At 41.9% G+C, this 213,048-nt stretch overlaps 3 protein-coding genes and 4 long non-coding RNA genes across 15 annotated transcripts; 2 read left to right on the top strand and 5 right to left on the bottom strand.

The window, feature by feature from the left end:
• Positions 1-6,539: 6,539 nt before the first annotated feature.
• On the bottom strand, positions 6,540-7,099 carry LOC118257596 (uncharacterized). Its single transcript, XR_004781635.2, has 4 exons — positions 7,042-7,099; positions 6,912-6,959; positions 6,761-6,807; positions 6,540-6,670 (listed from the first exon to the last, which is right to left on the bottom strand). It is a non-coding gene; the product is annotated as an uncharacterized LOC118257596 (long non-coding RNA).
• A 2,149-nt stretch (positions 7,100-9,248) lies between these two features.
• On the bottom strand, positions 9,249-11,198 carry LOC118257603 (uncharacterized). The gene is made up of 4 exons (XR_004781645.2): positions 11,137-11,198; positions 10,950-11,009; positions 9,449-9,487; positions 9,249-9,378 (listed from the first exon to the last, which is right to left on the bottom strand). It is a non-coding gene; the product is annotated as an uncharacterized LOC118257603 (long non-coding RNA).
• Positions 11,199-16,592: 5,394 nt separating this feature from the next.
• On the bottom strand, positions 16,593-21,822 carry LOC118257602 (uncharacterized). 9 transcript variants are annotated; one of them, XR_004781642.2, is made up of 7 exons: positions 21,701-21,814; positions 20,148-20,565; positions 19,659-19,891; positions 17,941-18,455; positions 17,595-17,661; positions 17,206-17,296; positions 16,593-16,745 (listed from the first exon to the last, which is right to left on the bottom strand). It is a non-coding gene; the product is annotated as an uncharacterized LOC118257602 (long non-coding RNA). The 9 variants fall into 9 exon arrangements; XR_007708959.1 differs by having other exon boundaries at positions 16,593-16,748; positions 17,206-17,661; positions 21,701-21,815; XR_007708958.1 differs by having other exon boundaries at positions 17,206-17,661; positions 21,701-21,815.
• A 7,651-nt stretch (positions 21,823-29,473) lies between these two features.
• LOC118257601 (uncharacterized) lies at positions 29,474-34,987 on the bottom strand. The gene is made up of 3 exons (XR_004781636.2): positions 34,841-34,987; positions 31,874-31,977; positions 29,474-30,725 (listed from the first exon to the last, which is right to left on the bottom strand). It is a non-coding gene; the product is annotated as an uncharacterized LOC118257601 (long non-coding RNA).
• Positions 34,988-47,114: 12,127 nt separating this feature from the next.
• Positions 47,115-71,919, top strand: SUSD2 (sushi domain containing 2). Its single transcript, XM_035565718.2, has 15 exons — positions 47,115-47,181; positions 48,940-49,141; positions 50,135-50,286; positions 50,817-50,984; positions 51,223-51,397; positions 53,609-53,810; positions 54,911-54,996; positions 55,588-55,856; positions 57,635-57,778; positions 60,455-60,610; positions 62,321-62,569; positions 63,688-63,960; positions 64,361-64,543; positions 69,992-70,082; positions 71,838-71,919. The coding sequence occupies exons 1-15, from the start codon at positions 47,115-47,117 to the stop codon at positions 71,917-71,919; spliced, it is 2,499 nt and encodes an 832-aa protein (XP_035421611.2).
• Positions 71,920-75,346: 3,427 nt separating this feature from the next.
• KREMEN1 (kringle containing transmembrane protein 1) lies at positions 75,347-108,225 on the top strand. Its single transcript, XM_035565687.2, is given in 10 exon segments — positions 75,347-76,558; positions 86,327-86,489; positions 92,274-92,365; positions 99,811-99,935; positions 100,846-100,999; positions 104,092-104,424; positions 105,044-105,202; positions 106,888-106,958; positions 106,961-106,977; positions 107,539-108,225. Coding segments are annotated over 10 exon segments (1,356 nt in total). The 5' UTR covers positions 75,347-76,479; the 3' UTR covers positions 107,702-108,225.
• An 8,028-nt stretch (positions 108,226-116,253) lies between these two features.
• Positions 116,254-212,084, bottom strand: ZNRF3 (zinc and ring finger 3). The gene is given in 10 exon segments (XM_035565686.2): positions 116,254-119,053; positions 119,814-119,958; positions 119,960-121,560; positions 122,842-122,944; positions 125,876-126,043; positions 127,298-127,408; positions 128,240-128,371; positions 132,470-132,544; positions 158,644-158,769; positions 211,886-212,084. Coding segments are annotated over 9 exon segments (2,505 nt in total). The 5' UTR covers positions 211,886-212,084; the 3' UTR covers positions 116,254-119,009.
• Positions 212,085-213,048: the final 964 nt, after the last annotated feature.

The following is a 213,048-nucleotide window of genomic DNA, read 5'->3' as shown; positions in this document are numbered from 1 at the left end:
CGCCCCCCCCCTCCGTTTTTGGGGTTCCCCCTCCATTTTGGGGATTCCCCCCCGATTCCAAGCCCCCCACAATTTTGGGGTCCCCCACCATCGTTTTTTGGCCTGCCACCCTAACATTAAAGTTATTTCCCCAAATTTTGGTCTTCTCACCACATTTTTGAGGTTCCTTCCCTTAATTTGGGGCTTCGCCCCCGAGTTCTGGGCCTTTAACCCCAATTATGGGGGGGGTCTCCCCCCAATTTTGGGGAGTCCCCCCCAGTTCTGGGGGGTCCATGTTCAATTCTGGAATTGCACACTTCCATTTAAGTGTTCTTCCCCCCAATTTGGGGGTTCAATCCCCCTAATTTGGGGCTTCCTCCCCTAATTTTAAGGGACCCGACCAATTTTGGGGGTCCCCCCCATTTTAGAGTCCCCCCACCATCCTTTTTTGGGTTTTCCCCCTAATATTAGAGTTCTTCCGCCCAGTTTTGGGGGACCCCACAATTTTGAGGTTCCTTCCCCTAATTTGGGGCTTCGACCCATCAATTTTTTGGGGGGGGGGCCCCAGTCTCCTATTTTGGCCTTCCACCCTAATACTAGGCCTAACCCCTATCAACCCTCACCCCTAACTCTAAGGCCCCCACTGATCTAACCCTAACCCCTGAACCTAACCCTAAAATCCCTAACCCAAAAACCCTAGAAACCCTTACAGCCCTAACCCAATAACATTTACCATGCTAAACCCTTAAAGACCTATGCCTAAAACCCCTAACCCAAAAAACTTAAGACCCTCAAAACCCTAACCCTGGAGCCCTTAACCTGAAAAAAAAAATTAAAACCTTAAAACCCTAACCCTAAATACCTGACCACAAATAAAACCCTAAGACCCTAACCCTAAAAACCCTATAACCACTAAAGCCCCAAAAACTCTGAAGCCCTAACACACTAACCCCACCAAACCTTAACTATTAAAACTCCAACCCTAACAACCTTAAAATCCTAACCCTAAACCCTGAAAACCCTAACCCTGAAACCCAACCCTAGTGCCTTAGCCCTGAAACCTTAAACCCCTAACACCTTGTTAGAAACACTCTGTAACCAATAACATAGGCTCAGGCAAGGATCTCAGTGAAGTAGCATTTTTATTCACGATTGCAATGGCAGGCATCCCACAAGCCACCTACTAGTTCCATAACACAGTTCATATAATTTTTTTTTTCCTCTCGCTGACCGGGACCCTCCCCAGTTTCCCCATTGTCTGGGTAATCCAGGTTCGCAATCTATCCGGTGCTTCACAGAAAATACACAGCTGCTGGCCTGTTACAAGTCAATTTTCTTTTTTTCTTGACTGTTTTCCTCTTTGAGGTGGGTATGTTTCTTACACTGGATTTCCACCCAATTGCTCTAAGGATTGTGGTTGTCTGCATTTTACAAGGTTGTCTGTTAAGCTTTCTTATCACTGCAAGCATATCTCAATACCACCTTCCTTCCCTCTCTAAACGATGTAACTCCGTGCAAAAACATCTTTATTCCCACAACCTTGATCCCCTTACCCTAAAATCCTTATTCCCTTTAACCCTAACAACTCTAACCACAACCCTAACCCTTCATATCAACTCCCCAACGCTAATGACACTGCCTAATGATCCAAACCCCAAACTGCCCCTAACCCCAGACAACTGTTATAATGACTGAGTCCCAAAAAGGCCTGCAATCAAAGTTTACAGTTTATTAAACAAATAGAGGCAAGCAAACAGCGCTGGGTGCGCTGGGAGTCTCTGCTCCGCCAAGACGCATACCCGTTACGTAAGACGGCTGATTTTTTATACTCCTAGGCTACTTCATGTTTATTACTACTTTAAAAAGAGGCAGGGTTATTATAATTGGTTTCCCGAATCCAAAGTCCTCCCAAGGGCGCCTGCTTATCAGTCTCTGGTAGTCTCTTGGGGGCCGCTCGGACGGGAGGCTCATATTCTTCCTCCTTATCTGGTGGTCTCTTGGCCGGATGTCAGAAGGTACTGCACGTCCGTGCAGAGTCAGCAGTTTTTCTCTAAAGAAATCCCTTTGTTCTCTTATCACCTAAACCCAGGCCTCAATGTTAACCCTTCAAATCCCTTAGTGGCACGAATTGCTGGACCATTCCTTACACAACCAACAAAGAAACAGACACAAAGCTGAAAACTACAAAAAGGCAAAACCCTGGATACAGACCCCAAATCACAAACATGCGACCAAAATGCTACAGAAAAGCCCCAGACGCAGGCCCCAAGCACATCCCAAAGCCAAAATGCAGGCCCCAAACGCTACAGCAAAGCCCCCAAACACCAGACGCAGGCTGCAGAAGTCTACGAGCAGGCCCCAAACCGCCCCCAGACGCAGACCCCAACTGTCCACAAGCAGCTCCCAACCCGCCCCCATGAACTGAAACGCCCCCCTCCCCAGATGCAGACGCCAAGCCCCACCAGAGGCAGGCCCTAAGGGTGTGCAAGCAGCTCCCACCCCCCCCCCCCCCAGAGGCAGGCCCCAAAGCCCCACAGAGGGAAGCCCCTAGCATCTACAAGCAACTCACAACCCCTCCCAGCTGCAGGCCCCTACGGTGTACAAGCAGCTCGCAACACCCCCCCAGACACAGGTCCCAAAAGTGTACAAGCAGCTCCCAACTCCCCCAACATGGGCACCTACAGTAGACAAGCACCTCTCACCTCCCCCCAGCTGCAGACCCCAAAGGTGTACAAGCAGCTACAAACCTTGCCCAAGGCAGGACCCTACTGTGTACAAGCAGCTCCACACCCCCCCCCAGACACTGGCCCCGACCCTCCCCCCAAGACACAGGCCCCAGAAGCCTGCACGTATGCCAAGAAAGTATTAATGCAGGTGCCAAATGCTACAGACAGGCCCAAAAGCACAGGCACAGTCCCCAGCTGCTCGAGGCTGAGACGTAACTTGGCTGTCTGAATTACTGGAAAGCAGCTTTCATTCTTAGCGAGGTGTGCGCAGGCTAGACAGGATGGGGCTTCAGGCACCTCTTCACCTGTGGAAACACATTGCCATCAGGCACTGCCATGCCAGACAAGCTTTTTCTGTTAAAACACCCTTCTCAGATGCCCTGTGGCATTCATGTGACCTTGCTTTGCTCCGATTCTAAAGACTAATGTCACAGCCCACCTTGCCTGTGGCACCTGATAAACAGAAGAGAAAGCGACCATACCGTTTGGAAGCCATCACTGCACGTGCTGCTCCTTGATGCTCTGTAACCTCTTCTCAAATCCTCAGCCACTTCTGTGGAAAGCCTGCCATGGCACCTGCAAAGCAAGATGGATACCCTTCGCAGTCACCTTGCGCTACCTGGCCATCCTGCTCCAACCCCACTCACGACCAGCCTGCCCTTCTCGTGCTGCTCTTCAGGGGTGCAGCTTGGCCCCTCTGAGTCTGTGCAAGGCACCTGCAAAAGAAAAAGAAAAGCATAGGCCGCGGCAGCATCCAAAGCCGCAGCACAGCTAGGACAGGTACTCTCATCTGCTCCCCTACTCTGCCCCCTCACCTGCCCTCGAGGCAGATGCTTCCATCTGCTCTCTTAAGCCAGCAACAACACCTCTGGAATATAAACAGGACTTTAACTGTATTTTGTGTAGTTAAGTAAGTGCAGTGACAACAGCAACCCTAAAATAACTGCTACATCTGTTCATCGCTCACCTTGCCAGAGGCAGCTCTGGGTGTGACGTCCCAGGTTGTACACTGCGTTTAAGCTTTAACAAATGAAAACAGTCAGAAGATAATCATTCAGATGCCAGCATTAGCACCCATCCCTCAACAACACAAGGGACCCCATTTCTAATTTTATCGTTTCAAAACAGCAGCCCCCCTGCCTCAGCATCTGGAAAGTAGATCAAGCCAGTCACCGGGTTGCCTACCAAGTGTTTGACAGTTCCAGAAAGAGCTCTTTCCTGTGACTGGTTCCTCCTAAGGTTTACCCTCTACTGGGGTGGGGAAAGAAATAAAAATAAAAAATTCAAAACCACATATCCGCAAGCTTTCAAGATTCAACAGACCTCCTCCAGTACACTGTTCAAGCACTATGCAAACAGCTGCTTGCAAGCAGCTCAGGTCTCCCCCTCCACAAACACCACTGCGATGACACCACTGCCAAACACCACTGAGATGACTCTGTGCCAGCTGCCCTTCAGTACGTGCCCAGAGGCAGACCGGATGTCTTTGCCAAAACAGTCCGGACAATGCATTAGTACACCGATGGACCGCCACGTTAGCTACCATCACTAACTGCCAGGCAGGACAGCTCCAGGCCAAACACACACACACAGGCGCACTACAAACATTACGAACAAAACACAGAACACAAGGCGCAAAAAAAAAGACTCCCAGAGGGAAGCCCTACAGCGACAGCAAGTCAGAACAGGTGCTCTGCAGCAGACCCAAGGAGAGACTCAAACGTCACAACGTGCGACTGGAAGCAACTGCCAGAACTGGGATGATGGAGGCATAAAAAGCCTGCCTTTAAGACAAGAGACCAGAAGGATGGGGAGTGCAAACCCCATAAGAAAAATGCTTTGGAAATGAACTCCCAAGACAGAGCTCCTGATGAAGCCCACATGACTTTTGCAAGAGTGAGGATGGAAACAGATGTGATCTGAAACTGAATATGATGCACAAGACCTGAAACACATCTGCGCTTTAAGCTGCAACTGCAAGACAAGAAGTGCTCGGATCAGACCCATGATGACAAAACAAGCATTTAGGACCTTTGGTGCTGCTACCAAGTTGCCAGTCTAGTCAGTCCAGTGCAAGAAGCAAGGAGAATATTGAGACCCGAGGAGCGCATAACACAGAACACACGCTGCAGAAGCAGCACTACAAGACAGATGGGAACTGTCCTGCCTGGAACATACACTCACGCTACAAAATACCCCCTGCTCCTTCTATTAGCCTGGTGACCCAGCCTCAAGCAGCCTGAAGGTGACCCAGCCTGAACCACCCTCACAGTGGCACCAAGTATATTCAGCCAGCTGGCTCCATGCTGCTCTGGCTCCCAGCTCCCATCAGCCACTCCACACATGCAAATACCAGGTGCCCCTCAACTTAGCTCTCAGATTGCTGGATGGTAAATTCCCTCCACCTCAAGAAATGCACAGCCACTGGGAGACATCTTAGCCCATTGCCAGGCTTATCATCATCTGCAAAAACAGCATACCAGCATTCACTAGCACACCGGCCCTGATGCCCACCTCCTCCGCAATGCTGACTATCACTGAAGCAACATACGGTTGTGCTCACCCATTCCTCTCTGAGTCCAAGCTCCAACAGTACAGCCGGTATCACCCACACCACCTGGGAAAACAAAGGGATAAAATGATCGTTGTGTTCTCAAAGTACTCACCCGCCACACTGCTCCTCTATACCACCCAGCTTCACCTCAGACCCTCAGCAGATTCTGAGGAAGGCCTGCCACAGCACCTACTAAAACAGAGGGGAAACACTTCAAAGACTTGCCTTAGGGGTCATTGCTTAGGGACACTGACTGGGCTGACGACCCTCTCGCCTTTTCTCAGCACTCCACGATGTGGGGATTCACCTCTCCAAGACTGCAGGAAGCATCCACAAAAGGAAAAAAAAAAAAAAAAAAAAGGCAGATCCTCAGGCACCTCACAGGCACAGCCTACCTGCTGCAATACCTCTCTTTTGCTAGCTGTTTTTCTTCAGCTGCTCACATGCTCCAACTCGGCCGGGGCGGTACCACACGGCGGTGGGGCAGGCCAGGGCAGCACCATGCAGAGAGCCACCCACATCCGCCCCCCCAAACCAGAAACAGTAGTCCAAAACCACAGAACCGGGACCCCAAACCACATGGAGCCATGCTCCCAAACTGTACATGAACATACACAAGCCCACGACTGAGGGCCATGATGGCCGCCATCAAGAAATGTAGACTACATCAAGCTCTGGAGAGAGATCAGCCTTTTAAAGTCCCAATGAAAGACAAGAAACACTTCATTACTAGTCCCGTGCCAACCAGACAATACATTTAAGACCCATGATACGGTGCTCAGCAAGCACTGCAGAAGCCAAGAACTATGGGAACAAGACCTGATAAATGGATACTATAGTACACAGAAACAAACATACACCATAGAACACATGCTGGAACTGCCCTGCCTGGCACACACTAGGCTGAAAAGGATGAACCCAGGGCCTCTTCACCCAGTTGTTACTGGATTCTGTTCCTCTGCTGCACTGATTTAAAAGCCATCCCCATGCACATATCACACAAGACACCAAGGTACAACCCCACCCAAGACACAGACGGGGCATTTCGGGCCAAACTTAGCTTTAGGGACTGCTGGAAAGCAGGCTTCATCCTCAAGGCACACGCAGGCTAGATGACATGGGGCTCCAGGCACCTCTTCACCTACGGAAACACACTGCAATCAGACACCGCCACGCCAGACAAACTTTTCCTGTTAAAACACCCTTCTCAGATGCCCTGCGGCATGCAAGTCATCTCCTTTGCTCCAATTCTAAAGACTGATGTTATAGCCCACCTTGCCTGTGGCACCTGATGAACAGAAGAGAAAGCAACCGCAGCGCTTGGAAACCATCCCTGCACGTGCTGTTCCTTGTCACTCTCTGGTCTCATCTCAAGTCCTCAGCCACTTGTGTGGAAAGCCTGCCATGGCACCTGCAAAGCAAGACAGAGACCCTTCAGAGTCACCTCACGCTACTTGGCCATTCCGCTCCAACCCAGCTCATGATGAGCCGCCCTACTTACGCAGCTCTTCAGAATGCAGTTTGCTCCTCTGAACCTCTGCGAGACACCTGTCAAAGAGGAAGAAAAGCATAGGCCGAGGCAGCATCCAAAGCCACAGCACGGCTAGGACAGTTACTCTCATCTGCTGCCTTACCTCCACCTGCTTACCTACCCCAAGACAGATGCTTCCATCTACCCTCTTAAGCCAGCTACAACACCTCTAAAAGAGAAAAGAGGGGACACTTAGAGTGACAGTGAGAACCGCAACCCAACTATAAGTGCTCCATCTGTTCATCGCTCACCTTGCCAGAGGCAGCTCTGGGTGTGACGTCCCAGGTTGTACACTGCGTTTAAGCTTTAACAAATGAAAACAGTCAGAAGATAATCATTCAGATGCCAGCATTAGCACCCATCCCTCAACAACACAAGGGACCCCATTGCCAATGTTACCATTTCAAAACAGCAGACAACTTGCTGCGGCACCTCAGAAGTAGACCAAGCCAGTCACCGAGCTGCCAAACGAGAGCTTGACAGTTCCAGAAGGAGCTCTTTCCTTTGACCGGTTCCTCCTACGGTTTATCTAGGACTGGAGGGGAAAAAAAAAAAAAAAAAAAAAAAGAAAAAACCACACACTCCACATCTGCGAGCCTTCAAGATTCAATGACAGACCTCTCCTCTAGCACTATTCAAGCACTATGCAAACAGCTGCTTGCAAGCAGCTCGAGTCTCCCCCTCCACATTTGCCAAACACCACTGAGATGACTCTGTGCCAGCTGCCCTTCAGTACGTGCCCAGAGGCAGACCGGATGTCTTTGCCAAAACAGTCCGGACAATGCATTAGTACACCGATGGACCGCCACGTTAGCTACCATCACTAACTGCCAGGCAGGACAGCTCCAGGCCAAACACACACACACAGGCACGCTACAAACATTACGAACAAAACACAGAACACAAGGCGCAAAATAAAATGACTCCCAGAAGGAAGCACTATGGCGACAGCAAGTCAGAGAACAGGTGCCGTGCAGCAGTCCCAAGGAGAGACTCAAATGTCACAATATGTGACTGGAAGCAACTGCCAGAACTGGGATGATGGAGGCATAAAAAGCCTGCCTTTAAGACAAGAGACCAGAAGGATGGGGAGTGCAAACCCCATAAGAAAAATGCTTTGGAAATGAACTCCCAAGACAGAGCTCCTGATGCGACCCAGATGACTTCTGCAAGAGTGAGGATGGAAACAGATGCCATCTGAAACTGAATATGATGCACAAGACCTGAAACATCTGCACTTTAGGCTGCAACTGCAAGTCAAGAAGTGCTCAGATCAGCCCTACGATGATGAAACAAGCATTTAGGACCTTTAGTGTGGCTACCAAGTTGCCCATCTAATCTGTCCAGTGGAAGAAGGCAATGAGGATATCAAGACCTGAGGAGCACGTAACATGTGATGATCACATCAAGAAACATTTGATACAAAAAAAATTACATGCACAGAAGAAATGATTTCTTTAGGCTCCCACTGCAAGACAAGAAATGCTCAGCTTCCAATTGAGCATCAACATTATTCCAGTGAGGTCAAGTGTTCAACGCCCTCAGAATGGCTTCCCCAGGGCCTGCCAAGCATCAAGAGCAACAGCACAGCACAGACAACACAGAACACAGACACCAAGCTGGAACTGCCCTGCCTGGCACGTGCTCAAGCTGTACCTGACAGAATCCCACCCCCCACACACTCTGTCTGACCATAATCAATCCTAAAATGCCCCATCCACTGCAATGACTTAAAAGCACAGACCCTCGCCCTATGTGTGCATTCAAAACCCGAAAGCAAACATAGCACTTGCCCCCCAACTTAGCTTGGGAATGATGGGAGGCAGGTTCCATCCTCATCAAGGAACACAAAGGCTAGCCAGGACATTGCTTCCAGCATGAGGCTCCTCTTCGCCTGCAGAAATAAAGTGCCATCAGGCACTGGCACACCAGCCAAACTTCTTCCAGTGAAACACCCACCTCAAAAACAAAACAGTAGCCCACTGACCTGCTCTGCTACTGAAGTCAGATAGACAAACTCTAGACAACTGCCTGCCTTCCCCTGCCAACCACCCCCAAACACACAGTATTTGCCCCTGGACTTAATTCTCAGGGGTCTGAATCCATCCTCAAGGTGGACCACAGAGACCAACTAGGATGTTCCCAGTATCTTCTTCGTCCCCGGGAAAGAGGACTCACCCAGAGGTGGGACCGATAGACTACCAAACCAAAACCAATGCCCTTTTTCCAACTTTTCTCCACTCACCTTCCCGATCCAGGCTTAGCGCTTCCGTTTACCGTGCTGAGCCAAGGTCACGTAGCTTAGACCGAGGAGAAAGAACAAACAAATGTGACAATCCACAAAACAGTCTATACCCACTCCTCTTCTTTCCTCCCCTACCCCAACAGCCAAGAAGCCCCAGACCCACGTTCCCCAACCCAGTACCACCGCTTCGCTCACCTAACATACCAAGGAGATGCATCACGCTCCCAACTCCTCTTGCACTCCGAGCATCTCCAGCATTTCAGGAACTGGAACCGCTGATGCCTGGCGCACCTCAGGAACGTGGCAGGAGATGTACTCTGCTGTCGCAAGGTGCTTCCAAAGCCTGCCCAACAGGCAAAGCACACTAACACAATCCACTGACCAACTCAGGGCCCACACTGCCGCCCACTCACCCTCGTGCCTCATTCAAGTGTCCGTGCCCATGCCCTGCGCTACAAGAAACAAAAAGAGAAGGTCACATCCGTGATGGACACACAAACAGTACAGCTCCTTGCAGAGGACTCAAACACAGAGACGAGAGCCAGAAAAATAAAAAAACACCCTCAGGTCCACAAATGCCAAAAGGCCATGAATGCACAGCAGCCCCAACAGGGGTAATCACAGACTTACCCTTTACAGATGAAAAAGGTGACCCTGCTCAGTCTCTCCGTAATACTGCACTTATGCGGTCAAGCCCCTTGCGATGCATACTGAAGCTCTTTGTGAAGCCTCTGGACAGTTACGCAAGTGGCTTGATATATCTAGAAATTAAAAGATAACCCAAATAAAAAGGAAGCATACCCCACCATTTCCCAAACACAAGTTAGCCAGCAACCCCTCCTAAACATACCTCTATTACATTAATTCCAAGCACTTAAAATCTAGAAGGCTGCAAGGTCTAAAGACTCTACAGCCAGCCAAACCGCAGGCAAAAGCTCCAAAAATAGAACAAACTGTCCCTAACCCTGAAAAAGACTACACCTTACACGCCTACTGCTGCTGTTTTCAGATACATGCTTATACAGGGAGCTTCGATGATACTTATCTCCTAAACCCTGCTCCATCACTTTGCCACCAACGTTATAACTTTGATAATATTTGCCTTAATTCTGCAAAAATCATAAGGGACCCAGAACCACAAAGCAAACACACAAAGTAACATTGTCATCCTATCCATAAACATGCTGTAACAATTACTCACCTGAAGAAGAGCTGCACGCAATGCAGGCACCTATTACTAGATTGGTTTATTCTAACAGATCCTACTAATTGTTACCTCACAATGATGCGCGTACCGGTCTCTACTTGGAAACGCATCAGTCCATAGACTCTTAACCACCTAAAGACCCCTGCAACTGACTGAAGGAAAAACAAAGCACTTACACCAAAGCGCAGCTCAGGCACAATGAGCTCTCTGATGGGATGCCTGTGACTCAGTTACCACTAGGCCCTGCCTGGAACCCAAAGCCAATCACCTGAAAAAGGGGAGGGGCAAAGCACAAGAAAGTAGAAAGAGGAGAAGCAGCAGCTGTGGTTTATTTATTTTTGCTTCAGCTTTGAATATTGAAAGCTTTTCTCCTCTACAACACCTGTCTCAGGAACCAAACAGCATTCGAGTGACATGCTTTGCTCCTGTTCTGAAGACTATCACAGCCCACCTTGCCTGTGGCACCTGATAAACAGAAGAGAAAGCAACCACAGCAGCAAAAGCCACAGCACCCTTAGGACAGTTACTCTCATCTGCTCCTTTACCTCAGCTGCTTACCTACCCCACATGGCAGATGCTTCTACCTGTTCTCCTAAGCCACCTATAGCACCTCTAAAAGGGAAACTGGAATTTTACTTTATTTGATGTAGTAAAATAACTGCAGTCACAGCCACAGCCAAAAATAACAGCTACCTCTGTTCACTCACCAGAGTCACTCCAAAGATAGCTTGGGTTGTGACGTCCTGTACTGCACACTGTGTTTCAGCCTGAACAAAGGAAAACAGTCAGAAGATAAACATTCAGCTGTGAGCATTAGCACCCATTCTTCAACAACATACGTGACCCCATATTTAATGTTATCGTTTCAAAACAGCAGTCCACTTGCCTCTGTACCTGGAAGTTAGATCCAAGCTCGAAAGGAACAGCCAGCATCACCCATGCCACCTGGGATTACTAAAGGACAAAATGATCACTGTGTTCACAAGCGACCACCTGCCACACTGCTCCTCTGTCCCAAACAGCCTCACCTCAGACCCTGAGAAGGAAACACCTGAACATCTTCCCCTGTGGTGGTTTTACAGGGGTGGGCGACTGAGCTCCACCAAAACCACTCTCTCACTCCCTCTCCTCAAAGAAGGACAGCGAGAAAAATATGATGAAAAGGGCTCAAGGGTTGAGATAAGGATGAGGAGATCACACAATAAGTATTGTGATGGGCAAAACACACTCAGCACAGGAAGATAGTAAAATGTATTGCTTATTACTACACAACCTAGAGAAGCGAGAAACAAAGGAAAGCAACCAAAAGCACCTTCCCCCCTCAACCACCCTCCTCCACCTTCTCCCCCCCAGCAGTGCAGGTGATCGGTGTTTACAGTCAGTCTATAGCGCTTCTTCACCGCCACTCCTTCTCGGACGCCCTCATCCCCTGTGCTGTGGGGTTCCTCCCGCAGGATGCAGTCCTTGGTGAACTGATCTGGCATGGGCTTCCCACAGGCAGCAGCTCTTCAAGAACTGCTCCAGATGTAGGTCCATTCCTGGGGTCCATCCCTCAGGAGCAAACTGCTCCAACCTGGGTCCCCCACGGGCAGCAGCTCCTGCCAGCTCACCTGCTCCTGCGTGGTCTCCTCTCCACGGTCTACAGGTCTGGCCTGGAATCTGCTCCGGCAGGGGTCTTCCACAGGCCGCAGTCTCCATCAGTGCAGGTCCACCTGCTCCACTGTGGTCTCCTCCACCGGCTGCAGCGTGGAACCCTGCTCCACCGTGGTACTCCATGGGCTGCAGGGGGACAGCCTGCTTCACCATGGTCCCCACCATAGGCTGCAGGGGGCTTCTGCTCCGGCACCTGGAGCACCTCTCTCCCTCCTTCTTCACTGACCTTGGCACCTGCAAGGCTGTTCCTCACTCCTCTCGCTCTCCCAGCTGCTGTGTGGCACAGCGTGGTTTTTTTTTTTTCCTCCTTTCTTAATTAAATATGCTCTCACAGAGGCGCAAACAACATCACTTATTGGCTCCGCTCGGCAGCAGGACCCTTACCTAACATGGGGCAGCTTCTAGATTCTTCTCACAGAAGCCACCCCCCTAGAGCCCCCGGCTACCAAAACCTTGCCACGTAAACCCACTACATCCCTTCACTTCGGTTAAGGAACGACTAGGCTGACAACACATTCACCTTCCCTCACTGCTCCGTGACACGGGGATTTCCCTGTCCTAGACTGCACTAGGCACCTTCAGAGACAAGAGAAAAAGCACACCCTGAGGCACCTCAGAGGCACAGCGTACCTGCTGCAATACCTCCCTCTTCCAGGTCCTTTACCTCAGCTGCTCGTTAGCTCGATCTGAGATAAAGCTGCCCGGGCGGCGCCGCGCCAAAAGCTGCCCGGGCGGCGCCGCGCCAAAAGCTGCCCGGGCGGCGCCGCGCCAAAAGCTGCCCGGGCGGCGCCGCGCCAAAAGCTGCCCGGGCGGCGCCGCGCCAAAAGCTGCCCGGGCGGCGCCGCGCCAAAAGCTGCCCGGGCGGCGCCGCGCCAAAAGCTGCCCGGGCGGCGCCGCGCCAAAAGCTGCCCGGGCGGCGCCGCGCCAAAAGCTGCCCGGGCGGCGCCGCGCCAAAAGCTGCCCGGGCGGCGCCGCGCCAAAAGCTGCCCGGGCGGCGCCGCGCCAAAAGCTGCCCGGGCGGCGCCGCGCCAAAAGCTGCCCGGGCGGCGCCGCGCCAAAAGCTGCCCGGGCGGCGCCGCGCCAAAAGCTGCCCGGGCGGCGCCGCGCCAAAAGCTGCCCGGGCGGCGCCGCGCCAAAAGCTGCCCGGGCGGCGCCGCGCCAAAAGCTGCCCGGGCGGCGCCGCGCCAAAAGCTGCCCGGGCGGCGCCGCGCCAAAAGCTGCCCGGGCGGCGCCGCGCCAAAAGCTGCCCGGGCGGCGCCGCGCCAAAAGCTGCCCGGGCGGCGCCGCGCCAAAAGCTGCCCGGGCGGCGCCGCGCCAAAAGCTGCCCGGGCGGCGCCGCGCCAAAAGCTGCCCGGGCGGCGCCGCGCCAAAAGCTGCCCGGGCGGCGCCGCGCCAAAAGCTGCCCGGGCGGCGCCGCGCCAAAAGCTGCCCGGGCGGCGCCGCGCCAAAAGCTGCCCGGGCGGCGCCGCGCCAAAAGCTGCCCGGGCGGCGCCGCGCCAAAAGCTGCCCGGGCGGCGCCGCGCCAAAAGCTGCCCGGGCGGCGCCGCGCCAAAAGCTGCCCGGGCGGCGCCGCGCCAAAAGCTGCCCGGGCGGCGCCGCGCCAAAAGCTGCCCGGGCGGCGCCGCGCCAAAAGCTGCCCGGGCGGCGCCGCGCCAAAAGCTGCCCGGGCGGCGCCGCGCCAAAAGCTGCCCGGGCGGCGCCGCGCCAAAAGCAAACCTACCAGTCCTGAACAGCTCCCCTGCCAGACAACTCCCCGTCTCCTCCTGCCAACCACACTCAGCACACACACAATTTGGCCCTCAGAAAAAAAAAAAAGAACATACATACAAAAAAAACAACTGAGCTCCACAAATGCCAAAAAGACATGCACACACAGCAGCCCCAGCAGGGGTAATCACAGACTTACCCTTTACAGATGAAAGAGGTAACTCTGACACGACCCTGCTCAGTCTCTTGGTAATACTGCGCCTATGTGGTCAAGCCTCTTGTAGTGTGTAATCAAGCTCGTTTTAGTCCTCTGGAGAGTTACACAAGTGGCTTGATACATCTAGAGTTTCAAATATAACCCAAAAACACAAGTGTATCCCACCATCCCAAAAACAAGTGAGCCAGCAACCTCTGCTAAATATCCCTCTAGTAAGTGATTTCCAAGCACTTAAAATCTATAAATCCATAGACTCTAACCTGCCTGAAGACCCCTGCAACTGACTGAAGGAAAAACAAAGCACTTACCCCAAAGAGCAGCCCAGGCAGAATGAACTCTCTAATGGCATACCTGGGGCTCATATACCATTTGGCCCCGCCCAGCACCCAAACACAATCACCTGGGAAAGGGGAGGGGCAAAGCACAAGAAAGTAGAAAGAGAGCAGGAGCAGCAGCAGCTGTGGTGATTTGTTTGTTGTTTTTGTTTACTTTTTTTTTTTTCTAAATCTGGTTTAGCTCAACAGCATGCAGACTGCAGACAAGAGAACTGGGGTGTTTCTAGAAGCAACAATCCCCATGCTTTTGCTGCAGCTTTGAATATTGAAAGGACAATATGACCAAGCAAGCAACTGAAATTTTTTCAGCTGGAATTAGCTCAAACCTTTCTTTACATAGAAAGAAAAATCTAGGAGCATAACAGATTACACGCCAAAAAAAAAATCAATTCCATGTAATAACATCACTCACAGGAGAAATCACGTACTTGAGTAGGCCATCTGAAAACCAAAAGGCTATGCTGATGGGTCAAAACACACTACAGGACACTGGAGCCTGGCCCTCTGCTGCACCGACTTAAAACCCATCCCTACACTCACCAAGGTGCAACCCAAACACAGACACAGCATTTCATCCTCAACACAGCTTTGGGAACTGCTGGAAAGCAGGCTTCATCCTCAGCGAGGCGTACTCAGGCTCCACAGCATGGGGCTTCAGGCACCTCTTCACCTACTGAAGAAGGCCACCATCAGGAACTGCCACGCCAGACAACCTTTTTCCTCTACAACACCTGCCTCAGGAACCAAACAGCATTCAAGTGACCTGCTTTGCTCCTATTCTAAACACTATCACAGCCCACCTTGCCTGTGGCACCTGATAAACAGAAGAGAAAGCAACCACTGCAGCAAATGCCACAGCACCCTTAGGACAGTTACTTTCATCCGCTCCTTTACCTCAGCTGCTCACCTACCCCACATGGCAGATGCTTCCACCCGTTCTCTGAAGCTACCTATAGCACCTCTAAAAGAGAAACTGGAATTTTACTCTAGTTGATGTAGTAAAATAACTATAGTGATGGGCACGAAAATGTGCCTGGGCAGCAGCAATCACAGACTTACCCTTTACAGATGAAAAAGTTGACCCTGCTCAGTCTCTCCGTAATACTACCGTGCTTATGCGGTCGAGGAACCGTACCCCACCATTTCTTAAAAACAAGTTAGCCGGCAACACCTCCTAAACATACCTCTATTGTGTGAATTCCAAGCACTTAATATCTAGAAGGCTGCAAGGTCTAAAGACTCTACAGCCAGCCAAACCGCAGGCAAAAGCTCCAAAAATAGAACAAACTGTCCCTAACCCTGAAAAAGACTACACCTTACACGCCTACTGCTGCTGTTTTCAGATACATGCTTATACAGGGAGCTTCGATGATACTTATCTCCTAAACCCTGCTCCATCACTTTGCCACCAACGCTATAACTTTGATAATATTTGCCTTAATTCTGCAAAAATCATAAGGGAACCTGAACCACAAAGCAAACACACAAAGTAACATTGCCATCCTATCCGTAAACATGCTGTAACAATTACTCACCTGAAGAAGAGCTGCATGCAATGCAGGCACCTATTACTAGATTGGTTTACTCTAACAGATTCTACTAGTTGTTACCTCACAATGATGTGCGTACTGCTCTCTACTTGGAAACCCATCAGTCCATAGACTCTGACCCACCTAAAGACCCCTGCAGCTGACTGAAGGAAAACCAAAGCGCTTGCCCCAAAGTGCAGTCCAGGCAGAATGAGCTCTCTGATGGGATGCCTGCAACTCATATACCATTGCACCCCACCCAGCACCCCACCCCAATCACATGGGAAATGGGAGGGGCCGTGCATGACAAGAGGTAAAGAGAGCAAGAGGAACAGCAGCCCTGTTTTTGGTGTGGTTTAGGTCAACAGCATGCAGAGTACAGCACAGGCAACCAGGATGTTTCTCTTGAAAGACCTGCCTTAGCTTTGGTGAAGGAAACTGATCGGGCTGACAGCCCTCTCACCTTTTTGCACCACTCCACAACATGGGGAATTCACCTCTCCAAGGCTGCACGACGGAAGGGCAGAAACAAGACGAAAAGCACACCCTGAGGCACCTCATAACCACAGCCTACCTACTGCAATACCTATACCTATCTTCCCAGCTGCTTTACCTCTGCTGCTCTCTATCTCCAAATCACATTCTTTTAACTGCCACACAGAGTGGCAGTCCTCCAGGTGCCACAGAGCAGCACCCTAATTTTTTTAAAATTTTTAATTTTTTTTTTTATTTCTTATTTGCAAAACAGCAGTCCGCTTCCCTCTGATGATGGACAGTAGGTCAAGCCAGTCACCGAGTTGCCAACGCAGAGCTTCACAGTTCCAGAAGGCGCTCTTTCCTTTGACCGATTCCTTATAAGTGTTATCTACCACTAGCAAAAGCAACAGACTGCAAACAGGCACTGCCACATTTGACAAAATTCATGCTTTTTATTTTATCATTTCAAAAGAGCAGTCCATTTGCCTCTACATCTGAGAAGTAGATCAAACCAGTCACCGAGTTGCCGAACAAGAACTTGACAGTTGCTGTTTCCTTTGACCGATTCCTCCTAAGGTTTACCTACTGCTGGGAAAAAAAGAAAAAAGACTCTGTGCCAGCTGCCCTTGAGTACTCGCCCAGAGCTTGAGTATTCGCCCAGAGACAGACCAGATGTCTTTCCCAAAAGAGTCAGGACGATGTATTATTGCACTGATGAACCACCACGTTAGCTACCATCACTAATTGCCAGGCAGGACAGCTCCAGGCCAAACACACACATAAAAAGGCACGCTACAAACATCGTGACCAAAACATGGGAAAAGAATTACTTATACTATAAGAATTACTCACCTGAAGAAGAGCTGCATGCAATAAAGGCATCTACTACTATATAGATTAGTTTACTTTAAATGATCCTACTAGATGTTACTTTCAATAGATGTACTTATCTCTTTCAACTTGGAAACGCATCAACCCCTAGACTCTGACCCACCTAAAAAAAAAAAAAAACTGCAACTGACTGAAGGAAAACCAAAGCACTTACCCCAAAGTGCAGCCCAGGCAGAATGAGCTCTCTGATGGGATGCCTGCAACTCATATACCATTAGACCCAACCCGGCACCCTGCCCAATCACCTGGGAAAGAGGAGAGGCAAAGCACAGGAAGGGATAAAGAGAGCAGCAGCTGCATTTTTTATTTGGCTTAGCTCAACAGTGTGTGGAGTGTTACTAGAGGCAACAATTCCTGTGCTTTTGCTTCAGTCCTGATTATTGAAACGACAATATGACCAAGTAGGTAACTAAAACTGGTTCTGACTGTAATTAGCTGAAACTTTTCTTTACATAGGTAGAAATAATCTAGGAGTGTAACAGATTACAAACCACAAAAATACAATTCAATGTAGTAAAATAACTCACCGGAGAAGTAACGTACCTTAGTAGACTATCTACAAAACAAAAGGCCATGCAGATGGGTCCAAAAAAGCCAACCCAATCGAGATCTGAAAAGGGTACAGACATTCTCAAAAGGAGCAGGGAAAAAATAATGGCACAGTACAAGCCGGAAAGAACGCTGAGCAGATTTAAAAGATCTGTAAGGCCTCAGGAGGGACCTGAGCAGAGCACGTAGGTCTTTGGAAAGTGGGGGGAGGGAGGACGGCTCAGGCAGGGACTGGGAATACTAAGTAGAGGAAAAAATGAGTGTTGTGAGCCTGAAGTGTGTACAAGCATCATAAAGAGGGCTCCTGAGAGGACGGGGAAACAAAGGGAAAGCTGCTTACCTCTGAGAAGTCGTCCTTGATCTTTGTGCCACGGACATTTGTCTTGCGTGCTCGGCTCACGAGTTTAGGGGTCCCCGTACGTTGAAGGCTTACCTCTGAGAAGTCCTACATGGCTCCACCTGCGTTACTGATTTTTTTTGCCAGCAGGTGGCGGCAGAAAATCCTGAGAAGTGGCAGACACAGCTTCCCAAACCGTTTTCTCAATAATGGAAGCAGTGCGAACCACGTGGAAAACCACAAGTGAAAAACCACAGGGGGAAAACCACAAGTGCAGCAGAGAAATGCACCCCACGTCGTCTAGGGGAGGAAATAACTGCCCTGAGCAACGTGCCCTTCCCAGGGTGAACCCAACGTGCCCAAGGCCTTGGGGGGCGGGCAGAAAAGGAACCCGAGACTCTTAGTATGTCTCCTGAGAATCGCAGCTTACAGTTACTCCATGTCTTCTGGTCTTGCAGGATGAGGCAGAGGTCTAATTAATTCCTTCTCCATCTCTCTGGAAAGAGCTTTTCTCCTGTCTGTGACAAAGTAGAAAAATGTTATGATCATGGGAGTCATTATACAAAGCCACACTCTGTGAATTCACTATTACAGTTAAGATGGTTTTTAATCAAAAACACCTCGGCCGCAAACTGCAAACTCGGCTACCACTGCAAACATAGCGCTGCACAAAAATTCAACTCAAGGTAGAGGAAAGGGCGAGCTAAAAGGACGAATGACGTGACCAGAGGCAACTGCAACAACCATCTGGTAGATGGTTGTCCACAGCCCTCTGATTTCATGGTCGTCTTTCCTGAAGAATGAATCCTGGAAGAACAGAAAAGATACACAACGTGTCCACAACAACTTTTGAGGAGACTACTGAAAAGAAAAACAAAAAAATAGAAACAGCAAGCGGCTAGTACGTCAGTTTTGTTAACAGAGTAACATTAACATACTAGAAATTTCCACGTTCTATGTAGCCCCAAGGTGGTGCTGGGTACATCCACTGATATTAATGGGGTAGCACAATGTAAGAGATAGTTAATAGACAAGGTACACCTGAGGTGCACAGATTGCATATTCCAGGTGACAAAAAAGGCACAGCTTGGCACCCAGTTTGGATCAGCTTGCGTATGAGTCTGCTGATACGTGAGTATATACTGCAAGCAGAAAAGTCTTTTACTCCACAGACTCAGTTTCATTTATGTATATACATACATATACGTATGGGTATGTATCTCTCTCTCTATATATATATATATAAACAAACAAACGTTGGGAACCTTATAACCCCTTGAGTAACAATCATTAGCTATGCCTACGCTGAAAGCCAGGACTATGCCTAAGTGATTAAGTAAACACGGAGCCTTATCTGTGAAATGCTGAAAATGCCCCATAACCACTGGGGGGCTTATGCATGGTGTACATAATTTTTGCGCAAACGTGCATCTTAATACACAAAGAGGAGGGGCGAGGCGGACAAAGGTTTTAGGGACGCGTCAAGACCAGAACAGCCACTGGGCAATCGCTCAGACGTGCAAAGCTCAGCTAAAACTCGCACAAATCCACCGAGGGAAGGAGGCTACCTACTTGGCTGCTTAAAAAGCCTCTACAAAGAACGTATTACAAAATCAAAAACGAAACCATCATCCAGCAAAGCAAATGTCTGGAATACAAAGGGCTAAAGCTGACAGCTGAGGTTTGATTCTTTAGCAATGTCATAGGTCTTCAGATCCTACCTGACTTCTTGTGGATGGTGGCGTTGCAGCACAGAAATGAGGGGAGCGGGAAGATCGCAACAGGCCAAACGCGGTGCTGGGCTCCTAAAGGAGCTGGTGGGATAGCACTGACGAGAGTGAGACAGGCTGTCAGCCTTCTCCACGAGCTGAAGAAGAGGAGCGCAAGTGTCCGAAGAAGCTGTTTCTTCTCATACTTCATTTAATACACACCGTCTTTAAATCCAAGGCATCTTCTTAGGGAACAGATAAAGAGGTAGAGTTAGCGGCTCCAGGGATGCTTCAGGATCTTATTTCTTTCTATAGTTAGCTGCTATCCATAAACCCGGACCGGTTAAAATACAGAGTTATATTAAAAATTCTGGATAATAACAAAAGTATGGGATTTAAAAAACAAAACAAAAACACGCTTGCACGGAAGAGGTTAAATTATCTCATTCATTTCCCAATTCCCCTGCAGACTCTACGCTCAGCTCCTCTTAACTCACTTACCTATCCAAACGCAGGGCAGACACATCAGTTCTCATCATTCTTGGTAAAAAGACGACATTTTCACGCTTGCTCTCAAATATCATCTCTTTCCAGCACGCTTTCCTGCAAGCTATGCTAATTCCTCCAGGCTTTTTAATATATGCTAGAAACTTCACTGTTTTATCTTAATGACCATCTCGGTGGGAGTCACCGACCTGCTGTCTTTGATTCTGCTGTCTTCACAAATACAAATAAAACAGTACTTCAGTGATGCTCTGTGACAAACTAGGCGACACGCGCATCGACCTCTTACATAAGGAAGGAAAGAATTTGTAGACAACATCCAGAATGTATTACTTTGTTAGATATCAGAGCGGTGGGGCAGAATGACAGTGCTACACAAGACCGTGCCTATGCTCCCGGGATCGTACACAGTTTGCTGGAATACAACAAACAAAATAATAAAGTAAGGTCACTGTGTGGAACAAGTTCACTCACTCCATTATTATTGTGAATGACAAGAATATTTTAGTAAGCGTTCTTTTAAATCCGTAGAAAATTTTGGATTTATCTCAATTTGGCTTCATGAAAACTGAAACTTGCAGTGCAAAGATCATTTATAAAACCTTTAGCAGCTGAGCTTTTTAGGCACGGATTTGGTCACCTTCCTGGATAATATTCGGCTCTCTCTGCCTTCCCCCAACAAGAAAAAAAGCTTAAAGACCTCAAACTGGGACTTCTGGGAGGTGTGACTCCATTTGTCACCTTACCTAATACACACTGTTTCTTCGCTGTGCTAAACTTTCACCATGACTGCATAAGAGTCTCACTGCTATTGTTTCTGAGAGTTTGACAGACTTCCCCAAATTGGATTAAACGAGCGTTTTCCGTTGCGATGGACATCAAGGCCAACGATGTCTCTTGTCGGCTGTGGAGTCCTGCTGGCACTATCACCAGCTCTCACACAACCCCATCTAGCTTTTGGGGTCCGCCCCATCCGTCCTCAGCGGTGGGAAGTTCTTCCAGAAGCAGACAGACCGTTATTTGTTCCTAGGTGGAGCTGAGGCTCTGTAAGGCTTTGCTTTTTTTCTTCCCTCACTCCCCCTTTATTTCCAAGCTTAAACTTGCATCCAGCGGCAACCTGCGCCTCCCGGTGCGCACGGCCCGGCCCCGGCTCGGGGAAAGACCAGCCGCGCACCCCGGAGCCCATGTGGCCGCCCGGCAACACAGAACTACAGCTCCCAGCATGCCTCGGGACGGAGCAGTCCATCCAACCCAGAGGGGAGTAGGCCAAGCGCACACAACCGCCCCCCACCCCTCCCGCCCTCTCTGCGCCCGCCCCCCCCCGCACCGCCTCCCGCCGCTCCCACCCCCTCTCCCCCAGCCCCCCGAAGCCCCGCGCAGTGCAGACCCCGCCGCACGCCCGGTCCGGTCCGGTCCGGTCCGGCGCGGCGCCGCCCCCGCCCCGCACAAGGGCCGTTTCCGCAGAAGCTGCCGACCGCGTGGCGCCCCGACCGCCCGCCACCCCGCCCCCTCCCGGCCCGGCCCGGCCCGGCCCCGCCCCGACCACCAACCTCGTTGCTGCACCGCGCCTCGCCGGCCCGAGCCCGGTCCGGCCCGGCCCGACAGCCTCTGCCCATAGCGCCGGCAAGCCCAGCACGGCACTTCCGCCCTGGGTTCCTCCGAGCCAATCACGGAGCGTTTCGGCCCTCAGCGAAGGCATGTCCCGACGCCACTTCCGTCCTCAGGGATCCCAGCCAATCACTGCGCCGCTTCCCTGTGGGACGGCGACCCTGAGGTTGCCCCTGTGTTGCCTTTTTTTTTTTTTTTTAAAAGAAGGCCCGGGTGTGCTCGGTCCTCTCTCACCAGGTGTCTCTGCGAGAAACATCTCAAATCATTTTCTTCACGCACGATCTTCTGTGAGGCTATTTTATTCGCGGTTGCAGTGGCGGGCGTCCTGCCAATTAGGAGCGCGTTACAGTAAGCAAAGCATCAACGTTTGTGCCCTATTCCCCGACACCTGGTCACCTCCCCTGTTTCCTCCACCATATATGTACAATTTTACTTATTTTTCAACCCTTTCATTTCTCCCTTCTTATTTTCTTTTTTTTTTCCCTTTCTTATGTTTCAGGAACCTGTGATCTTTGTTTTACTGTTCCCACACTGCTCAACCTGTTTTTCCTCAAGCTTCTGCCTTATTTTGGAACAGTGAGGCCTTCCACTGTCCACTTACCCACGTAGCATTTCTCCTTATTATGACTACACAACTACCTTGGAATACAGAAAATTAGTTCTCTGCTGCAAAAACACAACTCAGTTTCTCACAATTCCCCCCCCTCTTCTTTCCTTACTCCTACTGTTGTTTTTGCACCTCTTCACATACCGCACTCTTGAGTTTTCCAACATTAAGGCGCAATAGTCTTCTTCAGATGTCACGGGGGATGGTAGGTGTACAATGCCATTATTTTTACAATGCCAACAAACAGTTGTTTGAGCCAATTCTGTTCAGGTAACCACGAAGTTAGTTTCTCCCAAATGTTTCTAAATGCCCAGGAACTGTCATCTTGAGCTACTCTATGTAGGATCTTTCCCCCCCACCCCCCCCAATATACTTTTTTTTCCCCCCAAATATCAGTCAAATTTGTCCCATTTGATCTACGTATATACAGCAACAAGCATTAATTACAGTGCACGCTCCTCCTTATGAGATTATTAATGAATCTAATACTATTCGATTCTACAGTACTATTTTTGCAAACTTATCAAACTTATTTTCTAGTTCTTCAGTCATAGCAGAGATATTTACAATAGCTGTTTCTAATTCACCCACCCCTAACCAAGGTAAAAACCACTTTGCAAAGCTGTGAAATACTAGAGAATTTTACTAGAGAATTATCTGGAGTCCGCTTAATCCTGCACGTGGTCTCAAGGGGGCTTTGGCTTTGTGGGTCTTCAATAATAGTTACATTTGGAATTATTGCCTCCAGGGTGCAAGCTCCCTTCCATCCCAGGGGCAACACCTTCCTGGCTTTATTGCCATGTAGCCAGTACCACCTCTTGCCATTTGGGACAGGCCATCCAGTTACAGGATTCTCATGTTGCATCTGGTGTGCGCTACGTATATTAGCATTCCTGCGGCTACCATATTTGGTACAGTATGGATTATTCCCTGTATGGATAGTTCCACACCCAGGGTCAGTACTATCGCCCCGGAGTTTCTATCAATGTTGTTTAAAAGGCACCTTCGATAACACAGTGTATTGTAGCCAGTATTATGTGCAGGGAGCTCAACTTCAAAATCTATTCCTTCCCAGTGACTTGTGGAAAACAGACTCCACAATCAGTAAGATTGTAAAGTAGGTATGTTTATTCAGCGCTGGGCAGCACGGGGGGTAGTCCCACCAAAGTCGTGCACACCTGATGCGGCAATTTGCCTTGGTTATATGCAGTAATGCATGAAGTTTCACAATACGCCTATACATATTCATAACCTGTCCCCGTTTCATATTAAAATTAGTTCCAAGGAGTCATGTCCATAAACTCCTCCCACCTGCACTTGTGCAGTGTATTCTGGTGGTGGTTGTCAGGGGTCGTGGGGATGAAGATTGATGACTGACACTTCCTCATCACCGCTAGTTGACCTCTTGTCTTTGTGCAGACTCGGTTGCTCCTTGGCTCTTGTCTATCTGCAGGACCAGTTTCTGCCAGTTTCTTAGGATAGGCTCACTCTCTTATTAGGAGACTGACCTTGGTAAGGGGCCCAAGGCTTCTTGCTTTGGTTAATTTGCACAATGCACCATAGTTAGCAAAGACACTAAGTAGCATCCTAGTTTAATGCCGTCAGCACTCTCTCTCTACTTGATAAGATTCTCCTAACTCCCTCTTTCACTTGGACTGAGTATGATCTGTCATTTGTAGAAATCTAGAGTATCCAGACACAGTTGCTGCTGGAAATAGCAATCAGGGACAAGGCCTTTCCAGTCTTTCTAGGCATGTGGGTGCAAATCCAACAATTATTTCGAGATAGAACTCGAGAGATGTTCTGGATTCACTGGAAATGCAGATTTTTCCCTCTATCCTACCACTAATCCATTCAGAATAGGTATTACTAAGATAAACTTAAAATACATCATTTCTATATATATATACACCCCTATAATAATAAAAAAATAATAATTAAGAAAAACAATAAAAATCACAAACTGATAAGGATCCTTCTCGTGGGGATTAAATACCCCCCCCCTCCCCCCACTTCCAGGGGGTGTTCGCTGTAAACACTCCAATTCTGTGTAATTCAATCCCTTTTACTCATTAATTCATTACGAATTCTTCTGGAGAAGTTAAAGGTTTACAATAGATAGTTTTAACAGTTTTAACCTTAAAAGTCTTTGTTAATGCAGTCTCTCAGGTATCAGGGTTAACTGATGCTTTTACCCGGGTATAATGAGTCCACCCTTTTTCAGCCATTCTTACTGCCGTTTCAGTACTCAGGAGCACTTGGAACAGTCCGTCCCACTCAGGTTGCAGCTTCAATTCTCTCCACATTCGTATCAGAACTCAGCCTCCTGCTCGGAATGGATGGATCGTGGCTTCCAAGGGTGGGGTTTGAGCTAATGATCCACGGGTCCTAAGAGAGGACAAAGAGGATGACAGCCCAAGCGCATGGTTCTTAAGAAAAGCTTCTTTTGTCTCAAATTGAGGTAATTCATTCCCTTTGTCCAGGTACAGCAATCCAAGTAACGTTTCATATGGTGAAACTCCCTCCCACATCTTTTCTTGGTGCAATTTGAATTTGGAGAAGTGCTGAAGGTAAATGCTTCTTCGTTCAGGGGAGCCAAGTTTCCAGAACTTAGTCAATTGCTTCTTTACTGTCTGATCCGCTCCACCCTTCCAGAAGAGGAAGGACGCCAAGGAGCGTGAAATTTCCACTTAATTCCTGGAGTCTACATTAGCCCTTGCAATATTTGTGGCACAAAGTGACTTCCTTGATCCGAGTCAATATTTTCAGTGACTCCGTAGCTGAGAATCATCTGTTCTAGAATTACCTTAGCTGCCATGCTCGCAGTAGCAGATACCAAAGAGAGAGCTTCTGCCCACCATGACAAGTGATTGACCAAGACTAGTTAGGTATTTAAACCTACCTGTTCTAAGGAGTTCTGTAAAATCTACCTGTGCGCTTTGGAAGGGTTGAATTCCTGGTTCTTGCCGCGCTTCAGGCTGACTGCGGATTATTTTCCTATTTGCCTTTTGACATACTACACAACTCCTGCGTACTTGTTCAGCCAAAGTATGTATACTCCTACACATACACGTTTCCGTAGCACAGCATCACACGTTGCTTGAATTCCCTAACAGCTCTCTGATGTAAAACATTAATATAAAATTAATATTTGCCTCACTAGCACTTGATTCAGCATTTCTCTCCCATCAGGGAGTATCTATTTTCCTTTGGACTTGGTCGCTCCTGATTCCTTAAAAACCCCACTCTCACTCAAAACTCTTTAGTTCTTTCTTAGGTTTGGGTAGGGGTAGCTCGACAGTTCCCTGAATCCTCTCTGGATTTATTGTTTCCCCTCAGATGCTAGATGCCTTAAGTACTTGACTTCTCTTTTCACGCATTGTAATTTATTTTCCAATACTTTCAAGCCCTGTTTTCCCAGAAAGTTGAATAGCTCGTTAGTGGCTTCCTTCACAACCGTTTTCTCCTGTCCTGACAATAAGAGATCGTCGACATATTGCAAGAGGAACACCTCCTCCGGAGGCTGGAATTGATCAAAAATTTGTTCTGGAACTTGCCCAAATAAAGTCGGTGGACCTGAGGTAAAACTGTCCATCTCTATCGTTGCTTCCACCCCATTTCAGGGTCTTTCCACTCAAAGGCGAGTGTATCTCTGCTCTCAAGGTCTGAGAGCACCCCATTAATAGCTCTGTTATTCCACTGGAAATCAGTCTCGGTTATGCACAAGAACAACCAAGTTCCCGTCTCGTCACAGAGCCTATGCTCTGTCACCTAGCCACGGCACCTCCGCTCCGCTCTACACTCTCTACTATTCCTCTCAGAGTCAGCGCGCCAGGTTCCCCCAGCGTGATCAACGTCTAAGGTTGGAGGTTTTGGGATCTTTTATGTAGCGCAGCTACACTCCACCCTGGAAGCTTCTTCAGTGCTGTACCTTTTCTTTAAAACGTGAATATCAGTTTAATTTTCAGGTCACCTGAGGCAATTATTCCCCACAGCAGGGACTAGGAATGCTAAGTAGAGGAGAAAATGAATGTTGTGGGCCTCAAGCGTGCGCAAAGAGCGTAAGGAGAGTTCCTGAGAGGACGGGGGAACAAAGGGAAAGTTGCTTACCTCCGAGAAGTCGCCCTCGATCTTCATGCCATGGATGTTTGTCTTGCACGCTCGGCGCACAAGTTAGGGGTCCCCGTACGTTTGAAGGCTTCTTACCTCTGAGAATTCCCCCGGGCTTTCTTTCACCAGATAATGGCTTTCCCAGGGACTCGCCAGTCCACACGGAGAGATCCCTGCCCGATCGGCTCACAGCCTGTGACACCACGCACACGCAACCGTTCTCAGGAAGATGCGCGCGCAGCTTTACAGCCTGAACGGCAAACGGCAAGTGTTTCTTTGGGGCAGGTTTTCCATCATCATCTCCCTCCACAGGAAAAGTCGCTCCTCTCGGCTGCTCCTCCTCTCTTAACATTCCTAACATCCCCTCCCCAATCCCACCTTCCCCTGCTAACTTTGCTCCTCTTGGATCACTGCCTGCCTCCACCTTCCAAAGCAGGTCCTTTTCGAGTTCTCCTTCCGTGTCCTGTCCCCAGCTGCTCCCGTCCCACAGTGCTCTCAACAGCGACATTAGCTGTCACTCGGATCTCCTTCCCACGTGGTACCCGCTCTGCAGCTATCCCTATCGTGGGAACGGCAAACAACCCTACAGGTCAACCGTATCCAACAGGCTGAAGGATCCGTTTACCCGGAAGTTTTTGATGAGAGATTACAGAAAAAGAATCGCACCTCCACGCAACGCATCCCCCTTTCCAAAGAGGGGCAAAGACAGCACAGGCGACCTCCCTGTAACTTTTTCAAATTTGGCAAGGGTTTGCGGTGAGCATTATGAAAAACAACATTAGAAGGAGAAGACTGGTAGTCCTGACAAGTTCATGAAGTCAAGAAAACTTGCCCAATCAACCCCAAACCGTTCGCTAGAGTAACTTGGTAGTCTGTTTCCTTTTGAAAGCCAAATGAGGAGGCGTGCGTTCTCCTCTTTCCCATTGGCGTTCTTGTTCTGGCTTAACCAGGCAGGCGGCCAGAGTGAATGGCTGAGTGGTGCTTTTCTCCCCACCATGGGAGACTCAGGAAGAAAAAATAGTCAAAGCTCATGGGTTCAGATAAAGACAGTTTAATAGGACAAAGAAGGCAAGAAAATCATAACAATGATGACGAAGGAACGTTCCAAAGCAAGCAATGCACGATGCTATTGCTCACCACCTGCTGACTGACACCCAGCCCTCCCCGAGCAGCGGTCCCCCCTCCGCTCCCCACCGTCCTGATCCCCACTGTTTCACAGGACAGGGGACAGGTTAAGAAAGGGGCCGGGCAGCAGGACACTCACTGCAGCTCCTGCTCTGGGTGCCCCCGGGATGATTTCACGGTTCAGGCGCTTCTCGATCGCTCTCTCCCCCAGCTTCCTCCTCAGTAAGGATCCGGAGGCTAACTGTCACCCCCCCAGGAGAACACACAGGGGTGTGACACGCCTTACGCGGGCCAAAGCAACAGCAACAACGGGGTGGCTGTGCAGCGCCGAGGCGACCGCGCGGCAGCGCAGCACTACAGTTCCCAGCACGCCTCGGGACGGAGCAGCCCACCGGACCCGGCGGGGACTCCGGAACGCCGCCCCCACCGTGCTGCTCCCTGCCTCTCCTCTCCGTGCTCTCCCTCCCTCCCAGGCCCCTTTTCGCCCAAGCTCGCCACCGCCAGACCCCACGGCCCCGCGGAGCACGGATCCGGCACGGCGTGGCGCGCCCCCCGCCCCGCACAAGGGCCATTGCCCCAGGAACCGCCGACCGTGCAGCGCCCCGATCGCCCGCCGCCTCGCCCCACGCGCTGTCCCGGGGCGGCCCCGACCACCAAACTCGTTGTGGTGTCGCGTCCCGTCCCGAGCCGAGGCGACGCAGCTTCTCCCTCAGAGCAGGACGCCGCCATTTTGCCGCGGGCAGGGGCAGTAACGAGAAGGCCGGCGGCGCTGGCGTTACCACGCATGCGCGGCGCCGCTCGGCCTTCAGTACCGCTTTTTCGCCAGCAGGTGGCGGCAGAGGGCGCGACGCGGCGGAATTCCGCATGCGTGGCACCGCTCTGCCTGCCATGCGGCTGCTTCCGCCAGCAGGTGACGGCAGACAGTGACGCGCCGCTATTGCGCACGCGTGCCGGCTTTCCGCCGGCTGACTCCGCGCATGCGCGGAACCAGGCAAGGCTTCCCGAACCGTTTCGTCGTTAATGGAAACGGCGGGACCCGCGCGGAAAATCACACGGAAGCGGCAAGAAGAAGCGCCCGGCTCCGCTGTCGCGGAGGAGACGGCCGCCCTTCCTGCCTGTCCCCGAGCCGCTCTCGTCCTGGAAGCCGAGCAGCGAGGCGGAACTACATTTCCCGGCATGCCACGGAAGCCAGCGTGGCCGTCCACCAGCCCGAGGACCACAACTCCCAGCATGCTGCGGGGCAAGACGCTCCCAGCCGCCCACTGCTGTGGACGCCCTGGAGCTAGCCCGGCGTCCCTGTCCTGCGGTCCCCGCCAGCCCCGCCTGGGCTTTTCCTGCCCCGGCCGCCGATCCCGCGGGACCCGGCCTCCCCGACGCCCTCCCCTGCCCTGGGGGTCCTGCCGGGAACCATCCCGCCCCCCTTGCTCCTCCGCAAGCAGCCCTGGTCGCAGTGGCCAACCGCTCCGCCCACGCAGACCGCCCCCCCCCAGCCCGGAGAGCAAAGACAGCGCAGTGCTGACGGCCCCTCCTGCCACGGTCCCCCAGTCTGCAGCCCCCCGCCCCCACCGGCTGCCCCCGAGAGGCCGTCCCCATCCAGCGGCCGACAGACACGGGGCCAAGCCCCCCAGCCCCTGCCCTCTCCGCACCCTTCCTGCTACGGAATCTGCGCCTACAGACACGGCGACGGCCACTTCCCGGGGCTGCAACCATTGAGAGGGGCACAAACCAGAAAGCAAACTTTATTAAACTGCTGTGCAGGACTCCTGGGAGGGGGCCTGTGGTGGGGCTCCCTGACCGGACGTTCTCCCCTTCCCCTGGCAGGCAAGGCATTGAGCAGCATCCGTCTGTCCGTCCATCCCGTGGGGACTGGATGCTGGAAGTGGGCTCCTCACTATTGCTTTTGGTAGTTGTGGAGTAATTGCCTGAAGTAACTAGGCAAATTAAACTAATATTCACCTTTTAAAGAAAACATACAGCATTGAAGAAGCTGGAAGAGTGGAGGGCAGCTGCGCTACCTAAGTGTTCCCTAGGCCTCCAACCTTAGATGCTACCGCACAAGGGGAACTTGGTGTGCTGACTCTAAGGAACAGGACGGAGTGCAGAGTGGAGTGGAGACACCGCGGATAGGCTCTGTGACCAGATGAGGACCCGACTGCTCTTGTGCACACCAAGAGCAGTAAGCTGCATCTTTGCTACCCGGAGCCAACGACCTGACAAAATGCTGTACTCTAGGGAACTTTTGCTCATTCTAGTATCTTTAGAATACCAAAACACACCTCCATCCCAAAAGCTCCCCACCTCCAAGGTGCGACCACCCCTCGCTGAGCATGCACTCTGAACTTCTCGGAGTCTACACCTTTAAATGAAAGCAAGAAAACTTTTCACCAGTCAAAGCTAAGATATGCCTGACTAGAGTCACCCAAGCTCCACCTAAAAGACATAAAATAATGTAAACTGGCTTAAGAGAAAGGGGATGTTAGGCAAGATACCATCACAAAACTGACTTCTGACTTCTGGGATCAGTCAACAGGCTGAGCCTCTTATCCCCCTCCCCCCATTGGGACGCTGTGGGGTAAAATTTGAACACTTGGTTATACCAGGTGTCTCCTTGGAAACTTAGAAATCTCTAGAGTCTTTGTGCCTTTTAACGTGTTAACAGCCACGATGAGTACTTGTGTATTTCATGCGTGCTCGTTTGCTTTTGCCGACAGTGAATTTATCTCTGCCAATCCAAAGAACCTGTGTCCTTGTTGCCGTAATAAATTGCCCTTCATTGCATTGTTCCTAGCCGTGACAGTTCTCATTGAACGTGACTAGAGCGAGGGCGTGCTACATTATTGGTAAACCCATGACCGTAATAGTTCAGTACCCTGAATCCGACCAGACCCGTAACAGTCAGCTACGCCCCTTAATGCGACAGTATTTCATAGGGAGAAACATAAAGCCTAAGATTTCTCATCCCTAAGGCTTTGGGGGGCAGGCAGAGAAGGAACCTGAGACTCTTACTATGTCTTCTGAGAATTGCAGTTTACAGTTAAGTTACTCAGTGTCTTCCGGTCTCACGGGATGAGGCAGAGGTATAATTAATTCCTTCTCCGTCTCGCTGGAAACAGCTTTTCTCCTATCTGTGACAAAGGAGAAAAAAAAAAAAAAGCTTTGATCGTAGGAGTCATTACACAAAGCCACACTCAGTGAATTCACTACTACAGTTAAGATCGTTTTTAATCAAAAACACCTCAGCAGCAATGTTACCACTGCAAACATAGCGCTACACAAAATTCAACTCAAGATAACGGAAACGGCGAGCCAAAGGGACAAATAACATGACCGAAGGCATCTGCAACAACCATCTGGTAGATGGTCCACAGCCCTCAGATTTCATGGTCGTCTTTCCTGCCAAATGAGTTCTGGAAGAACAGAAAAGATACACATTGTACCCACAGAAGCCTTTGGGGAGACTACTGAAAGGAAAACCAAACCAAAAAAGCTAGGAACAGCAAGCGGCTAGTACGTTAGTTTTGTTAACAGAGTAACATTAACATACTAGAAATTTCTACGTTCTTTACCCTCTACCTTGAAAAAGTCACCCAATTCTGTCAGTGTTCACTGTTAGCATTTTTAAAATTTTCACGTGGACATCCGAGAAAAACATTTCAAGTCCCTGTCATCAAGGGAGAAGAGGAGAGAAAAAAAAAAAAAAAAAGAAAAAAAGACGGGGATGGCGGGGGGAAGAAGCGCAGCCATTCCTTTCCTCGGTAACGCGAGCAAAAAGCTCAGGCGCTCGGCAACAACGTGCTTTGAAAGATAAAACACAGAAGAAACTGCACGTTATTTAATCTCAGCTGTAGATTCACGTGTATTTGTACCTGCTCATTTATTCATCTGCCAGTTTATTTTGCTACAGATGCTACAGAACATAGAAACTGCAAGGTTACTACTACCTTTTGTAACCAATAGGATCTTCGGTAGGAATAGCTATCTGTCTGCATACCGAGTTCTGTTGGAAAGAACCCCAACCACTCAATTCCCATTCAACTTTGCCCCCGCCTGCACTTATACAGGTGTTTTATGCTTTCTCTTGCTGTTCAGTACAGGCATTAGGCCTCTTTTATTGCACTCCGTTCAAGCAAAACTCTTTGGACATAATAAATAGATAGACAGATAGATAGATGGACAGGTAGAAAGAAATTTCCTCACAAGTCACAACCACATCTAGCATACTGGAAAGCCCTACAAGCATTTGTCTATTTCTTAAAGCTGAAGCGGGACAAACCTGTAATTGCAGCACATCAGCTGCAGCTCTTCTCATTTTACCCGGTGTGTCACCTTCGCGCAGCAACAAACCCCACAGGGGTCCTAGTGGCAGCTGCTTCTACCCTGGTAAACCAAAGACAAGGAGAAGACTATCATTGCATACATAACTATGACGCACGGAAATGACTCCACAACCATAGGGTTGTAAAGTAGGTATACCTTATTACGGTGCACCGGGTGCACTGGGAATAGCTTCCCTCAAAAAGTACGCAACCTTCTCGGTAGTTTCTCGCAGTTTTATACATAGTACTGTTACATATTACATGAGATCTAATGCATATTCATTTTTTCCCCCAAACAGGCAGACCTCTTCCAAGTGCTCATTTCCATACTCCCCGCCCTTAGCTCCTCCCAGTTGCGCCTGCACAATGTAGCCTGGTGGTCGCGGGCTGGGGTCTTTCAGGCAACGAGGAAGAGGAGGTTAAACTTTTTACTTTCCTGGACTTTGACCTTCTGTTGGACAGTATTTAGGATTTTTTTGCTTATCTTTGCCTTGTTTTCTGCCAACAAATTGTTCATCCTTCCCTTACTGTTGGCCTTGAGCAATATCTTCCTTTTTACATCTGCTTCTCATAAGGTTCCCATCTACATTCCCTGATAATCAGCATATTTTACCATATATGTAGCTAAATATTAATTCAGATAAGTTTTAGCATCTTCCCCGTCTAATTAGCATCTTCCCTGTCTCAACTATGCATGCTTTGCAGTACAGGAGAGTTTAAATTAATATGGAGGTTGATTCTAGCATTTAGTCTTAACGCTAATACTCAATCCCAACTTCTCCCCAGTTTAATAGGACAGAAAAGGCAGCCATCCTGGCTGCATGCCCTCTGGCACACAGTTAAAAAACAAAACAAAACCAAAAAAAACCTCAGGATCTGAGAAGGCAACAGGTGTCCTCAAGGGGCACAGAACAAATAGTGGCATTGTACAAACCAGAAAGGATGCTGTGCAGATTTAAAATACCTGCAGGATCTCAGGAGAGACCTGAGTAGAGCACACCCATCCTTAGTAAGGGGCCGGGGGGGGGGAGGGCAAGTAAAGGAGGGACTAGGAATGCTAAGTAGAGGAGAAAATGAGTGTTGTGGGCCTCAAGAATGTGCAACGAGCGTAAGGAGGGTTCCTCAGAGGATGGGGGGACAAAGGGAGAGCTGCTTACCTCTGAGAAGTCATCCTTGATCTTCGTGCCACAGATGTTTGTCTCATGTAAGAATTAAAGTTGTGTTTTTGCAGTGGAAAATTCCACTAACCTTGCACACTCAAAAGTGATTGTGTAGTTTAGTAGGATAGCTAAGAAAAACAAGACGAGCAGCGTGATATCAGTAAAAACAGAAAATCACAGGCCCTCTAGTCACGAGAGAAGAAGAAAAAAAAAAGGAAAAGGAAAATTTAATGGTTGGTCAAATAAAATTGTAAATATATGGTATACTAATAAGCATTGAGTAGTTTGTGAACCTGTAGTACTCAGCCAATGAGGAAACAGGAGGAATCAAGCATTGGGTAATAGGGAACATAAGGTTATGACACACTTTTGCTGTGTGCTCCTGCTTGCAGGATGCCCATCATTGCAATCACAAAAAAAATGCTACTTCACTGAGATCCTCGCTTGAGCCTGTGTTATTGGCTGCAGATTGTTTCTCATAAATAAGGGGCTCGTCCAGGATTCTCTGGGATTAGCTCATCGGAGGAACCGAGACTGGTTGAGAAGGCAGGATCGGTGAAGAATTAGGAAAGAAAGGAAGGTAGGTACTGGGCAAGTTCTCCAGTTTTGACAACTGACCCAGTAACTCTGTGCACAGACCAAAGAAAGAAATAGTAATTATTGCCTTGGGGGTTGGGTAAGACTCTTGTGTAAAGTGTGATTGAGATGTACTTTTGTACGAAGCAATTGTGAAGTCCCGATCTGTAGTTCTGTAGCTCCACGAGGGGCACAAAGCGAAAGGTAAAAGTGGGGAAGGAAGAGTCTTGGGGAAATCTGGTGTACAGTACTCCCTTGCATGGTAAAGTGCTCGGCAGTACACCCCCATTTTCTAGAACTGGAACATTAGGAGCAGCACATTGACAAGGGCTAGGAAAAATGGGAAATAAGGGTTCCAGAGGACAGGGAGCAGATTCCAGAGCACTAGGGCAGTGCCTACCAACAGTCCTTGAGGAAGAATGATAAGAAATTGGAAAAATAATCCCAAAATTAGAGGAAATGATAAAAAGAAAATGATTAAATACTGTGTATTAATCTGGACAAAGGAACCAATTGAAGGAACAGCAATATTTTGGCCAAAATACGGGTCTGATGAAAATTCGGTGTTTAAATTTATATGAGAACAGTAAGACTCCTTTTTTGGAGGAGGAGTCGAGTTATGCTGCTTGCTGCGTGCAGGGTTAAGTCAATTTTTATTGAAAAATCGTCAGGACCAGGAGAAAGAGGAGTCATAGGGAAGGACGGGCCAATGGGAACCCTTAGATAATTTACCCCCTCCCTATAACCCTAATATTGCACCAGTGGCAGCAGCAGCTGCTCCAAGAAGGCAGCCAGGGACTGCAATTAACACTGTCTCTAGAGAAGGAGTGCACTCTAGGCTCTGGCAAGAATTAGAACAATGTAGAAGAGATACTGAGAATTTCCCCTTCCCTGATACTAAGAGTACTAACGCTCCTATGTATCCACTTAGGGAGTTCACAGTGGAACAACGACAAATAGGTTGTTACCTCTCTGTGTGCCCCCCCTCGCCCAAGCAGAGAGGTTAGGAGTTTTAAGAAGGAAATTAAGTCTTTAATTGAGGTCCCTACAAGACTAGCAGAACAGTTAGATCAGTTTCTAGGGCCTAATTTATAATCCTGGAGGGGAAATGTCAATCTTGAGTATGTTATTCACTGGAGAAAAGGGGGAAATGATTAGGCAGGCAGCTATGCAAGAATAGGAAAGAACCTTTGTTTCATCTGCTCCTTCACCGTCACTCTCTCCCCTGCTCCAGCCTGGGCTCCTTCCTGCGGGGTGCTATCCTTCATGGGCTGCTCCTGCATGGGCTTTTCCATGGATGGCGGCTCTTCAAGAGCTGCTCCAGGTGTGGGTCAGTGTCGCGGGGTCCATCTGTTGGGAGCAGGCTGCTTTAGCTTGGGGCCCTCATGGGTGGCAAGGTGCCCCCCAGATCACCTGCTGAAACACAAAAAGCAGTATAACTTTCCAAGACTTGTTTTGGAGAATTAGAAAGCAGGTATTCTTTATTAACAGTGCTGGGTATGTGGCGGATAATTCCACCAAACACGTACACCTAAGCAAGACAATGAGTACTTATTTATGGTATGGTAACATACATATTCATATGATTTTCCAAGAAAGGGCAGGATTTATGTTAATGGTTTCTCAGAACTAATTATCATATTGTCCCTCGTACTTTCACATGCGCAGTACCCTCTGGTGGTTGCACTTTGGGGTCTTTCTGATGAAGGCTTGTAGTCTTCTTCACCTTGTACTTTTCTCTTTTCCGTTTGTGCATGCTCTGTCATTGTTTACCACTTCAGCAGTTTTGCTTATTTTCAAACTCAGCTAATTCAATTGTTTGAGATCTACTTTGGGCACCGTGTTCCTTCTTTAGCCTTGATTTTGTGCCTAGAACTGAGTCTTATCACGGGAGGCCAATATAACAATTTAACAATTTCAGCAATCCCTTCAGCTTACTGTGTTACATATTTTGTATTTTATACTCATTGTTTCTACCGGCTGCAGCATGGAGGTCTGCTCTGCTGTGGTGCCCATGGGAGGGGACCCATGGGTGCAAGGGGACAGCCTGTTCCACTGTAGGCCTCTCCACAGGCTGCAGGGGAACTTCAACTCTGGCGTCTGGAGCATCTCCTCCCCCTCCTTCTTCACTGACCTTGGTGTCTGCAGGGCTGTTTCTCACTCCTCACTCTCCCAGCTGCTGTTGTGCAGCCTGTTTTGTTTGTTTTTGTTTTTTTCCTTTTCTTGGGTGTGCTCTCACAGAGGCACAAGCAGCATTGCTTATGGCTTGGCTCTGGGCAGTGGTGGGTCCCCCTGGAGCCAGCTGAAACTGGCCCTTACCTAACATGGGGCAGCTGCTGGATTCTTCTCACACAGGCCACCACTGCAGCCCTCCCACTACCTGAACCTTGCCATGTAAACACAATACGCTGGGGCAGCTAGGTCATTGCTCGCCCATAAAGTATCAGGGCTTAAATTAACTAATTAAACCCTAAAGGTGATGGGGGTAGAAGGGACTGGGATAACAGTGCTACTTTTTGGGGACACCAAGTTGAGACTAGGGGATAAAATGATCACTGGGCAACTGTTGTATGCACCCTAGGCAGGGACTAACTTGTTTGGAAGGGATTTGATGATGAAATTGGGCATTCGAATAGTAAGTTGTTAGACTGGAATAACAGTGTTATTATCGGGGTGCTCTCAGACACTGAGAGCAAAGATATATTCGCCTTCAAATGGAAAGACCCTAAAATGGGGCAGAAGCAACAATACAGATGGACAGTTTTACCTCAGGGGTTTACAGAGTCACTGAATTTATTTGGGCAAGTTCTAGAGCAGATTTTGAAGCAATTCCAACCTCCGGAGGGGGTGTTACCATTACAATATGTGGATGATCTTTTATTGTCAGGACAGGATAAAACAGTTGTGAAGGAAGCCACTAACAAGCTATTAAACTTTCTGGGAAAACAGGGCTTGAGAGTATCAAAAAATAAAATACAGTATGTGGAAAGAGAAGACAAGTATTTAGGGCAGTACTGTGAGAAAATGAAGAATAAACCCAGAGAGGATTCGTGGAATTGTCGAGCTACCCCTACCCAACACTAAGAGAGAACTAAGAAAGTTTTGGGGGTTAATGGGATATTGTTGATTATGGATAGAAGCATATAGAAAACATAAGGGTTTCATCTTACATTATTAGAGGAGGACCCTAATATACTTGAATGGACCAAAGAGGAAAAGGAGTTAATAGAAAAATTGAAGCAGTGCTTAATCACAGCACCAGTCTTAGCTCTTCCCACATTAAATAAGCCTTTTTATCTATTCCCTACTGTGGATCGGGAAGCAGCACTGGGAGTATTGACCCAGGAGTGGGGGGATAAGTGGCAACTAGTGACTTATTTGTCTAAACTGCTGCACCCAGTTTCCAGAGGATGGCCTGAATGTCTTCAAGCTGTAGCAGCAACTGCTATTCTGGTAGAAAGCAAGAAATTAACCTTTGGGGGTCTTCCGATAGTTACTACTCCACACCAGGTTAAGACGGTCTTGACTCAGAGAGCTGGGTGCTGGCTGACTGATTCTAGGATTTTGAAACATGAGGCAATACTGATTGAAAAGGATGATTTAGTGTTAACCACAAAATCATGCTTGAATCCAGCTGCCTTCCTATGGAGAGGATATAGAATGTAACTGCCTAGATTTAATCGAGTATCAGACTAAAGTGAGACCTCATTTCCCCTTGAGGAAGGAGATAATCTATTTATTGATGGATCCTCACTGGTAGTACAGGGAAAGAGGTATAATGGATATGCTATAATTGATGAATTTAGCGAAGAAATAAAAGATATGGGCCAATTGCCAAATAACTGGTCAGCCCAAACACGTGAATGATATGCCTTGAATCAGGCACTCAAACTTCTTGGAGGAAAAGAGGGAACCATCTAAACTAATTTGAGTGATGCATATGGGGTGGTTCATAAGTTCCGTAAAATCTGGGAGAAGAGTGAGTTGATCAACAGTAAGGGGAAGGAACTGGTCCACAAAGAGCTTGTAAAGTAAGTCCTAGATAATTTATTATTACCTACTGGAATTAAAATAGTGCATACATATCTAGATAATTTATTATTACCTTACGGAAGTGCAATAATGCATGCATACCTAGATAATTTATTATTACCTACAGGATTTGCAGTAGTGCATGCATACTTCACTGAGTGCATACATGCATACTTCATCCTCGCTTGAGCCTGTGTTATTGGCTGCAGATTGTTTCTAACAAACCAATATAGACAAGCCCTAAAGTGTAGGCAAAGGCCCCAAACACTACAGCCAGGTGCCAAACCCTAGACGCAGGCCACAAACCCAAGACACAGGCCCCAAACAACAGACATAGTCCCCAGTCCATTGACATAGGCACCAAGCCGTAGACACAGGCAGCAGACAAACCCTACAGACAGGCCCCAAAACATAAAAATGGGCCCCAAGCCCTAGATGAAGGCCCCAAAGCCTAGATGCAGGCCACAGAACCTAGAAACATGCCCCAAACAAAACATACAGGCCTCAAATCATACAAACAGGTCCCAAAATCTACAGACAGGCCTCAAACCCTAGATGCAAGCCCCAAACCCTACAAATATGCCCCAAACCCTACAGACAGGCCCCACACCCTAGACACAGGACCCAAGCCCTAGACAAAGGCCCAAAAGCCTAGATGTAGGTCCTGAAGCCTAGACACAGGCGCCAAATGCTACAGACAGGCCCCGAAGTCTCGACACAGGCCCTGAATCCTATAGAAAGGCCCCAAAGTGGGGTCTGTGTTTAGTGTCTGGGGACTGCATCTAGGGTGTTGGGCCTGTGTCTAGGGTTTGGGGCCTGTGTACATTATCTCTGTCCCTCTCTGGATGATCAGCAGGATGTCAGGATTTATGCCTTAGGCATCTCTAATAGGACTGTGGGTGACAAAATTATTCTGATAACATGAAGAGAAATGTGAACACCCCCTCCTTGCACTGAGAGTTCTTACATTGCTTCCTGGTACATTTACACCATATCCTTTATGTATTTATTTATTTTTGAGTCCTCTGAGCCAAATGACGCCTTTGTCCATATTGTCTCTAGTTCTGCCCAACCTGTAATCATGATTTTTGTGATGGGAAGAAGGTTTGTGCTTTTTCTCCTACCTCGCAATATAACCACCAGAATAGCATAGCACTGCTACAGTAAGGATAGCTTTAAAGGAGATTAGATAGTAAGGAAATTATTTTGATGGAAGTTAATCAAAAGAATAGCATCATTTAAAAAAGGTCATCTCGCTGGGGAATTAATCTCTAAGCCAAACCTGAATCCAGACCCAAACAGTAACCCAAACCCAAACCCTGAAATGGACCTTAACCATCATATCTCATAAATCTGCATTGCTCTCGGGAGGTGCGGTGCCAGAAAACTGCGGTTCCGTACGTGCCCTACATACCAGTACGGACACCTGGAAGTCCAGTACTTGAAAACTGCGCCTCCCGGTGTGCTGCACAAACCAGCGTGTCCTCCCAGCAGCTTCGTGTCGGAACTACACCTCCCAGTATGCATCGCGCAGCAGCACAGTCACCAGGAAGTCCGGTACCGGAAGCCTGCACCTCCCGGCATGCCCCGCAGAGGAGCACGGCTACCCGGAAGTCCGGTGCCGGAAGACTTCAATTCCCGGCTTGCCGCGCAGACGAGTATGCAGGTGCCGGCAGCCCACGCCGAACGCAGAGCTCCGCCCCGGGGACGGACGGGAGAATTGCCTCGCGACCAGCGCCTGCTCGGTTCTGTCGCTGCTACAGCCGATATAGGTGCTTACCCCCTCCCTGTCCGGTCCCACCCCACTCCTCTGGCACGGTCCCGACTTGCCGTAGTTCCCCTTGCACACGCTTCGTGACACCCCCACCTGACATGTCCCACGGCCTGACCAAGGGTGCCTTGTGGCACTACTGTATCCCTGCATCACCAACATCCCGACCAGGATCTGGCCAGTCCCAGCATCCAGGCGACCCTGCACCACTTGATAGTAAGGTAACGACGATGATACGATGTCTGATATAGAGAATAAGAACTGGGGCCAGTTCTCTTTAATATCTTTATCGATGGTCTGGATGAGGGGATCGAGTGCACCATCAGTAAGTTTGCAGATGACACCAAGTTAGGTGCGTGTGTTGATCTGCTCGAGGGTAGGAAGGCTCTGCAGGAGGATCTGGATAGGCTGGACCGATGGGCTGAGGTCAACTGTATGAAGTTCAACAAGGCCAAGTGCCGGGTCCTGCACCTGGGGCACGACAACCCCAAGCAGCGCTACAGGCTGGGAGATGGGTGGTTGGAAAGCTGCCTGGCAGAGAAGGACCTGAGAGTATTGGTTGATAGTCAGCTGAATATGAGCCAGCAGTGTGCTCAGGTGGCCAAGAAGGCCAACAGCATCCTGGCTTGTATAAGAAACAGTGTGGCCAGCAGGGCTAGGGACGTGACTGTCCCCCTGTACTCGGCTCTGGTGAGGCCGCACCTCGAGTACTGTGTTAAGTTTTGGGCCCCTCGCTACGAGAAGGACATGGAGGTGCTCGAGTGAGTCCAGAGAAGGGCAACGAAGCTGGTGAGGGGTCTGGAGAACAAGTCTTACAAGGAGCGGCTGAGGGAGCTGGGGTTGTTCAGCCTGGAGAAGAGGAGGCTCAGGGACGACCTTATCGCTCTCTATAGGTACCTTAAAGGAGGCTGTAGCGAGGTGGGGGTTGGTCTATTCTCCTACGTGCCTGGTGACCAGACGAGGGGGAATGGGCTAAAGTTGCGCCAGGGGAGGTTTAGGTTGGATATTAGGAAGAACTTAGTTACTGAAAGGGTTGTTAGGCATTGGAACGGACTGCCCAGGGAAGTGGTTCAGTCACCATCCCTGGAGGTCTTTAAAAGACGTTTAGATTTAGAGCTTAGTGATACGGTTTAGTGGAGGACTTGTTAGTATTAGGACAGAGGTTGGACTGGGTGATCTTGGAGGTCTCTTCCAACCTAGATGATGGTGTGGTTCTGTAAAACAGAATGAGGAGGAAGAGGATGCACAGCTTTTGGTATCTGATGAAAGAGATTTGGATCAGGGAAGTGTTGTGAATGAAAGACAGGGAAATGAGGAGTAGGAGGGGGCAAGAAGGATTTAGTCCGACAGCAGAAAGAACGAGGCCTGACTGGAAAGATATGCAGGTTTTGTTGAACGTCAGAAGAGAGGTGGTTGGTGTTAGAGAAGGCAAATGAGAAAAATTGAAGGATTAATGTAAGGGAAGGACCAGAGAGGTTCATGCCAGAGCTGGAACCTACCTGGGATCCGAATACAGGCAGAGGTAAAATGCTTGTAAAACAGTATCAGCAGTTAATTCTGTACAGAGTTAAGCATGGGCTACCAAAAACTAAGAATGCGTCTAAGTTGTATCAAGTGACTCAGGGAGCAAATGAGAACCTTTCAGCATTCTATGAAAGACTATATGAAATAGCCAGAAAATGGATGGATTTAAAACCTGATGATGAAGCAAATAAAGTAACATTTAACATCCTGTTCATAGGACAGTCAGCCTTTGGTATCTGGAAGAAGTTGCAGAAAGTGCATGGTTTTTCAGGAATGTCTATTTCCCTACTAATTCAGATAGCATATAAAGCATATAATAATTGAGATGAACTAGAAAGGGAGAAAAGACAGAAAGAGAAACAGAAGAATGCAAAAATGCAAGCAAGTCTGCTTGCAACAGCTGTGGTTCAAGCTCACAGATTGTCACATAGTAGGGGATTTTAAAAAAGGGGAAAGAGGCAGTATAATGGGGAATTGAGGCAGAGGAAGAGGACAAGGGACAGATACAATATCTACCCCTTGTCCAACTGACCCATTAGGGTTAAATCAGTGTGCATATTTTTGGGAGGATGGGCACTGGAAGAAGGAATACCCAAAAGTGAAACCAGAGAGCCAAAATTAACAAGTATTTCTGAAGTGGACTTGTTAATGATTGACATGGAAGAATCAGACTGAAGGGGATCGGGCACAGAATTATCCAGTACTCCAGCAGAGCCCCTGGTTCCAGTAAAGCTGGGGAATGAAACTAATTTTTTTAGTAGATACAGGAGCCACTTACTCAGTAGTAAACAGCTGTAAAACACCATTGAGTAAATCTTCTATGCCAGTGGTTGGGGCCATTGGAAAGTGAGAAGTTAAGACCTTTTTGTAACCAATTAAGTGTGAAATTGGGAAGCGAGTTTTTACTCACGAATTTTTATACTTAACAGAATGTCCACTGCCTCTGTTAGGATAACGTAAGCTGGGAGCCCAAATAACTTTCAAGAAAGGAAAAATCCAAGTACATGTTCCTGAAAATAATGCTTGGCAGGTGCAAGTATGTTTGCTATAGCAAAATTTTGAAGACGCTTCGGGAGACTGAAGGACTGACTGAAATTAAGGATGCAGTGGTACCATTTGTATGGGCAGCCGAGAAATCTGGGAGAGCAAGATCAGCAGAACCAGTAAAGTTAGAGCTCAAGGCAGAGGCAAAACTGGTAAGGAAAAATGATACTCAGTGAAGTTAGATACAAGAAAAGGATTGGAGCAAGTAATTGATATAAGAGGTGTGAAAATTAGCAATGGGACAGAAAATAACAGTACATGTGCCTCGTGCAGTAACTGCAGTTTTAGGTAATACAAGATACTGTTGCTAGAGCAAGATGATATTCAGTTAAAAGTACATAGTACTTTGAATCCTGCTTCATTGTTGCCATTAGACCAAGAGGAGGAAATTAACCACGATTGCTTGCAAGTTATTGAACAGGTAAATGCCACCCCACTGGATCTGAGAGAGACACTCACGGCCCTTAAGAATCCAGATGAAGAATTCTACGCGGATGGAAGCAGTTACATGGTGCATAGAGAGAGAAAACCATGGTATGCAATGGTGACAATAACCAAAGAAAAAGAGGTAGGAATATTGCCATCTAATACTTCTTCACAGAATGCTAAATTAGTAGCACTCACAAGAGCCTTGGAGTTGGCAAAAGCAAGTTAATATTTATACAGATTGAAAGTTTACTTTCGGAGTGATACATGTATATGGTGCTTTTTGGAGAGAGAAGGGACTGTTGTTGCTAGGCACCACGCTTAAAAACAGGAATGAGATTTTGAAAATACCTGAGGCAGTGCACCAGCCATTATTTGGGTTTCCCCCCTAATATTAGGGTTCTTCCACCCAATTTTGGGGTTCCTTTCCCCTCATTTGGGGCTTCACCCCCCCAATTTTGGGGTCCCCCACCCTCCTATTTTGGCCTTCCCCCCAATATTAGGCCTAACCCCTAACTCCTATCAACCCTAATCCTAACACTAAACCCTAATCCTAATCCTAACCCTAACTGTGACTATAACCCTAAACCCCTGACCGTAACCTAACCCTAACCCAACCCGAGAACTCCCGGCATGCTATGTGCAGCCAACATGGCCGCCCGGAAGCCTAGTGCCCGAGAACGACACCTCCCAGCAATCTCCGGAATCCCAAAATGGCCACCTGGAAAGTGACTTCCCGAGAACTACACCTCCCAGCGTTCCGCGGACTCGCAACGTGGCTGCGTAAAGGCTCACTGTTCGAGAACTACATTTCCCAGTATTCCCTGCATTCTTAACATGGCCGTCCGGTAAGCAGCTTCTCGAGAACTACACCTCCCGCAATGCTCTGGGAAGTCAACATGGCCTCCCGGAAAGCCAGTGCCCAAGAACTACGTTTCCCAGCGTTCCCCGGAAAATTGAGCCTGGGTGGTTGCTGTAGGACGCCATTATTCGCCCCCATACGCGCCCCCTTCTGATTTCTTTTTTGGGGGGGTTTCCCCCCCAGTTTTGGGGGTTTCCCCTCAATTTTGGGGTTTCACCTCTCCATTTCAGGGTTCTCCCCACAATTTTGGGGTTTCTTCACCTAACTTAGGGCTTCGCGCGCCAAATTTGGGGGTCCCCCCCCAATTTTGGGGTCCACCACCCTCCTATTTTGGCCTTCCCCCCTAATATTAGGCCTAACCCCTATTAACCCAAACCCCTAACTCTAACCCTTACACTAAGCCTAACCTAAACTCTAACCCCAACCCTAACGCTAACCCTAACCCTAAATCTAACCCTAACCCGCAGCTAATCCTAACCCTAACCATAACCCTAATCCAAACCATAAACCCAATGGTGGATTTAACCCTAACCTTAACCCTAATCGTAGCCCTAACCGTAATGTTGGAGCTAGCCCTAACCCTAACCTGGAGGTAACCCTAACCATAAACCCAACCCTAAAGCTAAACCTAAGCCCTAACCCTAACCGGCCCCGTGAAGCTCACCCTAACCGTAACCATTACTGTAACCCTACCCCTAACCCTACCCCTAATCCTGACCCTAATCCTGACCCTAACCGTAATGGCAGAGCTAACCCTAACCCTAACAGATCTACCCCTAACCCTAATGGCGGATCTAACCCTAACTGAAAAAAAAGAAAAAAGGGCTTCTACTGTAAAATACTGTATCTGCCTTTTTGTTGTGATTACACATCAGAAATATAAAAGGTAGTTAAGTTTGTTTTTTATTATGACAAATGCAGGCCTTTCTTTTAAGCTGTAAAATGCATTTGAGGTCGTTGGGGGCTATTTTGGATAGCAGTTGACCAAAATCTGTAGTGCTACTTGCAGCAGAAGCATAATGCTTTAGTTTTCTGTCTAACAAAACATGTTTTTTTTTGTTTTTATCTAGCCTAGCTATAGGTGGTGGGTTGACTTGACTGGTTGCTAGATTCTCATTATGCTTCTCTTTTATTCCCTCTCCTCAGCAGTCATGGGAGAAACAGACTTGGTTTGGGGAATGTTAATTTAATCTTTTGCTAATGAATAATAGTAGAGCAGTGAGAACTAAAAACAAACTAAAACCTTCTTCCTCTCATGCTCCTTAGATCTTCTTCTTCTAAGCAATGTAGGGGGATGGGGAATGGGGGTTGCAGTCAGTTCATAACAGTTTGTCTCCAATGTTTCTTCATCCTCATGTTCTTCCCCTGCTCCAGAGTGGGGTTGCTCGAACAGGATGCAGTCCTGATCTGGTTCAGTGTGGGCCCTTCCAAAGTGCTGCAGTTCAAGAACCGTCCCAGCATGGATCTATACCACGGGGTGCAGTCCTTCAGTAACAGACAGCTCCAGTGTAGGTTGCCCACAGTCTGCACTTCCTGAAAGGCAAACTGATCTAGGTTGGGCTTCTCTCCATGGTCTGCAGTTCTGTCCCAGTCTGTGGACTAGGGCCTAGTGGAACTAGGCCAAAACAGGTGTGTCAGATGGGGTAGAAGGCAAACAGTTCTCTGGAGCACAAGGAAAATGGGTTGTGAGGAAACTAGGAAATGAGTCCAAAGGGCAAAAGAAGGCTTGGGAACACAATGAGAAACTTGGGAGGGGATCCTTGCAGAGTACAGATGGCCTTAGTAAGTAAGGAACTGAATGAATAGAGTCATTCTAGACAGCAAGGGGGACCAAAGACTTCTCTGGGGCACAAAGAAGACCTCAGGAGATGTTCTGAGGGAACAAGAGGGGCCCAACTATGACCTACATAGATAAAAGGGAGCTGCAGGGCACGAGGATGTCCTCAGCAGGCAGTATGACAGGAGCAGGGAAATCCTGAGGAGGCCAGAGGACAAAAAGAAAATTCAGGAAAAAATATGGGCCTCAGATGAGGGTCTGTGAGAATATGAGTTGAAAGGGGAATGAAGAAGCCACAGAGTTAATGGAAAAAGTCCTAGAGATCTTGAAACAGACTCACCCATTGTAACCGTGATGGCACCAAGACCAGTGACACAGCATTGGCACACACACAGTGGAGACCTAGACATGCATTTGGATTGGTGTCTCAAACACATAGTGTCACCAGCTGGTCAGTGAAAACTTTTCTTTGGCCAAAGCAGTGCTAATCACACTCACATCCCTGAAAATGCTGCAGTCTTTGTAAGCTCTGTACTGCTTCTCCATGATAGCAGGCAGAGTGCCTCTTGGGCACTGACCTCTACCCTTTCTTGCAGGAGTGGGAATCAGGATGCTTGCTGCAGGGACAGTGTATTATGAGGAGCTGGTTTCTGCTTTCAGTTGCCCATCCTTCCGCTGGAGAATACTTAACGTATTCTGAGGACTTCAAAGTGGCAAAGTGCCAGTTCGGATCATCCAGTTTCAGTAAAGAGTCCAAATAGAGTAGTATTTCTGCAGACAACAAACGAGAAGGGGAAAGAAGGAGAGAACATCCAAAACTCAAAGTTCTATAAATAGTTATTATATTCTCTTTCTACTCATCCTGAACCTAGCTGCTTGTAAGCTTTACTTGAAGAATTCTAACATGGTCTCTACTGCCTGCAGTGTTCCTCGCTGAATGTGAATCAGGGGGTCTAAATTTTGTACTTTTTCACTAACTACAGCTCAGGCTTATCTTAAATTTCAGTCATGAACAGGCACTGTTCCAACTCCCATAATCCCAGTGGGATTTTTTTAGACCAGCAAGGTCTAAAGGGATGAAACTGTGAAGAGCACTCCTATATCTCAAACTTCAGATGCAACTCTTTTGCCATGCCACGTGGCAGCAACACATTCCAAACAAAATTGCACATTTCATTAGGAACTGGTAGGCTACCTTGACTCTACCAATAGCCCCTCTGTTACTGCAGATGCAATAGGCCTCAGTTATTCCTGGTGAAAATCTTCACTCTACAAAGTCAGCAAAAGAACTGTTCCCAAGCTTTCAAGCAGTGTGAAGATTCAAAAAACAACCAACCAACCTCTCTCCATCACGAAGTTTCTGTTTTGCTATTGTAGCATACAATTACACAGTAGTGTCCACCGCATCAGCTCTGCCCTACTTTGGTGCCAGACTATCTTTGTGTTTCTGTCATAAGACTTCTGTAGTCCATTTCATTGTGCTAACACCATGCCACTATCTTCAGTTAGAGCTGCTTTTGAATGTCTTTTTATCTTTTATGACTCTCATGCCAACAAATATTGTGCAGTAAACATGCTTTCTCAATGTCACATGATCTCCTCAGCAAAACTGTACTGTCAGCATCTATTCTTTATGTTTTTTCTTACTGATAGCCATTTTCAGTTTCTTTAGTAAAATTAAAACATAACACCCCATGTCACAGACTCCATGGTCCCGAACTTTGGAGCATAAGTGCTTGTAAAAAAAAAATGCATTTCTTTTCATTTTAGAAAAAAAAGTGACTAATAAAATAATGTGTAGGAGTTCTTCTGACTACTTCCTGCACTCCCTTCATCTTTTCCTGAATGAGAGATGACCTCTGAAAAGGAGCCATTTCCTTCAGTTTGTTTTGCTTCAGTAATTTACAACAAACCTTTGAACAGTGAGAATCTTGATCATTTCTGGACACGTGTTTCTATAAAAGGCTTTTCCCTGACGGGCACAAAGGCTATCACAATCAGCCGTCCTGAATCATCTGGACAAAATATGAAATTTGTTGGTGTAGGTGTTTCTTTCTTCGTTCTCTTCTCCCTCAGTGCCCTTTGGAATACAGGTGAGTGGCTTTCAAAAATTTTTTCTGCTTTAAACTACAAACTTTTTTGACTTCTGAACTTCAGATATATATTCAGTAATAAATTACTGATACCATTTGTACAAACTAAAGCAAGGGCACACAAGCTTACACTTATCAGTACCATGTAATTTTCAACCCCTTCCTCTGTTATTTCCAGTAGGATAGTGGATCATTTTTGTAAGTAAACAGACAATCTGGAGAACACTAACTATTTTTAAAGACATAGGTGAAATTTCTAGTTCCCTTTATTGAACAAACATTTCTACTTCCATGACAGGTAGGTGTTCTAGTAGAGAAAGGATGGCCTTTATTTCTGACTACTATTCCTGTTCTCTGACCTATACTCACATATTATGCTAGTATGAAGGAGGCAGGCTGGTAGAGAGGGAGATGGGGGGGGGGGGGCGGGGAGTTGGGGGGAGATTTTACTGCCTTTTCATTTTCTTGCTCTCTCCACCTTACTGAAAAACAAGCAGCCTTCCCTGACATTCCCCGCCCCCTCACTGCCTTCACCCCCCATACACAAACCAAAAATCTTTGGCATTTTCTCCTCCTTTTGACAGAAACTGTCCTACCTGAAACTGGAAGCAATTGCACTTCAGCTCCATCAGGTGTGACCATAATTCTTCCTCTCCTAGTCTTGTTCATACATCGTTGATGACCTTTGGGAAGTAGGTCAATCCAGTGGATTTTGGAATGAAGTAGATTTCTCCTCCTCAGTCCACTACAGCCAGATCTTCTGTACTTTGACATTCAGGAAATTCCTTATATGCCAGTCCCACATACGGGGTTACTGCTGTTCCTGTTTGTTGGTCCAGCCAGTACCAAGGATAACTCCCCCATTCCAAAGAGGCAGATACACATACTACATTCACCACATTAACACAGCCAGCCACGCAGACTAACACAGTCCTAGATTACCTAGGTCATGTCAGCCGGTATTACTGATATAGTAACCCAAGAAGTGTGGGTCTTGCAAGATTCTGCTCTTGAAAGGTCCACAGTGCTCCCAATTATCTGTGCAGTCTGTCCACCTCGCTCAACTCCTGCTGGACAGTCTCTGAAATCCATCCGTTTCTTACAATGTTACTGTAACTTCTGTCAACTTCTCACTGCTTTATTTGTTGTGTTCAGCAGTTTTTCATGTCATGTCCAGTAGTTACTTCTGGTCTGTTCAGATAGGCCTCATTCAAGGGCATAGTCATCTGTTTGCCTCCCTAGTCATTTTAACATCTACATTGTTAAGGTTAGACTCATTTAAAATGCACAGAAGGATGACATTTCAGAAGCTTTTCATAATTTCATGTTGTAACACGCTTTGTCTCTAATGTTAGCTTACAGTTAGAACTGTTTATAGAAATAACTATTAATGACCTATTAATGAACTATTATTTACTGATTAATGACAGTATCTGGGAGGCTGCTTTGGAGATTTATCTTTCTACTAGTTATAAAAATACCCATGGGGTTGGTGAATTATATGTGGTCTGGGAGGTAAATAAGTGTATTTTTCTAATCAAAATGAAAGGTAATCACGTAATGCACAGGTGATTACTGCCATCATCTAAATACATTCTAAAATAATGTTAATCTGACGTAAACAGCCTATTTAATTTACAGTAGTTCTTTAGATGTTTAGATGTTGTTTCAGAGAACACCTAGAGGAGCTCAGTGACATTCCTATGTTTTTTTTTGTTTGTTTGTTTGTTTTTCTTCCTTGTCTTGTTCTTTAATAAGGGGCTCAAGACTCTTGCTCACATCAATGTGGAGAGCTTCTTGGTACCTGTTCTTGCCAGGTGACGTGCCAGTCCTTGGGGATTTGTTGTCCTGATTATAATGAATTTTGTCTTCAAATTTCTCCGTACTCAGGATCTCTGATGGGAGGCAAAGACATTTTGATTGAAAATACAGCTTTTAATACCTCTGTGATAATGTGCAGGTGGGCCATGATTTTATATTCCTCTACCAAAGGGAGGTTACCCTTTCTAATCTCACTTTTTGACAATAGGTAATTAACACAAAACAAGACTTGTCTATGCAAGAGTGAAAAACGTACCTTCTGGAGTTGTCAAAATTATGAAACATGCAAAGGTTCTTTTAACAGTCACCCTGAAAGATACATGTTGTCTGTATTTCTACACAGGATCATTTCCTGTAGGTCAGGTTATTGTGAGATACAATCATTGCTCTGTTAGTCCTTCTCTGAACGTATCCCAACAGTGACTTTTCTAAAAGGACTTCCTTTCAGAGCTCTTTGATGCTAGTATTTTTTTAACATTCCATTTTGAGAAACAGAAATATTAATTTATTAAACCATAACAAGACTCAAGCAACAAGAAAAGAATGTATACAGGGCACTTTATCTTTTTCCTGTAAGACAAACCCTTGATCCTAAGCATGTCAGCCTTAGGTACACATCACACATGCCACATGTATGGCACACTGAATTTTACCAGCCCTGATGTCCTGGCATTTTTTCCACAGAATGTTCTGAGTCAGATTTTAGTTCTTCCAATCTGCATAGAAGCACTTGAAAAGGTTTTTACTTCTTCATCAGGAAAACCTTTAACTTGGGTGTTTGTTCTGTAAAATACAACCATGTAATCCTGTTAATCTTATAACATCACCTTTGTCTTCCTGCTATCCCTTTGTTGTTTGTTACTAATTTATCATGTCCCTCCCATAATTAAATAGTAAATCTAAGGTTAGCAGTTTGCTCTGTATTTGTGCAGTGCACAGCAGAATCCCCACTGCTGTAATAAGCACAAAGTACACATGAGCTTCTCCGGTTTATATTCACTGCAACAAGGAAAATAGCCACGGGACTTGAAATGATCAGCACATGACACAAGGTTGCATAACGAAACATAACTGAGACATTCAGAATTCTTCTCTCAGCAGGGGCTCTGAGAAATGTTTTCAATATCAACAGGTTCAAGAAGAAAATCAAAACCAGTGGCTATGTTGGTAAGGATGGAAAAGCCCACTGTATCTCCCCATTGCTGTATGAAACTGGTTTCATCCCCTTTGAAGTTTCTACAGATGACGGGCTGACATTTCCGTACTCTGGAACTTGGTTATCAGGTTACTAAAATCTATGATAACACTCTTCTATCTGTATTCTCGCTCCACAAATGCAAGATTACATGAGCCTTTCCCTTTTGATCGCTTCTCTTCTTCCTTAATGTTTGACCTCAAAAAAGTCATTCTTGCTCCTCTCATGGTGATTCATATTTTGAGAGATGAACTTTACAGTGAGTGAGTTCTGCTGCTATTCAGCATCAGCAGCATTAAGTCAGAAAAGGTCCTGCTCAAAAGTGAGGCTGACCAAAACAGTTTCCTTTTAGTAGGTATTTGTTAGAAAAGAATTGCACCCTGGTGTTGTAATCTGAGGACTATGTCACACGTTAGTAGGGGTTGTATTCTCTCACCTTCAATTTACTCTTTTTGTATCATTCACCATGTTAGAAAACATGCACAGAAGAAATACTGCTAAATCTTAGATACTAGGTGGCACCTTTTCATTGCTATGCAGATCAAAAATTTCATTAATTTTGTCCTTTTTCTTGTTATTAATTTTGACTTTGTGTGTGTGTGTGTGTTCTGTAAACCAGTACATCACAGCAAAGTTCCGGATGGAGAAAAATGCACGTTGGTAAATGAGACAAAATGGCAATACTATGGCACCTCCAACATTGATGGAAACTTAACTCTCACCTGGGCACACCAGGCACTTACAGCAACCCATATCAACATAGAAGTCTGGGGTTACCAGGAAACAGGTAAAGTGATACTTTTCCTATCTGTGCACAAGCAGTTGTCAGCTTCTGTGCAGAGCTCTGCGCATCATGCTGTCACTTTCTCTGAAGATTCAAAAAGAGATCTGCAAGTATAGATAACTCATGCCAGTAATGCCAGCTTTTCTCTTAATTTACGTATGGGTGAAGGCATCTAATTTCAATCATGTAGCTAACTATTCTTTTACAGCATCCAAAAAGATTTTTTTCCTTTATGTGGCAGGTGACAGTTACTCAGAAAACTGGTTTGCCAAGTGGGAATATCTTTATACTTTGGCAAGAGAAACCCCTAATACTGGGACATATTCTTTCCTTCCTGTACCTGCTAAAGCAAATTACAGTACTTGGGACTTTGGAATTTTGAGAATTACACCCAGCACCTATTCTGATGGGCAGAGGCAAGTACATCATGGCATTCATTTACCATAGGTACCTTATTGCTTCCGATAATTAAACTGCCGCCCTCCTTTGACTTTTAAAACAAGGATTCAGGCTCTGTTTCTCATGACAAAAAAAATAGTGAATCCTCTTCAAAGATTGCCACTTACCTTTTAGGCATAGACCTCATCTAAAGATAAACATGTGATTATGCAATTACGTACATTAATCATCAAAACCTAAAAATTAATAACCAACACACTGTTGAAGATATCTAATAGGAGATACCAAAGTTCATTGCTCATTGTAGGTATGTTTTCTTTATCTTCTTATTTCTAATAGGAGTAATTTCTCTGAGGCTTAGTGTTGCCTTGTTGCAATTCTATTTATTTTATTTAGCTTTGGTTAATTTTGATTTTATTTAATGCCAGTTTATTTTGCATTTATTTTTGCTAACAGAAATGATTTGCTTTCTATGCACTACTTGAACTATTAGCTTCCTATATTCTACTTATTGTTGTTAAATTTTTTTAATGACATCATGATCGCTCCTTCAAATACAGTCAAATTAAATTATCTCCACAAATCTTCTGCTAGCAAAGACTTAGACTGCATGTTAGACTTATTCATTCCTTGTCATTGTTGCTAGGTGGAACTTTACAAACCATTTTCCCATTTTTTTGTACCAAGTTGATTTCACATACACATTTTAGTCCTCTGAGATCGCTGCTTGATTACTTAGTTTAATATACTTTTCTTGTTTTCAGTGTGGTGGGTTGAATACAGCTCATGCGTAATCCCCCAATCACTCACTTCTTCCCTCCTAGGAGGATGGGGAGAGAATCAAACAGGTGTAAGTGAGAAAAACTCTTGGGTTGAGATAGAGACAGTTTAATTATTAAAGATGAAAAAAAGAAAACACGCAAAGGCAATCAACCCCACAAGCTCACAAGACCGATGCCCAGTCAGTCTCCCAGCAACGCCTGCTTTGGGACAGCCCCTCCTCCCCTCCCCCCCCATTTTTATTGCAGAACATGGCATTCTGTAACACAGAATATCTCTCTGGTCAGTTGGGTTAAGCCGTCCTGGCCATGTTCCTTCCTAGCCTCTTGCCAACCCCTATCCTACTCCTCTGGGGGCAGAACGAGAAAGAGAAGGCCTTGATGTTGTGCAAGCGCTGCTCAACCGTAGCCAAAACATCAGTGTTTTACCAGCACTGTTTTGTCACAAGTCTAAAACACCGCACTGTTCACGCTGCTATGAAGAAAACTCTCTCCCAGCCAAAACCAATACACTCAATGAACTAGGACATGCTGATTCTTGTTACAACTGTAAAGGAGGCCTTAACTGCAGATTTTATTTTCCCACAGTAGCAACAGGTTCTTCTCTGCACGTATTTTTTTCTATTTTGTATGTAAACCTTTGCATTCCTACAAATGTTAAGTCCACTTCCTTTTATTTCATTAACTATTTCCTTATGATATTTGGTGAAATATCTCTGCAAGCGCTTCATACATATCCTGAGTTTGGGCAGACGCTCCTTCATAATTCTTCCATGTGTCTACGGTTCTTGATGTAGATAGTGTGGCACCTGTAAATACATGAAGTTCATGATCCTCAGTGTTAGACCATATTACTAATACATCAGAAACTATTTTACCATTTAGGAGCTGCTAACTACACAAGGGTTACTTTTTCTGGAGAGTTTATTATGACACTTTTGGAAACTATTGTTTTCAGGTATAGTTTCATGAGTGGATAGCAGAGTAGCCTTGGAACATTTCGAGGATTCTGAATGTTTCTTTCCCTATCTGTTGCTATTGGGCCTGTTAGTTCTGAGGCACAGAATTAGGTTCTGATAGAGAATCCAGATTTCCTTTGTTCTGCCCAAAAGGAAATATGATGTGAAAAGGCATGAAGAGAATATCTGTCTCTAAAAAAGTTTCATGTAAGCCAGAATCACAAATGCTAAAATGTATTCCTGGTTATAGCATACTTGCTGCATGCTGTCATGTCACCCTTTAAATGAGGAAAATTTTGTTTTCCTGTAAATTTTTGCAGGAAAAAGAAAACAGCGACCTTCATAATCAAAAACAAAAACAAAACAAAACAAAAAAAACTTACAAGTTGTAAGATTATACATAATTCTAGTTAGTCATTAAGACAGTATGGCTGACAAAACAGTGCTTGTTCAACTATCAAATCTATTTTTTCGGCTCTTTTTTTTCCAGCAACACTCCGTCAGTCTGGAGCTCAGAGCATGCATTGGCTTGGCACCTTGGGGAAGACTTCAGAAATGACCCAATTGCATGGGCAACTGCAAAATGTGTAGAATGGGACAGGAAAGAGGAGAAGCTTCCAAATTTCTTGGAAGAAATTATAGATTGCCCTTGCACCTTGTCACAGGCAAGAGCTGATGCTGGAAGGTTCCATGTAAGTTATTAATCCATCACTCTGGCCTATTACAGTTCCAAGTAGAAGTTTAGGGACTGACATACTCTTCCCCATAGCTCTGTTCCCTCTCTAAATGTCATTACAAGGAAATTGAATTATACTTAAATTTGCATAAGTAGCATGACAAATAGCAGAGGCAGATATAGCTTATTCAGGCAGTCTAAATAGCAAAAATCCTGTAGGACAGCCAACAAAAACCACCTTCAAACAGTATTAAGACAAATGCTTCCAGTGGTAGATGGAAAATGCTCAGGGAGGGCAGTGAATCATGTAGAACTGGGAGCACAGATGACTTCTTCAAGGTCCTACAAGATGGCAGTCTGTGTCTGTAGGTAATATATCCCATTCCGGAAGAAGCAGCTATGTTTCTACCTAGTATATCATAACTTGCTGTAAACCTTTCCATCTTACATTTTGGAGCTCAAGTCCACAGCTCTAAACCATTATTTCCTGTCTCCTTCCTTCCTCCTTCTCAACTTGACTGTTAACAAAGGACTGATAAAAGCCAAGAAATCAGTTGCCGTTTAATTTACGCTTTCAGACCTACTGTACTGTGCTGAAGACCAAATAGGGTAACTTTCTCACCTGTATACAATACCAATGATGGAAGTGTGCTTGTGCATATTAAAATACATATGTTAGGTATTTTTAGTTACTATCATTTCCTGGTTATTAAACTCCAAACATTATGTGTATTTTAGATCATACACAAAAAAGCACATGAAGAAAAAAGAATAGATACACTGCACTGCCACTATGTAAAAGCATAAGACATAAGTTAATCACTGTGGCATATTCTATGTTTATTACAATTATAGCTGAGTTCTCCATTTAGCTCCACCTGTTCTTCAAGGTCCGTTGTAATAGACTGCAAAATACTGAAGTTAGACTAACATGTTGATCCAATCACTTCAGTACTAAATTCACTGTTTTTCCTATATCCTGTGATACTCAGCACACAGCTGCAACCAGTTTGTTTAGACTTTACATATAACTGAGAAATAAAGGGTTGGGAGAGGACCTAAAAATAGAAAGGACAAAATGAAAGCTCCATTAAGCAGAACATTGATCTTTTTCAGACAGATTATGGCTGTGACATTGAAAAAGGGAGCGTGTGTACTTATCACCCTGGTGCTGTGCATTGTGTAAGAGCCATTCAAGCCAGGTAAAGAAAAATTTTTGAAACTTCATTTTTTTTTAATGATTTATTCTGTCTCAGAGATAGCAGTGTCGCAGAAGTCACAGAGGTGTCTGGACTCTCAGCTCTCAGGTTCATAGCAATCACTGTTTCCCTCCTATTAGTCTTCATTGCTGATATTAAGTTATGGCCTTAGATTTACTAAGTCATTAATTACACTGTGCTGGACATCAGGATACCTAAACAAGCGCTGATGCCTAAAAATAATTTGATTAGACTTAATTAAGCCTTTTTTATATGGGTCTACTTTAGTTCAACAAGTTATTCTTTGCACTTGTTCTGTCAGAACAATTGTAAACAGTACTGTGTTTGTGTGGCTGTAAGTCCTACAGAACTTTCTTTCTGCCTTGGTTAAAGCTCCCTCCCTCATAATCCCTGATCCGGTCAATTTTAGAAGAGCTGGGAAAAAAAGTATTTACTGACGTATCATTTCTGGATGTCACATAGAGCTTAGTAACCAAAACATTTAGCCATAAAAAGACAATAGGTAACCTGTAAGCACAAACAGACTTCGCAGAGCTGAATGATGACTTTTTTCTCTCTCCATTTCTCAACCAGTCCTGTGTATGCAGCAGGCCAGCAGTGTTGCTATGACTCCACAGGGGCCCAAATCCTCACACAAGACTCCACAGGAGGCAGCACACCTGATCGAGGCCATGACTGGGGTTCACCACCTTTCATGAAGCCTCCCCGGATACCTGGCTTTTCCCATTGGCTTTACGATGTCATCAGCTTCTACTATTGTTGTCTGTGGTCTGATAATTGTCACTTCTATATGAAAAACCGTCCCTCCAGTGACTGCAGGACATATCGCCCGCCTCGAGCTGGTAACACCTTCAGAATTCCATTATGGATTACAGATTTTTTGTACAGTTTCGTCTTTTAGAATGTTTGTGTATGTATGTGTTGTGTCAGTTAAGAATGCGGAGGGCACAATATCCTGTAGAAAATTTCCATGGAAGGTTTCAGTTGATCTGTCAGTAGCAAAATCTGTGTTTTTTTAGCTGTCCTGCAAAATGTTCAGCTTGAGTACATCATTAACCCCTGAAACTTAAGTAGCTGAGGTTTTGTAGTCAATGTCCATGGCTTCCTATCATCAGTGGGCTCTTTCTCAAAAGTAAGTTAGGGATGGTTAATGACAGCTTAGCAGTAGCTAGAAAAAACTGTAATGCTGAAAAATGCTACTCGTATCAGACATGGAAATTTTAGCATTTGCTAGTGTCTATTTTTCCTCCCCATAGCTTTTAGGAAGTATTCCTTGAGTCTTGCCATGGCTATATTGCTGCCACATGTCTTGCTTTCTTCTATGTTGCTGGTGTGCTGTGGTGTCTGGTAGAATTGTGTCCTCTCTTAAAGAAGGAAAGAGCAAGGAGTCTTTGGTCTGCTTCAAGCAAAGAGGAGAAAATTGCAGAGGGCACTGAAAGTGAAAGTCTCTTCTGAGAGTCCCCCATCAAATTTTCCTGTCTGGAAGCAGCAAAGGCTGGCTTGTCCCCAAGGAACATGGAGCTGAGAGCCAAGTGTGATAACAAAGCTGGCAGGGCAGGGTCCTTGCCAGCCTGAGGTCCAGTCCAGCTGTACCCAAGCAAGGTGAGCAGGGTGGACACAAGGAAGGCAGCGATCAGCTGAGAATCCAGATCTCCATAGAAGTTTGTGGTGTCAGGACAGGTCCAAAGTTAAGCTGAGAAGTCTGTCCGCCAGAGGGTCCAATATCCAGTCCAGAGATTGTTGGGCAAGTCTATAGTAACAAGACATATCTGAGGACAAGCCAGAAAGTCACTCTGCAGTCTGGGTCCAGATCAACAGGGTTCATGGCCAGGCATAGGCATGGCTGTGTTGGAGATGGAGACAGGTACACCTGCCTATGAGGTAGCTCAGTCAGGGACTCACAGTCCAGACTGATAGAAGCACTGATAACAAAATACCAACCAAGCAGTGAAGGACCTACCTGTCATATGCGTGTCCTTACACAGAGATTCATACCTCAGATAGGATGGAACAACTTTATCATTTTTTGCTGTGGGGGAGAGGGACCTTCCAACCTCTTTACTATTCTGGTAGGCAAAACCAAGGATATCTGCTGAGTTCTGTAGAGGCTTTAGGGCTGAGGATCACAGTCATCTCTCTCTCTTCTGGCCAGATGAGACTTCAAAGTCCCATTCCATTTCTCCTATTGTCACTCCCAGCTACATGTGAAAGCTTCCTTCCCTGGTGAGCTGCATCTGGAATAGTCCTGCATTTGTGTCTAAGTCCTCCCGTACATTGTGTGGGAATCAGGCTTGTAGCTTGAGAGTGAGGATTGTGGTAGGGGGTCCACCAGGTAAACATTGCTGCACATAAAAGCATTTTAAAGTGCAGTTCTAAGTGTTGGCTGATGAAGATGAGTAACCTGAATGACAATTGCTGTTCCTGCAGTACTGTTCAAGGTATGTTACAGCACTGCTCGAGTCACATTTACATGGATCAGACTTGTGTTTATTCCTTTGTTTAAATACCATTCTTTGGGTCACCACAATGGCTTTTTTTTTCCTCATGTGAGCCTAAGAAAAGGAGTAATGGATTGCAGTCTTCACTTGTTCTTATGTCTCTTTTTGCTTTTAAAAAACAGCATCTGCCTTTGGGGATCCCCACTTCCTCACATTTGATGGTCTGAACTTCACTTTTAAAGGACAAGGGGAATACACGTTGGTAGAGTCTGATCTCACATCCCTAAGGGTGCAAGGAAGGACCCAGCAGGCACGCTTTCCCAATGGTAAGTTGGTAAGAGGGAAAGTAGTGATGACAAATAATAGCTTCTGAGGTTGTTTGATTTTCTCTTTACAGCATTCCTCTGGGCTTTCCTAGTCTTCTTTTTCCTCTAAACATTTCCCAAACTATGACTACTGTCTATCTGGGCTGTAACAGTGTTCTTCCTCCATTCCCAGACAGATTAACACCTTACACTGATGTTCGTATGAGTGGAAACAACTTTTTTTTGTCAATGTACATTTGTGTGTTCTGGCATTCTGCTGCTTTATTGTATAAATATGGACATTTCACTGTAAAATAACTGACAAAATAATGAGCTGAGTTAGTTGCACCATGTTTAAAAATGTATTTTAAAATGTAGTTGTGAAACACAGCATTTCCTCATATGCATGCAGAGTAGGGCCAGTCTTATCAGTTTAACTCTGTATTTATTGACTCAAGACAGAAAGTAAAAACACAGGAAATCAGTAGTCAAAAGAGAGCTGATTATAAGTCAAACATTAAAATCTTCCAAAAGCATATTTCCTGCTGTAAATAAACAGATGAATCCTGGATCAATCACAGGTTTCAAACTGAAGTCAGTAATACAAAGTACTAATTGAGAACAAATTCAAGCATTTACAAGATTCTTCTGTAATGATTACAGGATGCTGATATATCTTAGGCAAGTCAATAAGAGCAAGCTGAAAAGAATCACCTGTGAGACAATGTAAATAATTCCAGAACTAAGTAACAAGAAATAATTTGTTGGAGAATGGTTACTGATGAGTTGCAGAAGTTACTTACTGTTAGGATCTATTTTATGTAGTATAATATGACATGTTAAAGAGAGGTGGCTAGACATGGACAAGGTAATTCTGGTGTGATCTGAAGGAAAGGAGGCCTCTGAGAAATACTGAAGTGCAAATGAAGCAGTCATCTTCAGCCATTGGAGCAGTCATCTCTTTTTGGCCCAACACATATGCATGCAAGGAAATTAAAATAAATTTTTGGGTATGCAAGTGCAAAAGTACTTTAGAAGTATATAACAATACATAAAAAATAAGCACTTCTCTGAGCTTTTCAGACAGTCTTTTTAGATACCCCAAACCAGCAGAAAAGTTCAGAATGTCTGATGAGAAGTTGATTAAGGGTGTCATTCTGTTTTGTTCTTGTTGTTTTCAAAGGGCCTGCTTGTCCTGTTCTTTTGGCTTATTTGTAAACCAAAACCTAGGGCAGAAGAAACTGTCTGGAGGTTCCTTTGTCGCTTGAATGGGCAGATAGCAAAGGAGCCTGTAAGAAGGAGATGATCTTTTACCTGCATTTTGAAATGAGGGAAAAATAGGGCATGGAACAGGAGAATGCTGTCCTGCTTCTCAGGACAATCTGAAAAGCTTCATATCAGATACTTTAATTTATGCTGTTCCTGGATCTAATGGTACAGATGGTGCATAAAATAGCCGGCTTGCCTCAGGAAAGAGTATTTCAGCTGAGCTCAGGGATCACAGAATCACAGAATTGTAGGGGTTGGAAGGGACCTCGAGAGATCAGCGGGTCCAGCCCCCCTGCCAAAGCAGTTTCCGTAGAGCAAATTGCACAGGTAGGCATCCAGACAGGTCTTGAATATCTCTAGAGAAGGAGACTCCACAACCGCCCTGGGCAAGCCTGATCCAGTGCTCCATCACCCTCACTGTGAAGAAGTTCTTTCTCATATTGGTGCGGAACTTCCTGTGCTCCTTTTCATGGCCATTGCCCCTTGTCCTGTCCCCACAAACCACTGAAGAGAGGTTGGCCATATCCCTTTGTTTCCCACACTTCAGGTATTTATAAACATTTATAAGGTCCCCACTCAGTCTTCTTTTCTCAAGGCTGAACAGACCCATGTCTCTCAGCCGTTCCTCATAGGGGAGATGCTCCAGGCCCCATATCATCTTTGTGGCCTTCTTCTGGACTCTTTCCAGGAGATCCCTGTCTTTTTTGTACTGGGGAGCCCAGAACTGGATACAGTACTCCAGGTGAGGCCTGACAAGGACAGAGTAGAGGGGGATGCAACTGAAGGATTTGGAATGTCTGGTAGAATTATGAGGATGGATCAAAAAGTGTGGGTTTCAGCACCCACGTAGACATGACTGCTCATACTGAATACAACATTGGATAGGATGGAATGTATCAAGGAAATATTTTGCCCTGGATACATTTTAATGTGCTTGTAGTAGAAGTGTCATGAGTCACTGAGCAGTTCATTCTGGAGATCATTTTTTTTTAATTTGTGTGCATCCCCCCTTCTCTTGTCTGTTTCACTCTGTTTCCTTTTTGTGTCTCATCTTCCCTGAAAATTGGGTTTTCCCAGGCCTTACTCACAGGACGGAGTGTGCAAGAAGGAGATCAACTGGTCTTCTTACGTATCTCTGCCACCACCATTGGGATTAAGAATTTAGAATCTCCAGACCCTTTTTTAGCAGTAAACATTCTGCTTTCAATATACTACATTAGCAGGAGACTTATACCGTGGACTTCAATGCAATGTGATTTATATGCTTAGCAATTTCCTGAAATATAAATAATCGTATTTAATTACTTTTAGGAAATGTCTGTTTTTTTGTTTTCTTATTGTTTTATTGTCTCTATCATTATAACATTCCATATTTATTTTATATGATGTGAGGTATCTTGAGGGATTTTTTGTTTCTTTGTTTGGAAGGAACTGAAGCTCAGGTGACAGGCTTGTCTGCAGTGGCCATGCAGGAGAACAACTCTGATGTGATTGAAGTACGCTACTCAGAGGATTTGGATCTGGAGGTCCTGTTGAACCAAAAGGTGGTCAACTTCTCTGAGCAAAGGTGGATGGACCTGAAAGGTTAATTACAAATATCAGCCTTGAAGCCTGTTTTATTCCTGTGAACCCCCTGTATAATTAAAAACATCTCTAGATGCACGTATTTTGATTCTATTTTCAGTGTACTTTTGAGAAACAGAATGCAGGTCACTCCAAAAATAAAGTGGGAAATAAAACAAAGGGCAAGCGGTATCCCCGATAATTAAATCTTATTTTATTATTATCATCTGCTTTTCTTCAGTTTAGTTGCTGCCAGACTGAGGCAGAATCAGTGGTAATGCACAATTTGCATGGGCCTTGGTGAACAAAATGGATAGCATAGGGAAGAATGTGATTTCCATCCAATCTGCCTTGCTGGCCCTATTTTTATACTAACCCAGTGCAGGGATTCCTCTTGCCTTTGAGACTGATTACAGCTAGGCTGTGGACAGGAATATAAATGCCAGAATTATGGGCTATGAATCTCCTTCCTAATAGCCATAGATCAAGCGTGCTACAGAGAAGCATAATGTGGCTAAGTTCCCATGGAGAGATGTAGCAGCGAGAACATCAGATCATGAGACCTTCCTGCTTCTCGTCAGCATTTCTGGTAGTTAGCCTAGCAGTGACACCAACTGCTGGAACTCCAACACTGACTGGGAAGAGGCAGAGTCATCAGATTTCTCAGTAGTCTGGACTGGCACGTTCTTTTCTCTCAGAATGTACCAATAACATAAATGACAGCCTTTACCAACACATGGTGCCTTCCTGAACTTTCTGGGGTGTGTAGTGTATAGTATTGCAGTCCTGGCAATGATACTGAGATATTTAACAGATGGCTTCAATGCCCACTTCTTCCATGTCATCTTCCAGTGGTTTGTGGAATAATTGTTTTCCTTCTCATTCCATGGAGGATGAATAGAATTAAAAACTCTTTACTCATTCTGCTTTGAGCCTAGTGTATTTAATGGAAAGAAACCTACCAATCAAAATGAATGATAGCGAAATACAACCAATGTATACTAAAATATAGCTGAATTTTACAATCACCTATCAGGAGCTCTCTGGGTTGGTCAGATGTTACCCCTCTATTCTTCTGCCTGAAAAGACTATGAAAAGTTGCTTTTTTTTTTTTTTTTTTTCTCCAGGGGTGTGATCGTTTGATTACACATTATAAAAATTTTAATAGTGAGCCTTCTGCTCAGCAGAGGAATTTTTCTGTGGCTCTCACATATTATTCCCCAAATGGCTGGAAAACATAATGAAGAGCAGAGGGAAGGAAAAAAATGGGACAGTGATGGAGCTTGGATAAAGAGCTGTAATAGGGAAGTTTTGACAAGATGATCAAGAAGCAGAGGAAACCTGTGACCACTGAGAGCAGTGTTTCCAGCTCACAGCAACTCTGTGATGTAATTGTCTCATATCCTAGAGTTTCTGCTCTGGGACACTGTCAGAAGGACATGCAACTTATATCAAACGTGGGCCTTTTTTGCTACTGCTCTGTAGTAGCCATCTTAACACATTTGTAGGTGTATGTGTTGGTCCCGTCTCAGCAAATTTTTAGGGCTGAATTCCTCTTGTCTTCCAAAAACAGATGGCATGGAGGTGTGGCCTCCTTTTAAATGCTTCTCAGAATGTAGCCCAGAGAGGAAGGAAGGAAATGCTTTATAAAAAATGTTTAAAACTGATGACACATCAACCTGTTCACTTTAGATGATTAGTTGTTTTGTCCTCTTCCTCTCATTGTTTTAGGTCTCTTTCTCCATTCTACAGCTGACCAGAAGATTACAGTGATGTTCTCTTCTGGGTCTGGAGTAGAGATAAGGGGAAGTGGAGGATTCTTGACCCTGACAGTTTTGCTCCCAGATAAGTTTATGAATCACACACAGGGTCTCTTTGGAGTGATGAATGGTAATACAGAAGATGAGTATACCTTTAAGAATAAAACAACCATATCAGTTAATGCAAGTCCTCAGCAGTTGTTTGAGTTTGGAGCTAACTGTAAGTGATTTATCTGGTCTATTATTACATTTGTTTTTATAAATTAAAAGCCATTTCTGATTTACAGATCAGAAAATTGTCTGTGCTAAGCAACCTATTCTGGGGGGGGGAGAAAAGTGAGTGAGAGAAGTATGCTCTTCCTTACCCAAGTGGGTAACATATCTAGCCAAAATGGATGAAGACAGAACCACGATGGAGATTTCTGCACTTTGTTCCATCAACAGTGAGAGCTCATATTTCACCGCTTACACTTTCAGAATTCCATCTACAATGGTCAGTGGAACACAACATCGTGAGACTGAAGTGTTACAGAAGTCCAACAATAGTCAGGGTCAGCTACCTTTTTCCAGAATATTACTAATGTTTCCATTAAGGACCTGACAGTTTTAAAAATAAAGTATTAAAATAAAAATTAACAATTGTCCTTGTCCTAACAATTTTCTTAAAAAAAGGCAAGGTGTGTAAAAGAATAGTTGCTTTCATTCAATGAAAGTGATTCAGCTGCTATATCTAGCCTGCAGCACTAGATTGGTCTGCATTCCTCCTGATGTTAGGTTAGAAGATGGATCAGAAGAAACAAGGTACAAAATACCCTCTGGCTACCATTTGCTCTCTGTGTCAAGCACAGTAGCTGTATGCCACCATTCAGATCATACTCAAAAGTTTCACTGCTCTTACTTCAGGAATTTTCCAGTTCATCTGAATGAAAATGAAAAACAGTGCCATGGCGGAAACAATACATTTAGGGATACATAGGATCAGGATTTGTGTTGCTTGTAACGTTTGGTTTAGCTACCTCTGTCTGAGGTACTTTTTATCATCAATTTTCCAGCAGGCATCTAAAATCATCACTACGTAAAGTTGTAGCTACACATTTATTTGGATCCAGTTTTAACAAATTGATCAAAGACTAACTTTAGTATGAGGTCGAGATACTGCATGTAAAAAGGAAAATAATCTTGAACTGTCAGGAAGAGGTACTAGATATGACTTCATGGATCTGTTCCAGCTGTAGATACATTTATGTAAATAAACACCTAGATTAGTAAGTAGCAGGAGGTGGTGTAGGTCTGTAAGCAATGTTACCTATGAATCTCTCTTGCTTTCTGTCTCCCAAGGGGCTGTTGAAAATGGAACTTCTCTCTTTACTTATGACACAGAGTTTTTATTGAACGATTTCTTTTATGGGGAAAAGCACAATACTTCCTTTCTGCCAGTGTTCTTTCCTTATGAAGACCCTGCTGATCCCTTGGTGAAAGAGATGGTCTTGGTCTGTGACTCTGACCCATTCTGCAGATTCGATGTCCTGACAACAAGAAGTCTTCAAGTGGGAAATTTCACAAGATTATCTCATCAGAATCACAAGCAGTTGGTAGAAAATCTAAAGCCAGGTGAGACAGCATTAAACAAACTATCCCTTTCTGCAAGGCATCTAAATAGTTAAGACCGTGTGAGGAGGCTTTGCTGAACTGTAGGTTCATGCATCTGTGAACGCTTTTATCAGGCGTAAACATCCTTGTACTAGAAAGATTTTAACACATAGGTTGCTTAGACAAACACAAAATACATTTTTTTCCATTTCTTTCACTACTGAACCACTGTGTAGAAGAACTCCTCATTTTCTGTGACTTCACCTTGGAATTAAAAAAAAATAAGTCTGAAACTATTTTTGTTAGCCTAGAAATCTTTGTCGTTCTTTGAGTTGCCACTCAAATGCCATTTGAATAATTGTAATTGAGATTTGCTAGTTCAAACACTGAATACTTCAACCAGATATTTCTCTTTTACTAGTGATTTCTTGTGGCTGGCTGGATCATCCAACCAACGGAAGAAAAGATGGAACAAACTACCTGCTGGGCTCAACCATCCATTTCATCTGCAATCAGGGCTATGAACTCATTGGATCGAAAGAAATAATCTGTCAAGTGACAGGAGTCTGGTCTGGAGACATACCTAATTGTATCCTGAGAACAGGTCTGCTTCCTTTTAAGTGTTACAAATTTTCATCAGAAATCATTTTCATTAACCAATGAATCAGTAATCTCAGTATATTCAGGCAATCTCAGTATACAATGTTGACAAATGTTCTTGACAAAAGCAACTTCTTTTATTTGGGAAGACATTGGACATGAGATTCCTTAGCTTCTAGAAGGACTAATATTTAAATCTAAATAACAGTTTTGCTTTTTTATTATTATTATTTTTAATCTACTCATTCCTAGGGCTTGGGGCTATATGCTTCTGTTTCTCCAGTTTTGGCCTACAGGAACTGTTTCTCAAGTGGACAATCTAAAATAATTTACAAACTCAGTCTTAGAAAATGGGAAAGCATAATCACTTAGCTAAAATTATTCCATAACATAGAAATACATAGGCTATAAAATGAATCCTTATTTACAGCATTATTTTAATTTATTTTTCTTCTGTAAATATAATGATATTTTAGAAGTTCTGAAAATATGTAATCTATATATACATATACACAGAGAACCAGAGATTATTGAAATCATCTAGTATCAACATAATTTGAACTGTTTTTCAAGAACAAATGATGGTACAGCCCCCAAGCATTTATTGTCATCCTTGGTTCTGTCATTGCTAATTTAATTTTAACTTTCTTTGCAACTGGGGCAAATGTAGACCCAGTCTAAGCCATCTGAGGGGTGGTTTATAATTTCACACAGTATAAAATGAGCCCTTTAAGAGAAACTTCGCAGAGCAGGACTTGGGGATCTTGGTGGATGCAAGCTGAGTATGAGCCAGCAGTGTGTCCTTGCAGCAAAGGCGGCTAATGGTATCCTGGGCTGCATTAGGCAAAGTATTGCCAGATGGTTTGAGAGAGTTGATCATTCCCCTCTACTCAGCAGTGGTGAGGCCACGCCTGGAGTGCCTGGGGACAGTTCTGGGTTCCCCAGTACAAGAGACATGGATGTGCTGGAGAGAGTCCAGTGAAGGGCCACAAAGATGATGAAAGATCTGAAGTATCTCTCCTATGTGGAGAGGCTGAGAGAGATGGAACTCCTCCACCTGGACAAGAGAAGGCTCAAGGGGGGATCTCATCAACGTCTATAAATACATGAAGGGAAGATGCAAAGAGAATGGCCCAAAGTTCTTTTCATTGATGCCCAGTGCCAGGACAAGAAGCAATGGGAATAAATTGAAACAAAGGAGGTGCCTTCTGACATCAGGAAATACTTTTTTGCTGTCATGGTGACTGCGCTCTGGCAGAGGTTGCCCATAAAAGTTGTAGAGTCTCTGTTGTTGGAGACATCCAGAAGCTGTCTGGGTATAGTGCTGGGCAAATGGTTCTGGGTGATCCTGCTTGAGTGGAGGGGCTGGGCAAGATAACCTCCAGAGATCCCTTCCAACCTCATTCTGTGAAATTCGTTACTAAGCAGCCTGTGATAACAGAGGGCAGAGAGCAGACATAGCATCCTTGTCTCTCCCCAAGCTTCCCCTTCAACACTTGTTGAAGGCTTCCACTCTTTATGGTTCCAAAGGACTATGTTATCTCAACACAAAATGTGTTACTCTATAACAGTAAAATTATTGTGAATCGTATAGAATAATATTTATTATAAACAAAAATTCATTACCCCTCTTGTGTCAGTACTATTAGATTATCAATTAGCCTGGAATTTTTAGACTTAGTACCAGTTCATCTGTCTCTGTAATTTTCAGAAAATTGTCTAATATTTACTATGTTTCAGCTTTGATTTGTTCCTACACCATGTATACTCCAAACATCCTCAAGATGGCAGTGTTTCAAAGCACCACTGTGATGCAAGGCCATACAGCATGCTGAAACACTTTTGATGCTGAGTTAATTGTTCCTGAAAGTACTCATCAGATAAATCCTATCAACGGATTCTCCATTCTGATCACCTTCCAAAAATTTGGAAAGTGCACAATACATCAGCAGTGAATTCTTGGCCAGCAGAAACATTTAATCTGCTTTTGAAGGCCTGCACCAGTTGCTTATTTCCAACACAATGTCTCATATTTAGTGTTATTAGTGAGATGATCCACAAATGAGTTTGAGCAACAGACTGTGGACTTTAGCATACAAAATAATCATTGAACATTTGCACAGAACAAGTGTAAAATACACAGTGTTGCTAAATTTTAAATAGATGAGTGAACATTTTTGGAATTTTTTTTGGACCAGCTAGTGTTAGTAATCAGTACACAACTGATTCTATTCACAAGAGCCAATCTCAGTATTGAAGCCATTTTGTAAAGAGTGAAACTAGAAGTATTTCAAAACATTTCTATTTAATATGATAGACCAGAGTATACAGAGTACTTCAGTTAACTGTTGAAAATATGTAAGAAATTTAGCAGATAATTTAGCATGCTTCATAGTTCACGGTAATAATAGATCATTTGTCAAAAGACTAAGGAGAATGAAATCTTTACAAAGTAAAGCCAGATCTTAAACAGAGTCAGTGGCAGAACATTTTGCCAAGCTGAAAGCTAAGAACATTTTTACATTGCTGCCATCAACTGCATACATACTGGATAGGAGCCAGTCAGTCTCAATAAGCAAACTGGATGCTAACATTTACACTAGAATAAAAGGGACAAAAAGCCAGCCTTGAGAGATCAGAGCAAAAGAGCTGGAAGATACACAGAAATTAACAGCATTCAGAATGAGGGAGACGTGCCACTGTTTTATGGCTAAGCAGATAAAAACCTGAATGTTTTCCAGCACATGGGTTCCTGAGAGATGGCAAAGAACAACAAGGTGTAAAATTCTTTTTATCCAATTGTAAAAAATAGCATTCCTTACTATTTGATATCTGGGGTTGTAGTTCATTTGTAGAGTGAGCCAAAATGATAATTTTTGTCAGCCTCAGGAAACTGGAGTATGGCAATGCTGCCCATAGCAGCAGGATACCATAATCAAGACAATATAACATTTCATATACAGTTCTTCACTCAGTTTTTCTAACTGCTGTGCCCCCATAAGGGCATTCATATCTAGCCTGGTTCCTCCATTTGTATCAGAATATATGCTACTGGATATCAGTATCTGTATGAGAAGATTATTTTTTGACAGGTCCAAGTCTCTCTGGAGAATACAGGTAAAACAGTCCAAAATTCCTGTCACTTATATCTAAACCTCTAGTATTTTTATAGCATGGATATCTAGTACTTTCTTTCTGCTAAATACATTTCAGCCTCCAGTCTAAGACAGTTGAAATTCAGTGCCGGTTTTCCTTGTGCTGATTCTGGATTCAGCATAATTAACAAAAAACATTTTCATGGTGTTACAAACAATTATTACTTATGCTAGCTTTCCATACTGTTTTCCCCTTTACATAGCAACATGCTGCTGTTTTGCCAACATCCATTTTATTAAACTCTCTGATAGAAGGCCTTCTTAATGCCAAGAAAATTCTGGCAAAATTAATGGTCAGTGCTTCCAAATTTCTGGGCGCCTGAATGGGTGACCACTGACCTTGCCACTATGATTAGTGGTCAGATTTTTACTTGCAGCATGAACTGTTAAAACAGTCTTTTTTTAAATAATGACTTCTTTCAAGCTGGTCAAGAACACAGGACCCAGGCCTCTATTATTTTCAGGGGGTACTTTTCAGTGCTGTGCTCATTACACTTGCTGCAGTTTTGTGGCACATCAAATTCAGTCTCTCTACTACAAATCCTAGGGGCTTTTCATTACTTACATGCTTTTATTTTTCAAATGCTAGAAAAATTACATTGAAGGAAGGCTTGAGAACTCTGAAAACTGGATAGGAAGAGAGACAGAAACAAAAGAAGGAAACTAAACATCAGTTACTTTGCAAAATCCATTTCTGTATTACAAAAAAAAATATGCTTTTAGGCCTGCATATTGTTACTTTTGAGTTTTGCTTTCTTGAATTAAAGTTTCCAGGGAAACCCTCTGCTAATAATTATTTCTGCTATGCTTTTAATTACAATTCCACTGCAAGGCTTGCAAGTACCTCAGCAACCTCTCTTCATAGAATATCACATAGAGGGAGAAAAAGAAACCATCCAGCAAAAGCAGAAGGGAGACTCTAGTAAAATGCAGGTTTAAAAAAGAGGTAAAATCTTAGCAATATGTATACATGTATATTCTGCTTGTGATAGACAATTATTTGGTGGTAAGTGCAATCTGTTTTTCTCTTTCATTTTTGCACTCCATATTTTTAGCTTTCGTTTTCCAGGCTCTGTGCAAATGCACTTTTTTGGGAAAGTTGACAGAAATCTCATTAATTTTCTGCACTTTTTTTTTTTCAGATGAGGGTGCAGAAGAACATTAGGTTTTCTTATTATGGAATTATCTGTCTGTCATTTCCAGGAGACTGGCTGCAAAACACTCTATAATCAAGAAAAATAACCTGAGATTAACAATTAAATACAAAGATTTCACTATAAAGACAGGTCACCACTGAGCCAAACATGCAATGCCAATGGTGGGTTCTCATCACTTGACAAAGACAGGGTACCTGTCAGTAAGGTGTATGTAAGTCAGACAGATGTTCTGGGGCCTTGTAACAGAAGTTATTGAATGAAGGTCTGAGGCCTGTGAAATAGTTTGTGTATCCCAGTTCCTTCCTTAAACTTCAGTATAAACCAATTTATAAGTTAAATTATTTATTCTAGTGTTGCGGAAAAGTAAGTTTTATCATTTTGCCATCACTGTATGCTAGACAGGCTGTAGTTTGGGCAGTTTTTCCTGCAGGCATGACAAAGCTATGGAAGTGCTGGCAAAAGGAAAATTAAAACTCAGGTGCACCACTTCTCACCTGTTTAAATAGAATGCATGCTCCCTTACACATGCTTATAATGCTGCTAATAGGCACACAAATAGGGCAGAGCCTTGAATCTACTTTGACCTTAGGACTCTCCAGTGTCTCAGAGACATGGGACTATACTTCTCTTTGGCCTCCTCCTGTTGAGCCTTGGACAAAATTTCCTTACACTGGGACTTGCAGTTTTTCAGATGTGGTATTTTCCTTAAAGGATACAACGTTCAAGAAGCATTGTTTCTCTTCTGCTCTCTTCTGCATAGAGCATTAAACAACAGGTGCAGTTTCAAAATTTCAATGTCAAAATAGGGGCAATTTTTAAAGCAATCAAATGGGGAAAAGGATTGAAAAACTGTCAGTTGTTGGGTTTGGCAGTTCATGTCAGCTGCATATTAGCCACTAACCATCCCTTCTTTGTGTTAGAACAGCTGTCACAGCCACCTGCCCTAACTGTCAAATGTAGGAATTATGTGAGTTCCATTGCTCACTCTGTATGGGTTTGTTTCTTGAACATGATGAACAGTAAAATATCAGTGCTATGTACACAATTTTTAAAAAATGTCACACATGTTTATACTGAAGCAAATTGATATGAAGACAAATAACATCTTCCTGTTTCGTTGTGGTTGCTGTCTTTTTTCAGATATCAAACAAGTAATTCTTCTTGGTTGTGTATTTGGAATTGTCGGTCTTGCAGTCCTGGCACGTCTAACTTTCCTGTGTAGAAAGAAGGGGTAAGAACTCAACTAAACTGAAAACGAAAAGTAACCTGCTAAAGAAATAGGAAGTGCTATGACCTTTTAATCCTTTTACTCAATGACAAAGAACTGAGACGGGACATTTTCCTACTACTATCTTTTATTGAAAACATCAAGTCTCGATAGTCCTTGTGTCCTGCTGGCAGACTATGAAGGAAAGTTGGAAGTTTATTAATAAGGCAAGCAAACATGATTGATTGATTGATTGAGACCAAACAGTATTTTTGGTCAAAATAATCTATTTGTTGAATAGTAAGGCTATCTAATGAAAAGTGTTCTGTTTCAGAGCAGGTGTGCTGATAATACCAACAGGTAAATTGCGTTTATTATTTAAGGAATGCATTGCATGATGCTGTAACTTACCACACATCCTTGAACATATTCCCTCTTTTAGGCATGCATAAATTTGCCTTGAGAGCGCTTATGTCTCTTGTGCCAAGAGGTGAATAGAATTTAAAGGATATATCAGTTTGCTGCCCATTCTTGGAACATTCCTACCAAACAGAAATACACTCACTATATAAACTACTACTTCATAAAAGAAATCTCTACAAAATGTTGTGTGGCTAGTAAATATTTTGATGTTTTAGTCCTATGTTTTAAAAGGTTGTTATGATTTCATATATTCTGTATATAATTCATTGTTAGCCAGCATTAACACTTTAAAAAATGTTTTGCTTTGTGGCTTTCCAACAGGTTCATCACTGCAGAGACCCTTGAAACAAAACACACTATGATAGCTATGTCTCTCACTGAAAATACAGCCCATTGATTCTGTGCTCAATGATCAATTAACTGTGTGTATCAGAGGGCCAGAGTCACTCCTAAATTTTTCCCTGTCCCATTAAATCACGTAAGCATTGTTTTCAGTGCTTCACAGAGAACACTCAGACCAAAAATGTTTTTTCTTCCTTCTTTGTACAAAAACGAACAAAAAGGCTACTCAACACAAGGTAGATAACTGCAGATGCTGATGTTTTTTGCATACAAATAAAAATGCACAGACGAAGGACACCTCCTAAATTTGCCATATCTTACATGTACTAGATTCCCATGTATATAGCTGACTGGCATAAAGCACTACTATTACAGCTGTATAGAATTCTCACATTTGGGAGCAGCTTACAGAATTGCTACCCTAAACTCATTGTATATAAATTAAAAAAAGTCAGTTGTAAGCTCTTATATATTTTGGAATCTGTAAGTAATTGGCTACCAAAAGTTTATAATTTCTGAACATTCTGAGAATATTTAATAAAGCCCATAGCACTCAGTGGGGTGTGTGGTTGGATAGCAACAGAGAATGCAGTCCTCTGTGTAGCTGTAACAAATTTTGAACAGATAAATCTTAATTAGGCAAGGCTAATTAGAACATCAAGTCAATCATCAGCAAACCATCAGTATTCTCTAATTTCATCGCATGTTGCTCAAACAGAAGAGGTACTACATCTCCTTCAGTCATTACTTCTGGTAATTTAAATATTTTGAATCTTCAGCAGTATATAACAGGGGAGGGACATTATTCCTTGCACAGAAATTACACTGAACTGATACTTTAAAAACTGGCTCAATGTTACTATTCCACGTAATCTAGTATTCCTACTATTCCACCTAACCTAGTATTACTCTCACCTTCATCTAAGCAAAAATGTTTCGGTAATTGCTTTAACAGTACTCTCTAGCATTTTTAAAATTATTTTATTTTTACTTTTTTTTCCTTTTCTTCCCAAGACACAAAGGCAACCAGAAGCTTGTTTCAGAGGTTCCAGTAACATCTCAACAAGAAAGAATGAAATTTCAGAGAAGTTTTTAATGAAATATGGAGAAAGCATAACAGAGGAATAAATTGTCCACAGCAACAAAGATGGAAGCAGTGGTTTTACATAGTATGTTATAATTTAATTTCTGCTTTCTATATAATGACTGTTCAATTGCATGGGAAATGCTAACTACCTTTCAGGGGTTTTATCATGGCAGGCTCATCCTACTGTGTTTCAAAAGCCAAGGACAATGCTTCTGAAAGAATCAAAGCTATATGCATTAGTTTCTTCTATCAGTCACATCTCTGCCAGCAGAACCAGAGTTTTGACAAAATCAGAAGAATTTGTGATTCTCTGTACTTCTCTTCTTTTAGTCTTTCACTTGAAAGCTGGTGAAATGAAAATAATTCTAGCCTATAATGCTAGCCATTATCAGAGAGACACACACCTTCTCTGGGGCCATGTAAAGCTCATTTAGAAAGATGTGAAAGTGTATGCAGTCAGATGGACTATTTCGCAAGTCAGGTTGAATTTGCAGATTGTTGGCTTTATGGTTTTTGTTTGTTTGCTTGTTTTAAGTAGGGAGGTAGAGAAACTAAAGATACTTAAACATTGCATTCTTATATTTTGGCAAGTCACTGAGTACATGCTCTGAGTGGCATTTTTGTGTCATTACTGACCTAATTTTAAAAGGATGCAATTGAGGGGAAGGAGAGGAAGTATTCAGAAAATGAAACCTTTCCTTGCAGGCTAACTTACAATGATTTTTAAAATTGATTTTTATTCAACTGTCCAATTAGGTTTCACTTTCAGAACAAACAAACAAAAAAACCCTGTTATCTGCACAGTTCTGCTTGCAATGTTTTTTTCTTGAATAACATAAATATGCATAGTTGTGAATTAAAAGACTCCATGGTTGCTTTTTAAAATATCTAGCTGTATTACAGTAAGTTTTATTCTTGTAATTAAAAAGTGATTTCTGAACTATTAGCTTGTACAGAATATTTTTACCAAAAAAATGGACCTACATCCCAAAGGGTTTCTGAAATCAGTTGTGTATTGTGCAACTCTTTCTGATAATTAAATAAGAATTGCTAGCTTTTGCAGCTCACTGGGTCTGTTTTTTGAAAGTCTTTAATTCATAAACAACTGAGAATTCATGGTGGTGTCAAAAGGCAAGTACAAACTACATACAAAATGTACAGAAGGACTAAATGAGTGAAACACTACAGATTTTACGTTATAATGGGATCAAGACAAATTGAAAGAAATACTTCAGACCGTGTATTTATAAGTATAAAATTATTAATTACTTATTAGCTGCTGTTGCCATTGTTGTTATTTGTGAACAAAGACCACAAACCACAAGCAGAAAGTTACACAATGCAGATAAGAGATCTTGAATACAGTAAGGTGGAATACAAACAATTCTGTACGATAGAAAAAAAATGCTGTAGAAAGGAAAGGGAAAGGAAGGGAAGGGAAGGGAAGGGAAAGGAAAGGAAAGGAAAGGAAAGGAAAGGAAAGGAAAGGAAAGGAAAGGAAAGGAAAGGAAAGGAAAGGAAAGGAAAGGAAAGGAAAGGAAAGGAAAGGAAAGGAAAGGAAAGGAAAGGAAAGGAAAGGAAAGGAAAGAGAGAAAGAAAGACAGAGAGAGAAAAAAAAGGGAAAGAGAAAGAAAGAGAGAGAGAGAAAAAAGAGAGAAAGAGAGAAAGAAAAAGAGAGAAAGAGAAAAGAAAAAGAGAGAAAGAGAGAAAGAAAGACTGGTGAATGATCATAAGTAACAAACTAGCTGGCTGCTGCCAGTGTGCTACAGATTAAAAACAAATTATTGCAACTGATGTACACACATATACCAACCATGTGTATAAATGGTTGGTGGAGAATGTGGGGTGCAGAATGAAAAAAGGTGATTTTTGCCTAGGAGTGCTGGAAGACTGAAGTGGGCTTTTGGAGGTATATGAAGTTGATTGTGTGAGCTTCAAAATCAATACAGTGTTAAAAATGTGTAAGCCTTCTATGTTCTAGCAGCCTTAATGAACAGGCTGCCAGATAAAATGAAATCAAAATTGGGTGACTGGGTTATACAGTGAGGTCTCAGCCCTTGGAGAGGAGAATTTTATTAGTCATTAAATCACAAAGGAGCATTGTTTCATATACTGTTAGACAGCATGTACCACAAGGTAGTGCTGCATGCACAAACAGATTTGTAAATGAATGACACTTCATGTCAGTAACTCAGACTGGGATGGAAATATATGAAATAAATTGGAGTCTGGACATACTCCTGAAAAAAATGTATGTTAATTTCAGAACACAATTCATTTATATGAATCAGAATTATCTGGTTTAGCCCACGATAAACAAAGCAGTGGTAAAAACAGTGTGCCCCAGCTGTTCCTTCTGGTCAGCCTTGGAAACACTCCCATCATAGCAATCTCTAATTCCTTTGCTGAGAGAGAGGGAGATATATATATATACGTATGTATCTGTGCATATTTACATATACAGACCCATATGTTCAAGTAGTAACAAAATAACATATGCTCCCAGAGTGCTTGTCCAACCACAGCTCAGAATCAAGAATTTCAGCAGAATGCTTGAGCCAAGTAACTGAACATACATATATATATTGTATTCATAAGGAGGAACTAAATATTTCAGCATTCACTATTAAAAAACAAACCCCAGAAAAAGCTTAACATTATCTAGCAGGACACTGCTACTGTTTTTCATTATTTCATAAGCTTAAAAAGTTCTACATTGAGTAAGAATTTGGCTCAAAGAAATAAGAATATGACATCATTATGCTATGATATTAAAAAATACATGTAAATCTAATGTTGGTATGCAATCTTTTTTTTTTTGTTGTTCCTGTTTTTTATATATCTCACAACAACCAAAATAGATTATTAGCATATTTTTCACCTCAAAAACAACATTACAGCTGTGTATGATGGGATGTTTCTGCATACTAAAAGTGAGATGTACCATAGCATGTACTGATGTAACAGCTAAAGCATAAAACCCATATTTGGTTGGTTCCTCTTTCAGAGCAGTAAAATGGGTCTACAGGGACATGGGTCTATGGGTATAGGGAAACTGTAAGGACAAGAATGTTTGCTCTCTTTCTATTCCTGACAAAGCAAGTGTAACTTTTCTGTTGTTTTAAGTGGTGTTTTTTTTTTTTGTTTGTTTTTAATTTATTTTCCTTGTTGGTGTTGTTTGTTGTCTGTTGCTATGTTTTTTTGTTTGTTTGTTTGGGTGGTTGGTTTTAGCAATGGAGCACTGGCATTGCTGAAAAGTCAAACAGGTCAGTTAAGAAACCTTTGCAGAAGTCTAAAATACAGCTTCATCATGTTCCATCTTGACAAAGAAACACCTTTGCTGCCCTCATGTAGATTTAAAAAAAAAAAAAAAAGCTAGCCCTGCATTTGTATTCACCATTTTCAGATAGCTACACTGAGCTTTTTCATTCGGTTCCGTGTTCTGTTCCGTGTTCACTGTGGCGTCTCGTCTCCCTGTCCGCGTGTACGCATGCGTTTGTCCATGTGTTTGTCTCTGCCTATCTCTGTGCGTGTGTGTGTTCGTGCGTGGTGTTCGCGTGTTCCTGTCCGTATGCATCTTCGCGAGTCCCCGCGTCCGTGTCCGTGCCGCGTCTCCGGGCCACGCAAGGAGCTGCGGTCCGCCTGCAGTCGTTCCTCCCCGCGCCTTCTGTGCACGGGCCGCACCAATATAGTTTCACCGTCCCGTCCTCTCCGTTGGGCGGGACGTGCCTTTCTGCAACTTCAGAGCGACTCTCCCGCATCGCACCGCGTGGGGCTGCCACCTCACCGCCCTCGTAGACGCTCACGGAGCTCACGGAGCACACGGCCCTACCGCGCGCCCTCGCGGCCCCACCGCGCCCCCGCAGAGCGACCGTGCGAGACCGGCGTTCTTTCTCCTTCCCGCGCTCTTCCCCGCAGGGAAGAGAGACACGCTGTATCTGCATGCTCCCATCTGCTGGCAGGCAGTCCCCATGGGACCCCAGCCTAGCAGAGGCCGAGCGCGGGGCCGGGACAGTGGCTGGCCGTAGCCAGAGCCCTCGGCTGGGCCGCGGGGCTGACGGGCTATGCCGCGTATCTTCCGCGGCCACAGTCGGGGGACTGTCTGCGAGAGGCCAGAAGGGGATGCCGAGGGAGACACACGGCTCGCTGGGCGGTGCCGGGGCTGGTGCCGGGGCTGATGCCGGGGGTGGCCCCGCCGCTGCCTCGCTGGCGGACAGGCGGCTCTGCTCGCGAGGAGGGCTCCGCGGAGCCCCTGTGCTGGCACCCGGAGCGAGCACCAGCAGCCCAAACCCGTCGGTGTCAGACGTAAAAGCAGCAGTTCCGCGATCCTCTGATGCAGCAGGACCAGCAGGTTGGGATGTTGGTTTCTTATCCTTTCCTGTCACATGGCTGGTAATAGGATCCCTCATCTGCCACTCGGCACCTCGCTGGGGCGCAGTTACAGGACACATGCAGTAGGGCCTCCGCTTCCCGCACTTTGCGCTCTTCACGGCCGTCCGCAACCACCTCTGCCCCGGGAGCGCTGCGGCTGCCGCCTGCCAGCGCGGCGCGGCCCGGCGGCCCCTTGCCATGGAGCCCCCCGCCCTCGCCGCCGTTCTGGCCTTCTCAGGGCTGGCGCTGAGCTGCTGCCGCGAGCCCGTTCTCTCCGGTGAGTGACGCTTAGCGCGGAACGGGGAGGGGGAGTGCGTTTGGGGCTGCTCCACGGTCTTCTCGCGGGGCTGAGTGGCGAGAGAGCTGCCCGGTGTGCTCCCGAACTCTGCAGACTTGCAGCTGGCACGCAGCCCGCCGCGGCACGGCTCTGCCGCCCGGCAGCACCTCCTGGAGTTCGCGACGACATCCCTTCCGGCTCACCAGCCCGGTGCACGGCTCGAAGCTGCTCGTACTAAGATGTATTTTCGGGTGTATTTTCGTGCGCTGTTTGTAGCGCGTCGGTATTTGCGGATCTCCCTTTGCTCGCAGAGGTGGGAGTCTGGAACACCGTATGAAAGTGTATGCAGCACATTTCTCTAACGAAGTGGTTTGGTGGCTAGGTCTACAGGACAGAGGCATCTGCAGGGAGAGAGGAGTGCAGGGCCTGGGTACGCTTACTCACTGGGAAATGAAATAATTAGTGGCAGCAGGGCAGAACTGGGGCCACGGAGCCAGAGCTTGGACGGTGGCCATCTCACCTCTATGTAGCATGCTGCCTCAGCTCCCTGCCAGTCACAGACACCTCTCGTTCAGCCAAGCAATCTGTGAAGCCTGAATTTTCGCGGATGGTTAGTGAGTTCTTCAGTGATTTTTCACTTAAAATTTCTCTGCACCTTTTTGTTCTCACTTCAGTTGGTACTGATCATTTCAAGTACCACTCTGGTAAACACTAGTCCTGCTTCGCAAGATTTAGAGTGGCTGTTCTGGATGGTCACAGTGCCACAGCCATCATATGCATGGTCCTCCTGGATATGTTTTGCATATTCTAACCCTTATTATTATTATTTTTTATATATTATATATATATAATTTGCTCCTTTAGCCATGAACAGATATTTTCTCATTTTGAAGTTTTTGTAGGTGCACTTAATTAGATTTGGGAAAGATTTACATCAATTTTCTTTAAAAAGAAAAAAAAAACCATCTTTTTTTACCAGAAAGAGAACTCAAAGTGTAAACTTCACAACATCTCAGAAGAGAACAGCCTAGACAAGGATATACCTAGACCATGTCTACTAGTCTGTTCCCAGTACAATCAGGCCATGCATGTTGCACAGAGAAGGTAATCCTTCATTTACTTGAGTTGGAGCATGTCATCTTTTAAGGTTTCTGAGCTGAACTGTGGACAGAATACATTGCACAGGTGACTGTATTCTTCACAGCAGGCTGCACATGAGCAAGTGGAGGATATATCACTGAACGAATGTTTGGTTCATAGGCAATTTAGAGGAGTCTGTTTATGCAACTGCACTTCCATGCTTTAGCCAACCTCTAACTGCATGTATTCACAGCCACTAATGGTAACAGAGGTGCCTGAGCACAAGCAACTGTCAGGGGAAAAAATGAATGTTACACTGGGTGAATTGGTAGCAAAGGATAATGGATCTAGGAAGCACAGCCACCTACCTGTCTTCTGCTAATGAACCTGAAAACAGTGCACATCTGCTCTTCAGTAATGACCTCTAATTGGTATGGCATGTACAATATGGCATGTACAAAATCTGCAGAGTTGTTAATCTGTGCAAACTGTACCTCAGAATCTTTTTCCTCACCCTTCATCCCATAGGACTGAAATGGGATCAGCTGGATCAAGTTGCATTCAAAGCTAGCAGAATTCTGAAATGACAAATGTTAATATTTCTCTCGTAAGGCAGTTTGTCATATAGTGTGTTTGTAAGGCCTGTTCTTTTAGTTGTTTGTTTATTTATTTATTTATTTTTATTGAATACATGTCTTCATACATTTATTGTAAAAGATGCAGACAAAATACGGACTGCATCACACCATCATTTCCTAAGACAGGGAGAATCTTTAATTTCTGGAATTGCCTTATGAAAAACGGCTTGTATTGACAACAGATTGAGTTAACAATAATTTTTTTGCATATAGTACTGTGCTACTTTTCACAGTGTTTCTGCTTCACTGTGTGATGTCTAAGAGTTTCTATTAATTCAAATACTGAAATTTGCAGCATTCAAACTTCAGTCACACCACATTTGTCAAGTGAATCAGAAATTAGAGACGGGTAATGGATTGCCTATGATTAAAGGACTGTCTGAATTTGGTGATTTTTGTATTACAAAGACAAAGAAATTGAAGTCTGTGTCACATATTAGTTTCATTGAACAAATATTATTCTACATACTCAGTGCAATATATTGTCACTTTTAGTTTCTGTATTTACATTGTTCATTTAATTTCCCAGTCAGAAATTTATATGATTATCAGTCTTCTCTTCCTTTCTCTGTTATCTTCCTTTCTCTGTTATCTTCCTTTCTCTGTTATCTTCCTGTTTAGCAATAGTGGATCACTATGTCCTTGTCCTTCCCAGCTGAGTCTTTCCTTTTAAACTGCTGTTTCAGCCTTGTCTTACAAACCTCGTATCTCTTGTAATCTTTATCTGCCTATGTCTCACTGATACAGTTAAACAGTTCCACTTGATATGCCTGGAGCAGTTGTCATGCAAATATCCAAGAAAGCATTTCTAACCAGACGGATACAAAGTGAAATAGTCAGTCCAGATACTTCAGCATATCATGCTTGTACATGCATAGAGTGTAACTCAAAGTCCAGAGTTATGTGAATGGATTTCAGTAGGGTGGAGCCAAAGAAGTGGGAAGAAGGCAGAGATTTCATGCTGCCAGCTGCAAAACTTGCTTTCTTTGTCATATCACACCATAGTGGTTGTGCAATTTACCACTCCCTCCATCCGCACAGTGGTTGTAGCCCATCCTGGTAAAATTTCCAGAGGGATTCAGTCTGCCATGCTTGACAGTGGAACAACAGTTTTAAAACTTCACACAGAAAACGAATGAGTGTATTAAGGAACAGAAATTCCTCTGGGGCTACATCATACATTCTAACTTCCAGTGATAAAGAATCACAAGCCAAGCAAGTGTGTTTATATTATCTTGCTGCTGAGAACCAGCCAACAGCTACAAAGTTGTGACTAATATAGCATGTTTGTATTGTATGAATTAAAAAAAAAAAAGAAAAAAAGAAGAGAAGAACATGCAAAATACATACTTTTAAGCATTAGAAGTAATGAGCTGCTCATGCTCATATCCTAATTTGCTTGCTCCAACTGGCCATTCAGATAGCATATTTTCAGATTAAAAAAAAAAAAAAAAAAAAACAGAAAAGGCAAATATGATGAAAAAGTGATTAGATTGAAGGTCAGTAATCAAATTTTCCCACGAATAGCAAGCTCACTTATAACTCATTCACTGCCTGGGAGCACGAGCATGGAACTGCATATCTGTACATTCCCAGGCTCATATTTACTGTGCAGACAGATACTTAAGACAAGGTTTGATCAAATGTCAGGTGAGTGTTCACTGTAACTACTGTCTGCTTTGGCCAACACTAAATAAGACTATTTTATTGCAGATGAGGACCTCAAAAGATTATTTGTGTGTGTCTGTGTGGCTATGTAGCATGAGAGAGATTTTTAAACCATGTACAGAACGACCCTATACTGCATAGGAGAAATTTTCAGCTGAGTGCTCTCGTAGCATCACATCAGACTTATAGTCGCTGACTGAACAAATGAGGAGTTATTTTCTAGCAATTTTGAAAATCGCAATTTTAAACAAAGATCATTCCTTCCTGTGTTTTTTCTTTAGTTCATGTCTGCTGTTTTTTGTTTGTTTGTTTCCTCTGTTACAGTACATGTACCCAAGTATGGTAGATTTTATAAGGATATATATTTTTTTTACATTTGTATTAATTTTAGTAGCAAAGTATTGAAATCTAAAAATACTACACTAATTTTTCAGCTGGGGAGGTATAAAACAGTTCTATACTACTCAGATTCATTTATTTTACATCATAACATAATATAGAATAAGATTTTTCAGACCAATCATATGAAAATATGCAAATGAACATTTGGTTAAATTGATAAAACTGCATTTCAGAGAAGACCATTGCACTCCTAAAAATATTTTTAATAATGACCACAGAAGCCATATTTGTCTCTTTGATCTCCTGAAGCTTCTTCTGGTTTTAATCAGTGTTCCCACATGAAGAACTGTGGCAACCTATGATAATAGAATCTCTACTCACATATCCATAAGGAAACAAAAATGCTCTCATCAGAGGAAGGTAATTTGGGTGTTCTGCCCTTCCCATCTGTGGGCCCCTGCCTCTGTTACTGCAGGGGTATCTTGGCATCAGTTAAGTGGTTTCTGTCCTTTCCTCTGTGCATTACTCTCTCATTGAAGTGTTTCTGCTGTCTAATTATACCCTTTCAATCAAATTAGAGACTGCAGCATCTGGTTAGTGCCTGTAACTGTTGCCATCTGCACCTAGATAGAGTGCTTTCATTTAAGGAGGAGTGCTCAAATTGCAGACTCCCGCAAGAACTAGGAGAACACTTTGGTAGAATGGAAATGGCCTAAAACTATTCTTAAACCACTATTAAAACAAATGCATCAAGCAACTGACACCTAGTCATTATCAGGCCTGGCACCTTTGGTTCCATACTCTTATCTATGTAAATTCTAGGTATCTTTATTTCTTGCTCGAGCCTCACAGAACATTCAAAGTTCTGGCTATCACGCCACTGTAATGAAACCTAATACTTAAATAGCAGCCATTTTAATTTACCTTTCATTATTTGTTTATCTGCAGATTATTAAAATAAAACCTTTCTTCTTTTTTGATTGTTGCTGGTAGGATAATTTCTGGCCTGTGTAGGCTAGTTTTCAGTTGATAATTGTTGTTAACCTTTAATGTCTCCTGCCACTAGTTAGCACTCTAAGTAGCTTCCAGAACTTAAAGCAAATAAATCCAGTAATTTTTTTTTTCAGTGAAATAGTAATGAGCTTGTTATTCTGAATTTTCCGTCTCCCACGAAAGTTATGTATGCACCCCAAGCTTACAAGTGTACTCTAAGATGTCATTTAAACCATCCTGAATCTCCATCTCTTCAGTCTGCAATTTGTAATATTACTAAATATATGTTTTTGAGAAGTGATGGACTTTGAGGAATGATCAGAGATTTCCTATTTCTTAGCCAGAAGAGGAAGAGTGCTTGAGTAGCTGTTTTCTTTACTTTTCCTCTCATTTGTACCGAGAAGACTGCAGATGAAATTAAAATGTTTGTACTATTTCCATCAATCATGATGAGGCATGAAATATAGAATTTCTCAGGTAACTGGGCTTCTTGCTATCAAGGACTTCAGATATTAAGACCAATATTTGTATGTCCATCTTAGAAAATCATTGGAAGCTAATATAGACTTGGAAATTTCAGTGTTTTATCAGTAGTGGTTCATTCTGTATAGCAGTCAGTCTGTTATATTCTGCACTACCTTAATTTTGCAAATGATTTTAAAGTGGTGCCCATGTGGAGTGCAGGCAGTCGTACAGTTCCAAAGTAACAAAGGCATAAATGATCATTGTAAGGTCCCTACACTGAAGAAGAAGAAACTGAGACAGATGGAAAAAATTTCTACTACAGCTGCTGTTTGATCTTCCAAATGTTGATCTGGCTCTAATAAAACTAATTGTGAACCTGTATCTCACACTGAGTATTCACTCATGGTGGACAACCATCCCCAGGCTTATTTTCTGCTTTTTGTTTCTAGCAGTTGCCACTCAAAATGTACTTATCTAGTCTCAGTATTCATTTTTAAAAAGTTATTTTTCTGTCAATCATGGCACCAGATGTATTGGGAAAAAAACAGTCCTGACAGCACACTGCTGTCCATGTTTTCTCACTGAGTCTCATAAGCATTATCCTGAACAGGACCTGTTGTAACCTTTCAGCTTTTCATGAATAAAACCTCTGCAATGGGTCTGTCTCTGCTTACTGCTGTTTGCAGACTTCTCCACCATACAGTAGACGCAACAGGGTCATTAGGTAGTTAATAGAGTGAAATCATCAAGGACACTTCGATTTTAATCATGGATTTGACACAAGCTTCTACTTCAGATATTGTCTGAAACCCAGCTGACTAGCATATTAGAAATATGAGAAGTCTGTAGACTTCAAACTTGGACTTGTCACAGATTTCTCTGTGTACTTTCTAAAAAATCTGGTGATTTAATACAGGTTTATGGTTGGAAGGATGATTTAAACTGAGCCTTGGGTGCATGAGCAGGAATCGTGACAAATCTGTCAACCACAATGACACTCCAGTCCTTTCCTGCTGTTTTTTGTTGTTGTTGTTGTTTGTTTGTTTGTTTCCCCTTTTTTCTATATGATCATAATCTACCAAACATAAATCAGGTAATTTGAGTAAGCCCAACTGTTGTTACTAATACTGTTAAATCTACTCTTTCCTGACTGTTTCATTTAGATGATCTCATTTGGATTAGTTTTGTGCAGACAAATCTGTCTGACCTTTTAAGACTGTCTTTTCACAGAATCATTGCAGCAGTAGTGTGAGACAAAAATAAGGACAAAGTTTCTAACCTGCTCTTCTGTAGAATCTCTTAGGGCTTTTGTCTTGAAAGTACAGCCTGCAGGTAAAACATTCACTTCTCACCTTTAATACACTGAATATTAATTTCATAGTGAGATCTCTAAGGTAGTGTCTTGGCTGTCATGCAGAACATACAGAGAAATTGCTATGTATGCTAAATGGAAGAACTCAGCTATTTACTGCCAAGATACTGAATATGCTGAGGGATCTGGAGCAATGTTACTAGGAATTTTATAGAAAACCACACAAAGTATATCTCAGTAGATCTCAAAGATGATTGTTTAAGGTAAAAGAGAGTAGGACTGAGGTGTTTTTTTTGTTTGCTTGTTTTTTTGTGTTTTGTTTTTTTTCAATGACAATACTTACTTGAAAAATTTGTATGTCAGTGCTTTGGCAAAATAACTATTATCAATCATTAACTAAATGAAATTTCCTACCAGATTGCCTCTAAGAAAAAAAAAAAGGTATGTATTTCATTTGATAACAACTGCTAAATGCCATAATTTAAAATAAAGTTTTAATTTCAGGTTTTCTGTGATAATTGATCATTTTATATGGTATCTCACTCACTCCCCTTTCCACATCTAACAAAAATGCCAACAAAAACAGGGGAGCTTCACTACAGCTCAGCTGGCTCATTTTCCCCAAATGCCTTGGCCATGCAAAGAAACAAAGGAAGCACTGTTACAGATACCTGTTATCTTGAGAACAGAACACCATAGCTAAAAGGAATGAAGCGAGCTCTGACTCTTCCTTCCATACAATATCCTTAAAGTACTAGTGCAATGAAGTTTGAAGAAAGCCATTCAAAAAATAAGAAAAAATGAACATGAAAATGAAGGGCAGTTGCTACTTCAAGTTAAAGCATGGGCCAGTCTTAGCAGAGCCTCAAATGGCCTGATGTTAACTTCAGTTTAGTCTGTGTGCTACATTACATTCAGGTATTGTAGCATTCCTCACATTTCTGAGTGTATGTTAGTACATATTGTTTCTAGTTGAGATTTGAAAAGAAGAAAAAAAAGTAATAGCACTAAACTGAAGAAGACATCTTTTCTGGTTGTGTTTATCACTCCTCACAACTGCATGTTTATACTGTACATTATTTAGTTTGTCCAGTTTGATTATGTTTTCCTCCCTTTTCTGTCAAATTCATCAGCTTATATTTTTCAGCTATTTATTTTTCTATGGCATAGAAAAAACTTTGACATTTATTGCAAAGCAAAAGAATTATTGAAGAAAGTAGCAACAATGTGGTGACTTTGAAAGTTTTTTCGTGTTTATAAAAATGTCTATGGTGACCTGAATACTGGAAATGCAGATTTGCATTTTGAAGTAAATGTATGTAGCTCACCTGCATGGCTGATGAGGTCAGGTAAATTAAAGTAAGGATAAGTATTAATCTGAAACTTGGTTTTGCTAGATTAGATAGCTTTCTATCCAGAGATGGTATCAGTATCCATTAATAGCTGTGCATACATGTTTTCTATATATCCTCAGCAATAAAGTTTCATTTAAAAGAAATTCTAACTTGCCTAGGCATGAAAATGCACACTGAAGGCACAAAAAACATCAGCTCTCATTTTCTGTTTAACATAACTGTGAAATAATCATTATAATTGCACCATTTTGATATATGTGAGCCCAAATTAAACTGATTTCAAAGGCATGGTTTTAATAATATATTTTCCCTTCTGCCAAAGTATTTCTAAATGAAAAATAAAAAATAAAAATAAAAGCATACAGATTAATATGACTAAGATAAGTTTCTTCCTCTTTCATTTGCAACCACATTTTTAAGGGTCTTTCTAGCCCTCTTTTGTAAGGGACATCTGACGAGGACACCTGAGATGAGCAGACAGCACTTCAGGGCTGGTACAACAGCAGAACACTCTCCCTTTCCTTCAGGGCCGTAGAGTAGAATATAAATGCAGCTGTTACAGGAGAGAGAATTAGATAAAAAGAGAGAATGCTATCAAATAAAACAGAATGTTGCCCAGCCTGTAGTTAGTAAGAGGTGTTTCTGACTTTCCCCAATAATGCTACGCAGTACTAAGGAATGGTTACAGCAGTGTAACACAGCAATTTTTATTATATAATGGAATGTTGTATTTTAATACTAGTTTTAAATAAATGCATGGATGACAAATGTTACCAAGTATTAATTATAAATAAGATTGACTCATTTACAGTGGTTACTTCTGGAAGGTGATCACAGAATCACAGAATGGTTGATGTTGGAAGGGACCTCTGGAGGTCATTTTGTCCAAACCCTCGGTTCAGGCAAGGTCACTTAAAGCAGGTTTCCCTGGACACAGGGTGTTTTTTGAATATCTCCAAGGAGGAAGAATCCACTGCCTCTCTGGGCAACCTGTTCCAGTAGTCAGTCACCCTTACAGGGCAACAGTCCAACAATGTTTTCTGTTTTTAGTAGAAAGTAAAAATATGCATGTTTTTGAATATTTATTTGATCAGAATATGTCATTATTAAGACAGAGCAAAGCCATGCAGCAAGAGATTTGTAGTTCAGCTGAAAAGTGGGTAGTGTATTTCATGACTAGAAAATCATTCTCTGCTTTGATTTCTAACTTACTGAATATTAGGAAGCTAGGAAAACAATCATAAATAGGAGAAAATGTGAGTGAAGCAAAAGAATATTGACTTGTAAGTTCTAATCTGAATGCAAATGCTGCTATGGCAGATAGGAGTATGATGATTATATTGTATACAAGGAGCTCCCTTTCAGCCGAAATTCAATACAGAGGAAAAATGCGTAAGAATTTTTCTAAATCAGGATATAAATGTTTGCAAGATCCATGCCTACAAAATCTTTCACTTTATAAACTACAGGTGTTCACAAAGTTAGTTAAACTAGAATGAGATTTGGGCAATATGCTGATAAGTGGCAGACTGAAAACATCACTTACTTTTCTTTTTGGAAAATTAACAAGTTACACATTCAGCCTAACTAGTAAAACACAGAGAAAACAGTACAAAATGTAATTTGCTCACTCAGAAAATGTATTTTAATTGTCTTAGTCACTCTTCAGCCATAACCAGGATATCTTATACATTGTTTAGTAAAAATAATAAAATCATAATCCCTTCAATAGGTGTTTGACTCTAAGAGAAAATGTAGATCTCAAGCAACATCTTTAGCTGCCTATACAATGCAGGAAACGTTAATTGAAAGGAAACTGGATTCTTGGAGATGGGGTGGAGGATAAGGGAAGAACAACCAAACGCTAAGCCTACATACATTCTCTCTCTCTTTTTCCATTTCCATTTCTTCCCAGAATGTTATACAGCAAATGGGGCTGACTATCGTGGCACTCAGAACCAGACCTCCCAATACGCAGGGAAACCTTGTCTTTTTTGGAATGAGACCTTTGAGCATCCATATAATACTTTGAAATATCCCAATGGGGAGGGAGGGCTTGGAGAGCATAACTACTGCAGGTAAGGAATATCTCATTGCTACTAATGTTGCCTATATATCCAGTTTTACTTTAAACAGCTGACACAAAATCAGAAAACTTCCTGTCAAATAGTGAAGAATGTCATAACCATAAATATCTAACAGATTTTGTTTTCTTTTGTAATTAGTACCCTGGATCTTTGGTTGAGCATACAAGCACCATTAGTAGAATAATATTTTTCAACCCAGCTCTCACCCACAGTCCATGTCGTATATCCAATCTGTAATTTGGCACAATGGAGAAAGACTAAAGATAAGGTGGAGATAATTAAAAAACAAACAAACAAACAAACAAGCCCTGATCCAAGTAAGTAGTAAAAAGGCATTAGTGAGTCTCTGGAACATTATAGTTTTTGTCCTCACATACAAATGTGGTTCTGTTATACAGTATGTCTCAAAAGTTTTGCATTAGAGAAAGTTATATAGTCACTAAAAATTATCAGCACAAGCTGTTCAGTGACTTAGAGCTTGTATTAGACGTTAAAAGTTCAACTGTCAGAGGTTACAATACCTTTTCAAACCATGGCAAATCCACTCTCATTTCATTGCATTCTAGAGAAGTCCTCCATAACTATGGATATAATTCAGAATGAAACCTAAATAAGAACTTCAGGATTTAGGAGCCAAATAAGAATTCACAATGCTAAAAACTAATATACCACCTAAGTTCAGAGAGATTTAGATTCTGCAGGCTCTTCAGCATTCAGCCTGCAACATATAACTTTCTGATGTTGTGCATGTCCAAATAGCACTTATGCCTTTGCAAGACTGACCAGTTAAGTCTTTACTCCCACCTGCACTTGCTGTGGAAATAGGTAGGGAAGAACCTGATAACCTGATAGATACATTCTTTTTATATCCCTTTAAACAGTGATAATCATCAGCTCATCTAGGATGCATATGGAGTCAGAGACGTTTAAACCAAGAGATTCAGAACTGAAGCATTTATCAAGGACATAGCAAGAAAAATCTGTAATGTCTTCTTCATGAAAAGATTCAAATCACATCTCAATTCTCCCAGAAGATGCCTTTGTTTAGCAAATCATGGGCTTTTCTAGGGTAGAGCTTACATACTTACCACCTTCATGTTGAAATCATTTCACTGTAAATTATATAATTCAGGGTAACTGAGGCACAATGAATTTTGCAGGTGTTCAGCACAATTGGTATGTCACAAACACAGGGTCCTGTGTAGTTTTTCTGTATTTCATCAGAACTAGCCATTCAAGAAAATATGGCAGAGACAGTCAGCCAGTTAACAGGGAGTAACTAAGAAGAATAAAGAACAGAAAAGATCAGCAGAAAAGAGGTCTGCCTGCTGCTTGATATGCAGCAGACAGATGAGCACATTGATGAAAGAAGTCAGTGGCATTTGATAACCTAGGAGGATATTTCTTATTGAATAATATTGGTGAAGTTTAGGGAGGAAAGAGACTCAGGATCTTTTACATTGGTTGCATCAGTGCTTCAGTATAATACTCTTCAATGTGTTGTGCCTGTGGACTCTGTTTTCAGCCATAGGAGGAGAAAGCATTATTGCCAATTTCTGAATTGACTCTCTTCTGAATCACTTCATCTTCTTACTGGAGTAAAGAAAAATACACCTCCCACAAGAAAAACTCCATAGAAATTGAGCATTCTCTTTAGAAAATAGCCTGGAAAACAAGTAAACCCATCAAGCTGTCTAGTATTGTATTGGTATGTGAGTCCTTCCACCAAAAACATGCCATCTTCACAGCTTCCATTAGCCCAACAAGACCAAAGACATAATTCTCATCACAGAATCACAGAATCACAGAACGGTTGAGGTTGGAAGGGACCTCTAGAGATCATCTGGTCCAACCCCCCTGCCAAGCAGGGTCACCTAGTGCCCATTGCACAGGCTCACGTCCAGGTGGATGGAGACTACTTTTTTTGGAAGTCTCCAAAGAAGGAGACTCCACAACCTCTCTGGGCAACCAGTCCGAGTGCTCTGTCACCCTTACAGTAAAGAAGTGCCCCCTCATAGTGAGCCGGAACCTCGTATGCTTCAGTTTGTGCTGATTGCCTCTTGTCCACTGGGCACCACTGAAAAGAGTCCAGCCCCATCCTCTTGGCACCCTCCCTTCAGATATTTGTACATGTGGATAAGATCCCCTCTCAGTCTTCTCTTCTCCAAGCTAAACAGGCCCACATCTCCCAGCCTCTCCTCGTATGAGAGATGCTCCAGTCCCCTAATCACCTTTGTAGCCCTCCACTGGACTCCCTCCAGGAGCTCCATGTCCCTCTTGTACTGCGGAGCCCACAACTGGACACAATACTCCAGGTGTGCCCTTGCCAGGGCTGAGTAGAGGGGCAGGATAACCTCCCTCGACTTGCTGGCAACACTCTTCCTAATGCACCCCAGCATACCATTGGCCTTCTTGGCCACAAGGGCACAGTGCTGGCTCAGGGTTAACCTGCTGTCCACCAGGACTCCTAGGTCTTTCTCTGTAGGGTTGCCTTCCAGCAGGTCAGCTCCCACCCTGTACTGGTACATGGGGTTATTCCGCCCTAGGTGCGGGACCCTGCAATTGCCTTTGTTGAACTTCATGAGGTTTCTCATTGCCAACTCTCCAGCCTGTCCAGGTCCCTCTGAATGGCAGCACAGCCCTCTGGGGTATCAGCCACTCCTCCCAGTTTTGTGTCATCCACAAACTTGCTGAAGGTGCACTCTATTCCATCATCGAGGTCATTGATGAATAAATTGAACAGGACTGGACCCAGTATGGACCCCTGGGGGACACCACTAGCTACATGCCTTCAACTAGACTCAGCACCACTGATCACAACCCTCTGAGCTCTGCCATCCAGCCAATTCTCAATACACCTCACTGTCCACTCATCCATCCCACACTTCCTGAGCTTGCCTATGAGGATGTTATGGGAGACAGTGTCAAAAGCCTTACTGAAATCAGGGTTGACAACATCCACTGCTCTCCCCTCATCCACCCAGCTAGTCATTCCATCATAGAAGGCTATCAGGTTGGTGAAGCTTAGTCATGGTTGGTCATGCCCATGGTGACTACTCCTGATGACCTTCTTCACCTCCATGTGCTTGGAGATGACCTCCAGGATGAGTGATTACATCACCTTTCCAGGGATGGAAGTGAGACTGACTGTAGTTTCCTGGGTCTCCCTTCTTGCCCTTTTTGAAGACAGGGGTGACATGGGCTTTCTTTCAGTCCTCAGGCACCTCTCCTGTTGTACATGACCTTTAAAAGATGATGGAGAGTGGGCTAGCAATAACATCTGCCAACTCCCTCAGTACTCGTGGATGCATCCCACCTGGGCGCATGGATTTGTGGGTGTCAAATCTGCTTAAGAGATCTATGACCTGATCCTCTTTGACCAAGAGAAAGTCCTCCTTTCTTCAGAGTTCCTCCCTTGTCTCTAGGGTAAGAGATTCCTGAGGGCTGGTCTTAGCAGTGAAGACAGAAGCAAAGAAGGCATTCAGTAATTCTGCCTTCTCTGTATCCTTTGTCGTCAGGGCTCCCACCCCATTAAGCAGTGGGCCCACATTTTCCTTAGTCTTCCTTCTGCTATTGATATATTTGAAAAAGCCCTTCTTGTTGTCCTTGACACTCCTTGCCAGATTTAACTCTAAATGGGCCTTGGCCTTCCTTATCACATCCCTGCATCTTCTGTCAGTATCCCTATATTCTTCCCAAGTGGCCTGTCCTCTTTTCCACATTCTGTACACTTCCTTCTTCCATTTGAGTCCTTCCAGGAGCTCCTTACTCATCCAAGCAGGTCTTCTGTCCCCTTTGCTTGCATTTTGCTCATAGGAATACATAGCTCTTGACCTTGGAGGAAGTGATGCTTGTATACTGACCAGCTCTCTTGGGCCCCCTTTCCTTCTGGGGCCCTAACCCATGGGATTCCTCCAAGTAGGTTCCTGAAGAGGCCAAAGCTGGCTCTCCTGAAGCCCAAGGTTGCAATCCTACTTCTTGCCCTGTTTCCTCTTCACAACATCCTGAACTCCACCATCTCATGGTCACTACAGCCAAGACTGCCCCCAACCTTCACATCTCCAACCAGTCCTTCTCTGTTTGTAAAAACAAGATCCAGCAGCAGACCTCTCCTTGTTCGCTGCTCGACTACCTGTGTCAAAAAGTTATCATCAATGCTCTGCAGGAACTCCTGGACTGTTTGTGCATAGCTGTATAGTCTTTCCAGCAGACATCCGTGTGGCTGAAATCCCCCATGAGAACCAGGGCCTGTGATTTTGAGGCTACTTCCAGCTGTCTGTAGAAGGCTTCATCTACTTCCTCTTCCTGATGAGCTGGTTTGTAGCGAACTCCTACAACAGTATCAGCCATGGTATCCTGCCCTTTAATCCCTGCTCATAAGCTCTCAACTTGCTCTTCATCCACCCCTAGGCAGAGCTTGATTCATTCCAGTTGCTCTCTCACATAAACTGAAACTCCACCACCTTGTCTTCCTGGCCTGTCTTTCCTAAAAAGCACGTAGTGCTCCATGACAGCATTCCAGTCGTGAGCTATCCCACCACGTTTCTATAATTGCAATGAGATTGTGGCCTTGCAATTTCATGCAGATCTCCAATTTGTCCTGTTTATTCCCCAAGCTATGTGCATTGCTATACAAGCATTCCAGGGAGGTGATCAAGCCTACAGGTTTCCCAGAAGGGGTGCAAGAGGATCCTTCATAGTCATGTCCTGCACTCACTTCCCTGGCTGCATGCACCCACTGGAGACATCCTGACTTGAGCCACTTATTGCTGCCTATCCCATCCCTGTAATTCTCCCCTTCCCCCATCTTTCCTAGTTTAAAGCCCTCCTTACCAGATTGTCCAACCTGTTAGCAAAGACACGCATGCCCCTCCTAGTGAGGTGGAGCCCATCTCTCCCCATCAGTTCTTGATCTCCAAGCAGGGTTCCAGGGTTGTAGAAGCCAAACCCCTGTTGCCAACACCAGTGGTGCATCCAGTTAACTTGGAATGTCTGTCTCAACCTCTTCCCATCCTTCGCCCTCGCTGGAAGTATTGAGGAAAAAATGACCTGGGCTCCCAGACCCTTGACCACCATGCCCAGATCTCTAAAGTCCTGCCTGATGTTTTCTGACTTACCTTTGGTGTTCTTAGCACCCACATGGAAAAGCAGCAGAGGGTAATAGTCTGACTCATGGACAAGCTTTGGCATCCTTTCCTTGATGTCTCTTATCCAAGCCCCTGTCAGGCAACAAGCCTCTCTAGACAAGAGGTCAGGTTGGCAGATGTGTGCCTCCATACTTTTCAGCAGAGAGTCACCCATGAAAATCACCTGCCTCAATCTTCCTCAGAACTTCCTCAGACCTCAGTCTTCCTCAGAACTTTATCAGATAAATGTTTTTGTCCTTATACACAGAAAGATGGCTTCTGGACTATTTTGTACCGAGGCAGAAATCAAGTTTAGGAGTCTAAGGAACCTGTACACAGGACATGGTGCTCAAAATCTTCCTCTCTGACAGTACTGTCCAGAAATAGCTCTGCACCTTTCAGAGTTAAAGAAAAAAAAAGTTATATTTTAGACATCACTAGCCTTTTATGCTTGCTGCATACTATAATAACCAAAGTTATTTGAACATCCTGTTGGCTTTTTCATTTTTCTTGGCATGTAAGTTCAACAGGTTAAATATTCAGTAGGCATTAGAACAAAAAACAGTGGTGAAACTCACGTTTAATATATTTAATACAGTCTTTGAAAACATTTGAATTTTCACTCACTTTCTCAGTTTTTCTCTCCCAGGAACCCTGATGGAGATGTCAGCCCATGGTGCTACATCGCGGAGCATGAAGATGGAATATATTGGAAATACTGTGAGATTCCATCCTGCCGAAGTAAGAGAACCACGTAATTATTTTAGGCCCACATCTCTGCTCAACAGAGACTGGCAGTTATACAGCAGTGGGTAGTGATTTTCCAAGACCAATCAGCTTATTTTCATTTGCAAACTAAGCAGTATTTTTAACATCTCTAGAGTTAATGACAAGGTTACTGTATAGTTGTCCCTCCATTGCTATGTTCTTCATCTCCTCTCAGAATTACTGGCTTATATTATTTACATTAAAATACAAGACAGAGAATCACTCAAAACTTATGAAGTACTGCTAGTTTTCTGAACCCATAGAAATAGGCCATTCATTTAGTAAAGTCTAGAGGAGAAAAATTAATAGGAAATGATTAATTAATTTTTCAAAAGGATACATATGTATCCATCATTTGCAAGTCATTTGTAAAATGAATGGCATTAGTTTAATGTGTGTAACAGACCACAAACAGAATTGTTGGAAAGAAACAGTATGAGTGACACAGGGAAAAGATGGCTATTTGTTAGCTATACTAGAATTCTGTTTTTTTCAGGTGCATATACTTAGAATTGCTGTTAATCCAGAAACACAACTTTGTTCCTTTTTTTCTTTTCTTTTTTTTTTTTTTTAAACAGATAATTCACAAGCTATTCACCTGAACATTCCTTCCAGAATTTAATATCATTAATATACTATATTACTTAACTTGTCCAAAATCTATTTCTTTTTCCATGGTTCATGTCAATATATTCCCAAGTTTTCATTCCTGAAGGCTCCAGGATAAATTCCTAAGAATGGCATTTTTAACATATGCCTAAATATTAGCAACCATAACTTAACATTTTATTGAGTCTAATCATTAATGCCTTTACTTGCTCTTTGTGCTCTACTTCTAAGAGACCATTTATATGTATGCTAAGTATCAGAGAAGTTGTCTTTCTGTAGGAATACTTCTGAATGAAAGAAGTACATTTCTTACTTGAAGTTAAGGAAACAAAACCAAACAAAGCAAAGTAGATCTAAAGTGATTTTTTTTATTATTATTATTTTGTCCACAGTTTTTTTTCTTTTTGTGAATGTGAGCAAATGATTCATATCTTCAAGTTAGGCAAACATATATGTAAGTGTGACCCTGTCAGATGACTTTTACCTAGACTTAAATGCAGATTAAGGAATCTAATTTAAGTAACACAAAATTGTTTGACACTCAGATGCTCATTGTTCAGAGGACATCTTACTATCATTTTCTAAGTTACAAAGTCCTATCTAAGAGGCATGATCCTCATAATTAATACATTTGTTTAGGTCTCAAATTAAAGAATTTGCATTTCTTTAAAGACCACAAATTTTGCAAAATCTCTGGATATGACACCAGTAAAAAAACCTGGAAGGCAAATTCTCTCCACTTCATTTGTTCTACACAAAGAATCCTTTTAAAACAAGCCTCAATCATTTTCTCTGTGGTGGGGAACTGGGGATTTAAATTTGGACATTTACTTGCAAAGATAATCCAGACTTATATTTACAAAATGTCCTTTTGACCAGCAGCAGCTGCTTCAAGCACTGCACTGAAACAGGATACTAGAGAAAGGAATTACAGCAACTTAGAGCAAACTGTACATTGCAAGTCCTTCCAAGTCTTAATACAAACCTTATGGTTAATGAAGTTGTGTAAGTCAAAAAAACTTTTATTCTTTACCATATTTTCTGTTTTCAGTACGCATGATGATAAATCATAGGACCATCAAAACTAACTTGTGGAGTACATAAAACAAAACTGGGTCTTATGATAGAGTAAAAAAGCAGTTGTGTAAAGAAAGCCCATTTGAAAATTTTAGAGAAGTACAAAATTGTCTCATATAAGCTTCTTTTACATGATTATGTGTACTACTAGAAAATAAAAGTATCTGAAGTATAATGTACCTATAAGCTATATCTACATAATACCAGTACAATGCCAACAATATGAAGCTTCTTTATTATCTAGAGACATTTGCATACAGTGATTCACTGTAACAATTAGGAATCTACAGTTAAGACATTTGCATAGACAGTGATTGTATCATATGTCTTGTTCACTAATATTTAACATGAAATGCTTAATTCAGAAATGTATTCTGCACATGTAAACACACTGTATAGAATTTAGCAATGTTAGCTGAGAATGGATGGTCATAAATGCAAAAGACAGTGGTTGCCCCAGTAGGAGCTTAGACTTTCTTTTTCTTCCTCTCCTCTCCTTTTCTTAATGCCTTGTCTGATGGAGTTGATATAAACAAAATAAAAGGCAAAAAGGCAGCCATGAGTCCTCAGAGAACATGTGTATCTTATATGAACTATTCAATGCATAGCTATGTCTGAATGATTTAAATGGTTTGTTTGCAACGCTGCAGCTATTCCTGGCTTTTTTGGTCTCTTTTCCAACGAGGTTAGACTGAAATTCAAATAAGAGCATACACACACTAAAGGTAAAAGTAAGTAAGGCTCACTGTCTTGCTGAATTGCACCTCGGTGTTTATGGCCCACATGTGTCTCTTACCACAAAAAGATTTCATTACTGTAAGCTTATTTCCTGTGTGCACGTGTGTCATATAATAAATTTGATAAAGTGTTAAATGGAAGAGCCAGGGTAGTTGTACAGAGCTGTACTGACCGCTTGGTAAGACTGATATATACATTTTAACACAAGAACAAAGGAGCATCTCACACAAGATCTACATATTGAGAGAGTATTCTGGCATATACTACCATTTCACTAGGAGGATCTTCAGGCAACTGGATAAACACATCTGAAACATGGCTTTGAGTTCAAAAGCATTAATTTTATATGTTTTCATATGCGTCTTAACATGTAGTATCCAGAAGCTCTGGTGTTTGTCAGGACCTCATTGTGTCAGGTACTGTATAAAAGAGAAATAGCATACTTGCACAAAAGAAGTGACCTTTTAAGCACAGGAGAACTAGATACAAACAGGAGAAGGCAATGTAACAGTAAGACATCACTGATCAGCATGACTATTAATCACAGTACGTTGACTAACACATTTTTGTCAAGCTTCTTTAGTAAGCTAAACAGTAAGACCAAATTAAGGCAAAAGATTATGCTGGAAATTTTTGAAGGTCAGACTAACTATTCAGTTGCTACTTATTAAGAAACATTTTGATTCTCCATTGATTTATATTTAATACATACACATAGGATTGTGAGATACCATAGGTTGGAAGGGGCATTAGTACATCATCTAGTCCAGTCCCCTGCTGAAAGTAGAACCAGCTCTAAGATTACACCAAGCTGTTCAATTGAACAGGTTAGACCAAGTTTAGCCAGTCAGATCTTGACAACTTCCTTGCAACCTCCAAACATAGACTGCATGGCCTCTCTGGGCTCCTGTTCCAGTGGTGACTGTCCTCATGGTGAAAAGATTTTCTTTCTATCCAGTCTGAACATTTCAGACTGCAGAATGAACAAGTCCCACTCCCTCAGCCTCCTGTCACAGGGTGAGTGCTCCAGCTCTCTGAGCATCTTGGCTCTCTGCTGAACTTGTTCCAGTCAACCAAAATGTTTCTTGTACTGGTGGGCCCCAAACTGGACACAGTAGTCTAGATGTGGTCCTAAAAAGTGCTGAGTAGAAGAAAAATCACTTTTCTTGATCTCTGGCTGTGCTCATCTTAATACTGACCAGGATGCTGCAGACCTTCTTTGCTGCCCACTACACTCTTCGTCATATTCAGCTCCCTGTCTATCAGAACCTCCAGGGCCTTTTCTGCAAAGTTGCTCCACATAAAATGTACACTGCCTTCTTTTGGATTTACGGTGTAATGCTTCCCTGAACATACATCCTGACTGAGTTTAATATGGTATGAATGGCGAACATATTATTCTAATATACTAAAATATTGTTGAAAAAGCAGTGATTTGTGGTCACTGTTGGTCTGATATAAAACCAGTTTTTGCCAGCTAGCTTTTTTCCCCTGCTCAGAATATAAATGATCTCCCCTCTGCTGTTATGCTTATACCATCTATGGTGATTACCCATCAGTAGCAACTCCAAAGTGTCTCAGGTTTAGGACCAGCCCATCAGTAGCCATAGGAAGAAGGGGCACGTCAAAATCATATATACATGTATGGTAGAAAATATGTTGTGTGTTTTCCCAGGTCAGAAGATCCTTTAAACATATATTTGATGTGGGACTACTCAAGTACTTTTAGCTCCCAGTGGAGGATGTATCTACAGGGTTATGTAGTTTGATGATTAGTTATCAAAGTAATTTGAAGAACTATGCATTTGCTTGGAACCTGCTCTTCAGTATTGGGCTAGATTAATGCTTTTCCATGAATGACTGTTTATATCAAATCCCATGACACTAATTTTGTTAGCTAAACATGAAAAAGTTAAAATACCACTGGAACACTAAAGGGGCTAATTAGCTTTAAGATGTTACCCAACTGGTATGCAATGTATGAAGTTGTCAAATGGCTGAGTCTGTTTTCTTAGCATGAAGCTCATGGGAGAATTAATCCTCTGGAGACACGGATGAAGATTCTCACCTATAAAGCTCCTTTTACCAAAAAAAAAAAAAAAAATTTTACTATGTGGTTTTGAAAATCCCAGGTCTCCTAGGAAAATGCACTAGACTGGTGACTAGGAAGCATTTTCTGGGCAGTGAAGTCATGTTCTGTATGGAAGACTGAGCTCTTTGAGAGTTATCTGTCTGTTTGTACTCAGCTGCAAATGAAAATTTCCAAAGGTATGTTAAATCAGGCTGTAACTTGAATTAACAGTACTTACAAGCATATTGCTGCAAGACATATCCAAGCTATAAATATATGCAAGCATTTACTGTTGAAATTGTACCATTCTTAGAAAAAAATACTTTGTCAACAACATTTGAAGCAACATTATCTAATTATTAAAAAAAAAAACTTTATTTTTTTTCTTCCCACCTTCATTATTTCTTTCATTCTTCTTTATAACACTATAATCATCCTCTTTAAGAGTATAATCATATGCACACCACTAATAGTTGCTGGTCACTACTGGTTATATTAACTGTCTTCCTCACAATGAGGAAACTGCCATGAGCAACATAGTCTAAGTCTGGGACCAAGTTCTCAGACCTGTTGCTGTTCCAGATGTCAAGATGCTTCAGATATTAATGGTAGGCTGACACCAGTTCACAAGCTCAGTATATGATAAACCAAAAGAATAGGGAAGAGAACATCCTTATTAGAATTAGACAAATAGAAAGGTCTGAATTTAGGCCATTATTTCAATGCCTGTTGCACATAGACATGTATGAGAAAAGTCAGAAATGGGACTTCCAGAATCCAATGAAAAGATACTTTCAGGATTGCCATTCCATTCCTACTGTATTTATGTGAAGATACAGTAATGCAGAAGCAGTCAGTTTACTAAAACACAGGTTATCTGATGGAGAAAATGGCCACCTGTTTAAGAAATGGCTAATGCAAAAGGAGCCACAAAACACCTAATCCGTGTGCTATCAAACATCAGAGGCTACAAAACCAAAACCTGAGTATTCCCTTTCCTGGAAAAACAAAACAAAACAAACAAACAAACAAACAAACCTGTAAATAAGTCAAAACCTGAAACAGTACTGTGCCACAAGCTGTTAGCAAGAGAGAGGTCAGAGGTATCATAACTAAGGAAAACTCTCTTACGATTCTATGATCACATCACACACCATACAAAGTTGTGGTGGTTAGCTGGATGATAATAATCCTTGTCAATCTGGCAAGGGCAAAAAAATCCCTGACTGTAGAACTTGGTGATAGATAGGCAGACAGTCAAAAGAGGTGATTCTCCCACTATGTTTGGCCTCGGTGCAGCCTCAGCTTGAATATAGTGTACAGTTCTGGTCTCCACAATATAAACAGGATGTTAAGGTCCTTAAAAGTATCCAGAGGAGGGCAACAAAGCTGATAAAAGGGCTGGAGGGCATGCTCTATGAGGAGAGGCCGAAGATCCCTGGTTGTCTAATCTGGAGAAAAGAAGGCTGAGAGATCACCTCGTTGTGCTACAAATTCCTGAGCAGGGGAATGGAGAGGGACGTGTCGGTCTTTGCTTCCTGGTGACTGATGACAGGACATGAGGGAATAGCACAAAGCTGTGCCAGAGGAGGCTCAGACTGGACATTAGGAAAAATTTATTTACCGCGAGGGTGGTCCAACACTGGAACAGGCTTCCTGGTGAGGTGGTTGATGCTCCATGCCTGTCAGTGTTCAAGAAGCATTTGGACAATGCCCTCAATAATATGTTTCATTGTTGGTTAGCCTTGAAGTGGTCAGGAAGTTGGACTAGATGTGGGTCCCTTCCAAATGAACTGTCTATTAATTTCTATTTCCATTTCCATTATTTCCATTTCCATTTCCATTTCTATTTCTATTTATTTCTATTTCTATTTCTATTTCTATTTCTATTTCTATTTCTATTTCTATTTCTATTTCTATTTCTATTTCTATTTCTATTTCTTTCTATTTCTATATTTCTATTTATTATTTCTACCTCTATCTCTATCTCTATTTATATATTTCTAGTATTTCTAATTTCTATTTCTATTAATTCCAAGTATTTTAGCAGACATGACAATTAGACGGGGGATAATGTTACGCCATTAACACAGCAGTATATTGGACCACACATACTGTCTCTAGTAGTAATAGCTAAATTCCAGTGTTTTGATGAAAAGTGCAATAATAAAAAAATAGAAGACAAATCATGCACTGAAGGGGAAAATCTCTCTTTATGACTGCCTAGTGTGATCAAAGAGCCTCAAAACATTGTATCAAAACAGTATAAATAGATGTGTTATTTTGTTGTTGTTGTTGTTTATGTTTTTAAGCAGCTTTGCTCATGGTAAATCTCTACATACATACTGTAAAATACTGAGAATTCATATCAGATTTTTAGTTTTATATATTAGGAATCTCTCATGTAAAATATACAGTCCCTCCCATAAAACTTACCAAACTCCATCCTAAAACAATTTAGTTTTCCTTTCTCAAATACTGTGTTTAGAAATTTTTTAGAATGTAACTATTTTGAAGATCTGATGGAAAACATTGTTTAATTTACATTGTTATAATGTACATGATCCTAGTTGAAAGAAAAAAAAAGGCAAAAAACCCAAACACAAAACTTCTGAACCCACTTAGTACCCCCCACCCCCCCATTGTTTCTATTACGAGAAATGAACCAGAAGATTATCTTGTCTGTACTACTACAGCTTACAGAAACATATTGCAGTGTATTTTATTATAGGTTTATTGCTAAGTAGATGTGAGGCCGTTTCATCACCTGTCATTTATCCCTGGGCGTATTTGTAAAACAAGGCAAGGATCTAGCTTAGAGTAACAGGAATTGCTTAGTAACAAGGTGGTAGATAAAGTGGTCTGTGTCTTGGGTGTATTTAGGAAAACCTTTAGAATGACTGTTGTCTGTTATTTTTGCCAGTGCCAGGGAATCTAGGGTGTTACAAAGACCATGGAGAGCCACCACCTTTGACTGGCACCAGCGAGACCTCCAATAAACTTACTATCCAAACATGCATTAGTTCCTGCCGAAGTCAACAATTTAAGGTGATTTATTTGATGTACACTTACAAAATGTTTTCAAAGACAAAACATTTATGCCTAGAGCCCTCTGTTGCCTTTCTTTCTTTTTCTTTCATTCTTTCTTTCTTCCTTTCTTTCTTTCTTTCTTTCTTTCTTTTTCTTTCTTTCTTTCTTTCTTTCTTTTTCTTTCTTTCTTTCTCTTTCTTTCTTTCTCTCTCTTTTTTTTTCTTTTTCTCTTTCTTTCTTTCTTTCTTTCTTTTTTCTTTCTTTCTTTCTCTTTCTTTCTCTCTTTCTTTCTCTCTCTTTCTCTCTCTCTTTCTCTTTCTCTCTTTCTTTTTCTTTCTCTTTCTTTCTCTTTCTCTCTCTTTCTCTTTCTCTTTCTTTCTCTTTCTCTCTCTCTTTCTCTCTCTCTCTCTCTCTCTCTCTCTCTCTCTTTCTCTTTCTCTTTCTCTTTCTCTTTCTCTTTCTCTTTCTCTTTCTCTTTTCTCTTTTCTCTTTCTCTTTCTCTTTCTCTTCCTTCCTTCCTTCCTTCCTTCCTTTTCTTCCTTTTTTCTCCCTTTTCTTCCTTTTTTAAATGTTCAAATGGTCTAATGTTTCACTCCCACTCCAGGAAACCTAGCTCTCTCTCTGCATCCAGAGCAATTTGGGCAAGCAACCAATTAATAATAACCTGGATACCAGAAGAAAGTATGTTTGCTTATGCAGTTGTGATTGACAGGGTGCCCTAGTTGTGCTCCATTCCAGCTTTCTTTCCAGTTTTAAGTAGGATCCTAACAGATCAAACAAATAGAGTTTGTGATGGGACCTCTTACTGCTGACTTAACATACTTCTCCAAAGCATACATAATCTGCTGCCAGCTTTCTTGCTCATACAGCCTCCTGGTGTTGCTCCTTTAAATATCCCTCCCTTCCTTATGCATCTTTGTTGTCAAAGTTTGCAGGCATGGAATCAGGTTATGCCTGTTTCTGTGGAAATAATCCTGACTACTGGAGATACGGGGAGGCAGCCAGTACGGAATGCAACAGTGTTTGCTTTGGAGACCATACTCAGCCTTGTGGTGGGGATGGCAGAGTCATTCTTTTTGACAGTAAGTATTGAAACAGGCTGGGGTTTTCCCAAAGGAGAGGCTTCAAATGCTGAACAAATGAGGGGAAAGGGCTTAAAGGCAATGAGAACTGTTGCACAGAAAACAGCAAAGCACCTAAATTCAGTGTAAAATAAAGCCGCTTTCCACTTACATATAAAATTCACTTCCATTAATAATGTGAAATAGATCTTCCAAGAAATGATGCTTGCTCAGGCGACTGACTCATGGTCCAGTGTCTCTTACTTCCCCAGAAGTGGTGCTGACTCAGCTCTCACAAACAGCATGTCACAACAAGGCTTCTTCAGAACTGATCTTACCAGAGAGCAGATATGTAATCAAGTGACACACCTCAAATAAAATTTCCTTAAAAATGAACTTATTTTTATGAAAACACTTTGGTTTTCCTTTCCAGACAAGACTTGCTATAACCCAGTTACATAATACAAAGCAGCGTAATACAATTGAGATTGGGAGGTGTGTACAGCAAAAGTACAAACAAGTTAGGTTGCTGTTATGATCATCACTGATTTCATCATTTCTTATATTAGGAAAGCCTCCTTTCTACTACACCTTTCAGTAAACATACCAGCACCAGCTGTATAATGTAACTGGTTGACAGTATGAGTACTTGGTTGTCTGGCTGCTGTACAGGCTTCCGGTTTAGTTGGGGGTACTAGAACAGTCCACAGTATGTACTGATATATCACTGCTTCTCAGATCTCAACTGCCTTTGGTGTTAACTACCTCTAGTTACCTTTAAAGTCAAGTTATAAGTTTTCTGTCACTAAAAGTAGCATGATTTTCCAGCCTCTACACAACTTCCCACCTCCTCACTCTAAAACTCTGGTTTCCATCTAGCAGGACAGAAAGATGTTTCACTTAGAGCAGGAATTAGTCATTCTACTCCCTCACTTCCAACTTCTCCCCAAGATATGAAAAGAAGTATTGGAGTTGTATATTGCTTTCAATATTGTAGTAGCATGTAGGTTCATACTGCTATATCCTTTGTTTCCTTCTGCTCTTGGCCTCCCAAATTTGTCATGGTTAGAGGTATCCTTCATAGTTTTTCTTTTCTAGAATGGCCAAGGGCTCAGCAAGGTGTTACCCTGAGCACCTGCATTGTCTTTTCTGGTATGAACCAGAAATGAATGAACTGGTATGAACCAGTTACATATTTTCTGGTATGAACCAGAATGAACTGAGAGAGGGAAAGCATTTTTGTTCCATATGGGGAATGCTGTGCTTTGTCATTAGCATTCATAGTTAATATTGCTGGTTTGAAGAATGCCTTCTGGTTCGGTAGTTACAAACAGCACAGCCAAATATAACAATGCCTATAAACTATTTGCAAATGATATCTCACTGTCAAATTTCAATTCTATCAATTCAATCTATTCAAGCAATTCTATCTACTCAATTAAATCACCAGCTCTCTTAGCTTGGAGTAAGTGCCAAACACAGATTCTCTATGGGGCTTTGTATCTCTGTGGGATCTTTCACATTCTTTCAATTCTTCTTTCATATTCTTTCAGTTTCTCTATGGGGTCTTTCTTAGTGCAGCACTGAAGTGTAAGGTTTGTTGTTATGATCAGGCCTTGCTCCAGAAAAAAGTGAAGTGTTTTCACTTTATTTTCCGGCATACATGTTCTACTTTTGCTCATTCCTCCAACTCCCTTTTAATTTGTATTTATCAAAGCTCTTTCTGAGAGGCCTGTGAAAACCGAGACACATCAAAATACTTCAGTTCCTGTATTTCCTTTCTCACAGCCCACTATTGCAGGGCTTCAATTAGGCTTTCAGAGGGAATTCTATTTTGATCCTTCAGAACTTCAGGCTATGATATGGGGGAGTGATAACTCTGATCCAAACAATTTGGTCATGAAATAAATGATTATGTAATATGTATTACATATATAATATATATGTATGTAATATATATGTGTTATATATATAATATACATATATAAAATCTCCCTTAAATACACAATATATTCACATCTGTACTGATATACTACATATATATAAATATATATGCATCAAGTCGGTTGGCATTAGAGTTTCTCTAGATTCATTGATGAATAAGTTTGCACTGGGAATCTGGACAGTTGTTAAGGAATATAAAAAGTCACTGAGCACGTACTTGTTTGACTCTCAAGATAATACTGTAGCAACAAATTGAAAAGATTTTTCCTTAGACTTCATAACAGGCACTTGTTCATGTTACTTAGAGAAGGTATGGTCAAACTTTAGTTAGATAAGATCAGGAGAGAGAATGCTTAAAAACACATATAAAAGGTCAAAGATATTATTAAGGAATTAGAGCATCATTCATATGAGGAGATCATTTGGCCTTGAGAAAAGAAGGCTTTGGGGCTTGGGGTGGGAGTTAATGCGTATAAATACCTGATGGGAAGATGTAAAGATGAAGCCACACTCTTCTAAGTGGTATCTAGTGAATAGACAAGGCAATGGACACAAACTGAAATATAAGAAATTTCATTTAAACATAAAGAAAATCTTCTTTACGTTGAGGGTAACAGTGGAAAAAGTTGCCCAGAGAGGTTGCCAATCTCCAGCCTTGGAGACTCAAAACACAACTGGACAAAGTGCTCTCCTTTGACCTTCTCTTGAACAGGGGAATTGAACTAGTCTCCAGAGGCCCTGTCCAACCTCAGCTATCCTGTGAAGACTTATTTATTTTTTTTCATTAAAGCTGGAAAGGATTTAAATGATTCAACAGTGAGAGTTACTAATCTACCTATCTGTCTGATAGAAATGGGGAAGTCCCTGAATCAGTGATTTAGCTTTGATCCCAGTCCTGTAGGGGTGTGGGAAAAGGACCATACAAGGACAAAGGATAGTTGCAATATTCCATATTGATACTTAGGTCTCAGAGTAAGGAGCCAGAATGAATGTATCCCAAGCAACAATGTGAGTCTGAGAGCCATCTTTTTTGGGGTAGCAAGTATGTTCCGTAAAGTCACATGAATGTTAGAATCTTATAAGAGTACTAAAGTTGTGCATAAGTAATGTATAACCTGCACTAGTTTCTCTTTTTTAATTTTCCTTGCTCTCCTCTTTGTTCTTCACAGCCCTTATTGGTGCCTGTGGAGGGAATTACACTTCTGCTACAGCTGTGATCTATTCCCCAGATTTTCCTGACACATATGGCACAGGCAGAGGATGTTACTGGACCATACAAGTCCCAGGAGCATCTCAAATCCACTTCAGCTTTGTCCTTTTTGAAATCAAAGATGCTACAGATATGGTGGAATTACTGGACGGCTATACCTATCATGTTCTAGCTCGTTTTAATGGCAAGAACCGTCCTCCCCACACCTTCAACATCTCTTTGGATTTTGTTATTTTGTATTTTTTCTCGGATGAAATCAATCAAGCCCAAGGATTTGCTATCAGGTATAGAGGTAGGAAGCTAACTTTGCTCTTTCTACATTTCAATATGTTATTAAAGCATGTAATTTGCACAGGAGATTTCTGAAGTGGCAAAAAAAAAATAAATTAAACCTCACGTCCACAAGTTTTTAATCCATCTTGTTGCCACTGTTCAGTAAGTAAAAGCTTCTGCTAAAATTTCTCTCAATTTGGAATACTCCAGTCATCTATATCATAAATATCAAAATTTACATTTTCAAAAAGTCAATCCTACACATACCTGCCTGTCAAAACAGGTTGGAAAATGGAAAAGAAGCTGGGGAAAAAAATGGTAGTCCATCTGCATCTTTGGTTCATCTCAGCTCTTTCCAATAATCTATTCTACTCAGCTATAAAGTCCTCAGGAGATCAGGAGAAAACATTTCAGTCCTTGAGTTGTACCTACTGTTATGATGAACAATTAACTTCCAGAAAAATTCTGAGAACCCCAGCTTGGTGAAGCACGCAATTTTTCTGGCATCAGACATAATATGATTATTGGAGTTCTCTAAGTAAACCAGAGGGAAGCATATGCCTGTTTACAAGCACAAAGTAATGCCCAATTACATCTGTTAAGAAGCTGTTTATATAATCACACTGTTTTGTTTTCAGCTGTGAAGGACAGTGTGCATCAAAACAAGATTACAATGAATCAGACCCTTTCAGAGAAGATACATGAACATGCAAATCTCAGTATCAATGCAGCTCGGTCATCAAAGATACTTTATGTCATCACAACCAGCCCAAGTCATCCTAGTAGCTCCATGCCTGGTAATATTACAAGGAAAATGTGAAAACAGGAAAATTTTGTTCTGGCACAATCTAGAATCATTATCACTTTTGCCTCCTCCCCCATTTTATCTGATCCACTGTGCCTCTTACTAATAGATGCCTGAAGAAGAATTTTCATGTAGTCTAATTATCACTAATTGCGCTGATCTCATTGCTTTTCAAAACTGACTTCTCAGCATAAATCATTTAGAAATAAAGTGAAAACGAGTCTTTGAGAATGAAAGCATGTCAGAAAGATATTTATTTACTTTGATTTGTCACTTACTTTGTATAAGTAGTAAAACCAAATGGCAAGTGGAAGTACCCTCCTTGCTAGAATCGGTTTCAGTGACCAGGGCATACTGTAGGGGTGGTAAAAGGTGCTGAATAAAAGTGCAAGCGTTTACAGAGTCTGGAATTAGCCTGAATGCTATGTGCAGCCCAGTTATCCCAATTCACAAAAGCCAGAGCAGAACTACAGAGAGGGCTAGGCAAAAGTGAAGCAGGTTCATCTTTCAAGAGATGTCACTGAGAGCTGTTATGTGTCTTGAGCTCATTTTCCAAGACATCCCTTCATTCAGGAGTTTGTTAAGTTGCAAATAACTGAAGACCGGAATATCATTATTGGTCTCATTTATCTTTAAACTACCTTGGGCACCTGCTTTTACATATTGATGGAGTTAGACTTTGGTCTCTCTATGCACACTCTAATAGTTCTGTAATCCTGAAGCTATGTCTTCATTCCTGAAATCTAAAAATGTGACTGCACGTTGGCTGCAATACCCAAATTAGACAAATTATATACTGATATAAGTGTAACTCCTGGCATTCCTGCATGCAGCATGGGTTGGAGACTATCGGACTCAGAATGAACAAGTGATCTAATAATTTAAAAATATGTTCCCCTCCAATCTCAGTCTTTTAAGTAGTTCAGATGTTACACTGTGTCAAGCTATTCAAGTCCTGCTTGACCTGATGGTACCAAAAAAGAAAACTAAACTGGAATGCAAAATACAATGCCCAAGAGCCTTCAGCATAAGGTAATAAAATAGGAGAGCACAAATACTGATCAACTGTCTCAGTAGATTCTAGAAAGGAAAAAATAAACAGTGATTATTTTCATAATCACTGATATAAAACTAGGCCACCTGCTTACAAACATTAGAGTTACTACTGGCAGCATATATTCTAGTATATTCCTTAGTCTGCTTTTTAATATTTCTTCTGAGTGAGTTTTGTTTACTTTCATAGGTATATTAGAAAATTTTATTGGTATATGCTTTGGATTTTTGCAGTTTTGATTTTTTACAGGGAGTAGTCCTCCATGGGAAAAAACACTCCAGACTGAGTTACACAGTTTCTGCCAGTTGTTTCCTAAAGGCTTAACGTGTCTTCAAATTACAGCTTTGAGTAAAGCATACAAAGGCTATGTGTTTCTTTTCTGCAGTTTACCTACTTTAAAAATTGTAAGTAAATGAATGCACTGAGAGTTCTCCTCTCCTCTCCTCTCCTCTCCTCTCCTCTCCTCTCCTCTCCTCTCCTCTCCTCTCCTCTCCTCTCCTCTCCTCTCCTCTCCTCTCCTCTCCTCTCCTCTCCTCTCCCCTCCTCTCCTCTCCTCTTCATTCCCTCTCCTCCTCTCTCCTCTTTCCTTTCTCCTGCTTTTTGTTTTCGTTTTTCTTTTTCAGAGTGGACAATATATAGTCTCACGGCGCTGCTCATCCTAAGTGTTACAGCCATATTGGCAAAGATATTTCTCCTCTCCACATTAGCATGAAGTAAGTGTGAAGCTCTGTACCAATTCTGGTACACCTAATTTCTCTGCATTATGACACTGTGAAACTAGTCATATTTAAAATCAAGTTATATGTTACATACTTGTATCCACAATAGGATACTAATCAAGTACATTTAAAAAAAAAAAACTTCCCTGTTTGCTAGGGTAGCATCTACTTACTCATTGACTGAAATGATGGGTGAGTTTTGAACAAATCATAAATGTTGTGTTGTATTTACACACCACAAACTAACTTAAATATACAAGGACATGAATTAATAGTAATTAGTAATAGACTATGTACAGACAGATTAATTTAATTGCTTTCATTAGGGTAGCAACTATTATAGCAACACTATGCCTTATTTGTCATTTGGTCCAAAAAGCAACCAACAAATCCTTCAAAAACTTATGCAACTGTGTACCAAGTAGAAAAAAAAATATGGTCACAAATATAGAGGAACTCGTTAGCATTATCAGTGCAGCAATAATGCAAACATACTAATAATAGCAGCTTCCTGTGCACCTTAATACTTATTGTGAACTAACTCTTGTTTCTTAGATCCCATCAAACACCATCTGCAAATGAAATGGAAGATTCCAATGAGGTTACTGCTGCTGGTGAGATCTGGAGTATATTTTACCAGCCATCCACATCAATATCCATCTTCAAGAAGAAGCTTCGAAGTCAACAAGATGATTGCAGTCCATTAGTGGGAAACTGAAGTGTCTTTTATTTTACAGGAACCAATCTTCTTAAAATCCAGGTGATTTAAGAATAATCCTTTTTTTTTCTTCCCAAACTCATACTTGTCTTCCAAAAAGTCAATTTCCAATGGCCTTTGAAAGACTTTGCTTGATCTGCTGTTTTCTTGTGTATACTAGTGATGATGGATTTAATTGCTGCAATAATTTTGAAATATTTGGTGCTCATCAAACCTGCAGTACTGTTAACTGCTGCCTTTAAACCAGTGCACTTAAAATACAAGTGAAAACCTGTAAAATTCAAAATATCTCACAACCCTGCCAAAAGGAATTGAATGAGTATCTGCAGGTTGAGGACTTTTTGTCTTCCTGTGTCACTGTATTATATCAGGCCATTTTAGTCTCTTTATTCTCAAGACTGAAGACAGAGGTAGATACTGATAACCTGTTCAGCTGCCACAGAAGCCAGAGCTTATTTGACTTTAATGTAAACATCTCTAAATGGCACTATACAGTAAATTGGGAGTAAAAGACTGAGGAACTATCAGGCTGGTTGCCAATGCTCTATTTCTAGATTTTTCTGTTTCTACAAGCAGAGATACACAAACAAAAATCAAATCAAATTCAGGAGGCACACTCTCAATGGAGCTTCAGCTGCAAATGCGTCATTGGACTAATTCTCACTGGGTCAAGGTGTGCATTACACTTATAAACAAGTATGTGTGAGCAGTCAGATTCACCAATGGTTATGACAATTTTGCTCGTAGAGTGTTCCTTTCAAAAACTATCATATGCCAGTCTGCAGTCCTGCATTAACTTTGGATGTGAGTTTAGGACTTCTTAAAGGATTGTTCAAGGAAATTATAAATGAACTAAATTTTTAGATAGTGAGGCTAACATCAATTCTCACTCCAAGGTTAAAGGTATTAATCCCAGCAGCCTTAAATATTTACAGAGTTGTATTCTGCTGTCAACACCTATGCCAGGCTGTGCATCGGAAAACATACACAACAGTTGCCTTGATAACTAATGGTGCGAAGAAAGTGTTTCCCTGCCTGCAAAATTAAAACGGCACTGCATTTTTAAGACTAATTATAGAACTAAAAGATCAGTGGGGATCTGATCTGTGAAATAATTTCTATTTGGTTATAACAATTAGCTATTTTTTTCTCTTTGGTAGAACATCTGTCTACCTAAATTGCTCAGACTTCTCATCCCACCACTGGGGATCAACAGTGAGTCTTTCAGCTTCAAGTCCAGCTCAGCAAGATACTTAGGAAAAACTGACAATACAGGTCAGATAGGTAGACTGGAAAAGTTTGCATTAGTGAGCAGTTCCTTAAACTATGTTAGAGAGACATTAAAGTACAGTAATTCCAGTTAGAACAAAAGGAATAAACGTAAGTTTAAGCATACCAATACTCTATACACCAGACCTGTGGTCTGAGAACAACAGCTCAATGCCTCTGCAAAAGATAATGAAGAAAAGTAAGATAACTGACACTGAGTTTGAATTCATTATAGTATTTGCCATTCTGTTTTTAAAATCTAAAGCCCCTCTCTTCATGGGGACTATGGTTTTCCTTCAAAAAATAGGGCATCTAAAAATTAAACAATGAAATATTGTGCCTTACTTGCCATTCTACATCTAGTCTTTTACCTGAACTGAATTACTTCCAGCTCCATTTATGTACCATAGATGATTGCCACAATTGCACAATAAGTTCTTAATAGAAAAAGGACTTCACTAAGCCAGCAATTATGGAATTGTTTATATCAAAATCAGAATATTATGGAAACATCTAGCACATATTGCATGAACTGCTGGAAAGGTTACAGGAAAAAATAATTACAGTATTGCCAAAAATCAAGATAGGAAGTGTTGTAAAATATGCCAGTTCTCTCTTATGTGTCATCAGCTTGGACTAAAAAATATTGTCTGTTTCAGACCCAATGAAAAATTTAAAATTGCCTTTTTAACAATCTGTGTTTGCATCATGCTGTGCAGTGAAAGACTCCGTCAAAGATTTGTAGTGAAGCAAATTAGTTTACTTCCTCTAGATGGTTATTCTGATTCATTAACGGACAGCTAGGAGGGAGCCACAGAATAAAACTAGATCCTTAGGAGTTAAGTTACGAGCACATTTTGAGGAAGCTTTGTTTTCTTATCAAATGTTCTTGAGCAGTTAAACATATACAGTCAAAGGAAAATTCATACAGCAGTTAACTAATGCTGATAACCTGAAAAAACATAAGGAGCACCCCATGACTGATTTCTACCCCCTGCAAAAGGAAAAAAAGACAGAACATTTTTTTACATCTCTTTTTCAGTAAGGATTTTAATTTCACTATTAAATTGGAGAAATCCCTTTACAAACAACAAGAAAAAGACTGATGATACTAGTGCAAAATTTAGAGAATCTAGAAACTGAGATTTTTGCATCAGTTCTTCAGCTACTTTTTAAATAATTAAATATTTCATGTGCCTTTCTTAGGGAATGTTTCTCTTATTCCCATACACAAGAGTCAGAAAAATAGCAGTTATAGCAGATCAACTGGCCATGTCAACAATGAAAGACTAAGCTTATGGTATTGCACAGTACATTGGAAAATGCACTGAAAAAAGTGTCAAGGAAACTATGTTCCCCAAAGTCTTTCAGATTGCCCAGTTCTAGATACCTCTTCTACTAGGAAACAGTAATAGATAGAAATGCAGCAAGAGGGTCCTTGTAGCACTTCTTACTATATGTGCCTGAAACCATAAAGAACAGGCAGATCTCTGAAGTGTATTTTTTTTCAAAACTTGTAAACCTAGCACAGACACTTCAGTGGTATGGTGGTATATGGCCAACATATACCATATACATTAATGCAGCACTTTATGATGTTTGCTATAAGGCTTTGGTAGAGGAAGAAGAAAAGACTGACACGTGCAACTGTTGTAATCCCACATGATTCAGCACACAGCAATGCATACCGCTATGACATTAGCAGCTGAGCACTGACAGCTGGATGATGCACATAGCTCTGAATGCCATCATGTTTGTGTTTACAGCACTTACTTCAACAAATTGAAAATAGCTGCAGAATGGGAATTTCTCTGGAATTTTATCTGAATGGCCTTCCAAACTCCTACCTAGTAGTTCTCTCAACAGGATGGACAGGCTGCAAATGTATTATTGGCAGCATAATGTATTATTGGCCACAACTTCAAAGGCAACTGTTTTGACAATACCATCGTGAGGAGTTGCTTCTCACATACACACATTCCAGCCCCTGCCTCCTTCCACACTTTGTTGTGCTGGTATGCCTGGCTATGTGGTAGTGCAATAAACTGATCAGGTTAAAAATTACCATCATTGTTTCTTCACTCAGTTAGACTAGAGTAGTTCATTTGGAAGGGACCTTCAGAGATCATCTAGTCCAACTTCCTGACCACTTCAAGGCTAACCAACAATGAAACATATTATTGAGGGCATTGTCCAAATGCTTCTTGAACACTGACAGGCATGGAGCATCAACCACCTCACCAGGAAGCCTGTTCCAGTGTTGGACCACCCTCGCGGTAAATAAATTTTTCCTAATGTCCAGTCTGAGCCTCCTCTGGCACAGCTTTGTGCTATTCCCTCATGTCCTGTCATCAGTCACCAGGAAGCAAAGACCGACACGTCCCTCTCCATTCCCCTGCTCAGGAATTTGTAGCACAACGAGGTGATCTCTCAGCCTTCTTTTCTCCAGATTAGACAACCAGGGATCTTCGGCCTCTCCTCATAGAGCATGCCCTCCAGCCCTTTTATCAGCTTTGTTGCCCTCCTCTGGATACTTTTAAGGACCTTAACATCCTGTTTATATTGTGGAGACCAGAACCGTACACTATATTCAAGCTGAGGCTGCACCAAGGCCAAACATAGTGGGAGAATCACCAGAAGTGACTGGCTACGCTGTGTTTAATGCACCCCAAAGTGTGATTTGCCCTCTTGGCTGCCAGGGCACACTGATGATTCATGTCGAGCCTGTTGTTGACCGGCACCCCAGATCCTTTCCTGCAGAGCTGCTCTCCAGCCACTTGTCTCCCAGCTGTTACTTTTAGCAATGAGAAATTCTCTTATCTTGCTTATTGGGTGGTTTCACAGAAATGTGAGCTATCTTAGCTATGGGGAGAATAAGCCATAGGAAAAAGATAGGAGTGCACCAAAATCAGGGGCAGTGAGTACTTATGGATGGCACTGCCACTGTAGCATTTTGTGAAACTGCCTCTTAACTTTATGCAGCATGTCAGTTACAGTAGCCTACAGAATACCTGGACCTTGGATGGTAACCAGCTGGAAAGGTGGCCTTCCTAATTCAAAATCTACTTTAAAAAAAATAGGTTTGTTTGTTGACTAAATGATTTTATATGTACTTTTGTCTTAATATTGTTATGTTGGAGGGAAAATAGAGACTGTAATTTAAAAATGTGTGATCTGTTATCATAGTAATATATATATTTATATATGTATAGGAAATGCATTATTTAATACAGCATATTATGCTTGTATCTTGCTAACATTTCATAGGAAGAAAAGATGTTAGTTTACACTCTGAGAAAAAATAAATATTTTATACATTGTAACCACAGTAAAATTCAAAGATAATTTATTGATGTATATATGACAGAAAAGCACTGAGAATAGAGTAATGCAGACTCTCAATTTTGTAGCAGAATAGGTGCTGATGAAACAATTGCTTAAGATGCACTGTCTTCCTTTGAATCTCAAGTCTATATTGTAATAGTATTTGGCCGTTCATCAGATTCTGAAAATCCATGTGCGTATATTCTCAGGACCATTTTAACATCCAACACCTTCATCTGCTTTTTCAATCAAGCATTAACAACATCATCTTATTTAAGACATATTTCTGACAGTTTTTCTATAGCCAGTAAAGTTTTGAGGAGCTTTAAAAACACTGCTTAACCAGACAACCCAACAGTATTGCAGAATTATGGTCTCTGTATTCCAAGCTCCCCAGGCAATACTATAAATATGAAATTTTTTACTGATAGCCCTGGAAAATGAATCTACTTTCTGTATGAGTATAGGCCAACGCATCAGCAGATGCTTAGACTGCCACTAAATGAGCAGGACTAGCTATTCCAGTTCAATCTTCTGCTTAATAAGCTTTCTCAGGCAGTGGAAAAGACTGCCAAATATTTTCTAGTGCACTACTTAGCCTAATGGAAAGGTCTACTACAAAAACATAACTCCTGACAAACAGTTGTCCAACTATTACTTAATAGCCTGCAAAAAAGTGTTTCACAATCCTCTGATGAAATACACTTCAGTGATAGTTTCACCTGAAAATTATTCTAGACATTTTTGAACAAAGTTATCGTTCTACTACCTTGAGATCTTGAGAGTGAAAAATATAATTGCCTTCAGATTGTGTCATTTTTCTATAACAATATCCCCACAACAAATACATTTAACACAACTCATATTTTCTCATCTTTACTGAGCACTTGTGCTTTGGGATAAAATTAGGCATTCTGAATCTCAGTCTCAAGACAATTTACTGTAAATCCAAAAGATATCACATGAACCGAATACGACTGTCAAGAAAACAGAACAAATCAAACTTGAAATGACTCACCACTGAAACATGTGCTGTGCCTACATGTGGTCATCTTGTGTTCAACAAATGGCTGTAATTAACAATTATAAAAAATTAAATACAGTGAATTTCTGCATGAGTTCAGTTAGCATTGCTACACTGTAGAAGAGTGTTGCATAGCAAAGGCAGAAGCACTGTAGTTTACCAGTGGATTGTTTGCTGTGGGGGTTTGTAAGACTATTCGAGCTGAAAATGAAGAGGATGATTACATATGGAAAATATTTTATTGCTTTGAAAGGCTATTCCTGATGTAACAGCATATTGAAGTTTTCAGATATGTTTTCAAACTGTTAGAATTTATTATAACAATTATTTCAGGGTTTTCTCTACAACTTGTAACATCATCATGTTGCTAGCTAAAGGTAATGCTGTTTTCATTTTCTTGCAAAATTACTTTATTCTTTCAGTAATTTGTCCTTTGACCAAAATAATGCTACATTTGCTCACAGGAAACTTCAGCTTCATTGATGTAAATGTCTAAATACCAGTGTCAGGTACCAAAATCGTCTCCAGCTCCACCTTTTCATGTCAGGACTCAAACTCTTATTTTCGTTTCGAAACGCTACTGTCAAACAAGCATTGGCCTCTTCTTACGTAGAGGGTATTGCTCTGCTCTCCTTTCTTGCCATTACGGTTCAGACGCCTCCTAAACCTCTGTTTATTCTGGGAACTGTTGCCTTTTTTTTTTTTTTTTTTCCTAAGCAGCAGTTTCATTCCCCAAGAGGGAAATGTATTCTTTACTCTGAAAGAAACACTTTTTTACTAAGTTGTGGAAGCACAGAACCTCTATATAAGGTATCTGATTTCAGGTATACTGTTGTCTTCCCTGAACAAAGACTTAGGGCAGGCTGGCTCCAATTGTATGAACACAGGCATATTTAAAAGATACTCTTAACACAAGGATCGTAAAGAGCTTGTAGGCATAGAGAACACCCATAAATGCTGAGCACTGTGCTCTGCATGCACTACTGTGCAAAATATCGATAACCACCTGTCAGTATGACAGATGCACCCTATGTTGCTAAAGCAAACATGAGATAATATTACAGAAACACCAAGTATTTCTGTAATACACAATCTCATTAAGAATATTCTGTTCCTTCTCTTATTTTCCTACATGGAAGGTCATGTAGGTTTATGGTGCCCATAGACTCTAATTTTGCCACAAAGTTATTCCTTAAATACTTAAAACCTCAGCAACAAAAAGAACTTCCCCTTACAAATATATTTTTATAGCAACTATTTAGTCATTAAGAAAAAGTCACAACTAAGAAGAGACAGAGTACCCCCCCAAAAAAAGTGCCACATTCAAGTTAAGCAAAAAAGGGGCATTTACTTTGAGAAGTGAACGTGACTTGCCAGTGCTGCTTAGTTCCCTCTTGCCTGTTGCTCTTCCATTATTCTGCCCGTCTTCTCACACAGACCAGGCTTTCCAATAGTACCTGAGATAAGGATGCTAATTGATCCTCATGATAGAAGGATTCCAAGCACATCAGCAATGGTGTTTTCCCATACAATACAGATGGTTGGAGAGAATGCTCTCTTCTTGGGTGAATTCTGAGGTGAATGAATTACAGTGCAGTTGAACAGACTTAGATGAGAGGTGGGGAATAGTCCAGGGAATTACCAGGTAAACATCTTTGTGAGATGGAAGAAACTGAAGGAGGAGATTGGAAGGGATTTTTTTTTTGTGTATTGCTGTATCGAAAATAATAACATATAGAGGCAAATGATTTCAACAATAGCATATATACGTATATCACATATATATGTATGCACACGGAGATTGCTGTCCTCTAGCTGTTACATACCTGCAAGCCACTCTCTTCTAATGTCTTTGGTCAAATTATGCCCTCTGCCGACAAAATGACTGATTTAAATTTCAGAGGAGCCTGTGATTTCATGATCCAGGGTATGGGCTTGGATCTATCTTGACTATTCAACATCATTTAACATAATTTATCTACTTGCATCATGCTGGCTCAGGTCCTGAAATAGTTCTAGTTCAAGACAAAAGATTATTTTTACCTGAAATTAAACCAGAAATAAGTTCCTTTGCTACAGGGAACATGCAGGCTCCAGACATAAATGAGGATGTCTTCCAGCAGGTGTGTGACACTCAATTGTGATTCAAGGCTTCAGTGGCTTCTATGACCCCCTCAAAGAGCCTCCATACTATATAGAGTCCCAAATGATACCTTTTTAGTTAAAAACTACCACCTTGCAGCCTGAGCTTCATTGTATTTCCTACCGTTTCCTTCCCATGGCAGAGCTCTTAACCCCATCTTTTCCACAGCATACTCTGGTGTGCTAACTTCCCAACCCTTCTCCTTTCCTTCTGTGTCCTATACCTTCCTTCCCCTTCCTTCCTGTGTAGTCTTTGTTTTCCTTCAGTGAAAATGCCTAGCTTCCCCTTCCTCAACAGCAAGATCAACCAGGTGTGAGTAGAGACCCTAAATTGACAGGTAGCCCCATGCAACACTGATAATGGGTGAGACTACCTGGGGACAGTACTAGGAAGGAGCTAAAATTGTCAAGTAATAACCTTATACTATGCATAAAACCATGTAGATAAATAAATCTGCTGGATATTCAAGTGTGGCACTTGCCTGGAAATTTAATGGCCCTGAAACAGAACATTGTGGGTTGCTTCCAAAAAATCCCACTTACAAATTTTTTGTGATCATTTTTGTTAGGATCTGTATGTGGGTGTATGCAGATATTTGTTTACCTATTATTAAAAACAAAACAAGACCCCAAAACAAACAAACAAAAAAACCCTGCTGTTGAAAACAGTCCACCTAGGACTGTACTTTGAGAAGCACAGCTGTGTCCTTTCCCCACAAACAAGAAGGACAACTTCCACATGTGTAGGCAATAAAACTGTATTTTTGTGTGTTTTTGATTTTTTTTTTTTTAATACAGACATTTGTACACTTTCTTACAAAACTGCAGCTAACTACAACTTTTCTTAAATCATTTTTGGTCGGCAAGTACTGTAAAATCTTTGTGTGCAATTATCATGTATTTACAGGGCCTCATGTTAGTGATTTTCAATGATTATTACAATAATGTCACACACTCTCAACATAAAACATGGCTTAAGATAAATATATTAGTAAATAAATATTCTGAGAACATATTTCCATAAATGAAATGTGCTGCTATACATATACAGAATATATACAAGATGTTTTCTAGCTTTTAAAACATTTAAAAAATGGTAATGAAGGAGAAAGAGCCCTTTGACCATATTACAAATCTTTACAGCAAATTTTATACAAAACAATTTTAAGTGCTATAAGATAACTTTTAAAACATTTTAAATAGTGCCTCATGAGCCAAACACAATGACAACTTTTCATGTAAGTAGTAGAAAGGCATTTTGTTATAAAAACCATCTATCACGGCCAGCTGGCCTATAGATTGTATAGACACATACAGGTAGCAGGGAATTAACTAAATGTTGAATATAAAACCAAACACGGAAACCAAGTGTAGGGTATATCTGTATGGTAAGGCCTGCAGAGACTGTTGTACTGGCAAAGATTTCCACAACATGTGAATGAGACCAGTACATCCAGGAACACCATAAGCCAGAACATTCAAATACCTTTTTTTATAACCACATTTTACCACAACATGCTGTGCAGTTACAGAGTACAATGCATTGTAGATGGCCTTAGATAATGCCGCACAAAACACCAAGCAAAATAACCCAGGCAGTACACCATAACTTGTAAAATGATTTTCTTTTGAGTGGAGGAAGGAGAAAGGTAAGACTTTAAAAAAAAAATCTTTTAGAGTTTATTCTCCCAACACATACCACTTAGTACAGTCATTCAGAGAATGAGTAAGTTTTCAATAAACTTCATACACAGAAAATGTGTTTATTTTAATTATTATTTCAATTTTATACCCAGATATTGTCTTGTATCAATTCTCTGAATAGCTGGATTTGGTTGTTCATTTAGAGAGACCTAATGTGAACTCCTTTCAACACAGGTTTTTTTTCCTAATTTATTGAGTATAAAAAGTAAAAGTAAACAAACGTATTTGTTGTTTCTTGGTTATTTGCTTCTTTTAAAATATTTGGGATTATAAAGAAAACAAGTTAACTTTTCTGGTTCTCACAATTAGCCCAGTGCCGTCAAGGACATTTTGTTTGAAAATGTAACATGAACTTTTTTTCATGTCTTTTAAATATCTCCCACGTGTACTGAACTTTAGTCAATTTTTTTTTTTGGAAGACTGGCAATGTGGGCATTAACTAAGCAGTTTCCCTTTAGGAGAATTCCTGCTGAGAATACACCAGACACTGTGTCCTCAGGCACATGCAGCATGACAGGCAATTTAAACCATGCTATGGTAGCCTCTTACTCAGAAGCCGCTGTTTCCACAGGAAACAATTGCTATCAGAAGTGATGACGTACATTATCTCATGATAACAAACGTCCCCACTAGTACAAGAACAAAAGGATGTGCCCAGGCTAATGGAGTACAGAGAACACTCTGTACACAAGACAAAAATGAAACACAACTAACTGGGCCCAAGAAACCTTTAAAACAAATCAATCTATGGAAGCTACATCAACCACAGCAAAGAAGGAAACAATGACTAAAACAAGTCCTCATTTTCCCACGTGTACAACAGGTGACAAGCACTGCTTCCCTTAGGCATGCTTGCAGGCTATAAGGAAACAAGGCATCAGACCTATTCCCAAAATGAGCCAGGCAAGCTACAAGCCCCCCTGCAAACTCTGTTTTCCTGCATATGCCAGCATTTTTCACATCCAGAAGAGGGGCTACAAGTGCCTGAAAAACTTCCTATGAAAGGCAAGATTCGTCATCTACAAAGGTTTCACCCTTTCTAAGCACTTTCTTCTACCATCTGTTTGAGGGAAGGGCCCACAACATTCTTCACCAGTCAGAAGATACAATGAGGTCTGTGTTTTAGCAGGAAGTGGGAATGAGAATATTCTGAGCTACCTGTTTCGGTACCCCCAATCTGTTAAAACTAAACACAATGGCAGGAGACCCTTCCTAGCCAAATCATCAGAGCAGCATGAAAGGCGGGGAGGGGAGAGGAAGAAGGAAACAGTCCAATCCTTCACCTCCCTCAAAATCGCTTGTATAACTTGTTGGCTACTAGGATTTGCTACTAGGATTAGTTGGTATCTGAACATCCATTCAGCAGCTGTATCCCTCTGGACTACTTTATTTCAAGGTGCTATCTGGTTTCTAAGGCAGGTGTGTAGCCCTGAGCTTATCAAAAGCTGGACTCCTTTAAGTAGGAGGTAACAGCATCTACACATAGCCTGGCTTATTTAACAGACCATGTTACTTCTCAGCAAGAGCTGACATAGTCACTTCTAAAAAGAAAATATAAATAACACTTTGTCATTAATATAGAAATGGCACTAGAGCTCAGAATGCTCCATACCATGTCCCACATGGGCTTTGCACACCAATGGAGGCCTGAAGGCTTCAGGCAAGACGGAGAAAGGAGATCAAGGTGATGTGGACACAGAGGAAGAGAAAGTGGGGAAAGTGGGGGAGGGACTTCTCCACATTACCACTTTTGTGTGTTTGTCAAAGCTTAAAAAAACTGGAGTCCATGAGAATTTGGAGTCTTTCATAAGCTCCACTTCTCCACCTGGTGTCATCTGGACAGGTCTAATCACTGATCCGGCTTCTCTCCATGGGATGAGATCCAGCACCTGAAGGATAAAGAAATAGTAACTGGTTAAAACTAAGGAAAATTGCATCTAGAATATTGCATCCCATTTTGGGGCCCCCAGAACATGACGCTGGCTGAGGCAAGTTCAGCAGACAGACAAGATGCTCAGAGGGCTGAAGAACTTGCCCTTTGACAAGAGGCTGAGGGAGTGGGGTTTATTCTGTCACCAGAAGAGAAGGTGTTGGGGGAACCCCCTAACAGTTTGCAACACGTATGTGGTGAATGTCATGGAGATAGAGCCAGAGTCTTCACAGTGATGCACAGTGGACAAGAGGTAACAGGCTTTAGCTGAGACATAAAATGTTCAGACTGGATCTAAGGAAAATCTTTTCACCACAAGGACAGTCAGTCACTGGAACAGGAGCCCTGAAGCTCTGGCAGTTTCCATTCAAACCTGCCAAAGCTGTCAAGAGTGGCACAGTGTTCCTGGCTGTGAGAGCTCTAATGGGGACCTGATACTAGCAATCACTTTTCATCCTCTCCTCCCTTCCCCACAAAGTATGTCTATGAAAGCTCTCAAAGTTAGGTGGTAAACTATAATCTATCCCTCTAGCACTGGCCAAATAAGTACAGGTAACAGGAGAGTAACACTCTTGGGTGAAGAATTCGTTGATAACCCACTCTTAAGCAAAAGATGGCAGTAACCTTTATGTCTGCATATACCTGGGAAACTAGCAGGGATCTTGCATATCATATGCTAGAACAGAAAGGCAGAGTAATGAAAAAAGCACACAGATTACCTGTGGTCTTTGTGGTCACTGTCAGCTTCTGGAAGTTCGGAATGGGACTAGGAAAGAGCATTCTGGCTTCCTCTTCCTGAGAGCAGTTCTGCTGAAGGAAAGATGTTGCCTCGTAGCACACCTCCCTCTCATCCTGTACCTCTCCTTATACCTTGGCAGTGCAGGTAAGTATCTAGTTCAGGTGTCCCATCCCAGGAACTACAGCTACCTGTGTGGGTCCCTTGGCACTCTGTAGGTAGGATCAGCTCACAGTCTCTGTCTTCAGGAATGATGGGGATGCGTTGACCCAGATCACATATACCCTTATAGCAGCTTGGCAAGGTGTCATCAGGAAGCGTGTACTGCACATTCACTGCATAGTCTTCTGTATAGCAGCCACCACCTCCACTGCCACTGTTGCTACTACAGGCTACCTGCTTCTCTTCATAGAAGCAACAGGGCAACCCTTCGTATTTCACCCCATCTGTCCTATGCAAGTGGTCTGAGTTAATACTGTACAAGCCTTGGGTATTCCCTGACTGTGGTTCTATCCCTGGGCCACATGCCCCCCACAGCGGAGAGCTCAGGAAGAGTGCACTACAGTCAGCTGTCCCATTTCTAGGCTCCAGGGCAGAGTGCTGGAGTTCAAGGCAGCATGCACATGCTTGCTCCATAAGTGGCCCTGCTATCTCTGGATTCTTCCAGTTCATTTTAACATCCAAAGCAGCACCAGGAGCAGCCTCAGGTCCTCCCTCTGAGGTAGTGCCATTTAGATCCCTGTGCTCTAGTGAGGAATTACTACTATAGTTCATATCCATGCTGCAGTTAGACAGTTGGTCCCCTGAGGAAGAAGCTGGCACAGGCCGGCAGTCAGCACCCACCAGACTGCGAGCATGAGCTGGAAGCTCGTCCTGATGGGGGCCCTCCAAGAGAACAATTGCACCCCTGTTTGCACCACCAACCTCACCCACTCGGCAAGGGCTCTTACTGCGGTAAATGTATGGGTCATAGTCACTGCTCAAAGAGCTGCGGAAGGTGGAACAGCTCCCATAAACACCTTGGTTGCTGACCTCAGTGCAGTCAACCATGGAATCACTAGAGGAACAGTGGCACTGACCAGAACTGCTGCTGCTGCTGTCACTCCCAGGGCAGTCAGCCAAATATCCACTGCACACTGAACGATGACCATGATAGCAGCTAAAGCTGGAGGTACTGCCACTCTCCAAGCGAGATGAGGGCACTACGTGTACCACAGGAGGGAAAAGCATGCTGCTACCAGGCTGAAAGGCACGGGAAGGACCCTTTGAGGAAATGCCAGCTGAAGGCTGTCCATCTTGCTCAGGGTAACTAAGGCCTTGGAAGTAGTAGTGCTGATACATGGTCTCATATTGGGAAAAGCATGCTGCTTTGGAAAAGTTGCGCCCTCCAAACTTGGGTCTTCGGAAGTTGTGAGCTGGAGAATAAGCCCTATGTTCCAGGCTACAGTGATGTGTGTTTAAAGCATGGTCCAAATGAATAGGCTGATAACTTCGGATATAGGCTGCAGACTGGGCTTGGTAGAGGCTCTGTTCACCATGTCTCTCAACTGTAAGTACCGTGATAGGGTTTCCATGAGGGTCCATGCTTGTCCGGGTGGGATATGCTGTTATCTGGTTTGCTCTGTGCACTCGGCCTGGGTAATGGACAGGTAGAATCACCCTCTGCTGCCGGCTGCGTGCTGAGTTGATGGATTCCAGACAGACTGGACCTGTGTTTCCTTTCTTCTGTTCTGAATGTGAGAAGTGAGAGTGGAGAAGTAGGAGTGCAAGGGAATAAAGGTAAAAGACTTTATGTAACAAAAGATATTGTTCTGAATTTAGTTACATTATGCATACAACAAAGTTTAAAAAAAAAAAAGGACCAACATTTTGCAGAAAAGAAAAAATACGAAAACTCTCAAAAATAAGTCAAGAGCATCTGTCTGAAAGCCTTTGAAAAACTCAACTGTATTTGCATGAAAATGAAAAAAAAAGTAAAGTAATTGCAGATACTGTTCTTGTATATGGAAAGTTTTTCTGCTTACACAGCACTCCTGATCTTGCAGGTTAAGAGCATGGCTGGTAGTCATTGCTCTTGTTTTCACCTTACACATCTGTACTGGGTCTGGCTGGGATGTAATTAACTTCCGCTGCAGCGGCCCATACAGTGTTATGCTCTGTACTTGTAGCTAAAACAGCATTGATATCACACCATTGTTTTGTCTATTGCTGAGCAATTGCTGGCACAACATCAAGACTTCCTCCAACCCCCATCCCAAGCCAGTAAGCTGGAGGTGGGCAAGAAGTGGGGACGGGACATCACCAGGGCAGCTGACCTAAACTAACCAAAGGGATATTCCATACCATATGACGTCACACTCAGCAATAAAAGGTAGGAAAGGGGAAGGGGGAAACTCTCGTTATGAAGATGTCTGTCCTCACAAAATAATGCTATGCGTATTGAGGACCTGCTTCCAGGGGTGTGGCCAAACATTGCTTGTTGATGGGAAGTAGAGATATTTTTTTTTCTCTCTCTGTGCTACTTCACAGACTTTGCTTGCTTTTTCCTTTATGTTTCCTTTTTTTTTTTTTTCCTCCTTTGCAGCACACTTTCTTCCACCCCTCTTCTGAGGAGGAGGGGGAATGAGAGAGCAGTTGTGGTGGAGTTCAGCTGCCCAGCAAGGTAAAACCACCACAACATAAGACTTTTCAGACTTACCAAAAAGAAAACATATTAAATTATTATTAAATAATTCTATTAAACTTATCTGTCCTAGTTATGCTCATAGGTCACATGCTGCCCTCTGCTGGACATAGCACCCACAAGGAAAAGACAGAATTGTGGCCTGTTATTTCAGGGTATGTAGTCATTTTTTAAAGAACTTACCCCTAGCTGTATTTCTAGGGTTGCATTACAATAAATACTATGGGCTGTATGGAGATTTACATATAGGCACTATTTCATCTTGTAAGCTTCGAAGTCCATAGTGGGTAACACAGCTGAGTATCTGCACCTCAGCAGTAACACTTACCTATGATGTTATGACGGCAGTGAGGACAGGTATGATGCTGCAGTAACCAAGGATCCACACATTTCTTGTGAAATCGGTGAGTGCAGGGAATGACACGCAGCTCCTACAGGAACAGATAGAGGGACATGAAAAGTACTGGTGCCTAATGAGTGAATCCTCGCAGATTATTCCTACTTTTTTCAACCTAGCTACTGAACAGATTTGGAGTTCCTAGTCTCCCCAGACTAATTCCTAGTCTTGAAGCAGAAATCATTACAAATCTTTGATCACTTTGACTACCCATTTCTGAAACACCTTCATTTCCAACATACGTTTTGTGAAATGAGTGAATCAAAAATGCACAGTATTCAATGTGAGAGCATGACTAAACTTACACATTGACATAACTGTTTTCTGTTCAGTTCTCCAGACCTCCCCTTCGCGTTCCTTATAAGTGATTTGCCTTTTTGACTACCACAAAGTACTGAGTTGCTTTCGCAAAGGTATCTAGAACATTCTCAAGATCTTGCTCCAGAATGGTGATGCTCACCTCACAACCCATCACCATATACATGCGAAGCTACCCGTTGCTCTTCCCTTCCCTATGTGCATCACTTCACATTGAAGTTCATGCATGAACCTACTGTCCAGTCAGTTTTGAAGAGCCTTTCTGAAGTTCTTGTCTGCCATCATCTTTGCTACTCTGACTAATTTCCGATCAGCTAACTACATTAAATTTCTACAAGCTACATTAAATTGTAGCTTGTAGCACTCAAATATTGCACCTTTAAAGAGTATGGATCTTTTATGAATCATTTCAGACTAAAATGTCCCCAACTCATTTTTAAACGGAAGTTTAAAACTTATTGACTGCTTCTATTCTAAGGCGCCTACCTTCTACTTCATCCTTTCATTACTTCCACTGTATAGAACCACGTCAGAGAAGGCAAGCATTGACATCAATGCAGAGATGCTAACTAGGAGCTGAAAACCAGTTCCTAAACCTTGGCAGGAACCCTGCTTCTCCTTTGGTTTCTCAGTAGTGCTGTGTACTTAACACTTTAAAGACAAGGTACCATCAAAGCTTGAGAAGCAAAACACAAAATGTACCATCACCTTAGATAGCACACAATTTGTTAAGAATACCCAGAGAATTAAATGCTGAGGCTACCCTGACTTCTTTACCTGTTCTTCCTCAAAAAAGCAGCTTGATGGAAGTATCAACTTGAAAAATGAGATCCCTCACCTCTCACAGAATCATCTAGGTTGGAAGAGACCTCCAAGATCACCGAGTCCAACCTCTGACCTAACACTAACAAGTCCTCCACTAAACCGTATCACTAAGCTCTAAATCTAAACGTCTTTTAAAGACCTCCAGGGATGGTGACTGAACCACTTCCCTGGGCAGTCCGTTCCAATGCCTAACAACCCTTTCAGTAAAGAAGTTCTTCCTAATATCCAACCTAAACCTCCCCTGGCGCAACTTTAGCCCATTCCCCCTTGTCTGGTCACCACGCACGTAGGAGAATAGACCAACCCCCACCTTGCTACAGCCTCCTTTAAGGTACCTGTAGAGAGCGATAAGGTCATCCCTGAGCCTCCTCTTCTCCAGGCTAAACAACCCCAGCTCCCTCAGCCGCTCCTCATAAGACTTGTTCTCCAGACCCCTCACCAGCTTCGTTGCCCTTCTCTGGACTCTCTCGAGCACCTCCATGTCCTTCTTGTAGCGAGGGGCCCAAAACTTAACACAGTACTCGAGGTGCAGCCTCACCAGAGCCGAGTACAGGGGGACAGTCACTTCCCTAGCCCTGCTGGCCACACTGTTTCTTATACAAGCCAGGATGCTGTTGGCCTTCTTGGCCACCTGAGCACACTGCTGGCTCATATTCAGCTGACTATCAACCAGTATTCCCAGGTCCTTCTCGGCCAGGCAGTTTTCCAACCACCCATCTCCCAGCCTGTAGCGCTGCTTGGGGTTGTCGTGCCCCAGGTGCAGGACCCGGCACTTGGCCTTGTTGAACTTCATACAGTTGACCTCAGCCCATCGGTCCAGCCTATCCAGATCCTCCTGCAGAGCCTTCCTACCCTCGAGCAGATCGACACACGCACCTAACTTGGTGTTGTCTGCAAACTTACTGAGGGTGCACTCGATCCCCTCATCCAGATCATTGATAAAGATATTAAAGAGAACTGGCCCCAGTACTGAGTCCTGGGGGACGCCACTAGTGACCGGCCTCCAACTGGATTTGACTCCATTCACGACTCTTTGGGCCCGGCTACCCAGCCAGTTTCTAACCCAACGAAGCGTACGCCAGTCCAAGCCAAGAGCAGCCAGTTTCTCAAGGAGAATGCTGTGGGAAACGGTGTCAAAAGCCTTACTGAAGTCAAGGTAGATCACATCCACAGCCTTTCCCTCATCCACCAAGCGCATCACTTTGTCATAGGAGATCAGGTTCGTCAAGCAGGACCTGCCTTTCATAAACCCATGCTGACTGGGCCTGATCGCCTGCTTGCCCTGCAAGTGCCGCGTGATGACACTCAAGATAATCTGCTCCATGAGCTTCCCTGGCACTGAGGTCAAACTAACAGGCCTATAGTTTCCCGGGTCAACCCTCCAGCTCTTCCTGTAGGTGGGCGTCCACATGTGCTAGCCGCCAGTCGACTGAGACCTCCCCGATAGCTAGGACTGCTGATAAATGATGAAAAGCGGCTTGGCCATCTCTTCCGCCAGTTCTCTCAGCACCCTTGGGTGGATCCCATCCGGCCCCATCAACATGCGTACATCCAAGTGCTGTAGCAGGTCGCCAACCATTTCCTTGTGGATTGTGAGGGCCACATCCTGCTCCCCATCCCCTTCCACCAGCTCAAAAGTCCTTTAGATTTTCATTGGGAGCTGCGGAATGCATTTGAGGCTGAGCTGGCTACTCAATGGAATTCATCTGGCAAATGGCACAACCTCAATATACAATGCATCTAACAACCAGCCATATATCACAGTGCTAAAGTAAATCAGCTACTTTCTCAGTTTACACTGAAGAAACCATCTATCCTTTACCTCCCCATCAATGTACTTCTCCAAGCAGATGGCACAGTCAGAGGTGGAGCTGCTACTGAGTGTATCCAGTGCACCACAGCTATCTTCCCGGTGCCCCTTACTTTTGGACTTAAACTTCCTGGTCTCCATTTTTTCCAGTGCTTGCACTGCAAGCCTGTTCATGGAATTCTAGAACAGAAGAAGAAGAAAAAAAAAAGGCAATGCTGCTGCATATGAAACTGTAGTGTAGTAGCAGAGAAACACTGCCATATCAAATTAATGTATCTTACCAAATCACATCAGGCCCAAACTAAGGTACAACTTAATAAATGAAGCAGAGTATCCTAATTAGAATTTAGATCAGAAGCCTCATGAAAAGAATGTATGCCACCTGCAATAGTGAGAATGATGAGCTGCTTTGGACTGAAACAGGGTGAAAGTGCTCACAATTGGGATATGCTGCAACTGTTCAATTGATAGGCAACAACTATACGAGGCATCATACAGGATGTGGTCTGGTGCTTTTTAAAACTGTAAATATTGACTGTAATGCCACATTATACTGCTATGACCATATTACCAGAAACAGTACTTCAGACAGGGATTAAAATGAAATGCTACTGAATGAACTGCATCATTCCCCCAGCAATTCAGTAAGATCAGTAAGATCTTAAGAAAGATCAGTAAGAAGAAAGATCATTAAGAAAGATCGGATCAGTAAGAAAGTTAGGAAGGGGATGGATTACTTTTCACTATAGAATTTATCATCTCTCTTTCTGAGACTCATACTATGTGCTGTTGGCTCATAACATCTTTGAACTCCTACTCAGCATGTCCAAGGCAATATTTCTAAACATCTGTTGGGCTTTGCATTCCTTTTACATGTATATCCATGTACTGGACTGTTTAAAACTACAAACTTCTATTAGCTTCCATTTGCTTTCCCTTTCATGTTTAACAGGACAAACTCAAAATATCTCATCTAGAGTTACTCCTAAACAAACTTTTTACCTTGCAACCTTCTCCGATGAAGAATCAAAAGATACTATTCTATTGAAAAGAGTTGTGATTTCTTCTCATTCATTCCTGATATTCTCCTCACAATACATCATTTGAGCTTGGACTTCAGTTGAAGCACACTAGTGTTACTGATAAATCAGCCTCTGAAAAAACAGAAATGCTCTTCCTTCCCAAAGGCTAAATGGACTGCTTCTGTACTCATTTAATTTCTGCATTTAACTGAAGAGACATTACAGGTCAATGTAGCTATCATTTAAAGACATTTCCAAATCTTTTCAAAGGTCTACATCTGTGAATAAAACCCTTTCCACAAAGATGGCTATTCTAAGTGTCCTGCATTCCCAAAGGCAGAAAGTAAATTCTACGACAAAGTAAAAGAAGGCAAATTTCAGTATTCGATAAATATACCATTACTGCTCTTACCTGACTACGTCGCTGTTTCAGTTTGATCTTGACAAGAAGAATGAGGCAAACAAGAGACACAACCACAAAGAAGGCCAGGAAAATTCCCATATCAAAGTACTCGGTGGGTTGCTTAAAAATCAAAACAAAAATATTTTGTACGTGTACACAGTGACAACGTCAAAATTCAATGCACTCTGTTCATTAACTAGGATTCTATGAGACAAAACCTGGAGTATCTATGCCACTGCAATTGAATGAAATACACAGAATGCCAATCATGAGCTGTCAGATTCACAGTGTCTCTGAACTGATTCTACAAAAAAAATAAAAACCTTTTTTTTTTTAACTGAATCACACTAGTACAAATTTTTATGGGTTATTGCTTTCCTTCTATATGTAAGCAAGTAAAAATCAATATGAGTCTTCAGTGATGGCACACTTCTCACGTTTCTTAATGGAAATAGTCCATAACAATAAAACAAAAGCAAAATGGTAACTGGGTCATCGTTGACCTCTAGCTTTGTTCTTCTGTAAACTACATGCAGTAGTGTTCAAAAAAATATCTAGAAAAACAATTTTATATTAAAATTACAAATATCAGATATCAAATAATTAACCCATGTTTAAAACACCACACACAAAATATTAGTTAACATACCTACTTGATGTATCTGAACTACCAGGTGTGTTTAATAACTAATTTATTTAAGAAAAAGGAAAGCCTCTATTATATAATTTTTAGCTGTTTATAAATGTAGAAAAATCTATATGAAAGACATCAGGTGTCACACTGTGGAAACTACACTTACATCCAGTGTAGCTACTTGGCCACAGTGCAGTTGCTCAGTTTATTTAGGTCAACAGAATTTCTCATCTATTATTGCCAGTGGGAGCATCAAAACAATGTCACACTCAGTGCACAGCAGTGTAATACCTCGATAAAGTTTCTTAAAGACTCACCCGTGGTGGGCGATGCTGAATCCTTGCTCGTGCAACTTTCTGCTTGTTAACTATGTTCATTAGCTTGACAGCATCAGCACCCTTCACATATACCACTGGCCTCTTCAGAGGGTCTTCTAAGCCCTGGTTCAGCTAAAACAACAACGATAACAAAGAAGTCTACTCAGAAGGCACATTTCAAGACAACTACCTTTCTTCTGAAATGCCTCACCTCTGTGCCTGGGAAGATCATGGAGCAGATCCTCCTGGAAGACATGTTAGGACATGCATGAGATAAAGAGGTGATCCGAGACAGCCAGCACGGCTTCACCAAAGGCAGACCTTGTCTAATCAATCTGGTGGCCTTCTATGATGGAGTGATGGCATCGGTGGACAAAGGAAGGGCGATGGATATCATCTACCTGGACTTGAGCAAAGGCTTTGATGTGGTCCCTCACCACATTCTTCCGGATTTGAAGGATGGGCTGTTAGGCGGATAAAGAATTGTTCAGCTGGTCACAGCCAAAGGGTTGTGGTCAACGGTTCTATGTCTGGGTGTAGGCCGATCACAAGTGGTATCCCTCAGGGGTCAGTCTTGGGACCGGTGCTCTTCAACATCTTTATCAATGACATAGACGATGGAATCGAGTGCACCCTCAGCAAGTTTGCAGATGACACCAAGCTGAGCAGTGCAGTCGATACAACAGAAGGAAGGGATGCCATCCAGAGGGACCTAGACAGGCTGGAGAAGTGGGCCCGTGAAAACCTAATGAGGTTCAACAAGACCAAGTGCAAGGTGTTGCACTTGGGCAATCGCAGGTATTTATACAGACTGGGTGAAGAAGAACTTGAGAGGAGCCCTACGGAGAAGGACTTGAGGGTCCTGATGGATGGATGAGTAGCTGGACTACTGTGCTCTTGTGAGACCCCATATGGAATACTGCGTGCAGGCCTGGGGCCCCCAGCACAAGAAGGATGTGGACCTCTTGGAATGAGTCCAGAGGACGGCCACTAAGATGATCAGAGGGCTGGAGCACCTCTCCTATGTAGAAAGGTTGAAGGAACTGGGCTTGTTTAGCTTGGAGAAGAGAAGGCTCTGGGGAGACCTCATTGCGGCCTTCCAGTACTTGACGGGAGCGTATAAACAGGAGGGGGAATGCCTGTTTATGTGTGTTGATAGTGATAGGACAAGGGGGAATGGTTTTAAACTAAGACAGGGAGATTTAGGTTAGAAATTAGGAGAAAGTTTTTTACTCAGAGGGTGGTGAGGCACTGGAACAGGTTGCCCAGAGAGGTTATGGATGCCCCATCCCTGGACGCATTCAAGGCCGGGCTGGATGCAGCTCTGGGCAGCCTACTCTAGTGGTTGGCAACCCTGCCCAGAGCAGGGGGGTTGAAACTAGATGATCTTTAAGGTCCTTTTCAACCCAGGCCATTCTATGATACTGGTAAATGGATGGAAGAGTAAAGGAATATGAATGTGGAATGGATTCAAACACCCATTGCTCTCTTCTAGCACAAACTAAAGTGTTCACTTAAGTGTGAATTAAACTTTTAGTGTCAAACTTTTGAATTAAGCTGGTTTTTACTGAATAAAACTAAGATGTGAGGATAAGCAAATGTTATTTCTGAACAGCAGCTTTAACTAAACTGTACTAGGTGCCAGTGCATGTATTAATACTGTCACATGTTAAAACCCATAAGGAAGAAGAGTAAAAATCTTCACATTCCAATAAAAAATTACCTTAGTACATTACCATTTTATGAACTTTTGATTATTTCAATTTTGCAATTTTTTTATTCACATACAATTTTTTTGGCTTCCTGTACAATCTAATGTCAAGAGTATGAATTCCTGTCTTCTATGTTCTTTGTACCTTACCAATTTGTTGAAGTCCGTAATTTCTGCTGCATAACTCAGCAAACTTATTCAAATAGTTATTTGGATTCTATCAGTTACTGAAGGTGTAAGAGTAGATACACTAATTCACCTTGAAATTGCCTTCCAGGTTCAGCTGAGCTATTGTGAAAGGCTAAATCATAGAACTGTAAAATAACATGGGTAGGAAGAGACCTCAGGAGTCCAACCTCCTGGTCAAAGTAGGGTGTTCTCATGCTTTATCCAGCCAGTTCTTGAAAACCTTCAAGCATGCACAACTTCTGTGGGCACTAAATCCATAACAATCTCCTAAACTATATACCAGGTAAGAGAATAAAAAGACAACAGAATTGATCTGTTACAAAATGGCACCACATTATAAAGTCAAGTAACTTATTGTGACCCACAAGAAAAATCTTACTATAGACATTGTTTGATACAAGATAAGCACTGACAAGCAGACGTAAATGGTACAGGGAAAGGAATGAGATGACAGGAATGTAAGCAAACTGAACAAGATCATAGATCATAGAAAGGCTTGGGTTGGAAAGGACTTCAGTGATCATTTAACTCCAACCCTCCTGCCACAGGCAGGGATGCCCCCCACAAAAAGAGTAGCATATGGCAGAGATATATCTACACTGTGTTGATATCTACCTGCTGTTTTTGGCTAAATCATGTAGAAATTACCAATCAACTGGTCTATCATCCTACTTACAAAGTATTGTTTAATCTGTCCAGATGATGGTGACAGATTTCACCAAGCCTTTAAAACACAATCTTCGGATTGTTTAACTGGGTTTCTGAAAACATTGATCAAGCTATTTTTAAGACAGACATATTCTGAAGAACTCAAAACTAGCTGAATTACTCAATCCAACCCAGGGATCCTACACGTCTGTAAGGCTTGCTAGCCTAAGGCCAAATTCAATCACTGTTGCTACATTCCCAGACACATATTCTCTCTCAAGCTTTCTTATCTAGGAACGAGTCACCTCCTTCCCCAGTAGCTTTTGCACACTGACAGACTTCTGCTAAACATGATGATCTGGATGCTGTTACTCCCCTTCACATTATACAAAATTAAAACCAAGAAACAAATCTGACTTCACAGAACAAATTCTAAAAATAAAGCTTTGTTCTTAGTCTATAGCAAAAGATACTCAAATCTATGGGAATTAAACCCACAAAATCTCTTTCATTTTATTCGTACAACTAAAATATTCAATCATCCGCTAGACTAGTTTCCCAAATACTAGGCACAGTTGCACCCAGTTAATTAGCAAGAGTCAAGGAAGGAGAGCTGTTGTTGGTAGATGGAAGTCAACAAGAGGCAGTAAGGGGGCTTCGCAAGTTCTGAGATGGATGACAGAAAGTAATTAGAAGCTGTAATACAGAGAAAAAAATGAAAAAAAAATCTTTGTGCAGATAATTTTTCTGCGTATAACGTGGAGAAAATGGCATCTGAGAATGTTTGCAAAATTAAGTCTGTAGCCTTGATGTACACGCAGACCAAAGTTCTTAAAGCATCTATTGCAGAATCCGCATTCCTTTGTCCAACAGATGCTCATTTCATAATTAAAGCCAGCTTTTTAAATGTAAACATAGATGGTCTCTCTTTTCCCCAAGAAATTCAATGCACTTGAAAACATTCTGCTCACTTGTTTCTGCTGTATCTCTATGACAACAAAATAAAACTGAAACAAGTACAGACTATTTTCATGCTTGTTAAGCTTCTTCTCTGTACTCAAATAATTCAGAATTGGCTGCTAGAATCTTGTCAAAGTTTCTCACAGAACTATTAGCTTACCCATCTAAAATGGAAGTTATACAGAAACCCCACCCCCCAAAAAAAAGAAAAGCTCCGATTGTCCACATTATACTTAGGCCAGAATACATCAACTGTGAACAAGAAAAAATAGGTATAAGTTTTGTAAGAATTTGTTTGAACAAGGTTTGAAAGCCATTTTGCAATCTCAAAAATAATGGATGCTCAACAATACTACTTATCACAAGCTGTGTTCTGTACGCAGAGCTATGCAAAGAAATCCTTCTTGACTGGAGGGCCAAAAGAAAAATGCCTCTATCCTTTCTCAAAACCTTAGTACCAGTCCTGGACTCTGGACTCTAACAAAGGCTAGAAGAAAAATAAGTCCCCAAAACTCTCCTCTTTCTACCATTCTCAGCACGTCCATTGCTTCTTGTCTGCCAGAGGATGAGTAGGAAATCCACAGCACCATGTTAGCCAGGGTCAGAATCTGCATGTCATGATCTAAGTGTGCTCTGAGACCTGTATCGTCTCAAGTCCTGCCACAGCACTTCCAAAAGAACCCAGCAGAGGTTATAGTAAAACTAGGCTCCCTTGTTCATACCTGATCAATGGCATCTGGGTTTTCAGAAACATCAAAGATGACCGCTGTGGCTCCTCGTTGCACTGCTCTTTTTGCCTGCGAAAAGAAAGACAGCATCCTCAGACTCGTCCCAAAGACCACTTCTTACCTCATAAACTCCTCCCTCTACTCATCTCCAGGTAATGAACTTAACACTGTGTGTTTCTGTGTAGTTAAAACAAATAACGGAGTAATTTCAAACATAAGAGTTACTGAACCAACATGGAATTGTAGTTAAACATCACTGTAACTTCTGCAATCTCTCTGCCCCTTCCCACTCAAGGTCCTTCAACAAAATTTAAAATGAATTCAAATATGATTTATACCCTCTAAAGACTTTAAATATAAGAACATTTATTTTTTTTTTCCATTTTACTTGGAAGCACCATCAAAACAACCTACCCTGTGATTTGGGGTAGATATACCAGCTCACTGGTGTAGAATATAAAGGTGGACTAGGTTCTTTACACCTTTTAAATGTCCTAGGTCATTCTCTCTCACAGTCATGACAAACTCTAGGTATCACAATCCGTGTACAAAGTGCCTGATTTTTTGTCCTCATCAGAGAATAATGCTTTTTCTGACCACTAGAGGTCAGAACTGTTGCATAAAACATTTCTTATGCAAATCAGAACTTTCTTATAAGATTAGTTGTTTAAATACGAGGCTTTTAATCTAATACAGTCCAAAGCTGGAATTAGCACAGGAGAGATATTAGAACATATTCAAATTCTCTATGATAGATAAAACAGTATTTAAACCACCTCGGCTAAGGTATTTTTACCAGTTTCTGCCACGGTGCCTCTCTACATTCCACTGAGTGTTGCTCAATGGCTCAATAGAGCGAACTATCTCGGTGACTTCAAAACCGTTACTACCGTTATTGGATGCAGACTGCAAGTAACTATTTCTCTGAGCAGGGATAGCTGTCACCATCACAGATGACACTGGCTCTCCATAGAGACTAGCAAAACCTGAACTTAAACATAAGAAAGTGGTAGATTATGAAATATTACTCAGTGTTTTACTAAGAAGACTGTTGACCAGGTCAGGGCTGTTAGTTTGAACATCTTTGGGTCATTTTCTTTGCTCCACATAACACAGCCAATCAGACAGTACACAAGGGAAAACAAGTCCCAAACAGGGTCTCTTTCTCAGCCCACCAGGTATTTGTCCTCTTTGAAGTCAGCACACCTGGCTAATCACTAATAGCTGTTGGGGAGGAAAAGTTGAAAGGAACCTCCACTGAAGAGACATGGCCCTGAGATGAAAACGCATCCAAGTTTCCCTAGGAGGAATATTTTACAGACACGCAGCACATGCAGAACTGTTCAGGATATTTAGATTGTTCTTTCAGAATGGTCAGCCAACAAGCAAAGCACTTTGATCTCTGAATATATATTTTAAGAGAATTTGTAGGTTGATTCATAAAACAAACAAACAAAAAAACACTCATTTTGTGAACATACCAAATAAAGAGTTTACAGTACAGCAATTCATTAAGTTTCCACCAACAAGACAAAATCTGTATTTCTTACCCTGTACTGCAAAATCAGGTGTTTGAAATGTAAAGTACCAACTAAGTTCAAAAATTGTGCTGGACAGAATGGTAACATTCTTTTCCAGTTTATCAAATTTAATATTAAGTAGCGTGAGAGCACTGGAAAGAAACCCAAGTAACACAGCTTGAAACACTTTCTATAAGACCCTTCAAAAATAGTGTTGTACCTGTCAGGAAGGCCTCCCTTACTGTTCCACCTATATTTCACAGAACCACAAAATCATCTAGGTTGGAAGAGACCTCCAAGATCACCGAGTCCAACCTCTGACCTAACACTAACAAGTCCTCCACTAAACCGTATCACTAAGCTCTAAATCTAAACGTCTTTTAAAGACCTCCAGGGATGGTGACTGAACCACTTCCCTGGGCAGTCCGTTCCAATGCCTAACAACCCTTTCAGTAAAGAAGTTCTTCCTAATATCCAACCTAAACCTCCCCTGGCGCAACTTTAGCCCATTCCCCCTCGTCTGGTCACCAGGCACGTGGGAGAATAGACCAACCCCCACCTCTCTACAGCCTCCTTTAAGGTACCTGTAGAGAGCGATACGGTCATCCCTGAGCCTCCTGCAGACTGTAGAATCCCAGCTCCCTCTCCTCCGTCTCAAATAATAACCACGTCACAGGAATATTGTGGTATTTTTGGTACCAGTACCGTGAAAAGACTTAAATACTCAAATAGTATAATTCATCATTACCACTGTTTTCCTTCTGCTGTAAAATTATTGAGTTCCACTCCTCTGGAATGCATACAGTACCAGCACTGAATAGATTTAAGGGGGCTTTTCAGGGGTAAGGGAAGAAGGGTCTTTTGGGGGCAGGTGAATGAAAATAATGGGGAACAAAGGCATAACTTCATGTTCTAGAAGCAGTGAATATTATTCTAAAGAGCAAGTAAAAAAAACATCTCTGAACTATGCATGTTTATGAGCTTAGCGGACTCATTGCTGCAGCTCTGTCCCTACAGCTCTGTGGTGATCCACGCTTCTGAACCGGCTCTAGATGCGAGCACTTGTACTCAGGCTCCGGTCCCCCTGCAGAAACTTTAACACGCTCAGTTTGCTGGATGAAGGCAGATTCAACCTCCTCCTTAACTCCTAACTCCAACACTAACACCTAGGGCGAGGTCAGCGCTGCCCTGCAGCGGGAAGCCGCCGCAGCCCGTGCCGCAGCCCCGCCGCCCCCGCCGGGCAGGGCAGCAGGCGGGGCTCGGGGCAACGCCGGCACGGGACCCCCACTCACGCAGCTGGGGCGAGTTCAGCCCTCTGCCGCTTCCCCTTTCTTCTCCGAACTCGCTAAGCTCCTTCAACGCCGGCAAGCCGCAAGCAGCAGTTGCGGACGAGCCCCGAGCAAAGACAACGCGACCCGCCTTTCAACGGCCCCGCCCGGCCAGCTCCGCTACCTCGCCCGCGCCGCCGCCGACGCCTCAGCGCTGCACCGACGGGCGCGTGGGGCCACCGGCGCCCTTCCGCCCCACCCCGGGAAGTGACGTGGTGCCCGGGGCCGCTCGGCAGCCGGCAGGCCCGCGGGCTTCAGTGCTGGCGCCAGGGAAAGCGGCTGGGCGCGCACCTGGGAAAAGCCCTCAGCCTCTCTCCCGAGTTACCAGAGAGCCTGGCCCTCTGTGAGTCCGGGCTGCTAACGAGGCTCGTTCGCACGACGGGACTCCGCAGGGGAGGCCGGTGGCAGGGCGAGCCCCGAGCTTCCCGCGAAGGGAAGGCGGGTGCGCGGCCGCTCCGCAGCGGCCGCTCCGGCACTGCCCGCGCTCCGCTCCGCCGCTTGGCGGCAGCCCGGCCTGACCTTCCAGGTTGCGCTGGCAGGAGATCAGAGAGCAGCCGCAAACGCACCACAGCCCGCCGCTTCTCGCCACCCCCCTTCCTCCTCCTCACCTCCTAAAACTCGTTTTTAAAACCACAGCACTTTGTCGAGAAGCAAACGTGCGTGAGCAGGCCGGGGGCTGAGTGCAGACGCTTTTTTCATCTGGTGTTCGTCTCCTTCCCTTCAGCTGGAGACAGGCACCTGCGGCCTCACTGCCTGCCTGAAACCTCGCGGCTCCTCGGGAGGCACCCGGGTGCCTGGCTGCCCTCCTTCCTCTGTCCCTGACCGTGGGCAATTACAGCCAACGCATCTTTCGAAATACTCCATCCACTCCCCAACAGTCAGGACAGTTCAAAATAACGCAACCGATAGAAATCCCACTTAAAATGATCCCAGTCTGTAACAACCATGCGACTTTTTTGTTTTAGGCTTAAAGAATGCCCCTAAACACATTTTTCTAAGCAAAGCGGCCAAAACCTAGATTAAAAAAGAAAGACAAGTAGGTAGAGGGTGAGAAACAGAAGTTGTATTGGTACATGCTTTGCTTTTATAGTACCGATGGTCAAACGAACAGGTATTTCCTCAATTCAATTCCCGTGCAATTGACAGAAAGCAGTAAAGAATGCCAGGCATATCATTTTCTGACATTAGTTCTCTTCAATGGTGTAAAATAAATGACTTGTCACGGCATCACAGTATTATTCCTCTTTTCGTAAAAAGCAATTCAAAAAAAAAAAAGATAAGATAACTGCACTTTTAGTACTTCAAATGGTCACTCTCTGGTTCATAATGACAGGAACCTTCCTATCTTTCTTTGCATTCAGAGTTCCAAAAGGCTACACTACAGAACAATGGACTCTGACCTGTTTGCTCTACAAGGCCACTATGTATATAGAAGCATCACCATCTTAACTTTCACTCTTTCTGTAAAGTGCTGCCACATCCTGATTGGAGCTGCAGGGAATTTATGTATTTTCTTTGTACATCAACAGCTAACTAACTGCCCGACATGCAGAAACATAAGGCTTAGTTTTGCAAAACTACTCATTTGAGAGTACTAAGCACACCTTTTTCCTAGAAGCAGGACTGAAGATGACAAGCAAGACCTGTACTGCCAATTCCTGAATTCTTTTGTCATCAAGTACAGAAATAACGAAACACTAAATATAAGTTAGATATAAGTAGCTCTCTATATGATAGAGACAAGACATCTGGTGTCTTATTTGACAAGCACAACCTTCACTCCCTGTCTGAAACCACACTCATTTTTCTGGAAGGGAGACAGGTTTTTTACAGGCAGCAACTAACTGTTACTGGCATTTCCCCCTTGTGTTATATGTAACGATATAAAATAGTGATGCTTTGCACTTGCAACTTATGCCACTATATCTAAGTGCTGTGGTTGGGAACTGCTTAACTTTAAAAACCATTTCTGGCAGCACACAGCTAGTCAGCAAGGGAGACCTGAAAAAAACTCTAAGTACACATCTGAAAAAAACAAACAAACAAACACAAAAATTCTCATCAGTTTCTTCTTTCATTATTAGGAATGAAGTTCCAAATGTGTTACAAAACGTTGTAACACATGTTCCAAATGTTGTTACAAAAACAAGGAGTCCTCCTGTATGTATCTTGTCATGATCACAGGTGGTAATCCCTAGGAGTGAAAAAGGTTCATGGTGCTCACAGGGTGGTCCTCTTCCCCTATATGAGCCCTAATGAGCTCCCTGACTTTGTGTTCCCCAAATGAGCAATCTGAATAAGCAATCACAACCTCAATCTCAAACTGCTCATTGTATGAATGCACAGATAGTTGTGAGAAAGTCAAGTTTCTTTTTTCATACATTTGTCCCTCCTTTATGCCCCCTCAATAGTGATTAAAGTCCACTGGGAAGGCCCTCACAGGTCTGTATACCTAAAGAAGGAAGAAAAAAACCTCCAGTTCTGGTTTTCAGGTCTTCTGTGCAGTGATAACTTTAGCACATTCCCTTCATAGACTTGTTTCAGAGTGCTCCAATAAACACAGCTTCAATATAGCCAGAAGTCAACAAACCAAAGAGAAGACAGAGCAACAACCAGCATTTTCAGTGGATGCAGGTAAAAGACTGGCCATGCAGAAGCACAATTAAGAGGGGAGGAATAAATCTTCAGAATTGCTGAAAGGGCAAAGGAACAGGATGAGGCCCATGTACCACATGATAACATCGTGGAGTGGTAATACAGGCAAAGCAAAACACGTGATGAGGAATAACATGTATATTTAAAATTTATCCTAGCAATATATATATAAAAAAAAAATTAGCAAAGCAAGTAGAGAGAATTTCAGTCAATAAATGCACTGAAAATGTTGCAGCAATATATGTCAACCATGACAGTAGCAAATACTGTAAGGTGTACTCCAACACAGAATCACAGAATGGTTTGGTTCCATGGAGGGGGCATCCACTGGGCAACCTGTTCTGCCTCACCACCCTCATAGTAAAGAATTTCATTCTAATATCTAATATAAATCAATTTTGTCTGTCTAAGTTTAAAACCATTACCCCATGTCCTATCACTACACCCCCGGATGAAGAGTCACTCTCCAGCATTTTTGTAGGCCCCTTTAGGTAGTGGAAGGCCACTGTAAGGTCTCCCTGGGGCCTTCTCTTCTCCAGGCTGAACAACCCCAGCTCTCTCAGCTTCGTTTCATAGGAGAGGTGCTCCACCCCGCAGGATCATCCATTCTAATTTTTTCTTGTGTATGGATTTTACTTATATACAAACTCCATTTGAACTAATGTTTTTCTGTATTGGTTTCAAGTGCTGTGATTTATTTCCCCCTGAAAATACACGCAAAAATCATATTAGCACAGAACTACACATATATCCCTATTTGTCTCAATAACAAAATTAAAAACAAATGAGTTTTATGAATATTAGTTCCATTTTAAATAAATATGTTCAAATCTTTGCAGCAGTTTCTATGGGATTATTCTTCTTTGTCTCTAACATAGTACACAACAGGTTAAAACTGCTCCAAGAATATTTAAGTTAATCATAAACCAGGCATGGAACAATCAAACAAGTTAGTTGTCTTCCCCTAAGAAAGCCAAAACAGAAAACAAACCTACGGTGTTTTGTGCATTAGTGACACTACAAAACTAAATGTAATAGGTAATGTGAATAGGCTGAAAATAAAAATAAAAGTCAAATGGCAAGGATGACAAAGATCTAGGGGTTCTAATAAAAAGAGATCAGCTCTGTTAGAATTTATTCAAACACATGGTAGACATTTGACTTTTGTAACTGAATGTTGGACATAGGTGCCTCTAAAACAACTAAAATCATCAGAGATACAATACCCACCTTTTGATTTACCTTTCCTCAACCCCTTAAATATCACCAGCTTCCCACTTTAGCAGAAACCCTTTGCTGAAGGCTACTTTATACTTAGAGAAAAATGAAAACAGAAAGATATGATGTGTCTATTACACATTTTTAAGGGCTTTTTTTATTGTAAATACATTTTATTGCCCTCATCAATGTTTCTGCAGTGTTTTAATTTGCACAGAGATTGTCATAGCTCATTGAGAAGGCTGACAAAAAGTTACTTTTGAATGTATTTTAGGAGTATTTTTAGGCCTGCTCGTTATGAACTCACTGTTGATAATCATTACCAATAACATGCACATTAAGTACTGTCTCAGATGAAAACATGAAAGAATTTACTAGACCCTGCAATCCAGAGAGGATGAGAGGTGACACATATGACAGAAGTGGGAGGAAAGTATCTCTTCATATATCCAGGCTCAAGGGAATTCTTATTATTACCTCAGAGAATAACAAAAAGATTTATAGAGTTTTGCATTTCTTTCCCGTGGGCCACACAAATACAGTAAGGAAGCAAGGACTTGCCTGATGAGACATACTTTCAACCCGAGGGGACAGATAATTATGAAACAGGTGCACTGCTTCCTCTCATTCATTCCAATCAGGCAGGAGGACAGCAACAATCGAGACAATAAGGAGGTCCGCTACTTGCTGACATATTGTCAAGGTTTTGGCTGGGATAGGGTTAATTTTCTTCATCACGGCTTGCATTATGCTGTGTTTCGGATTTTTGATGGAAATAGTACTGATAACAAAATGATAATTTAGTTGTTGCAGAGCAGTGCTCAACAGAGCCAAGGACTGTTCAACTCCTGCTGCACAGCCAGCAAGGAGGCCACAAGGAGCTGGGGGCGACACAGTTGGGACAGCTGGCCACAACTGTCCAAAGGGATGTCCCATCCATGTGGTGTCATGCTCAGCAATAACAGCTAGAGTAAAGAAGGGGTGTGGGGGGGTGGGGTGGAATGACAACATTTGGAGTGATGACGTCTTTCTTCCCCAAGGAACTATTATACATGATGAGCCCTGCTTTCCTGGAAGTGGCTGAACACCTGCCTGCCACTGGGAAGCAGTGAATGAATTCTTTGTTTTGCTTTGCTTGAATGCACAGCTTTTGCTTTGCCTAGCAAACTCTCTTTATCTCAATCGACGAGTTCTCACATTTTTACCTTTCCAATTCTCTCCCCCATCCCGCCTGGAGAGAGTGAGTGAGTGGCTGTGTGGTGCTGAGCTGCCTGCAGGTTCAATCAAACACATCTGCAAGGACCCTGCATGCTTGCAGAAACAAACACATCTCAGAAACAAGCATCTCCTGCTCTGCTTTCTCATATGGCCCCATTCCAATAAATGTATTCGTTATTATGCAGCATTGGTAAAACCACCATAAGAAGATCCCCATTTAAGAGAAAAATCATACCAACAACATTAGCCTTCATTCATTACCTTTACTTCTTTGTCAGAGTCAGAATTCCCTCTCTATATACAGCTGCATTTACATGTGAGGACATGACATTCTAATATAATAGGTTGCAGAGAGTAAATAAATTACAGATGAGAGAGAAGGACTGAGGCTTGGAACCATAGGTGGGGAAATCAAAGTTCATTAATCACCATTAGCTCTGCCATTTACATCAACATAGTAATGAATTACACATTTATTAAGACAGTAATTCAAAACCCTTAGTTGAAATGGTTATTAGTAGAGGCAGATTACTATCTGTAAGTAAAAATGCATATATTTTTTTAATTTGCATTCTAGATAAAACTGACAAGCTGAAGGGAGGAGCAGATGCTTTAGAAGTATCTGCTGCCTGTGTAAAACCAGATATGTCTAGCCGGTCTAGCACTATGTCCTCACAAATACTTTTGCATTTAGAATTACGTATCTGTCTTCCTGGATTAGCCTCTACAGATCATTCATCCAACTCTAAGAATTATTTTCCTGGATGTTAGTGTACTGTAAATAAAAAATATTAATTATATCTATGGTACATGGTACATGAGGGAGTTAATTTTATTCTCTGGGTTAAGAAAATGTTGAAGATTGGGAGGGAGGGATCGGCCAATGATTTAGGTGGTAACTACAGTACAGATGCCAGTATCTGCTTTTAACAAACTATCTAACTCTATTCCATCAGGTGCCACCATGTGCTATTAGCTGGTCCTCCAAAATAAGCAAGACTGGAAGCAGAAGAGTAAAGATACAGCATGCAGAAGACAGTCCTATGGATCCGAAAGCAAACCACTGCTTTCAGTCAGAACTCAAGGAAACAGCACAGCTGTAAAAACTGCCACCTTTTTCTTTCTGTTTTAAAATACATCTCATGCTTTTTTTTTGGGGGGGGGGGGCAGAAAATATGGCAACTGGTTTGCTCTAACTCTGTGCAGAGATCAGTGAATAGAATAGTCAAGAAAATTAATTTATATGTTCTTATTTAGTTGATAACAGAGCCAGCCTGACCAAACTTGCACTCCACAGATGATAACAAATTGGGTGGAGTTGTTGACTCCATCAAGGGAGGTGAGGCCTTGTATGGAGATCTGGACAAATTAGAGAGCTGGGCAATCACAAACAGTATGAAGTTTAACAAGAAGAAGTGTTGGACTCTGCACCTGGGAAGGGGCAAGCCTGGTTATATGTCCAGACTGGGGGAAGAGATGCTGCAGAAAGCGATCTGGGGGTTTTGATCGATAGCAAGCTGAAACATGAGCCAGCAGCGTGCCTTGGGCAGCCAGGAGGGCCAACCATATCCTGGGGTGCATCAAGGACGGCATTGCTAGACAGTCAAGGGAAGTGACTATCCTGCTCTTCTCTGTGCTGGTGAGGCCTCACCTTGAGTACTACGTGCAGTTCTGGGCACCACAGTATAAGAAAGATATAAAGCTGTTAGAGAGTGTCCAAAGGAGGGCAACAAAGATGGTGAAGGTCTAGAGGGGAAGACATATGAGGAGCAGCGGAAGTCACTTGGATTGTTCCGCCTGGAGAAGAGGAGACTGAGGGGAAGGTGCTGATCTCTTCTCCCTGGTGACCAGCGACAGGACCAAAGGGAATGGCTTGAAGCTGTGACAGGGGCAGTTCAGGCTGGATATCAGGAGGATATCACCAAGAGGGTGGTTGGGCACTGGAACAGGCTCCCCAGGAAGTGGTCACAGCACTGAGCCTGCCAGAGTTCAAGAAGCATTTGGACAACACTCTTGGACATATGGTATGATTTTTTGTGTGGTCCTTTGGGGACCCAGGAGTTGGACTCGAAAATCCTTGTGGGTCCTTTCTAACTTGGATATTCTATGATTCTACCATTCGTTCTGTCAGCTTTTGAGGTTTTTCCCCCTTGGTTTCTCTATGAACTAAAAATTACTGAACTTGAGGCATATCTTCTGTTTAATCCAGCCCATCAGACCCAATATTCCATGTCAGAACTCTCCACATCATGGAGTTAGTGGTCATTAATCTGCCAGAAGAATGGCATTATGCAAACTGCATGAGGTCAAATCTTTTGTAGTTAATTCTTTCATCAGTTATCTTTGGTCCTCTGAAAAAGGCAGTCAGTCTCTCACATAGTGTACTGATAACATGTAATCAACACTCACTAGCAATCAATTTGTATATGTTGTGACTCTAAGGAACGCGATTTTTGATGAAAAGGTCCAGTGTCTTGATTTACTCCTCTGGAAAGCCAGGTCAAGGATTTCAACAATATTGATTGCAAGGGAATACAACTGAAGTGAGGAGGTTTTCATCTTCGATCTTAAAGAACTCTATTATAAACTGAGTAGAGGGTATGAACTGCATGCCACATTCTATGGATTGCAGCTATAAGTGTGCTGAAAAAGGCTCACATAGACACAGCATTAGATTTTCAATATGATAGAAATGGCATCACTTGAAACTGGGCAATAAAATCCAAAACAGTTTTGTGATACAACTGTGAAATCTGCATGGGTCGAAGCTTTTTGCTCTAAGCCAGGTGTAATCTCCTGTCAAGAAAAACACTATACTGGTGGCTAAAAATCAACTAAAGTGGATATCACTATGTAGACGATTTTAGAAATACATCTGGAACACTATCTGCTAAAGTAAGCGAGGATATGTGTTCCCTATCGACCTTTGCCTATCCATAACATACTCAGTAGAAGCTATTTTGGGGGAAAATATGTTATTTCATTAGCAGAATAAAACTTGTTTGTAGCCTAGACTCACAATCTTACTTGCAAAAGCATGGAACATGAGCAACAGGCAAAGATATTACAGTGTAACAGTCTGCTGCACTCTGCTCATCATTGAGAATCTTGCACAAACCCCACAGCATTACGTGAAATATACTTTTTAATCACAGCAGACGAACTCACAAACCTTTTTCATCTCAGAACTACAGAACACTGACTAACAATTTCTGAACAATACAGGCATCCCTTGTATCTCCCCTACACTGCTATCAGGCTCAGACAACCACCAAAAATACCTTGCCCCTTGAACCACCACTGTAGCTAGAAAGTCAGGCCACTGGCCAATTCTGCAGGGCACAGGAGGAAGGAGAAAAGGAGGAAAATCTACCTTACTAACAGCAAAAGTTACAAATTAACCAACCGATGCCTCAGCCCTGTTAATGTACAATTCCCCAGTAATTCCAGAAACACTGAGCTAAGCAAAGCATAAGCAGGATGTCATTTCAAACCTTTCTTGAGATAAAGAAAAAGGAACTTTCAAAATTCCTGCCTCAAAGCAAAAGCACACAGTATCACAACAAGAATGTGAAACCCCAAAGCATCACACTAACATAAAACCTCTTCCTGACTGGAATCCTCAACTCAGCTCCTCTGCCACTCTGGGATATATTTTATACATGTGTCCTATAGATACAGCATTATATGGTGCTATGACAATTGCTTTAGCAATGAAGCAGCATAGAAATAGAAAGTGCAAAGTGGTATTTTTAAATTTAAAAGTATAATCACCATTAAAATAATACACTGTACTTCTGATTTAAGAAAAAAATCACCTCGTAGTATGTAATCACATCAACAATATATACCAATGTGATCCATACCACTTGGTACTGAGTGGCTCTCAGATAGTGTAAACAGGAGGAAAAAACACAAGTACCTCTCCTTTCTGGGATTAGGAAGAAACATCATGAAAGTCCATAGTCTCGACCAAGTAAAAAGAATATGAAAAAGACATTCATTTAATCCTGAACACAGCCAAGCCTGCTGGTTCCAAATCTTTTCTGATACATTTCAGTCAAAGGACCCCATTCCCAAAAACCTGCCTTCTGCTATCACAGACCATTCTGTGGGCCAACAGTCTTGTTGCTACAATAGGTCACAGTCACAGACAGAAGGGTGAGCACTGGAAAAGAGTACAGGAGGTGACTATGCTCTTGAACTATGTAACAGCACATTCAGCAAGAAATGGGCACTCACGACAATTGCTGGTAGAAATCCTGCTACGTTTTATGAACAAGGGTTCTTCAAGCTTTTTCAGGGCATGAGAATTCCTACACACAGTTGCCTCCAAAATGTGATAGTCACAAGCTGAGTGCATTTTGGAAATTGCGTAGTAAAGAATCATACACTATAAAATACCACTGCAGCCAACCCAGATAATTCTTAACTTTATCTTTGCATTGAAGCTGTACTGCAAGCAGATGAACTAGAAAGAGCAAACTAGAAGATAATTCAGTAGAGCATACACAACAGCATGCTGTAATGCATAGAGAAGCCATTAAAAACAGAGGTATGGGAAGGTGCTGGAGGAGTTGTAAAGTTAGGACAACTAATTAACCTAGACCACTACAAGAAACCATCCCTATAGTACCCAAACTGTGTGTACAGTTAGAATGTTAGAAGTTATTCCTATCACAAATAAACAAGGCAAACAAAGAAAAAAAATCTCTTCTCGGTGGTTTAAAAAGGATAGGATAGGATAGGATAGGTCGGTTGGAAGGGATCTACAAAGGTCATCTAGTCCAACTGCCTGACCTCTTCAAGGCTAACCAAAAGCATATTAATGAGGGCATTATCCAAATGCCTCCTGAACACTGACAGGCTTGGGGCATCTACCACCTCTCTAGGAAGCATGTTTCAGTGTTGGACCACCCTCAAAATAAAGAAATTTTGCCTTATATCTAGTTTGAAGTCCTAGCACAGCTTTATGCCATCCCCACGTGTCCTGTTCTTGGTAACAGGATGTGTGGAAATGATGCAATGACCAAGCAAAACATGAAAGCATTTCATAGGAGCGTAAAAATTCCAAGTACCCACTTCTTCTCCTATGGGAAGTAATATACAAATAACCCAGTACAGTTTCCCGGGTTTTCTTCACATAATTTTGGCTACACCCTTGCACTATATGTATGCAACTTTTTCATTCAATCTTCTGGACTCAATCTTCAACCTAAATGAATCACAGAATCATAGAATGGCTTGGTTTGGAAGGGAGCTTAAAGATCATTTAGTTCCAACCCCCCTGCCATGGGCAGGGATGCCACCCACTAGATCAGGTTGCCCATGGCCCCATCGAACCTGACCTTGAACACTTCCAGGAATGGAGTACCCAAAACATCTCTGGGCAGCTTGTTACTGTGCCTCACTGCCCTCTGGGTAAAGACTGTCTACCTAACATCTAATCTAAATCTCCCCGCTTTTAGTTTAAAACCATTACCCCTTGTACTATCAGTATCTTCCTGTGTAAACTGTCAAGTTAGAGTTTGCAGTTATAGCCATTACCTTGAGGACTCCACTATAAAAAACAGGAAGACTTTCTGAATGCTAGGCTGCAACACTACCTGATAATCATAATTTATCAAGACAGGTTCCTGCAAATTTTGAAGTCTACTAGGCAAATATTTACAGTTACCTCATCTGTTTCCCAAACCTGCCTTACTATGCCTTGCATGTACATAGATTTCTAACTCACTTAAAGCCAACATTCTGGGGTTGAGTTATGGTCCTTCAAAAATGCAGCACAGAACTCAAGATCAGAGTCATGCAGATGTAAGCAGTCAGAACTCAAGCATAGAACAAATGTATCTCCTGATCTAGTCATATTAAAGAGAAACTGAGACCCCAGAGATAAGCTAATGTCGAAGAATTATGCCCTAAATCCCTTGTGTTACCTTACAGGTAAACTCAGTTTTTCATTTTGACATCCACATTTTTCTGATAACAACAGAGTGACAAGTGGCTGGAAAGCAGCTCTGCAGGAAAGGATCTGGGGTGCCGGTCAACAACAGGCTCGACATGAATCATCAGTGTGCCCTGGCAGCCAAGAGGGCAAATCACACTTTGGGGTGCATTAAACACAGCGTAGCCAGTCACTTCTGGTGATTCTCCCACTATGTTTGGCCTTGGTGCAGCCTCAGCTTGAATATAGTGTACAGTTCAGGTCTCCACAGTAGAAACAGGATGTTAAGGTCCTTAAAAGTATCCAGAGGAGGGCAACAAAGCTGATAAAAGGGCTGGAGGGCATGCCCTGTGAGGAGAGGCCGAAGATCCCTGGTTGTCTAATCTGGAGAAAAGAAGGCTGAGAGATCACCTCGTTGTGCTACAAATTCCTGAGCAGGGGAATGGAGAGGGACGTGTCGGTCTTTGCTTCCTGGTGACTGATGACAGGACATGAGGGAATAGCGCAAAGCTGCGCCAGGGGAGGTCCAGACATTAGGAAAAACTTCTTTACCATGAGGGTGGTCCAACACTGGAACAGGCTTCCTGGTAAGGTGGTTGATGCCCCATGCCTGTCAGTGTTCAAGAAGCATTTGGACAATGCCTTCAATAATATGTTTTCATTGTTGGTTAGTCTTGAAGTGGTCAGGAAGTTGGACTAGATGATCTCTGAAGGTCCCTTCCAAATGAACTATTCTATTCTATTAACTGCTGCCTGGGAAACATGACAGATTCTTTTATCTACCTCATTTGCCTCTACAGCTGCAGGACTACCTTCCCGTATTGTATTTACTGTCTTAATCATCTCTTTGTTCTCTCTTCCTATCCACAGATACAGAAGCATGTGTTCTAACCGCATACTACCTTAAAATTATTAATTGGTATATATATGCAAGAAGAGGGTAAACAGACAATTACTTTTTGCATTTAGAAGGGGAGATGGCAAAGCTTTTGAAATTCTTACACTCTGCAGGAATTCCACCCAATCTCAGTCAATTCAGTGGGGAAGTACAATATTTCTAAGAAACAAGCTTCACCTTATTGTGGAATGTTCTTTTCAACAAAATGACAATTTTGAGCCATGGTTCCCAACCCACAGCTTTAGGTAAATATTTAAATATTTTAGGAAAGAGATGAAACTTCAAACAGATTCAGCTTCTGTGAAATTATACATAAAAGAGGTCTGAGGCATTTGCAGTAATCTATCAAAGGTATGCTGACACAACTACATCAACCATGAATTATTTGAAAAGCTGAACGTATTGAGCCAGGACCTCCTGTTCTTCAGTTTGTGCCCATTGCCTCTTGTCCCATCACTGGGCTCAACTGAAAAGAGCCTAGCTCCATCCTCTTGACACCCTCTCCTCAGATATTTATATACGTTAATGAGGTCTCACCTCAATCTTCTCTTTTCCAGGCTAAACAAGCCCAGTTCTTTCAGCCTGTCCTCGTACAACAGGTGCTCCAGTCCTCTAATCATCAGAATAGATCAGATTAGATAAAATCAGCAAGTTCAGAGCTCTCCTCTGAACTTGCTCCAGTAGTTCTATGTCCCTCTTGTACGGGGGAGCCCACAACTGGACACTATATTCCAGGTGTGCCCTCACCAGGGCTGAGTAGAGGGGCAGGATCACCTCCCTTGACCTGCTGGCAATACTCTTCCAAACGCACCCCAGGATACCGTTGGCCTTCTTGGCTACAAGGGCACAGTGCTGCCTCCTGGTCAGTGTGCTGTCCACCAGGACTCCCAGGTCCCTCTCTGCAGAGCTGCACTCCAGCAGGTCACCACCCAGCCTGTACTGGTGCATGGGGTTATTCCTCCCTAGGTGCAGGACCCTGCACTTGCCCTTGTTAAAGGTAAGACAAGATACGAATATGACCAAAGCCCACTAGAACTGTTGAAATGAAAGCAAGCATAAACATGAAAAACTGTGAGTGATTAAGGCCAATTTCAGCTGTATACCTATCTTCAAATGTAAGAATATGATAGGAATGAAAATTCACAGTGTCTTCTGCTGAGTGTCATCTGTTTTGCTTGGCCTGACCCTCAAGTAGCTGGCCTTCATCCATAGGTTGAACCCTACTGCAAACGAGGACATTTCAGAGATAACACAATCATCATCTGAGGTGATGGAACAGTGGATCCAAGTCTCAACACTAACAGAAAAAACAGTGCTCTTTGCAGGGTTGTTATGTAGCTGCACATAGTCTGTGCAAGTATGGTCAGACAGACCTCACGCAAGTCAAGGTGAGTTGTCAAGCAGCAAAAGTATTTTCACTTCTACATGTATTAGTCAAAATGCTTTAACACGTTCCCCTGGAGCTTCTGTATTCTACTGTATATGCATGTAGCCCCTAGTCTGGGACTTCAATCTTTGAAAGAACAAAGGCTTGTAAAATTCCCTTTGTATCCAGTAGAATACTACTGGTGCTTCAAGTAAGTTCTTCAAACTTGTATTTTTTTTTTTTTTTTTTTTACTAAAAAAGAAAGAACTTTAAAACATAGAACTTAGAACTTAGTAAAAGGATGCATGGCCCACCTTAGTACTCATTTATATCTGGCAGCTTTCTGTAGGTTGGCTAACAAAGATGACACGGACAGTCTTACAGATAGTGGTCCCTGGTTTAGGATTAGGTTAGTTTCAAGGTCCCAAACTGCGGTGGTCCTTCGTTGTTAGTTTGTAACTTCTTTTAAGAAAAAAAAAAAAGAAAAAGGAATAAAAAAGGTAGAGGATTCTTATTACAAAGGGAAACTGGAAACTTCTCTCCACACAAGCAGCGACATGGCTGTATTGCAGAGGCCTCAGGGTAAGGATTAAAGAAAAACAAAATAGAAACCCTTCCATCTCTAATTAGGGTCTTCATTTGCCAAAGAGCCATTCCACAGCAGGAGGAATTACATTCAGCCCGTTGCTTGGATAACGTCTCCCAGCAGGTTGGCTCCTCAGAGCAAGCTACTCTGAGCCAACAATTTCTGGTTACTTGGAGGCAAGCAGCCTGCATATTGTTTTAACTGGCTTGGCTTTTGCAGCCAGTTTTGCTGAAAAACAATCTTCTATTCAGAATGCAGAGATAAAAGCTTTACTTGGTTTGAATTTGTCCCCAGTTTCTTTCTCCCTTTCTTTTTTTAAACATGGGAATTATAGGTTCTGGAGTTTGCATTATTTCTCTCGTAGACATCAGTGTTTTTCCCCCTCTAGCCACTTGATTTTTTGCCAGCGAAGGCTGCTGTCTGGAGTCCAGCCATTCATCAGCCCCTACCTCATCATTAACACTGTGGTGCTGGCGGTCACAGCCCACTGCTGGCGACAGGAAATCCTAACTTGCAAGAGGTTAACCACAGCCCATAAACAGCCAGGCTGGCTCATTAGTCCCTTACAGTCAGCTGAAGGGTCCAGACCCTCTGGGAGTTTCAACACTGTTCATGGACTCAAGAGTCTATGCATTCTGTACCCTTAGCAAAATAGCTTGATTTCCTCCTTCCTGAAAAGCTTGCTACTTGGATCCTCTGGGCTAAGGTCCATCTTTTTTTCCTATCCAAAGCTGACCAAGTCATTTGAGTACTTTGAAAAATTAAATGTCTGTGATATATTCTCTGGGCTTACCAATTGAACAAAACAGTAATAGGCCCACAACTGAGACAATAAGGCATAGGTTTAGTCAGAGTTGCAAATCCATAGCGAGTGCATCTAAGGCAAGAGCTATACAAAGGGCTACAAAGATGGTGAAGGGCCTAGAGGGGAAGACGTATGAGGAGCGGCTGAGGTCACTTGGCCTGTTCAGCCTGGAAAAGAGGAGGCTGAGGGGAGACCTCATTGCAGTCTACAGCTTCCTCACAAGGGGGAATGGAGGGGCAGGAGCTGATCTGTTCTCTCTGGTGACCAGTGATAGGACCTGAGGGAATGGAGTCAAGCTGCAACAGGGGAGGTTCAGGTTGCATATCAGGAAAAGTTTCTTCACCGAGAGGGTTGTCACACACTAGAACAGGCTCCCAAGGGATGCAGTCATGGCACCAAGCCTGTTAGAGTTTAAGAAGCGTTTGGACTGTGCTCTTAGTCCTATGGTCTGAATTTCTGGGTAGACCTGTGTGGAGCCAGGAGTTGGACTCGTTGATTCTTGTGGGTCCCTTCCAACTTGGGATACTCTACGATTCTATGAAATGTTGATAATATATGCCTAATCTGTCTAGAGAATTCATACCACAAATATGTCCAGCTCTAATCTTCAAGAAATAACCTGCTAGAATTGCAAATGGCTTCGTCAGTGCTCCCTACATTGACCAAAAAGCCCAGTTCATACTCAAAATATTTGCTACTTGACCCATTTGGAGTTGATTCCTTGAACTTGGTACAAACATTAAATTGTCATGTTATCGAAACAGGAACCTCTATAAAATAGCCACCTGGCAATCATGAAGACATGTATAAAGCAGAGAAAGTTTCTGGCAAGTTATTTCAGAGAGGTAGGATGTGAAGCACATTTTTTTTTTTACATCAACCTTTTCTCTTTCCTCCCTTTCAATCTTGTGAAAATCATTGCAAAACATTCCCACTTTAAGTATGCAATTTCTCTGTGATCCATTATTTTCTACCACTGCTGATTTTATCTGCACATCTATTACTCTGTATATCAGAATCCCTCTGATGCAGCTCTGGTTACATTCCCTAGTTCTCCAATTTCTTTCAAAGCCTTCTGTCTTAGTGCACTGAAATTAGGCACGTCACTCATCTGTGAAGTCCTAAATATTTCCAGTCCCTGCCTCCGTATCTGCTCCCTATTTTCTTCCCTTTCTGATCCTTTTATCTGATTCTGCTTGCCAGCCTTCTTTTGTGCTCGTCTCTACTCCAACAGAGCCACACTTACTCGCCCATTCAGTTTTACACTTCAAACTCTGTTTCTGTAGTTCTTCTAACATGTATGCAATGGTGCATTTTTCCTGTTATTCTATTGGTAGTTTCTGCATGGAAATTAGCGCAGAAGGTCTCTCACAATGTTTGAGAGGTTCACAAAGTATGTAGAATCCACAGACTTAAAGAGAATTAAAATATTTACATTGTTATTATTATTTCTTTGTTGGGTATATCTTAAAAAAAAATTTACCTTAATCTTTACTCAGCGTGAACTTCTGTTAATTTCCCTGGGATTACTGACTGAGCAAAGACTCCAGTAACACGTGTTGTGCAACAACAGCTGCTTCTTTAGCTTAAGAGAAAAGCAGCTGTGTTCCACAGTTGGTTGGAAAGGAGTGAAGATGGTGGTGGGGACTGCTAAGGACTCAACTCTAAAAGCAGACATATATTTAAAGTAATCAATCCAACAATAGCAAATCTAAGGAGTGCCCAGAGGGGGAAACATCAGAGACTGCCTTTCTTCATCAATAGCTGTTGCTTTTCATAACAATGCACGCTGAACACAAAAAGGAAGTTAGTAAAACAACATAATAACAGATTGCTTGCACTAGTTGCTAATGGAAACACCCACCGCTCCAGTATTACAAAGCGATAGATCTACTTCTTCGTAACTTCATGACCTGATCCAGCCCTTCTTTGCCCATTCCTTTGAGTGCTCCCCTCTTTGGATTTGATCCATCTCTTTTTTTCCTTCACATCTTTCACTGTATTATCTATACACAACAGAAACCTTTCCTCTGTCTCCAAAATTTAATTGGCTTGCTTGTCAGTTCTCCTACCTTTTCTCAACCTTTCCCTTCTTTCTTAAAAGTGCTACTGAAATTAAGGTGGAAATTAATGATGCAGTGAGAGGGATAAAGAGAAGGAACACAGAAAGATACATATGAACACAAGATTTCAGCTATAGTGATGAGACTGCTGCTTGCCTCCAAACATTTCTCCATGTTCTCTGCTGCCAAGCACTCACACATGCAACCTTTCTTCCTTTTCCTTCCCATTCAAATTCCTCTTTTATTTTGTTAAAACAGGCTTGGTGTTTAGAATGTGGTCTGTTGGGACTGAAGAAAAAGCAAGGAGATAGGAAGCAGAAATGCACTGAGCTTTTGGCAAACACATTTTGCTTTATGTGATTTTTTTCTTGTTCAAGAATATACATTTATCCCTATCAGGAAGATTATGAGGACTATTTCTGTCTCTGTCATTATGAAAATTCCAGTTCTTCTTGAATAACTGTATTTCCTCTCTTCTGATCTTGTCTATGCAATTTTCTTAAAATTCCAGAGATCATTATGTCTATATGCTGCTGAGGTCTGGTTACACTGCTAGTGCTGGGGAAATGAGAAACAAGAGTGTCAGAAGATAAATGACACCAAAAATATTTGCACAAATAGCAGTATAACTTCAAATGATTATTGAACATGTTTTATAGTTGTTTAAAATGTACGTTAACTTTTCAGGTGTCCTGGACATTATAAATGGCAATGAAGTGGGGAACAACAAAAAACAATCAGTTAGACTTTGCAGAACTATGTTCTTCTTCAGTGCTTTAGAAAAATGGTCATTCTCTCTCATAATTCTTGAGAACAAATACAGTAAAAAAAAAAAACACATGCATAGCAGGAATTAAAATTATATGTACTACCTCCTTTCACAGTTAACTCTAATTTTAGCCACTGCTAAGACAACGGACCATGAAAAATGAAAAATTACAATGAAAAGTTAATGGAGAACATAATAGATTTTGAAGCTTAGTGTCTTTAACACAAGCCAAGATGCTATTTTTCCCTTCAAAACACACACTCTTTTTGCATCCAAAAACACTGGAATTGATAAACAATGTAGTTTGCCTTTTGATCAGAATTTTGGCATGTGCAATGTATTTCTACCAACAAGTCCACAGCCAAAAGAGTCTAATATTATTCCAAAAGCTTCTGCTGTTTAATAACAATTCCTCCATAACACAGAGTATCTGGGAGTTCAAAATAACAAATATTAAGTTTCTACTGCTGAACATCTTTTCTTTATCTGTAATTGACATGCATTTAGGTTAGCATTGCCATTAGAAAATGCATTTCCTCTAACCTTCTCCTTTTACTTGTTCCTACTTCCACTGACTCTACACTGCCAACACAAACCTTCATGTAGCCACACAATGAAACAAACAAACAAAAGCTTACAAGTCATCCATTCTATTATCTACTTTTCACCAAGACCAATGAAATTTTGCCTTACGTTTTGAGACTGCTGCCTCCAAATGAATTTTAAGTGCTTTTTAGACAGTGTTTACAAAGAAGAAACAGCACAGGCTGATAAACAGAAAGCAGCAAATGTCCCCAAATTGTGGAACAGATACTACAATGTCAATTACTTCAATGGACATAAGAAGTTTTCCTGAAGTGACAGTATCTTCTACTGCATGTGCACAGGACCCATCAAAGGGTGGCATGACATTACTGCAGCTGTCTCTACTAGTTAGAAATACCAGAACAAGCTAAGTTTTGTAAACATTCATCACTGGCTATGAATATGCCTCTCATCACTTTTAGATCTTAATCTACTACATAGCTCAATCCTAATTTCTGAATAAGTTTTTCATGAAAGAGTGTTTGCCTATGTTCAATATGCATTTCCACAACTGAACTGAATCCATTTCGACAAGAAATTATCTGAACTTGATATACCTAACAAAGTTTGATATCAAGTTATTAATGATATACAGAAAAAGAAGGTATGTTTATGTAGTCACTGCAATTCTAATTTGCACACATAACTGTATGCTTAATTAGGCCATGAATATCAAGATATAAAATTGATTTCATTTAACTTGCCTTTCTTAATTTCACTAACTCCAAATGAAAAGGACCAAAAATACTTTTTTTTTTTTTTTCAAGTAAAGATGCCACCAATTCTTTACAAATGAGCAAGATATAACTCAAAGTTATTTTCAATCAACTGATAAATTCAGTCCTGGTAAGAAGGAATTTAAAATAGTTTAATTTTCTTGTAGAAAGAGTCGGACCCCTTTTTTTTTGCAATAGGTTTGTAGGAAATCAGACAGACAGAGAAAGTAGTAACTTAGCACACAGAACTATATATAAAAGTGTTACTATATGTGTTTAGAGCACAACCCACCATATCTGAGATCTGTATTTCCCTTACCTGGAAAGGGCCTCTCACTCAACTAGAATTTGCTCAAATCATTGCTCACACACATCAGAAAAACAAGGTGGAAAGAAATTAATCAGACTGCATTTTTCAGACTTTATTTTTTGTGACTAACCATTACTGCTGTGGAAGAGTCTTTTTTCAGAAAGACACATCTTAAGAGGCATTTTGACAGGAGTAAGTTCAGAGGAAGTTCAGACTGGTTATCAGGAAAAGGTTCTTCACCAAGAGGGTGGTTGAGCGCTGGAACAGGCTCCCCAGGGAATTGGTCATGGCACTGAGCCTGCTGGAGTTCAAGAAGCATTTCGACAATGCTCTCAAACACATGGCCTGATTTTTTGGGTGGTCCTTTGGGGACCCAGAAGTTGGACTCTATTATCCTTGTGGGTCCCTTCCAACTTGGATATTCTATGATTCTGTGATTCCAAGTAAGGAGATGCACCAGCCGATTACTTGCTCATCCAGGTATGTTAATTTAATCAGCATATATTACCCCATGGGGCATTCGTGATTCCCGTAAAAACATGACTTACAAATGCATTGCAGTGTCTTCACCTCTCTCACCCCCAACAAACCTCCACCAAAAACCTCACTAAGTAACTTCACTGTTAGGACAGGAAAGTAAACAGGCCTCCACTCAACAAGAAAAGCACCCATGCTGCCACAGTTAGTGCAGGTGTCTGAGCTCATGATGGGGTTTACAATATTCTTGGATAAAAGTATTGCACAAGTTAAATATAAGCCAGATGATTAGTTTAAGTTCACTCACAAAGTGAGAACAAAACTCCCCATAAGGCCGTCTTGTCTCGGTTCCTCAAGTTTTAGATCACTCTTTATTCAGCTACTAAACTACCAACTAAACTGTCCTATCATTTCACATTTGAATACCTTACAAGAATTTTTAAATTTACACTAACTGTTACACAAAAGGTTAAGAATCATGGTTAGACTGTTTAAGGCAGACTCAAGTTATGATGATTTCAGCCCCATCTTCACTAATATAATCTTAATGATGATGTGGCAAAAGAAGCAATTCTTCTAGTTAGTATTTGTGTATATGTTTTTGTAAATAAACTCTTAAAACAGAGATAAGTGAATGGATACTGGAAGAACTGTTAGGAATTTCCTCATATTATGGATTCCTTTGATCTGAAGAAAACAGGAAGCTGTAGTAGCAGGGACATCCTCTCTTTGTTAGGTTCTACTCAGATGCACATCCTTAATTACATATATCCTATGAATATAGAAGAGTCTCTTCAGCAGTCCCTGGAAGAGAAACAAGAAACAAAACCCCTCCCTGTGGACTTCCAAGCTTGCAGGAGAGGGAAGAAATGCTACTTTTAAGCAAGTCTTCAGTATTTTCTCAGTATCTATTCTGTACTGAAACAAATAAGTGACGGTATTGCTAGGGTGTATTACACCATCTTGATGGAAGTTATTACTTCAGAAATAACTGGGAGGGGGAGGCAGGGTGGCTGCACTTCAGTATAAGCAAGACGCACAGATGTAGTGTGACCACAGCACAGTGGATGCAAACATGCAGCAGGTAACTGTTGCAACACTGCTTTTCCCTTCCTCCAGAGTAAAGTTGCTCTGCTGGAGCATGTGCGCAGGCAGGCAAAGGAAAAGGGGTTTCATTGTGCTGTCTGCAGAGAAGGCAGGAATTCTAGGAGGGGAAAGGTTCCCTTTGAAGCACATGGCACGAAGCGCTTCCCAGCGACCATGGCAACAGGCTCAGTGGGTTCCCAGCCTGAGAACCAAGTTACTGCGGCCATGCCTCAAAAAACAAAAAAGTCTGAAAGAAGGAAAGAGAGGGGGGAGGAGGGGTCGGTGTGGGGGAGTGCGAAGCTGAAGCAGAATTAGCCTGGCAGAAACTGAGCGGCTCCCTGGTAGGCAAACCCAGCCAATAATGCTCGTTGGGTTCACGGGGTTTCCTTTTCATTTCCAAAGCTTTCTTCTTCCTCTGTCACTCCCCTTCTAGCCCTATTCAGGAGCTCATGAGATCAGTAAAACCCAGGCCTTTGCTTCGCCTGCATGCAGCATTGCCTCAAACAGGGCTGCACTGTGATCAAAGGCAATGTTAAATCACGGCTGTCACACACACCCTTTCCCAATCAGAGTCCAGTTTTCACGGGCACTCTAACAGAAGAATTTTTTTAAAAAAAACCTTGTGATTTTATTACACCACATAAATCTGACAAAGAATGATGAGAAATTCAAAAATCTATATGGAAATGGACACATTAAGCTCTGTACATCTACAGATCCTATTTAGCAAATGGATAAACAAGTGAAGTGAAGCTACTAAGAAATACACAGTAGGGTTTTACTAACAACAACCACAACAACTGAAAACAACAGTAAGAAAAAAGAATATATCTTTGTGCTAGACTTGTGTGTCATGGAATTTAGCACTACAGACATCTTTTTAGTATTCTCTACCTTCTACTTTGCAACATTCCAAACTTTCCACAGTATCTTAAACACATCTGTTTTCCTTCTTTTGCTATTATACAAAACCTCATCATTTACGCTTTCACATGTGCATGCATTCTATCATAGAAACACAAGCAGTAACCTTTTTGGTTCTACCACCATATTGCTCAATGCAAAAGTTCACTAGTATTAGTGATACGACTTTAAATCAGCTCCCTTGAAGAAGCACTTATACATTCTTTTATGGTTTGTCCTGTGAAATTGATCTGAGTTAGTCTCAGCTTTTAAACACATTAATTTAAGATACGCTTAAAGTCACAAGGTTACCCATTCTTTGTGCACATAAGAGAGATGGACACAGTTATTGTCAGCTGAGCCAGGGCAGCTCTCCGTGTGTATCGTCTTAGTTCAGAGCAAAGGTAACGACATCCAAACTAGCTTTCTCATTAAAAAGTGTTCAAATGAAACAGAACTCCCAGCATGTGCCATAAGCTGGAAAGTGAAGTGTATACAAAGACAACTACCCTGACAGAGTCTTTTTACTTTACCAGAAATTGTTGAGGCAAACTTCCAACTATGCCCATGTCATTTTTAAAAGAAAGCAAGTCCTTAACCTCCTGGCAGAAGACTGAGAGGGGATCTTACTAATGTTTACAAATACCTTAAGAGTGGGAGACAGAGGCATCTGGCCAACTTCTTTTCAGTGGTTTGTGGGGACAGGACAAGGGGCAATGGCCATGAAACAGAGCACATGAAGTTCTGCACCAACATGCGAAAGAACTTCTTCACGGTAAGGGTGACAGAGCACTGGAACAGGCTGCCCAGGGTGGTTGTGGAGTCTCCTTCTCTGGAGATATTCAAGACCCATCTGGACACCTACCTGGGCAACCTGCTCTAGGGAACCTGCTTTGGCAGGGGGGTTGGACCCGATGATCTATTGAGGTCCCTTCCACCCCCTTGAATTCTGTGGTTCTGTGAAATGTCAAAATATAATAACCTCAATCCTAAAAAATTCCAATCTAAGAACAAAAAAAAGGTCATCTTCTTGCTCTTCTTTTTGAGATATCTGGCAGTAGTAAAGATACGGTATTGATTTCACTCCATAAAAAAAAAGGACAATGTTTTACAAGGAATTTAGATTCCAGGGGCCCTATTCCAAAGGAAGATTTCAGCAAGAAGAAAATTTGTATTTCTTTGACCAAGACAGTAAGATTCACTGATTCACTTTTATTAGCAATGTCTATCCTGAAATTACAGTAAAGAAGTCTCCTGTAGAGGACTCCTCTTCCCAGAAAAAAAAAAAGAAAAGAAAAAAGAAAATATCATCTGAGAAAATTGTACCTGAGAAAGAACAGTTAAATGCTTTCATTTTAACTGCTTTTGTTAACAAGATTTCTTCGATCAAGTTAGCATCATATTGGCAGTTCACCCTATTTCTACTCAAATACTGCATCTGCTAAACATCCACTTTTGCAGAAGTCTTTGTTAGGTTCCTGTAGAGCTCAAAAAGGGAACGTATGCACTCAGTTTACCATCACTATGCTTATCAACTGAGTTATGACATTATCCTTTACTGAAGCACCCAGTGTGAAATCAGGCAAAATGGGAATATTTTGTGGAGTACAAGTTTTTTTCTCAATTTATTTATTGATTTTTCTCAGAAAGGAACTAACTCTTCCACAAAACAGTTGCATGCAGCAGTTACCCCAAACTATTCAAACCATATGCCCCCTTACCTTTCCTAAGACAGTGAGGCATGGCTTAGGTTCCAGCTCTGGCTGTTCCAGCTTCACCACTCCTACCCAGCCGTATTCATACAAATCTTCCTCATCGTTGCTATTACACAGTCCAAGTGGATGCATCTGAAACAGAATCAATAAGAAACCTTTAGAAAATCAGTGTAATTCAAAGAACATATACAGATTGCATTTGAATACCTTAGTTCACAACAAATACACTAGAAAGACTGTAGCATAAGGATGCATATATGAAGAATGTTTCTGAAGTATACTATCAGTTCAAAAGCTTAGATTGTTATGTGAGGTCACTGTCATCTTGCTTACGAAAAATCATTTAAAGGCTTACAATTAAATGTCATTATAAATGATCATCTAAGATACAGAGTACTTAAATATAAAGCTCCACTTAGTTCTTTCCTTGCAAATTGACAGAAAAGATTCAAGCTCTTTTGCAGAGTCACTTATAAAAGCTTTGTGACATAGATCCAGAACCAATGTTTGAGAAGCATTATCACTTTTTTCTTTTTTTTTTTTTTTTTTTTTTTAAATATGTGCACAGTATTAACTATCTGTTCTTTGGAACATGCCTATCACGTTGTTCAAAGTCAGTTTTTTGTGACTATTTTGAAACAGTCACTAGTTTTTTCTGAACCCAAATGAGAGGGAGGCATCATGAAGTGAGAAACTTCAGTCTCGTTTTAGGTATTTTTGTTTCCTACACCATGCAACAATACCTGTTTCAGATATCCAGTATTTTCCTCCACCCTCCTCCATCCAACATTGCGTAGCTACTCTTGTTTTATTAATGGCAAGGAGCTTACTATGCATCAATGTTTTAAACTTTCTTTATCTGTTCCAAGTTTGATATCCTTCATTAGCATAATTTCTTTGTGTATAAACTAGGCTATGGAACATTAGTTTTTTATACTATTTACTACATTCTGCCTGTTCCCTTTTTTCCTCAACTAAAATCTCAGATTTTTCAAAGACCCTCTGAGAGTTGCCCAGACTGTAACATATATGCAGAAAAAGTACTCGGCAACAAAGTTCTTTATTTAGCTCCATGTCTTCTCTTAAATCTTCTCTTTGCCAAACTAGTTAAAGAAAACCACTAACTGGTATCAACACAACAACAATTTTGTTTTCTGCTAGTTGATCATACTAGAAGATTATATTGCTCTGTAATTTACATACTTATATATCTCATTAGTCCATGCAAAGCAGCACCATGTAATGATCACTAATTCTGCCATCTCTTCTGCTTCACCAGATTGTCATCTCATCCTTTCTTTCATGTGTTGTACCTTGTCTTTCATTTTGCAAGTGATTCAATACAAGGACAGCTATTTCTATTACCTTGTGGGGCTCTGGCTTTCTGAATAACTTGAGCTGTTACTCTGAAATATGGGAAACATGATGGTGATCTGGCACAATACAGAGGTTTTCCTACCACTCATTATTAGTAGTACATCTGTATTGAGAGGGAAAAAAAAGCCACCACAATACTATGCAGATAGAGCAGAATCTTAATCCTTAATTCAACCTTACTTCATTTTTTTGTTTTGAGTTGCTACTACTTATTACTGAGATGTTTACAATCTCACACAGATGAGCAGTTCAACTGCTTAAAAGTTTGGGACAGGTACTATCACATGAAGATGAACCTTAAGCTCAGCATCCAGTAGATAAACCATTCAGCACAGACATAAAAACAGGGAAGTCAGGCATCAAGAGGGCTCTCTACAGAATTGCCACTGCATATATCCCAATGTAACTAGGCCCAAAAGGAGTCCATGGTATTCTTAAGTCAACAGAAAGCTTTAATCCATATTAAAATCTAAAGAAAAAGTGAACTATTCCCTTGATGTATGCTGTATCAATCAAGCTTTGAAACTACAACCCATATCTAAGAAGTTTTTAGTTTAAAATCCTTGAAACATACTGGGGCACTTTCCACATGCCTGAAAAGGCAAAACTGAAACCACTACTCAGAGGTGCTGTTATCCAAGGTTACAATATCTGTATACATTGCTGAGGCTTTAAAATAACTTCAAAAAGAGGCGCACACATTTTTAGTGGGTTACTGTTACAGAGCAGACAAACAGTAAACCAACAGGGAAGGAGGAACGTTTTACTCTGTAATTCTATCACCTCCAAGAAGTCCTGATGATTAAAAGACAACTTCCACCCTTTGTCCTTTCCTTCTGAGTTCCAGTGTAGAACATTATAGTGTTAAAAAACACCATATGAACAGCTCAGGATCTTTCTATACGCAGTTATGAGATTAAAAGTCTTGGTCTTTTTTGCTCAGCCATACAAAAATAACGTCTCTATCCACTTTAGTCCAGAAAGCATCTTGGAAGGAGGCCAAAAGGAACAGAAAATTCCTTCTGTTGCCACTTTCCTCTAGAATACTGTTTTTCCGTAACAGCTTCCAAGTGTGAATAGGCCTTTAGATCATAGTCACAAAACATATTCTGCAGTTACAACCCTGGAAATCAGGGTAAGACCAATGAAGTTAAAAGAACCTCTTCTCTTCCTTTTACAAAGCCTGCGCTTCCTTACCTTTAAAAAGAAATTGTTATTTTGTCTAGTTCTGAATGACAATACTCTCTGATATCTTGTCTCTGACAAGAATGCCCCAAATACTTGAGAAGACAGTCTTCCTATTTAGAGGCAAAAAAGCTGCAAATTACACATAATTTCAAAGACAGGAAAATATGTTCAGTATAGAACAAATGTCCTCTGAACATGGTTTTCTATACAGCCGGGAATTTACAATGTCAGTCAAGCACTCAAGAGTATCCTAGCTCATGCATCTCACCTTCATACACCAGATGTGTGTTCTATGTGGCACAGGGCTCTCAGGCATTTGGCAAATCAAAGCTGCCTTTCTGAGCACTCCTGTCTTCCTCAAAATGACCTATGCACAGTTCAGTAGTAAAACATCATACGCCTGAAAGCAGCAGAGCCCTCACAACATAAACTACCTCTGTATTTTTATCAAGAACTGGCAAATCACTTCAACAAAAAGCTTCGCGAGACCTTTGGAGCTTCACAGCTACCAATTCCTTATGACTTTAAACTTTGTGAAATAGAAAACAAAAGTTTTTCAGCCAGGATACGAATATTAAAAATTCAGTTTAGGAGGGGAAGGACAAGGCATGGGACTTAGCAACCAAAGCAGTTATCAGCAAACTAATGTTTATAGGGCTCAGGTGAGCTTCATGCTTAGAAGCCCATGGAAGGAGTGAAACTGTCCAGAATAAATTGTTTCTTTCTATTTTTCTGCAGTAAGAGGCATGGCCCGAAGAGACAAACATGGGAACAAACCAACGAGGAAGATGAATGTCAGTAAAAATATGGAGCAGTCTGGGACACAATAAGGCAACAACAAACCCGTGGCTCCTGGAAGTCCCATTCCAGGTTCACATCGCACACAAAGAGCAGAGGTGTGCTGAAATGTAGACTGCACCATTATTTGATCCCTGTGTCTAGCAGGCCATAAGCCAACAGAAGCTGCTGAGGCTGACATTACTGGATAATTTTAACGTAAACCCAAATGGAATAATGAGATAAAAAGGCACTCAACTCTGACAAACCACTAACCACACTCACTGTCTCCATGGTTCTCCACGATAGAACTGCAGGTCTCTGTCTCCTGTTGTATGAAAAAATTTGTAGGCAGCTTCCAAAATGACAAACACTGGCCACTTTTGCAGCGTTAGTTTGCTACTTCCTGCTTTCCAGTCAGAAGAAGGTAGGAATAGACAGGATATCCATTGTGTTCTCCCATCCAGAGATACTTCAGCAGGTACATGTTGACCAAAGACCAGCAGAAAATCTTCAGAAAAAAATCCTCTCAACCTCACCTTACCAGATTTACCAAGAAGACTGAGTAACTGCATGCATTAAGAAGGATGGGGAGAGTCCCATGTGCTTACGGGGCCTTGGACAAAATATGCATGATGATCATGGCTAATATTGCCTGAGGCATGTAAATCACGCAGGAGGTACGAGGCACTACATTTGAAATTCAGAGACTGAATTTCAGAATATGCAGTAAAAAGAAGACCAGTATGTGTAACAAAATGACCTGTCCATTTGAAAGGTTGCACAAGACTTCAAACTGTACATGGAACTGGAATACGAAGCTGGACTGGATAATTGGTAAGAATGAGGAACTCTATGAGATCTAGGAACTACCAAGATTTTTCTGGCAAAAGTTGACTTTTACTCAGTATTTACTGATCACTATACTGCACTCTGAAACGCCTGTCTCAAACATCACCAGTACCTGGTTTTTGAACCTAGTCCAAAGAACTAGGTTTCTTAAGAAGTTTCTGAAGTCAACTCTGATGCAAAAATCTAAAAAAATGGAATCTCTGGAAAATTTGTCAATGAAGTGGAAAAAAACGAAGCAGGAACTCATTGTCTCAGGACAAGACTCAGGCCATTCACACAGTTGTATTCCCTGCGAGAAAGAAAGTTTCATATTCTTGTCCAAAACCATTAACTGTGCCCTCTTAGAACACACATGTACTCATAAGCCATAGAAAGGTTGTACTATGAACTACTTATTAGAAGAAAGCTGTGCTCTGGCTAGCAAACAAAAAGTTTTGTCAGCTGTCAGAAAAGGAGAATTCTACTTCAGCATGGCTGTGATGGCTACTACCATTGCTGCCCAAGGACAAACATGACCCAGAGTAAGTGAATTCTACAGTATAGTCCAATGACCCAGGCATGGAATGTTTTCTACCTTACATTTCTTAGCAATACATAGAAGATCGAAGCAGGGAGAAGAATGAAATGTATTAAACCACCACACATTGGCAAAATAATCTTGCACGTAAGAAACCTCAAACCCAAATGCAAAATCCAGTGTAAGCAGTAAGCAAAACAAATAGGATGCCTCAGGCTCTGTGCTGGCAAATATAGAGAACTTACTAGGTACATCTAAAAGCTACATAATCCCAACGATTTTGTTGCATCACACTGGAATTTCACCAAAGTTATTCATGAAACAAATTACATTATGCCAGCAGTACTCCCTCGAAGTCTGTATGTTTCAGGAAGGGCCAACTGACATTGTCAAAAACATGCTACTGTTCAATTAAAAACACATGCATTGCAAAACCAAACTGTTCCTAGACTATTTGTTCCTGTGAATTTGAAGATTTACAGGACCAACACAGTTCTGTAACCATTAACACATTGAGGGAACTCATATTCAAGTACTCAGTGTCAGTACTGTGAAATTGGCATTGGGAAGTGGCATTAGGAACTCAATGCCAGGTTGTACAATTTATCAATTCACTAATCTTATCATGACCAGAACTTGGGAGCATGACCTCTGTCCTCAACCTCCATGACTGTTAGTCTCTCTTACTCTGGGTTCTTTGTGTATTTCAGTAACAGTACCCTTCTTATCTTCTCTCTTGGTGCTCTCATCTGTTCACATTATTCAGATTTCATTTTTTTTAATGCATATTACTTAAATCTCCACTCAAACCAGATTCTCCATCATCTTCATCCTGATCTCATGGATATGCTGCATGGATAAACTACCAATGGCAATCTGATCGCCTTCCTCAAAATCCTGTCCATATCCCACCTGCCAAGAGAAGACACTTGATTCCACCATTTCAAAAAACTTTTTTTTTTTTGCGTAACATTTTTACAACAGTTCAAAAATCTGTTATTTTGTTTGTTTCTGGAGGGAATGCACTTCTTTATATATCTACTCATCAGTTCCCATTTTACCTACTGCAACTTTCTTCTTCCTGAACACAACAAACCCTATAGTAACCTTTCTGACTCACATTGTTAGTCATCCTTATAGTCCATCATGTTTGCCACTCTAAGCATGCAATTTCTACCCAGAAATCTCTTCTCTGCATAAAATTCTGTCCAGCTTCACATTTCAGCCAATTTTATTTCATTCACATTTCATATTGAGACTCCAATGCCTAAAAGGAAAGCCAACGTCACTGGTCCATTCATCTTTTTTTTTTTTTTTTTAAATAACAATTTGCACTAAAAGTAAGGATTCCAGAGGTCCTGAACAAAGAAAAAGAGACAAAGGGTACATTCATACCATGCAAAGATCACAAGCGAGCTGCAACCCAAGCAATTAAATCCACATTGTACATCATGCCACCAAATATTTATTGGCTTGGGTGTAGATGCAGGACAGTCATGTTCACACACACCATGGTGATCCCAATATGTTGCTCTGGGGCCTGTGCTAAGCTTGGATAAAACCAAGCTGGCATTTGGATGTTTTACACAGTTCCAGGAGTTTACAGAGACAGCGCATGTCAACACTGTAAACAGATTCCCTAATATTGGTTCTACTGAAAACAAAACACCACCATTGAAACAGGTTGCCTAGAGAAGTGGTGGAATATCCCTCCCTGGAAACATTTAAGAATCAGCTTGACAAGACCCCAGATAACCTAAGCAAAGGATGTGCTTTCAATGGAAAGCTGGATCAGATGATCTCCAGAAATCTCTTTGAACCTAGACCTTTTTAAATCATTCTTCAATTCTAATCTCTGTCCTCCAAATCAAGGTTAAAATCATTTGCAAAAGCTACAGACATGCTTTTCTGCAACTTCAGTGAGCTACTGTCAAACACCTAAAACAAATTGATATACATACCCCATTAGGCATATAACTGTTTTATCAATGAGTATCCCATTATATAAAAGTTGTTTGCATTAAAGTGATTTACTGTTGCACCAGGCTGAACAAGAAACTGCATATAGAAGGAAAACTCGATAGTGTATAAGTTTCCAATTCTCTGCAAAGCTTCAACCCCAATTTACTGTTAATGGAAAGGAGTAAATAAAGAATCATAAAAGTGACAGGAGTGGCTGTGAGACTGAGTAAGAGAGTTTTTAACATCAAATTCAGCTTCACCAATAACTAAATTGCAAAGGAAGGGAAAAGAGAATCCCAGAGAACAGAACTGCTGCTATTTGGTGTCCACACCTTCTTCCCAGCTAGCCGGGTGTTAGCTATTTTCAGACCACATACTGAATTGCTAACTAATTGTCCAATTCCATACAGCTGTTTGCATGTATTGCAGGTGGGGAATGGAGAACAATAGGGCTGGTTCACTCACACTGTCAATACAGTTGTCACAATGAATTGAGGTAACATAGATTTGGAAAGTTATCTGAAAATGACTTCCACAAGACACATACAAGAATTCTGGCATGAAAGTCAAGGACTTCCAGGTTTCTTGGAAGATTCTGCTTGAGATTTTACCTTTTGCTGGGGTGGTAATACTGTCTCATCATTAATAGCAAATGACTGTATTGGGTATATACTGCTAAGACAGTTCTTTGCACAGCTAAAAGAGCAGCTAATCTCCCTGATTTAAATTTCCTCATCTACAGTCTCACAGGTACAAGATGTATGTTTAAGATTGCCAACAATTATTCATTAGCATTAAAAAACATTTCTGATAGCCCAAAAACAAAGTCCAACCCAAAGAGAACCTGACACATCAGTAAAGCCAAATATACAAATACTCTGGAACACTGGATTGCCAAAAAATGCAAAATTTATTAAACTATATGAAAAACAATTGCCTGAGCAAATGAAGTTATAACAATTAATTCAGTTTGTCCTTGTTCCTGTTCCTATAGAACAAGACCTCTTTTGATGAAGGCCCTTCTTCCTAATCAGGTTGCTCCAAATTACTTGTTTTTAACTAACATTTTGGTTCTAACCTGAATCTTTCAGTGCCCACAGATGAGGAATCTGTGAGATACCATGTATATAGTAATGCTTGAAGTAAGGAATGAAGAACTTGTTGCAAGTTACCAGTTTCCGACTTAAAAAACATTAGAAAACAAGTGAAGGATCTTTACCAAGATGTAGGGAACTTAACCAATGGAGTTTCACTGTAATGGTACTGGTCCGAAGAAAGCTATTAATTTTTCCACTCATAAGTGACAACTACCCCAACAACAACAACACAGAGTAATACCATGTATTAAGACAGAAACATAGAAAATTTTTGTCAGAAACAGATCACTGATGAGAGCTCAGCTCACCACATACCCTGCCTTGCACCAAGGTGTCCTAGAAATTGGCCCCATCCTGTATAATAAAGTCTATGCTTTGTCCCAGCAGGAACTACAGATTTGACAGCTCTATGACGCAGAAAAATTACCCATGCACTTGTTAACTCCACTGAAAAGCCTAATTTCCACCAATATCAGAACTCTGAAAGAATGCAAGAATGCAGGAATTTGGAATTTACTCAACGGAGCTCAAGTCACTTAAGTTGACCATCGGAAGAAAAATCTAGAGCTCAGTGGAAGAACTGCTTCTCTCTTCAATCTACTTCAGTGGCAATATCAAACCTTTTCAAACTGCCATCACTAAAAAAATAAAAATGTCTCCACTTTCTTCATGTGACAAGGAATGCAACTGTGACAAGACACAGAGCACTATGCTAAAAAGTGGCCCTTCACAGAGAGGAAAATAGTGGTGATACATGGAGTTTTCCATCTTGTGAGAACAGTGACTGGACTGATTGTATAAAGTATTCCAGTGGAATTTATATATTAAAATAATCAATATAAGACCAGAAATCTGCAAAACAGTCAAGTTAGTGTCACCAACAATCCTTTTTCACATTTCCTCTGAAATTTTAACTTCTTAACTATTAAAAAAGAAACCGCTTAAGGACTATAAAAATTACTTTGTACTCATTCTTCAGGATAGGCTTGAGTCATCTCAGCTGAGAGAGATTTCCATTTTTGCTAGTGATATGGTTTTGATCTTCAGCATACTGCAGCTACTAATACAACCGCATCACCACAAGACGGCATTTGTTCCTACTACTTACAGTGGAATGAAGAACTAAACCTTTGCATCTCAGTTTACTCTTCTGTATTAGTAGAGCAACCTGTAGCCAAAAAATTGCTTTAAGGTCCCTGACTGCAAGATCCAATCCAGTAGTACTAAGAAAAGGCTCAGGTTGTAGCTTCTCTGTATCAGTCTGTCTAAAGAAGACATAAGATTATGCCGTACCAGATGGGCAATCCACAACTGTAGAAGTTGGAAAAAAATAATCTTTCAAGGACTAAAGTGTCATTAAAAAGATTAAAACGTTGGGAGTTGCTATTGTCTCTCCAACCTGATAAAACATAAGGTGTTTATGCTGGCTGTAGCTAGAACACAGCAGCCCTTCTAACAAGGTGAAAGCCAGAGGCATCTCCTCATCACCTTGTGCTTCGTTAGAACGCTGAGGTTAGCTGTGCAGAGAGGAACATTCAGCCTCCAGCACAAGTACAAAACTTAGCTGTTATAATTCAGTTTCATTTCTCTTTCAGATTTGTTTGCTTGTTTTCAGTTTTAAAAAAGAACATCCTGCCAAAACCCAAATTACCACAAAATGTAACATTATAGGACTTGAACATTCCAGCTGTGTGCTGTTCTTGGCCATCAGTTATGACCATGTGGTTCGACCCAGTGGTGAGCAATGAGCCCGCAAGTGAGTTCCACCGAACTTTTTCTATACCAAGAGCATCAAGCATTCCTAAAATCCTCTCACAATCCGTTCTACTCCAGGAAGTGTGCCAAGAGGGATGATGAGAAATCCAGTCTAAGCTGCAATTAAATGTAAAAACAGAGATACACAGTTGAACAAAACCGCCATCCAGAAAAGCCCAGTAAAATTCTACAACACAGACAGGACAGTACTATATACGCGGCCCGTCAGATTTTTTGAACATCATTGGTAATCTTTGATAAGCAGCCAGAATAATTAGGGAACCAGATTTTGGCACTGATCTAATTGATCTGGACACTTATCACCTTAACCAAGAAGGAGCATCATTCCTGTATTCCTTTGGACACCCAACCTGTGAGTAACAGAACATGTAAAGTGGATGGGAACAATTCACCTGTGCCAAGGCTCAGCTTCAAATTCCTCAGGAGAGGAAGAAAACTGCCAGCTGAAAGACATACCTAACAGTAGCAGCATGCTCTCAGACATTCTCCTGCTAGGGTTGTTGCCTCAAGTCAGAGAAACTCAACAGATACCTGTAGCCCATGCACAGTAACAGATGTGCAGAAAACTGTAATTTCAGCACATCAGATTTACTGCACAGTCAGAGATCAACTGTAGCCAAGTGATCTACTGCAACAAAGCAGTTGGACACCAAATATTCCAAACACCTTGCAAGAGAAACCCTCAACCCATTCTAACAGAAACCTGGCCTCTCCCTCCTTCAAAGGGTCACAAACACGGAACTCCAAGAAGAGATGCAAGTATCTGAGATTAATTTGAGGGTAAATTTCTTCTCTCAAGAATTGAAGTGCTTTAATTGCACCAAGTTCTCCTAACACGGTATTGACAGAGCACAGTCATGTTTATAGTTGTTGGTTTTTTTTTCCTCTGTAAATGCACAGAAAGATGCTGGCAAAAGACACAGGCACAATGCCACTAAGGAATGGAGAAAATGGAGGAAAAATGAGGAGTAAAATGGTATTGCCAAGGATTATTTTGGCAGAAGAAAGCTGCCAGTAGATATAAAGTAAAAGAGTGTTGGGGAATTAAAAAACAGTGTAGACATGCACATATACCAGAGAAGGTACCATTTCACATTGCAAAAGCGCGCAGTGACTGCAACTGTTCTGTGAAAATTTTCCAAACTACACCTTTGGAGACTGTAATTTAGCAAAGAAGTTTAGGAATTCATAGAATCCTAAAATCATAGAATCGTTCAGATAGGAAGAGACCTTACAGACCATCTAGTCCCAACTCCCTGCCATAGGCAGGGACAATTCCCACTAGACCAGGCTGCCCAATGCCTCATCCAACCTGGCCCTGAACACTTTCAGGGATGCAGCATCCACAACTTCTCTGGGCAACCTGTTCCAGTGTCTCACTACCCTCTGAGTAAAGAATTTCTTCCTAGTATCTAATCTAAATCTCTCCTCTTTTAGTTTAAAACCATTACCCCTTGCCCTATCACCACACGACCTGGTAAATAATCTCTCCCCATCTTTCTTGTAGGCCCCCTTTAGGTACTGGAAGGTCGCTGTAAGGTCTCCCCGGAGCCTTCTCTTCTCCAGGCTGAACAACCCCAATTCTCTCGGCTTCTCTTCCTAGGAGATGTGCTCCAGCCCTTTGATCATTCTCTTGGCGCCTGCTCTAACTGGTCCATGTCCTTCTTATGCTGGGGACCCCAGAGCTGAATGCTGTGCTCCAGGTGGCATCTCACAAGGATGGAGAATCACCTCCCTTGATCTGCTGCCCATACTTCTTGTGATGCATTCCAGGACATGATTGGCTTTCTGGGCTGCAAGTGCACTTTGCCAGCTCATGTTGAGCTTTTCATCCACCAGTACCCCCAACTTCTACTCCACAGGATTGCTCTCAACCCATTTCAGCTTAGAGAAAAGGAGACTAAGGGGTGACCTCACGGCATCCTTCAGTTTCCTCACAAGGGAAAACGAAGGGGAAGACCATGATCTCTTTCTTCTCTTTGGTGACCAGCAATAGGACCCAAGGGAATGTCATGGAGCTGCCTCAGCGGAAAACAGTACCAGTCCTACTGTGGACCCCAAGCAATAACCACTTGGGCGTTGAGCCATTGATCACTACTGTTTCATGTGGCCATCCAGTCAATTCCTTATCTGTCAAACAGTACATCCATCAAATCCATGTCTCCCCAAATTAGAGACAAGGATGTTTTGTGGGACGATATCAAAAAGATCTCACACTGATCCAGATTTTCATAACACTGTAAGAAGTCATACTGATATCGATAGCTCTTTATATGTGTAGACTGCTTTGTGACTGATTTGCAAATATTCCAACAAGTAACCTGGTCTATATCCTGGCTTTCCAGGAAGTTCTTGACGTTACACAGAGTTTAAGGGCTGGCCTGCTTTTCCAGAATTCTCTAAGACCCCTGGCAAAAGAAGATAATAGTCTGTGCATTTTATGGTAAGTTGCTAGTAAGCATAGCTGGTTTGCCTGCATTCAGAGTTGTGGGGAAATGAACTAGATTAATGGAGGAAGGGAGAAAAGAGAAGTGAAAGAAGAGTTAAAAATAACACAAATTATTTTTGAGGCAACCTTTAAGCTTTAAAGAAAGAACAGAGCAACCTCAATAGATGTCATGCATCAAAACACTATGCATACTGTAAGACAACATGACTTGCAGAACTGCTACATGCCTAGACAAAATCAGCCCACTTAATATAGAGAAGTTATACTAGCATATGAAGGAAAACCGTTTGTGTGAAATCTAAATTGGTAGTTTTTGCCGACAAGACTTCTGGGGAACATAGAAAAATGAAATGGGGACTTTGATGGGAGTCAAACCTAAGAGGAAATATCTTTTATATTTTCTTATTGCATTCGTTTGTGATCTGTGCACTTTGGCAGTGAAATCTTGTATTATCCATCGTTACTATCTTCCATGATTGCTGCTATTTCTGCTGATATGTGCCAGCAGAAGTAAACACTGAATTCAGCACCAAGAATTACATCTTCTCCAGACATGTGAAATAAGGCAGGTCAATGTGTTCTTGTGGAATATATATATATACAAGATGACTTGATCTAAAGAGGCTAAGAATTTATTTAGAAGCTAAGGTTTTGATTCATGAGAGGATTTCAACTCGTCCACAGGCTGGAAAGGTTAACTGGAACAAACGCATGTGCTGTTTCACTAGTTGCTAATATTTCATTATATTTACAGCAGCGGTTTAAGTGTCCTGTTTCAAAGTCTGCACTTTAGCAGTGAACAGACTACTCCTGAGGAATACCTAATTTACATTTGAAAATGCACTAGAACATAGGTTACAACATGAACTCCATTTTGATCATAGTAATGTTTAAAAAGCCAGAACATAGCCATAACCTGCCTCTAAAACAGAATGTAGGGGCTTGCCTAGTCTGCAGAGCACCCTAATAAATATTTCAGTTTGCACAATATCCCCTTTCCTTCTCTCTACTTTTCCAGTCTGTTTGTGTGACCAGAGAAACTAGAGCTAGAGATGATTGTTCAGACAATCCTGTCTTTTCTACAGCAAGCCTGCTGGTTAGTTTCATCTTGCTTCAGAAAAACAAACAAACAAACAAACAAACAAAAACATTAGTTTGTTAAATTCCAACATTAATTACTAATTTATCTGCATATTCTAACTCCTTGCCCAGAAACAAAATTCTTCTGCCTATCAATCCATCTTCCAGTCAAAACACTTGGAAGACTTTGCAAACATCACCATTTCCCTTACTACACGCTTCACACTGATACAGCAGTTGATACTACCTGCTACACAAAGTCCAGGTGCACCTGCCCTAACAAAAAGGCGAACATAATTATCAGTCCTGATGCAACAGATGCAGCCACAGTAAGCTTGCCGACACAAGGAGGGAAGAAGAAGTTCTCCTAGTGACTGAAGGAAGACTATAAAGTGAAATCCAAGGAATAATGTTTTTGTTTCAGTGGAAAACTGAAGGCATTTTATAAAACAATTGCCAAGATGGGTTAGACTGCATCATGTACATTAGCAGCTCCTAGAACACAAAACACAGAGCTATAATCTTCATGGCCTACTTTTGCCCAGGTTGCATAAGAATAAACAAATTACATGAAGATGGTAGGTACTGGAGAGACACATGAGTGTCTGGATTTCCTTGAGAAGTGGCTGAGGGAACACAAACTTATCTATTACCTTATCTTATTATCTTACCTTATAATATCTTATAATATCTTACTAGAAGAATCTATTACCTTTACTATATATATATATATATATATATACATATACATACATACATATATATATATATATATATATATATATTACTATTTCTAGCTGAGGTGAAAGGAAAGAGGCTGGGTTTGCTCTTTGTTTTCTGACAAGATGACAATACTACCATATCCAGTTAAACAGAAATATTCCAGATAAGGATGAACTAGTGACATGCAGAGATCACAGATACCCCTCTCACATCCTGTTCTTCCGATTCTGGGTGCTATTCTGCACTGAGGCATTCCAATTGAATTCATAGGCACATGCAAGCTATTCATCATATTTGCTGTAAAATACCTTGCAACATGTGTAATTCCTAACTTTATTCATCGACATTCAATGGCAGATGTCACCTGCCATTCTGTCCTCCACGCCCAGAAACCTCAGACAGATCAAGTGCTGACGCAGACAGATTAAAGTGATTTGATCATTGAGAAAAAACATGAGAAAGGAGATAGCCACATTTGTAAAAGTAAACAATGATAGTTACAATGCACTGTACTAGAACAACTCATATTAACCTTTCACTGTAGTGAAAATTGGATGCTTATTCCTATGCTTTGTTTGATCCGTAATATTTTACTTCTTCCCCTACAGTTCTCTTTCACTAAAAGACTTTCATAAAGGATTTTGTCAGTATTTAGAAAAGCCTTGATGTTTTGACTTCCAAAAGTAGTCAGTGTCTGTGCAAAATGCAACACAGCCACAGGGTTCTAGAGCCTTTCTTTCCATTTCACATCATAACATTCATTAACAAGATGATATATTTGTGTTGTCTCTGAGAGGGTGCATTCACTGGGGCCAGAGGAAGGGAAGAGGAACATGTAGATAGAGAAAGGCTGCCTCATAACTAAGAACAAAGTTGTCCTTAAAATGGAGGTGTGTGGAGAATGGAGCTTATGGGAGTAGATTCTTACAGGAAGAACACACTGGCCTCACCACAAAACTAATCAAACTTCCATTTTCCTATACACAAATGCCAAGCAGAAACTGTACGTTTCTACCAGAAACCATTTTCCATGTGTATGACAACATTTTAGCCATATACAGAGGTAAAAGCCACAGAGAAAAAAAAGCTGAGAATGCAGAAAGAAGTGAGGCTTAAAACGCACAATATCCCATCCCCCTCCTCTCATGCCAACCTCTCATCTATAATCCAACACAAGAGAGACAACAGGCAAACAGCAAGAGGTCATCTTCAAAGGGCTGGTTGCCAAGGGAGGCCAGTGGAAAGAGCACAGGCATGTCCCCATCAAAGTCCAGCAGCTGTGAGAGAGCCATAGAGGTGCAGCTTCCCCTGAGGCTGGAATGAAGTTCAGAGACAGAGGAGAGTGCTGGAGCTGCTCTAGCCAGCAATATAAAATGGGTAGCTTTGCAATTTGCAAGAGGGAAAGTGCAAGGGAGAAAGGGCTATGATATTTTAATCCTTCTCTCCACCCAGTTTTGCATTTCAGATACTTGAATTACTGTTTAGACTCATCCAGATATATCCTGCTGAATCACTGCAGCAGTAGGCAGAAGTAGGTAGCAGGCAACACCAAGGATGAACTTTCTGCTCAGTTCAAAATTAAAACTGGCTCACTGACTACAAGTGAAACAGACAGAGAAGGTACAGCAGACAATGTGCAGCCAGTTGTAGTTTCATTACTTCTCAGAGAAAATAAATATGTATTGTCATAGTTGCAGCTTGGGAGATAGTTCCACAATAAAAACTGCCTTCAAATATAACCCAGCAAAGCATGTATCACTTTTCTTGGAGAAAGAAGGAGATGATAATACAGACTTCTAGCCACCTGCACCATTTGCATTAAAAAACAAACAAACAAAAACCTAGAATCCAGCTTACAACCACAGATTCTTGTTCTGATAATTCTCTGAACTTTGATTCTTTGTATTAAATGAATACATAAGAATCTTACATAAAAAATAAAAATTAATCTTCTAGTCCTCAAATGTAGGAAAAACATCTGCAAATGCAAGTAGTGAAATCTAACAGCTTAAGTAAAATAATAAAGAATAATCAAAATTGTGCTATTATGAAAAAAAAAATCCAAATTACAAAATTACAATTCTGAGTTTTGTAATTCCCAAAAGCTAGGGGCTATTCTGTTTTAGAAAAATGACTGTCAACCTCCCTAGGCAAGTGACATAATTAGCCTGCATAACTTTAAAATACAGTTGTTGAATTACCAGGTAACGGTAGGACGGAAATAATTTCATTGCATTTACCTCCTAATTCATGCCTAGAATCCTCCCCAAAACACACAAAGACAGAAAGCAGCTGGCACTTGCTAAGAATGAACAGACACACTTCTATTATATGCATTTTGGACAGAGAACGGCATGAAGTTTCAGTTGATGTCAGCAGAAAACAGTAACTCGAGTGAAAATTCAAATGGCACAGTTATACATGGTCTGAACAAATACTCTAGGTTGCAATATAAAGTTTGATGGAAAGGGAAGTTTTAACATTTAGAAAGTTCTTGATTACCACCTTGATCAAAAGTCAGTCTGGAAGCACCACCAAGGAAGCAAAAGTTGCATCAGCGATAAAGTATTACACCTGCACTTCTGTTAGTCATCACGAAAAAAGTTTTCAAGGCCAAAACATGATAGTTAATTCCCTAAAGATGCACTATATTTCTTTGGTCAACATGTGAATTAGTCTTTGAATCACAGAATCATTTAAATTGGAAAAGACCTTCCAGATCATCCATATACCATGTCCATTAGTGCCACATCCACACATCTCTCAAATACTGTCAGGGATGTGGACTCTACCACTTCCCTGGGCAGCACGTTCCAGTGCTTGACAACCCTCTCTGTGAAGAAAGAATACTTATATAAAGGCTCTACCAAGATTCTATAAACCATACAATCTTACAAGTAAAATTTCTTCAGCCTGTCTCTCAGATGCTCTACGTTTTTGAATATTACAAAAATACCAATGACCTTCACATCCACAAGGCACATTAGACAATCTAACACAAAATACTGAATTTCTGTATTTCAAAGGGATGTGCAAATGCTGATAAAAAAAAGCCTGTTGTTAGCAGACAAATTTAGTACACAGGAGTTCATATCAGCACTGGAGGGTTTTAAGAGATTGAAAACTAAGGAGATGTTGAAAACCTTATATACTGGATATTTATTCAGAGTTTTATATCTTTAACAGCAGAGCAGACAGTAAGGAGGAGTTTGTGTGCACACAGTGGAACCAGGCTCCGCCTAGACCACACAACAGGATGACCAAATGTGTGGTGTTGTGGTGCTTAACTGATGTTTGCTACTATGGCTTCAACATACTGAGTACCCCAGAGAAGAACTTCCTTGACAGCTGAAACAGTGTATACCGGCTCCGTTTCCTTCTGTGAGAACTCCTAGAATGGCTTACTGTCAGGAAAAAAAAAAAACTACCATCTCTTTGAGATTGTACTTCAGAGATGTGCTCTCAGTTCAGTGGTGAAAGAAACAATTTCTCCATTCTGAAAACAAGTATCACATTCCTGAACCACAGGCCCTGCTGAGGTCAGATTCTTGCATCTGTTTGTCTCATCCCCCAGACTACATTTTCCAACATCCAATTTCTTCTTCTACATTGTCTCTCAGTTGCTCCCCCTACATTGCATTACTTCTAAGAGATCTTCTTTATTCCTCTCTCTTGATATAAAGCTATTTGCACTGCATACTCTGTCCAGTCTTTCCTCACTCCTCCACCATAAATGACTCCCTATGTCCCTGTTTAGACCTAGTCTACTGAAAATCCCTTCATAAACCTGTCTTATGACATATGAGGAAGAAAAATACTGAAATCAGCTATAGATTTTACGGGTATTAACCACATATTTTCCTTCATTATGTGGCTACAGAACTACACCACTTTGGACACCTCCCCTTCTTACTTTTGCAAGCATTTCTCTAAAGCTTAATCTTTAAATTTTCTAGATGAATGAATAAGTATGTGACTTGAAGATAATTATCATATTCCTATATTGTGTTTTATCCTAAATTAGAAAGTACTCTCCCTCTCTCTATATTTAACTTCAGCTTACATTGCAGCAACCAAAACACTCAAGAATATGTCTGCGATGTTTTTTCCAATCTGCAGATAGAGTTCAATCTTAAATAATTTTTCAAAGTTTACCTTTAAGTCAGATTTGTGTTTACATTTCATGGGCTTTAAGCCATCCTGGAACAATACACAAACAGCAAGAGCATATAGGTCAGGTAAACTTTACTTTTTTTTTCAAACTATAGCTGTTACATACCTTATATCTCTGCTCTCCTATTTGGTTGTGCTCCCGATTTTCCTTCTCTCTCCTCTCCTGTCTCCAAACAGGTATAACCTCCTATCTGTTTCTAGAATGTCTCTTCTTCATTCAGCATCTAGTTGTCAAGAACTTACCTCTGCAGCATCCTTCATGCTCTGCCCCTGCTTTGCAGTCAAATCCACTGGACAAAGTCCAAGCATTGCATCTAGTTTTAAACACAGTTATTATGTCAGATCCAATGTCACCAATACCAGCACAATTTCTCTGACCTATTTAAAATGGAAATAGAGATGAAGTAAAAGTCTCTGCTGCAATTACCTGAGAGGAGGCTCTGGAATAGGCTGTATGCAAAGGAACAGAACCACCGTTATTGGAAGACAAGGTGACATTCTCATCATACTTTGGCTTATCTAACAGCAGGAATTTGATGCATTTCCAGACTGCTCTGACATCCCCTCCAGCCCTACACTTCCAGGATTCTGTCAAGGCCTCTCCGCTTCTGAGCCTCTAAGTGTAAGCGATGTGGCTCTCAGGAACACACTGGCCATCCTCTGTTATGCATCCGTGTTATGTCCTCACTGCTCACTTGATGGCTCCTGAGCTCTGGTGCCCCCAGGAACACATACACACACTTGTATTACATGGCTGCATTACTTCATGGTGGGAGGAACAGACAGTGAGAACTACTCACTGGATTTAATCCTAACAGAGGATGGAGGCAACTGGATTTCTGCTCTAGCTAAGTCATTTCCCTTTAAGACTGTATAGAAACCATTCCTCTCTCCCTTTGCTTAACTTCCTCATTCTCAGTATAGGGAAAGCATGCACACAACCAGAAAGGAACGGAGTACTTAAAAAACCAACCAACCAAAACAAAACAAAAATAAACATGAGTTGTGGCCAGTATTAAGGCATATAAATCTGGTGCAAAGAGTTGTTCCTGAAAACAGATTACAGATTAATGTAATTTTTTCCCATTAAAGAAAATACCTGGTATACTGGCTTCTTCATTTCAGATAAAGTAATGAGTAACAGCACTGTTTTCACAAGAATTTAGTGAACATTGAGACCTTCTATGCTATCAGATGGGAAGAAACACTCAAATCCACTAGAAAAAAAAATGGCCTTCTTAAAAACAGCCACCTGATGGCAGCCTATGGCTTTAGTCCTATTGTTCCAAGTGGCAACTGGCAACCATTTTGAATGAGATTAGCTCTACACTGAGTCATCGCGGAAGAATGTTCTGTAGTAGGGTGTAAAAAGAAGGACTTTGAAATAAAATGCTATTCTATATTCTAACATAGCATACTGTTGAAATAGTCACTGCAAATATCCCCATTTCACATACTGTGAAATGCTTCTTCCTTCTTTCAACCTCAATTTGATCTATTTCTCACAGTAAATAACCAAGTCAGATGTAAACTGCAGGTCTCCACAACTCAGTCCAGTGCACTGTTCAAAACACTTCATCAGCATACAAGGCTGATGTATGGTTTCACAGTACAGCTCACAGTCTATGCTTTGACATCTTGAACAAGAATTCTATTCTGCACTCAAGAAACTAGCAAACCTTCTTTCTCTTCAACCTTTCAAAGGCACTTGTAGAAACTTAGCACTTCGTTTCTGAAGGATCCATTTTATATTACTTAAACCAAGAGTAATGAAAGTTTCTGAAATTCTGGAGGCCTGATACATTTTGTTTTCATTACAAAGAGGTTAATTCCCTCATCTAAGAGCAAAATTCAACTGCACTTTAAATACAGAACTGCAACTTGTAAAATAGAACAGCTTTCCTCAGCTTCTTCTCTAACACAATATTAATGTACATGCTTATATTATGACACCCTTAAGTGTGGGAAGAAAAACAAACATTCCAGAACTTTCCAAACTTCAAAATTTACCTAAGAATCTTTTTTGGTCCACATAATTTTCTCTGACATTGCTGTTCTAAATGTTCACTTTTACCTAAATTGTATAGGAATGCTCAGGCTGGAGTATCCAGTGTCTCATACTTCAAGTGCAAAATTTAAGGTAACCCATTCAGCCTTAGTTTAGGTTCTTGTGCTGAACTTTGGGATATGAAGAAAGTTTTCCCTCCTTCTTTTCCCATCTCTTGCTGGATTCCTTCTCCAAATGGCCACTAATGTGGGACCTACTCTCTCTTTGAGACTACTCCATCACTTCCTCTCTTCCACACAGACCTTTTTTTTTAAAAAACAAAAAACCAAAAAACAAACAAAAAAAACTCCCGTACCACTGGCATACAGCCCACTCTAGTAAGTCCAGCAGCAGAGCTTACTGGCTTGGTTTTAGTGCTATGTATCTACACAGTTGGCACTCCTCACCACTGAGGTATGCCTCGCTGATTATAAAAATTGGACAGTGTGCAGTGAATGAGGTAAGATTCTATGAGAAAAGAAAATACAATGTTGTGGTTAAAGCAGCTGAATGCTTCCCAAGAGAGTGAATTGCTTCCTCTGCCACAGAGTTCCTACGCAGTGTTGGGCAAGTCATAAAAGCAGCCATAAAGGGTGTGACCAAAAATCCAACCAGCACAGTATCGTATCTCCAACAGCAGCCAACTGCCTAAGTATAGAGAACAGAAGCAGAACAGATGCAGAATGATTCTTCTTTTGATACAGCCTCTTAACTGATGTTACCAATAACTAAAAAACTTCCAGACTTCACCAAGAATACTGTGTTTAATAGTAAGTAACACATCTATGTTCCATAACTTTGCCTAATCCCTTTTAGACGATGCTCATGCTTTTGGCTTTTACACCATTCTACAACAAGGTAACACAGCTTACCATGTTAAAAATATACATCCTTTTTCTAATTCTAATGCTGCTTCAAGAATTTCACTCATTGGGCTCTCGAAGTCCCTAAATTGTAAGGAATAGCCAATAATTAATTGTTCCTTAGTCACCAGACTTTATTCAAAGTCTGTTACCAACAGTCTCTTTTCCAAGCTGTTTTAAGTCAGTCTTTTTTGGTAGATGCCACTCCACTGAATCATGAGGTTGCCCCACACCGTGTGATCTTCCTGTTCCTTTGTCTAGTCTGCCTTTCCAATTTGAAGATGCACTGACTTGTACTGCACGCAATATTCAGGTGCTTGAAGGCCAGTGGTATCCACGAGGACTGCTGTTTTGCTCTCCGCTCCTTTCCTAATAACTCCAATATTCTCATAAAATTTTCAGTGCTGCTTCTACTGAGGTCATATTTTCAAAATAAACTTTATCCTTAAGATGGAAAAGAAATCTTAGCCACAACTTTGAGAAGTCTTTTAGAATCCCTCCTTGCTCCTCTTGGTGAATGTCCCTGGGTATGTATTACAATTAACCAAGGTCCTTCCCAAGATGAGCACTGATACTGAACCCACTGTATATACAGCTGTGACTTGCAAATGAGAATCCCTTTGACCAAGGTCCTTACATGGCGCATTCAGCCAGAGATATACACAGAGCATGGTCTGTAAAATTGTGAGATATGAAAAAATAAAAGCAAGTTCAATGGGATCTGTGCCTGATAACAACATAAACAGAAAAGGCTAGGCATTGTGAAAATAACAACCACACACACAAACAAATCTCTGTACTCCTCAGCTAGGGAACTGCTAACTCTGCCTATAATATTATAAACACAAATAAAAGTCCCTTCATTTAATCAGGGATTTTAAATATAGGTCGGTTATATGTCTACAGAAAGCTAATATACATTGTGAGTACCAAAAAAAGTTTACAGGAAAAAAACACCTGTGTGATATGGGCTGGGGTTAGGATGCTTTGGTGACTGTCATACCATGTATGGCCTCTGTCAGTTAGCTAAAAGCAGGCAAAACTACTTGTCATCAGTCTTCAGAGAGATTATTGGTTCTAACATACTATACCATATTTTGGCTTCTTGCTAGTACCTAACGCCACGAGATAGCATTACCCCCTTTTTTTTTTTCAGAACACCTCAAACCATCATAGCTACTACAGTAATAAGCTAACTTACTACTGACTTCAAATCTTTCTCTTACTGCCACAACAGGAAGCAATTTCAGGCCCAGGAGCCTGAAATAAGTTAGTAAAGTTTTTTCAATATTAAGGAGTCAGCCCCTTACCCCCACTATTCTTCATTGCTGTCAGCCCAGTATTAGCATTCAACTCGCCATTTAACACATTCACCCAGACTAATAAAAGTTTTCTGTGCAAGAACACATCATCTTTCAGTAAATAACTTTTTTAACCAGCTTGCTATGCTGGAACTTGATACTGTGCACTGTAGATACATGCATGCTAGTACTTTAGCTGATAAACTCATCTTTCTATCCTCTGTCAATCCAAAAGAGAAAGGCCAAGACCTCCACAACATTTAATGCTGTTCATGTCAGGCTTTAAGGATGTGTTTCGTTATCAGTCTAAAGCAATATGCTTTAAAACACATGGGTGGAGGAAGAGCTGTGGGGAAGATCTCCCTCTTCCCTCATACTGACCAGTGCTACCTGGGCTGCCGTAAGTAATCTTCCCTAGTATTTCTTGGATGTGCATGGTCCTGTTTTGTCATCAGCTCTGATCATACATAACTGAACTCATTATTCCAAAAATAAAAACAGGTGATTGACAAAATTAATGGATTTGTATCTGCAATGTCATTGCTCAATTAAAAAAAATAGCACACTTTTTCCTAGATTACTAATCTTTTCCAGTTTCTTTAAGCAAAGAAAATTTAAATGAACAAATCAGACTGCAGTTAACAGTGGTGCAGCTCAGTTCCTATAAAGCTCTCTAAAGCTGAAGTCTGAGTAAAACCTGTTCAAGATCAAACTCATCTGCTCACTATCATCATCAACTTCCTGTTCATTCACAAGTATAGGAATGGTTACAATAGGGCCATCCAGACAAAAGATGGCTTCACAGGGAATGTATTGCAGAGCAAGACATTACATCAGACTAACACTCCTTTGTACAAAGAGCTCTAAACATTAAGAGCAGCTAAAGACCATGCAGCTGCTGCACAGAATTTGAAAGACAGAAAGAACAATTACTTCCTGGCAACACTTTTTCCCCTGCAGCTCAAAAAAGATCTATGGAACTTATGCTGAACAGTAGAGAATGAGACAAAATTCTGGAGATTTACTCTTCTTCCTCCCATTCATGTTAGTGAGCAATTTAACTAGATGCCAACTAAACTGTTTTTCTAGACCTCCTGCACTGTGACACACCAACTCTGACACTTCTGTTCTCCAAAAATAAGTACAGTGTCATAGTATGCCCTCACAAGGCCAAAGCAGATCTTCCCCTTGCTCTCTCAAATTCAGACAAGCAATCTACAAAGTAACAGGATGGAAAAAATTGTGGAAGAAAAAGACATCAAGAGCTCTTACATATTAGTTAATGCTAATAGGAAATTCTAAGGCACAAGCTGGCGGAGCCTGGAAGCATGTCCTGCAGAATTCTCACCATGTGCTTGCTCTAATCTTATATTCCTTCGTAAGTATCTGCCACTAGATTCTGCCAGATAAAGTCATTGGAGCAGATTAATTTTTAGGTTAACTTGGTGTGGCAGTTGTGCTAATTCACTTGGTTGGATGAATCAAAAGATACTGCTGACAGAATTGGCAGCCCAAACTCAGTAGAGCACTCAGGAAATAAGCTAAAAACTCTTTTTTCATTCTATTGCTCACTAGCAACTGGGGCATGGGGATGCCATATTGATGGTAGAACTTTCCAATGCATCTTCTTCTTTGGATAGAGAAACCTCTGCTTTACCAACTGTTGTCTATTAAAATAGACCGGAATGACCTGTCCCCCACAAATCTGGCTAGGATTCCCAGAAAGGAATTATTTTAAACCCAATGCATAAGTTCCCAGAAAGCCATGGTAACTGCTAGGATTCCCATCCCAGAATTTCTCTCTAGCCTCTCCATTTCGTGAGGGTAAAGTGCCTGCAGCATTAACAAAAGTGCATGTCAGAGCCCATCTCAGAGCACTGTAAGATGTGCAAATTTACTGGTGCCTGAAGGTTTGGTAACTAGAAACCAAAATTGGTGTATTTCAATTGCACTGACGCTCTTTTACTAGTGTCAAGTATCAAATCAGACACATCTGTGGAAGAGCACTGCAGAAGAGAGGTCCAAGGAGATGGGGGATAGACATTTCGATACTAACCAGAAAAACTGAGAGACTTCCACATGAAACGACATAGGAATGCCACTATCATCTCAGATACTCCACAATAAAGAGGATGCATCCTTTTTTGAGCCAGGAGCTCTTATTAAGGTAATGAACCGAGTTAGCAGACTACAAATGTAGCTTCAACCCTGGAAAGAAGCATGGAAGTCAACAGTCCTCCTTTCCACCATGATAGATTTTCAAACTTCACAGTGCCACAATTTTGGGTACTAATCTGAACTGCACTGTAAATAGTTTCATGGCCATGGGAGAAGGAAAGCTGGAGATTTTATCCACTAGAAATAACCACTGTGGTTTTTGTCATCCTGTAATACATCTTGGGACTGAGTTAAACCCATTAGATCTTTCTTTTAAACAATAAGTAAATGAAATAATGAAGAATGGTGAAGTTAGTTTTCAGTTTCAGAATTTTAACAGCTCTCCAGAGACTAACTGGAGAAGCTCTCCCTCCAGTGAGGACTGGTTCAGGCTGTCACACATGCATATCCTACGCCTATACCAAGAGCAGACATATGTATGGAGACTTTACTCACGATCCAAGCAGATGATCTTGTTCTGCCTGAGTTTCAAATATGTGGAATCAATGCAACTACATCAACTAATATACGTTGCCTTTCTGGCAATACTTACTCATTCAGACTTTGTATCATGCCCATATGGTCATATAGGTTTTGCATACTGGCCTGTACTAGCTCTCATCATCTACAAATATACCTTTGGGCAGAAAAGCTGTACTACCATGCTGTAGCTCACAATTTCACAAAGTTCCCTTTGAAAAGCTGTTCTCTGTCACTCACCTTTATAATCAGAATAGAGGTTCAGAAACAGCTCTGTACACTTCTGCAGCTGCAGCATACAAAGAGAACTGAAGTTTGTAAAGGAAAAGATTGGAAACTCCTTCCACCCCTACACATCTGTTACAGTAAAGTCACACCTCTATTTTACTTCCTTCTTTCCACACACACGAAGGGGGAAAAACTGTGTCTCATTCATAGTTTGTGCCTGGACAACCCATGCTTCTTGTCAATGAACAAGGTTTATCACTTTCCCTATGACTCCAGCTTGCCTGTACTCCTTTACAAGCAAAACCAAGAAATTTTTAACTGGAGTTCTCAAGAGAAAACAAAGCAGTTTCAATTTTAATAAGGAAGGCAGTCTGAAAACAAGCATTCCTTCCATTGCCATTTTCCTACTTGATCCCACATGGACACGTGAGAGAATACCACATGCGGAAGCTGTACACAGTAAAGTAAGTAAAACTGCAACTTCGCAGATATTTCAAAATGCCTGGGCTCCATGCTATCCATGGAAATCTTCTAAACATTCAGGTACCCCTGCCCTACCTCCATGGCACACGCTTCACCTCTCTAAACAAACAAGGACAGTCTTTGTGTCTTTGTTTAAATTAAAAAAAAAAAAAACAAAAAAAAAAAACTTGTCTCACAGGCTGTGATTACATCAGCAAGAGCTTTCTCATTCTATCAATCCTGCCTTACTCAGGCTTTGAAGAGCCTCTGTGTGCTGCTGCCATATGCTTTGATCTTTCTATTTTATGCCCCAGGGCCAGCACTGATAATATCTGCTTTGCCTGCACAGTTTTGGGCAAAGCAGTAGCACCCATTCCTGCCCAAGAGCGGCTTTGTTAACACACTGAGACAGCATGCATGCCCCTGTGACCCCTGAGAGTCAGACACATAAAAACATATGGTAAACATACATATGCCACTGTGACAACATTTGAACAGACTGTATTTTCCTCCTGTTAGGAACTTGTTGAGTGTGACAATTTAGTGTTAGTCTTTCAGCTATGCACAGCAAAGTCACTGTATACCAGGTTACACATTCTTGCTTCTCTAGACTCCATTTGGTTAAAGATATTCAGTAATAACACGAAGGCCCATCAACTTACCTCTCTCTTAGCACAGAAGTGGGAAACATCCCTGGCATCAAACTGAAATATGATAATTATTACAAATTGACAACATGCCAAATGGATTGAAGGTTTTCTTTAATTCTTGCACTTGCGAAGCCATATAAGAAGAGCCATGCAGTCAACACATAAGAAGCCAGGCAACTAACTCCTATTTCAAACCAAGGTTCTAACAAAAGGAGCAGCTGCAAAATAAAATAAAATAAAACAAAATAAAATAATGAGCTTACAAACTTACTTATATGAGGGCAGGGACAAGTTACATAGATTCAGGTAGGAATTAAATGTAAAGCAACTTTCCACATTCCCCCACCCAAAGACAGCAGCATATGAATTCCCTTCAGTTCCTGAAGAAAGATAGAATTTGACAGACTGATGGTTGAGAACCAAGGAAAATAAAGTTCTTTCCTGAAGTCAAAAACAGACGGAAGGCTTCCCAGCACAGACCAGTCAAATAAAGCCAGACATTTACTGTCAGCTCCTCATTTGTTGGTTGATAAACTGCTTTTGATCGTCCCTTCTTTGGCAGCGATTGCTAAAGGGAATTTTCTTCTCCACAGTTTCATATAATGGTTAAAAAAAAAGGTCTCTCTCAGATTCAAACCTTCCCCCCCAAAAAGCATACAAGTGTTTTCAAGAACTAATTACCAGAATGCCAAGCATTACCCTAGAAAAGCAGAGAGCAACTACATTTTGTCTAGTTTCACTGCTGGCAGTGGCAGGAAACAGCAAGTGTTCTGGAGCTGAGCTTGCATCAAGTTTCATCTATGAAAAGATTTGCTTTTAAGCGGTATCAGGCAATTTCATTCATAGTTAGCATGTAACTATGAAACTAAACATTTCATTCCTAGTAGCATGCTGTATTCAACAGAGAAGAAGGCTTCCTATTGTACAGCACTATAAACCTAGTGGCTTTCCTCAGAAACATGATGTCCTCCAACTTGATTTCAGCCATCCAAGGCAGGTGCCAGAACTCCCATCACCATGTCAGTGGTTTCACTGCTAAACTGAGAGTCTATCATGTCACAGATATGGCACCAGGTCTAAGATTTTGCAGGTTCGGGCAAACCAGGGAAAAAAAAAAAAAAAAAAAAAAAAAAAAAAGAGAGACCTCTGAAAGGTCTTCCTAGCAGGCACATTATTCAAAGGAGTTTCACCTCTTTCTCACCACTCAGCAGAGGTGAATCTGTCTCACCACAAACAGCAGCAGTGTGTACTTGTGCGTATTTCACTACCAGATCAAATCTGAGGCAGCCAACGAACTTTCAGTAGGAACCCTGTATTTGTCCTGTCTTTATGAGAAAGGATATTTTTAATTTACAATTCTTGCAACCTGTCCCAATCCAACAATTTTCCAAGAATAGCATTTGAAGAATTTCATAAAGAAAGCCTTCACACTGAGACTTTAAAGGCAAGAGAGAAAGAAACCCTGACCTTCTCTGCCATCTCATACTACATTTGCAAGCACAGCTGCCTGTTGCACAGTTAAGCCCACTACAAGCTGCTAGCTGCAACCCCATTCCAGGTTTTACCCTTAGCCGCTCCTCCCAGGACTTCAAAGGAAAAGTATTTTTGTACAGCCCAGCAAGGAGTGTAAACTGCCCAGCTGCTTCCAAAGCAAGATGATTTAACCCTTAAGTAACCAATATGCTATACCTTCCATGGGGGATGTGTGCGTAAAGAAAAAAATTTCACTAGAAACGTAAAAATTAATTTTTTGTGTTAATGACTTAACTAAAAAGTAACATACCAATAGTTATCTTCCCCCACCACCACCACCACATTTTTGGTGGGGAAGACAAATGTAGAGAAACTTTGAAAATAAATTTACAATAGTTACACAGATAGTTTCCATAACATATCAGAATTTAGCTTACATAGCTGCAAGACCCCATCTCTCTCAATAATGCAAACAGACAGCTACAAACACCTAAATACCTTCTCAAGTTGAACCCTCCAAGAATCCCAGACATTCAGCACTGTGGTGCAAACCCCAGTAAATTAAATGCCTCCCCTTGGCCTCCCACTCATTCTCACAGCAGTGAGAAGCAGCAGGGCTGGCTTCATCACAAAAGAAATCTCAAATAACACTTTGCAGAAAATATTAAAGCAGCCTGGGTGACTTTATGCTGGAAAGCAATTGGAAAGGTACAGGAAGACACTAAATGCTGTTCTTCTTATTGGAAAATGGGATTGATAAAATGTCCTTCACTGTGTTTGGGGTTGCTCTTGAAGTTTGAATTTCTATGCTTTGCAATTATTTTCCTGCCATGTGGTGCACGTAACGGGTGGACCACACCCCACTACTTCTTGTGTTCCCTTAGTTCTCAATTTTGTTTCAGGCCAAGGTGGTTCACAGTCATTTGTATACAAACACTTATAACTAGCCTTCCATCCACACAGACTCATAGAAAGGCACTCATCTTCATGTTAACTGGTGATGGGTAAACTTTGATCTCAAACAAGCCACTTCATTTTGTCTCACATCAGCATATTTACTCTGGCATTTCAATTACAGAATATGCAAAAGCTATTAGGATTTAATGGATCCAAACCTCTCTTGGTTATTAAAGAACAGAGGTTTCTACTACATGCAAAACTCTTGCTTATGATGAGGCTGTCCATGCTACTTTTCCTGTTATGCTTTCATTCTGCACTTTGCTTTTTGTACTGGAGCTTGTTTGACTTTTGGTTTTGTACAATGTTATGGGCAAATTAAAGCAGTGCCTTCTTTACTAAGGCACATTTGTACTCAAAACACTCAAAACCAGGGTAGATGTCAAAACCTGGTTTGTTGTCAAAGCCTAGTGTCCAACAGAGGGTAGGATATATTTGTGTTTTGAGTTTGGCCATTTCACTTACGAAATTTTCTCTCATACATCTAGCTGATACATCAAATAACTGCATTGTTACAACATTGAGAATTAAATGCATCCAAGTCAACCCCTAGCTCTAACTCCTTGCTATGTCAGTTGTTCTCCTGTATCTGCAGCATAGCAAAGGAGTTCATTGGGATTACGCTGCAGATACATAAAGGATGCAAACCCTTCCTCCAAAGGAAGGAATGAACACCATGTGCTGCAGCACGAGCCCTAGTGGGGCACAGTGGGGGCTGCACTACCTCCAGGAAAGAGATGGCAAAATAGTTAGAGCACGGCATTTGTTTCTTATCATTATCAAGCCGGAATACTATTTACTCAAAATGTATTAGGAATAGCTTTAATAATAAGGGTTCAGGACTTGTGAAAGTAAATAATTGCATGCCAGTTAGCTTCCCACATTGCCTTCTGTCTGTTGGTATAAAAATTTCTCCTTTCCTCCTATTTCTTTACAGTAGCCTCTTCTACTTGGATTATAAATCCCCAGACTCTAAGAGCAGGACGGAATGATCACTAGAGAAGTCAGGGATGTATATCTGGAAAGCATAAGCAATAAAACACCAAGGGGTGTGTGCATGTTAACTTCACACACCTTGGGTGTACTAAGGAATGAAGTATAGCTGAGTGCCTTTACCCTAGACCTGTGTTTTCTGAATGGCAGCACAATCTGGAGATATGTTCCTAAAACTATCAGAATCTTAAACATTCAGCCCCATGAGCTGTCTCTCCCAGTTCCTAGGGGTACTGAATTAGTCTCCAGTACCACAGAATCATAGAACAGCTTGGGTTGGAAGAGACGTTAGAAATCATCTAGTTTCAACTCCCTGCCATGGGCAGGGATGCCACCCGATAGATCAGGTTGCCCAGGAGTATCACTTCAGTAGTTATTTCAGGGAATTGCTGTAGGGAGACTGGTATCCCAGCACTGTTCTCTGCAGGGGTCCTCACTGTTTCATGAGTTCAGAGGATGTCTTCCCCTCCCTGTGGGTTATCAATCTCCTTCCCACACTCTAGAGGTACAAGCAGCAATATTTGCTGGGGAACACTTAACTCTGAGTGACATCCCTATCTCTCCTGCTTCCCAAGCAGAATGTTGAACACAGACACCTCTCTAACTCACTGGTTCACAACCAAACAGATGAACCATGCAGCGTAAAAAGGAGCAAGCAAGAACAAGAAAGAAAAGCCAGAAAACAGACAACTTATCCTGATATTCAGACCTAAGGACTTGCTCTCAGTTTTTCAGAGCATCTTTGACTCCTTTTTATTCCCGAAGTAACAGCACAGAGGTAAATATACAGCCATTTTCCATCTGTCTGCTTTTCACCATGAAGTATGCCTGCAAATGAGACACTGCTGCTCTTGTTCCTTACAAAGGTATAGAATTACAAAGTTTCTGCCAGCAACATCCCTTTCTGCATAGATACGGCTTTGTAGTCCAGGTGTGCATTCACTGGCTGTCAACTGAACAGTTTATTCTTCTACTGCATGGCACCTTTCTTCCCTATTTCATTAACCAGTTAGGCATATTTCAGTTTAAATCAATTGAAATGCTAAGCACAGGTCTGGCTATAGATTTGACATTAGAATCCACTTAACCTATTTCTGTGTCTACATTTTTTTTCTCTCTTCTCCTGAGATGAACTCCAAAATTCTTGGCTGATTCAGAATTTGCCCTTTATGTCTCTGTTTGCATTAGGAAAAAAATATGAGTCAGATATGTAAGTTTTCCAAAAAGAAAAAAGCTATCACAGGTATATTTCTATAATAGTTTCTATAATATGATATGACCATTGTCTTAAGCACTCTTGAGAAGTAGGCTGTTGGGATTAACATACTTGGTTACAAACCGAGTAAGATGTGGCTAAGCTCAGGTGAAGTTACATCAATTCAGTGAGACCAACTATAACACATTTTCTAATAACACATCGCAGTCTAGGGATTTTGATTCTGTGTTATCTGCTTTAAAGTGAAAACTGCTTGTATTTGCAATAAACATGTTGAAGTTGACCCAAATACTTCTTCGGGACTTACTTGGGTGGAACTCTTTCAGCTGTTGGAGAGAAGTCAGCTTCACTGCTTCTTAGGAAAACATTTGTATGCAAAGGCCTTCAGGAGAAGGATTCATGCTGTGATATATGCATTTTTCACTCTGCACAGGTTCTGCCCTCCCATTTCTCTTTCCTTTTGGCCCTTTTATCTTTCCACCAACAGGTGCTGTGCAGCAAAATGTCAAGAAAGTCCTCAATAATAACATTCTCCTCCAGGAGGCATAAGTGACATTAAAAAGCAGCAATTGCTCTTTTTTTTTTTTTTTTTTTTAAAGTGCACATTTGAAAAATTAACAAGGCAATACTTTTTCTACATAATGCAACATAGCATTCATTGCTATACATATTGCAGCAGAAGTACAAGTTGTTTCAAAAAGTATTAGACAAATCCAAGGAGAAGAGGACAATGAAAAGTTATTAAACACAGAACTGTTTCAGGACATTGCTAGGTACAGCAACTGTTTCAAAAGTTTTCCAAGCCACTGACTGTTAAAAATACCTTCCCCGAACAACCACACTGTTAGCTAAATGTTATGAAGTGCACTGGAATAGACAAATCTTCATTTTTATTAATCATATGACATAATATTTTGGGGAAGACATCATCCTTTCACTCCCAAAATATGAAATCAACTACTTAAGTCTAGCAAACAGTTTTATGGATTTGCCTTTAAACTTCAAATCAGGAAAACAAGAAAAACAGTCATGATCACTGTACTACAAAAGCTCCTAACTACAATCCTGGTGCAGAAGACTTGTCACACAGCCCTACTAGCAGAGACAGGCCCCAGATGCAGAAAGAGGTCAGACCCAGCATGCTTCAAACAGCGCTGAAAACACCCCTTCTCTGCAAATACACTTGCACCAAAGACTTGTATTTGATAAAGAGCAGAAGTCACAGACCCATCATTCTGGTGCTCAGAGAATTACTTTTAAGTGGGGGAGCAGGAAAGGAAGTGGGAAGACCGGTCTCCGAATGTATCCACTGGTCCAAAAAGAAACGAGTCTCATGCTGAATTCTTGAGTATTGACAAATGCAGGGACAAAGACTATTATAAACACATTAGCCTTCAAACTTCAGCTGTGAATACATCAATTTAAATTCCTGAATCCAAAGCAGCACAAGTCTGAATTATTCCTATATTGGTAGTTTTATATTTCTCTTCATATTTGTCACTGTAAGGTATATACAGTAAGAGACAGATCTTTGCATTAAAATTGCAAATTTATTTATAACAATGGTACCTCTAATCTCCAATATCCAATCTAACTCCTGCACACAAAGGGGGTTAGGGGTTAAGATTTGTCAAAAAGCCTACACAAATTTTTTCTTCATAAATGGATCAGAGAAGCATAACTTCAGAAAAATGAGAAATTCTGTTGCAAGAACAGAACAACACCTTTCATACAGTTCAGTTACAAGAAGAAGCACAAAGAAAAACTTACATTTTTCTTCAGAAACTTTTCAAAAATAAAATTCATGAACTTTTGACCAGTTCATGAATAACCATCAGTATTCAAAGCTGATTAGTTTTCTGCTTTTTTTTTTTTCCTTTTCCTTTTAGTTGCCCACAGATTCAGCATACAGACTACTGAGATGCAAGAGACTGCATGACAGGATAGTTTCTAGATCTATATCAAAATGGATTTTAATGCAAAGAAAAGATCATGGTTTCAAAGTTAAGAACAGTCAGAACTGAAGATAACCCATAGAATTCTGACCCTCTGTGAACATTCACTATGATAAAGACACTAATTTCTCTTTAATATTTTTCTACAACACCTATCTGTGTATGCAAAATGGACAGACAAAGGAAGTAAGGGTTACAAATTTACAGAAGTTTCTTCCTGTAAGAACTCCTTATTTGACTACAGGTTAAAAAGCTACATGTCAAACAATTGTATGCAAACATGAAACTGGCTAAAGTGTATTCCTAGTGTAACTGAATCACACCGCTAAGTAACTTCTTCACAGACCTTCTCTACAAAAGGTGGGTAAGTAACTCACACCAAATCATAAGGAGGTATCAGCCAGTTCCATGTTATTCACCATTTTGAATTCCAACTGAAAATATTTAATGTTCCAGTTTCTAGACTACTTCAAAACTACTGGTAAACGTTTACAAAAGCTGTGCCATTCACTCACTGGCAGCCTGAAGACGCAACACAACTCAACAGATAGGAGACGCTAAAATTCTAATTCTTTCTTCCAAAGGCTACTGGGACAGCTTTGGGTAAATCACTACAGCATTTCTTGTACAGAAAAAACAGAGACAACTCAGTCAAGCTGTAACATGAAAACATAGTTGTCACTGTTTCAGACACTTTGGTGCTAGGACTGAGAGCTACAAAAGAAAATCACGGGGAATTTGAATGTCATGCAGTAACGTCTGAGGCTGAATGTCAAACATGGTACTGAAGATAGATCCTCATGCTCCAAGCATTACCAGTGCTCAAGTGCAGGCAGGACAGACTCCAAAATATTTGATAATGTCACAAGAAACCACCCATTACCTGGAAGCAGTATTAAGTTTACACAGGCAGTCTTTATGAATGGATTAATTATTATGGGTGCAAAAAAAAAAAAGCAATACAGATTAACTGTTTTGCACAGGTTACTTAGGCAAGGGGATGAGTTGGGCCCAAAAATGCCATTAGGTCATATTTTGAAAATTAAAAGATTGTTTCAATATTTAATTGTGAGAAAATGAAGCTATGACTTTGCCAACAATTTCATTCTCGAATCATCTTCAATCCAAGCAGCAGCTGGAACTTTTGTATTACAATTTCAGAAACTTGGTTTGGGCAAATTGGTTGGGGAAGGGGGCATCTGAACACTTCATATTACAAGAATTGCAATACAATGAAAGTTAATGACAAACTTTTAGCACGTGATACTATGATATGTGCTACAAGACTACTCGGAGGGCAGAAGCCTATTATGCTAACATACTACTGTACTGATGCAACTGTTTATGCAGGAGATACCTTCTCTATGCAACACTAGAGCTAAAAGATGTAAATAAATCTTGTTGTAACTTTGAGATGTGCATGCCCAAGTAGCTAACTTTTGGATTTGCTTTATTTGAATTTTTTTTTTTTATTTGAATTCTATCTGTCAAATCCATCACTTTGACTTTAAACCTTTATGAAGGGCACAGTACTAATTTGCCTTAATCAAGAAAGGTAACGTCTCTTTATATGAGAAATACCAACCCTAGTTTCTCTGCCTGCAACCCATCTGGAATGTAACTTATTTGTGAAATACTGGAACATGCCAGAAATAGTCCCATCTGTAAAATCATCACGAAGGATAACCATGATTCAGCCACCAGTGATTATACTGCACATGACATGCACAACAGGGCTGGGCTAAGAATGCCAAGGTTCTAGAACACCTTGCCATTTCCCTTCAATGCCCTTTTAGACCTGCTCCATCACAAAACACTATAGAGAAAACGTTATACTAAACATGGCACTTAAGGAGCAACACATGTAAGAAATTCTCCCTCTCTTCGATTCCCTCTTACTACATCTCTGTATCAAACAATGAGGGCAACTAGCTTGTATCATGTACGTCCTCTGCAAGACTAAAAGCATCACATTTCAAAACAAACCAAAGCTTCATTCTTTCCCTTTGCAAACAAAGATCAATTATGTGGGGATTAATTCTGAATTAGAGGTTTACTGTCATTTTTTCCTGTTTTCTACTTCAGTGTTCACAGGAAATACTTGCAAATATCTTTCTACAGAACCATGAATTTAAATGTCATGTAACACATCTGACATCAAGGATGTAACACATCCTTGAAACTGTTCTCCAAACATAATACTGCAAACTCTAATACACCTTTGTATCAAGAATTTGTATCAAGAGTTACAGCTTAGATTCTCTCAAGTAAACAGAATGTTCTCTCAAAAATATCCACATGTATATTGAAGATTGTCAACAGAAGGAGAAAGAAATAAGAAGAAATAAGGCATTTATGCTGCCTGCTTACTCATACAGGGGAAGCATATATAAACTGTCATCTTACACCAGAAACAAGTCTTATTTCAGATGCACCATACAAATTCAATGCACTATTCAGTGCTGTGACTCCAAAGGAAGAAAAAAGGCAGACACCCACTATTTATTCACTCCCTTCAAGACTGGGCACTGGACCATTCCATCAGAACATTCCCCCCCCCCCCCCCCCCCAGCATCTACTCAGCTGAAAACATTAGGGGTCCTATTTAAATTAGGTCAAAGACCTCCACCATGGACCTGTTCAAGCAAGACCTCTGATGTGGGCTTTTCCTTTGTACAGTCCATTTTAAACTGTATTTTTAGAAGTATATTGCTTGAATACTCCAAGTTTCCATCTTCTCCAGTCTTGCACCAGTCTCATTTTGGGGGTTGGTTTTGATTTATTAATATAAGCTTTATTTTCACATCATGTCACATTCAAAAGAAAGCTAAGGTTGCAATACTCCCACAACTTAAACAAACAGTGCACCACTTAAAAATGGGCAGAAACATTCTTTAGGTCACTTAGACACATTCTAATAATCCCCTGAGAAGGGGAAAAATTAAGATAGACTTGAGGATACACCAAGTGTTTGCAGCCTTGTGTAGAAGTTGTTTCAGAAACAGTGAATGCAAATTCAGATAGCTTTTCAAGAGCAGCAACAGCCCCACCTCTCTTCTGAGAATGACTCATAGAGGACCAAACATGGCTCAGAAGAATAAACCATAGCACAGTTGTAATGCAGAAGGCTACATCTCATTTCTTCTTCACAGTACACTAATCACTATTATAAGCTTCCCATCTCCCTTTTCTTAGCATCCTATACAATTAGCAGTTTTATCATTTTCCCTTTCTTTTCAAACCTTATCCATCAGGGCTCTTGTTATGATGCTTGCAGCTGCGGAAATGATACATCCCAGCCTACAATCACTGAAGGAGCCCCTCTTCAGAAAGCTGTTTCTCCCCATCCCCCAGGAAGTGCCAGTTACTTCCACCTGGAGAACAATAAAGTAGGCTTGGAAAAGCTATCTCAATCTCTGGAGGACAGCAGGGGAGCACTGCTTTTTTTGCCAGAATTAGCTGCCAAGTTTTACACAGCTTGAATGAAGTTTATTCACCCACTACCTACCTCAGTAACAGAAATATGATCCTAGAGTCTTAACATCAGAGATACAATTCCCTACCAGCTAAGCACAGACAGCAACAAGCCAACATCAGAAGACATTATTATGAATATTGTACTACCAAATGCGTAATTTAAAAGCTATACTTCCTAGCACTTCAGATAGGCAGCATATGCTCACCTTTAACAAACGAGAGCATATGTTTGTTTTGTTCTAACCCATTTCATTCATCTTGCAATAATTCACCTAGTTCACTGTTAAGAGTCATCCCTCATTCTGCAAGGACACTTCGCTGACAGTTTTCTAAATGGAGAGTAAAAAAAAAAAAATTACAGGTACCCATAAAGTCCCAATCAAATGGCCCATTCTTAATTGCTTTCAAAATGATTATATGATTTTTATATGATTAATATATATGATATTAATATGATATAATATGATATATTATTTATCTATATATAATCTGTATATATATTTTATATCTCTCTATATCTATACATCATATATATATAGACAGATATACATGTATATCATATATATTATTTAATAACATATTAATATGATATAATCATATAATCATTTTGATTTATCATATAAGATAGATCCTCTTAAGAACTAAGATGCTGACCAGGAGAAAGAGTGAATATGCCTGCACTTTTTTCAAAAAAATAACTGCAAATATAAGAAAATATAAGTAATTTTATTTCTGAAGAGCCTTTTTTTTTTTTTTTTTTTAAACTTGCTATATTCTTCTAGCACTGGCTTAATTTTGGATATGTAAAGAAAGCCATCCCCTCTTCTCTGATGCAGAGAATGTGGTGATTTGCACAAACTGCAAAAAAAACGTGAATTCATTTTTAGATTCTCTTTCAAACCAAGAGATGCTATTCTGCGCTAAGAAGTGGAGAACTATATTTGGGCATGGATATGCCACATTACCGTGCTGATACAAAGATTAAATTCTTCTATCATACAGTTCATGAGCCATTCCTTAGAGCAGAGCAGTCCTAACTACCACAGCCTCCGAAGGCAGAAAAAGTGCTACAGGGTATTCTCCAGCTGTTCAGTTTTTACAGCTTGTTATACACCCAGTGACTGCTTTAGGACTTCTCTCTTCTAACGATTGTTTGTCTTCTCTATATTATAATGAGTGTCTTGTTATTTTCTTTCTGGCAAGAATGCTATAAAAAAGTGAAGTTCCCTTCCCCACAACCTTCCCTAGACGGCTATCGAGGACTTCTACTACTTCTCTCAACCCTTCCTAACTGACCAGCTAGTTCTAATCTAGGTCTGAATTCTGTCTTCTTAAGAGTGTGATCAGCATTAATCTCCAGTATGTACAGCATCAATTTATATATTTTGTTTTGAAGAATGCAGCATATTTATCAGGAATATGTTTATAGTAACTAGATTTCAAGATTCAGCAGCACTTGGATAGTACAGCTGCAAAAACATATCCTTCAGTTTCCCAGGCAGTGCAACTGTGTTCAGCTCTGGGGCCCCCAGCACAAGAAGGACTTGGACCTATTAGAATGAGTCCAAAGGAGGCCACAAAGATGATCAAGGGGCTGGAGCACCTCTCCTATGAGGACAGGCTGAGAGAGTTGGGGTTGTTCAGCCTGGAGAAGAAAAGGCTCCGGGGAGACCTTAGAGCGGCCTGCCAGTACCTAAAGGGGGCCTACAGAAAAGCTGGGGAGGGACTTTGTGTCAGGGAGCAAAGTGATAGGACAAGGGGTAATGGCTTTAAACTAACAAAGGGTAGATTCAGATTAGATATGAAGAGGGAATTCTTTACTCAGAGGGTGGTGAGGCACTGGGACAGGTTGCGGATGCCCCATCCCTGGAAGTGTTCAAGGCCGGGTTGGATGGGGCTTTGAGCAACCTGATCCAGTGGGAGGTGTCCCTGCCCATGGCAGGGGGGCTGGAATTAGGTGATTTTTAAGGTTCCTTCCAACCCAAACCATTCTACGATTCTATGAACCTAACCCAGCAAAGATCTTTATATAGGAGGTTATTAACTAGCAATATCTTTATCAGCAACAGTATGTCACATTGCTTACATAGGGAGCAAATACTTCCCTAGCTTCACCAATTCCAATTCAAAGAGACCGACTATAACTTAGGACACTGGAATAGGCTGCCCAGAAAAGCTGTGGATCATAGGAGATCATCATAGGAGATGCTCAATAACCTTCATGAGATGGAGGTAACTCCTTCTAAAGTAGAAGGATTTTCCAAAGTCCATTCCTTCTCTAAACATAAGGTAGAGCAACATTTGTCAAGTGCAGCACTTAATATTTAGTTCCCTTACAGGTTACAACCATTTGAATAACCTGAGAAAAAAACTATTATAAAGCTGTGGACTCATTGGCTCAGCCACAGGGGCTCCAGCTACTGCTTGCATATGTGTTCATCAATGACTTCAGATCATGAAACATCCCTAAAAAAATATAGTCACTAGAGAAGCAGATTTGGAAACTGGATGAACAATTAAACAATTAGAACACAAACTTCTCATTTGTGCCAATAGTTAAATATGGATGCTGATAGGACCAAGGTCTCTGCTATGAGCACAGTAACGGTTCTTCCCCAGCATAACTTCTTTACCATGAAAGGTGCACCTTGAGACACTGTGCTCACAAGCACAGCACTCCTCTACAGAACACTTTGTTAGTGTAAGAATTTATTTAAGTCCATCCAGCCCCTGAACACTTGACACTATTCCAAATCACTTTTGAAAAGGGCAGGAAAAGAGTAAGGAAAAGCAGACTTTTTACACAGAGAAGCCCATTTCTTCCCCTCTCCTTTGTATCATGGGATATTCATGTGTCAGAAGCCCTAGGAGCATTTGGGCCCTTGTAGCAATTTTTCCTCTGGTCTTGATGATGTCAGGCAAGATTGCTCAGCAGAAAGGAGGGACCAGCAGGCCCTGGAACAAGGACGAGGAGACATCTGTCTCAGTTACAGAACATTGACAATGATGCTGGTTGTGACACAGGACCACATGTAGAGGAAGCAAGCTCTATCAAGAGGAGTTCACTCATTTGAAAAAGAGGTATCAATGTAATCTGAGTTACTACCACAAAACCAGGTTTTACAGTGCCAAAGCTCTTTCCAGAGATGTGAGCTCAAGTAAGAAAATAATCACTAGAAAAGAAAATGTGGTGGCTTCAGGCTGACATTTTACTTTTCAAATGGGGAAAGGGAAGGGTGAGCATATAACGTGCTAACCTTTCAGTTCATGGATGGCAACTTACAGTATAGCAGCTCAACCTCTTTTGTCTAGGTAATCATTCTGCAACAGGTTGTACAGAAGAAAGCTTGTGAAAAAAAAGCAGGTAAGTGCACAGACATGTCAATGGCAGCCACCAGCCCTGAAAACTGATCTTAAACCAGCAGCAGTAAAGAAATCACAGAAATTAAAACTCTTGTTCTACAAAGCTAAAAATCAGAAAGATTTTTATTTTTTTTAATTTGACTTGCAGTTTCATCCTAGTATTAGATACAGATTGGTATTAATTTCCAAGTTGAGAGGTGACAAGGAAGAAAATATCGCTTTCTCCTTTCTACTGTCCTTTTAACTGAAATTTTGGTACTGGGTTATTTGGAATGGGAAGGGACATACTTCAAAAATCCCTGAGAAACTTATTTCAAAAGAAGCTCTACTCACAGCCTTGAAGAGGCATACTAGTTTTTTAATTACAATGCATCTTTTGTTGACAAAGATACTTGAAAGTTAAAACTTCAGGTGGCAATGCAGTTCCTGTTTGAGTCACAATCTTGGTATTACTGCTCATTCCTAAGTGACATAAGTTTAGAGCTGTTTCTTCAATCTTAGTAAGTGCTTTTGTTGGATAAAAGTATCCTTTCTAAGTTGTGTAAGCATCCAAAAATGTCTTTTAAGAAGTTACCGAATCTAGACTCAAAGTAATATGTAAATTCTATATGAACTGTAAAGCCTCAAAAAAACTACCCAAATACTCAGGGTATTTTTCTATTTTCTCAGGAAAACGTTGCAGAGATGGTTAAAAATCTCACACGTGCCATACACAGCTTGCATTTTGTTTCTTTTGTATTCTATAATTCTTTCTGACTACAATAGTACCATATGCCAGAGGTAGGAGGGAGGTCCAGCTTTTTTACAGCTTTACCAAAGCTCTACCAAAACCAAACTAAAACTAAACTGTGATCTCTGGATAAATCCTTCTCAGAGACAAAAGCATTGAATATTTTAATACTTCAGAAATTTTCCTGTCTCACAAGACAGAAAAATGAAGTGACAATCACATCCATCCATCTTTAGATGCAAGCACTGAAAATTGTATTGCAGCAGCCACATAATTTAGACAAGGACTTCGTACCAGCATTAGTAGAATGCACACAAATGACGCTGACTTCCTGAAGACTACACAGCTGCTTCACTTTCTAAATAGCTCTTCCCTTAAAATTAACCATGAAAAAGTAGTATTTAGATGCCACAGGCAATTTGTTTTGTTTTGTTTCTTCTAGAAGAAGCAATACCAAGATCTTTGCCCAGTTTGTATGTTAGTAAAGTTCAGTTTATTAGTATATTTTAGAAACTCTACATTAGTGAGTTACAGGTCTTTTTTCCCGCAGAATTTCCCTAACAAGACACATTACTCTCTGAGCAAACTGTTTGCATCAAATAGACATGCAGGCAGTGTGGATAATCAAGCACTCTTCATCTGTGCTTGATTCTTGTCACTATTTACCTATGTAGGCAGTGACATAATTGATTTCATTTGCTGAACTAGAATAGGCTGTACCAACAAAGAGCTTCTATAGCAGGAATGTCTAAATTTACAAACTTTTTTTTCACTGTAGGCAATGCTTTAAAACAAGTTACCATCAGAAAGGTGGAAAGACATAATATCTACATGAAAAATCTGCTACTTAAATAACTGAGTTCCCAATTAAGCATATGAGAAGAAAATTCTAATTAGGAGATCATCATATGACACAAAACACAGTGAAGTTCACAACAAAAACAAGGCACGGCACAGCAAAATACAGAAAACTGCCTCAACATAGAAAAGTTCTAGGAAAAACAAAACAAAACAAAGCTTTGCTTTCCCTTCTAACTCAGGATATTCTACGGTTCTGTGATTTTATTCTATGATTCCATGTCCCAGTTGACCATGACAAGGTTTTCTCTGGGATAAGGCAGTCTATGCGAGATCCACAAGAGAAAGTTGGGAGGATAAAGTAGAACAGAAACATCGCAGAAAAAGGAAGAAAAAGTTTACTGCAAAAGCTAGTCTGGGGAAACACTTTCATATGACATACACACTTCCTCCTCTGCCATAAACAAGGCAAAGATTCAAACCACAATCAGGCCTTTCTATGACACCAAAACTACTAAAAGTGGCAAAACAAACCCACCATGTTTCCATTTTTGAGAGGACCCACAGTGCCAGCTCTGACGGAGACACCTCCTGGTCTGCATGGGTGCTGGAAGGCCTCAGAATTAGAGACAGTATGTTCAGCAAGCTACTGAGGCAAAAAAAAAAAAAAAAAAAAAAAGCTGCAAAGTCAAAAAATTAGCTGATAGCTGATTCAATGGGTATCTTTTTTAAGATTCCTGCCTGAGTTTGATCAGAGTTTCATGTAAGTCAAATATGAGTGGAATTGTTCATTTTTAGAAAACTGGCAAATTCCAATTAAAACTTTTTTTTCCATAATTTCTGATCAGTTCCCACTGAGAGCCTAACCCCAAAGTTTCAGTTCCTCTTTAAACCACAAACTAATCTGAAAGCTTCTTCCTTGGAGTATCTAAGAGACACCTCTGTGCATTCCTGAGAGGGCTCATGATGACTGACTCCAACAGATCTCAGGTCTGATCTCCTGTGGATACACGAATGTTCCCAGAGACCAGGGGAGAAGGCTGCATGATAACTGCATTTTGCTTAAGTTCTATTTTTCTAAATCTGTCTCTTCCACAATGCAAGTATCTGTACGTTGTTTCAAACAAGGAGCTAAAAGGCAGTAACTGGACTACCCCAAAACTGCAAAGAGTAGAAGGGAAATCAAGTGTCTCCTCCCCCACATAAACGGTATTTTTGTAACATAAAACTACTCAGATGAGTGCAAATCCTAAAGAGACCCGAGAGTAAACGGAGGGAATGAAAGTTTGTTATGTGAGGAGGAACTTCTGCTCCAGTTAAGAATACATACTGCAGTGATCTGAAGCTTCCTATAAATATTTGAGCACATCAAAGCCAGTCCTGTTAAATTAAAAATGCTGTCACACAGATAGGAACTAGCCTCTAGCACTGCCAGCTTCAACATGTGAGCCTCTGATCTGAGAAGCAGAGGCTCAGCTCTTCAAGAAATTTTGTTCACCATAAGAAGAAAAAAAAAAGTGAACCAGCAGTTGAGTTTAATAAGGATATTAAATACCTTATGAGTGAGCTAATTAGAACTTAACTCTTTCAGAACACTTCAGACCTCTTGCTGACAAGGATGGTAGTTTCTTCCCATATTACCTGCACAGTTGGAGCGTGTCTCTAGGCTTCAGACACACTCCTATCCAAGCCCTGGAAACAAATACTTGCGCAGTCTTAATATATATATAAGATTTTCCTGGTTTCATCTTTGTGTAACTTTACTTTAATTGTACTGCATACACCACACATACACACACATGAGCAAACATATCAGCTGACTCTTCCACATCAGGGTTCTATACTTAATACTAAAGCTGTCTGAAAGACTTCAGATCTCCTGGATCTTCCCACGGTTGTCTGAAGATGGCAAAAGGGGTAGACAAAAGGAGACCCGATCTCTTTCTTTAACTTCTGTTACTTGGAGAGACTCAGCTCCCAGAGTCAACTGAATATACACAAAATACACGTGGTTGAGAAATTTATCCCAATGAGCCGCTGCAACTCCCTATAGAAAAATCTCTGTAAATTCCATGTATCAAAACCTACAAAGAGATTACTGAAAGTTATAAATGTGGTGGGGAAGGAGGAGCTCTGGCAATACAGTTTTCTCAAATAAGCAAAAGACTGAGAATTTTTTCGCATCAACTACTCTACAATGTCCTTCCCTCAGACACAGTCTTGGGATGCAGAAGATACTGTCATTTAAACAGACGAAACACAGCCAGCTTCCAGACAGGGAATACCTTGCCTCTGAGTAAAAAGAGGTCTATAGGCCTTGGCTCCTATTAAGTACTAAACTCAACAGCATCCTCTGGCTCTGTTTCACAGGTTCATTTCTCAGCTCTCAGCTTTGCTACACACCATTCAGGATGTCTGCCAGCTTGGCATCCAGACCATAAGGTGTTCATTTACCCTTTACCATCAGAGCATGCTAGACAGTATGTGCTCTAAAGGTCTTCTAAATAAATACAAAACAGGTATGGGAAAGTATGCTGGACAACTGTAAAGTACAACACTGGAATGGGAACCAATATGCTTTCCTGTTACAGAGTACATACCATCAATGGGCTTTAGATGCTGCCTTAGGAGAAATGCCAGTCTGCTTGAAAAAAGGCAGCAACTGCTGCATTGAGTATCCCAACCACTATCCTTATCTCCAAAATCAGCAAGAACAGATAAAACTTCGGTGGAGGAGGAACAGAGAGCATTAGTGTGCACAACTAGCACACTATATATAACTATATATATAATATTGACATTTCTTCTAGAAGCTACAGATTTCATCATCAACATTATATTGTTATTATTACTACTACTACTACTACTACTATTTAGGCAGAACCTGTCAGGGCTTAATTGCAACTGCCACCCTATAGCCAGGCCCGAAGAAATAAATCTTCAAGGACAGTCTCTGCAGAAAATAAGTAAATAAATCACAGCCTTTAAAATAGATTCTTCTCCATGAACTACAAACTTTCAGGAGAATTGACCCATCGGTATATAAAAAGAAACAGAATAATATCTATAATTCCAAGTCAGTTTTCCAAATCCACACTTCTCTTAAGCTGTCACCAAAGTGGACTGTTCAGTTCCAAAGGTGAATTCATCGAAAAGTTTGGCTGGAGTCTCTTCTGTGCTGGGGGGGAGGGGAGGAGAGAGAAATAAAGGAGAAGGATTTTTCCCACCCAAAATTAATACACTTTTTGTTTTTTTAAAGCAGGCAAGTATCAAAAGGCTTAAATTAGGAAAACAGATGTTGGCAGAAACTGCGCAAACTAGGGTCTTTCCTGAATCAAAAGCAAATTCTAAATGCTTCTGATTGTAGTGTTGCAAAAGTTGCTTACCAAGCACATGCAATAAATTCACAGCAGGAGGCACATACTTGCAACATGCATGCCTGTAAGATAATTAAACAGTTGTACTCAAATCATGACTGCAGACTCTAAAATATGCCCCTTACTTCCTTGGCAGGAGAGTCACCTCCTCACTGATTCTTCTGCTTGCTTGACTACTAAAGATGATACAAAATGATAAAACAGCTTAAGCTCAAGAAAACAAACAAAAAAAGTTTAAGCTGGCCAGCAGCTTTAGAAAACAACAAAAATCCTTGCATCAATGTACAGAGTAACATATGTCTGGGAAGCCTAGAGTGTCTGCATATATTAAGCTGCATATTTATGGGTGTACTTGTGTCTGGAACATAACAGGCACCTAATCAACCTTTGTAAACTGGCTTTTCATCTTAAAGCCAAATGCAACAACAAAAGTCTTTTAAAGCACCATGAAAACGAAATAAAAAAAATGAATGACTGCAGTTCATCACCATGAGGAGGACACTCTAAGACACCAGAACCCTATTTTCTAAGCACTTCTACTCAAGCCTACCATAAACATAACTTCACCGATGGTGTAAGTGCAGTAAAGAACAAATTTTGATAGTCAACTTGGTATCCAAAAGATCACACTTCCCTGGTCATTTCTGGTTCAAGTGTCAAGCAGTCAAGAAAAATGCAGAAAAATGATTTATTTATTTTTTTAACATAAATCTTCTGTCGGTGTTATAACAATTTCAAAACATGTCTTTGTTTAAAAATAATCTCTTTTTCCTTTGCCTATCTTCTTTAATGTGAAGGGCTCTCCATTCAAGTCAGGAAACATGAGAAATGAGGCCAAGCATTCAACTTGTATTCATTCTGTTTTCATATGTAGGCACAACAACCTCTGATCTGACCACATGTGTATACTGAAGTGAAGATGCCCAAAAGAAGAGATAATATGTACAAGTTAATATTTAACACATCCTAAATAGAGCACTTTTAATATATTAAGTATTAATGCAAATACACACGCCACTTACATAACTGGCTAAAGAAATCTCACAGATACAGGAGATTACTGCCTCCAGATGTTACCTTTCCTTAACCTATAAGATGCTGGCCTCTTGGAAGCATTCACACTTCGAAAAACTATGTTTGTGAAAGTTATTTTGGTCCAGAAGGGCCTCACTTTGAAATTCCAAAACATGGACTAGAGAACTGTAATAAAAAAGGGAGCATTTTTAAATACACGCTCCACCACAAGATGGTATAAACTGGAAGAAAATTACTATGTATGCTAATCAATGGTTTTATACAACTACTCAAAACTTTCCTATAAGATCTGCTTAGAGAAAAGCTGCCTGCATTTCTTTCTTTACCAAGTTATGCCACACCAAATCATGACCTCTACATGCTTCATCTAGAAAAATTTCAGAAGCCCTTCACTAGACAAAGCAATTAAAACAAAGTTACCCTGTCCCATAATCACATCCACCAGTGGTGTGCTCAGAGAGAGCATGTGCCAATTCTATCCGTGGGGCATGGCTGGCCACAAGTGTTGGTAACACTACGAAGCAGGCTGTAATTACATCTAAACCATCATATTCACATACATACAGTCTTAACATAAATACATATAAATGAAAAAAGTTCTCCAAAAGGCTCCATGTTTAACAATTTTTGAGTGTCTCTCCTCTTTCAGATTTCTTCTTAGTTCCACCTCCCAAATGAGCAACAAGAGTACATGGAAGAGGAAGCAGTCAGCATTCTGCCAACTAGCACAAATTTCACAGCAATGCAGACCTTAAAAGGCTGTGCGGAGGTTTAACTAAACTTACGAGCTATGCTGAAAAAGTCACCTGAACCACCACAAACGACATTTTCATCCATTATATTCCCCACCTTTATCTAGAAATTAACAGAAATTGTACTAGTTGGCCTGAATTCAGGATCCAGCGTTGTAAGCTTTCCGCTTCTATTTACTTTCTTAACTTACTTCATTCTTATTCCTCTAGATAGGTCACATAAGCAATTTTTGCTCTTTCCATTGTACCTTTTTCTCCGTACTTTGATACCTTTTACCTCATTTTCTTATACGGTGTCTCCTACCTTGCCCTCAAGTGACTGTCTCAGCCTCGAATGCTGACAAGGCTCTGGTAGAAGGATTCAAGTATTGCTGTAACTCTGAGCCACTACAACAGACACTTCCTCTAGAAACAGCAATTCACCACTGAATTTGGTACCTTATATTTTGGACAACCCTTTCCCCTGTAGCAATGCTTAGAAACATTTATTTATTATTCTCTTAGACTCACTGAGAAACAGTTTTCGTTGGTACCCTTATGCTCCAAGGTCTAATGAATTATATGTGTACAGATTTTAAGTTCAAAGTTTTTAACTAGGTAAATACAAATTGTCAGCCCTTAAAACTCTATGATAATTTTGGCCTTATACTATTTTCATAAGGTGATTCTTTCTGCGGAAGTTATGAAAGCAGGTATGAAACTGTCCAATGGATGAAGAGAGCATGATGTGCTCACAGAAGATTTAAACAGCCAAATGTCCCTTTTCAGCATGGTCTTTGGGCCTTGCCTCTTACATTTTCTTACTGTTGCAGTATACCCTAATAGGACATTGCAAGTACAGGATTCTCAAAGCAGAGCACTATAGCTGTACAGAGACATCACGCAACAGCAGAAAGCTAGCACAGGAGTTATCGTGCACTTTTATCCCCATTCCAAGAGACATCTTGGATATCGCAACACTGAGGAGTTCATAAATACAATGATCCTTCTTTATAATACTGTGTTCAGAAGCCAAGGAGAAAGCCAACCTCTTGTAAATTAACGCAGCAATGACATAACTCGGTTGGAGCTCACAGCATGAGGACAGTGCACAGTATCAAGACACAACAGTGTAAGAGAACGAGAAACCTACGCAAAACACTTTGATGGGCTGTCTTCAGCTCTCCCCAAGTACTAGGGTGCACCACAGTATGTGATGGACTAAAGCATGATGGAAACTGAAAAAGAGGAGTGGGCGGAGGGAACAGAGGGAAGGATGGAAACAGTGAAACAGCCAGGCTAATCTAATCTGAAATCAAGCCCACTACAATACCTTTACTGCAAGCAAACTGCTGTTGCGTTACACAAGCTGAAGGCTGCCCAGGTGCCAAAACTGTGCATATCTTTACCTCAACAATTGCCTATTTTAAACGTGAATTATGCTTCCTTTATCATCTTAGCCTTCTCCTGCAGAACACTTAGTAGCACCTGTAGTTACTCATTCCATACACACAAAAAATGCCTTCCTTTCACAGCACAGAACTTAACAGGTAGCGATAGAGTATGGGACCCCAGCCCTGAAAGCAGCCACACAACTCTGGGCGTAGGCAATCTTCATTCTTCTGTCCAACTACTGAAGAATAAGCACCAACCAAGCTCAGATGAGGCACAGAACACAGCAGGAACTGCAGCAGAAGTAGCGTGAGGTCCAGAGCACTAAACCTGCATTTTTCATCTTTTATTCACCTATCAACACTCTTCCAAAACAGAGAGAGATTACAAGCCCTGCCAACTCAGAGAACAATTTGAAACCTCCAGTTCAGGCTTCAAAACTATTTATATGTTTTAAAGAACTGAGATTTTAGAAAATATACGATTAGAACTGGCAAAATATTTTGCTATTCCAAGCATGTAGCAAGGCTGTAGTATAGAAGAGTTTTGTTTCCACCAGCTGGATAACTCAAGTTAAGACTTAAGCGCCAAGAGTAAGTAGTTAGTACACTGTACTAAGGTACAATGATAACCAGAAAACAAAAGGAAAACTGAAGCTTAGATTAGACAAGGTTTCTGATCCACAAAACAGCAAAGCAACAAACATAGAAATTATTCGCTGCTCTGAGTACATAGCAACAGACACACACCCGATGCTGTTATAAACAAAAAGGAGGTGGAATTAAATTGCCTTTATTTAAAATAATAAAAAATAAAACAGGAAACAAGCACTACGGAAGCTCAGACATTTATTTACTTATTTATAAAGACAGCAGCAATTAAGTCTCTTCCATCCATGATTTAGCCTAATTACCTGTTTAAAGTTAACTCCTTAACTTGGGTCAGGCCTTCAGAATGATGGGACTCACAGTTCTGTCTGAAACAAGTTCAAATGGCAAGCTCAAGCAGAATAGTGTTCACATTCAATGGCTTTTCAGACATTGTCATGGACATCTCATTTGCCTTGCAGCATTTGCCCAGTGAGAGGATTTGTTCACAACATCAAAGACTAAGATCAGAGAGAACAAAATCCATAACCTAGTCCGGCTTTCCATATAAGACAAAACAGAAACATTCTAGGTCTTCCCTCTGTGTACCAAAACAGAGAAACACAGTAAATGCTCAACAGCCTTTCCCCTCATCCTATTCTAAGTATCCACAGAGTGTCAGTTATTTAGGTCAGAAAGACAGCACCACATTTCAATGACTGCTCAACTCCAACATACTCCACTCCAAAGACATGATGGCAATGCAAACCCGAGCCTTCCAAACAGGTACCAGGAAATCAGTTTTATCAGATAAATATATTATCCTTGATGTCCTTGGGACCGTTACTGGGAGCCAGCGCTTTACATTTAAGGTATGGGAACTAACATAAAACCAGTCACTGTTGTCTTCATATTCTAAGAGCATAACTAGCAAAGAAAACATCCAACAAGGTGGTGACTCAAAGCCACAAATAATTCCACTTCCTCAGTTTGAATGGCCTTCAGGCAGTCAACTCAAGCAAGAAGAAAGAAACTCAACCTGCCTGCTCACAAAATAAAACAAAAAAATTATGATTTTTTTTGGTGGTGTTTTCTATTCTCACAGGACACAAGCATTTCCTTGATTCAGTCTCCTGTGATTATTGCCAGACTTCTACATATCCACACAGTTATCTCAAGTCACTGTTTTCGACACTGTTAAAAACTCTGCTAATACTTTGGAGTGAAAAGCCTACCTGGCAATTTTGCAATTTTTGCATTTTGAGAAAACAGATGAAAGATCAAAAGTTATTCAAGTAAATAAGGGGTGGGAGGCACACTGAAGAAAGGAACACACAGGCACATGGTGTTGCAGTCTAGTTCTAAGCTTCCCCATCTTCTGCAACTGGAAGAAGATGGGCAGTGGCACTGCTATAAGGAACGACTGCAAGAAGTTCAGAAATGCCCTACTTCTGTTTTCTTTCTGGAGCTTAAGCTCAGAGCTATGCTTGTTCTCCTGAAACTGTTAACTTTTGAGTACAAAAAATATAAGCAACTGGAGATTATGTAATCCATATGTCACTTCTGTTCAATGGCTACATGAAGTTCATTATTCCCCTACTGAGGCTTCCAAGCAGAGTCAAATCAACCAAAACCCAAACTTTTATCACACATGAAAAACCATGAATAATATTCCTAAATCTTTCCTCCATACTGCTTCTCTTTAAAAAATGTATATATTGGTAAACCATCTATATGACTGTATTCAGCAGCACACCTAAGGGAGTAGTAGCAAAAAGAAAGACTTAGAGAATTAACAACATCATGTGTATCATTTTTTAATAACCCAGAATTTTTTATATAATCCAAAACAAAGACTAAGTTCAATCCTCATTTCCCAGCACCTCACCTGACCAGTATCATCATAACAACAATTTTGCAAGAAACAAGGCATTTGATGTTCCACACCTTAGCTATCAGACAGAACAAGCAACTGGAAGAGAACCTTGCCCAGTACAAGCAGAATTGAGATATATAATCCCTCTCCAAGCAAAAGAGGCACTGCTAGTCAAATCAGTGATGCCTGCTATCCTAGCACTATAAGTCTGTGGCCATGTAGCATCCAGTTTGACACAGAACTGCATCTGAGCTTTTGGTCAGAGTGCTGCAAGAAATCTCAACTGTAAGGACTTCATTGGTCATAACTTCATTTTAGAGGTTTCAACAAAGTCTTGTTTTCCCAATCACTCTCTAATCAGAAGTTTTCAATTTCCAGTCTCAACCATACTAATGCCAGGATATTGCCCCAAGAAACACAAAATATTCCAGTATGCCAGATACCACTGAGACAGTTAGACTTTTGAGCAGTTTAAGGACCAGCTGACACAGCAACCTAGGGATGAGTTTGCCGAATACAAACTGTGGCCACATTAAAGAAGGCATATGAACATTTCATCTCTCTGAAGAGTTATTCTGGTAGACACTTGACCCTAATAAGACTTGGTCATAATAACATGAGAAACAATATAATAGCATACCACTGCTGGATAGGAATCTGACCAATAACCAGTTTAAGAGTGAATGTGTGACCTATCAAAAGCTGAAAGTGCATTGTTTTTAAAGTTTTTTGTTGTTGTTGTTCAGAGACTTTCAACACCGATGAGTAATTGATGCTATTAACATAAACAAAAGTAAGTCTTTGTGTAGTCCAAAAACCACAATTCCTTTGATTCATTCTTTAATGCGTGCCTGATTTTCAAGAATTTCTAATATTTCATTTTAATGAAAAACACATTTTGAAAGAGCCATGCGCATTGACAAAATGGTTGGGGCCAAGAGACGCTCGTTTAACTGACTGATGAACCACTGCTGAACAGGTTCTTAATACCATGAGCTGCACGATCCCTTTCTAAATGTCACAGTGAGCTTTAAATGGTGATCCAAACCAGCAAATTCATACAGTTTCATAAATATACAGCCCAGTTGAAAAGCAGAGGCAAGACAACATTGTGAAAATGTTTGCGAGTTTTGGCTCTGAAAAATTCACTTTCAGGAGATGAAGGAAGCTTGACACTGACAAGGATGCGATGTATAATATAAAACATCAATGGTGAAAATGCAACTGATAGTATTTAGTCTAGCTGCTCTGGAGCAATGTTTGACGTTTTCTCTTCTCCAAAACACAACTAGCATACCCCATGGCTCAGAAAAAAAGAAAAAAAAAAAAAAAAAAAACAGGCTATACATAATGTAAGTATGTTATCTAGCAAACATACAGATGAACAAGCAAAACAGTTTATTGAGTGGTAAATGACTGTAAAAGATTTGCCACATGATTTGGTAAATCTTTTTAGTCTTTCCTATTTTGGAGGCTGTCTATTCAGGTATTAGAGGAAGCAGATGGTTGATGTTACACATAACAAGCCTCCAAAACTCCGTTTAACACATCTCCTTAAAGTTATTCAAACCTGAGTCTTGAACAAAGAGTGTATTTCTTTTTCTCCACTTTCACCTACAATCTCAAGAAAAGTATGACCTCAGCAAACAGCCTCTGTTCTACTCTTAACACCGACACCTGACGCATAGTGAAACTTTAGTGCCTCTTGCTTTCCCCAAAGTCACAGAGTTGAGTCTAACACATATTGTTTTATAATGTACCAAAAGGATAGAAAATGTCAGTATCAGCTTCAACCCCTAATAGCATTACCTTTTTTAAAATGTCAGAAACATGCATTAATTGTTCCATCCCTATTTTCTCTGGAAGGATAAATAAAAATGGTTATCAGCAGCTTGTCCTCACAACTCTTTTGCCTGAAGTGAATTTTTACAACAAAGCCTCCTGGTTGAAACTATTTTGAAATTACATGCACTAAAAATCAGTATTCTTTTGAAGTAAAGAAGAATAAAAGTTTTGAGACTCACGTATTTGCGGTTTTAGCGTTTTACTAGTTTTTAGAGGTTACTAGCCACTAGATTTCTTTTTAATTATATATACACGCACACGGACACATGTATGTATGCATACATATACAGAACTCCGCAGCTGTTAATACGGACTGCTACTAGCAATTGCTTAACAGTCAAACTTATTAAAACACCATTTAAGTCATTTTTCTTTACTTAGCCAAAGGCAAAAAAAAATAAAGTCAACAATTACAAGTGACTACAAAGAAATTCGATAAGCACTTCAAGAGTTTCAAACAGAGCAAAGAACAGTTGCCTTCCGATTAACACAAACATTATTTATCCGGTGAAAAAGTCAAGAGAAGCTTTCATAAGAAGGAATCACTTCACAGAGATCCAAGAGCAGGCGTACCGGGCATGCGAACCCAGCGGTGCACGCAGAACCAACGTCCAGAAGGAAACAAAGATGAAAAGCAAGCGCCTGCCGCAGCGAGCGTTCTCCACGGCGCCTTCGCACCGGGCTGCTCGCTCGGGAGGCGCTGCCCCGACGGCGCCCCGGCGGCCGGGCCGGGCGGCAGCCGACCGAGCGCGCGCCCCGCAGCCCGGCGCGCAGCGAGGGGCCGTCCCCGCGCCGCGCTCGGCGGAGGGGTCCGGGCCCGCGCCCCCGCCGCTGCCCCGACGGCCGGGCCGGGCGCACGGCGCTGCGGAGCGGGGCCCGGCGCGGCCGCCCCGCCGCTCCCCGGCCGCAGACGGGGCCCGGCGCGGCCTCGCGCCGCGGACCGCGCGGCTCGGTCCGCCGCGGGGCAGCCGTCGCCGGGAGCCGCGGGCTGTCAAACCGGGCTCCGGCGCCGCCGCCGCCGGCAGCCCCGCGGGGCTCCGCGCCGGCCCGGCTCGGCGAGGCCCCGGCTCATCGGACCCGCCGCCGGCGCGGAGCGCGGCGGGGCCTTTGTGCGCCAGCGCGAATCTGTCACCGCGGCCGCGGCGCCCCGCGCCCCCAGGCCGCGCGGCGCACGTGGGGCCGCGGCCCGGCCCGGCCCGGCGCGGGCTTTGTGCCGCCAGGTGCCGGGCGGCCGGGCCCGCGGAGCCATCTTGGGGCAGGCGGCGCCCCCCGGCTGGCGCTCACCTGCACGATCTCGCCCTCAGCGCTCAGCGTGGCCCCCGCGCGGGAGAAGCGGCCCTGCAGCCCCGTGGTGTAGGTGGTGTAGTCGCCGCTGGGGCTGGACTCGAAGAGCACCACCTCCACGAATGCCGTCTCCTTGCCCAGCGCCGCGCCCGGCGCCGCGGCCAGCAGCAGCCCGAGCAGCAGCAGCGGCGGCGGCGGCGGAACGGCCAGCCCCGCGCCGGCCCCGCAGCCCCTCATCGCGCGGCGGGGGGGAGCGGCGCCCCGCCGCCGCGCATCGCTCGCGAGCGGCTCCAGCTCCGGGGCCGGGGTTCCGGGCGGGTCAGCGCCCCATGGCAGCGGCCCTCCTGCCGCGCTGCGCTGCACCCCGCTCCTCGCCGCCGCCAGCCCCGCGCTCCCCGTCCCTCGCCCCGGCTCCTCTCCGCCCTGCCAAGCCGCTTCCCTTTCATCTGCTCCACGTGACGGCCACCGCGGGGTTATCTCCGCCCTCCGCGCGTCTCTGACCCGCTCCGTCCCTCCCTCGGCGCACACACGGCCCGCGGCTCGCCGAGCCGAGCGGGGAGGCGCTGGGCGCAGCGTGCGGGCGGCCGTGGGGCGGCCCGGCCCGGCCCGGCCCGGCCCGGCCCGGCCCGGCCCGAGCACCGCCGGAGCCGCGAGGGCGGCCGGGCAGCACCGCGCCGCGCGGCGCTCAGGAAGGCCCTGGCAGGGCCGGGCTGCCCACGCGGGTCAGGCCTGCAGGGTCGGGAGCGCCTGGGCTGCCAGAAGCGGCCCGTGGCGCCCGCCGGGGCCCGACCCGCGGTGCCGGGGCTGTTGGGCTGCCCGACCCGCGAGGCCGTCGCGAAGCGGCGCAAGCGGTCTGCGGGCCGCGGCGGCTGGAGCGGGCCGGCCGCAGCCTCCGGCCGCCGGGCTCCTGCTAGCCTGTGCCTGCGGAGTGCCCGAGTGCAGGAGGCACGGAGCTCCTGGGCGCGATGGCTTCGCAGCTGCTGGTGGTACACGTCCCGTGAATGGACGCACCCTGAGCGGCCAAGAGCCCTCTTTATATCTTTATAACCAAATGCGCCATTCTTTCTGTGAAGGAGAGATGCTGCTCCTCTGCAGCATGTGTGTGGCAGTAATCTAACGTTTGCCATTTCCAGCATGCTGCTAGCATCCAGCATGTTCCTTAT

The sequence above is a fragment of the Cygnus atratus genome, chromosome 17 (genome assembly GCF_013377495.2).
Source record: "Cygnus atratus isolate AKBS03 ecotype Queensland, Australia chromosome 17, CAtr_DNAZoo_HiC_assembly, whole genome shotgun sequence".
NCBI lineage: Eukaryota > Metazoa > Chordata > Aves > Anseriformes > Anatidae > Cygnus > Cygnus atratus.
This window is presented reverse-complemented; position numbering and strand designations above follow the sequence as displayed.

Excerpts from the sequence above, each read along its gene's own strand:
- SUSD2 (XM_035565718.2), top strand. The coding sequence starts at position 47,115 with ATGAAATTTGTTGGTGTAGGTGTTTCTTTCTTCGTTCTCTTCTCCCTC. Across the intron at positions 55,857-57,634 it reads ATATCGCCCGCCTCGAGCTG|CATCTGCCTTTGGGGATCCC; the intron begins GTAACACCTTCA and ends TTTAAAAAACAG. Across the intron at positions 70,083-71,837 it reads TTCCTGTGTAGAAAGAAGGG|ACACAAAGGCAACCAGAAGC; the intron begins GTAAGAACTCAA and ends TTTCTTCCCAAG.